Source organism: Lithobates pipiens, unplaced genomic scaffold, assembly GCF_037356315.1.
Source record: "Lithobates pipiens isolate NorthernLeopardFrog02 unplaced genomic scaffold, aLitPip1_a1.2 Scaffold_16, whole genome shotgun sequence".
Taxonomy (NCBI): domain Eukaryota; kingdom Metazoa; phylum Chordata; class Amphibia; order Anura; family Ranidae; genus Lithobates; species Lithobates pipiens.
In genome coordinates, this window is record NW_027507748.1 from 62,616,642 (window position 1) to 62,904,999 (window position 288,358).

Genomic DNA, 288,358 nt, shown 5'->3' on the forward strand with positions numbered 1-288,358 from the left:
TAGAATAAAATAGAATATAACCATCTTCTAAAATTTGAATTTCAAATAGAATACATTTTAATTCAAATAGAAAAAAAAAAGAATAGAATAGAATGGAACAGATTAGAAAAAAAATCAATAGAATAGATTAGAATAAAATAGAATATAACCATCTTCCGAAATCCAAATTTCGAGTAGAATAAATTTAAATTTGAAGAGAATAGAAAAGAATAGATTAGAATTGAATAGGAAATAACAGAATCGAATAGAAAAAAAATAGAATAAAATAGAAATAATATAACCTTCTTCCAGAATTTAAATTTTGAATATAATACATTTGAATAGACTATAAAAAGAATAAAATTGAAAATGAAATAATAGAAAATAATAGATTAGAATTGAATAGAAAATAAAAGTATACAGTAGAATAGAATAGGAAAAAATAGAATAAAATAGAATATAACCATCTTCCAGAATTTGAATTTTGAATATAATAAATTTGAATAGAATAGAAAAAGATTTTTTTTTTTAATAGAAAAGAATAGACTAGAAAAAAACATAGAATAAAATAGGAAATAACATTCATCAGAAATTTGAATATAATAGAAAAGAATATATTAAAATAGAATAGAATATAAAAAGAAATAATAGAATTGAATAAAATAGAACATAACCATCTTCCAGAATTCAAACGTCAAATAGAATAAATTCAAAATTAATAGAAAAGAATACAATAGAATAAAATAGTAAAGAACAGAAATGAAAATGAAATAACAATAAAGGATAAAATAGAGAAAAACAATAAAATAGAATCCCTAGACCCACTGTCAAATTTGAATTTTGAGAAAAAATAGAATAAATTTGAATAGAATAGAAAAGAATAGAATAGAAAAAACAATAGAATAGAATTGAATAGAAAGAATATAACCATCTTCCAAAATTTGAATTTCGAATAGAATAAATTTTATTTAGAATGGAATTCAAATTTTCTGAATTCGGTTGAAAAACAAATAATGAAAACAAATTAAATTAATTAAACCAATTTAACTAAACTAATTTATGTAAATAACAAATCAAACTATACACATTTTTCCGTTCTGCACATGTCTACCACCCACCACTGCAGTCACTGGTTAATATTTCTTATGTTGCTGTGACTTCTCTGGTTCCAGTTGCCAGGTGGGACTACATACTGATGATGGACCTGGGGAGGGTGGAGCCCACACAGAACCCCCATGAAGTACTGAAGTCGGTGCCTGGCCGGGACAGATGCCTCTCTCCACTGTATATGGTGGGGTGATGGCAGGCCAGAGGTGGAGAGGGAGGTGCTGAGTACACAGCTGTAGACTGTAAATATTGCCCCAGACCTGGTCATTGCCCCAGACATGGTATTTGTGGGACAATTAAAGCGGGACTATCCTGCCAAATCCGGGACACATGACAAGTATCTCTAGGCCATTATAAGAGCTAGCACTGATGTAGGGATCAGCGGAACCATTAAGTGATGCAGGGGACGCAGGCATTCGACACTCTCAGAAAAGTCAAATATTAACCACTTGAGGTGCGCGCTATAGCTGAATGATGGCCACAGGGCAGACCTGAATTTCAGGGAGGCCGTCATAGAAAGTCCTCCCCTTTGCACGCGCCCCCTGCAGGTGAGCATGCGACGCTCGCTGTGATTATTGAGTCACCGAGACTCGGGTGATCACCGATCTGAGTAAGGGGTCAATCCTGGCCCCTTACCACGTGATCAGCTGTCAGCCAATGACAGCTGATCACGTGTGTAAACAAAAGCTCGGTAATTGTTTTTGTTATTTCTCCTCACGCCGATCACCGGTTTATGTGCAAGGGACATCAGTCCCGAAGAGGAAGGAGGCACATCTGCCTCATCTGTGCCAATCAGTACCCCCTGCCAGTGCCACCTGCCAGTGCCCACAGTGCCACCTATCAATGCCCATAAGTGCCACCTATTAGTGCCCACAAGTGCCACCTATCAATGCCCACCAGTGGTGCCAATCAGTGCCTCATCAGTGCCACCTAGCAGTGCTGCCTTTCAGTGTAACCTATCAGTGCCCATCGCTGCCACCCATCAGTGCCCATCACTGCCAGCTATCAGTGCCACCTATTAGTACCACTTCTCAATGCCCACCAATGCCACCTATCAATGCCCTTCAGTGCCACCCATCAGTGTCACCTCTCAGTGCCGCCCTATCGGTGCCCATCAGTGCAGCCTCATCAGCGTACATCAATGAAGGAGAAAAATTACCTGTTTAAAAATTTTTATAACAAAATATAAAAAATATATATATTTTTTTAAATGCTGTCTTTTTACATTTTTTTTTTAACAAAAAATAAAAACCGCAGAGGTGATCAAATGCCACCAAAAGAAATCTCTATTTGTGGGAACAAAATGATAAAAATGTAGTTTGAGTCAGTGTTGTATGACCGCGCAATTGTCATTCAAAGTGCATCAGCACTGAAAGCTGAAAATTGGTCTGGACAGGAGGGGGGTTTTAAGTGCCCAGTAAGCAAGTGGTTAACCAGGACTGTGCCTCCTGCTAATAGAACCTTCCGCTGTACAATGGGCAAAGTAGACAATCTTTAAAGTGATAAAAATACTAATAGCTGATTCTCAGGCAGGAAAAAAACTATTTCCACTGACATTTATTTTTTTCATTGACTTTATTAACAGGCCAATTTTCTTTTAACATCTGTCACTGGATGTCTCCACAGAGGCTAATATTGTACCAGCCATGCCAGGATATCCTCCCCCTGACTGACACCTTCTAAATGCGGAACTCGTGAGCATTGAATTTTGTTTCCGTCGGAGCGGGATCGGAACGGACCGCTTGCTGTATGCTGCCCCCACGTGTTGTGTGCTGGTGACAGTACACAGCCAGGAGATCGGAACATCATGGGGAAGAGGAGCCGGAGTTCTGGAGGGGACGGCCCCGACCCGGAGCCCAAGTCAGCCAAGTCTTCTCCGGAGCCCAAGAGTGCCAAGTCTTCTCCGGAGCCCAAGAGAGCCAAGTCTTCTCCGGAGCCCAAGAGAGCCAAGTCTTCTCCGGAGCCCAAGAGAGCCAAGTCTTCTCCGGAGCCCAAGAGAGCCAAGTCTTCTCCGGAGCCCAAGAGAGCCAAGTCTTCTCCGGAGCCCAAGAGAGCCAAGTCTTCTCCGGAGCCCAAGAGAGCCAAGTCTCCGGAGGTGGAGTTCACAGGAACCCTCTTCAAATCCTTACTGAAAGAGCCCAGTACTGCACTGAAAGGTGAAGGGCCCCTGGGGGTATGAGCAGTCTGCACTGATAAGTGAGGGGCCCCTGGGGTAGGAGTAGCCTGCACTGACAAGTGAGGGGCCCCTGGGGGTATGAGCAGTCTGCACTGACAAGTGAGGTGCCCCTGGGGTTATGAGCAGTCTGCACTGACAAGTGAGGTGCCCCTGGGGGTATGATCAGTCTGCACTGACAAGTGAGGGGCACCTGGGGTATGAGCAGTCTGCGCTGACAAGTGAGGGGCACCTGGGGTACGAGCAGTCTGCGCTGACAAGTGAGGGGCACCTGGGGTACGAGCAGTCTGCGCTGACAAGCGAGGGGCCCCTGGGGTACGATCAGTCTGCGCTGACAAGCGAGGGGCCCCTGGGGTACGATCAGTCTGCGCTGACAAGCGAGGGGCCCCTGGGGTACGATCAGTCTGCGCTGACAAGCGAGGGGCCCCTGAGGTAGGAGCAGTCTGCGCTGACAAGCGAGGGGGCCCCTGTGGTACGATCACTCTGCGCTGACAAGCGAGGGGGCCCCTGTGGTACGATCACTCTGCGCTGACAAGCGAGGGGGCCCCTGTGGTACGATCAGTCTGCGCTGACAAGCGAAGGGCCCCTGTGGTAGATCAGTCTGCGCTGAAAAGCGAGGGGCCTCTGGGGTAGGAGCAGTCTGCGCTGTCAAGCGAGGGGCCCCTGGGGTAGGAGCAGTCTGCGCTGTCAAGCGAGGGGCCCCTGGGGTAGGAGCAGTCTGCGCTGTCAAGCGAGGGGCCCCTGGGGTAGGAGCAGTCTGCGCTGTCACGCGAGGGGCCCCTGGGGTAGGAGCAGTCTGCGCTGTCACGCGAGGGGCCCCTGGGGTAGGAGCAGTCTGCGCTGTCACGCGAGGGGCCCCTGGGGTAGGAGCAGTCTGCGCTGTCACGCGAGGGGCCCCTGGGGTAGGAGCAGTCTGCGCTGTCACGCGAGGGGCCCCTGGGGTAGGAGCAGTCTGCGCTGTCACGCGAGGGGCCCCTGGGGTAGGAGCAGTCTGCGCTGTCACGCGAGGGGCCCCTGGGGTAGGAGCAGTCTGCGCTGTCACGCGAGGGGCCCCTGGGGTAGGAGCAGTCTGCGCTGTCACGCGAGGGGCCCCTGGGGTAGGAGCAGTCTGCGCTGTCACGCGAGGGGCCCCTGGGGTAGGAGCAGTCTGCGCTGTCACGCGAGGGGCCCCTGGGGTAGGAGCAGTCTGCGCTGTCACGCGAGGGGCCCCTGGGGTAGGAGCAGTCTGCGCTGTCACGCGAGGGGCCCCTGGGGTAGGAGCAGTCTGCGCTGTCACGCGAGGGGCCCCTGGGGTAGGAGCAGTCTGCGCTGTCACGCGAGGGGCCCCTGGGGTAGGAGCAGTCTGCGCTGTCACGCGAGGGGCCCCTGGGGTAGGAGCAGTCTGCGCTGTCACGCGAGGGGCCCCTGGGGTAGGAGCAGTCTGCGCTGTCACGCGAGGGGCCCCTGGGGTAGGAGCAGTCTGCGCTGTCACGCGAGGGGCCCCTGGGGTAGGAGCAGTCTGCGCTGTCACGCGAGGGGCCCCTGGGGTAGGAGCAGTCTGCGCTGTCACGCGAGGGGCCCCTGGGGTAGGAGCAGTCTGCGCTGTCACGCGAGGGGCCCCTGGGGGTAGGAGCAGTCTGCGCTGTCACGCGAGGGGCCCCTGGGGGTAGGAGCAGTCTGCGCTGTCACGCGAGGGGCCCCTGGGGGGTAGGAGCAGTCTGCGCTGTCACGCGAGGGGCCCCTGGGGGGTAGGAGCAGTCTGCGCTGTCACGCGAGGGGCCCCTGGGGGGTAGGAGCAGTCTGCGCTGTCACGCGAGGGGCCCCTGGGGGGTAGGAGCAGTCTGCGCTGTCACGCGAGGGGCCCCTGGGGGGTAGGAGCAGTCTGCGCTGTCACGCGAGGGGCCCCTGGGGGGTAGGAGCAGTCTGCGCTGTCACGCGAGGGGCCCCTGGGGGGTAGGAGCAGTCTGCGCTGTCACGCGAGGGGCCCCTGGGGGGTAGGAGCAGTCTGCGCTGTCACGCGAGGGGCCCCTGGGGGGTAGGAGCAGTCTGCGCTGTCACGCGAGGGGCCCCTGGGGGGTAGGAGCAGTCTGCGCTGTCACGCGAGGGGCCCCTGGGGGGTAGGAGCAGTCTGCGCTGTCACGCGAGGGGCCCCTGGGGGGTAGGAGCAGTCTGCGCTGTCACGCGAGGGGCCCCTGGGGGGTAGGAGCAGTCTGCGCTGTCACGCGAGGGGCCCCTGGGGGGTAGGAGCAGTCTGCGCTGTCACGCGAGGGGCCCCTGGGGGGTAGGAGCAGTCTGCGCTGTCACGCGAGGGGCCCCTGGGGGGTAGGAGCAGTCTGCGCTGTCACGCGAGGGGCCCCTGGGGGGTAGGAGCAGTCTGCGCTGTCACGCGAGGGGCCCCTGGGGGGTAGGAGCAGTCTGCGCTGTCACGCGAGGGGCCCCTGGGGGGTAGGAGCAGTCTGCGCTGTCACGCGAGGGGCCCCTGGGGGGTAGGAGCAGTCTGCGCTGTCACGCGAGGGGCCCCTGGGGGGTAGGAGCAGTCTGCGCTGTCACGCGAGGGGCCCCTGGGGGGTAGGAGCAGTCTGCGCTGTCACGCGAGGGGCCCCTGGGGGGTAGGAGCAGTCTGCGCTGTCACGCGAGGGGCCCCTGGGGGGTAGGAGCAGTCTGCGCTGTCACGCGAGGGGCCCCTGGGGGGTAGGAGCAGTCTGCGCTGTCACGCGAGGGGCCCCTGGGGGGTAGGAGCAGTCTGCGCTGTCACGCGAGGGGCCCCTGGGGGGTAGGAGCAGTCTGCGCTGTCACGCGAGGGGCCCCTGGGGGGTAGGAGCAGTCTGCGCTGTCACGCGAGGGGCCCCTGGGGGGTAGGAGCAGTCTGCGCTGTCACGCGAGGGGCCCCTGGGGGGTAGGAGCAGTCTGCGCTGTCACGCGAGGGGCCCCTGGGGGGTAGGAGCAGTCTGCGCTGTCACGCGAGGGGCCCCTGGGGGGTAGGAGCAGTCTGCGCTGTCACGCGAGGGGCCCCTGGGGGGTAGGAGCAGTCTGCGCTGTCACGCGAGGGGCCCCTGGGGGTAGGAGCAGTCTGCGCTGTCACGCGAGGGGCCCCTGGGGGTAGGAGCAGTCTGCGCTGTCACGCGAGGGGCCCCTGGGGGTAGGAGCAGTCTGCGCTGTCACGCGAGGGGCCCCTGGGGGTAGGAGCAGTCTGCGCTGTCACGCGAGGGGCCCCTGGGGGTAGGAGCAGTCTGCGCTGTCACGCGAGGGGCCCCTGGGGGTAGGAGCAGTCTGCGCTGTCACGCGAGGGGCCCCTGGGGGTAGGAGCAGTCTGCGCTGTCACGCGAGGGGCCCCTGGGGGTAGGAGCAGTCTGCGCTGTCACGCGAGGGGCCCCTGGGGGTAGGAGCAGTCTGCGCTGTCACGCGAGGGGCCCCTGGGGGTAGGAGCAGTCTGCGCTGTCACGCGAGGGGCCCCTGGGGGTAGGAGCAGTCTGCGCTGTCACGCGAGGGGCCCCTGGGGGTAGGAGCAGTCTGCGCTGTCACGCGAGGGGCCCCTGGGGGTAGGAGCAGTCTGCGCTGTCACGCGAGGGGCCCCTGGGGGTAGGAGCAGTCTGCGCTGTCACGCGAGGGGCCCCTGGGGGTAGGAGCAGTCTGCGCTGTCACGCGAGGGGCCCCTGGGGGTAGGAGCAGTCTGCGCTGTCACGCGAGGGGCCCCTGGGGGGTAGGAGCAGTCTGCGCTGTCACGCGAGGGGCCCCTGGGGGGTAGGAGCAGTCTGCGCTGTCACGCGAGGGGCCCCTGGGGGTAGGAGCAGTCTGCGCTGTCACGCGAGGGGCCCCTGGGGTAGGAGCAGTCTGCGCTGTCACGCGAGGGGCCCCTGGAGCAGACTGCTGTCAGAAGGTGAATGCCTTGTGAGTAACCAACGGAGGGACCCCGGGATGTATCCAGAGTGTACTGAGAGATGCGGGGCCCCTGGTTATGACCAGCTGGGTGGCAGGTGTGTTCATTGTGGATGTTTTCTGGGTGCAGCAGATTCACAGTACAGATCTTGGGGGTCCCCTGATCTCATCCCAAGCTGAACTCCCAGGTATTGCTTCTTATTTCATCCAGTGAGCGGTGTGTCGGGTCATTCCTGTCTCATGTAAGCAAAGAGGGGGATGGGGACTTTGAATGCGGCTGTTACAGGAGGAGGTTGGGTTGTGTAGACGGCTGTGATGGGGTTCAGGTCGGAATGCTCCGGCTCATGGAAGGTCCTGTGACTCGGCATGTTGTGGATTATTGTACCTTCCTCTGTGTATAATGGATATTCATATTTTTCAGGTTTGCAGCAATTCATCACTTTATCTAGAAAGCTGCCCAGTCCTCACATTTATGATGTTGTGGAGGGTTATATTAAGATCTCTGTGGAATGCAGTGAAATGTTGAAGCTTTTGGATGGAGAGAGAAGACCTGAGAATGAGGTGAGTGCACTTTATTTAGCACTAAACTCCAGACAAATGGCTATATACACAGATGACATACATCTGTGGGAACTGTTTTACCTAACAAAGGAGTTGTGTGTCTGTCCATCCATCCAGTTCTGAGATTTACACAGCTCTGCCACATACCACATCCCTGTTCAGCCTACAAGTACCAACTGCCTTTGCGGCTGAAGGCTTGTAGTTCTCAATGCTGCTGGTTAACGCTCTCATAGCTCATTAAGACCCCTTTCACACTGGGGCGTTTTTCAGGCGCTTTAGTGTTAAAAAAAAAAAGCGCCTGCAAAGCGCTTGAAAGACGCCTCATTTGCAATCCCAATGTGAAAGCCCAAGTGCTTTAAGACCTCTTTCACACCGAGGGCGTTTTGCAGGCACTATAGCGTTAGAAATAGCACCTGCAATCCGCCCTCAAATTGCTGCTCCAGTTTGAAAGCCTGAGGGCTTTCACACTACAGCGGTGCGCTGGCAGGATGTCAGGAAAAGTCCCGCCAGCAGCTTCTTTGGAGCGGTGAAGGAGCGATGTGTTTACCACTCCTCCACCGCTGCTCCCCATTGAAATCACTGGGGCAGCGCTGCAATACTGCCGGCAATACACCGCTATCTACCCTTTCTCGGCCGCTAGCAGGGAGGGGGGTAAAAGCGCCCCGCTAGCGGCCGAAAGGCGCTGCAAATCCAACAGTAAAACACGGCTAAAAATAGCAAAGTTTTACCGCCCGCGCTATGGGCGGCTTGGTGTAAAAGCAGTCTAAGAGCCGTTTCACACTACCAGCGCCCGAAAAACACTGGTAAAGCGCTGCTTAAACTAGCGGCACTTTACCAGCGTTTTTCAAAGCGATATTGGGGCGCTTTTAACCCCCCACTAGTGGGCAAATAAAGGGTTAAAAGCGCCCACAATGCGCCGCTGCCAATAGTGATTTGCAGGCGTTTTTCGGGCGCTTCCCAGAGATTTCAATGGGAAGGGGCACTTTAGGAGCAGTGTATAAATCGCTGCAAAGAAGCTGCTTGCAGGACTTTTTTTTGACGCCCTGCCAGCGCAGCGCCTCAGTGTGAAGGCATTTGGGCTTTCACATTGGGATTGCAGTTGAGGCTTCTTTCAGGCGCTTTACAGGTGCTTTTTTTTTTTTTTTTTTTTAACGCTAAAGCGCCTGAAAAGTGCCCCAGTGTGAAAGGGGTCTAAGCTTCTTGGGCTTCAGTAACTGCCTGCCTGTATCCGAGGTACGGGCAGACAGTGTACTGACAGTCTGCAAGAGCCTGACATCACATACTTTACAGGCTCTCAAGAAAAAAAGAAAATAGTAAATGCATATTATTACCTGCAGAAAAATTTGCATTTATTTATTTTTTTTAAAGGTGAACATGCCCCTTAGGTCTCATCCAGCTCGCAGCCTTTGATTGGACAATGAAAGGAAGAAAAGCCAGACTGATGAGTTCACCTCCCTTAGCATGCTCCTTATTAGCACATGAGCACAGTGTTGCACCCAATTGGATCTTTGTGCTGCTTCCCCCTCTACCAGTCTGAGCTCTGCATTCCTGTGAATTGCAAGAGACTGATCACATTCAAACATGTGCGTTAAAAATGCATTTAAAGGCCTAGTCCATCTTTTGCAAAAGTTAAAGTAATTGTAAAGGCTAAATTATAAAAAAAAAAAAAACGAACTATGTTATACTTACCTGCTCTGTGCAGTGATTTTGCTCAGAGTAGCCCCAATCTTCCTCTTCTCGGGTCCCCCTTGGCTCCTCCTCCTCTCTCTGTGCCACCATAAGAATCCTCTTCCTATTGATGTACACCAATGGGCTTGATCCTGAGGCACACTGCTTGTGGTGCCTATAGACACAGACAGTGAGGCTCAGCTTGAAGCTTTTTTTAAACTTGGCGAAATCTTGCCAACATTTTGTTTGACCTGATACTCGGCAGGCCCATTAAATATTTAGAAGCTTTGTACGCATTCCTACCTGCACCTTGTGTTCTTTTTTCATCTTGGTGGTGTTTGTTGCCCTGTGTTCACAGCCTATAGTAGACTAAATCTTTACATCTGAGTAGTCTGAGAATTGACACTTCCTGTGAAGAAACTGCATATCTAAAAATCACTGTGTCGCGAACATTCCACTATACGCTGCGCGTAATCAATGTCTCCTGCCCTCTTTCAGCTTCTTGGTATAATGCATCTTAATAAACCCCTGTTTCCCATATCTTCCCACAGACATGACCACCATCCTTAGCTCCACAATCAGACTTGCCGATAATGGGAGAAATCTTTATATAACAATAGATTTTGTTAGCTTCACCTTCGGCCAATCAAGCACAGCCATTCCTTCAAACAGGAGGATTTATACAAATCCCCAAGTGTTGATCAGACACACCAGCGTACATCCTCCATAACCGATAATGTCTTTGCAGAGTGAACCCCCCCCCCCCCCCCCCACCAGACGATCGTGGCCCTTCACTGGCTAACATATCCCCACTCTGAAAACTCTTCTTTGCATCCTCAAGAAACTTTCCACTACCAAACGGGTCTCAACCAGCGTCAGTCTGTCCCAGTCCGTTCTTTAGAGTGGGCTGCAGAAGAACTAATACTGGGAGACACTGACAATACATATTAAATGCATCTTAGTAAAATTTCCACAATAACCGGGTCTCTCAATCTAGGGTTCTGCAGGTGAGATGCTACACAGAAATGAGATCTGACACAAGCAGAACAGAAACAGAGAGCTCATTCATACAGCTGGGAGATGTTTGATCACATTAGCTCTCCAATATTTGTTATGAAACACAGAGGAGGTGGCAAGGAATGGATTGGATGCTGTTAGTTGAGAAAGGTGTAGGTGTGGTGCTATTCCTCTTATGGATACTTAATGATAATACTTGAAATGTTATAAATGGAATAAAATGTTAAAAACACTTCAAAGTGTATTGAAAAAGGGTGCTATGATATCATCCATCTACACTCAAATCTGAATTAATCCTGGTCTAGACAAACCACCGAAGACCTGGAATGCTCTTTGGTTATTGCTGATTGGTCTGATTATTTTTTTTTTTTATACCAATGGAAAGCTAGTTACTAGGGGAAGGAGAGGCAAGAGACAGCACAAACAACTTTAATAGACATTAATAACATTTCTTATGTTACATTGGGCGCATTCACAAAAAAATTAAATAAAAATGAAAATGACTGTAGATTCCATTTAGTGTTGCTAACATGACTGATTTCTGCTACCAAACACCTCTTCTATTATGTTTATTTTTTATTTTTTATATAGACTATCAATTCATTTTTTTTTTTGTGTTTCTTTGATTTCAGACGATGTTACTCTTCCAAGCCCTGGAAGCCATTTTGCTGAGAACGGCCAGTGACTTGTCACATCTGAGTGTTGCTGGTGTTAACATAGTAAAGTACATACTGAATACACACATGAAGCTGATCTATTCCTCTGTGTACTCAGAAACCCACAGGTAAGGGCTTTCCTAGGGACTGCCGTATTCTCCATGTTCTCTTTCCATAACGTGGCTGGGAAGGTCATTCTCTTGCAGTGTTTCTCAACCTTTTTTCAGTTGAGGCACCCTTTAACCACTTCCCACCCGGCCATCATTCTCCTATAGGCCGGGCGGGAAGTGGTTAATGGGTGCGTTATCGTGACTGAATATCATATGACATTCAGCAGAATGAGCTGTGATCTTGCGCCCAGCCCGGCGATCAGTGGTGTGTTACTCTAACACACCGCAGCTCCAATCTAGGTAAAGAGCCTCTGACGAAGGCTCTTTACCACGTGATCAGCTGTGACCAATCACAGCTGATCACAGCGTGTAACCAGGCTTTTCAGAGCTCGAAGCTGAGGGTAAAGGTGATGGACTGACCAAGCATGTCTCCATACCTAAACTCTATTGAGCATCTGTGGGACATCCTCAAATGGAAGGTGGTGGAGCGCAAGATCTCTAACATCTACCAGCTCTGTGATGTCGTCATGGAGGAGTGGAAGAACTCCAGTGGCAACCTGTGAAGCTCTGGTGAACTCCATGCCCAAGAGAGTTAAAGCAGTGCAGGAAAATAACGGTGGCCACACAAAATATTGACACTTTGGGCCCAATTTGGACATTTTCACTTAGGGGTGTACTCACTTTTGTTGCCAGCGGCTTAGGCATTGATGGCTGTGTGTTGAGTTATTTTGAGGGGACAGCAAATTTACACTGTTATACAAGCTGTACACTCACTACTTTACATTGTAGCAAAGTGTCATTTCTTCAGTGTTGTCACATGACAAGTTATAATAAAATATTTACAAAAATGTGAGCGGTGTATTCACTTTTGTGAGATATTGTACTTATTCTGGGTTTAGAGACTCAAAGTATTGAAGAATGATACATTTTAGCATTTTCCATGGTTCTCTCAGGGTAAGTTGACTGGTGGGAGTAGATACCATATTGCCACAGACAATGCAAATGCAGTTACCTTATTTTTTGAATGTTTTAAGATTTTACTGCAGAATCTTTGAAATGTTGAAGTGAGAGCCACTCACCCAGACTACACATACTGGTTGTGTTTTTATGGCACCAAAGAGGGGAGCAGATGTTTGCATCATATGCTTTACCCTTTCATACTCTGCTGCATGTTACATACTTCGGACCACAGTGTTCTTTGCTATGTGTATAGTAAATGATCAATTTCTCTTTTCTTCTGTACTATTTTTCAGTTACATATACCAAATCATTGAAAGCTGTGCTGTAGATTATATACGCTGTACAGCTCCATCTTAAACTGTGCTGGATGTTGCATTCTTTGGCTTGCTCTGCTCTCTGCATTATACTGTGTGTTGCATAGTTCATACTGCTCCACTCTGTATGGTTTCTTGTTCACTATGAGCTCCACCTGTTTCCACTCAGTGCGTGTGCTGTCCATTGCATTACAAAACTCTGCACTGCTACTGTTGATAACTAACACAATGTTTCCTAAGCAATAGGCTAACGTTGTTTGTGTCATCTCGGTTTCCTTCTAAAAACCTTTTGATTCTTTAATCTGCACAGGATGTCTCGCATTTGCCTCAACTTGTTGTCCGCAATGGTGACACAAGGACCAGACTGTGCCAGGGATGTTTTCAGCCATTTTGATTTCAACAACAAGTACCTACCAGGATTGCTAAAGAAAAGAGACAAACAAGTAAGCATCCATTGCAATCCAAGCATGCATACTGATCCATAAAACTCGCAAACCCATCCATCGCGGACAGGTAGACCACAAACAGGTCTGCACCACCGACCCCTGCCTTCTACTTGTAGGTACTAGACTGGTTCTCTCTCCACCACCAGTCTCTTCCCCCACACCTTCAGTCCCTCCCTCCCCCGCCGCCGCCGCCTCCACTGCTGTCATCAGTGAACAGCAAGGAGCAAGAGCCAGCCCCCTTTCTCTTCCCTTTGGCAGCAGCAGGAACCAATGGCACTGCGCTGCTATTTCAGCCAATGAGGGGAGTCCTGGGCAACCTAGACACTTCTGCAGCATCACTGGATCTAGATGGGGCTAAAGGGAGGGAGGGTTGGGCGGGGGGCGGGGGCGGGGGGGGGGGGTTGGCTGGGGGGGTTGGCTGCTGCACATATAAGATTTTTTTTTTTATCTGAATGCATTCAGATAATAACCTGTCTTGCAACCACTTTAACCCTGGGCTCTGAGCGTAGCGGGCCCCTGAACCCTGGGCTCTGAGCGTAGCGGGCCCCTGAACCCTGGGCTCTTTTGTAATACTTATTTTATTTTTGTGTCCAGAAACACACTGCGCTTGGGCTTAACAATGTAGCGTCACACGCAATAGATCACAAAAGCAGTGCCTTTTGAACATGGTGCAGGAAACCCACATGGAACATGCCTTTCTGGCACTGCGTTCTGGTGTGAATAATTTAATATTTAGTATGATTGAATGGAAGTCTGGTTACCGACAAAAACTTACAATTCTTGCATACAAAAACTATATTATGAGATATATATAGTAGTGATCACAGAGCTGCATTCATTTGTGTATTTTGTTTTCTCTGGAGTTTAGTTTGAAGGGAAGATAAGAATGCTTTTATGTAACTTTTTTTTTATTTGCAATGTCTCTGATTCCTTTTGCATGAATGAAACCTTCTGTCTTTCTATTGTAGGGCAGGCCGGATGTCAGGATGGCATATATACAGTTTGCTCTCTCCTTCCTGATTTCTGGGGATAATACCAACATTGTTCAAATTCTGGAGCTCAAAGGTAATCTAAGTGTAGTGATTAAAGCTGGGTACACAGGCTGAGTTTTTTTTTCAACCAGCAGATTGAACTAAAAATCCCACAGATCACTGCACGCTACGTTGATGCAGCAATCTCTCCCACTGTGCCTTTTTATTCTGACAGCGGGGACTCCCACTGCTGCACAGACAGCAGTACACATGGACTGAAGTTCGGCCAGTTTCTCTGCTAAACTGACCAAATTTTGGTGGGCGTATACCCTGCTTAAAGTGATTGCAAGTGTTGTTTTTTTATTTTAAAATAACAAACATATCATACTTGCCTCCACTGTGCAGCTCGTTTTGCACAGAGTGGCCCCGATCCTCGTCTTCTGGGGTCCCCCGGTGGCTCTCACAGCTCCTCCCCACATCAGATAACCCCCTAGGGGGAAGCGCTTCCCCTTTACCTTGCAGGTGCGCTCCCAAGTCCAGCATTCGGCGTCCATAACCGCCAAATGTATGGCTCGCCCCCCGGTGCCCACCTCATTGGATTTGATTGACAGCAGCGGGAGCCAATGGCTGCATTGCTATCTATCCAATCAAGAGCCAAGAACCCCGGGCAGAGACGGTGCGTCCCCGGTGTGTCAAGTTCCAGGGCTCAGGTAAGTAAAATGGGGGGCCGGTCACTGCCAGCAGTTTTTTCACCTTAATGCATAGGATGCATTAAGGTGAAAAAATAAAAAGGTTTACAACTCCTTTAAGTCGTATTCATTTATCTGTACTACACTGACACACTGTGCTTGTTCTTCTGATTTTTGAATGGGCTTTCTCCTGTTGATCCAACTCCACTTCTAGGCCCATTGGTGGAAATAAATCAAGACGCAGGCTGCAGGTAGAAAGAACAATCTGGCTAACTCAGCAGCTAGCCTCCTGTTCTTGTGATCCAGTGTAATGCTGATAGAGCAGAAGCACACCCATTCAGGTCAGCCCAGCCAGACTGGTCTGTTCAGTGAAGGCAAAAGGGAAATCTTTTTCTTTCCATGGCGGTATACAGTTTTGACCACCAATGACTCAAAGGGGGTAATGAGGGACAGAGATTATCTCTAACGCCCCATACACACTATCAGATTTTCTGCAGATTTTTTTTCCTTCGGATTTACCAAAACCATGTAGTGCAAGGGCCTGCCTGATTGCATACAAATTGAAACTCCTAAGGTTTGACCTCATATTATATGGTTTTGGTAAATCTGAAGGAAAAAATCAGCAGAAAATCTGATAGTGTGTATGGGGCTTTAGGCTGAGTTCACAATGGCATTAAGAGCAGGCGTTTGAGAGGTGTTCAAAGGGCCCCTCAAACACCTATGCATAAAATACTAAGCTACAATAGACAGCACTGTTCATAATAAGCGTTAGCATTGCTTCAGAATTGAAGCCTCATGTTGAGTCAGGAGTTTAAAGCCTTTCAACGCCTCCCATTCAAGTTTATGGTAAAGCCTCGCAAATGCTCTGGCAGGCAGTTGCGGGGCGTTAAGATTCGTTCGTTTACTGTAATGGAATAGGCATTTGTGGAACAGTTTTAACGCTCATCAAACGGTTCATAAAGCGTTTGGGGAGCATTTTTAACTCCTCATTAATGCTTGTGAATACGCCTGTCTAATGCACATACTAACGCTCATTGATTCCTGTCTGAAGCGTTAGACATTTAGTCAAGTGCGACTAAGTCCTTAGAGGTTTGTTGTAACCCCAAATGAATGTTAGAAGAAATACTGGAAGCATCAGAACAAGTGATTGTGAATAAGTTATTGTAGTATTTATAAAAGCCAGTGGATGTCACTGTTGGCCATGAGAAGATAATATAAATAACATTCTGTTACAATATATAGAACACCACATGACTTTACTACAGAGATCCAATGATGATTTACAAAGTGCCTAAACCATAACATTTATATTTCACCATTCGTTGGTACGTGTTAGCCTGTGCCATCATAAAATTAGCAATTGTATTCTAGTGAGAAATGGTATATTCTCTCTCTTTTTAAATAACACACGTTATACTTACCTGCTTTGTGCAAGGGCTTTGCACAGAGCAGCCCCAATCCTCCTCCTCTGGGGTGCACCGGCAGTGCTCCTGGCTCCTCCTCTTCATCAGGTGCCCCCCACGGAGAGCCGCTTTCCCTGGGGGGCACCCATGCAGGTGCGCTCATGAGTCCAGGTGCTGCGTTCATTGACACAAACTCGGCCCTGCCCCCCCCCCCCCCCCGCGCTCTTGTGTTACTGGATTTGATTGACAGCAGCGGGAGCCAATGCCTCCATTGAGGATGGACGGAGACAGTGGGTGGAGCCGCTGGACTCATGCGCATCGCTGGATTGATCGGGTTCAGGTAAGAAAAAGGGGGAGCTCTGGGGACAGCTGCAGCACAGGTTTTTCACCTTAATGCATTAGGCTACTTTTACACTGTGGCTGGCTCGTTTTAGCGGTGCTTTACCGCTGTTTCTTGGGCCGCTAGCGAGGGTTAAAAGCACCGCTAAAAGGGTTAAATCCACCCATGTTTCACCGATTCTGAATCGCTTTTCATACGATTCGGAAGTGCTGCCCATGCATTCCAATGGGCTGGGGTGGTGTAGGAGTGATGTATACAGAGCTTCTATGCTGCCTGCAGGACTTTTTGTTATGTCCTGCAAGAGCACCGCCCCAGTGTGAAAACACTCAGGCTTTCACACAGGGGTGGCATGGGAGGCAATTTTCAAGTGCTTTTTTTTTTTTGCGATAAAATGCCTGAAAACACCTGAAAAATGTGAAAGTAGCCTTAAGGTGAAAAACCATGAGACTTTACAACCACTTTAACTCTACATTTGCTAAGCTAAGTGATCTGATTTCTGATTTGGCTTTTGCAGGTTCATGTATTATTTTAGTTCACACATATTGCAATAATAGGAGCACATATAAGAATGGATAGATTAAGGGCAGCTATGCCTGGTGGGAGCCCACCTCTCCTTAAAGCCACAGAGACGCACGTGATGCCCAGCAAGAGCACAATGGCAGCAAAGGTTTCCCATGTGTTCCTGCACCCAATTAATGTACCCTTCTACAACCTGGATTTTTTCCCCCAAGTTCAGCTGGTTGGTTACATAAAACGTCTATCCCAGTTGCTGAGATATTTTCATGTTAAAAAAATGAACCACTTTTTCAGATTATAGTCAGCTGGGAGGATGCCACTTGTCCATTTCTGAGACTCTGACCTTGATTTCTGAATGACCCCAAAAAAATAATGGTATTGGGTCAGTTTTTAGTTGCTTTTGTTAACTGCTGTTTTTGTATCTAATGTAGATTATACATAAATACAAAAATAATTGCCATGAATTTAGATAAATATAAGGTTTAACCATGTTTTTTATAAGGTATGCAATTATACTGCAGTATTATTTCTTTATTCCTTTCCTTATTACCGTATATACTCGAGTATAAGCCGAGATTTTCAGCCTCTTTTTTGAGGCTGAAAGTGCCCCCCTCGGCTTATACTCGAGTCATCGCTGTCTGCCCGCTCGATCAGCGTGTCGAGCAGACAGACAGCGGCCATTCTATAATTCAAAAGCCGCGCCTCCGGCTCCGCCTTCGCCTGTGATAGGCGGAACACTGAATTTCCCAGCAGCCTGTGTTCCGCCTATCACGGACATCGTATCATCCTCGTACTACGGACGAGGATGATACGATGTACGTGATAGGCGGAACACAGGCTGCTGGGAAATTCAGTGTTCCGCCTATCACAGGCGAAGGCGGCGGCGCAGCTTTTGAATTTTACAATGGCCGCCGAGGCGCCGACGAAGAGGGCACGGGACGGAGGCAAGGCACGGCACGGGACGGGACGGGACGGGACGGAGGCAAGGCACGGCGGCAAGGCAAGGAGGCAAGGCACGGGACGGAGGCTCGGGACAAAGGCTCGGGACACAGGTAGGCTGGACACACACACACACACACACACACACACACACACACACACACACACACACACACACACACACACGGATACACACACACACAGGGATGGATGGATGGAGACACACACACACAGGGATGGATGGATGGATGGATGGAGACACACACACACAGGGATGGATGGATGGACACACACACACACAGGGATGGATGGACGGACACACAGGGATGGACGGACACACAGGGATGGACGGACACACACACAGGGATGGACAGGCATGTCTCACCCTCGGCTTATACACGAGTCAATAAGTTTGCCAGTTTTTTTGGGGGTAAATTGGGGGCCTCGGCTTATATTCGGGTCGGCCTATACTCGAGTATATACGGTATTTGTATTTTTTATGTTACCACATATATGTATCCCATAGATTGTACAATTATATGCAGTTGTATCTAATATTTCAATATTTATATGCAGTATCAAGTGGTCAAATGGGACACTTACAGCTCCCTAAATATTTTACAAATCTAATATATCTATCTTGTATCATATAAAAAAAGACAAGAGCACTCAGTGTTTCCAGTTAAACATTGTAGTGTTGGAGCGTTCTCCAACCCTGGCCATTCATGGCTCAACATTTGGCTGGTTCATCAGGAACGGTGATTTTCGATCCATGTATGTGGCAACTGTGGTTGAACAGAAGTCAGTCTACTGACCGACTTCTGTTCAACTGTCTTGAGCCTTTCGATCAATGCTGTACATTGTGACAGTGGGAAAGTCTCCCTGCTGTCAGAATACAATAGCTCAATGGGAAGGATTCCCTCATGAACCTCAACTGCGTGGATAGGGGGGAATCGGGTTATTTATTTATTTTTTCTTTTCATTTAACTCGCTGGTTGAATGAAAAAAAAATTGACTCATCTACAGTATGGCTAGCTTAACCACCTTTTCCTTGCAGGCCTGGGGGGTTCAACATATCTAAAATTAACTTTACACTCTTATAGCTCGTGCACTACCTCTCTCTCTGCTTTCCTCCTCACTGTTGCACCCCTTCTCCTCAATACACTCTCCAAAGCCATGTCATTATTCCCTCCTTTATTTTTTTTATTTTTTATTTCATCCTTTGTTCTCACTTGAGCACGCAGATTCTGGAATGATCGCACATTGAGGGCAGTGGGCTACCCCTACCCATTGCACAGAAATTTTTTTAAAAAATGACGTAAGCACGGACCTGCAACACACGTGTTGGGAAAGAGACACCCTTACAGAGCAGACACGCACAGGCTAGCAAAGACATGCAATTAGACCGCACACCAATGTGCAGTAAAGGAAAATGCTAGCATCTAAAGAAATGTCAGCTCAGGCTGTAAGGCCTCCATGGAGGCTGACCTGCCTCCTTCCTGAGTTCAGGACTGATAACTGAGGCTGTTTGGTTTATCTTCTTCCAAAACCCTAATCACTTTAGAAAGTCTTAATAGTTCCATGCCACCCTAGCAGGGTCTTTGTTAAATAGCAAATGAGTGCTATCAGTACTTAACTCATACAAAATATATGGTGGCCCTACAACCTGACACTTGTCTGATAGTCTTTGCGACCAACTGGAATGCTATAATCTAAGTAAGAAATGCAAGCAGCAAGTAACACACTCCCAATATAAATGTGCAAATAAAACAAAATAATACTAATGCTGCGTTATTGTTAATAAATGTATCCAATCACTTAGTGTCTCAATTCTCCTGTGCCAATATGAGTGCCATCATATTAACATGTGAATAAACAATAATATAATACATTCATGTATATTTCTTCTTATAACACTATAAATCCCTTGGTTAAGTGCAATAAGATAGTAAATGAATAATGTTAGAAAAAAGTTTTAACTTGAGTCTTCACAAATTCTCAAAAATCGGTGCTTTGTATCCATTCACCTCAGTGTTCCCCCATAAGAAATGCGCTCACCTCACAAAGTGTGACCTCACATTGATGTACCTCCATTATGACTCGAAAATGGGAGAGAGAGAGCTCCAAATAGTGCTTATATCATTTTAAACAATATTCCGTTTATTAAAAAAATGTGCATAGAACTCACATTTAAAGCGGAGTTCTGCCGAAAAAATAAAATTAAAAGTCAGCAGCTACAAATACTGCAGCTGCTGACTTTTAATATATGGACACTTACCTGTCCAGGGCGCCCGCCATGTCCTCACCTGAATCCGACCCACCCCCTCGGCTCCCAGGTGCAGGCACTGGCATCTTTAGTTCACAGCCTGGTTCTCTACTGCACATGTGCAAGCTATCCTCGCTGGTCCCTGCTGTCTTCTGGGATCTGTGTGTCCTCCAGAAGACGGACAGACGGGGGAAACATGGCGTAGATCGCCGTGGAATCTGCAGCGATCTATCGCCGGAAGTGGGAGCAAATACCTGTATTAGATGGATATCTGCTCCTTCCTCCCCTCTGAAAGATGTAAAATGTGACCCCGGGAGGGGGGGAGGAACTGGATCAGCGGAAGTTACATTTTTGGGTGGAACTCGGCTTTAAAAGGTGCTCCAGTGCACCAACTGTATACAGCTTATATCATATAAAAACCACGATGCTGCAGCTACTTCTTGCCTCTCCATGAAAGAAGCAATAAAGTCTTGCCAAGAAAATCTGCCCCTCCCCTTGGCAGATGTTTTTTGTATCTTTCACGGAAAGGCACCAAGTAGCTGCTGCATCGTGGTTTTTATATGATGTACGCTGTATACAGTTGGTGCACTGGAGCACCTTTTTAAATGTGAGTTGTATGCACATTTTTTAAAATCAATTGAATATTGTTTAAAACGATATAAGCACTATTTGGAGCTCTTTTTCTCTCCCATTTTTGAGTCATAATGGAGGTACATCAATAGAGCAACGAGGAGGAAAGCATGATCTGTTAGTCCGGGGTGACTAAAAACCTTTATTTGACCAAACATAAGTGTGAGGTCACAAACTGAAAGGTAAGTGCATTTCTTTTGGGGGGGCACTGAAGTGAATGGATACAAAGCATAGATTTTTGAGGATTTGTGAAGACTCAAGTTCTTTTCGACATTATTCATTAACCATCTAATTGCACTTGAGCACAGGATTTATATTATTAGTAGAAGAAATATACATGATTGTATTGTTTATTCACATGTTATTATGATGGCACTCATATTGGCACAGGAGAATTGAGACACTAAGTGATTGGATACATTTATTAACAGCAGCGCAGCATTATTTGTTTTGAATGTCTGCTGTAATCAAAATTCCTGAAAGAAAAGACTGCACCAATGTAACAATTAAGCTCCATTCATGCTTGTGCGACTTGTCATGATACTTTGGACATCAAAGTTGCATGACAAGTCGTTCTCCATGTTTTGCATTGAGAACCATTTATATATGTGCAACTTCAAAGTAGTTCATGCACGGTCTTACTTTCATGCAACTTGAGGGCCATAGACTTAAGTGTTAACCCTTGAAAGTTGCATGAAAGTCGTACCTGAATGTTATGCAATGCAACAGTTGTCCATTATCACTGGTCAAAGCCATATCCAAGTTGCTCCTATCCAAAGTTACGTCAAAGTTGCACTCCAAAGTCTGCGCAACTTTGGAGTCATACAAGTGTGAATGGAGCCTTAAAGCATAGCTTTATAACGGATGCTTTTTTTGGTGACTGGTTCTCTTCAAAGCTACATTTAAGGCCATAAGTCTGCATCCTAGTAGATTTGTGCCACTTTGCCAGTTATAGTGTACACATTCTACCATTTATTTTTTTAGGTTTCTTTAGTGAGATTTTCTTCACTGGGATAAAGGAAGATAGAATATCCACAATAAATCTCCTGCTGTCTTTGCTGCAAACCAAGGTGAGGTATTTGTTGTAATACTCTGCTTTCAAAGCATAAACTCTCTGTGCAATAATCCAGCCCAAAATGTTAAAGCCAACTTTGACCATTGAGAACACGTTACACCTGTATTTTAGGGTGTTACATGGTCTTAAGCACCCTCATGCCACCCGCAGAGTCCCATCCCCTGTGACAGCAGACGGGGGTAACTCTGTCACATTTAAAAGTGGTGCGTCTGTGTGGGGCCCGGCCTCCACAGCCATGTAATTAATTCACAGTGATCTGTAAATTTAATAAACTAAAATTCTCATCTCTAATTATATAGTAAAATACCAGAAAAAATAATCATACAGTGAAATCACAGTAGTAGATATAAGTCCATAATATATTGCAATTGAACATCCATGAGATTGTCCTGGGTAGATTTAATTCCTGCTTGCGAGATGATAGACTCCCCAACACCACCACCACCACACGGGGGGGAGTACTAACATCCCCCTCTAAATTAAACTCTTACCGAACCTGACAAGATTATAGGCAATCTCCCTGGACAGACTGCATCATAAGGTGTAGGTCGCAGAATGATAAGCTTGTTTCAAGTCATAAAGAAAGGAAAAACAAACTCCATAGTGTAATCCTGTTAAAACGATTTATTAATATCCACAACATCACCCCCTTTAGGACTTTCACTTACATCAATCAAATAATAAAATAGCATAGCATTAAACAAGGTTATGTCAGAAAACCAGAGTGGGGATAACACAGTGTCTCCTACCACAATACGCTGCCTTTCTGGCGGTAGTGAGTGCTGTGTCTCTGAATGGCGTGCTGTGGTTAATGATGGTTGTCGTTAAGCCACAACCTGGCGCGTTTCGACATCAACATCATCCAAGGGCGTGGCTTCATGGCGTGACAGCCCATCTTCTATACCGCTGCTAAACCACAGTGATTTAACCCGTGGCATTGTGCGATTATTAAAGACTCAATCCAGATGTTACTAGAGAGCATGTGGACAGAGTGCAGTCAGGTAACCAGCACCACCACACACTGAAAATCGTGTGTGTGCATGGCGGAAAACTCTGCACCGGACACGCACAGTAACCGAGAAGCTGCCTTTATTATTCATTCTGCATTGTGATACAGACTCTATTGCACAATATATAAGATGTCATAATAATACCACGATACTAGTAACTTCATTGTCCTTTAAAGTAAATAGATCATTTCAATGTCAGTTTAAATAAAATAACTTATTTTGAGAGTGGTGTTGCAATTGTTAAAAACTACCTAGATAACAATCTAGCAATCTCAAATAAATCTGAAATCAATAAAAATAATAATAAAAACGAGATGCATAGTATATACCCCAACAAATTAATCGACTAGAATAAAAATAGAAGACATGTTATAGATAGATAGATATCTATCTATCCAATGACACTCAATAATTAGATAACCGCAACAGTTCATTAATGAATACATCAAATATGGTAAACTAATTTTATATAAAGAGGGAACATAATTGATCTAATACTTCTATATAGTACCAGTCATACCCACAGTGGAAAAAAACCCTCCCCCGGGAATGTCTTTTCCACTGTGGGTATGACTGGTACTATATAGATTAGATAAATTATGTTCCCCCTTTCAATAAATTAGTTAACCATATTTGTTGTATTCATTAATGAGCTGTTGCTGTTATCTAATTGAGTGACATTGCGTCTATATATATATATCATGCCTCCTATTTTAATTTCTATTTTATACTTGTAATGTCACCCTCTTTTCTTTTTATTCTAACTTGCTTCTTTCATTTCCATTCAATGTATTTTGTAATTCTCCTTGCAGGTTATTCACAATAAAGCCATAACAAAGACCCATAAAGTGCGTTTTTTTACTTCTGCTATTCTGAATCACATAGCTTCCCTATACCGCTGGAATGGCATTGCAGATGTCAGAAAGGATGTGCAGGTACAGTGTCTTTAGGCAGATCATTGCTGTGTGCAATATGCTGTGCCATTTTAGGGAGTGGTTGCAGAACTGTGTGGTGGCTGTCTGATATTATTCATTTTTATGGTGAGATCCTGTTCCGCCAGTCTCTGCTGGAAGATGACCCTACAGTGGGCATACTTTTTGGTGAAATGATGAGTTACATTTTCTTAAAGGGGTGTTGCGGCCAAGAATTTTTTTTTTTTTTTTTTAAAGTCAGCAGCTACAAACACTGTAGCTGTGGACTTTTAATAAGGACACTTACCTGTCCTGCGATCTTGCGATGTCGTCCGCCCCGAGGCCCACCCGTTCATCGGATTGGCTGCCGTCTCCTCCATCTTAACGAAGAGAAACGGTCAGTGGAGCCTTGTGGCTTCACTGCCCGTTTCCTACTGTGCATGTGCGAGTCGAACGGCGCTATGTGAAGAGCCCCGTTGTTTTCTGGGACACACACATGTCCCAGAAGACAACGGGCCGCTCACCTAAGTGGAGGAAGCGCCACAAAATAGAAAGAGGCAGATTAGGAAGACTACCTAGCAACCGTGGTTTCAAAGTAAAAAAAAAACATATTTTTTTTCCTTTTTTTTTTTTTTTTTTTTTTTTTTTTTTTTTTAAGAATATTTATTAATGCATTTTTTTTTTTTTTTTTTTTTTTTTTTTTTGGGATGGCCCTCCACTTTAATGAATCTTATAGTTAGTTTCATAGTTAGGTTGAATAAAGACACCAATCCATCCAGTTCAACCTGAGCGAGTGTCTACAATGGTCCCTTTCCCTGTACATTGCTATACCCACATCGGTCCCTATCCTCAAGGAGCCCACAATCCAAGGTCCCCATTCATATACTAGGGCCAATTTTGGACAGAAGCCAATTAACCTACCTGCATGTCTTTGGATTGTGGGAGGAAACCGGAGTACCCGGTGGAAACCCACACAGGTACAGGGACCACATGCAAACTCCAGGCAGGTAGTGTCATGGTTGGGATTTGAACCAGTGACCTTCTTACTGCTAGGTGAGAGTGCTAACCACTACACCATTTATTTATTAAATTTTTTTTTATTGCCCTTTACCGATCAAAGGTAAAACAGATTTGATATTTTGTAAATTCCAGAAGGTAGACTTGGGAAATCTTTAGGGTCTCCAGTGATCAAGCTTGTCTGCTCTTGTGTTTCCAACGCTGCCTACCAGCTGTCACCGGTACTTGCAGAACTGGCTGTAAAGACTTGCATTGCCTCTTACAGTATAGCAAATAGAGAAGGAGAGCAAAATCACTGCAGCAAGAAGAATAATGACATTGAGAGCAGAATAATTACCTCCAAAGGAAGATCTCTGCTGGAGTATTGGAAATCACTTAGTGGGCAAATATGCTCATTTGTCACTGAAGTGTCAGTTTTGGGTAGAAATGTAAAACTTCCAGATATTTTGAAGCCATGAGAAAAAAAAAACTTTATTTCCTTGTTTTTTTCTGGAAAAAAATTACATTTTTAGAAAAAATTTCAAAGGCAGTCAATATGGAGTAGTTTTACAAATTAAAAGCCATTTTGTTACACTGGGAAGGTGAAATGTAGTGTATATAAATGTATTCTGCTGAAAAGTATAGCAGCTTATTTAGCAAATAAGTGAAACTTGCCTAGGCTGAGAAGGAAAAGCTACCTGGACTTTTATTCTGATCCTCCTCATTTTGATTCCACAAATGACTTTTTAATCCCTTTTTAGGGCACCTCCAGCATGCAAGGACATGTTTTGTCATCCTTGTAGCATTTGGAAAATGTAATCTTTCTTCTCTCAATATTTGCAAATTGCAGCTTTGCCCTCAGACTGTAGATGTTGGTCTCACGATTTTACTTTTACTGACCAGGCTATAGGGAAACCTTATGTTGTGGTGATGGAGAACATATATAGGAATCATTTTAAAGGTTATAAGATAAACTAATTTTGTCAGACAAATGTACCCGCTTAAAGACCTGAGAAATAAGAAACGATCATCTCCTGTATGCCAACAATCACCCAACTGTAAGAGGTACAAGATGGAGCTCCCAAGCAAACTAAACTAGAGCATTTCCCCTGCAGTGCCCGCTAGTGGCAGAAATGCATATTTCTCTTGTTTGAGACCTTAGTTAGAGAAGTACAGTGTTACTTGAATTGTATTCCAGGATTTCCTTATCAGCTGAGAGAACTTGCATTCATTTAAAATGATTGTAAGCGATCACCTTGTAAAACAACTTTTTCAGTTTAAAATAGAAATCAAACGCAAAATATTTTTGTATAGGTATAAAAAATTAAAATAAAACAACATAAATACATTCTTTTTTCCCTTTTTATATAAGTGATCACATTCTCTGTTCTCAGCTGCATGAGAGCTGGGGAGGAGAAGCAGCAGCAGCACACTGAGCTTCCCAGTGAATGGCTGTGCAGCAGAGGCGTCAGGACAAGTCTGATCATTTGGAGAAGAGTATACTGATTTCCCAGCATAGCTAGAGAACTGACCACGCTGTCCTCTCCTGCTTAGTGTGGTCAGTTTTTAATAGGAAATCAGTGGGACTGACAGGAACTTTAGGGATATCACACAAAGGAACCAATAAAAAGAGAACAGGATACTTTCTCATACAGGTACATGGTACAGCAGGCACATATCAGGAATATGAAATGTAACAAACACTTTTAGACTTTACATAACACTTTAAATATTTAATTAAGGTCTTCATGTTATATAGCTCAAATAACATGTCGTAGATATATTTATGATAGTAAAAGAATGTATTCCACAAATTATTTTTCTGGAATAAAAAAAAAAATGCTTGGGAACAAAATGGGGAAAGGGGTCCCCCTCCCAGGTCTTCTCTCTACTTTTGGGTGAACTTATCTTTTAAAATATTTTCTATGGAAAAGGGATGTCAGGGGCTACTTCAAAAAATTGCCCCACGACAACGAGAATGTTGAGAACTATCTCGGTGCCCACGGATTCAGACAAGGTAAATATAAAAAAATAAAAATTTATTGAGAAATGGGACGTAGATAAAAAAAAACCCACTAAGTACACAAGTACATATAATAGTTATTACATATAGTTACAGGTCGTTCAAAAGAGAGCAATTAAACCCCACAGGTATATTGGGAATAAAGATGTAGGTCCTGACGTAATCCTCTACATGTTTCACGACTGAGTCGCTTCTTCAGGAGAAATCGACCATCTACATCTACAGAAAAATACAATCTCATAATTACATAATCACAGGTATTTACTGAAATCAAGAAAAAGCAAAATACAGTAAATAAGGTTATTTTGGAGTGTTATGATCAGGCATAGCTTACCAGTGGGGGCCCAAAGGGGGCACCAGACGGCACACTTGAAGGCACCAAAAATAGGTACCCCCCCCGTGGTGAACACAGGAGACGCTGGAAGGTGCAATAACTGGAATAAAAAAAAAAAAAAATTATATATATATATATATATATATATATATATATATATATATATATATATATATATATATATATATATATATATATATATATATATATATAATGTGTATGTATTCTAGAATGGGTCCTTCTCACTCTCCTCCTCCCTATCCTCTACCTATACAGACCTACATCTGTATTCCCCATATACCTGTGGGATTTATTTATTTTTTTGAACCACCTGTAACTGTATGCAATAAATATTATATGTACTTGATGTTTTTTATCTACGTCCTATTTCTCAATAAATTAATATTTTTTATATTTACCTTGTCTGAATCCCTGGGTACTGAGGTAGTCCTCAAAATTTGTGGGGCAGTTATTTGGAGTAGCCCCTGACGCATCCCTTTTCCACTATCCTAATACTAAGGATGACGGTACCCGTCTTTATTCCTTTAATTACCTAGTTTGAGGCAATACCCTATATTTCAAGATCTATTCTCTGACTTGTTCCTAGGTCGACACACACTTACTCTTGCATAAAATACAGTGTGTTTGGCTGTTGCATATCAGCGTTGTTTTTATTTTTTTCATTTTATGTGTTCCCTAGATCAATGTCTGTCTTTTTCTTTAGGACACAAATGATCCAAAGGAAGCAGGGAAATTGATGATGAGGGAGCTGGTACACAACTTCTTGAAGGATCTGTGCTGCTCTTTAAAGCATGGAATTAATTTCTATGACCCAAGCCTGGGCACAGCTGCCAGGTGAGAGAAATATATTTAAACACGTTTTTTCCAGAGATCTACAATGATAGAATACAGACTGTCCAAGTTACGGGGACAGACTGCCCAGATTACCCAATTCACTTTTCTGATTACAGAAGGAGCACTGCCCAAGCTTTTGTGTTGTAGAGGGGGGACTAAGAGATGGTAGAGAGGGACTGTCTGGTTATAGAGAGGCCACCCAGGCTGACAGAAATGATCATGGTACTTTCTTGTTCATGTAATTTTGCACCTTAATGGTTGACTATAAGTTGACTGAAGGTTTACCGTATTGTCTTTTATCATAGTGTTAGGGGACATGCAGAGCTGAGCATGGAAACTATAATCCAAGGAGCCAATGCGGAATGCAGGAAAGCTTTGTTTCCTTTCGAAAGATCAAGTGATTGATCACATGGTTTCATCATCAATAAAGTCTTTACTCTTCTCAGGAACCTCCCTTCCCTCACTATGGCTGTGACAATAAATGCCTGTATATGACTATATAGACTCCACATGAGGGCAGATGAAGGAACAGCAAGGTCTATGTGGTTTCTTCATAGAAGTATATAAAGAAAAAGGACTAAAGCTCACCGTATGCATTACTAACTGACCATACAATCAACTTCAGATTTACTAAAACGATGTACTATGAGGACCTACCTAATTTATCCAATCAGATTGTATTCAATCTGGCAGGCTCTTGCACTGCATACTTGTTGGCAAATCCAAAGGAGATTGTAGAGTGGTGGCTGTAAGTGCTATTAAGATTAACTAAGATCTTCCTACTTTGGGTGCCAGAGCATTGTAAAGATAAAATGAAAAACAGGACTGTGCCTCATTTTACTTAAAATGAATACGGACGGTGGTGGTGTGCATTAAGCCCCTTTTAATCATTGTTTGCTGTACCTAGGGCTGGGAACTTGGTCCTCCTGCAGTTCCTGGTTGGACTGAAGTCAGCGACTGAGGATGAGCTGGTTGGGGAGTTGGTGGTGAATATACTAAAGGTTTGTCCAGATTTACTAAGCCGGTATTTTAAGGAAACGCAGTACTCCTTCGTTCCTCGACTCAAAACTGCCTGGCTAGACAACATCAAATTTCTGAAAAAGGTCAGTCTTTGTAAATTATTTTTTGCTTATTGTTAAAAATGCATTCCTACACACTCTGCAAAATCAGTAGAGGGCTACTAAAGTTGGCCATATATGGATCAAAATTCATCTGGTTTAGCAGGGAACGGCCAAATTGTGATCCGTGTATGGGCTGGCTGGTCGTACAGAAGTTGATCTGTAGACTTTCTATTTTCCCTGCTTGATTAGCTCCGCAGGCTATAGTGGGCAGCGTCAATTAGTGTATTCTGATGGCTGGGAAGTCTCCCCACCATCAGAATACAATACTTCAGCAGGGGTGGATTCCTCCCCTTCCTGCTCCCCCCCTTCCTCCTCCCCCTCCCCCCCATTCCTTTTCCTCCTCCCCCTCCCCCCCCATTCCTTTTCCTCCTCCCCCTCCCCCCCCATTCCTTTTCCTCCTCCCCCCCCCCCCCCATTCCTTTTCCTCCTCCCCCCCCCCCATTCCTTTTCCTCCTCCCCCTCCCCCCTCCTCTCCTTCTTCTCCTCCTCCCTCTTCTTCTTGTTCTTCTTGTTCTTTTTCTTCTTCGGTTATATATGATATTGCATTATACAAGTTGTTGTCATAGACTCTGGTATCTGCTAGGGTTATATTATACTGATCTGTACCATTTTATGTTTTGGAATTATGTTATATTGCCTTTGTTGTTTGCAAAATAAACTGCACCTGTTAAAAGTCATGTTCATCTACCGTGTTTCCCCCAAAAATAAGCCCGGGTTTATTTTAATTTTGGCAACAAAAGACACAGTAGGGCTTCTTTTTGGGGCAGGTCCTCTCATGGCATGAACTGTCTTCTCTCCCCCTCTCCCCCCTGCCTGTCGGGAATCCCTGGTGAAACCGAGTAAAAGTGCTTGTAAAATGCTAGATTCCACACACTTTACAGTATCATATCATGTAAACTGTGTGTATTTCTGTAATGTAATTGTGTTAAATACCTTCTTATAGTGCCGCTCGGCACTTCTGTGACCTGACCTGTATTTAACACGATTATATTACAGAAATATACACAGTTTGCATGATATAATACTGTAATAAAGTGGATTCTAGCATTTTACAAGCACTTTAAACTAGGGCTTATTTTTGAGTTCGGTATTTCGGGAAATCACAGTAAGACTACCCTGAGGACATAACACTGCTGTGTGATTTCACTGCAAAACAAACAGCACTGCTCTTTAGGGCCCCTTCCACACGGGACGGGCTCCGTTGGAATCCCCCTGCTCAGTGGGGAATCTGTGCTGATGAAGCCGGTGGATGGGTGGTTTGTCTCCGCTCCACTTATGCAGAGTGGACACAGCCCGGCTTTCCTCTATGGGTGGTCAGATGTAAATGGACCACCATCCCCATCTGTTTGTTTTTATCGGACAGGATTGAATGTCGGCAGGTGCCAACGGACACTTGTACGTTGAAACCTGCCGCTCCAAAGAGGAGACTGGAGGATCTGCCTGAAAAATTAACAGGCAGACCTGATTGGTCCACTAGTGTAAAAGGGGCCTAAGTGATCTATTAGCAGGATCAACCAGTAATAAAAATGCTGTGTCAATGCTAGTAACACTGCATCATAGTTCCACTTCCAAAAAAAAAAAAATGTCTGTGTAGGCAGAACATATACTGAAATTGGAACAATAGAGAGCAGATTAGCATGGTGTAAGGATAAAATGCAAATTTACCAAAATAATATTATATTTATTTATTATTTCTAAATAGCTGTTCTGTTAAAATAATTTTAAAAGTCCACAAAAAAAATGATCTACATACCTGCATTAGCTCTTGTTTCCTGGTAGTGACGGAGCTTGAACTCCTTGCCTCACAGACTGTTTTTAGCCAGATAGGCAGCTCATCATAGTTGAGTGGCCAAAAGGAATGTGTGGATTGTTGACGTGACTTGCCTCTTGCAGATTTATGATGCTCAACCATCAGTGTCTGTCGCCTTCAAGACCACAGAATATGTGCCTATTCCACGGCTGATAAATATGGTGATGATAACAACTGTGGCTCCCGTGTGCAACAAGACCATGCTCACTCAAGGACTTAATGTAAGTTATTGTCCAGTCATTGGTATTCCCTGATTTTGTCTTCAGCGACAGCATCTACTCTGAACTTGTGGGAACCACAGACCAGCATCCTAAGGGCCCAGCCCATCCCTGGTAGCTGCAGTTATTCATTCTGTACTCTACAGCCTTTTTTTTTACTATAATGACCTTCTGGTTTCAATACTTTCAACAAGTGTAGTGTATGTATTGGGAAAGTCAATGTCCGAAATCTATATCTGTACCTCTATGTTCTGTTCCAAGCTATCTGTGGACTGTGTTGCTGACTGTACATAAACATGCATTCCCTTCTAATCCCAAGACATTGCCAGCAGCATTTTGTTAATTCTGTGGTTTCCCATCAAGAACTTCCAGCCCAAGGCGCTGAGCTCTGAAAAGTTGAGGTTTAAACTGGAGCAAATGTTGGACATAGTCACATAGCTGAAGTTTGCGTTTAATATTTCAGTGCAGCCAGGAATATGATTGGTTGCCATAAGTTTGGCATGTGCTCTTATATAGGAAGAAAATTGTGTTGCAATGACGTGGTAAAGTCCATCAGATAAATTGTGTTGATCAGATTACTAAGTTAAGGATCGTTACACTGAAATCGTGGGCGGCGGGTAATACCACAATATGGAAGTTCACTTATCCCTTATTTCTAAGTTTAATCTATATAATTTGTGTACTGTGTGCACTGCCAGTCCTTCAAGAAGACATCTTAATCCATTCATTACAGCCTATCATGAAGCAGAACAGGATTTCTGGCACACGGAGTGGAAGGCTCTGTAACACAAGAACATGCCACTCGGGACTTAAAGTGGTTCTAAAGGCTGAAGATTTTTTTTACCTTCATGCATTTAATGGAAGAAAGTCAGTCCATTTGGTTCTCCAACCCCTTGTTTAAGTACCTCTGCTGGTAAAGGTTTAAAGTGGTTGTAAAGGTTGAAGTTTTTTTTACCCTAATGCAATCTTAGCTCCCCCCCTCTCCAAATACTTACCTGAGCCTGATCTTGATCCAGTGTTGTGCCCGAGAGCAGCAGCGCTGCTCTCCTGCTCCCTCCTCCCTGGACTTGGTGAAAGCAGCGAGAGCCATTGGCTTCTGCTGTTAATCTAATCCAGTGACAATGGAGCGGGCACTGTGGCAGAGTCACACTGTGTGTGTGAATGGGCACACAGAGCACAACTCGGGATTGAGCCTGCATGCGTGCTACCATACTTTTGAGAAGAGAAGGAGTCCAGGGGGCTGACAGGGGATCCCAAAAGAGAAGGATCAGGGCTGCACTGTGCAAAGCCATTAAATGGAGCAGGTAAGTTTCTTGCTTAACCACTTCCCACCCGGCCAATGCATATATACGGCCGGGTGGGAGCCGTCTACTCCTGATAGGACGTTCAGGAACGTCATTCAGGAGTAGCGGGATCGCGCGCGTGCCCGCGCAGCGGCGCGTTCCCGATGTGCTCGTGTCACCCGGACACGGCACATCTCAGATCGGCAGGAGGGCTCTGTGATTGGCCCTCCTGATCACATGACGGCCGTGTCCAATCACGGCCGTCATGTGATGTAAACAAACAGCCAGTTGCTAGGCAATCGGCTCTCCTCTCCTCACACGGAAGTCACCGCTGAGGAGAGGAGAACGCTGCAGCCGACTGATGATCAGTGAATATGGGCTGCTTTTTACAGCTTTTTACTCACTGATCATCAGTGTAGTGTAAACGCACAACACGCCACACAGTACAAACACAGTCCCCACATATGTCCCCAAAACACACATGTCCCCAAAACATACATGTCCCCAAATAATAAAAACACATGTCCCTAATAATAAAAACATGTCCCCCACATATGTCCCACTAAAATCACATGTCCCAATGATTATCTGCACACATATGTACGTGATCACCTGCACACATATGTACATGATCATTTGCGTACATATGTCCGTGATCACACAAACCAATTATTATACACTTAACGGAATTTTTTTTACCCAAAACATGTAGCAGAATACATTTTGGCTTAAATTTATGACAAAATTTGATTTTATTGGATTTCTTTTCAAATAGAAAAAAGAAAATATTGTTTTTTTTCCAAATTTCCGCTTTTTTTGCGCTTATATCGCAAAAAAAAAAAAAACGGAGTCGTGAATAAATACCACCAAAATAAAGCTCTATTTGTGCGAACAAAATGATAACAATTTCATTTGGGTACAGTGTAGCATGACCGCGCAATTGTCACTGAAAGCGCTAGAGCGCTGAAAGCTGAAAATTGGGCTGGGAAGGAAGGGGGTGAAAGTGCCCTGTATTGTAGTGGTTAAAAATATTTACTTTACAATGACAGTAAACCTTTATGTATGCCAAAAATGTGTGTGCAATAGTAAACAATGCAGACAAATCATCTATTTCGCTGTAAGGAAAGCACTGCAGAGCATTGCATTAGTTGCAACTGATGCCTTATTGGTTGCATTTCTTGAAGCTGTAAGGCGATATATGTTCACGCTGAGATTTCAGGCTCTTTTGATTCTTTATTTGTTTTCAAACACAGATAAATGTTATCGTTTTCATTAGAATGAGCTGACATTTTCCCTTCTTGACACGGGATATGTTATTCACTGTTGCAGGTGCCAAATAAAATTGTAAAACATACAATCTTGTCCCTGATCGCCTCGATCTTGAAAAGGGCCGAGGAGAACATCAATCATTGTCTAAAGGAAGACGTGTGGCAGAAATCAGATTTGTACACTCCAACTACGATGGCAGATTTTGCCCAGAAATACAGAGAAGCTCTCAGCAAGGTGAGAATCGCATGTCAAATGTTTATCTATGCAGGCCAGGCACAGAGGAATGGGGGAGGGGGATTTATCAATTTTATTTATTACAGGGTTCTATATTAAATCATTAAAATAGAATTCCAGTCTGAACCTGACTAATCTTAAAAATGTTCCCTTTTTGCTCCCAATGCCTATTCCTAAGAAAGATGTACAGGTGCATCTCAAAAAATGTATTTATTTCAGTAATTCAATTCAAAAAGTCAAACTTGTATGCAGTGCCTTGAAAAAGTATTCACACCCTTTGAAATTTTCCACATTTTGTAATGTTACAACCATAAACCGGATTTTATGTGATAGACCAGCACAAAGTGGCACATAATTGTGAAGTGGAAGGAAAATGATAAATGGTTTTCAAACATTTTTACAAATATCTGAAAAGTGTGGTGTACATTTGTAATTAGCCCCCTTTACTCTGATACCCCTAACTAAAATCTAGTGGAATCGATTGCCTTTAGAAGTCACCTAATTAATAAATGGTGTCCCCCTGTGTGTAATTTAATCTCAGTATAAAACAGCTGTTCTGTGAAGCCCTCATAGTTTTGTTAGAGAACTTAAGTGGACAAACTGCATCATGTAGGCCAAGGACATGATGGGTATTTATTTATTTTTTTAACACTGCACTACACTGTATTATATATACTGTATATGTGTGTGTGTGTGTGTGTATATATTATGTATCGGTATGTGTGTGTGTGTGTGTGTGTGTGTGTGTGTATATATATATATATATATATATATATATATATATATATATATAATATGTGTGTATGTCAAATATACTGACTGAATATATCAAATACACTGCCTGTACTACACCCCTCACATTTTTGTGAATCATTGATTATATCTTTTCATGTGACAAGACTGAAGAAATGACACTTTGCTGCAATGTAAAGTAGTGACTGTACAGCTTGTATAACAGTGTACATTTACTGTCCCCTCAAAATAATTCAACATACAGCCATTAATGTCTAAACCGCTGGAAACAAAAGTGAGGACACCCCTAAGTGAAAATATTCAAATTGGGCCCAATTAGCCATTTTGCCTCCCCGGTGTCATGTGACTCGTTAGTGTTAGAAGATCTCAGGTGTGATTGGGGAGCAGGTGCGTTAAATTTGGTGTTATCACTCTCACACTCTCATACTGGTCACTGGAAGTTCAACATTGCACTTCATGGCAAAGAACTCTGAGGAGCCGAAAAAAATATTTTGTAGCTCTACATAAAGCTATCCTAAGCTATAAGAGGATTTTGTAAATTATATAAGAGGATTGCCAAGACCCTGAAACAGCTGCTGCATGGTGGCCAAGACCATACAGCGGTTTAACAGGACAGGTTCTACTCAGAACAGGCCTCACCATGGTCAACCAAACAAGTTGAGTGCACATGCTCAACATCATATCCAGAGGTTGTCTTTGCGAAATTGCTGCAGTGGTTGAATGAGTGGGAGGTCAGCCTGTCAGTGCTCAGACCATACACTGCACACTGCATCAAATTGGTTTGCATGGTTATCGTCCCAGAAGGAAGCTTATTCTAAAGATGAGGCACAAGAAAGCAGTTTTCTGAAGACAAGCAGACTAAAAACATGGATTACTGGAACCATGTCCTGTGGGTCTGATGAGACCAACATAAACGTATTTGGTTCAGATGGTGTCAAGCGTGTGTGGCGGCAAAAGGTGAGGAGTACAAAGACAAGTGTGTCTTGCCTACAGTCGAGTATGGAGGTGGGAGTGTCATGGTCTGAGGCTGCATGAGTGCTGCCAGCACTGGGGAGCTACAGCTCATTGAGGTAACCATGAATGCCAACATGTACTGTGACTTACTGAGGCAGAGCATGATCCCGTCCCTTCAGAGACTGGGCCGCAGGGCAGTATTCCAACGTAACGACCCCAAACGCATCTCCAAGACGACCACTGCCTTGATAAATACATTCTCAAACTGCAGTTGGAGGAGTGCAAGGTTTTTAATATCCACCAGCTCCGTGATGTCATCCATGGAGGAGTGGAAGAGGACTCCAGTGGCAATCTGTGAAGCTCTGGTGAACTCCATGCCCAAGAGGGTTAAGGCAGTGCTGGAAAATAATGGTGACCACACAAAATATGGACACTTTGGGCCCAATTTGCACATTTTCATTTAGGGGTATACTCTTTTGTTTCCAGCTGTTTAGACATTAATGGCTGTGTGTTGAGTTATTTCGAGGGGACAGCACATTTACACTGTTATACAAGCTGTACACTCACTACTTTACATTGTAGCAAAGTGTAATTTCTTCAGTGTTGTCACATGAAAAGTTAGAATAAAATAAATGAAAAAAAACTAAAATGTGAGGGGTGTATACTCACCTTTGTGAGAGACTGTGTGTGTGTATAATATATATCTTTATCTCTATCTGTATCTATATAAAATCTATATCAAATACAGGGCCAATAACTAACCTGCTTGCCTAATTTAGCTCAATCTCTCTATCTCTAGTGCATTATGGGGCACTCAAATATGCCGCAAACGCCCCATAAAATTCACTGTTTGACTCAAACTTGAAGCTCATCCCTAGTTGTAACATGACAAAATGTGGAAAATTTCAAGGGGTATGAACACTTTTTCAAGGCACTGTATTATATAGATTAATTACACACAGTGATGTATACCAAGTATTTTTTTTATTTTAATTTTGATGATTATGGCTTGCAACTAGTGAAGAAAACCCAAAATTCAGTATCTCAAAAAAATTGAATATTACATAAGACCAATAGAAAAAAGTATTTTTAATACAGAAATGTTGCCTTACTGAAAAGTAGGTCTATGTATGGTATAGTATGCACTCAATACATGGTCAGGGCTCCTTTTGCATGAATGAATACATGAATGCGGTGTTACATGGAGGCAACCAGCCTTTGGCACTGCTGAGGTGTTATAGAAGCCCAGGTGGCTTTGATAGAGGCCTTCAAATCATTTGCATTGTTGGGTCTGGTGTCTCTCATCATTTTTTTTTTCCAGTACCACACAGATTCTCTATAGTGTTTATTTCAGGCGAGCTGTGCTTCATAATCCTCTTAAGGCTTTGGTTATCCCTGTTGCTCATGCACCTTTTTTCCACCACATTTTTTCCTTCCACTCAACTTTCCATTTGTAGGCTTGGATATAGCACTCTGTGAACAGCCAGCTTCTTTAGCAATGACCTTTTATAACTTGTCAGTGACGGTCTTCTGGACAACTGCCAAGTCAACAGTCTTCCCCATGATTGTGTAATCTACTAAAGCAGACTGAGAGACCATTTAAAGGCTCAGGGAAACCTTTACAGGTGTATTAAGTTAATTAGCTGATTAGAGTGTGACACCATGATCCTGCAATATTGAACTTTTTTACACTAGTCAAATTTTCTGAGATACTGAATTTTTGTTTTTTACTAGCTGTAAGTCATAATCGCCAAAATGAAAAGAAAAATGCTTGAAATATATCGCCCTGCGTGTAACGCATCTATATAAAATGAGTTTCACTTTTTGAATTGAATTACTGAAATTAAAGCGGGATTCCACCCTAAAGTGGAACCTCCGCTGATCGGATCCCTCCCCCCCTCCGGTGTCACAATTGACACCTTTCAGGGGGGAGGGGGGTGGAGATACCTGTCAAAGACAGGTATTTTCACCCACTTCCGGCCATAGACTCCCACGGGAGTCTACGCCATTTCCTGCCCTGCCGCGCTGTCTGCTGGGACACACACAGGTCCCAGTGACAGCGCGGAGATTTCCTATTGCGCGGCGCGGCTCGCGCATGCGCAGTAGGGAACCGGGAAGTGAAGCCGATTCGCTTCACTTCCTGATTCCCTCACCTAGAATGGTGGCGGCAGCAGCCGAGGGCCGAGCGATCGATCGGCCTCGGCTGCCGGCATCGCTGGAACCCGGGACAGGTGAGTGTCCATTTATTAAAAGTCAGCAGCTGTAGTATTTATAGCTGCTGGCTTTTAATATTTTTTTTTTTTTTTTGGTGGAATCCCTCTTTAACTTTTTTGATCTAATTTTTGTGAGATGCACCTGTATATACCTACCTATTTTCAGGCCGCTCCGCTCTGGTCACATGCTCTCCCCTGTGTCAGCAAGCAGTGGCTGCAGGGGAGAGGAGAGAGCATTCAACAAAGGCCTCGCTAAACTACGAACCTTGCTAGAAAACATAAATTGGGATAAAATCTTAGGAACAAAGAACACGGAGGAGAGATGGGTTTGCTTTAAGAGCATATTAAATAAGGGTATTAGCCAATGCATCCCATTGGGTAATACATTTAAAAGAGCGAACAAAAGTACTGGATGGCTTAATTCCAATGTAAAAATGCATATAAAAGCAAAGGAGAAGGCCTTCAAAAAATACAGGGTTGAGGAACCGTCATCAGCATTAAGACTTTATAAAGAATGCAACAAGAAATGTAAGGGTGCAATAAGGACAGCTAAGATAGAACATGAATGAGAGACATAGCAGGAGGAGAGCAAAAAAAAATCCCAAGAAATTATTTAAGTATGTAAACAGTAAAAAATGGAGGACAGACCGTATTGGCCCCATAAAGAATGAGGAAGTACATCTGGTTACAAAGGATGGGGAGATGGTGAAGGTATTGAATTTCTTCTTCTCCTCAGTCTTCACGAGGGAATCGGGGGGGGGGGGCTTCAGTAACCATAACTGCAGTGTTTATCCTCATGACACATCACAGGAAGCACCTCCATGGTTAATAGAGGACAGAATTAAAATTAGACTTGGGAAACTTAACATTAATAAATCACCAGGACCAGATGGCTTGCACCTGAAGGGTACTTGGGGAACTTGGTCAAGTAATTACTAGACCATTATTCCTAATTTTTACTGACTGGAATGGTATCAGCTGATTGGAGAAAAGCCAATGTAGCACTAATATATTTAAAAAAGGCACAAAATACATCCCTGGGAATTACAGACCAGTTAGCCTAACATCAATAGTATGTAAACTCTTGGAGGGGGTGAAAAGGGACTATATACAAGATTTTAGTAACGAGAACGGTGTCATTAGCAATCAGCATGGATTCATGAAGAATCTTTCTTGCCAAACCAATTTACTAACCTTCTATGAGGAGGTGAGTTGCCAGCTAGATAAAACAAGGCCCGTAGACGTGGTGTATCTGGATTTAGCAAAAGCATTTGACACAGTTCCCCATGAACGTTTACTGTACAAAATAAGGTCCATTGGCATGGACCATAGGGTGAGTACATGGATTGAGAACTGGCTACAAGGGTAAGTTCAGAGGGTGGTGATCAATGGGGAGTACTCCCAGTGGTCAGAGGTGGGTAGTGGGGTCCCCCAGGGTTCTCTGCTAGGATATTAGTTATGAGGAAAGGTTGGGAGCACTGAACTTATTCTCTCTGGAGAAGAGACGCTTGCGAGGGGATATGATTTCAGTATACAAATACCGTACTGGTGACCCCACAATGAGGATACAACTTTTTCGCAAAGGGAGTTTAACAAGACTCGTGGCCACTCATTAAAATTAGAAGAAAAGAGGTTTAACCTTAAACTATGCAGTGGGTTCTTTACTGTAAGAGCGGCAAGGATGTGGAATTCCCTTCCACAGGCTGTGGTCTCAGCGGGGGGCATTGATAGTTTCTTGAAACTATTAGATAAGCACCTGAACGACCACAACATACAGGGATATACAATGTAATACTGACATATAATCACACACATAGGTTGGACTTGCGTCTTTTTTCAACCTCCCCTACTATGTAACTGTATGAATGCCTGGGAGATGTGATGTTGCCTATAGGCTCCATTGTCTGCGCTCCCTACTCTCCCCTGCAGCTGCCGCAGGATGATCTGTATGGATAGCCCAAGTCTTACCTGGGGGATACTGGAGCCTTCTAGAAACTTGCTGCAGCCCATGAGAGGAGCAGATTCACTGCAGGCATCTTATGGGTTCCAAACCTGAATTGGATTCTTGTCCCAACAGCTCTTGCCTGACATCAATACAGTTGTGGCAACCTGGCAGTCCCTCCTCAAACACGAAGAGGCTGGAAAGGAGGAAGTTGGAAAAACGCCTGAGAAAAAGCCATTGGATTCCTCAGGGGACCTTCCAGTACTGACCGAAAAAGAGGGTGAGGTTTCTTTTATTTTTTTCCCCCGTGTTATTACTTGTTTAACCACTTGCCGACTGCCTCACGCCGATGTACGTCGGCAGAATGGCACGGGCAGGCATAAGCACGTACATGTACGTGATTTGCCTCCCGCGGGTCGGGGGCCCGATCGGGCCCCCGCCCGGTGCCTGCGGCGGTCGGTTTTCGTTCGGGAGCGATCCCGGACGAGGGGACGGCCATTCATTCATGGCCACCCCCTCGCGATCGCTCCCGACGAATGGAAATCCCCGGTGACATCACTTCCTCTCCTGTAATGTAAACACAGGAGAGGAAGTGATGTATTCTCTCCTCCGTGTCGGTATTTTTCGTTCCGACACGGAGGAGAGCGGATCAGTGAGTTGCACCAACACATCCCACACACAGTAGAACATGCCAGGCACACTCACACCCCCCCTTTACCCCCCGATCACCCCCCCAATTACCCCTGCCCCCCCAGTCACAGTGACACCAATGTCATTTTTTTTTTTTTTTTTTTTTTTTTTGCATTGGTGTCATTTGTGACTGTAATAACTGTTAGGGCAGTTAGGGTTAGCCCCCTTTAGTTCTAATGTACCCCCCTAACCCCCCCAATAAAGGTTTAACCCCGTGATCACCCCCCGTCGCCAGTGTCACTAAGGCTGGGTTCACATTGCAGCGGTTTATGAGAACGAATGTGATTCGCACCGCACTGCAGTGCAAATCACATCCGATCTCTGTGCGATTCGAGTTCAGCCATTCGCCGCACCCGCCGCACCCGCCACACCCGCCGCACCCGCCGCAAATTCGCACGGGACCCTTTTTTTGGCCCGCAGCAGAATCGGATCGCATGGGTGTTCACACCATGCGATCCGAGTTTGCAGATCGCACTGCGATATGCGAACTGATCTGGGGGTGTCAGTAACATTTCACTGACACTCCCAGCAGTTCGCATAGGGCAGTGTGAACTGCCGCCGGGAGGCATGCGATGCGGGAACCCGCCGCGGATTCGCGGCGTTTCCGCATCGCTCCAGTGTGAACCCAGCCTAATAAGCGATCATTTTTCTGATCGCCGTATTAGTGTCACAGGTGACGCTAGTTAGGCAGGTAGGTATTTAGGTTTGCCGCAGCTTTTTATAGCGCTAGGGACCCCCATATACTACCGCATAAAGCCCCCTGATTGCCCCCTAGTTAACCCTTTCACCAGTGATCACCATATAACTGTTACAGGTGACGCTGGTTGGTTAGTTATTTTTTTATAGTTTCAGGGCACCCGCCATTTATTACCTAATAAAGGTTTAACCCCCTGATCACCCGGCAGGTGTCATTTGTGACTAATAACTGTTAGGGCAGTTAGGGTTAGCCCCCTTTAGTTCTAAGGTACCCCCCTAACCCCCCCAATAAAGGTTTAACCCCGTGATCACCCCCCGTCGCCAGTGTCACTAAGGCTGGGTTCACATTGCAGCGGTTTATGAGAACGGATGTGATTCGCACCGCACTGCAGTGCAAATCACATCCGATCTCTGTGCGATTCGAGTTCAGCTATACAGATAGTATGGCTGAATTCGTGTCGCACCCGCCGCACCCGCCGCAAACTCGCACGGGACCCTTTTTTTGGTCCGCAGCAGAATCGGATCGCATGGGTGTTCACACCATGCGATCCAAGTTTGCAGATCGCACTGCGATATGCGAACTGATCTGGGGGTGTCATTAACATTTCACTGACACTCCCAGCAGTTCGCATAGGGCAGTGTGAACTGCCGCCGGGAGGCATGCGATGCGGGAACCCGCCGCGCATTCGTGGCGTTCCCGCATCGCTCCAGTGTGAACCCAGCCTAATAAGCGATCGTTTTTCTGATCGCTGTATTAGTGTCACAGGTGACGCTAGTTAGGCAGGTAGGTATTTAGGTTCGCCGCAGCTTTTTATAGCGCCAGGGACCCCCATATACTACCGCATAAAGCCCCCTGATTGCCCCCTAGTTAACCCTTTCACCAGTGATCACCATATAACTGTTACAGGTGACGCTGGTTGGTTAGTTATTTTTTTATAGTTTCAGGGCACCCGCCATTTATTACCTAGTCTCACTAGTGTACCCCTAAATTTAGGGGTGTCTACTTTCTAAAATGGGGTCATTTGGGGGGGGGGGTTTGTGCCATCTTGGCATTTTATGGCCTTCAAAACTGTAACGCCCTTAGAAAGCCTGAAGGCGGTGCTTGGTTTTTGGGGCCCCGTACGCGGCTAGGCTCCCAAAAAGTCCCACATATGTGGTATCCCCGTACTCAGGAGAAGCAGCAGAATTTATTTTGGGGTGTCATTTCACATATGCCCATGGCATGCGTGAGCAATATATCATTTAGTGACAACTTTGTGAAAAAAAAAAAAAGTTTGTAATTTTCCCGCAACTTGTGGCAAAATATAAAATATTCCATGGACTCAACATGCCTCTCAGCAAATAGCTTGGGGTGTCTACTTTCTAAAATGGGGTAATTTGTGGGGGTTTTGTGCCATCTTGGCATTTTATGGCCTTCAAAACTGTAATAGGTAGTGAGAAGTGAACTCAAAAAATTACGCCCTTAGAAAGCCTGAAGGCGGTGCTTGGTTTTCGGGGCCCCGTACGCGGCTAGGCTCCCAAAAAGTCCCACATATGTGGTATCCCCGTACTCAGGAGAAGCAGCAGAATTTATTTTGGGGTGTCATTTCACATATGCCCATGGCATGCATGAGCAATATATCATTTAGTGACAACTTTGTGAAAAAAAAAAAAAAAAAAAGTTTGTAATTTTCCCGCAACTTGTGGCAAAATATAAAATATTCCATGGACTCAACATGCCTCTCAGCAAATAGCTTGGGGTGTCTACTTTCTAAAATGGGGTCATTTGTGGGGGTTTTGTGCCATCTTGGCATTTTATGGCCTTCAAAACTGTAATAGGTAGTGAGGCGTGAAATCAAAAATTTACGCCCTTAGAAAGCCTGAAGGCGGTGCTTGGTTTTCGGGGCCCTGTACGCGGCTAGGCTCCCAAAAAGTCCCACATATGTGGTATCCCCGTACTCAGGAGAAGCAGCAGAATTTATTTTGGGGTGTCATTTCACATACGCCCATAGCATGTGTGAGCAATATATCATTTAGTGACAACTTTGTGTAAAAAAAAAAAAAAAATTTTTTTTTTGTCATTATTCAATCGCTTGAGGCAAAAAAATAAAATATTCAATGGGCTCAACATGCCTCTTATCAATTTCCTTAGGGGGTCTACTTTCCAAAATGGGGTCATTTGGGGGGGTTTTGTACTGCCCTGTCATTTTAGCACCTCAAGAAATGAGATAGGCAGTCGTAAACTAAAAGCTGCGTAAATTCCAGAAAACGTACCTTAGTTTGTAGATGTGACAACTTTTGCGCAAACCAATAAATATACAATTATTGACTTTTTTTTTACCAAAGACATGTGGCTGAATACATTTTGGCCTAAATGTATGACTAAAATTGAGTTTATTGGATTTTTCTAATAACAAAAAGTAGAAAATATCATTTTTTTTCAAAATTTGCGGTCTTTTTACGTTTATATCGCAAAAAATAAAAATCGCAGAGGCAATCAAATACCATCAAAAGAAAGCTCTATTTGTGGGAAGAAAAGGACGCAAATTTTGTTTGGGTACAACATTGCATGACCGCGCAATTACCAGTTAAAGCAGCGCAGTGCCAAAGTGTAAAAAGACCTCTGGTCATTTACCAGCAAAATGGTCCGGTCTGAAAGTGGTTAAGGCCTCTATTAAGGAAAGTTTGTAATGGGAAGCTGTTCTAATTTCATTTTACTTGGGAGCCTTCTCCCATTTTTAAAACTAAACTCCAGTACACAGCTGTATGCAATCTCTTATCTGCCAGGGGATTTGTAATTCTGTACAACCACTTCTGTGTTTCATACTGCTCTGCCAGACAGCATAGCTAGTAGGGCGTTACACCTTTGTTTTGTTTGTTTTAAACCTGGTACACTCTGAGTGCGTTTTCATCCAACCCGCTGACTGTCAGCTCCAGTCGGATCCGCTGTAATTACTATGCAAAGTAAGTACAGCAATCTACCCTGCTGAGCTGTTGTGTTCTGACGGGGAATACCCCCCCGCCAGAACACTCCAGTCCATGTGCTCTGCCATTGGCTGAGAACACTGAGCGGACGTTGATCGGCTGCTGGTTTTCCAGCATGCATGTCTCATACACATGGTCGAATGTTGTGTTTTTATTTGTTTAACCGACAACTGTCTCCCGACAATCGTCCCATGTACCAGGTTTTAGAGTGGTCAGTGGTGTCATCACCTCACCTGCATCCTGCACTTCTATTCTCAATCTTTTTGTATCCTAAATCTGAGATATCATGGGTCGGAGTGGTAAAGAAAAAAAAAATACAACAAAATGTAAAAAAAATAAAAATAAAAAAAAATAACCCCTTCCACATACATTACACACGTGCATCACAAACATTGTGGTAATGCAAATTTTATGCGTTGGTGCACCAGCACACTAGAGGTCTATTAATATTAGCGAGTATGCTTTATGATAAGCATTATTAGAACACATTGCAGTGCAGTGTTTTTTTTTTCACACAAGGTTCACACCTTTGCGAATTGAATGCAGGTTTCCCTGCATCCAATTCATATGACAGGAGATTGTGACTGGCTCCCTGTGGAGCCGGTTCACATATCTCCGTTGCACCTGCTGAGCGGCTTGCCCAGGAACACTGTGTGTCTTTTGGCTCAGTTTCAGGGCCGAATTTAGGCAAAAATTTGCCACTGATTTGTCCCCTTCTGTGAGTCGCATCTGTCGGAGGTGTGAACCCAGCCTAAAACTTTTTACAATTACACACAACTCTGCGCACAAATTATTAGGAATTCTGTATATTATGTTGTGTTTGTGTGCCCTAATGAAGATTAATTTGAGTGTATTTTTGTAGAAAATACTGATAAATGCAAAACTGTTTGGTGATGTGCAAAATCATCAGCAACATCATTTTATTCTCTGGGTCCGGTGCTTTCAGAAAGTCTATGATTTGGGAGGTATTTTACAAACCAACAAAGCTTCTAAGTAAGAAACATGGTTAAAAAAATAGTGAAAGCTAGTCTGGCCAGCTGAGACCTGGCAATGAAAGGGTTAAGAGACTTGTATTGACAGTAATATATGGCTGCCATTGCTGAACTTTTGAAAATGCTAGTTACCTGGCTGATTCTGGTTTCAATGCTTTGCCACCAACCTGGAACAATCATGTGGCTGGTGAAGTCACAACTCCTGATCTGCAAACTTGTTCCAGGTCCGTGGTCTAAAGTATTGAAGCCATTGATTCACCCAACGTGTTTCTTTTGGCATAGATTTCTATGAAAGGTACACTCAAGTTACAGATGGAAATGAAAGTTGTAGTAAACCTACTTTTTCATCTTTTCCCTACAGGTAAGCCTGTAATACGGCTTACCTGTAGGTATTGTAATTGTCTCCTAAACTTGCACCATTTAGAAGATATTCAGAGTGCATGCTGCCAGTGACGTCATTGGCGCATGTGCTCAGATTGTCCGGAATACCATACCTGACCTTTTAGAAACTGCGCCGTAAACATCGGCTCCTGCATGCATGCGCGGGATTGATGTCATCCTGCCCCCAGCCACTCATGTAGCCAGAGGCCACGAACCCGGAAGGAAGACTGGGTAAAGATAGAAGCCCTCTCAGCAGTGACAGCACGATGCTGGAGGACTTTGTTTTAAGGGAAGTCTCTCATAATGTGCTAGTATGCAATGCATACTAGCACATTATGACATTGCCTTGCAGGGTTTTTCTTTTTCTTTAATTGCGGTTTACTGTCCTTTTTTTTTTAAACCTTGAAATCTAGAAATGGAACACAACATACCTGCTGATGTGGGTTTTTCAAGCAAGCATTGCTACAGTTCGATCCAGTCCCCTTTACCAGTAATCTGGTGATCTGAGAACCTGTGCGTGTCTTAGGAAAGCTGTTTCTAGACACACCCACTATGGGTTCCTTAAAGTGATTGTAAAGTCTTGTGTTTTTTTTTTTTGTTGTTTTTTCTCTGTAAAAATAACAAACCTTGTCTACTTTCCTCCTCTGTGCAGTTGGATTTGCACAGAGCAGCCCAGATCCTCCTCTGTGCAGTTGGATTTGCACAGAGCAGCCCAGATCCTCCTCTTCTCATGTGCCTCTTCGGCTCTCCTGGCCCCTCCCTCCTATCGAGTGCCCTCAAGCAAGCAACTTGCTATAGGGGCACCTGAGCTGAGTCACAGCTCCCCTCTGTCCAGACAGCCCTCTCTCTCCCGATTGGCTCCCACTGCTGTCAAAGTCAGTTAGCCAATGACGCTGCTGCTGTGTCTGTCAATCGGGAGGGAAAGTCTCGGAATGGCCGCCACACTCGTGGACATCGCTGGACAGAGAAGGGGCTCAGGTAAGTATTAGGGGGGCTGCTGCACACAGGGGGCTTTTTATCTTAATGCATTAATGCAAAAAACTTCTACCTTTTTCATCCTCTTTAAAGAGGAAGTAAACCCTGGTGGGTTTTAATTCCTCTTTGTTCCCCTGCAAAGTAAAAAGCATATTGGGCTAGTATGCATACTAGCCCATTATGTGGCACTTACCTGCAAACAAAGCCCGCTCTGTCCCCACTGGTGGCCGCATCCATCTTTGCCCTTCTTCCTTCCAGGGCCGCGGTCTCCGGCTCTGTGACTGGCTGGAGCTGCGTGATGTCAGTCACAGCACTTGCGAGTGAAGAAACGGTGCATCAGTTGCGCAGTTTACAGCAAATATCTCCTAAATGGCGCACGTTTAGATATGTCCACTACCTATAGGTAAGCTGTATTCCAGGTTTACCTATAGGTACAAGTCACAATCAGAGGTTTAAAAGCACTTTAAGGGCCGTACACATGGGTCAAATATCGGGCGGCATTGGCTGGTTCAGTGGAAACTGGCTAACATTCAGCCCGTGTGTGCAGCAGCTGGTCCAAGGGGCATGACTAAAAAAGGTCTGCTGATAGGCATCCAATTGGCACTTTCAGCCGCCATTGGCTGAGAGCACTGACCGGTGTGTTCTGGCAGGGGGGAGCAGCCCACTGACAGAACACAATAACTCAGCAATGGAGATCCCTGTACTAACATTGCATAGTTAATACAGCGGTTCCTCTCGAGTTCTTCAGCTTTTTTTTTTTTTTTCGTTCAGCCCGCTGGGTTGAACAAAAAAAACCTAATCGTGTGTACCAGGCTTTACACGCACACAGCCTGATATTAAAAAAATGTCAATATACTAAGAAGTTTCCTACAGCCACCAATCAATCAAACCTGGCTCAGAAGTTTAATCTTGATTGGTGATACTGGAACTTACATAGCATACATATGTGGAAGTACACACCCAGTCACCCTGTAAGGTGACTTGTGCATTTTTACAGCAGAGACCTAGCATTGAGTGAACGTGTCAGGTTTTAGAATAGGATCAGCATCTCGCGGATTTATTTTGCATGTTGCCCGGGATTGCTGTTTGATATATCTTACCCTGAAAATTGATCAAATGTACATTTGTTTTACATTGCAATCTTCTTATTTGCTTAGATGATGTTCAGACTACTCTTGTGAAGACTTCCCTCCTCCGAGTCCTGTGCTTGTATCAGAGGGTGGTGCCTCATGTCGTGTCTCAAAGTAATTTCGATTTCAGCAAACTGCTCAAAGGTGAGTAAAGGGCAGACGCTGTGGGCAGGTACACCGCGATTCCTCGTAGCCGCTTATAAACCACGTTTGACACATCTGGCCTCACAATAGGCTCCGCGAGAACCAGTTTTCTGTGTCTATTTTTATTTTTAAAAAATCAATTCCTGTGAAAAGTGATTTTGGATAAAAGTTGCCTTCGGTGCCAGAAGTTAATTGAATTTCACACATCCCGCTTCAAGTCAATTCTCGCCGCAGAACAGAAGTGCGTTTCCTGTATCTAGGTTAACTGCAAGCGTGTTGATGGAAAGGTTTAATTGCTGCCCTCGCAGGCTATTTCTGTCTCTGTGCTGGGTGACTAATCAAACATCCCAATTGTATGTTACATATTTAGACATTATGTGAAATTGCTGGTAAAGGAGGGTGACAACTACTTTTAACTACAATAAAGTAATAAATACAGTATTTATTTATTTTTTGGTTGTCACTAAGATAAGCTGGGAGTCTTAAATGGAAATCTACTATACAGAAAAGAATATTTAGGCATACATTTATCATCATAGATCAGCCTTTCTCGACCTTCTCAACACAGAGCAACCCTTCAATTAATGTTGCAATCTCAGGGAACCCCTGCTTAAAAATGACTATATCTACAACTCATGATAGATTAGTGTGATGGTCAGTGGGAAGAATGTTCTTTACACTTGTGGTCATTGGGAAGAATTCTTTCCTTACAGATAGCCAAAAAATCAATGGTGTCAGTGGGAACTTATCAGAGAGAGAAATTGTTCATTGCTCCAGGAACCCATAGGAACCCTAGAGTTCCATGGAACCCTGGCTGAGGAACTCTGTCATAGATAAATGTATGCTACTATGTCAGATATATAATGTAACTAAATATGATCACTGCAGAAAACCTATATGAAACGACTCCCGTACTTTCCCTCTGTGCAGGAGCTCCCTGTAATAAAGACCGGTCAATGCTGCTCTCTCTCCTTGTGCAGGGTGACTGGTCTTGTCTCCGCCCCCTCCTGTAGTTTTTCTGCAGTTAGCCTGTAGTGGGTGGGAAACCAACAACTGGCCACTGTCCCCACCTATAACCGGCCTTCACAGCAAGCAGCACATGGAAGGACAACGCATGCAACTAAAGAAAATTCCCAGCTCAACTCGCCGTCCAGTCTGCAACCAACCAAACTGTCCAATGGTTTACGTTTAAAAACGGGTTTAGTTGGCACACTTTTTTTTACAAATACATGTGTAAGCTACTCCAATGCACCCCATTATTATCTGTAGTCCTAAATCTTGTAAATGTATGAGTCTCCATAATAGAAGCACATGCATGATAATGGATAGATAGAAGGCAGGTGAGCCTGGAGGGAGCCCACCCCTTCTTAAAGGCACGGGGGTACAATGGACACCCAGCACAATGGCAGCAAAATTTGCACATTTGCAAATGTGTGCTACCTAAAACCCTGTTTTTATTGCAAGCTGTTAGGATATTTCAGTTGGTTGCAGACTGGCTGGCGAGTTGTGCTGGGAATTCTCTTTGGCTTTGTTTTGCTTGCGTCGCCCTGCCATGTGCTCCTTGCTGTGAAGGCCAGTTGTAGGTGGGAAGAGTGACCAGTAGTTTGTTACTGATGTAATATTAGGGGACACACTGGACACCTTTGCTGCCATTGTGCTGGGTGTCCAGTGCACCCTGTGCCTTTTTAAGGAGGAGTGGGCAACCTCCGGGGTAACCTGCCCGCCATCTATCCATTTAGAATGCATGTGCTTCTACTATGGAGGCTCTCAAAATTTACAAGGTTTAGGACTTCAGATAATAATGGGGTCCCTTGGAGCGGCTTTGCAGCTTACTCCTGTATTTACAAATGTGTGCAAACTAAACCCCTGTTTTTAACTGTTAGACGGGTTCATTTGGTTGCAGCCTAGCTGGTGAGTTGAGCTGGGAATTTTCCCCCTTTTTGCTGTACTGGGTGGGCCTGCTGGTCCCTCCCACAGCTCTGTTCTCTGCACAATACAGTGATGAAGACACTGATGCTTTTACAAGGCAATAACTGGGCTTTCAAAGGCATTTCCTGCAGACAGAGCTGTTTTATATCATTTTTGGCATTCAAGGAATATATTCAAATTCGTTTTTGTGCCCAGTGTCATGTTTTAATACAGAGTGTACCCATGCAACATGATTCACCAGCAAAGTTGTTTGGTTTCCCAGGGTATGCTAGACTTTTTCATATTCAATATATTGATTATTTACCTTTTTTATGCTAATCCTTCTGGACCCCAAGCTGCTGAACACTAAGGATCAATTACCAAATCCCAAAATACAATATATTAAACAGATGGTACAGGGCTCTAACTAAAATAAAATGATTACTAACATATTAAAATTAATTAAAAGTCCAAAATAGCTTTTGTGTCAATAAGTCCACGTGAGGAATCTTCAGTGGTATACAGTCAGTTCATGCATAAAGTGATTTAGTGCCAAGGGGGGGACCACCACCAATGGTAAAATTGGCTGCTCATCTCATCGTATGGACCCTTTAAATTACAGAGGGTCGTATGCACTTAAATATCAACGAATGCTTATCAACTCGTCCAATCGCTGTATTCCTCTCAGACAATATCCGACCGGTTCACAAACGAAAACACTGAGAGCACTATGGCTTGTCTTTCTATCCACATGGTCTGAGGAAATGTGAATACTGCTATATACCGATCCAGTGTGGGTATTCTACAAACATGTCAGTTCATTTGACTCTGAATTGGAGAAAGCTGTGTTTTCGTTTGTGAACCGTTCCGATATTGTCTAAGAGGAGTACAGCGATTGGACGAGTTGATAAGCATTCGTTGATATTTAAAGGGTCCATACGATGAGGTGAAAGGTCGTATAATATTACCTACTTATGCTTTAGATGACATAAGGTGTTTGGCAGAAGCAGATTTACTGTGGCAAAGTACCTTTCCTTTCTCCAAATGTTATGTTATTTTGGTAATGAGGCTATGCGCCCTTTAGATTGATGTAACCTATTGAGATAGGTTCACTTTAATGTTTTGTTTTAACCCAGGCATTGTAAGCGAGAGAGGTGTACATGAAGAGGTCCCCCCGATCCTGCAGCATCAGATCCTTCAAGTCGCCCTGGAGTTGCCCGCCAACAAGTTTACCTGGTTTAAAGTGCAGGTTTGTTTTTGAGTCCCCCCCCCCCCCCAACGATCAAAGAGAGGCCTGAACATTTGCATGTGGTTGTAACTATACAAGGAGAGAATGCATGCCAACCTGTACAATTTCCTTTGCAGGATACACCTGATGATGGTGGAGGGGAGAAGTCTGTATTTTATCTGCTTCTCAAAATGTTTGTCAGTTGTCAAAAGGCACAGCTGAAGACCTCAACCAGGCTTTTGATTATTAAGGTAAGTGTTATTTTTTCCTACTTTTGTAAATCCTTTATTATATGTATGAGAGTAGCTAAACCTGAGAACAAAAGTGTCACATTGCAGTTTACCAGTCCTCCGATAAGATGGCTGCATTAGTGTTTTTTTTTCTTTTCTTTTTTTTTAAATGTAGGCATGAAAGAGCGATCCCACAAATGTGCTATAGGGGGTCCGAGATCAGTCATTGTCTAGGCCAGTGATGACGAACCTTGACACCCCAGATGTTTTGGAACTACATTTCCCATGATACTCAGACACTCTGCAGTGTAGTGGAGCATCATGGGAAATGTAGTTCCAAAACATCTGGGGTGTCAAGGTTCATCATCACTGGCCTAGGAAAAGAAACAGGCTCACGTTAATGTTCTCTGTCCCAGCAGCATATACTTGCCTTCCCTTTGCTTCCTCTACTCAAGTGCCAAAGAAAAGTCTGTGTAACCTGTGAGTGGCTGGAGTAGTACACAGGGAAATAGATACCCACTTGCTCCTCCATACCTGGATGTAGCAGTTATTTCCTTTGGCACCTGGTACTGAACGGAGCAGCAGGGAAGTGAAGGAAATGTAAGCATATGCTGCTGATTATTTCAAACGTGTTCCTTCCGTAAATGGGGAAAGCACAGGTTTGCGATTTTGGCTGCATGTCTGTAATACTTTGTAGACAACTAGGTACTTGCATAAAGTGCCAGTTTGTAGCTGCTACTGCAACAAGCGACTATTTGCTTATCATTGTCAGGTGACCCAATGATATGAAAATAGAAGAGGCTCCTTGCAGTAGCACAAATATACTCACTGCTTATTCGGTCCTGTTGCATTTCTGAAAAATAGATTTATGTATATATTTTTCTAATTTTACTTCACCGACTTAGACTATTGTGTTCTGATTCATCACATATAATTCGGATTAAAACGAACATTGAACTAAAGGCTGTAATGTAACAAAATAGGTAAAAAGCCAAGAGGGTGAGTACTTTTGCAAGGCACTGTAATCCTAAATTAACACACTGGCCGACACACAAACGCACACAATTCCAATTTAACACACTTGCAGACACACACACATAATCCAAAATTAATACACAAGTAGACACATGCACGCACATGAAGCCTACCAATGCAGTTCCCGCCAAATGCAGCCTCATCAGTGCAGTGCCCACCAAATGCAGCCTCATCAGTGCGGTGCCGCCAAATGCAGTCCCCTCAGGTTAACCCCCTCCCTCTATCAGTGCAGACTCCCCCATGATAATCCCGCTTCTATCAGTGCATACCCCCCCCCTCCTCCATCAGTGCAGACACCCCCCTCTCTCAGGATAACCCCCCTTCCCTCATGCACTTGGGCTGCGGAGGATCATGCAGTGTTCAGCCGCCCAGAGAGATGCTTGTTCAGACTGTCACTCTCTGGGTGGCTGTGGCGGTCAAAGGAGCAGGAGTGAGTGTGAGGAGTCGTGGCGCAGACATGCTTCGGCTTAAGAGCCCTGCCTCCAGGACCCTCTGCCGCCCTTGGGGATAGTGTCATCCAGGTGACACCACTGAGCCGCCCGGAGAGTTGCGTGCTCAGACTCTCACTCTCCAGGCGGCAGGCTTGTACATTGCAAAAGGTTGCAGCAGGAGTCAGCGTGAGGAGTCTCACTTGGCTCTGGACGGCGTACCCCCAGGGGTTGAGAAACACCACTGTAGGAGACCAGATATAGTGAATGCAGGGTTCTGGGTTTAGTAACACTTTAATTTTTATTTAGCCACAGGTTTACTTAAAAGTGAGTCCTTGTTCATGCTATGATCATTCAAGTACAGAAAAACCTTGGATTGTGAGCATAATCCATTCCAGAAACATGCTTGTAATCCAAAGCACTTGTATATCAAAGAAAATTTCCCCATAATAAATAATGGAAACTCAGATGATTTATTCCACAACCATTCATTCATAGGTCCTTAAGTTTATAGTCCATATAAAAAGATTATAGCAATGTTACCAGGTTGTGTAACTATAAAATGTCCCTCCACAAGGGGATTAGAAGCAAAATTCATGAGGAGCTACAGAGTATAAAAGAGAAGAGAGGCGCCTCTAAGTGTAGCAATATGGTTCCATTTAATGACCATCCTCCGTACTGCCGGCTCTCACCGCTGTCAGTCTGCAATAGAGCGATCTGTAAGCGAGGCTTGAAATGCTTGTGGAGCACAGCATTGAAGGGATGACGTCGATGGCGGTGTGAATAATGGTCTATGTGGACAGCTTTACCCCGGATGCCTGCATACTTAGATGTGCCTGTTTTAATCATCAATCATGTGAGTTTCTAAATGTTGTATATTAAATGTAACCATATTGCTACATTTAGGCAGCGTACACATGACCGGACTTTCCGGCAGAATAGGTCCGATGGAATCATTCCGTGGGATAGTCCAATAGTTTTTCTTTAAAAAATTCAGACAGACCTAGAAATAGAACAATAGACATCTGTCCGACAGAATCAATTTCTATCGGGAAAACTGTTCGTCTGTATGCTGGTCTGACTGACAAAATATGATGCAAGGGCAGCTATTGGCCACTGGCTATTGAACTTCCTTTTCTAGTCACGTCGTACATCATCACATTCAAAATGAACAGACTTTGGTCCATTTGTGTGTGGGCAAGTGTGTTCAGTCGGAACTCCGCCGGGAAGACTGTCTGACCTTTTCTGCCAGAAAGTCCGGTCGTGTGTACTCGGCATTAGAGACACCTCTTGTCTCTTTTATACTCGGTTGTGATATGACGCTACTTGTATGTCATCAAGACATCGCTTGTATATCAAGTCAAAATTTTATTAAAAAATTTTGCTTGTCTCGCAAAATGCTCTCAAGCCAAGGTTTTACTGTATTAAGATGTTAGATATTCCAAACAAGCAGAAATAATCTTTAAAACAAGCCCACAAAAACAAAACAGCTGCTAAATTTCTGATAAAAGGACGATGGTGTTTCTACTGCGCACTTTTGAGGATAAGTTGCTCTGGAGTGCTTGCAGCTACAGTGCTCAGTGAGGGCTTTAAAGCTTTTTTAGAGCTTGGGAAGGTAAATGTGTCCACAGCTTGACCAAAGCTTTAGGTGAACCTATCGCAGCGATTCAAATTCAGTAAAGCCTTCTATGTAAAGCCTATAAAGATAAAACCTATTTGGCCTGAAAAGACAGTTTTGTCACACGGATTGCCAACTTCAGTGGCCTACAAGGGGAGTTTTAGCTCTGCTCTTAGGCTGTGTATGGTTATTCCCAGGACTGCACAGTGCGTTATAGTAGTAGTAGTCAATATAAAAAGTCTATTGTTATTGTTTTAATACAAGTCCCTGATCACAGTTTTTTTTCTTTTTTTCTTTTTTTTTACTTCTGCAGATCCTGCGGGACAGCGGTGTGTTTGAATACACTTGGCAGGAGCTGGAGCTGTGGCTGAGGTGTCTGGATAAAGTGGAGGAGGACTCAAAAGAACTGGTGATCCAGTTTTTAGAGCCGGTAACAGTTGTTGACAATATCCAGTACAGTGTGTACATGTCATCATTCAATGCATGTTCTGTTTTAATGCAGCCACAGGGGATGGCAATGGTCAGAGCTCTCAACTAGAGTTTTTGGATATTTTTTTTTCTCCTCCACCATAGCAACATGTGTCTCTTCTGCATTCTCTCTAATATTAAAAAAGCTGAATGCTTCAGGTAATGTCTTCTATTCATTGTCACCAGGAGATCTCCATGCTTAACTGCTTCGCGTTTGCATTGTCGTAAATTGACGGACGGGTGGGAACCCTATTGTTCTGGGAGGACATCTTGCAACGTCTTTCTGAGAATGTGCCTCATGCAGCCGCTGTGGCATGATCTGTCATTTGCTGCGTCCATTGGACACAGCAGGTGACTGATCACTATACCGGCCCGCTGCTTGTGTCATGTGATCTCTGTGATCAATCACAGCATATCACATGACAGTTGTAAGCCATGAATGGCTTCCTTTCATGCCATTCATTGTATACAGTTGTGTTGCTAGCGGTGATTGGTCACAGTGATCACATGGTATAGATAGGGCAAGTCGCAGCCCACTTGTACCATGTGATTAGCTGTGACCCATCACAGCTAATCACAACAATAGACAGTGTCTACACATTGTCATTCAGTAAAAACATTTGCTTATAGTGGTGAAATTCATTGCTATGAGCAAGTATAGTATGTTAAAAAAATAAAATAAAAAAAATCCCGATCAACTCCCCAGAGTGGTACAGTGTTAATATGGCCATAGTATGTAAAAAATGTATTTAATGTTTTTACTTTGTTAAAAAAAAAAAAAAGTTTTTTTCAATTTTTTTTTTTTTTTACAAATTTTATTTTTTACATACTGTCACCAGTCAGTGTCCCTGATCAATGCCAACGCCACACCAGTGATGACTTTGTAATGCACTGATAACAGTATGTTAAATAAAATAAAAGTGACAAAAAATTAAAATTTCAAAAAACGCGCCATGCCTCTTAGTAAATAATTCCGACTGTCTACTTTCTAAGAAGGTCCCATAGGATGCATTAAGGTGAAAAAACACGAGGGTTTACAACCCCTTTAAATCTCCCCCTCTCCAGCAGTGGATACTCCCCTGTCGCTGCTCTTGCACCACTTTGTTTGCCTGCCCAGAACTTGGAAGGTACAGCCCTGTGTAATCAAAATGCCCTTAGCACCGTTGCATTGCAAAGAGAAAGGAGTCACATGCTCACTCATACCTGAAAGAGCTGGGTATTTCTCTTTGCTCCTAAAGGCTGACTGGAACAGCGGAGGAGCGTGAAAAGGTTAATGTATGCCGTTTGGAAGGTGGGAGAGTTAGGGGATTTTTTTTTTAACTTCACCCTGAATGGGCAAAGGAATGGGGTCCCTTTAAAGCTGACCACTGCAGTTGAAATATGTGAAACATGGGAGCTCTGTTTGTGATCTTGTCATCCAGTCCAGAAATTTGCACAGCTCTGCCAGACAGCCTCGGGTATGCTACGAATCTTAAGGGGTGCCCCAAGCCAAAAAAAAAATGGCATGGGGTCCCCCAGAAATCTATACCAGACCCTCTTCCGAGCATGCAGGCTGGGGGGGAGGGCACGATGATGTGTGAGCGCTTTCAAAGCACCTTGTCCCCATGTTGTGCACAAACCCTGGCGGTGGTTGCGGGGATCTGTAGGCAGGGAACTGCTCATGAGTCATCTGTTAATAAAATGGCGGCTGACTTTCCAGACAGCTCCTTAAAAAAAAAAAAAAAAGACATCGGTGGCTACCAGCTCCAAAAATTTGCATCTGAACAGCTGCTTTCGAAATTCACAGTGAAAACAGAGGGGAAATTTGCACTGGACATGTGTGAACCTAGCCTTTAAAGGGGAGGGCCACCCTGAAAAACAAAAAAATGTTAAAAATTACAAAAAATCTAAAAAAAAAAAAATGAAAAAAATTTTTTTTTTTACTTACCAGAAATGCCTGTTGCTAGGCACTTTATCCTAATCTTCCTCTTCCTCCTCCGCGGAGATCTTCTGTCTTCTCTCTTCGTCGCGGCGTCTTCTGGGTAATGAGTCGCGCTGTGTTCTGGGAACTGTGTGTTCCAGAACACAGCGCGTCCCATTCAGAAAGCGCTGCGGGACTCGCGCATGCGCAGTAGGAAACGGGCAGTGAAGCCATAAGGCTCCGCTGCCTGTTTCCCTTACAAGGGATGGCGGCGCCGGGACCCGAGAGCCGAGGGACGGGTCGGCCTCGGGCGGCCGACATCGCGGGCGCCCTGGACAGGTGAGTGTGTTTATTAAGTCAGCAGCTGCAGTGTTTGCAGCTGCTGACTTTTTTTTTTTTTTTTTTTTTTTTTTTTTATAACCGGCCCTCCGCTTTAAGGTCCTCTCTTTATATTTTTGTAGGTCCTTTTTATCCATTGCATCCAGTTCCCGTCATGGCTCTGGCTGGAGGGTGGGACAGGGATGTCCATTGTGACTTATTTTTTCAGTCGTAATTTGGTTTCTTTCAGGCTTTGGTCAAACTGGTATCTAACCCATATCCATACACGGACAAGGCTGCTGATTATGTTCAAGAGGCCAGTGTGCTCCAGTCCAGTTTGGGAAAGCAGGATTCCGACACAGTCAGCATTCCCATCTCCCACATCGATGGTGTGTTTCTTGCTAAAAAAAATAAATAAAAATGAAATGTATAAATATATATAATATCATTTTGATCATTTTCATTTTTCTCGTTTGCTGTATACTATGCCATTAAATTACTTGCTTTCTTGCTGAGCTTTAGAGATATAGAACACAAATTGGTTATTAATAAAAAAAAAAAAAAAAAAAAAAAAAAGAGCTAATAAATTTCAATGCTTTGTACTCTAGAACTCTGACTAGGAGGGGACAAGCAGTATTGTGGGGAATTTAAAACAAATACAGCATCTACATTTTGTTTTTTCTGCAGATGTGATGGACATGGTGGATGTCATTGTTGAAGGCAGTGAAGGCTTGGATGAAGAAGTTGGCTTTAATCTTGACGAAGAGATGATTCTTCAGACATTTCCTTTCAGTGCTGTGGTCCCAGTAGTAATGGAAACCAGGAATCGGATCCTGACATCAGAGGAGGATGAACATGGTAAGAGCATTATTTGCTGACACTGCTGAAATTTCCTAGTCCGATTCCTACTGTGCAGTGAATTACAAGAAGCTAATATAAAGACAGATTTGAATCTCTCATACTGACACTCGGCGTTTTCTAGTTTATGTTCCACTAACAAACTAATTAGGTCTTTAACCACTTAATAACCGCCCTATAGCCGAATGACGGCTTTAGGGCGGTTTCTTAACTGTGGGAGGCCGTCATATGACGTCCTCCCAGAATTCCGCTCTCGCGCGCCCCCTGGGGCGCGCACTCGAGAGCGTCGTCGCGGCCGTTTACCACGTGATCGCTCCGTCAAATGACGGAGTGATCACTTGTAAACAAACCGGCGTCATGTTATGTACCGATCGGAACAGCGGAGGGGGAGGAGATCGGTGTCAGCAGCGATGTGGGCTGCATCTGCAGTGCCCACATCGCTGCTCACCGAAAATTAACCCCTCAATTCCCTGCAAATACTCTGCAATACCCTGCCATTACTCTGCATTACTCTGCAATACCCTGCAATACCCTGCAATACCCTGCATTACTCTGCAATACCCTGCATTACTCTGCAATACCCTGCATTACTCTGCAATACCCTGCAATACCCTGCATTACTCTGCAATACCCTGCATTACTCTGCATTACTCTGCATTACTCTGCAATACCCTGCATTACTCTGCAACACTCTGCAACGCTCTGCAACGCTCTGCAACGCTCTGCAACGCTCTGCAACACCCACCAATACCCTGCAACACTCTGCAATGCTCTGCAACACCCGCCAATACCGTGCAACACTCTGCAATGCTCTGCAACACCCTCCAATATCCTGCAATGCTCTGCAACGCTCTGCAACACCCGCCAATGCCCTGCAACACTCTGCAATGCTCTGCAACACTCTGCAATGCTCTGCAATGCTCTGCAACACCCACCAATACCCTGCAACACTCTGCAATGCTCTGCAACACCCGCCAATACCCTGCAATGCTCTGCAACACCCGCCAATACCGTGCAACACTCTGCAATGCTCTGCAACACCCTCCAATATCCTGCAATGCTCTGCAACGCTCTGCAACACCCGCCAATGCCCTGCAACACTCTGCAATGCTCTGCAACACTCTGCAATGCTCTGCAACACTCTGCAATGCTCTGCAACACCCACCAATACCCTGCAACACTCTGCAATGCTCTGCAACACCCGCCAATACCCTGCAACACTCTGCAATGCTCTGCAACACCCGCCAATACCGTGCAACACTCTGCAATGCTCTGCAACACCCTCCAATATCCTGCAATGCTCTGCAACGCCATACTCTGAGATACCCAGCCATACTCTGATATACCCAGCCATACCCAGCCATAGTCGGTGATACCCTGCAATACCCAGCCATAGACACCCCCCCCCCCCCCCTCCCGCCGCCCTCCGGTGCTTCTACCGACTCGCCAATACTATCAAATCCAGAATCTTTTTTTTTTTTTTTTTTTCAGGCTTCCCAGCTTAGAGGTGAGATGCGGAGTCTTATTGACCCCACATCTCACTGTAAAGAGGACCTGTCATGCCATATTCCTATTACAAGGGATGTTTACATTCCTTGTAATAGGAATAAAAGTGATCAAAAAATTTATTTTTGGGGAAAAAAAATGTCAAACTAAAATAAATAAAGTAAAATGAACAATAAAATTTTTTATTTTTTTTTTTAAAGCGCCCCTGTCCCCATGTGCTCGCATGCAGAAGCGAACGCATACGTAAGTCCCGCCCACATATGAAAACGGTGTTCAAACCACACATGTGAGGTATCACTGCGTACGTTAGAGCGAGAGCAATAATTCTAGCCCTAGACCTCCTCTGTAACTCAAAACATATAACCAGTAAAAAAAAAATTAAATCATCGCCTATGGGGATTTTTAAGTAGCGACGTTTGGCGCCATTCCACGAGCCTGTGCAATTTTGAAGAGTGACATGTTAGGTATCAATTTACTCGGAGTAACTTCATCTTTCACATTATGCAAAAATTGGGCTAACTTTACTGTGTTTTTTTTTTTTTTTAAGCACAAAACTGTTTTTTTTTTAAAAAAAAGCATTCGAAAAATTGCTGCGCAAATACCGTGCGAGATAAAAAGTTGCAACGACCACCATTGTATTCTCCAGGGTGTTTGCTAAAAAAACATATATAATGTTTTGGGATTCAATGTAATTTTCTAGCAAATAAATGATGATTTTTACATGTAGGAGAGAAATGTCAGAATTGTCCTGGGTGCTCCAGAACGCCTGATGGCGCTCCCTGCATGTTGGGCCTCTGTATGTGGCCGCACTGTGTAAAAGTCTCACACATGTGGTATCGCCGTACTCGGGAGTAATAGCAGAATGTGTTTTGGGGTGTAATTTGTGGTATGCATATGCTGTGTGAGAAATAAACTGATAATATGACAATTTTGTGAAAAAAAAAAAAAAAGTAAAAAAAATCTTGATTTTGCAAAGAATTGTGGGAAAAAATGACAACTTCAAAAAACTCATCATGCCTCTTACTAAATACCTTGGAATGTCTTCTTTCCAAAAAGGGGTCATTTGGGGGGTATTTGTACTTTTCTGGCATGTTAGGGTCTCAAGAATTGAAATAGGCCGTCAGTACTTCAGGTGTGATCAATTTTCAGATATTGGCACCATAGCTTGTGGACTCTATAACTTTCACAAAGACCAAATAATATCCACCAATTTGTACTTATTTTTACCAAAGATATGTAGTGGTATAAATTTTGGCCAAAATTTATGAAGAAAAAATTACTAATCTGCTAAATTTTATAACAGAAATGAAGAAAAATTCATTTTTTTACAGAATTTTCTGTATTTTTTCTTTTATAGCACAAAAAATAAAAAACCCAGCGGTGATTAAATACCACCAAAAGAAAGCTCCATTTGTGTGAAAAAAAGGACAAAAATTTCATATAGGTCCAGTGTTGCATGACTGAGTAATTGTCATTCAAAATGTGAGAGCACCGAAAGCTGAAAATTGGTCTGGTTATTAAGGGTGTTTAAGTTCCCAGTGGTCAAGTGGTTAAAGCAAAACTCCAGGGAAAAAAATGGACAAGTTGAAATTAAAAAAAGCTGCTTTTGCTGCAATTCTCACCTTCAGTCTAAAGTTCCCAACTCCACCCAAACATAGTAATTACTTTCCACAACAAGATGTTGCCAATCTTCCAGGGTGAATGACCATCATTATTCAACCCACTTTCTCTGGTCCCAAGCCGTCATAGACCCATCCTGTGGGGTTTTTTTTTTTTTTTTTGTGTAACCTATTGATTACTAGAGTATACCGATGGTCCTCATTTCATGGCTGATATATCTTTAGTAAAATGGAGGTTTATTTGGTACTCCTAGGAGAGCACCTATGGGGTAACTGGCTTTTGCACAGTAGGGATATAATTGGATTGAGAATAGGCAGCGCACCAAAAAAAAAAAAAAATTTAAATCATTCAAAATAACATGAAATAATAGTGTACAAGTGTATACTAGTAATTAAATCCACTGATATGCATCCCTCAATATTCCACTTCCACTCCACATTTTTTAATTCCCATACTTCTCTTTTATAATAAAAACCTATTACACACACCTATATGCTGATGGTGCTCATGTCAGTGGTATATCCATCTAAACTAAGATCGAGACTACAGAGTGGTCCTTAAACCGTTGCTCTTGGCTAGTCTTTATCTTGCCATTGTGACACTATTCTTCCCACTGATGTCAATGATGAGCAATTATTTCTACCACTAATACAAATGATGGGGCACAATTTCTCCCACTGACGTCAAAGATGAGGCAGCAATTCTCCCACCAACCACAGGTGCTAGACCATTTTTTTTCTCCCATAGATCACCAAACCTGTGTCCTTGTTTATTTTTCCTGACCTCCAACCCTAGGTCCTTGTTTACTCCTACTGATCTCCAACCCTGGATCTATTTTGACTTCCCCCAACCCCCAGCCCTGGGTCTATGTTTACTTCCCCTGACCCCCCCAGCCCTGGGTCTATGTTGACTTCCCCTGACCTCCCCAGCCCTGGGGTTATGTTGACTTCCCCTGACCCACAACCCTGGGCTTATGTTTACTTCCCCTGACCCACAACCCTGGGCCTATGTTTACTTCCCCCGACCCACAACCCTGGGTCCTTGTTTACTTCATCTGACCCACAACCCTGGGTCCTTGTTTACTTCATCTGACCCACAACCCTGGGTCCTTGTTTACTTCATCTGACCCACAACCCTGGGTCCTTGTTTACTTCACCTGACCCACAACCCTGGGTCCTTGTTTACTTCCCCTGACCCACAACCCTGGGTCTTTGTTTACTTCACCTGACCCACAACCCTGGCTCCTTGTTTACTCCACCTGACCCACAACCCTGGCTCCTTGTTTACTTGCCCTGACCACAACCCTGGCTCCTTGTTTACTTGCCCTGACCCACAACCCTGGCTTCTTGTTTACTTGCCCTGACCCACAACCCTGGCTCCTTGTTTACTTGCCCTGACCCACAACCCTGGCTTCTTGTTTACTTGCCTTGACCCACAACCCTGGCTCCTTGTTTACTTGCCCTGACCCACAACCCTGGCTCCTTGTTTACTTGCCCTGACCCACAACCCTGGCTCCTTGTTTACTTGCCCTGACCCACAACCCTGGCTCCTTGTTTACTTGCCCTGACCCACAACCCTGGCTCCTTGTTTACTTGCCCTGACCCACAACCCTGGCTCCTTGTTTACTTGCCCTGACCCACAACCCTGGCTCCTTGTTTACTTGCCCTGACCCACAACCCTGGCTCCTTGTTTACTTGCCCTGACCCACAACCCTGGCTCCCTGTTTACTTGCCCTGGCTCCCTGTTTACTTCCACTCACCAGAAACTCTGGATCATGGTTTACTCCCACTGACCTCTGACGCCATGACATTTTCTATCACTACTGGTCCTTGGTCAATAAGTTTTCCTGCCAAGTGAGTTTTGTTCCTTGGAGAGTAGATTATTAACTGTATTTTGACAAGTGGTCATTCTAATGGGATTCGTTCCATTCCAGTAGGTTGCGGGATTGCACCTGGAGTACTAGGCAATACACATTGGTGGATTCATTTATTACTGAACTTTGTAAATGGGGTTACAGACTGTTGTTTCATGTGTTATTTTGATAGATTTGTTTTCTTTATTGCATGTTGGTATTATGTAAATTGTCTTTTGACAAGATGTGTAGCACATATTTATGTTCACTGAATAGTTAACATATTAGTGTAGTGTTGCTAGTTACAGTATATTTGTGAATTATGAGATTGATGTTGGGTGACTGATTCTAAGTAACAAAATTTGTTGAGACCCTTTCTTTTGTTATGGGTTGAAGAGTTTGTTCCATGATTCTTAAAGTGTCTTGCCATAGTGGACTAACTAGTTCCTGAATTCTGCATGTATTTGCCTCTGTAGTGCGACATATGCCGTCGTCTTCTCTGTGTTTCAGAATGTGTGATCCCTTATCTGGTGTCTGTCTTGACTGACATACTGCACACCCAACGGGACCCGCTTGCCCTTTGCTTGATGCTCCAGTCTTATGATAAAGAGTTAAAGCCCTCGGATACTATTGGGTATATCCAACTTCACAACTTTTACAACTACTACAGCCTGTGGCTACCACCATCTGCCAGAGAGTCCGCAGTAAGTGAAACTTGAAAATGAAGGAGCATTATTGTAAACAATATTGTATTCTTATAACTGTGTGGGGTTAACATTTTTAATAGCATTTGGTATATGATTTGACATTTTACCACCACAGATAATAGTTAGACATTCTCAAAAGACGAGAAGGCTATAATGTGCTATAATGTGCAAGGAAGGAGGGGGCTTTTTTAGGGAATTGACTCTAGCGAGCTTAAAGTGATTGTAAAGTCTTTCTGTTAGAACACAACATCCCAGTGGGGGAGACAGGTTTTTTTTTTTCGTTTAATGGTAAAACAAACGTGTGTACCAGGCTTAAAAGGCACATTGAAAGTCAATATGTACTCGTTTATGAAAAAAGAAAACACTGAAAATGCACTTTAGGCACTTGATTTTTCTGTGCTTTTGCCTTGCAATTTTTTTGTTTTTTAAGTTGGCACCAGGGTCTCTTTAGATCATCTTTGAGCTATCCTGGGAAATGTGTGTCACGGCAGCCCATTGCCCACGGTAACCTATGTACCTGTAAGCTGTTCTTGGCAGTTGTCAAGACCCCGACAAGTTTAGGAGGGTCATCTACTTATGAAACTGACCTTAGGAATACATGACATTAGGTTACATTTATTAAGATGCAGGAAATATTTTAACTACACTCCTTATTTTATCTCATGGTAGCTTTCTTCTGAAAAGATTACAGCATATACAAGTACCACTTAGGTGTGGAAGCAGATTTTTATTTTTACAAATTTTTTTTTTAACTGTGTAAAAAAAAAAAAAAAAAAAACTTAAACTGAGCAATGGATGGTCCTGTGGGCACCCTCCCACCTGACAGACATACCCCGTTTGCATACATTACATAACTGTAGAAATATATTTGAGGAACTTCTAAAATTGAGAGTTCAGTGTAAACCCTACCCAGTAATTATCCCTCCCTGATCTGAGACAGTTCCAATCTGCTATTCTGAAGTCTATCTGGGGTTCTGAGGGATTGTAGGTTCAGTTTCAATACATTGTATGCTGTCAACCTGTCACAGATTAGGTGTCCCAAATCGCCTGCACCATTATAGGGCAGTTCAGTTGACAGACTTTATTCTGCTGCATCCAAACCTTATTGGGCAACTATTGAAACACAAGCAGGTACCCCTCACATTATGTGGATCCTATCGAACTAGTATAAAGCCACCTTATGCCCCACCCTCTCCCATTCATTGCAATTATGGGTCAGTTTACAGTTAGGGCTCATTCACACCATACGTGCATTAAAATGGTTGAGAAAACCGCACGGATTTCACTTGAAGAGACATCAGTTTTCAAATCCGTTTACATGCGTGCCAGTTTGCACATTGACATCAGTTTTCATGCCCGTCAGTTGTGTGCACTATTCACACCAGTGTTGATGTCACGTCAGTTTTTTATACTGTGCAGAAAACTACATACACATTACAGATTCCTGCACAGAAAAAAAAAATCTGCACGTTGTGGTGTGAACTGGACACATAGAGAACCATTGTTTTTTTGTGCCCGTGCAGAAAAACTGGTGTCTCTGCACAATTGTGTGAACGAGGCCTTAATCAAATTTAAATCTTATTACACTCCAGTGGCCCCTCCCTTTCATAACCCAACATTCTTATTGGGATTCCAACCAAAGCAGTTTAGATGGTAGCTATATGAAGGCCTATTGTAAAGGACATTTTTTTGCCACAGAATGACTTAAACACTCATATGTGCCCCCTCCGAGACCTACTACGTGCATCAAATCAACACACTCAAAAAGTCAACATACATAAAGGTCAGAACTCTTAACTGAGGGAATCTATTGTGGAGAAGGATCTGAGTGTTTTGGAAGATCATAAGCTTAATAATAGCATGCAATGCCTGCGCTTTCCAAAGCGAGAAAAGTCCCTTCTTGTATTTGGAGAGGTAGAGATATAATTTTGCCCCTGTACAAATCGTTAGTAAGACCTCACCTGGAATCATCTGGAATGTGCAGTTCAGCTTTGTGCACCAGTTCTTATAAAGGATATTGGGTAACTGGAGAAAGTGCAGGGAAGGGCAACCGATAAGCAACTGATAAGAGACATGGAGGAGCTCAGCTATGAGGAATGATTAGAGGAACTGAAGAGGAGATTAGGGGGGATATGATCAACATGTATAAGTGGTCCATATGGTGCACTTGATGTTGAGTTATTCACTTTAGGTTCATTATAGAGGAGAAGGAGACACTCTTTATGTCTCTAGGAAAAATATTTCATCTTCAATTATGAAAAAGGTTTTTTCACAGCAAGTAAAAATGTAGATTAGACTCCCTCCAGAACTGGTTCTGGTCAGCTCAGTAGATTGCTTTAAAAAAGGCCTAGATTATTTCCTAAATGTACATAATATAACTGGATACTAACATTTATAGGTAAAGTTGATCCAGGGAATGTCCGATTGCTTCTCAGGAAGGGGTATTTTTTTCCCTGCTGGAGCTAATTGGATCATGCTTTGCTGTTTTTTTTTGCCTTCCTTTGGATCAACTGTGGGTATAGGATTGTGTTTATGGGATTGTATATTTTTTCCCTTTTTATAGGTTGGACTTGTGTGTTTTTTTTTTTTTTTTTTTTTCAACCTGACTACGTAAGAGCACATGCACGTAGTGGACCAACTAGAGTGGTGACAAAATCTATATTGTAAAGAATGCTGCTTGCCAAATTGCCATATAGGTAGGCATGGCAGACTGACCTAAAGACTAGCGAGGAAGGCTGGACCTCATGGACCACTAGATTACACAAAGAATCCCCTAACATGACTCCTGTAGAGGCTAATTACGGGATACTTTACCTGGTACCTACCAGGATTGCCAAGATGTATCCAGAGGCATCTCTGGCTTGTTATAGAAGCTGCAGGCAATCGGGAACCATGCTCCACATTTGGTAGACCTGCCCCAAAATCAGACAAAATTCCTCAAGAATGTACATATTGATTAATTCTGTTACTAAAATCGGTGTTCCAAAGACTGCTCGCGCAGTCCTCTGTACATAGCAGAAAAAACACGTCGGAGGCTCTTATGCATCTCCAATCTATCCCCCAAAAAATTGGGTTAACACTCTAAAACAAAAAAAAATGTCTGATTCTAACAAATTAACATGGACTCCAAAGTAACCGTTAAACATTTCTTTGCATCTTACGTTGAACAAGATTTTTCTTTGTTCCAGTTTTCCAGAGAAGAAACATCTGCGATGGAGATTCCAGAACAAGATGGAGGATCCTCATTTCATTTGCTATTGAAGAAGACTTTTGTGGACGGGTACACAGATGATGACTCTAGGCAGATGCTGAAAGACTCCATTTCCCAGACCCCACAGGAGGAGCTGCCAATGGCTGTGAAACACACACTGCTCTCCCTCAAGACTACTGTAGATAACTTCAACAAGGTGCCCAATTGTCACTCTGCTTGTAAATCTATCACTGTGTGTGATCATTGTTGTGAAGCTGAGACCAGCTCGATTTGTGTATCTTATTGTTAAAGGAACACCAGTTTTATTAAATCTGACTTATGTAATGGATGTGAGGGTGATCTGGCTGGCCATGATGATGTCCCCTTTGCTCTCCTTCACCACTCCATGTGCATCCCTCCCAAAGGTCCATGCTCAGCCGAAGAACACAGGCGTGCCGGTAGAGAAGCACCAATCTTCAGTTAAGGGTGTACTAGTCGCTCAGGAGACCCTCTTTTGCAATTGTTGAAATTGCATTCAGACTGCTGTTTGGGGGGGCTTTCATCATCTTTGCCTTGATATCAGCAGCTCTAGCAGGCTCGGAGCTTTCATTCTGGGGGTGTACTACTGCTGTTGATGGTGGCTCTCTGAAGTTTAGTCATATGAAGGCCAACAGTTGTAATTAAGTGCAGTATGATGACAGTGTCTTTTTAGGAGTATGAAAATACTTCAATGTCCAAAGCCATTAAGATTATTCTAAGCCCCCAGACACATAGGAGACAGATTTTAGGGGAGTAGTGATGATGCTGTTGACAGGGTTGCTTAATAGGTTAGACTTCCTGGTCCAGGGGCCAACACAAGGGCCTCTGCAGTTGAATTCAATTGCATGCATATCTATAGCAGGAGAGAAGCCCAGACCATGTGTGCTATATGTCCACATCCTAGCAATTCATTCTATAGGGCAATGATGCCACCTCCTCAGAGAAATAAATGAGAAGGGATGGGGCATCTCTAACCTTTCATGGGAAGTGCCGATATTTGAATATATTATCAGCTGTCTGTATCTTTGGATCAGTTGAATGCGTTGACGTGCAGTTTTCACTGGACATAACATCTGTGTGCATTTCTTTATCAACGTGCTGTGTTCAAGTCGTCCAAGTTTGTAACAGTTTTACTTTAGATTTGTTGGTTCATAACATTTGTTTTTCCGTCAAAGTTTAGAAACTGAGGCTTTCTGTTTTTAATTTTCCAGTATAAAAAGTCTACAGGCTCAGGGTTGATTAGCCTCTACTTGGACCTCCTTGGCCATCTTCTGTGCCAGTACCAGCAGGTAGAGGACAGCCAGAATGAGAAGAAAGAGGAAGTGAATGGGGAATCTGACCTTTTTCTTGAAGCCAACAACATGCTGGAATCTCCTGGGAATACGGTAATAAATAGGAGTGGATATCTTTTAGATGACTGAGAGTAGCTGAGAGTAATCCTGTTTTCATGGACAGTTTACATGAATCATCTTGTTGGAATACACTGATAAACTGTAACATACTTGGTAAATTGGTCAGCACAGTACTACAGATGTTTTCTAATTTATGATTTGCCACTGAACTTGCAATTCTGCTAGTTATTGCATGATTTTGTAATTCTTAGAATTGATTTAAACTTTTGCCATGATGTACTTTAACCACTACAATACAGGGCACTTTCACCCCCTTCCTTCCCAGCCCAATTTTCAGCTTTCATCGCTCTAGCGCTTTCAGTGACAATTGCGCGGTCATGCTACACTGTACCCAAATGAAATTTTTATCATTTTGTTCGCACAAATAGAGCTTTATTTTGGTGGTATTTATTCACGACTCAGTTTTTAATTTTTTGCGATATAAGCGCAAAAAAGCGGGAATTTGGAAAAAAAAACAATATTTTCTTTTTTCTATTTTAAAAGAAATCCAATAAAATCTAATTTTGTCATTAATTTAAGCCAAAATGTATTCTGCTACATGTTTTTGGTAAAAAAAATTCAGTTAAGTGTATAATAATTGGTTTGTGTGATCACGGACATATGTACGCAAATGATCATGTACATATGTGTGCAGGTGATCACGTACATATGTGTGCACATAATCATTGGGACAAGTGATTTTAGTGGGACATATGTGGGGGACATGTTTTTATGTTTGGGGACATGTATGTTTTGGGGACATGTGTGTTGTGTGGGGACTGTGTTTACACTGTGTGGTGTGTTGTGTGTTTACACTAGACTGAAGATCAGTGAGTAAAAAGCTGTAAAAAACAGCTCATACTCACTGATCATCAGTCGGCTGCAGCGATCTGCTCTCCTCTCCTCAGCGATGACTTCTGTGTGAGGAGAGGAGGAGCCGATTGCCTAGCAACCGGCTGTTTGTTTACATCACATGACGGCCGTGATTGGACACGGCCGTCATGTGATCAGGAGGGCCAATCACAGAGCCCTCCTGCCGATCTGAGATGCGGCGTGTCCCGGTGACACGGGCGCATCGGGATCGCGCCGCTGCTCGGGCGTGCGCGCGATCCCGCTCCTCCTGATGGATGTTCCTGAACGTCCTATCAGGAGTAGACGGCTCCCACCCGGCCGTATATGTGCATTGGCCGGGTGGGAAGTGGTTAAATTTGAGTTTTAACTTGAAGTACTTGCAGGAAACCCATGCAATCACAGGGAGATTATGCAAACTCCATGCAGGTAGTGTCCTGGTCAGGATTCAAACTGGACAATATTGCTGCAAGACAATCAACTTCCAATTCTGCTGGTTATTGGTGTGCACGATTTTATAATTCTTAGGATTGGTTTAAAGCCAAACTGTGGGCAACTAAAAAAAAATCACACTGCCAGGGTCGATAGCTCATTTTGAGCAGAGAAATTGTTTTACATGATCCTCTGCTCCCATGGCAGAAGGCACTACCCCACACTCCAATGGCGGACTGTCCCTGGGCAGCATCACGTCCAGTCCAGTGCAGGGCTCTGGAACCTGCTTTGATCTTGATGACGTAAGGCCCTAGATGGTTGGAGAGTGGGAGAGAAGAAGCTGTGGGGACCGGTCTCGCTGCAGAGAGGATCAGAGAATTATGTAAATCCTTTTTTTTTTTTGGTCCCTTAGACCAATGGTCCCCAAATTGTGGCCCGGGGCTGGATGCCTTTGCTTGCCTTTATCTGGCCTTTGAGGCAATATTTCCTCCACTGATACAAGGCACTATTCCTCCCAATGGCACCATTCCCCCTAATAACACCAGCAATGGGGCTCCCACTGATGCCAATGACTGCGCACTATTCAGGTTACTACTCGGGGTCCCTCAATGGCACTCCTGTCCCCTCCCTCCTGCCCAGTGCCTCCATAGCAAGCAGCTTGCTATGGGGTCACCCAAGCAGGCTGCTACCAAGCATCTACGTGTCCATTCACACACAGAGTGTGGCTTGGCCCCTCCTCCCCTCATTGGCTCACTGGCTGTGATTGACAGTAGCGGAAGCCAATGGCTGCTGTCTCAGCCAATAAGGAAAGACCCAGGAGAGCCGAGGCTCTCATGTACATTGTTGGATCGAGATGGGGCTCAGGTAAGTTTTAGGGGGGCTAGAGATGCTGCTGCACACTGAAGTTTTTTTTTTTTACCTTTAGCCATATTGCAAGGGATAATTTTAGTTGCCCAGAGTTGGGCTTTAAATCATTGCTTCGCACTTCAAATCCATGTTTGCACAGTGCACGCTTTTAGGCATTAGATACATACTTGATCTTGTCTTCACTACATATGGATTAACAAACCTGAAATGTAATATGTAAAATTGCTTTATCATTTTTAGATCCTAGACGTGATGTTGTCTGCGGTCTTCAAACACCCCATTTTGGAAAGCTGGTTTCTGGCTTTACAGCGCCAGTCTGTCCCCCTTCACAGCTTGAACCCAGTCAGTGTTAAACTTCTTTCATCTGCCATGAACCAGGGACTGATCCAGCTGCTTAAATCCAGCACTCCTTTCCTACAAAAAAGTGGAAACCTTCATCTCTTGGCCAAGTACTTTGAAGCAATCTCAATTAGTGTGTTAAAAGAGTTAGAAGTGTGCAAGAAAAGTCCAAGTAAACTATCCAGTCAGTTGGAAGCTTTACAGGGCCTACATTTATACATGGATACCACTCAGCTGAATCAGCTCATTATTGCTATGTTTAAGCTTCCAGAAGAATCTCTACTTGTGGACAGTGAAGAGTCCATACATCAGCAATTGAGTGGTTATGGCAAAGTGTTGGTGGAACTGCTCAGTGATAGTCACCAAAGGAAGCAGTGTCAGGAGGATCTAGCCTTCTGGGTGGAACAAGTGAGAGGAATTGGACGGCTTTTGTCATCTTCAGCTGGAACTGACTTGGAGCCATTGGTGTCTGATGCTCTACAAAGAGAACCTGCCTTTGCCCATGTTGTGGAAGTCAATGTGCTGACACATTGCCTCGATAAGAGAACCCCGAGCTCGCTAGGTGTTGCCGCTCAGCTGGTACAGTGCAGCAGGACTCATCAGCTGCAATTTGAGCTGTGGTGCTTGAAACCTGGAAAGGAGAAGCATCTGAGGAAGAATGTAAAGACCTTTGTGCCAATAGTCAACATCTACATGAAGACTAGAGAAGAGTTCCAATCTACACAGCTCTCCAAAGGTAAATTACTCCATGTAGTATTGTATGGTTAATATGAGGCGCAGCCAGGTCACCGCTGAGGGGGGCTGACACGTTCCGGCTTTTCTTCTGGATTCGCAGGCTCCGGCACTGTGAGTTCCCAGAACTGCGATGACGTCACGCATGCGCTCGGGAATCCTCCGTTCCGGCATGATCCACCAGACCTTCAGAGCGCATGTGCCCCTGACGACAGCGGCTGCATGCAGGGTGAAATACTCCTAAAAAGTGCAGGTTTAGGAGATATTGAATTTACCTACAGGTAAGCCTTATTGTAGGCTTACCTGTAGGTAAAAATTACCAATCGGCTTTACTACCGGTACCGGTTTATGTAAATTTACTCTCCGCCCCACTGTAGTAGTAACTCTTTATCAGTACATTAGTGCTATGAATCGTACTTGGAGAAAAAGATAAGCTATGCTTCATCTGTGTGTGCGATTCATTGCTTGTTTTCTTCATTATTAAGGATTTATCACTATACCATCTGTATGTGTACCGTCTACCTTTTGGTATCCTTGGGATTAAAGTGGTTCTAAAGACAAAAGGTTTTGTTACCTTAATGTGCAGCCATGTGGACACCCATTGTTGTCAAAGTCACTGAGCCAATAAGGAAAGGAAGGGGGGCACGGCTGAGCCATGACTCAGTGTCTGAATGGACACACAGAGCAGCAGCTCGGCTCGGGTGCCCCCATAGCAAGCTGCTATCACTTGAGGCGGGGGGGGGGGGGGTGCGCACACGAAAACCCAATAAATTACCCAATTTTTGGGTAAAATATAAGAGCCGAGGACTCCCAGAGTAAATGGATAACCCAACATGTCGGTATCCTATGTTTTCCATAGGCGACTCTTTAAAAGCCCCCTATAAATCATCAGTTTAGCGTTACGAAGGAGATCTATAGCTAGAATTATTGCTCTCATTCCGGCGTGCACGGTGACGTAACGTGTATCGCAGGCAATGGTTTCAGGCATAGGCTGCCTGCCGTGTGCGTTTGTATGTGCGTATATGTTGGGGTAGTGAGCCTTTATTGGGGCGGGATTTTATGAGCTTGGGTATAACTTACATTTTTTACAATTTAAAAAAAAAATGGCGACCTGGCGCCTGAGGTTGGTCAAGCCCTGGCATAAAACAGTCTTATAGCAATTTGTGTCTTTTTTTAATTTTTTTTATGGCTATTGAGAAGGTAAATAGGAAAATAATTCTTGATGTGGACACCACTTTTATGTTTTAATATGATTGCTCTTCTAGTGAGTACCGCAGTTCTTCATGTACTGAAGGAAGCCTTCTGGAACAAGCTGGTAAAGGTGGCCTTAAGCACAGAGACCTCTGAACAGACTTCTGATGAAATTGCGCTGCTTTCAAAGTTGGTCAAACAATGCAATACAGAAGATTTAACAGAACTTATTAGTGAGCTCCCTGCCACGTTGGTAAAGACTTGCTCCATAGAAAAGTAAGTGTGTCGCCTCAAGGCTTGGTATCCATTCATTATATTTTTTACTGTTTATAATGGTATCAGACTGACCCCTTTTTGGACTGATACTATCTATCAGTAGATAAATGGTTTTTCTACAAAAGTGTAATTGTGCACTATGTGTACCACCCCTTCAACTGTCACTTCCCTGAAAGGTTATTGGGAAACACAGCAGACCAGTGGGGCTATTATCCCTCCTCTTTGGAGGATGAACACTAAGCGGAAGTATATGCTTCTTCTTGTGTGGTCCAGTTTAGCTTTGAGTCCTACGAAGAAGGGCATCCTTGTTTTTGTTTTTTTCTTCATTCTTCTTTTCTTTCAGGAAAGATTATTATTTTCATTTTTTTTCTTACTGTTATCGTTTTCAGCCAAGGAAGCTGCCATCTTGGCCTCTGTTTAATTTTCAACTGCCATGATGCTGCACATGTGATCAGTTATGACACCAGCCATTAGATGGTTTGACAGTTTGGTTGAGAGCACAACCAATGGGAGTGTTACATTCCCAGCACGTGCCTGGAATGCAACTTTTTCTAAACTAGAAAATCAATGGGTTTACTTCCGCTTTAAAGTGTCTGTCCGTGCAAAAATGTAAATCTATCCTTTGCAAGCTTCTCTTAAAATATGCATATTGACATTAGACATTTGGTATTTTTTTATGCCGCCTTAGTTAATTTAAAGATTTTTACACGGTTATCCTGACTTTCCTCCTGAATCTGCCTCGATTCCCTGTCTGGACCAACAAAACCTTTCAAGTAGTATTAACTGCTTCAATACTGGGCACTTTCACACCCTTCCTGCCCAGGCCAATTTTCAGATGGTCGCACTTTGAATGACAAAGTGCTGTTCCATTGAATGACAGTTGCGCTGTCATACAACACTGCACTCATATGACATTTTTATAATTTTTTTTTTCCATGCAAATAGAGCTTTCTTTTGGTGGTATCTAATCACCACTGGGTTTCTTATTGGTTTCTAAATAAACGAAAAAAAAGACTGGATATTTTGAAAAAAAAATTTCATTGTTTCTCTAATAAAATGTTGCAAATAATCTATCGTCATAAAGTTAGGCCAAAATGCATTCTGCTAAATTTCTTTGGTGAAAATAACTCAAATCGTGTATGTTAGCCTGTGGGAAAGTTATAGAGTCCACAAACTATGGTATATATCTGAAAATCGATCAATCCGGATGTACCTAGTTTCTTGAGGCCCGAAAACACCAGAACAGTACAAATTCCCTGAAATTTCCCCTTTTTTGGAAAGTAGACATGCCAATGTATTTAGTAAGAGGCACAGCAAGCTTTTTTTTTGTCACAATCTTTTGAAAAATTAAGAAATTAAACAAAAATATTCACAATTCTCCTTTTTAACCACATAATAATAATAATCAGTGCATTGATTACCTGTGCAGACCCGTCAGCAATGACCACAAGTTCCCATTTGTACAAATCTGTGCCCACCAGGGATGCCTGCCAATGCCTCCTCATCAGTACCCATCAGTATATTAGTACCCGTCGGTGACGGAGAAAACATTCTTATTTACAAAATTTTATAACAAAAGTAGAAAAACCTTTTTTTTTCTTGTTTAGCAAAAATTAAAAAAACCCAGTGGTGATCAAATACCACTTAAAGAGCTCTATTTGTGGAAAAAAAAAAAAAGATAACATTTCATATGGGTACAGTGTTGCATAATCGCAATTGTCATGCAAAGTGTGACAGGCCTAAAATTGGCCTGGGTAGGAAGGGGGGTAAAAATGCCTTGTATTGAAGTTTTTAACCATACTGTGACCAGTACGGTACAGCATTATAATATAACTAATGTGGCGGCGATTAGGGACACTGACTGGTGACAGTATGTGTTTTTTTTTTTACACACTGTGACTAGAGCTATACACTGTTACCATAGTACATATAATCAGTCATGCAAAATTCTTTATATACAAGAAATAAAGAAAAACTGGGTAGCTGCTGCTTTAAATGGTGTATGACCCATACACAATGCAACAATGGACTACTAGAAAGCTGCACTTACCCTTTCTATGTGCAAAGCAACAATACATAAAATAAAGTGCCTTACTTACTAATTAAAGTGCAGAAAAAATATGAGTCCATATAGGGCAGTGATGGTGAACCTTGGCACCCCAGATGTTTTGGAACTACATTTCCCATGATGCTCCACTACACTGCAGAGTGCATGAGCATCATGGGAAATGTAGTTCCAAAACCACTGGGGTGCCAAGGTTTGCCATCACTGCTATAGTGGATCAAAGTCAAACAAATTCAAAGTCCCGGTAGTGCCTGTGCAGCTGTGTCTAACCTTATAAGGTCATCTTAAAGAAAAGTGCTCTGTGCATCCACAAAATCACCATCTGTGCCCCCACCAGGGTATATATACACTCACCCGCTGTTGTTGACCCCCTAAGCATATACTAAGGTAGGTCAACCAGGTTTCAAGTTACTGGTTGACCTGTTTCTACGTTAAATGGTAATGATGGGCTGATGGCGCTACCTCAAACCTATTGTTTTGTGTTTATATCCAACTAATTCTTTCTATTATTCCAAATTCAACCATGTGCCACTACAAATCAGTTATATTCCTTACCCTAAAAAGGGTGAACGCGCACAGTTCTTCACTAACGTGATCGAACACTCAATCAGAATCCCTAAAAAACACCCACACTACATGTAAAATCCAAGGATCCCAAACAATATTCAAACTAATTTTGTGATAGTAATTTTTGTGATCCCAAAAAATATTAGTATACTACACAGCCGACTACCACACACAGTGTGCAAAACCCCTATTCGGGGGAGAGATTACACTAATAATCGCACTGCGTTTGTGCAGTTCCTGTGCAATTGCTATCACTGTGCACAGTTTATATTACCACTATAATACCCCGTGGATGAAAAAATATATTACAATGAAAAAACAAAAACCACCGAGACCATGAAAAATACAAAAAATAAGACAATAAAAAATATAAAAATAGAAAAGTCAAAGGCAAAAAAAATAAAAAAATAATAAATAAATGTGCGGGGTGATTACTAACCCCCTTGCGAATGTGAAAAATACAAAAACCTGAAAAAAGTGTAAATAGAATCCAAAAAATATCAATAGATTTATGTATCTATATATATATAAGGTCCACAAGAAGTCTCTTATCATGTGCTTTCAACCATGCGATTATTCTTTTTCAAATAACAGGAAGGTGACTTTTGTGATTAAGCCTGCTTATTGGTGACTTCCGTGCTCGTTCCCCCTCAAGGGTCCCCACTCACCGAATCCACGCACCCCCTAGGGGGTATATTGCCTGTAATCTGTGCTCCACTAGGTTGAGGATTCTTCTAATTAGCTCTGTCTTCAGCTGGTCTTCCCCAGGGTTTATTGGAAGTGATGAGAGAAGGAGGCTTTGTTATCCGCCAATAGGTCCTCAAGAAAGAAAAAATCTGCTCATGGTGTAGTATTCTCAATAACTGACCACTTGAGAGAAAGGGAAACGGGCTACAAAAAAAGTTCTTCAAAAATAGGCTTTCCCAAAATAATAGCTTCTGCAATGATTTATATACCTTATTAATATGTATATAGCAGAGGACTAATGATCACTCAAAATATGCTTTATTACAAAAATGTTATATAATTACAAAAAAGAGAAAGAGCTTTCGCATATGCTAAAAAATTAGTTTACAGTGCTTAGTGCAAAGAAACGCTTTTTTACAAAAATGTCCCTTTAAACCAGAAATGCGATCTACAGCAATTGCACTATAAGCCTGTAAATTTAGTATATATATATATACCAATAATGCATCTCAGAAAAGTTTAACAAAAAATGGCAAAAACAAAAATAAAATAAAATAAAAACCCGAACAGCAGAAAAATATTAAAAAATAAAAAGTAAAAAATAAAATATATCTTAAAAACAACAGTCCTTTTTAGTGCAAACCAGCGCTATACACAGTTGTATGGAGCCTAAGTACCCAATTCTCTGGGGGGTCCCGTTTGTTTAGGCACTCCAGGCTTCCCATACACTGGATGCAAAACTACTTATCTTAATAAAGCAGTATTCCTCCTATGGACGGAGGTTTAAAGAAATTTTAGCACCAGCCCGGTTCGCCCATCCGCAAGGGTAATCCCCTATTCGAACGGCGTGCGCTCCAGCTGCGCTCCACCGGGTCAGGCGCACCGGAAGTGACGTGGTGTACGTAATGACGCTGGACGCGTTTCGTCATAGACGTCCTCAGCAGCGAGATCGAGCGAGCAGTGTTCGATCACGTTAGTGAAGAACTGTGCGCGTTCACCCTTTTTAGGGTAAGGAATATAACTGATTTGTAGTGGCACATGGTTGAATTTGGAATAATAGAAAGAATTAGTTGGATATAAACACAAAACAATAGGTTTGAGGTAGCGCCATCAGCCCATCATTACCATTTAACTTTTAAACATAACCTGGGTTTCAGATTGTGTTCTTAGGGAGGCAGCAACCTCATAGTGACTAATATAAATAGGTCCAACTTTTATATATGTATTTTCTACACTGCTATACCTCATAAAATACTGCAACTAGTAACACATTATTAATAGAGTCAGGGGGAGATACAGGCATTCACATATATCCCTGTGTGACTGTGACCTGCTCCATAAGCGCGGCCTTTCGTGTACAGTTGACCTGTTTCTACGTTAATCAAAATGTCCATGTTTAGCTGCAGGGAACCATTAAGCATTTGCTGATCCCTTGCTAAGCATAAGTGATCCTTTGTACATTGGAATGCAGTTTCTACTGTCTTTTTCAGTGGCTCTATTCTCCTGGCTAGTCGTAGAGAGCGAGTCAGTAATAGTCCTTACTTTCCTTGGATGAGTCAGTGTATTGTCAGCTCGGTGCTGGAGTGGCAGCTGTGGACACCATCTGTTCCCAGACTTTCAGGAACATTGTTGGCCATGCACAGTGAAGCCTGTGTGCAAGTGTGCGTGGAAATAAAATGCTCACTGTGTTCAGTAGATATCACAGGGAGAAAAATGGTCAAGCTTGAAAAATAGTAAAAGCAATATAAAAAGTGCCGTGCATGTAGTTTACATATGCATATGAAAAAAATAGTTGAGCTGCAAAAAATATTGCCTTCCAATGTCACATGTAAACATACACTATATTAACAAAAGTATTGGGATGCCTGCCTTTACTCGGACATGAACTTTAATGGCATCCCAGTCTTCTCTTTCAAACTTTGTCTTTCTTTATTCATTATAATAAAAAAAAAGTACAATAAAATCATGCATAAAGGCCACGTAGGTCAGAATCTCAAACAAAGTACAACATCGCTATAATGATAGCATCATCCCAAACATAATGATAGGACTATGGTGTGGACACTTGCAGAGATTAGAAGGTTATTAAAGCTAAAACAGTCCAGAGTTACCCAAAAACGAACCTTATTAATATTTAAATCTGGGATAAGCCCAGTCTAAAGAGACTTATAGCCTAGAAATGGAAAGAGAGGGAAGAATAAAAAAGCAGTAAAAGGTAGGCTAAGGAGCCTTGGCAGAGACCCTGCCCGAGGAGATAGAGGTAGAAAGTATAGAGAAAAAGGAGGAGGAGAAGAAAACCCAGATACGACCTTTAAATTATCATTGCCCAGGAGGGGCACCCGAGAGGTGGAAAAAAGCCAAAAACAGAAAAAAGTTACAAATCTATATTAACATATTTATCCCAAGGATCACATATTTTCCGAAACCGAGGCACAGAGTCAGTGAGCCTACTTGCCAAGTGTTCATTAAGCATTATCCAGGAAACTTTGCATCTAAACAAAGCAGTGTGAACTGAAGGGCTCTTCTAGGATCGAGTGATGGCAGGCCAAAAGTGTGAAGTGGATCAACTATTTGTGTAGCACGGGCACCATCTGTAAACTTTTCATTGAGAATGGCTATATAAGGTAACTGCAGAACTGGTATTGCAGTGACATTTCTTCTAATCAAAGACCCTGTTCCTGAAAATCTTTAGCTTAGGGCATTCCCAGCATACATGGGTCATGGAACCCAGGGATTGACAGCCCTGGAAACATAATGGTGAGGCGGTCAGTAATAGCCTTGCGGTGTGAGTTAGAACCATATACCATCTTGTGAGGACTTTAACACTCCATCAAGGAAACATTCATTGTCACCTTAAAGACAGAGTCAAATGATGACTGCCAATGGTCCAGCTCTCTATCAGAGGCTAGGTCCGAGTCCCATGCCTGCATGTAAGGCAATTTCACATTGGAGTCAAGCAGGAGTTGATAGATAATAGAAAGCCCTCCTCTCTGTCCACTAATCCTGTACACACCAGCTTTCATAGGGAGTCACGTTGGGGTACTGACATACCTCTGGGCCTAATGATCAGAGAAAGTGTTAAATCTGAAGAAATTGAAAGGTTTTGGAAGCTGGCATCTTCAGCCATGACCTACAATGTATTAACGTGAAAGGGCCCCAGGGTGAGGAAATGGCAAATGTGAAATAGACCCTTATTGAGCCTCCAGTGGAAGGCTTTGGGGTCCCACCCCAGGGGAAAGGCTGTGTTATTAAAAAGATTGGGCTAATGGAGAGAAGTGCGAAACCAAATTGGAATTATGTCGGACTTTGTCCCACACAGCCAGGGAGTTAAATAGCATAGGGACTAGAATAGGAGGTCTATCTCAACCAGGAATCCATATTAGGTAATCTATCATAATTCTGTTTGTCATCGTTCTCTCCATAGCCACCCATTTTGGTTTCCCCCCTAGTAATATACTACTGATTAGTTGAGCTACTGATCAGTCTCCTAGCTGAATTCAGGAGGTGCGGCAGCGACGACTTTCGATAAAGGTGGGGACATGGAGGAAACCAATTGGGGAGTCAGAAAGATCCATATTTAAGATGTTTATTTGGGTTATAATGTCCTGCCAATAGGGCTGTAACTTAGAGCATTCCCACCAAATGTGTAAAAAATTAACCGCTATGCCTGCAGTCCTGCCAGCAAGCACCTGAGGAAGCTGAGTATATTCTAGCACCTTTGGTGGGGACTCTATAACATCTAGCCTTTTTTGTTTTTGCATTTTCGTGTCAACAGAGCTAGAATGTGTAAGGCTGTATAAGTGATCTAGTTGTAGCTCAGTAAACTCATGTTGCAGGTCTCTTTCCCATTATCGAATGTATATTGGATTCCCCTTGAGTCCCAGCTCTAGTAAAATCTTATACAGGACGGATATGGAATGTGGGATTGGATTGGCTGACAGGCAAAGCTTCTTAAAAGTAGTTGAGGAGGTAGGGGAGTGTATAGCTTAAGGTAAACAAAGCTGTCTATATGTCCGATAGTCTAAGGGGAAACTACCATATTGAGCTCTAAGTTTCTCCAGTGGGATTAATCCCTGGTCTTGGATGAACCTACTGAACCTCACCTTGCCATCTGCCATCCAAGTACGGAAGAAAGATGGGTATTCTCCTGGCGCAAATAAGGGGAAGCCTCCCAGAAAAAAAATTGTTGACTGGTTCTCTTGGTGATAAATGCATTTGAACGACCATATCCTATGATGGCCGCTTTCAGTGAACCATAAAAGAAGAGGCGATATCTAATTTCTAGCTTTTATATTCCTGGACCTTTTCAATAGATAACACACATTTATTTATCTATGAAGATTATTGTGAACATAGCTATAATAAAAGCAAAGCAAAAAAAAAAAAATCAGCCTGCCATTTATATCAGTTGACCTGATTTTTCCTCCAATCCTAGTGTTATAAGCTCTCCTAATTCTGGTACTCTATGAATGTGTTGCAGATGGGCTCTGGCTGACTGTGTACAACAGGCTGCAGACCGTGCTGGGGCAATGGACTGCTCTTGGCAGAGGGCTCTCCTGGCCGCTAGTATAAAGTGTCTGACTGACACATATGGCACCAACAAGGATCGTGAGGAAGTGGAACAGGAAGCAGAGACAGCAATGCTCTCACGACTCCAGAATCTCATGGTAGCGTATGAAATAGAAATGTGTCATACATTGATTAAAGTGACTCTGGCCCTAGTTTTTTTTTTTTTTTAACAAAATAGTCATGCTTGTAAAGAAAAGAATAAACCTGTCCAGTTATGCTTGCACTGCCAATCTTAGTTCTCCTAAACAACTTAGTTTGCAGAAATTTTTATAGCAGCCAACACTCCTAACAGAAGTGTTAGATGCCTGGTCCCTCATTGAGCTCTGTGGTTTCTACCATCAGCTCCTATATTAAAACTGTCCTGTAGTGAGGTAGGGGCTAGCAGGTGGGACCACAATTTGAAAAGAGGGACCGCCATTCCAAGAATCCTAGAGTTTTTGGATAAAGCAAGCTTAACTCCTAAAAAGAGCAAAGGAGGACAGAATGACATTACTACTTTTCCTTGCAGGGAGGTCTTTTTTGGTGTTTGGTTTTGGGACAAAGTTGGTTTTAACAAAATTCGAATTTTGCTATTGAGAAAAAAAAAAAAAAAAAATATATATATATATATATATATATATATATATATATATATATATATATATATAAAATTATATTTGTGATGTTTAATCACCACGGCATTGATGAGCCTAAATATTTCGCTTAGGTAGGACAGCTACTAATGTCATCCACATTTTTCATTTATATGTAAACCTTTTGTCTATACCCGCAGCTCTTGGTGAAGGAGGATGTCCCTACAGAATGGAACAGCCTTGTGAAAGCCGGATTGAAGTGAGTTATATTCTCCTTAGTCTCAATGTCTAAACATTTTACAAATCTGGTGTGTTATCACAATTCTATACTATGGGGGAAAATAAAAATTTGACCCCCTGCTGATTTTGTGAGTTTGCCCACTTACAAAGAAATTAAAGGTCTATAATTTTTTATCATAGGTGCATTTTAAATGATAGAGACAGAATATCAACCAAAAATCCAGAAAAAAATATATTTATAAATTGAGTTGCAGATCAGTGAGTAAAATAAGTATTTGATTCCCTACCAACCAACAATAAGTCTGGCTCCCATAGACTGGCTACAGTATGTGCTCATGTGGTACACAGATTAGTCCTTTCCATTTAAGAAGGAGCTCCTAATAACAATTGTTTTGTATATAAAAGATACCTGTCTACAGAATCTCTTTCTTCCATTCATACCTCACAATCATGGGCAAGACCAAAGAGCTGCCAAAGGCCATCCTGTAGACCTGCACAAGGCTGGAATGGGCTACAAGACCATCAGCGAGAAGCTTGGTGAGGAGACATCTGTTGAAGCAATTATTTGCAAATGGAAGAGCTTGGGGATCAGCACAGAACTTTACGTGAGGAGATTGTGAATGATCTCAAGGCAGTTGGGACCACAGTCACCAAACAAACCATTGGTAACACAATATGCCGCCATGGATTGAAATTCTGCAGCATCTGCAAGATCCCCCTCTGCAAGAAGGCACATGTGTACACACATGCCAATGAACATGATTCAGAGAAGGATTGGGAGAAAGTGCTGTGGTCAGATGAGACCAAAATTGAGTTTTTTGCCATTAACTCGACTTGCCGTGTTTGGTGGAAGAAAAATGTTGACTGACCCTAAGAACACCATCCCTACAGTGAAGCACGGAGGTGGGAACATTATGCTTTGGGGCTGTTTCTCAGCTAAAGGTACAGGATGACTTTGCCGTATTGAGGGGCCAATGGACCGTGCCATTTATTGTGAAATCTTGGATGAGAACCTTCTTCTCTCAGCCAGAACACTGAAGATGGGTCGTGTATGGGTCTTCCAGCATAACAATGACCCAAAATATACCACCAAGGCAACAAAGGAGTGGCTCCAGAAGCACATTAAGGTCATTGTGTGTTCTTGCCAGTCTCCACATCTTAATCCTATAGAAATGTATGGAGGGAGCTTTGTTATTAGATTGTAAACTCTCCTCTTAATCCTCTTGTAATTTATTGTATTATAACTGAATTGTCTCTTTTTTTATATTGTAAAGCGATGCGTAAACTGTTGGTGCTATATAAATCCTGTATGATAATAATGTTTTGCTTGGGAGTCTTATTTTACTCACTGAACTGTAACTCAGTTTACAACATTTGTATCGTGTGTTTCTGTATTATTGGTTGATATTCTGTCTCTATCATTTAAAATACACCTATGATAAAAATGATAGACCCTTAATTTCTTTGTAAGTGGGCAAACTTGCAAACTCTGCAGGGGATCAAATAATTTTCCTCACTGTACAATAAAGTTATATGTAACTGGCAGTTGCTGCTTTAGTTGCAGATCTGAATTTCTAGAATATTGCAGTGCAGCGGCACGGTGGATCTTGTAAATGGTAATTTGGTCCAAGCTGCAATGACAGTCGTATTCTTAAAGCGGAGTTCCGCCTGCAAGAAAAAGCTGACTTGTAAAACAAGAATACTTACCTGTCCTCACCCGAAGTGGAACCATCCCTCGGCTCCGGGTGGAGGCATCTGCAGTAAGGGAATCGGGAAGTGAAGCCTTGTGGCTTCCCAGCCTGTTTCCTACTGCGCGTGAGCGAGTTGTGCTGCGTGTTCTAAATGGTCCCTGCTGTCTTCTGGGACATGTGTGTCTCCCAGAAGACAGCAGGGACGACGGAGGAGAGGCTGGACGTGGCGTAGTTTGTGGCAGATTCTGCGGCGCTCTTTCACCAGAAGTGGGAGAAAATACCTGGATTAGCCAGGTATCTGCCTTCCCTGCCCCCCCCCCTTGAGAGGTGCCAAATGTGAAACTGGAGTGCGGGGAGACTGGGTCAGCAGAAGTTCCATTTCTGGGTGGAACTTTGCTTTAAGGAAGAATTAAACCCAAAAATTTACAATATTCCTGTGTACTTTTTTTTTTTTTTTCCCCTTTTCATTTTTTTTAGTTTTGGATAGAGTGGAGATGCACTAGGACCCCCTGTCAGTTTTTATTGCTGTTTGTGCCTCCGTTAGGCTGGATTCACACCTATGCATTTTTAGTGCTTTTTGCATTTTGTAGATTTGCACTACAGAACTTGTTCCATAGGAAACAATGTTAAATGGACTGTAGTGCAAATTTGCAAAAAGCATTTAAAATGCATAGGTGTGAATCCAGCCTTAAGGAGATTCCCCCTCTCTTTTTGTCATGTTTACCATTATCATTGAAAGTGAAAGTAAAAGAAAACACCAAATTTTGTGTTCCCCTAGAAAAGTAATAGTGGAGAAATCTTCCAAAGGGGACAATAGTTCTGGTGCCATAGGGGTTCCCAAGGAATGTCCCTCATTGGCAGGGATTTACGATCACTTCCTGTTTTGCTGTGGGACAGGAAGTGAAGGGAAATCTCCACAATAAGACACAGATGGTGAAAAAAACAATCTGACAGGTTATAACCCTCCCTTGCATCTAAAATGGGGGGGGGGGGGAGCTTTGCTTATAGTTCTACTTTAATTGTAATTTAAAGTGGTATGGCTCATAAGATCATGTGATCTTTGCCGAATGGGAGAGTTAGTTGAGTTTGGCTGATCAGACCTTTCTGCATTATTATACTCAAGGAAAGGTAAGTATTTTGGCCTTTCTGTGACTTTTATGTATAGAAGCAGATTTTTTATGTAGGTTTGTGTTTAGCATTTGAGTTTAGATAAACTTTCAAGGAAATATGTATTTTTTTCTTTTATTTCTTATGCCTCAATTCTTGACAGGTATCGATACAAAGACTGTAAATTTTTGGATACTTTGCGTGCTGGAATTGAAGAGTGGTATGAGCCGAGTGGCCCCTGTACGCAGGGTTTAGTGCAGTTATCGGTTATCCATATGATGGTGATGCAGCATTCTCTCTTCCTGCCAAACTTTCTGAGATCCAGAGAGGAGGAGAGCAGCAGCAACACCCTTCGAGGTCAGTAAGAATCACAAGGACACACTATTGGGCTTTCTCAAGGACAAGGAGCAGTGAAAAAAAAAGTGTAATTCATCCCAGTAAATTGGACTTCATTTGACTGCTGTAATAGGCTGAAATTACTAAAGCCTGCCATACACAGCTCAAATTTTAGCTGATTTCTGCTGAAAGTTACCAAGTGAAAAACTGTCAGCACAACAGAGACTGCATCCAATTAGCTGCAGGCGCAGGGGAGATAGGCAGGCAGAAAGCCGCAAGAGCTTTCCTGCTCTCTATGCTGTGTCTGGAACAGACACAATATAGTATGGAGCAATATCTGCCCTGTTTTATCAGTTCAGAACAGCCTGCACCTCCCTATGTTAATTTCCATCGTAGTGTCTACATAATTTTTTTTTTTTTTTTACATAATTTTTTTTCAGTATGTCTCTTCTATAACATATATTGTATTCTTTAGAGTTCTTGATTGGTCATTTCAGAGTGAGCTCCCGTACTTTTCCTGTTCAGGTCAAAGTAAGGACCTTGTTCATGACATACAAGTTTCCCCATACAAGTCAATGGGAATGCTAAAAGCAGGTTGATGCTGCTTAGTCGATGGTCATATTAAAGGTTTAATTCACCTTTACAGAAAAAAAAAAGGTGAATGACCCCCAGCCCCCCCACTGTATTTACCTCTGGGGTTGCTGCTCCAGCAGTCCGGGGATTTGAAATCTCTGCTTGTCTTTCTTCTCTGCACATGACATATGGGATGGACCAGATCGACTCTGATTGGTAATGCTGTGAGAGTGAATTCATCTGGTCCATCCCAGAAGCACTTCATGGAGGAGAGAGAGAAGAGCAGATCCCCAGACCACTGCAGTGGGTGTAGGGGTGATGACAGCATGGCAACACCAGAGGCAATTATAGCAGGAACCAGGGGGTGGTGAGCTGGCATATAGAAAGTTCTTTGCTAAAAGATTATAGTTCCAAAATTCCTTATGTTGGTTCTGCACATGGAGCGTTTTAGCAAGAGTACTATTGCATTATAAGCTTATTCAACTGTTTAAGGGGGTAGTGCGGAGATAGATAGATTTTTATATATATATATATATATATATATATATATATATATATAATGTATAGCGCTCTCTCTCTCTCTCTCTCTCTATCTATCGAGAGACATTATTAACCACTTACCGGCTCATGTACATATACCTCAGTCATTTGAAGATGTATAGCTCGGTAACGGCAGTAACGGCTGCCACAACCGTGGTATCCATCTTTAGAGCCGGCAGTCCTGTTAAAAATAATGGTGGTCTCTGTGGCGTTATCGGAGGCGGGAGAGATGACATCCCCCCCGCCGCTCTCCCATGCCCTCCGCCGCTTACCGAAGCCATCAGCAGAGGCGATATCGACCCACCCGTGGCTGTGTATGAAGACAAGTGAGGGGAAGAAGGGACAGGAGTCTCCATATTATAGCAGGGCAGAATCGACTTCAAAACGTCACTTACGCCCACGCGTCCTAAAGGCACATTTTTCTGTTATTTTTTCAAATGACAATTTTTTTTTATTGCATTTCCAAGTCCAAATATGAGATATGAGGACTTTTTGACCCCAGAACTGATATTTAAGAGGACCTGTCATGCTTTTTTTTCTATTACAAGGGAAGTAATTCCTTGTAATAAGAATAAAAGTGACCCAATTTTAATTTTTTTTTTTTTTTTAAACGGTGAAAAAATAAATAAAATAAAGTAAAATAAGATTTTTTTTCTTTTTTTTTCTTTAAAGCACCCTATCCCGACAAGTTCACACACAGTGAAAACGGTGGTCAAACCACACATGTGAGGTATCTATGTGATCGTTAGAGTAATAATTCTAGCCCTGGACCTCTTCTGTAACTTAAAACATGCAACCTGTAGAATTTTTTTAAGCGTTTATGTAGATTTTTAAGGGTAAAAGTTTGACACCATTCCACAAGTGGGCGCAATTTTGAAGCATGGCATGTTGGGTATCAATTTACTTGGCATAACATAATTTTTCACAATATAAAAAAAATTGGGCTAACTTTACTGTTGTCTTATTTTTTTTTATTCAAAAAAGTGCTTTTTATTCCAAAAAAAGTGCGCTTGTAATACTGCTGAACAAATACGGTGTGACAAAAAGTATTGCAGTGACTGCCATTTTATTCCCTAGGGTGTTAGAAAATAAAATATATAATGTTTGGGGGCTCAAAGTAATTTTCTAGCAAAAAACATGTTTTTAACTTGTAAACACAGAGTCTGAAAAAGAGGCCTGGACTTTAAGTGGTTAAAGTGGGTCTTAAGCCCCATCGCGATCCAGTGATGTGCACAAGAGGCTCTCCCTCCTCATTGGCTGAGCCATTGGCTCCCACTGCTGTCTATCACAGCCAGTGAGCCAATGAGTAAGGGGAGTGTGGCCAAGCCACAGCTCTGGGGAATGGACACACCGTGCAGCAGCCTGGAAGCGAGCCTGCTCGGGTGCACCAATAGCAAGCGGTTTGCTCTGGGGGCACTTGGCAGGAGGGAGAGGGCAGGGGACCCCAGAAGAGGGAGATCGGGGCTGTTCTGTGCAAAAGCACTGCACAGGGCAGGTAAGTATTACATGCTTTATTTTCAAAACTTGCCTTTAATATCACTTTAGCTAAATTCTGCAATCAGATTGGTTGCTTTAAGGCACCAACTTTGTGCTTTTCCTGTATACTGTAGATGTCAAGTTTGTCCAAGCAGCACTCCACATTTATATGTGACTTTTTTTTTTTTTTTTTTTTTTTACAGAAAAGTTGACGGATCTGCTGGGAACTATAACCAGAAAATGTCCATCGGTTTGTGACAAGAATCATTTTGCTGTTTTACTTGGAGCCTATGGAGCAACCCTCAGCAGAACGGGTAATTGGTAGTGCAAATAATATCTCATCTATTTATAGAATGACTGGCCCACTCTATTTAGGTCAAATGCATTGTGTGATATTTTGGATTTTAACAACTTGAGTACCAAGCTGTAATACCCCTTTATTAGACTGTTTTTCAGCCCTTAAGATGGACGATTACGCTGTACCCAAATGTGTTTCATATAATGTCCTTGAGAAAGACAGTGCTTTTCTTTTGGTTGCATTAAATAACCGCTAGGTTGTTTATTTTTTACTATAAAAATTAAAAAAGACCAACAATTTGGGGAATAAAAAATGGTTTCCCTTCGTTGTTAAAATAAAAATTCAAGGATAGTACGTAATCCCACCAAATAACCCTTTTTTGGAAAGTATGGACTCCAAGGTTATATATATTTATTTTTGCACGCGTTTTTGGAAATAAAGAAACACGCCGATATGGCGGGGGTTGAGAATGGTGCCCTGGATACATTAAATGTATAGGTCTTTTACAAAGGAAGGAAGAGGTGAAGAGGCTAATGTACTCCATACATTGGCAGGATGGAGATCAAGGGATTGATGTTCAGATGAGCAGGAATAAGGGAGGTGAAGGGTTCATATACAGGTTACATGGAGCTAGAATGTGTAGGAGAGGATGGAGGCATGAAAAGGGTTAATAAAAAGATCCCGGTGTCACTCATGCAGAATAAATGGGTCTGCGGCTGTAGCTTCTGACCCATTGGTTCTGTGCCCATTCACAAGTGATCAATGTCTCACTTTCCCCAGTTATAAGGGAGGGATCAGCCCCATGGATCAGCTGGGTAAAGTGTCTGTGTTCTCTGTTTAGGCAGCACAGTGGTGTAGTGGTTAGCACTCTCACCTAGCAGTAATAAGGGTCGCTGGTTCGAATCCCAACCATGACACTACCTGCCTGGAGTTTGCATGTTCTTCCTGTGCCTGCGTGGGTTTCCTCCGGGTACTCCGGTTTCCTCCCACACTCCAAAGACATGCAGGTAGGTTAATTGGCTTCTGTCCAAAATTGGCCCTAGTATATAAATGGGGACCTTGGATTGTGGGCTCCTTGAGGGCAGGGACCGGTGTGAGTGTGCAATGTACAGTGATGGGGACAATTGTAGACACTCAGGTTGAACTGGATGGACTGGTGTCTTTATTCAACCTTAATAACTATGTAACAGTGATCACCGGATGGATTGGCCCCCGTTTGACTATTCATCCAGGGCCGTTCATTAAGGTATGCCAATCCACCATTGAGAAAACGTACCACGGTAGATAAGTGGTTAAAGGGCATGTCCACCCAAAAGTTATGTTTTTAGTTGTAGGTAGTGTAGACCACTACCTAAAACTGAAACCTAACCTTTGGGTGGACATGCCCTTTAACCACTTATCTACCGTGGTACAGTGAATCAACCCCTTGATTGTTCCTTCACTCGATGCTGGTGAGGAGATCTTCCTGCCATAGCGCTTGCCTGCTCTGTAGCACCGATTGTCCGCACTCACCCTAGATTTCCCACTCCTTCTTTGACATTCTCTATATTATAAAGTAAAAATGTTGTCATGATGTGGAAGCTGAACTAATGGATGCGTGCAGATCAAGTGTCTGCCCGTGGGGTCAGCCTTCCTATATGAACACTGGAGATCTCTGTCTGGCCCTGCACAGCGTACACATTGGTCAGATCGTTCCTCTCCACACACACCATAAACAAATCTCACAGGCGGAATGGATTACTGCAGGGGTTGACAAATTTGCTTGGAATCTAGGAGCCAGCTAAAAAAGTTAGGAGCCAGGTCGGTGACGGCGATCTGGACCTGTCCCTGGCCTGACATGGAGACGAGTGAGGGGAAGATAGCCCCCAGCCCCCCACATATGAGATCACCTCTCATTGGACACACCGCTCGAGTGCTAAATGGCCGCTGTGATTGGTCATTTAGCATGATCTGTGATTGGCTGTATCCAAGGGACACGGCCAACACAGAACTTCCCCGATGCTCGTCCATGGCGGCGTGCAAAGGGGAAATAAACAGGAGGATGTCTAGGGACGCCCTTCCCGGCAATTGGTGTCCGCGCTGTAGACATCTTTCTTCTATAGCGCGGGCACGAAGTGGTTAACAAAAGAATGTGACTATTATTTCCGACATATTCCCGCTCATTTACTGCCATTTCCCTGCTAAGGGTTCGATCAGGTCCGCCTGAAAAACTGACAGGTGAACCTGATCAGACAGCCCTTGTGAAAGGGGTCAAGCAGGGAGGATTACAAATAATATTTTTTTTTCCTTAATTAAAATAATTTTTTTTTTTACTTTTTACAAAAAAAAAAAAAATTACAAATATATATATATATATATATATATATATATATATATATATATATATATATATATATATATATAATTAATAAATAAATTAATAAATGTAATAATATATATATAATATAATGAGAAGCCATTTACCAGCCACCACACTCACCGTTGGGCAAAAAACAGGCAGGGGAGCTTCACTCCATTAGGAATTAGCATTATTGGAATAGGGTGTAATTTCTACATCCACCACAAGATGGCGCCAGACTACCGAAAGATTTTAGAAGGCCGCAAAGCCGCGGCCTCAATTACTGGCCGGCGCGGCCCGATGGAATTGCGCGGCGGAGTTCGGGGTCCAAATGGAGACAGGATACCCCAGCAGCGTTGCCCCAGTCGCCAGGACACGAAATCTAGGCGCAAATGCGACCTGGCGACCGGGGTTTGTCGAGCCCTGGATTACTGTATTGGTAAAAGAAAGTTTGCAGAGATTTCTCCACCAAAGTCGCTGATTGATACTGAAAAATGTTGGGTGGTTTCTCTCTTGAGAATCTTACGCGAACCAAGATATATTTTTGCTGGATTAACCCTATAATCATTTTATCTTCTAGAGCGGCACGATTCTGTAAAAAAAAATCTGAATCCTGATTCTTTTGCTTAGAATAAAGATCACGATTCTGGACGTAACATATTTCACATTATACAACAAAAATTGGGCTAACTTTACTGTTTAGTTTTTTTTTTTTTTTTTATTGAAGTGTATTTTTTCCCCAAAAAACTGCGTCTGAAACACTGCTGAGTAAATACAGTGGGACATAAAATATTGCAAGGACCGCCATTTTTTTCCTCTAGGGTCTCTGATAAAAAATATATATATATATTTTTTGGGGGTTCTAAGTAATTTTCCAGCAAAAAATGCTGATTTTTTTTTAACTTGTAAGCAACAAGTGTCAGAAAACGGCCTGGTCTTTAGAGAGGAGGTGGGTTTTTCTTCCTTTCTTCTTCCCTGCAAAGCAAAGGCATAATGTGCTAGTATGCATCGCATACTAGCACATTACGTGACACTTGCCTGCAAACGAAGCTCGTGTCGCCCCTGCTGCAGGCCTGCATCCATCTTCCTTTCCGGGGCCGTGGACTCTGTGACTGGCTGGAGCTGCATGATGTCACTCCCAAGCATGCGCGCGGGTGCCGCCAGTCACGGCATACTCACCTGAAGAAATGGCACGAACTGTGCATATGACCTTATGGGTGCACTAAACAGTAAATATTTCCTGAACGCTCACGTTTAGGATATATTTACAGTGCCTATAGGTAAACTTTATTCTAGGCTTAGTCTTGCCTATAGGTACAACTTCCCCATGGAGGTTTACAACCTCTTTAAGTGGTTAAACTGACCTTGTTTGCAGACCGAAGTTCATCCCTTTGATCTAAAAGATCCAAATGATACATTGTTTATAGTACTCTCTCAGCTTTGAACAATGTTGATAAACACAGAGGCTTTTTTTTGACAGCTGTGAGTGAGCAGAGAACTCTCTGCAATTGTGGAAATCCCAGATTAAGATGTGAGGAGGGTTGAATCAAGATCGCAATTTTTTTAACGATTAATCGTGCGGCTCTACTATCTTCTCTTTTTTTTTTTTTTTTTTTCCAGTTTCTGCCTGTACATCTTTTGCATTGTCTTCTTTAAAACCATGTTGTGGAGGGGCAGGGGCTGCTGTAAAAATCTAAGACACAAGAATTATTTTTATGAAAGTGGATAGCCCCTCTGATGGTTTTCTGTCATTTTCTTTTTATGTTATTTTTAACTATATTTGCTTTCATTCTAGACCAGAAAATCCTTTCCCTTCTGCAGGCCTATGAGCAAAATAACCTGAGCCTCAGAGATTTCAGGTAATGTCACCAACCCAGGTACAATATTCTAGTCAGATATGCGAGACATAAGCTGGGCATTTTCAATGAAGCGGTTAATAACATTCACATTGCTGAAAGTAATAAACTTTGGGGTTGGTTACTAAAGGCAAATAGACTATGCACTTTGCTAAGTGCAGTTGCTCCAGAGCTTACTAAATGAGCAGAAGTTCTGCTGACTTCCATTATCCAATCATTTGCAAGCAAAAATATATATATATTTTTTTTCTTTCTTGCATGTGAAGCGTTACTTCACTTGCTATGCACTGGTGCAACTGTAGAGTTGTACACAGACTTTTTCACTTTAGTAAATCGACCCCTTTATGTTCAAAGCGGTAATAAATCCAGAAAACAAAATGTAGTATATTGCAGTTAACAATTCTTAAATGTGATCTCTGCATTCGTTTTTTTTTCTTTTTCTTTTTTTCTTGGTTTTTCTTTTTTTTTTTCTTGTTACCTGGTGATCTGGCCAATAAATGGAAACATTTTAAGAAGTATAGCCAAAGCTATAGATCACAGGAGTGCAGTACACATCCTGGTGAATCTCTCTCCTCCTCTCCGACTGATGTCAGCTGGTGTTCTCGGCCCCTCCCACTGTAGCTGTCAGCCTGGGAGAGGAGAGAGGCGAGGAGTTACGTGAGCACCGGGAGATGCTCTGAAATAAGGTAGAAATCTGCATCTTTTTTTTTTTTTTATATAGCACAGACATTGGAACACATATAGTAATTTAAAAGAGGGGATGGCATGAATATACTATAGTGGCTTAACGACCACATTTTTTTCCTTTTTTGCATTGCACATGAAAACTGATACTAAATTGCTTATTACATTGTGTTACTGTGTGCATATGAAAATAAAAAATAAATCTTACATCCTTGCTTGAATTATATCATGTACATTGCAGAGTGACACTGTTCTAAAAAAAAAAAAAAAACTGAAAAAGTATTACACAATAATAAAAGTGTAATTAAACATGGATGCCAGAGTCTGGTTTTACATTACTGGCACCAACAGTAACCTCCTTTCCTGCTGCAGATTGCTGTTGTGGGGTCCAGCTGCGGTGGAGCATCACAAGACACGGAAAAGTTTGGGGAAATCCCTGTGGCAGCAGCCAACCATGGAGGAGATTCTCGGCCTGTTAGACCGTGAGAAAATGCTGGAAACCATCCTGAATTTCCCACTGCACCGCAAGCTGATTGCTGAGGTATTTTATTAGAACTTGTTCCATTTTTATTCCCCACACCTAGAGGAAAGAATGTCATATCTGATTGATTGTATCCGTGTAATTTAATAGCAAGCTGCACTTCATGTCACACCACTTTTGTGGTGTGACAATTGTGTGGTCATGCTACACTGTACCCAAACTAAATTTTTATAATTTTCTTCCCACAAATAGAACTTTCCTTTGGTGGTATTTGATCACCACTGTTTTTTTTTTTTTTGCTAAACAAACTAAAAAAAGACCGAAATTACAAAAAAAAAAAAAGTGTTTTCTGCTATAAAATATTGTTTTCTCCTTCGCTGATGGGCACTGAAGAGACTGCACTAACGGGCACTGATGAAGTACTTATATGCAGCACTGATATGCAGCACCGATAGGTGTCCCTGATATTAATCACTGATGGGCACCGATAGGTGGCACTGATAATAAATAATACATTTTGAGCTTATGATGAATTCACATCTCATCATCTTCTCCTTCAGACCCCTTTCACACTGGGGCGCTTTGCAGGCGCTACAGCTCTAAAAATAGCGCCTGCATAGCGCCCTGAAAGAGCCGCCCCTGTCTCTCCAGTGTGAAAGCCCGAGCACTTTCACACTGGAGTGGTGCACTGGCAGGACGGTAAAAAAGTCCTGCTAGCATCTTTGGAGCAGTGAAGGAGTGGTGTGTATACCGCTCCTCCATCGCTCCTGCCCATTGAAATCAACGGGGCAGCGTGGCTATACTGCTGGCATATCGCTGCTGCAGCAGTGCTTTGCGGGTGGTTTTTAACCCTTTTTCGGCCACTAGCGGTGGTTAAAAGCACCCCACTAGCAGCCAAATACCCCTGTAAATATGACGGTAAAGCTCCCCTTTACCACTGACGCCCCAGTGTGAAAGGGGCCTTACTTTTGGGTGCCTCTGCTGACACCACTTTCTAATTTTTGGGGCTCTAAGACCTCTTGCTGTGTTTGTAGCTATCTGCAAGGGGTTAATTCTTCCTCTTCCCAATGACCACAAGTGTAAGGAGGATTCTTCCCACTGACCATCACACTAATGTATCTTGAGTTGTAGGTATAGTCATTTTTAGCAGAGGTTCACTGAGCTCATAAAGTTATTTAAAGGGTTGTTCTGTGTTAAAAAGGTTGTGAGAGACTGCCATACTGTATGAGAACCGGAAGAAGTATTGAGTTCCTGGCTGGTGAGGTGGTCCAGGGGTACGTTGTCTAGTCTGCTTTAAATGCTTTGGCCTAAATCAGATGGCATGTACAGACTTTTCTAGGTAGAGCGGCCATTATATGACACTGGCTGCAGAAAGGCTGTAGCCATAACAGTATAGCTCTATAAAATGAGAATTTTTTTTTTTTTTTTAAGAGATCTTTGATTTTTATAGATGGAGATCTTTGATTCAAAGCTGTGAAAAAATAAAGTACCAAAACAATTACGTGCAGCTAGAAAATTCCCGTCACTTCTTGGTGTCGGCATCACAGTGGTCATGAGCAATCCCTGAGTCATAGAGTGATTCAGCAAACACAGACTTGTTAATTGGCCTATATGTGTTGAGATGAAAGCCTGGCCCTTAGATTGGGCTTTCAAACAGTGCTGCGTGGGCACAGGAGACTGAACCGCATCATAGAGGTTCCACTTAGCAGAGGAGGGAAGTGCTGATGCTTTTGGTCCACCTATAAAGGTTAGCTTAGCAGTTCCCATCTGAATGTGACCTATGTTTCTTTTAAACAGTTGTTTGTGAAAGTTTTGTAGCCATCTCTGTGCTTGAACTGAACGGACTTAAGGCATAAGGCCCTGATTTTCATACAAAGGCATTTTCCATATTTTAACCACTTCAGCCCCGGAAGATTTTAGCCCCTTCCTGACCAGAGCACTTTTTGCGATACGGCACTGTCACTTTAACTGATAATTGCGCGGTCATGCGACATTGTACCCAAACAAAATTGATGTCCTTTTTTCCCATAAATAGAGCTTTCTTTTGGTGGTATTTTATCGCTTCTGCGTTTATTTTTTGCACTATAAACAAAAAAGAGAGCCAATTTTGAAATAAAACACTATTTTGTACTTTTCGCTATAATAAATCCCCCCCCCCCTCTTTTTGCTTTAAAAAAAAATTGCAATAAGCGTATATTGATTGGGTTGCGCAAAAGTTATAGCATCTACAAAATAGGGAATAGATTTATAGAATTTTTATTATTTATTTTCCTAATAATGGTGGCGATCTGCGATTTTTATCGTGACTGCAACATTATGGCGGACACATCAGACTATTTTGACACTTTTTGGGACCATTGGCATTAATACAGAGATCAATGCTATAAAAATGCATTGATTACTGTAAAAATGGCACTGGCAGTGCAGGGGTTAACTGTGTTCCCTGGGAGGTGATTCTGACTGAAGGGGGAGGGAAGTGACAGATCGTGGTTCCTATCCCATAACCTCCTGCTCTGTCTTGGTTCCATATTAAGAAATTCTGCAGATGCAGAATGACTTTGTATGCACACAGAGCTGGATTAACATAGGGCTATTGGAGCTGCAGCACCAGGCACCTACCATAAAATAGACCCTGGCTGGCCAGACTCACTGTCACTACTTTCTGTAACTTGTAAACGCAGAAGCCCGGCTGCTGCGCTACAAGTGACATTGTGCTGCACCCAGTAGTGTCGGGAGGGGGCAGGGCTATAGCCCTGAGTGGACCCCCAAAAAGCCCCAGTCTTACTCTTTGTACTGGCAATTATTAGCCCCAAGGCCTGGGCTTGGCCAGGAACTCTGGTCTATTGGCCACCTGCCGCCGTGCTGCATCTGAAGCCAGGGAAAGGGTCAGCACCGCTGGTCTACAGATCGGGGATCTCCATCTCCCACTTACCCGGCGTGGCTGAGTGACGCACGAGGTCCGCCTCCTGGAGCTGTCCATCATAGAAATCTCACCCGTCCAGGAGGTGAGACTTACTGTGACATTGAACGTGCTGGGTAAGTGGGAGATCCCCAGGGCCCGCTTTGTGTAAACCGACTGCAGCGGCTCTCCTTGATGCCTGGGCACAGCCAGATAAGGCTGATGGTATTTATGGGCACTTACCCAGCGCTCTGTGTATTACGCTGTCCTGAACCCAGCACTCTGTATTACGCTGTCCTCAACTCTGCGCTCTGTGTATTACGCTGTCCTCAACTCTGCGCTCTGTGTATTACGCTGTCCTCAACTCTGCGCTCTGTGTATTACGCTGTCCTCAACTCTGCGCTCTGTCTATTACGCTGTCCTCAACTCTGCGCTCTGTGTATTACGCTGTCCTCAACCCTGCGCTCTGTGTATTACGCTGTCCTCAACCCTGCGCTCTGTCTATTACGCTGTCCTCAACTCTGCGCTCTGTCTATTACGCTGTCCTCAACTCTGCGCTCTGTCTATTACGCTGTCCTCAACTCTGCGCTCTGTCTATTACGCTGTCCTCAACTCTGCGCTCTGTCTATTACGCTGTCCTCAACTCTGCGCTCTGTCTATTACGCTGTCCTCAACTCTGCGCTCTGTCTATTACGCTGTCCTCAACTCTGCGCTCTGTCTATTACGCTGTCCTCAACTCTGCGCTCTGTCTATTACGCTGTCCTCAACCCTGCGCTCTGTGTATTACGCTGTCCTCAACCCTGCGCTCTGTGTATTACGCTGTCCTCAACCCTGCGCTCTGTGTATTACGCTGTCCTCAACCCTGCGCTCTGTCTATTACGCTGTCCTCAACTCTGCGCTCTGTCTATTACGCTGTCCTCAACTCTGCGCTCTGTCTATTACGCTGTCCTCAACTCTGCGCTCTGTCTATTACGCTGTCCTCAACTCTGCGCTCTGTCTATTACGCTGTCCTCAACTCTGCGCTCTGTCTATTACGCTGTCCTCAACTCTGCGCTCTGTCTATTACGCTGTCCTCAACTCTGCGCTCTGTCTATTACGCTGTCCTCAACTCTGCGCTCTGTCTATTACGCTGTCCTCAACTCTGCGCTCTGTGTATTACGCTGTCCTCAACTCTGCGCTCTGTGTATTACGCTGTCCTCAACTCTGCGCTCTGTGTATTACGCTGTCCTCAACTCTGCGCTCTGTGTATTACGCTGTCCTCAACCCTGCGCTCTGTGTATTACGCTGTCCTCAACCCTGCGCTCTGTCTATTACGCTGTCCTCAACTCTGCGCTCTGTCTATTACGCTGTCCTCAACTCTGCGCTCTGTCTATTACGCTGTCCTCAACTCTGCGCTCTGTCTATTACGCTGTCCTCAACTCTGCGCTCTGTCTATTACGCTGTCCTCAACTCTGCGCTCTGTCTATTACGCTGTCCTCAACTCTGCGCTCTGTCTATTACGCTGTCCTCAACTCTGCGCTCTGTCTATTACGCTGTCCTCAACTCTGCGCTCTGTGTATTACGCTGTCCTCAACCCAGCGCTCTGTGTATTACGCTGTCCTCAACCCTGCGCTCTGTCTATTACGCTGTCCTCAACTCTGCGCTCTGTCTATTACGCTGTCCTCAACTCTGCGCTCTGTCTATTACGCTGTCCTCAACTCTGCGCTCTGTCTATTACGCTGTCCTCAACTCTGCGCTCTGTCTATTACGCTGTCCTCAACTCTGCGCTCTGTCTATTACGCTGTCCTCAACTCTGCGCTCTGTCTATTACGCTGTCCTCAACTCTGCGCTCTGTCTATTACGCTGTCCTCAACTCTGCGCTCTGTCTATTACGCTGTCCTCAACTCTGCGCTCTGTCTATTACGCTGTCCTCAACCCTGCGCTCTGTGTATTACGCTGTCCTCAACCCTGCGCTCTGTGTATTACGCTGTCCTCAACTCTGCGCTCTGTGTATTACGCTGTCCTCAACTCTGCGCTCTGTCTATTGCGCTGTCCTCAACTCTGCGCTCTGTGTATTACGCTGTCCTCAACCCTGCGCTCTGTGTATTACGCTGTCCTCAACCCTGCGCTCTGTGTATTGTGCTGTCCTCAACCCTGCGCTCTGTGTATTGCGCTGTCCTCAACCCAGCACTCTGTATTACGCTGTCCTCAACTCTGCGCTCTGTGTATTACGCTGTCCTCAACTCTGCGCTCTGTGTATTACGCTGTCCTCAACTCTGCGCTCTGTGTATTACGCTGTCCTCAACTCTGCGCTCTGTCTATTACGCTGTCCTCAACTCTGCGCTCTGTGTATTACGCTGTCCTCAACCCTGCGCTCTGTGTATTACGCTGTCCTCAACCCTGCGCTCTGTGTATTACGCTGTCCTCAACCCTGCGCTCTGTCTATTACGCTGTCCTCAACTCTGCGCTCTGTCTATTACGCTGTCCTCAACTCTGCGCTCTGTCTATTACGCTGTCCTCAACTCTGCGCTCTGTCTATTACGCTGTCCTCAACTCTGCGCTCTGTCTATTACGCTGTCCTCAACTCTGCGCTCTGTCTATTACGCTGTCCTCAACTCTGCGCTCTGTCTATTACGCTGTCCTCAACTCTGCGCTCTGTCTATTACGCTGTCCTCAACTCTGCGCTCTGTGTATTACGCTGTCCTCAACCCAGCGCTCTGTGTATTACGCTGTCCTCAACCCTGCGCTCTGTCTATTACGCTGTCCTCAACTCTGCGCTCTGTCTATTACGCTGTCCTCAACTCTGCGCTCTGTCTATTACGCTGTCCTCAACTCTGCGCTCTGTCTATTACGCTGTCCTCAACTCTGCGCTCTGTCTATTACGCTGTCCTCAACTCTGCGCTCTGTCTATTACGCTGTCCTCAACTCTGCGCTCTGTCTATTACGCTGTCCTCAACTCTGCGCTCTGTCTATTACGCTGTCCTCAACCCTGCGCTCTGTGTATTACGCTGTCCTCAACCCTGCGCTCTGTGTATTACGCTGTCCTCAACTCTGCGCTCTGTGTATTACGCTGTCCTCAACTCTGCGCTCTGTCTATTGCGCTGTCCTCAACTCTGCGCTCTGTGTATTACGCTGTCCTCAACCCTGCGCTCTGTGTATTACGCTGTCCTCAACCCTGCGCTCTGTGTATTGTGCTGTCCTCAACCCTGCGCTCTGTGTATTGCGCTGTCCTCAACCCAGCGCTCTGTGTATTGCGCTGTCCTCAACCCAGCGCTCTGTGTATTGCGCTGTCCTCAACCCAGCGCTCTGTGTATTGCGCTGTCCTCAACCCAGTGCTCTGTGTATTGCGCTGTCCTCAACCCAGCGCTCTGTGTATTGCGCTGTCCTCAACCCAGCGCTCTGTGTATTGCGCTGTCCTCAACCCAGCGCTCTGTGTATTGCGCTGTCCTCAACCCAGCGCTCTGTGTATTGCGCTGTCCTCAACCCAGCGCTCTGTGTATTACGCTGTCCTCAACTCTGCGCTCTGTGTATTGCGCTGTCCTCAACTCTGCGCTCTGTCTATTGCGCTGTCCTCAACTCTGCGCTCTGTGTATTACGCTGTCCTCAACCCTGCGCTCTGTGTATTGTGCTGTCCTCAACCCTGCGCTCTGTGTATTGTGCTGTCCTCAACCCTGCGCTCTGTGTATTGCGCTGTCCTCAACCCAGCGCTCTGTGTATTGCGCTGTCCTCAACCCAGCGCTCTGTGTATTACGCTGTCCTCAACCCAACGCTCTGTGTATTGCGCTGTCCTCAACCCAGCGCTCTGTGTATTGCGCTGTCCTCAACCCAGCGCTCTGTGTATTGCGCTGTCCTCAACCCAGCGCTCTGTGTATTGCGCTGTCCTCAACCCAGCGCTCTGTGTATTGCGCTGTCCTCAACCCAGCGCTCTGTGTATTGCGCTGTCCTCAACCCTGTGTTCTGCATTCCTGGTTTTATTGAACAATGTCCCTTTAAGACCCTCTCGCCTTACAGTTTTGCCACAACCACACTATGACATGGCGTGTTCCCCCACAGAAAGAAGCGGGTTTCTGCACCTATTCTCTGAAAAGAAAATCCCTGGGCCCAGCCTCCCAAAAAGAACAGGCCATGTACAAAGCAATGGGCTGACAGGGTGAACTCTCCCTTGATCCTGCAATTCCGCAAGCGCCACCTGGGCTGGGTGGTGGGATTAATAATGGGCTCCATGGGCAGTCCTAATGGAAGCCAGGTATTCAGCTTCTTTAGTGTTGTGTTAGGTCAAGGTCTATAAAGGCATGGATGAGTGAGTTTGGGGTGGAGGAACTTGGCTGGGGGGGGAGGAGAGAGAGAGAGAAGAGCATCTGTCGGAAGAGTCCATCTATCTGTTTAAAAGCAATAGTTTAAAATGATACGTTTTCTGCTATTGAATGTGTTCACAAGCACTTTTGTACTCATACAAATATTTAATTTCAGGCTGGGAAGAATGGATTGTATGAAGATCGGGCAATAGATGACCTCGGAAAGCTTTATGATCCCTGCTTCTTGTTACCTCTCTTCAGTGAGCTGCTCAGACCAGGTAACTGATCTATACTATATTGACTGCTACATGATTAGCACTATTTATTTAAGGCTCCGTTCACTTTTGTCGTTTTGGGATCTTGGGTAGAATCGCTGCGACTCTGTGATTGCACTGCAATCGCAAAAACGCATGCCCGGGTGCCATTCATTTTCAATGGTATCTAAAAATTAGCATGGTTTCGCTGCAAGCTTATCGTTCAAAAAGGAGCAGAGGAGCTACTTTTGGGAGACCAGCTTTGCACAATGCGGCTTGCCATGCTATTTATTGCAACAAAATAAACCGCATTGTGCATGCAATGGAAAATGAATGGCACCCAAGCATACGTTTTGTGATTGCAGTGCGATTTGAGAACGTGGGCAGAATCGCAGCGATTCTGCCCAAGATTCCAAAATGCCAAATGTGAATGGAGCGCGTTAAAGCTGGGGGAAATCATGTGATCGGGAAATGTCAATCAGCTGGTTACAGCAAGTCACATGATCAATAAATGGCAATCAGTCGGTTACAGCTGGGAGCCAGTCACATGTTTTGAAAATGGTTCATTACAGGAGGAATCGGGCAAACATATTCGTCCAAAGAATTTGCGTATGATTTTCGTATAGTGTGTACACAACTTTCGACAGCCAATTCAAAAATTTTCATACGAAAATTCGGAAGGGACACACTCTAAAATTTTTCTCATATGGGAACAGAGTGAACGATTTTTGTTCTAATGTTGCACTGTTTTTGGACTATTTTCATACAAGATAAATCTGAAAAGAAAGCCTGCGCATGACCAGAAACAATAAACAACAAAAAAATCCTTTGTTATACAACAATATTCCTAAGATATTTTGTATAAATTTTCTTTCATCGGTTCCGATTTACTGTGAAACGTCGAGAAAAATGGGACGATCATTCGCTGGATTTTCTTATAGTGTGTACCCCACTTTAACACAATGACTGCTCTTGATGGCTTCTGTACAACAACCATGTACAGCACACATCCATAAAATAAAACCATGTTTGAAAGTTTTTGCCAGTTTTAGAAAATCATAGCTGGTTGTAATCTTTATTACTCTAACCAAAACAATCTTTCTAGCAATTCATTTAAACAGAGGTTGGGATCCTGTTACCAGTAGGTAATAGTCCTGCTTGGTTGCATTTGGATTTTGTATCTAAAGGCATAATGTACACGGGACGTTTTTATAACCTCTCCTGAGCGATTTAACTTTACAGATAGTAACCCACGTTTAAAACATCCGTTTTGCCGCGTTAGCGTTTCAGATGCAAAATATATATATATATATATATATATAAATATAATTTTTTTTTTTTTTTTAAATGGTCAAAAATGAAAAAGGTCTGTAAACTAAACGCGAGTTATCGTGTTTAAAAGCGTTTAGCGCTTGAAATGCCTCTGCGTCTGAACTCTTTTTTTTTTTTTTTGCTTTCCAAAAAAAGGCTTCTAAACTCAACTGTCTAAAAACGTCATTAAAGGAACCTGTGTACATGTACTGATAAGATAGCATTGGATGAGTTCAGAGGCAGCTGAAAAAAAGCATCCAACTGCTTCTGAACGTCCGTTTACCAGCAGCAGTGTACATGAGGCCAAAGGGTGCAATTGGCCTTCCCATTGATGTCTCCCTGTCACAGCCCTTTCCATATAATGAATGCATTTATTTTCTGAGAAGGTCTCTCTTTGACGTCAGATCGGAGCTGATGAGTCATTCCAATAACTCCGTCTGTCCTTGTGCTCTTTTACTTTGTTTGAAGAACCTTGAATGACAGCGTGCCTGCGACACTGCAGTGTAAATTATGCTTTGCATTGAAGATCCACATACAAAATGTTTTTCTTAGATCTTTGCGTTCGATAGAATTATTGCTTTTTTTTTTCTTTCCCTTTTCTCGCCTGAACATATAGATCTTATTTATAGATAATTGTATACGTTAGATGATTATTGTCCTATACCTGCACTGTTCTTGGATCTGAGGATGAACAGAGGAGGGTATTGTGGACTGTTGAGATGACATCAAATACGCTCAGCAGGGTGGAATGTTTTGGCAAGTGGCCTTTTGTACCCCTGTAAGCTCTAATGAGCAGGACCCTCTGATTCCTATTGTATTTGTACGGTCTACCCTCAAGTTGTAAAGTGCTGCGTAAACTGTCAGCGCTATAGAAATCCTGTATAATAAGTGTAATGTCATAGGTGTTGGCTATTCACATAAGCATGCACATAATAGGAAAGGTAATGTTTATTGGTCAGGTTCTTTTTATTTTTTTTATTTTATTATTTGTATACAAATTAATTATTTATCATAGGGTACCTATATGATACTCTGATCGAAAATCATACTAATCTCATCTAAGCATTCTAATAAGAAAAACAGGCACTTTATTTTTATTTTTTTTTATTTTTTTTAATCTGATCATTTTTATTAGAAAACAAATGAGGTTTCATACATTTTTGCATCCATACAAGAAATAACAAGTGCGCCGACCGGCCATACCAACTATGGCCTTGGTACAAGTACACAGACTTCAAGCAGTGTACAAAAATAGTAAAAATACATAAAGAACAGGAAATAAAAGCTGTATAAAACAAACGCCAAATAAGTTGTCTCCAGCCTATGTAATGTGTAGAGCACAGATAGACGGGTCATATCAGAGGCATCACTATAAGGTAGACTCTGTGTTTATGCTTTGTGGCGGACTGTGTTACTCTATTAACTTCTTAAGCTCTTGAAGATTTTACCCCCTTCATGACTATGCCATTTTTTTTGCTATTCAGCTCTGTGTCACTTTTACACAAATAGAGCTTTCATTTGGTGGTATTTGATCACCACTGGGTTTTTCTATTATATAAATGGAAAAAAAATCAAAATTTTGAAAACCAATATTTTTTTACTTTCTGCTATAAAACCTATTCAATAAAATTGAAAAAGAAAAAAAAATCTAATTTCTTTATAAATTTAGGACAAAATGTATTGTGCTGCATGTCTTTGCTGAAAAAAATTCCCATAAGTGTGTATATTGGTTTGCGTAAAAGTGATAGGGTGTCCAAACTTTGGTGTGTATGTATATGTGTATATGTATGTGTATATGTATGTGTGTGTATGTATATATATATATATATATATATATATATATATATATATATATATATATATATGTATGTATGTATGTATGTATATATATATATGATTTTTTTTTTTAAAGGCGGCGATCAGTGACTTTTTTTATAGTGGGACTACAATAGTGCAGCCAGAAATCTTTACACTTGTGCGACTTGGACATCAAAGTTGCACGACAAGTCATTCCCCATGTTTTCCAATGATACAGATTCATATATGTGCAACTTGGGGTTGCAGCAACTTCAAAATAGTCAATGCACTACTTTGGTCCGACTTTTATGCAACTTGAGAAAATTGACTTCAATGTTGACCCTCAGAAGTTGCGTGAAAGTAGTACCTGAATGTTATCCAATGCAACTTGTGTGCAACATTTGTCTATTATCACTGGTCAAAGCCAAAGTCATATCCAAGTTCCACTTTGTTGGTGAAACTTTGAGTTGTACAAGTGTGACTGGAGCCTAACTGCCACTGACATTTTCAGTGACACTAATTCAGTGCTAATATACACTGTTGCTGTAATAATGACACTGGCTGGGAAGGGGTTAACATCAATGGACAATCAAGGGGATAATTGTGTGCCTAATAATGTGTAATGTGTGTTGATTTTTACTACCGATATTGTTTCTTTTCCCTACAAAGCATGGAAAAGAAACAAAGAGATTGTTCCCTCTGTTTAAAGCCCTGTGTTGATTGTCAAAACAGGGCTTTGGGCTATGGTTGAACACAGCAGATCAGCATGTCCCAACTACGATTCATTGGCCGGGAACTGCTGAGAGACCTCCTCTGTGTCAAATCACAGGGGAGTAGGAGGGCAGGGGTGTGTGCCCAAAACCCAGGAACAGGCAGCGACATATGGTTATGTTTCGGGCCTGTAGGAGCTACTCCGTCACAGAATAAGTACTGTGGTGGGTCGGCAAGTGGTTAAAGCAAATATGCTCTTTGGCCAGTCAAGGAAAAAGGACAGGTTATCTTCATACCTTCACCTCGCTGCTGCACTGGTTTGTCTGTTGGCTTACTAACTCTATTCCCTGGTTAAGTTGAAGTTCCACTCGTTGTACTCCACCCCCCGTGCCACACTTGGCACCTTTCAGAGGAGGGGGGGCAGGATACCTGTCTTTCACAGGTATTCTGTCACCGCTTCCGGGAGCCTCAGCCGCGGATATTTACGTCGCCGCTTGGCTCCCCCCTTCTTCCCCGGCAGCCAGACCAGTAGGAGAGAGGAGCAGAGCCTCATGCATGCTCAGTAGGGTTCCCGGCATGAAGCCGTAAAGCTACACTGGTGGGGTCCCTTACTCACTTAGAAACATCAGCTGCGGTGCCTACATTGCTGGACTCCAGGACAGGTAAGTGTCCTATTATTAAAAGTCAGCAGCTCCAGTATGTGGAGCTTCTGGCTTTTCATTTTTGCAGTGGTGGGCAGACCTCCGCTTTCAGCTCAGTTGATGGTCAATGTCGGTGCTTACACTGGATTGATGATCTTCTCCTCTCTTCCATGCGAGACATTGGCTGTTCAGGTCAGAGCACTGCTTCCTGGGAAGAAGGTCAGGTGCTTCTCCATGACCCCAAGTAGTGGGTAAAGTGGTGAAGGTGTACAATGAAGATACGAGGACTAAACCGAAAGTAATGCAAAAGTCGTCATTGAGTTCTTGAAGAAGGAGAGGTGCAGGCCGTCAGACATCCAAGGAAGCCTACAATGTGTTTACAGAGGTGACACCTTTGTTAAGAGAAATGTCTTGTCATTTGTGACTGTTGTGAATGGGGTCATCTCTGTAAAAAAAAAAAAAAAAAAAAATCTGTAGCCTTCTGTGGATGTTGGACGGGATGTACCCCTTCTTCTTCAAGAACTCATTGATGGCACAGTACTTCTGCTTGGAATCCATTATTTGCCTACATTGAAAAAAAGTTACTATAGAGGAAGAGTTACTCTACCAAAATGTGAAATTTGAATGATCTATATAACTCAATGAAAAAAAAGGTTATGCCCACTTTTACATTACTTTCAGTGCATCCCTTGTATTTGTATGTGATTGGTTAACATTTTAAAGATGGTTAAAGGCTGATGTGCGTTTTTTTTTTTTTTTAACCTTTATGCATTCTAGTCTAAAGAACCTTCGATTTGCAGTCCCCCCACACAGCCCCCCCCTAATACTTACCTGAGACCGATCTCAAACTAATGATGTGCATGAGAGCAGCTGCTCTCCAGCTCTTTCCCTTCTAATTGGCTCAGACGCAGGAGTCATTCATTGGCTCCTGCTGCAGTCCATCACAGTGAGGAGGGAGTGCCCCAGTTCTGGGCTCAGTAGCGATCACGCACGAGTACCCCCATAACAAGCAGCTTGCTGTGGGGGCACACGTGGGGGGGAGGACACAGAGCGCCAGTGAAGGGATCAGAGAAGAGGCGGATCAGGGCTGTTCTGTGCAAAACCATTGCACAAAGTAAGTCCACATGTTTATTATTATTTTTTTTTAATTTCTTTTAATATCATTTTTACTTTTTTTTGTGCTGAACATATGAAAAAGAATCTATACTGAAGGTAAAAAAAAAAAAAAAAAAAAAGTACTTTTCAAGGGTAAAGTTATGTTTGTAGATGAGATTATTCTCTTAACATTTGGCATTTGAAGACTATTGGTAGGCTTACTTGTAATAAACAAACCATAGCCTGTATCATTACTCTCTCTTTAATTTGTCTACTGCAGAGCTGGTTGTGGACTGTGTGAAGTTTGTGGAAGTCAATGCTTTGGGCCTGACCCTGGCAGCACTCAGTAGTTACGATTACAGCATGCGAGCGGCTGCCAATTACGTCTTGGGGTCCCTCCTCTCCCATTTGGAGGGCGGTCATTTTCGGGATAAGAAGCAGGTGAGCAGATAGCAGCAGTGAGTTCTGCTCATGTTTATAGAACACCTGTCCATTTTTATTATGTGTCATGTTTACAGAGCCATATCTGTTTGTGCCACACTTTTATTCAGGTAATTATTCCATCCATAACACTGTTGTATGTCTTCAGGATTTATAATCTGAGTATATAATACATACCTTTCAGGAATATTTTAACCCCCAGCCCATCTTTTCTGGCAGCACATAGGTCTTTTAAAGCCACCTGTGCTGTTTGGAAGATGGCTGTGACAAATCGCATGTCCTAGTGGGATTTATAGGGAGCTTATAGCTAAAGACAGCAAAGGGTGTTGGCAGGGTGTCAGTATTGAGGGGGGATTTTTATGGGTAGTTAAGACTTTTCTCTTGTCCCAAGCTATTCATTAAATAGTCAAAGAACCTGAATGCTAAGTGCAACAGCAGCAGCCGGTAGCGAGCTTTTCAGTCACAAATCCTTAAGCCCACCATACATGGATCACAATTTGGCCAGTTCAGCAGGGACCTGCAATCCATGTATGGTGCAGGCTGGTTTCACAGAAGTCACTTACCGATCAACTTCTGTACACCTCCCCTGTTGGGTTTTCCCCACAGGCAATAGCCTGCTACATCGATCATTGTATTCTGACAGTAAGGCCGCGTACACACGGGCGGACTGTATGGCCTACTTAGTCCGTTGAAACACATTTCAGCGGACAGTCCGCTCGTGTGTGGGCTTCAGCTGACTTTTTCAGCGTGCAGTCTGGCGTACTAAGTATTTCGGAATTTCCGTAATTCTGTCCGTCATACTTTGGTTTCAGCGGACAATCCGCTCGTGAGTAGGCTAGTTCGACGGACTAAGAATGGCGCATGCTCAGAAAGGATTTACACGGCGGAAGGATGCATTGCTGTGTATTGGACTTCCTATTTCTAGTCCCGTCGTACGTGCTGTACACGTCATCGCGCAAGCTTTCGTCGGACTGTTTGTGTATCCGTGTGTGGTCAAGTCCGTTCAGTGGAAAGTATGACGGACTGTCCGTCGGATTGTATGACGGACTAAGTAGGCCATACAGTCCGCTCGTGTGTACGCGGCCTAAGTCTCCCCGCTGTCAGAATACCATAGTTCAGCGGAACGATTCCCCATCAACATCAAGTATGTGGATGGCGCAATCAGGTCAGTTTTTTTTTTTTTGTTCAACCTGCTTGCTGAACAAAAAAAAGACACCTCTATGGGCTGCTTAACAATAAAGAAAAATGTGTAAGCCTTTTAATTGGGTTTTAAAGAGACGTTGTCACCAGACTATTCATTTCAACAAAAATCTTGACTTTTGTAAACGTCTAAAACCCTGGATAATGCTGCTGGGTGCCACCATCTTGGGTGTTGTGGGCAACCCAGGCCGTAGCTGTTGATCAAGTGGCACTCTATAGTATTCCCATTTTGCTCTTTCACTGGCAGCTATATGAAGGGAGGTGAGGTGGAAGGTGGAGATGCTGGGCCAGAACTCACAGTAGTTAGAGACTCCAAGAAGAGGAGAAGGGTGACGATATGCAAGGATGGAGGGGATGTGCTAGGGAATTGACTGTCTCACAATAGTCCGATTTTCTAGCAAATTCAAAGACCAATTAGAGGTGAATAAAAAATAATTTATGAAAGGATAAACACTGTAGTGTAAGCTTTTCAAGTGCTTGATTTTCTGTTCTATTGCCTGCTAGATTTTAAGTTGGTGACGAGGTCTCTTTTAAAATACAAACCTAATCCCAGCCCCGGGCCAAAATGACCAGGCCTGGTGTTTGGAACCACATAGCTCTGGTTATACATCTGTTAGAGTAGGACAGTCAATATGCTATACTAGAGGAGCAAGCTAGATGACCTGCAACTCTCAGGTGTGTAGAGAATATTTATTTTTGTCTTACCTATTGGTCACCAGTTAAAATAAACAGCTTTTAGTACGTTTTATAATAAAGTTAATGTTTCCTCTTATGCAGCTGCAGTATCTGCTGGATGTTATAAAGAATGGAATTCGGCAAGAGAATCTCCGGCTCACTTACTTATTGGCATTATATGGTGCCAGAGTTGCCCAGCTCATCTTCAGACCTGGTAGGCTTTTATTCCATTCTTCCATTCTTATATATTGGCTGTAGAGGGCTGCTTGGGAGACTTTAGTCTGACCCTTCTCTTGTCTTCCACAACAGAGGAACACATGTACATAAAGATTAACCGCTTCCTCCTGTCCCACGAGTACCTGGATCTAAAGAAAGTTCCTGATTTTTATAGGTTGTTTTACAGCTTTGACATAGAGGTATGTGGCTGTTCATTATTGTGTGTCTGTGTACACAAATGTCAAGTACATTGTAACCGTCTTTATGGTGTTTGACTGAACAGCACAAGGTGGAGCGTGAATGGATTCTAGGCTTTCTAAGTGATGGAATGAGGGACAAGCATTGCTATGAGCTCTATGATTATCAGAGGATTTTCATGGTCATTATGGCTTTTTATAACAGCCCCCTGAGTGATGAAACATCTCAGGTAAGATCTCAGATATGTTATCCTACTTTGAAAATCAGTACATGTGTAAAATGATTGATACCATAGCTCAATTATGCTCTCTTCTGTACTCTTTTAGCCTTTTCCAGCCCTCTCTTCCCCTTGTCTTCTATTCTCTCCTCCTTTCTTCCTCTTTCCTTTCTTTATCCCATCTCCTTGTCTTCTCTTTTCTCTCTTCTATTTTCTCTCCTCTTTTTCTCATTTTCTTCTTTTTCTCCTTTTTCTCATTTTCTTCTCCTTTTTTTTTTTCTTTCTCATTTTCTTCTCTTTTTCTTCCCATCCTCTCCTTATTCGTACTTCCTCTTTTTTAGTTCTTTTTTATTTTTTTGCCTGCTCTACTCCTTTCCTTTCTTTTGCCTAACAATTCTTTTTCTCTCATCTCCTCTCCATCTCTTCTAGTTTCATCCTTTTAACCTTGTCTGCCTTTCCTTTTTTACTTTCCATCTGATTAGTCCATCAGTCTATTTTCTCTTTTCCTCCCTTTATCATTACCTCCTTTTCCCCCCTTCTCCTCCCTTTTCTTTTGCTTATCTCATTCTCTTATCTCATTCTCTTTCATGTATTTTGCTTTCTCCCTCCACTATCCTTTCCTTCCATCCCCATCACTTCTCTTGCATTACTGTCATTTCCATACATGTTGTTTTCCTTTTCATCCTTTACTTTTCTCCCCCTGCACTAACCTTTCTTTTACTATGTATTACTATTGCCCCCCTTTACTTTCTCTTTCCTTTTTTTTTTTCTTTTATCCTCTTCTATCTCTTCTCTCTCCTTGATCATCCCTATCACGTCCAATTGCTGTCCTTACATAGATTTATTATGTTATCTCATTTTGTGTAATGTTACCTGTATTGGATCTGATGACAATCCTATGTTTTGTAACAGAGTCAGATTCTGGAAATTCTTACAAAAGCCTCCAAAGTGCAGAAAGCAGCTTATGAACTCACACGGGACCACAGCCTGCTGTCCTGGATACAGAATATTCTGGAGAAAAGGTACTTTGATAGAAGTGGCAGTATCTGTGCTACAATCTGCTTCCAAAACAAGTCATGCAGTGATATATGTAATGAATACATACATTTTCAAGTGCATAAAGTTTCTTGGGCTTCGAAGCACTAGAAAAAAAAAGTCGCTGCAAGCATGAGTTCTTCCTTAGAAGTCCCCCCACAAACTTGTTTATGTATGTTGATGACAGCGATGAACCCTTTTTTAAAGAGGCTGTGTCATTCGTCCTTGGAGGCTTTTAAATGAACTCTAGATGGTACTAAAAACATTTCAGGAAAAGCTGAACTCAAGGCAGATATAAAAGATGACGTTTTTTGCGGCTGTGGATTCATAATAATTAATTAGATGTATTTTTTTTGTAATCCAACCTGTGTAAGTACATAGGATCAGAAAATCATACGAAAAATACAGCTTTCAAATCGATCGAATGATAATCTGATTGTACACAGCTTTTGAGCACCGATCACAACCATTCATCTGAAAATATCCGAGGGGACAAACATAAAAAATGTAGTTGCGCGATACCATATCCTACGATTTTTGTTTAAAGCGGGAGTCCACCGGGACTCCGCGTTTTTTTTTATTTTTAAAGCCAGCAGCTACAAATACTGCAGCTGCTGACTTTTAAAATAGTGACACTTACCTGTCCAGCGCGCCCACGATGTCGGCACCCGAAGCCGATCGCTAGGTCGTCTGTCGGGTCCTGCCGCCGCCATCTTGGGTATGGGAATCAGGAAATGGAGCCTTTCGGCTTCATTTCCCGGTTCCCTACTGCGCATGCGCGAATTGCGCTGCGCAATAAGGACGCTCCCCGCTGCCTCTGGGAGCTGTGTGTTTCCCAGCAGGCAGCGGGGCACTTGCGGGAAGGGGCGGGCACTTGCGGAAAGGGGCGTAAGTTACGCCCCTTTCCGCAGAGAGCTGTCCCGGAAGAGGGTGCAGTTACCTGGATTATCCAGGTAACTGCACCCCCCTCCCCCCTGAAAGGTGCCGATTGTGGCACCGGAGGGGGGGAGCGTTCCGATGAGCGGAAGGTCCACTTTAGGGTGGACCTCCGCTTTAAAGTGATACTAAAGTCTCTGCTTTTTTTTTTCTTTTCTTTTAAAACAAATGTTGTTCTTACCTGCTCTGTGCAGTTGTTTTGCACAGGGCAGCCCTGCTCCTCCTCTTCTCAGGTCCCTCTTCTCTGCTCCTGGCTCATCCCTCCTTCCGAGTGCCCCCACAGCAAGAGGCTTGCTATGGAAGCACCCAAGCCTGTGTGTCCATTTAGACACGGAGCTACAGTTCGGTCCCACCCCCTCCTCTCTCTCTCCTCATTGGCTCACTGACTTTTGACAGCAGCGGGAGCCAATGGTGTCGCTCTGCTGTCTCAGCCAATGAAGATGGAGAGTCCTATGGGATGTGCTATTTTACTTTTATAGCTATCAATAAGAATGCCGTCAAAAACAAACTTTGGGTATGGGAGAATGGGCATGGCATACTCTCTTCTACCTTGTACAAAACTGTGATTTGTACCTATTACCCATCGTATGCACTGCCATGTGTGGGGTGAACCTATGCTTGTACAAATGCTGAAATACACAACATATAAACGGTGGGACAATTTCTCGTTAATGTCATGTGACTGTAAGATAAGGATAGAATGGTAATGAAGCCCTACAGTGTTACCAAATAAACCTGGTTAAGAAGTCTACATTTTAATCTCCAGGTATGTTGAGAATAAAACACTCGGAAGTGTTATAACATTAATCACCAATTTGTGGATAACCAACTTGGGCAACAAAGAGAAGACCAAATCAAAAGAAGGGAAGAAGCCAGGTGGACTGGCAGTACACGAAAAGCTCCTTCCCATTCATTTGGTGAATGAGATCTTTGGGGTTTCCATGGTTCTGCTCAGACACATAAGGTAAGCTGCTCTCTGCTTCTGACAATCTTTGACATGTCTTTTGAGATGAATGCATGACAAATCCCACTTTTCTTTGTTTTCTATAAAACAGCGGAGCCATCGTAGTGACGGAGGCGATGGGGTCCTTCTTGCTGCTGGGTATGGAGACGAGTGAGGCTAAGATGGCCCCCACTCATCTCTATACCATAGGAGGGCGGAAGCGACGTCAAAACGTCACTTCCGCCCATACCTCTTAAAGATATACATTTTTTTCAATGTAATTTTTTTCAAATGACTTTTTTAATTTTTTTATTGCATTTTAGTCCAAATATGAGATCTGAGGACTTTTTGACCCCAGATCTCATATTTAAGAAGACCTGTCATGCTTTTTTCTATTACAAGGGATGTTTACATTCCTTGTAATAGGAATAAAAGAGATCCTTTTTTTTTTTTTAAGTGTAAAAATAAATAAGAGAATTTTTTTTTTTTTAAACACCCTGTCCCGACGAGCTCACACACAGAAGCGAACGCATCCATGAGTAGCGCCCGCATATGAAAAAGGTAGTCAAACCACACATGTGAGGTATCACCGCGATCGGTAGAGCAAGAGCAATACTTCTAGCCCCACATCTCCTCTGTACTGCAAAACATGCAACCTGTAAAAAATGTTAATGTCGCTTATGGAGATTTTTGAGGGTAAAAGTTTGATGCCATTCCACGAGCGGGCGCAAATTTGAAGCATGGCATGTTGGGTATCAATTTACTCGGGAAAACATTATCTTTCACAATATAAAAAAAATTGGGCTAATTTTACTGTTGTCTTATTTTTTTATTCATAAAAGTGATTTTTTTTCCAAAAAAAGTGCGCTTGTAAGAAAGCTGCGCAAATACGGTGGGAAAAAAAGTATTGCAATGACCACCATTTTATTCTCTAGGGTGTTAGAAAAAAAAAACAATATATAATGTTTGGGGGTTCTAAGTGATTTTCTAGCAAAAAAAAAAAAACGTTTTAAACATGTAAGTCCTTTTCCCCCCCAAAAAATTGCATTTGAAAGACCGCTGCGCAAATACAGTGTGACATAAAATATTGCCACAACCAGCATTTTATTCTCTAGCGTGTCTACCAAAAAAAAAATATATATATATATATATATATATATATATATATATATAATGTTTGGGGGTTCTAAGTAAAAAAAAAATTCTAGCAACCAACAAATGTCAGAAAAAAGTTTAGTGTTTAAGTGGTTAAACTTTTTTCACTTACACATAAAGTCTATTCCATTGACAAATTGTTACAATGTTTATACTTAAGTTCCACTGATAAAGAATGTTTTGATTCTTGGCAGAAGGCCCAGTTTTTCTCTTCCTTTCTTTAAGGGCTGTGGCTTCAGAAGAGCAGAGAGAATTCTTTGCATAGAAAGAATTGTGAAACACTTTAGTCGAGATCGCGGTAACGATTCTTGCCGATTAATTGTGCAGCTCTACTTTGTAGCTTTTTTTTTTTTTTTTTTTTTTTTTTTTTTTTTTTTTAGTAGGCTTCACGCTCAGTTGCAAAGGTGGGCAACCTCTTGGCTTCAGGTGACATTAACAAATGGGTCCTCGCTTTAGTTCTTCTTACAGCCTCATTTACTTTGCCTGTAGATCACAAGTTCAGTACTTTTTGTTTAGTTTGAAAATATGATAGGGTGTTGTCTAGACTGGTGGAGGATGAAGGAATCTGTATGCATCCTTGTGTTTGGGGACATTTTCTACAGCTCCCTGTAACAATTATCTTCACACACCAAAAGAAGGATGTATTTAATGGCATCACAGGAGGAATGATATAATGGTGTAAAGCAAGGACACCATCATGCTTCCAGAGATGGCCTTATTAAGTTATGAAAAGTCTACATTATTAAGATTTTAGCTTTAACACCTTGTTTTCATGCCATTGATTCAGCATAGGTGTTGGAGGTGTTGAGATCGCTATTAGAATGCATGTTTGCTTTTTATGTTTTTTGTTCGTTTCTGCTCAGTCCAAACCTAACTCCAGCCAGAACATTTTTATTTTTTTATTTTTGAACTCCTGTTTTTGTTTTTTTAAGTTTTGGCTTTTAAAGGATAAGGTCACCTTCAAAAAAAAATGTACATTTGTTGCAGGTAAAAAAAAAAAATTACACATGTACATTTATTTTTTATTTTTCTTGGGAGGGTGTAAGGCATTGTACCCATGATCAGCAGATCAAGACTCCAATGTCAGGACTTTCCAGTCTATCATTGCACTGTCTGCCCATACCTCCAATAAGGGCAAGCAGTTACTGAAGTCCTGGAAACTCAATGGAATTTGAGAGCGCTCACTACTACAAGCCATCAGCCGCAATGGCTTACGGTACTTGTAGGCATTCATTCACAGAATGCACAGCCCCGCTGGTTTCAAACTGTAACAGCGGATGTGGTGAGAAGGTTTCCCCGCCCAATGTCACAAGGAGGAGATGGAACTGGGGGTAGAGGGGAAGGATGTTCAATAAATTAATAAAATACGGGTGTTACATGAAACATGTTGAGAAAGGTGAACTTATCCTTTAAAATACTGAGGTTTTCTTGTGCCATTTCTTGTTCATTGAACCCCATTTGCATGTGTTTGTTTTTATATTTGAGTTCATTTACAAGCACAAGGAGCATTGTTGCATACACTGTAGCATTTATTTTAATTTTCTTTCACCACAGAACGAATTTAGATGGCCTCCATCTCCGCCAGTATTTCTGTACCTTGAGCTCCATTTTGCAGTACCGTTCACGGGTGTTGGAGGCCTTTAAGGAAATGGGCAGGTTTGCAGTTAATGAACAAGTGTTCTCAGATAAGAATGCTTTGCTCCTACTGCACAAGTGGAGTTCCATCGAGAAGGACCTTGATCTGCAGGAGAGAATTGGCTCACTGGCCAAAGACTTCAAAGTCAAAGAACTCATAAGTAAGTGACTGGCCAATTTATTTCTTCCTTCTATCCCTGCTCATTTGTCTTGCTTATACATACTAATACATTGTAGCTAGAGTAGTAGTTGTTAGAGGGAAGTTTATCTTGTTGTGTGTTTTTTCGGTGAGGGAAGAGGGGTGGCTTGAACTTCTGGATGATTTCAGAAGCATCTCAGACTGATGTCAAACTGATTCCATTATCACAAGCTCAAAGCTTGTCGACTCGGGCTTCAGGGCTTGTTTACATGAGTGATCCATACTTTTCAGAGGGCATTTGACAGGCAGTGAGGAGGTGTTGTTGCCTCCTCATTGCCCGTTTAACCCCTAAAAGCCCTCCAGGGTGGTTGTGGCGCAGAGCCAACCCCCCCTCCCCCCGCATTAATTGAATAGTTTATGTTCAGCGGGTGGTACTGCCCAACAATAGTGGGGGGGGGGGGGGGGCTGTGGGTGTTAATTTTTGCACAGTGTAGCACCTGCGTACTGTGTATACCACTGTACTGCTAGCTTTGCAACTTGGGAAGGAGAAGATAAAAAACCCCACTCAACCACTTTTTTTTTTTTTTTTACCACCTCTCGTCCCAACAGCAAGTGCAAACTAGGCCTTAGTAGGCAAAAAGTGCACTTGCTCTGCTTATTTTTGTGCAGCAGCAAGATGTATTATAGGTAACCATTACTCTGCTGCTTCTCTCTTCCCTGTCCAGTCACAGGCCAAGGGGAGGAACAAGACCTGTAAGTGTAACTGAACTGCATCAGAGAAAAATCTGGTCTTCTTCCCCTTACAAACAGAGCTGTGCTGTGTGACATAGATAGAAATCCATTCATCAGGTAAAACCACTCCCTTCTATTTATGTCATCTATGTATTTGTCTGTTTGCCTAGAGTTGGAGATTTCCAGGCTAAACCTAACTAGTCTTTAATCAGTTTTAAAAGTATGAGATTCTTTTACATTAATGCATTGTATGCAGAGCGAGCATGGACCTGTGATCCGCCTGCTCAGTGGGGCTCAGCAGAGAGCTACCCCGCTGAGCAGGCAGATCTGCTTGACGGAGTCCACCCCGACTGAAAGGGCCTTAGGAAGATGTATATACTTATTTTTAATCTGTTCAGGTCACATGGTCCCCTAGGTCAGTCAGCGCTGGCTGCAGGGAAGAGGAGAGGGCAGTTGACAGTGACCTCAGTATGCTTGAGAGCAGTGATGTCATCCATAGGCTCCCATGGCCCAACCTTCATCGAAGGTCTCTCCTCTCCCTGGCAGCTGCCGCAGACTGAGAACAATCATCATTTCTCGACTGCGCAAATGCCCTCTGCCTAGGACTTCCAAAATACCAAATTTCACATTTATAAAAATGGTCCAGAACACAGCAGCCAGACTGGTAACTAGAAAAAATCCCTGGGAATCAAACATCCCCTCCCTGAGGACCCTCCATTGGCTAGCTGTGAAGGACCAGGTTACATTTAAGATCCCTCTGCCTCACTCACAAATGTACACAAGGAAAAGCCCCACAATACCTCTGTGACAAAATAAAGCACTACACCCCAGGTCACTCTCTCCGGTCAACTAACCAGAACCTCCTCCACATCACCAAGACCTGTTATAAATTAAAAGGCGAGCAAAGTTTTGCAGTCCAGGGACCACGGCTATGAAACGCTCTACCTGCGGACATCCGCTTGGAAGAAAACCATCTGGCCTTCAGGAAGAAACTCAAGACCCATCTCTTCTGAAGACCCCCCAGATGGACACTGGCAGCAAAAGCGCCTTGAGGCAATTTAGTTCCCATATGTAGCGCTATACAAGTTATTCATTCAGAGGAGAAGCCGAATTACCTCATCAGAGCTGAAAATAGGTAAGTATACAGATCTTATAAAGGTTAGTCAGCTTAGGTATTGAGTGAGGGGAGAGAGCTTATTTAGGACTAGTAAGATTAGTTTGGAATTCTACTTTAAACCACTTCACCTTCAGAAGGTTTACCCCTCCCTTTTACTGACCAGGCCATTTTTTGTGATACAACACTGTGTTACTTTAACTGACAATTGCGCGGTTGTGCTGTATCCAAATAAAATGCATTTTCTTTTTTTCTCCACAAATAGAGCTTTCTTGTGGTGGCATTTGATCACCTCTGCAATTTTTTTTTTTTTGCGTTGTACACAAAAAACAATTGACAAGTTTTAAAAAAATATATATATTTTTTTTACTTTCTGCTCTAAAACACATCCAATAAAATTTTTACAAACTTCCATTAGGTGTGGTTTGGGTCTCATAGCTACCTCATTGATGGTATAGTTCCCTGTCCCTGGAGTGCTGGGTGAGGTATGGAATGGTTGTCACTCTTGAATTGAGATTTGGATAATACTAGCTGTATAGAGTTTGTGTGTTCCATTATATAAGTGTAAGATGTAATTATACTCTAGTGCTCCAAATTTAGATGGTTTAGCGATCTGAGGAGGGACATGTGCTGTGAACAGGATGTGGAGTGACATTGAAGATTTTTTCTGAATTGATTTATTCAACAATTAAAAACGGAAAACTTTAAATGTGTTTCTTCATGTTCTGCTGAAGTGCCATAAATAATCAGCTAAAAAAAGATTGGCTCTATTTTCAGTAAAGCAGTCACAGAATCTTTCACTGCTGGAGACGGTTTTACATTTGACTGAATTTTCATGCTTTTCTCCTTCCTAATTGCTTCTTTTGTTTTTGATCCTTTTAACATGGTTGCCAAAATTGTAATATAAGTTTCAGGGACTGTGTACTGCTCAAAAAAAATATTCCACTTAAAGCAGAACTTAACTGTATTTGAGCACACACAAACTGAAAACGCTAAGCAGAGTTCTGCTTAAAAAATAAAATAAAAAATTAAGTCAGCAGCTACAATTACTGCAGCTGCTGACTTTTAATAATAGGACACTTACCTGTCCCAGGGTCCAGTGATGCGGGGGAACGAAGCCCCACTTGTCTCCCCCTCTGTGGCGCTGGCATTGTAGCTGTGGCATCACACTGCGCATGCGCCGTGACTGGCCGGGCAATCATCTGGGACCTGTGACGTGTCCCAGATGATTGCCGAGATGGAGGGAAGAGGTGTGATCTCCCTTATGGTGCGCCGGGAGGAAGTGTGAGCTGGGACCCTCTGAAAAGAGGGTACGGACTCTCCCAACCCCCCCAAAAAAAAGTGGCATGTCAGGGGGTCACCTCCCTTAAAGCGGAAGTTCCATTTTTGGGTGGAACTCCGCTTTAATTCATTCTTCATATCTAAAGAGAAGTTTGGCTTTTTTTCTTCTTTTTTTATTTTATTTTTTTAAATCATACTTGTCTAGGTGGATGCAGCATCAGTCCGGCTGGCTCTAAGACTGATAACCAAGCACTCAAAGACCACTGATCGCTCAGTTCTCACAACTCCCTGAGCATCTGATGACTGTCAGTAGCAGAGCTCTCTGCTCTGCCCCCTGCCGTACTCAGTGGAGTACTGGGCTGTGGAGGGGGGAGGGAGTGGCTGGCTCAGTGTCTCGGGGGCTTGCTGAGAGGCTTAGCCAGGTGCCAGTCCAGAGTTGTGGGCGGATCCAGGATTATGCCCCAGCTAGGACCCGGTTCTGTGATGTCAGCTGACAGCGGACATCAGCCTGTTGCCTGCCGGAATAGGGTCACACATGCAGAACGAACTGCACTCCTGTGATCCACAGGAGAAGTACAGCCAAACAAGCTTTAGCTGTGCTTATCCTTTAAAGCAAACTCGCCCATCCATCCATGTCTCCATGCTTTTTGTTGAGAAACCACTTTGAAAAACACCCCTCCTAGCAGTTTTAGCTGCAACCATCTTTTTTTTTTTTGTAAGTATAATTCTTTATTCAAAAAAAAAAGTTTTAATTATATCCAAACAAACATTTAAAAAATAAATAAGAGAATAAACATATTTTGGAATAAAAAAAAAGTCACAACCAAATTCGCCAAGCATATGTAAGAAATAAGCCAACATTGACCCATAATAAATGTAAAAAACAAAGATAGGAGGTGAAAACAGATCATAAGTTAGTACACCACCCTAGTGAAAATACACTATCAAAAATTGTAACCTCCAAAATATATCTAATATGCGTCAATTACAACAATTGTTAACCTATATTACATATACCTTGATTTAACTACTTTAGGAAAAAAACTTTCTCCTGACCCCAACAATGGGGGTTCGGAGACAAAATCTACTATAAAAAAAAAAAAAAAAAAAAAAAATATATATATATATATATATATATATATATATATATATATATATATATATATATAATAAACCCCCGACTAGCTCAATCTCAAAACCTTCACTGCTTCCTGCCCCCCCCCCCCCCCCCCTCATAGTTGCCCCTCCAGAACTTGACCTGTCATTATAGTTCCATATTCCTAACATAAACGGAAATACAATCAACATACTGAAGTGTACTCGAAAAGGTCATCCATGGCCGCCAGGTGTCCCTACACTCCTCCTCTCTACCATAAAGACACACTGTCATAGATTCCATTGTCTTAATTTTGTCTATCCTAGAGAATCAATGTTTCAGAGAAGGTGAAATCGCGGATTTCCACAAGTCTGGAATACAAGCCCGGGCAGCATTCAACATTTGCGCTAACAACGTCTTTTTATAGCGGGGGAAGGGGTTGTGCATTTAAATGCAGGAGATAGCCCAAAGGATCTGAAACAAGGTCAACTAATGTCAATTGTTAAATCATATTCCCCACGTCTTTCCAAAATGATGTAATTGAAGGGCACTGACGAAAAATGTGTAATAATGTCCCTGTCTCTTTATTGCAACGCCAGCATAACTTAGAGGTTTGCGGATAGAGTTTATTAAGGCGGGACCCTATACCACCTGACCAATAGCTTATAACCCTGTTCTTGAAAGAGACTTGCTATGGAAGATTTGTGAGCCATTCAAATCATCCTGTTAATTTGCGGTCTTGTGAAAAAAATGAAGGTCCTCTTCCCAGCTATGTATATATGAGGGAATTTGGCCTTCTGGAGGTTGAATAATCTGTTTTATACAGAAGCGACAACATGTGTGGTACATGTTCCCCCTCCGAACAAAAGCACTCAAAGGGTGTCAGTGGCTACAACCATCTTGAGTAAGGGCAGATGATTCATCAAGTGTTTGCTTCCTGGAATCCACCTGCCCTTAGCTCAGGTGTGCAGGCAGGAGGGTGTGCTTGGCTTTCAAAGTCCCACCTCCCATGAAGAATTGTGGGATGTATGACATCATTTTGGTCTAGGCCAGAAACCAGGAAGCAACTGAAGAAATATAAAAAAATAAAGTAATTAAAAAAAATAAAAATAAATAGTTCATATTGATTAAGTTTAGGAACTAAACTTTCTCGATCAGCATTAACAATTAGCTTTACCTATAGTAGAGAAAAGTTAGGTGCCAGGCTGACTGTGGTATGTGATGGAGCTGTGTAAATGTCAGGACTGGATGGAGAACAATACAAATCCATTGGCAGGTAAAATGTATTTCATTTGTGCATTTAGCTGTTTGCACGGAGTTCAGCTTTAATTGCATAATGATATACTGTACCCTTTACCCAGGGTTCACACAACTTTGACCTAAGATTCTCAGATTTTACTATGAATCTAATTTTTCCATAATCTTATGTGGAAATGTGTGAATCTTGAGTGAAAATATTGATAAATATACCCCTAAGAGTCAGCTTGTACTATTTGTATTTACGGACAATATTATAAATTATTGCTTTGTCATCTGAAACTTCATTATTCGAGTTTGGAGCCAATCCTAGAGGACATTCTGTAATACAGATCTAATAATCCAGCAAGAATTTATATTCAGGCTTTGCCAATGAATGATCCGAGATGCCAGTTTGTTTAATGCCAAAACAGGATGTTGGAAATTTTAGGCCAGGAAGCATCTGAAAAAACAAAAGTTTGAAACAAGTAAATTTAATATACCTTCCTATCCAGTTACTAAGGCTAGCAGCATAAGGATTAAAAATATTTAGGCTCCCTGCACATCTCCAAAATCTTTCATGCAACGTTTGGTGCAATTTTGATCCGACTTTACATTCTATGGATCAAAGTTTTACCAAAGTAGTGCTGGCACCTTTTCAAAGTCGCTGCAACTTGAACGGGTGCCGTTGAAAAGAATGGGGTGCCACTTGATATACGACTTTGATATTCAAATTTGCATGACAAAGCGCACAAGTGTGAATGGAGCCAAAAGTCCATGCAAAATCTAAAATTGCTACATCTATAGACACCAGGATTCCAACACTAACCTATCCCTGTAAAGAAAAGATGAGTATACATACTTTTTTGGAAGCCGATCTGACCCGATCTCCAGCGCTGGAAGCTCTGCAGAGGACAGGGAGGAAAACGGCTGAGAAATGGGAAGTGACGTCGCCCATAGAGTTACTTTGGGGCTTCCGTTGTCCTCCATCTCCTCTGCACCTACCTCTACAGTGAAGCCACAGCTGACAGCTCAGCGTGGGATCCGGTCGGAGTGGGTCAGATCGCCTACCAAAAAGGTATGTATACTCGTTTTTTTTCTTTACAGGGATAGAGAGTTTAGTGTTCGATCCTTGGTGTCTATAGATGCAGGGATTTTAGATTTTGCAATGACTTCCACTTTAAGGTCGATTGAGTTAAGTTCCACTTTAAGCCTGCATGTGACGACTGAAAGGACTTTAGTCTGTGAAAGTAATTGGTTCTGTAGTGATGATCTGAGTGATGGACAAAGATATGTAGAGAAAGGCGCTTCAGTATGTCAGCAATTTTATTAAAAAGCAACTGTTAAAAACATTTACAGGATTACAGAGTAAACCTGTTCATATATGTATGACGTCCTCTTGAGATGGTCTTCACTGTCACTGTGCCCAGCAGAAGCTGCAGGCAGTCTGCAGGAGCAAGATGGGTGCCACACTTCTGAATCCACCGTGGAACACAGAAGGCGGAAGTGACATCAGCAAGCGAGCGCTGACTAGTTTCGGAGCATGCTCAGAAGCTCCTCCTTCAAAATCTTTTGAAGGAGCCTCTGAGCAGGCTTCCTGAAACCACTGTGGAACACGGGGCAGAGGTGCGACAACCATCTTGCTCCTACAGACCCTTGGTTCCTTGCAGCCACTGGTTGGCACAGTGACAAAGAAGACCATCTCAAGAAGACTTCATACATTACTCTTCATACTCTGTAATCCTGTAAGTGTTTGTTTTTAAGACCCCTTTCACACTGAACTGCCCTGGGCATCAGCGGTAAAGCAGCACTATGCAGCCGCTAGCGGGGCGGTTTTAACCCCCGCTAGCGGCTGAAAATGGGGTTAAATCCACCCGCAAATCGCTGTTGTATCTGCGCTTTGCTGGCGGTATAGCAGAGCTGCCCCATTGTTTTGAATGGGCAGAAGCAGTGGAGGAGCGGTGTTGGCGTGGTGTATTCACTGCTCCTACACAGCTGCAAAGAAGCTGCTGGCGGGACTTTTTGTGATGTCCTGCCAGAGCAGCGCCCCAGTGGGTTTGCAGCTGAGGCTTTTTTCAGGCGCTATGCAGGCGCTATTTATAGCGCTGAAGCGCCTGAAAACGCCTCAGTGTGAAAGGCGTATAACTGTTGCCTTTTAATAAAATTGCTGACATACTGTACTTAAAAGTGCCTTTCTCTGCATATCTTTGTCTATCCAGAGCCTGCTTCTCTCCTGTAATTCTTGGATGACCCCTAATGTATAGAGCACCTGGAGGAACCTTCTAGCAGAAGCGCTCCTACTTTACGTTCTCCATGATTTGTGTGATAGCCTACTATCATCTAGACAAGTAAGATACTATAGCATTTGGGTGTCGTAAAAAGGATTGTGGGTAGTAGGGTCATTGCTTTGTATGTTGTTTGTTGATGCCATTTAGGTTTGCCGCTATTTTCATTATTGGGTCCTACTGGATTATTTGGGCATTTTGGAGAATAAGTGCTCATACGGGAGGAAAACAGGAGATGGCGTAGAGACTTGTGGGCATTGTGCCAGAACTATAAATTGAGAAAAAAAATATTTTGAATAATTAGCTGCTAGTAATATTTTTTTTTTTATCAAAGGTACCATTAAAGAAAAATTCAGACAGCCAGTCCCTAGACATCTAAGGAAGAGAATTGAGACTACACAGCAGGAAATCCTGGAACAACACCATACGTCCCATCTAGAGGAGTCCAAGAATCATGTGAAATCTATATTGATGCACTGGAAACCCAATTTACCAAACATTCCCTCCAACCCGACCCAAGAGACAGGAGAAGATTCAGATCAGGAAAAGGGGGCCCCCACAGAGGAGGAGGAGGAGCCAGAAAAGAGACCAAATGGCGTTTCTTTAGTGTGCGCTACTGCCTGCCTGGTAGCCAAGTGGATAATAAAAGTGGAAGGTGAAGCTGTACTAAACGCACATGATCTCAAACAGTCTCTTCACTGGCTGAAGAGCTGCATTGTACCTCGTTCCCGGGTAGTGCAGGAGCTGCTTAAAGATGGTGTATGGAGAAGTACCCTCTATAAATTGTACTACAGGATCTGCAGTGAGCCGGATTCTGGCCTAGAACTGCTAGGTATAGCTAACCAGGTCATGATGAACCTCATTGAGGCTCAAAATATGAGCGGGGACACTTATCAAGCTGTGAAGGATCTCTGTCTGCTGTCTGGGGACAATACAAATGACTCACAGAAAGGTAGGTAATGGGATGCATTACTTGGAATTTGGGGCTAACCATTATCTCTTATCTATTCCATTATCTACTGCTATATATTACTACTATCACGTTGGTTGAACTGGATGGAATTGTATATTTTTTTCAACCAGATCAACCATGTAACTATCCTTGGCATGTTAAAGTTTTGACAAAGACTTCCACACCTGTTTCTTTAACCATTTGACCTCTGGAAGATTTACCCCCCCTTCCTGACCGGGCCATTTTTTGTGATAAGGCACTGCGTTACTTGACAATTGCGCCGTCATACAACGCAAATAAAATGTATGTCCTTTTTTCCCCCTACAAAGAGAGGTTTTTATTTTGTTATTTGATCACCACTGCAGTTTAAAAGACAATTTTGAGAAAAAAACTATGTATTTTTTTTTTACAATATGCTATAAAACCTATCCATTAAAAATATTGAAAAAAATCTAATTTCTTTAACAGTTTAGGTCAATATGTATTTTGCCACATATTTTTCAACACTCAAGACAAGCTGGGTATAGCATTAGCAGTAGTATTAAAACTGGAGAGCTGCTTTAAAAGTTGAGTTCACCTTAAGGGTCCCTTTCACACTGATCGATTTTTGATGCACTTTTGGGGTTTAAACAGAGGGCGAAAAATACATGTAAAATGTATCCCTTTAAATTCTGTTTAACTCTTCGCACTGCACTTTGAAAAATGCTTTATCTTTGGTGCAGAGTTTTCAAAAGCACCTTCCATTGTAAGTCAATGGGAAGGCATCAAAAGCACATCAGTGTGAAAGAACATTTTAAAGTGGTTCTATAGGCTGAAGGGAAAAAAGGCTGAAGGTAAATGAGGCTGAAGGTAAAAAAAATAAAAAAACAAACCTGTGTGCAGCGGCTCTGCCCCCCCTCTTACCTGAGCCCCCTTTGATCCAAAGATGTTCACGATAGCCTCGGCTGTATGGAGACTCTCCCTCCTCCTTGGCTAAGACAGCAATGGGAGCCCATTGGCTTCCACTGCTGTCATTCACAGCTAGTGAGCCAATGAGGAGAGAGGCTGGAGGGCAGGACCGAGCTGCGGCTCTATATGTCTTATGGACGCATAGAGCAGTGGCTTGGGAACGAGCATGTAGCGGCGCCCCCCAGGGCAAGCATCTTTCTCTTGTGGCACTGGGACATAAATAGAAGTGGATCGGAGCTACTTTGTGCAAAACAACCGCGCAGAGCAGGTAAGTATAACATGTTTATTATTTAAAGAAAAAACCCCAAGCTTTAATATCACAAGTTGAGCAAAGTGCTTTAAAAGCTGAGCAGTGTGAAAGGGCCCTAAGGGTGTGCTGATCAGTGCACTCATAGCCCATTGAGAGCTACAAGCTCTTCTGCTGCAGTGACTTGGGACTTGTAGTTTATTTATTCAGATTCCCGTGAATGAACGACTACAGCAGTGATTGCGATGGTGACTACAGAGAAGAACCACCCCTACCCACTGTCATGGGAGGTTTGCTCAAGCAGTAAGGGGAGGGGGAGCTGCAGGACATGTTGCCACCTAAAAACAGGTGTAAAATGATCCGAAGGTGAACTTATCCTTTAATGTCCATTTTTGTTTTAGTTGGGTTGTAAAGCAATGAGGGCACTCCCTTTCACTCTGGATAGGCACACGGCTTTGTTTATAAACATACAAATGCTAGTTGTTTAGCTGTCATACTGACCGCTTCAGAACTTTTTCAGCCTCTGACCTGGAACAAATGTCAATTTGGGTGTTCTGACTATACAGGCGCCATGCTTGTGCCAGGTCTGTGACTCAAAATATTGAAGTCGCAGATAGCCAGTCAACTGGTTAATGGCATTGATAAGGTATTTACACTTTAGAACTTCATCCAACAAGGAGGGGGGTGTGTGTGAGAATATCTTTCCTGCATTATGAACATGTAAGAGATGGATGTTCCCAGATTACCAGACAGAATTAAGTTTTGTGAAATGGTACACAACAGCAATGGTTGTATGACAACAGACGCCTTTAGCAGGTCAGCTGTTCTCCCTTTATGTATCACAATACTTTATTTTCTGTTATGGTTGCAGCCTGTTCTACGTGTGTCCAATGTCTTTTTTTTTTTTTTTTCAATTTCATTAAAAAATCAACAGGATTAAAGTTTGCAGATCTACACTATATTGCCAGAAGTATTGGGACACTGGCCTTTACACACACATGAACTGTAATGGCATCCCAGTCCATAGGGTTCAATATTGAGTTGGCCCACCCTTTGTAACTATAACCACTTCAACTGTTCTGAGAAGGCCGTCCACAAGGTTTAGGAGTGTGTCTATGGGAATGTTTGACCGTTCTTCCAGAAGAGCATTTGTGAGGTCAGGGACTAATGTTGATGAGAAGGCCTGGATCATTCTCCATTCTTAATTAATTTCTAGGCCAGTCAAGTTCCTCAACCCCAAACTCTCTCATCCATGTCTTTATGCACCTTGCTTTGTGCACTGGTCCAAATCTATTGGTGGAGGGGGGATTATGATGTGGGGATGTTTTTCAGGGGTCGGGCTTGGTCCCTTAGTTCCAGTAAAGGGAACTCTTAAGGCATCAGCATAACGAGATATTTTGGTCAAACATTCCCATAGACACACTCCTAAGCCTTGTGGACAGTCTTCCCGGGAGCGTTGAAGCTGCTTATAGCTGCAAAGGGTGGGCCAACTCAATGTTAGACCCTGCAGACTAAGACTGGGATGCCATTAAAGTTTTGAGTGTGTAAAGACAGGTGTCCCAATACTTTTGGCAATATAGTGTATATGGTATTGTGTAGATTTAATTTGAGCATCACCCTTTTGTATGACTGTATAGCAGAGGTCATAGAAGAGATGAGTATATATAAAAAGCACACATTGAGACCTCTGTCAGCCTATTTGATTTAGAATGTTTTAGAAGGGGGCTGTCATGCCATGTTGATGAAAGTTATATATAAACCAAATAAAACAGATTGTACATTTCTAGTCTTTTTTAATAATCTGATATCTCATTATTCCTCCTACAGCTGCCGCCAGTTTCTTGGCATCACTCTACATCGGTGATATGTGGCTGGGTGCAGAATCACCTGTTATGTTTAACACTTATGTGAAACTGGTTTGTGAAGGAGACGGCATGGACAGTTCCAGCTCAAAAGAAAAGACTCCCCGGAAGAAGAAGAAGGACCAGGAGGCCATGGTGTCCCTCTGTAGAGACCTTTCTGATGCCGTTCCTAAGAGTTGATGTCTGTCGTGTGCCTTCCTTGACTGCAGACTTTGTTTATTGTAAATCTGAGAGGTTTACCCAGAATTCCAAGCCCTGATCCCGTATGGTTCCGGGAACTTGTGAAAAGGGTATTGGGCTTGGGTTTGTGCCTTCACTTCTTGATAATCCTAAGTTTTTCACCACCCTTTATATTCAGTATCCCAATTTACATATAACCAATGATGGGTAACAACATGTATGATTACATTAGTTGGACAACTGATTGGTTAAGTATAATGCTTCAGGTACTCAGACAAATTGGTTCCAAATTTCTGCAGAGATGCTGTTACAAGCAGCATTGGAGAATGCCGAGAGTAAGCCGAAGCCACTTTCCAATGGCCAACACTAGGGATGCACCAATACCATATTTTTTTTTTTTTTTTTACAATGAGTACAAGTACAGATACTTTATTTTTTGTACTCGCCGATACCGATTACCGATGCCTACCGCAACTGTTTTGTTTTCACTTCAGCTGTCAGCAATGGTACAAAGCATTGAAAAGTTATTTACAAATTAAATAAATAAATTCTTTTTTTAATTCGGTGATGTTTCAATGTGAAATATGTAATATGTTAATATATATGTGTAAAAATAACAAAGTGAACAAAAAAAAAGTTTTAATTGTTTATCGTTTATAAAATAGACGTGACCAAGAAAAGGAGCAGGAAAATAATTAAATGGAATAGAATAAGGAGTAAATTAAGGGTTATTAATGGGTTAAACAGGAACATTTGTTCATCCCTTTTGATCTGCAGATGAAGAAACAAAGATTCAAAAAGAAACCATGTTTCTTTTTATTTTAGTGTTTCAGTGGCTGAGCAATGTTAGTAAAAAAACATTGCCTGGTGCTTTTTTTTTTTTTTGACAACTCCAATTACCATATTTCTTTTTTAACACTTCAGCTGTCAACGGGAAACCCACTGACAGCTCAAGGAACCGAGCCTGAATGTATTGGTTTCAGGTATCGGTGCATTTGCACAAGTACCGATACTTGTGCAAATACTAGTATTGGTGCAACCCTAGCCAACACCATTGCTAGGCATTCTTGGCACTCCAGCTGTGTTAAAACCTAAATTCCCATCATGCCGCTCAAAATCACGCCTCTGGCGCTCGGTCTTGCAGGTTGTCTTGCCCCAGTCTACACTGTAACCTGTGTAGCTGCAGTAAACAGACATTCTGTATAATGTAAGGTTTATTTTTATGACTTGGGACACAGACATTGGGTTTAAATCCTCCTGTTATCTAACCAGTTCATAGATATTTTTATACATCTAGCAGTCCTTTTTTTATATTCAGGTTTTATACAAACTGGTGCTCTTTATTCATGTACACGTTGGGGCTGTCACTAAAGAAATGGAGCCTTTGTTCAGAGCAGGGATCTGATTTTAGAGATGGTTCAATGAATGTAACTAATGTGAAATCTTTGTGCTCCCCAAAATGAACTGCTAAACTGTCACTGCCAGTTGGAACGGGTCATGTGATCGCTCTTCAGCTTCCATTTTATTAATACAAATTGCAGTTTGTTTTGTAACTAAATCTGAACTCCTTGGTGATATAAAAGCACAAATTAATGCAGCTCTTTATTCATTGCATTATTAAAGAGTAACTCCACTTTTGTTGAGTAAAAAAAAAAAAATTCCCTCTTGGGTGTTATATGTACATTGCAAGGATTTAACAAACTTTGTTGGAGAACCCTACCTTTTTTTTTAATCTGGAGAAATCCATGTGCGTTTTGTTACCATGTGCAGAAGTGAGTCTAATGGGAGTGGTTTTATAATTATCAACCAGCTTCTGCATCTGCAAAGCTCTGAGGAAAATTGCAGGGTCTGCATCCCTTTTAGATGTGATTTCCTATTGGGAGTATGTTACCAAAAATGACATTTTTGTTGCAGGGGATGTCTGATATCTGACTTGTATCTTAGTGCAGACTTCTGGGAGAATCGGTGAGCCAATTACACAAGCAGGGAATGATGTTTCTGGGGGGGGCGTTCTGTACACCATCTGTATACAGAATGCTTCTAGGTAGCCATATTGCATTTCACTAAAAATGTAAGAGCTGCAGATTGAATAGAAAAGGTTATTTGTGTCGCAATGGTATATATTATTATTCTTTTATTTGCTTTTTTTTCCCACAAAATTGTAGTTACCTTTTCATTGGCCGACTGACTTTGACAACAGCAGGAGCCAATGGTGCGTGCTGCTGTTTCAGCCAATGAGGGGGGGAGTCCTGGGCAGTCGAGACAATCCTACCACATTGCTGGATCTAGATGGGGCTGAGAGGGGGTGCTTCACACAAGTTTATTTTTTTTTATCTTAATGCATTAAATGTATTAAGATAAAAAACCTTCTGCCTTTACAATCACTTTAACCACTTTCAGACCGGACCATTTTGCTGGCTTAAGACCAGACCACTTTTTGCGATTCGGCACTGCGTCGCTTTAACTGACAATTGCGTGGTCGTGCAACGTGGCTCCCAAACAAAATTGACGTCCTTTTTTTCCCACAAATAGAGCTTTGTTTTGGTGGTATTTGATCACCCCTGCGTTTATTTTTTGCACTTTAAACAAAAATAGAGCGACAATTTTGAAAAAAACGCATTATTTTGTACTTTTTGTTATAATAAATATCCCCCAAAAATATATATTAAAAAAAATGTTCCCTCCGTTTAGGCCGATGCGTATTCTTCTTCATATTTTTGGTAAAAAAAATCGCAATAAGCGATTGATTTGCGCAAAAGTTATAGCGTTTACAAAATAGGGGATCGTTTTATGGCAATTTTTATTAATAATTTTTTTTTTACTAGTAATGGCAGCAATCAGCGATTTTTATTGTGACTGCGACATGGCGGACACATTGGACATTTTTTACACATTTTTGGGACCATTGTCATTTATACAGCAATCAGTGATATACAAATGCAGTGATTCCTGTGTAAATGACACTGGCAGTGAAGGGGTTAACCAGGGGGTGGCAGTGTAGGGGGGTTAAGTGTTCCTAGGGGCTCGTTACTAACTGTGGGGGGCTGGGCTTTGTGTTAGTGAACACTGATCTCCGCTCCAATCACATGGAGCAGAGATCAGCGTCGCTTGTTGCTAGGCAGAACGGGGAGATGCTGTTTACAACGGCATCTCCCCGTTCAGCTGCCCCGTGAGACGATCGCGGGTATCCCCGTGGCGATCGAGTCCATGGGACTCGCGACCGGACTCACGGGGGTCCCCGACCAGCACGTGAGTGCGCCGGCGGTGGCGCGCACGCGATGGCAGGGTGGCATATAAAAATGGACGTACCTGTACGCCAATATGCCTGCCCGTGCCATTCTGCCAACGTACACTGGTGTGCGCCAGTCGGGAACTGGTTAAAGTCAAATGTGTTTACATTTGTCTACTTCTCACTTAGCCGTGGAATGCTTTTTTTAAAGCGTGTCTGTAATTTTTCCAATTCAGAGGAAAGCAACTGGTTTACTTAAACCACCTCAATACCGGGCACTTTCACCCCCTTCCTGCCCAGGCTGATTTTCAGCGCTATCATACTTTGAATGACAATTGCATGATTATGCAACACTGTACTATGACATTATTAGCATTTTTTTTTTTTTGCTAAATTTTTTTTTAAAGAAAGCCTAAAATGTTTGAAAAAACAAGTTTTTCTTTGTTTCTATTTTAACATTTTGCACCTTGTCTTTCTTCATGAAATTAGTCCAAAATGTATTCTATAATTCTCTGAAAAGAACAAGAACCCAAATTAGTGTATATTATTTAATCTGTAGGAAAGTTATAGTCCATAAACTATGGTGTATATATGTTTAAAAATGAATCCAATATTATGTAATGATGGGCACTCTCACACTGAGGTGGTGGGGTCGTCTGCGTTTTAGCGACCCTTTTCGGCCGCTAGCAGGGCACTCTTAACCCACCGCTAGTAGACGAAAAAGGGTTAAAAGCTCCCGCAGGGAGCCGCTTTGGGCAGCTAGGGTCGGTCCTACTGGCTATAACCCCTCACTCTGCTCCCAGCAGCTCAGTTTTTTCTGCCTAGTCTAGGAGAAGGACCTGGCTCCCTGTGGGAACCAGTGGTCTTTGACATTTTTTTGCTGTTTTTTCTTCCTGTGATCTACAATCAACAGCCGGGCTGGGTGACAGGCTGGATAATAGCATGCAGACTTTAGCTCTGCGCTGGGTCAGCCACAACAGGCCCCATTCTGGTCTGGGGCTGCTGGTGAGCTATATGCTCCGGGGCACACATATATGATCGGGCTACTGCTGTCCGGGTCACAGTGTTGCCATGGCTGACAGCCACTCTGTACTGTGTTAGGGGAGTGCGTCCAGCAGTCCCTGCATGAGGGGTAAGTATGGTTCCACCTGTTTAGGCAGGGTGGAGCACTCTCTTGGGGGTCGATTAGGGGGTTGCTCTCTCCCTGCCTCTTTCCCTCCTCCCCATCCAAAGGGTGTGGTGCGTGGCTGGGCGTAGGGGGTACCTCGGCGCACTTACCTTGCCTGGGGGTCCTCCGGACAGTCTCTGGGCCTGGCGGGAGGTTGCGTTGCCGTTCTTTTTTTTTTTTTTTTTAACCTTCGTTTGCTTGCCTCATTTTTCCCTTTGTTTATTACCTTTGTTTGCCGCCATACAGGGGGGATGGTTGCCACGGGAGACACTGCCATTTCCCCAGTGTTTTCGGGAGCCTCTGTCTGAGGCGGCCATTTTCTTGTAGCCAGGGGGCATGGTTTCTGAAGTTTTCTAACGCTGGGCGGTTGTTTAAGCCAGCAACTGTGTGAAACTGACACAGAATACCTCGTGGTTTGGAGGCCGACAGGGGAGTACGGACAGCAGCACAGCGCAACGCCTTGGTCAGAGTGATGAGTCCTGCAGGGGGGCCCCTCAGTCTGTGGCAACTAGGAGGGTAGGCATTTTTTTTGTCTCTTGCCTTTAGGTCCTTGGGTGACAGGTGAGCGTGGGTCAGACATGGCGTCGGATGCTGGCTCTTCTTCACCAGACACCCCTGTGATAGAAACCGGTTCTCCTGCACCTGCGGTGCCCATGGACGCGCTGTCGGCGGTCCTGGAATCATTTGTTTCCAGGGTGGAAGGTGAGTAAAAATATTTGTGATGCGGCCCTGGATACGGACCCGGATACAGCCCCTTTGATTTCTAGAGCCTCGGTATCTGCAGTAGTGCTGTGTCTGCTGATTTGGCTCAAGTGTTGGTCTGCTGACCAGACATCTAAGAAAGTTGCCCTTCCAAGGTGGGAGGCTGTTTGGCACCTCGCTGGATGACATTATTAAAAATGTTACTGGGGGAAAGAGTACTTTGCTCCCACAGTCCAGAAAGGGCAAGGAGCCACGTCCTAGGCAGGGGCCCTCTTTTTCTGCTCAGAAGTGTTTTTTTCGTCCGCCCGAGTCGGCGGGTAAGCGTTCCCAGCCGACAAGGTGCACGCTGAGGGACAAAAGCATCCCTGGTATCGCAAGCCTTTAAACAAATCAGCTTCACCATGAAGGTATGCCCCCGCCCGAAACTTCGGGAGTTTACAGACCGATGGGTCTGTGAGCTGGTTTTGTCAGGCTACAAGATAGTTTCTTTCTTGTCCTCCAGACAGGTTTTTTCCCTCCAACCTTCATCTCCTTCCGGCTCGTTGGGAGGCCCTGTTTGGGACAGTACAGGACTTACTACTGTGTGGGGTGATAGTACATGTACCGTCGTCGAAAAGGTTTCAGGGATTCTACTCCAATCTGTTTGTAATTCTGAAGAAGGAAGAGGTCTGTCCGGTCCTGGATCTCAAGGCCCTCAATTGTTTTGTGAAGGTTCGGAGGTTCAGGATGGAATCGGTTCGTTCCATGGTCACTGCACTTCATCAAGGGGATTTCCTGGCATCTTTGGACATCAAGGATGCATACTTGCATGTCCCCATATGCCTCAGACACCAGACTGCGATTTGCAGTCAGGGATGAGCACTTCCCATTTGTAGCTCCTCCCTTTGGCTAAGCATTGGCACCAAGGGTCTTCACCAAGGTGCTGGCTCAGATTCTGGCGTTTCTGAGACAGCGAGGGATCGTGATTGTGGGTTACCTGGACGACCTCCTCCTGAGAGCTGCTTCTGCCTCAGAACTAAGGGAGGATGTGGCGATCACCATGCAGACTCTTCGGGAGTTTGGCTGGGTGTTGAATCTGCAGAAGTCAGTATTGCTCCTGACCCAGCACCTGGAGTACTTGGGATTGATTCTGGAATCCGCAAAGGTGTGAGAGTCTTTGTTCCTTCAAGCAAGCTGCAGACTCTCCAATCCGCAGTGCAGTTACTGATGTCCTGCAGGTGGTCGTCGCTGAGTTTTTGCATGCGAGTTCTGGGCCTCATAGTAGCCACTTTCAAGGCGGTACCGTATGCTTAATTGCACACTCAAGTCTTGCAGAAAGAGATCCTGTCCAAATAGGACAAGTCTCCGACATCCCTGGATTGTCAAATCTGGGTGAGCCAGCTAGCCAGGGCTTTGCTTCTCTGGTGGCTGTGGTCCCCGCCCCTTTGGTCCGGAAATGTTTTCCTTCCTCTTCATTGGACGGTGATCACGACGGACGCCAGCCTGACCAGCTAGGGGTGAATTTGGGGCATTCAGTCGGCCCAGGGTTGCCCAATCAATGTACTGGAGCTGTGGGCGATCAGGTGGTGCATCTCCACATGGTCGCAGAGGCTGCAGGGTCGTCTGGTCAGGATCCAGTCAGATAACACCACGGTGGTGGTGTATGTCAATCATCAGGGAGGAACAAGGAGCTCAGCAGCGGCACTGGAGGTCTCTCACATCCTACAGTGGGCAGAGTGGCGCATGCCGGCTCTGTCAGCTGTGTACATTCCAGGCCTAGAAAACTGGCAGGCAAGGGGAATGGTCACTGCATCCAGAAGTGTTTTGGCTCATTTGCCTACGGTGGGGCATGTCTGATGTGGATCTCCTGTCCTCTTGGCTCAATCTGAGGGTGCAGAGGTTTGTGGCCAGGTCAAAGGATCCCTGAATGGACGCCTCAGACTTTTTGGTGGCCCCATGGGGGCATTATTGGCAAGTTTATACCTTTCCCCCCTCTCAGGCTCCTCCCTCGTCTGCTGCGCAGAGTGGTGGCCGAGGGGATTCCGGTGATTCTGATTGCCCCAGACTATCCTCAACGTTCTTGGTATGCCGACATAGTACGAATGGTGGTGGATGTTCCCTGGCGGCTGCTGATGCAGGAGATTTTTCTGTCTCAAGGTCTGATTCTCCACCCTGCATTAAGGGTATGGCTTCTGAAAGCCAGGTGCTGAGGGACCGAGGGCTGTCGGCTTTGGTAATTTGGGGTGTCATCCATGTTCATATTCGGTTTCCAGGATCCTGCTGTTTCTGCAGTGAGGAGTGGATCAGCACCGTTAAGGGGCAGATATCAGCTTTGGCTGTTTTGTTTTTTTTTCAGCGACCCCTGGCGACTCACTTACTGGTGCATACGTTTGTTTAGAGGGTTCGGCATGTGGCCCCTCGGGTACGCTCGCCGTTGCTCCCATGGGATTCGAATCTGGTGCTCTCGGTGCTTCAGAAACCGCCATTTGAAAACATTAGGGAGATCCCTTTATTGGCATTCTCTCAGAAAGTAGTCTTTCTAGTGGCTATTACATCTGCAAGGCAGGTTTCTGAGTTGGCGGCCTTGTCATGCAAGTCTCCCTATTTGATTCTTCACAAGGATAAGGCGGTGCTGCGTCCACAGCCCTCTTTTTTTCTTCTGAAGGTTGTTTCGGCCTTCTATCTAAATGAGGACATTGTGATTCCGTCCTTATGTCCTCGGCTGTCGTATTCCATGGAGGTCGCTTTACATTCTTTGGATCTGGTCCGGGCTCTGCGGGTGTATCTGTCTGCTACAGCTCCTTTCTGGAGGTTGGACTTCTGTCGGGTCCGAAGAAGGGCCTGACGGTCTCGCCGGCCACCCGTGCCTCAGTGTGAAAGTAGCCTAACTTCTTGAGGCCCAAAAATGTCAGGACAGTACTAATATCCCCCAAATGACCTCTTTTTGGAAAGTAGAAAGTCCAAGGTATTTAGTAAGAGGCATTGAGAGTTTTTTCAAGTTCAAATTTTTTGTCACACAGGAAGTGGTTAAAACTGCCTCAACTAACTTTTTTACTTGCCTTCCCTCCCCCCCATTTTTTTCTTTTTGTCACCAAGGAATGAGAGGTTATGCTATATCCATACATGGATCATATTTTGACTGACATCCTGCTGATTTGGCCAAAACTGCAGCCATAGATGGCCCTGTCAGTACTGCCCATCTTGACATACTTCAAATGAACAATTGAAGGAGAAAGTGGAAAAATTGTTAGTCAAACAGTATTCCTATCGGATGCAGTCATGGCTTCTGTAGTCACACAGCCGTGGCTGTCGGAATATAATAGAAAGCAGGTGATTCCTCCATCAAAAAAAAAAAATCAGTCTGTGTATGACTAGCCTCAGACCTTTGTAAGCTGCAAGCTGTCACTTGCAGCTTATAGAGCAGCTGAAGCCTCCCCACCTCCCATGTGACAGCACTAATTCACCAATCACCAGTGTTGTCACTGGGTAATTTTCTTCACTCCCATTTGGTTAATCCCTTCTCACTGACATAACACATGTATGCCGCCCCACTGGACTGGGCTTTATTTTTTTTGTGAGGTCACATATATACATATCTCCCTATGTGCTGGGAGCCAGCATGGGGACCCGGGGTCTCACCAACGATTGGGACCCGGATCTCCCAATTCTGGGCTACCTGATCACTGTGGTAGCCTCTGAGTGGCTACCACAATGATCAGTCACTGCGAAGCCTGCCCTTGTGTTTTTCTCTCTCTCTCTGTGAATGGAGAGGAAAGATACAATTTATTTCCTTGCAGAGGGGAAAAAGTTTGAATAATAAAAAAGAAAAAAAATACCTATATCAAGGTTTGATCTAGGTTAGTGTTTGGGTCAAAGGTCTGGGTCAGTATATTTAAGGCACAGGTCCCAGAAGACAGCAGGAACCAGTCAGGACGTGCAACGTGACTCGTGCATGCCCAGTATGAAAGCAGGCTGTGAAGCCACAAGGCTTTACTTCCTGATTCCCTTACCGAAGATGTTGGTGCCTCCACCCGGAAGCCGATGGACGGTTCGTCTTTGGGTGAGGACGTCGCAGGTGCCCTGGACAGGTAAGTGTCCATATTTTAAGACAGCTGCAGTATTTGTAGCTGCTGGCTTTAATTTTATTTATTTTTTCGAGGAAACTCCACATTAAGATTGTAATTGCTACAGTCAGCCTTAGACTGATAGAATCTTAGCTGGTTCAGCAGGGACCGGCCGAGATTAGATCCATCTATGGGCAGGCTGGTTTTACCCAAGTGGATGCATCAATCAACTTGGTAAAAAAAAAAAAAAAAGCCTGTCTATTTTTTTTTCTCCATGCGATTACGGCCGGCGGTTATAGGCGCTAGCAGTAATCGTGTTCTGCCACTCAGTAAGGCTCCCCGCTGGCAGAACACAATAGTGTTGTGGGCAGGATTGTGTTGTCCAGAGAATTGAGCAATTTTCTTTCCTATGGTGGAAGGAAAGATAATCGAATCATCTATGGCTTGCTTAAGGCTGCTGGGGGTGGGAAGAATGTTTCATGGGCTGCTAGGTTTTCATTTTGACCAAATTGTATGTAAAACTATGCAGACAATGTTTTTGCAGACAATGTTTTTGCAGACAATGTTTATGCAGACAATGCCCCTTGTTTTTTGGAGAATTTCCAATAACGTCATCCAGCATTGGAAGCTTACCTTGCACAATCCATGGAACTCTGGAGCAGTGCTGGGAAAGCAAGCCATTCATTCTCAACTGTCACCTTGTGTACTGCATCAGTCTCCTCTGCAACTTCACTGAGCTTAATACAGACAGGCCACAAATCCACCAAAAGTCCACACTTATTTCAGAGCAATGCATAGTACGTTCATGTACCATAGTGTGGGCCTTAGACCAAAAGAAGCTGGAGAATGCTAGGTGATGTCCACATGAAGCAATAAATGAAGTTGGGACTTTTGGTCGTTCTCTTAGAAGCAGCTTTTATTTTTTTGACAAATAATGGGAGTTTTTACTGGTTATACATTAATTGTGCAGCTTTTTCTTCTGGGTCTTCCAGGTGCTCATTTGTACTTTGCAGATGTTTCCTCCTTGATGTATATCTGTTTAAACAGAAAACAAAAGTGTCACATGTAACAGGGACTTATAGCTTAGACATTCATGAAGTTTAATTTTATAAGGTTAGCTACACGATTGGCCCACCTCTGACCACACAGCTAGCAATATATAAATGAAATTTGATGGATGGTGCTTATCTCCAGGTTCCATGCACTTGCCCGAGACCGTACAGGGGGAGGGGAAGGGGCATGTCGCATAGCTTGCCTTGCCGAACATACATTCCCATTAATATTTATGCTACCAAAACGAGTGTGCTGTAAAATGCTTCTAGTATTGTTCCTGTTTCTTTTGCTGAAGACAGTCATTTTGCCGAAGCCCAGAGCCGAGCAGCAGTAAATCTTTAGACTGGCAGCAGACTGGCCCCTACGTTTTCGTCACCGTGCCAGAAAATAGAAGGCAACTGAGCACGTGCAGAACAGGGTGAGATAGTGTATTACTAGATTTTAAACAGTACAGGCACTTATTTTTAATATTGTACAAAGCTATAACTGCAAAAAAGGGCCAGCCTGAAGTGATCTAGCAGGACTTAATTTTCTGGCTAAAGTTCCACTTTCTGTTACCCTGACCCCCAAACACAGATCCGGCTTCCCCTTCACCAGCTTCCCGTGTTCAGTCCCCTGTTTGCCTCACTGTGGCTTACCTGCATCAGTCACCTGGTGATTAGTAGGATACAGTCAGCCAAGCCACACAGCATCCATGCATTTCCATAGTGCAGGTGGCTGCCAGCACCATACAAACTAATAATGCTGGATCGCTAGGTGGTTGGCCTGAGTAGGGGAGCAGAGTGATGTGCTGATGGGAAGCTTGATTGAGGGAGCAGTATGAATTGACTAAAAAAAAAAAAAAAAAAAAAAACAACTTAAGGAAGAAACCCACCTTTGGTAACGGCCACTCATTACCTTAACTGCACTGAGACCTTTGCATGCTGATGTGCTTTCCTCCTGCAAAAATGTTGGCTTCCATGAGATACACATATCATATGCTCTGTAACCTAAGCCTGGTCACAGAGGTGTGTGCAGCCTATTGCATTAGGGTGTGCACCCCCAAAGCCCAAAACACACCTGTGTATAATATATATATATATATATATATATATATATATATATATATAGCAGTGGACCTTTTCGGTAGGGCAGAGATTGGTGTCCGTTTATTAAAAAAAATAAAAAAATAAAGTTATTTGAAATATCAGGGATCTAAACAGACCCCGGAGGTCTGTGAGACAGAGAAAGGGATTGAGGACAGAGATTCCCCAGTCCCTTTCTCTGTAGCTAAAAAGCAGGGGGAATCTGCACAGTACAGGGTGATTAGGATGTGCCCAGACACACCCGCCACCCCATGTGCACACACCTATGGCTGGTCAACTGCAGATGCATTAGACCTACTGCTAACCTACATTTTAACACCGCCTAGCTGCTTTTGCATTCCCATAGACTTGTGGAGGGACAGGAGGAGAATTACTATTATAAAGGATCTGTATAGCGCCAACAGTTTATGCAAGGCTTTACAATATAAAAGGGAGACAGCACAGTTACAATACAATAAAATTCAAGAGTGTTAAGAGGGCCCTGCCTACAATCTGAGGGTGGGGCAAGTGGTACAAAAGGTTATAACTGTGGGGAATTGGCTAATGAAAGTGATAATAGATTAGTTGCAGCCAGAGTAGGAGATAGCCAGACAGATTGAGGTAGAGAGTTCCAGAGGATGGGAGAGGCTTTGAAGAAGACCTAGAGACTAGCATGAGAGGAGGAGGTCTTGAGAGGACGGTTTGGGTGATATTTGGAGAAAAGATTGGTGATGTAGCTCAGAGCAGAGATGTGAATGGGCTTTGTATATTGTGGTTAGTATTTTGAAGTGTATTCACTGGGCAATGGGAAGCCAGTGTAGGGATTGATGGAGAGGGGTGGCAGACACTGAGCACTTGGTAAATGAGTCTGGCAGCAGCATTCATGATAGACTGAAGAGGGGATAGCCTATGGAGAGGTAGGCCTATGAGAAGGGAGTGTCAGTAGTCAAGGCGAGAGATAACGAGGGTGTGAATGAGTAGCTTGGTGGTTTCATTAGAGAAAAAGGGTGAATTTTAGAGATGTTACAGATGTCTACAAGCTGTTGGATTTGGGGCTGAAAGGACAGGTCAGAGCCCAGGCTTACACCTATTACCCTGGTATAAGGGGAGGGATTGATGGTTGCATTCTTGATTTTGATGGAAAAGTCATGGGGAGATTATTATCGGCTCAGTTTTAGAGTGATTTTGTTTAAGAAAGTGGTGTGACATTCATGCCGGTATGTCAGTTAGTAATGCGAGAGGAGACTGAAGGGGTGAGGTGAGGAATAGACAGATAAGTTTGGGTGTCATCGGCATAGAGATGGTATTGGAAGCCGCGGGAGGTTATCAAGTGACCAAGAGAGGAGGTGTAGATAGATAAGGGGTCCAAAAACAGAGCCTTGGGGGACCCCTTCAGAAATGTGAAATTGAGAGCAGGAGACAGATTTGTAGAACACTGAAGGAGTGATGTGATAGGTAGGAGGAGAACCAGGATAGAGTAGAATCTTGGAGGCCAAGGCAGTGGAGATTGAGAGGGCGTGGGTGGTCAACAGTATCAAAGGCCGAAGAGAGCTCTGGTAGTAGGGGTATGGAGTAGTGCCCATTAGTTTTAGCAGTTAGTAAATTGTTAGTAGAACAGATTCTGTGGAGTGCTGCGAGTGAAAGCCAATACTGTAAGAGGTCAAGAAGGTTGTTTTCAGTGAGGTAGGAGCCAAGAGGGTTGTAAAGTAAGCGCATGAACAAAAGCCCAACAACACAGATCCTAAAATAATCACCCAGCACAGTATAGCAGCATGTATGAACAGAATTAGTACAACTCGAGCCTGTTAAACTCACAGATTACTCTCTCTGTTAGTTGGACAACTCATTATTTGCTGTCTGTGTGCTAGGCACAGCCAATAAATCTTCATAATGAATTCTAAATAAAGTTCCTTGATTGAGAATCGCAATATCCCGAAAAGTCTGACAGTCATAGTGTCATTTTATTTGCTTATCTCCAGCAGTGTTGCCAACCTACCAGATTGAAATTTAATGACAGGACACCCAAAATTTCCTGCCACAGCCAAGTTTTTTTACTTGCATTGCCAAAAGTTACAAAATTAGTTTTAAGTGCAAATTTTAGTATTTAGGCTACAAACAAATACAATATATAATTATCAATGTGATCTATCCACTTGCCTACTGGGCACTTAAACACCCCTCCTGCCCAGACCAATTTTCAGCTTTCAGTGCTCTTACACTTTGAATGACAATTACTCAGTCATGTAACACTGTACCCAAATGAATTTTTTGTCCTTTTTTTCCCACAAATAGAGCTTTCCTTTGGTATTTGATCACCTCTGGGGTTTTTTATTTTTTGCGCTATAAATGAAAAATGACCGAAAATTTTGAAAAAAAACTAATTTTTCTTTGTTTCTGTGATAAAATGTTGCAAATTATTAATATTTCTTCATATATTTTGGCCACAATTTATGCTGCTACATATCTTTGGTAAAAATAACCCAAATTAGTGGATATTATTTAGTCTTTGTGAAAGCGAGTCTACAAACTGTGGTGCGAATCATACAAAATTGATCACATCTGATGTACTGGTGGCCTATCATTTCTTGCTACCTGAACAAGCCAGGGAAGTACAAATACCCCCCAGATGACCCCTTTTTGGAAAGTAGACATTCCAAGGTATTTAGTAAGAGGCATAGTGAGGTTTTTGGTGTTGTCATTTTATCCCACAATTCTTTGCAAAATGAAGATTTTTTTGTTTTTTATTTTTTTTCCCCCACAAAATTGTAATTTTAATAGGTTATTTCTCTCACATGGCATGTGTATACCACAAATGACGCCCCAAAATAAATTCTGCTACTCCTCCTGAGTATTACGATACCACATGTGTGGGACTTTTTCACAGCCTGGCCACTTAGAGAGACCCAACATGCAGGGAGCACCGTCGCGTGATTAACTTGTTGACTACCTATTACACTTTTGAAGGCCCTGGAGCACCAGGACAATGACACGTGACACTGACGTGGCACTGATGGCAAATGGCACTGATAGCATGTGACACTGACGACAGATGGCACTAATACGTGGCACTGATGACACTTGACACCAATGACAAATGGAACTAATATGTGGCACTGATGACACTGTGGCACTGATGACAGATGGCACTAATACAAGGGAATGATGACACCTGACACTGATGACAGATGGCATCAATACGTGGGACTGATGACACGTGACACTGGCAGGTGGCACTGATGACACGTGACACTGACAGGTGGCACTGGGGACACATGGCACTAGGGACACGTGGTACTGGGGACGGGTGGCACTGGGGACAGATGACACTGTTAGGTGGCACTGGGGACAGGTGGCACTGATAGGTGGCACTGGGGACAGATGGCACTGATAGGTGGCACAGGAGACAGATGACACTGATAGGTGGCACTGGGGACAGGTGGGCATGTGTGTGCGTGTGCTCACTGAAACTGACGCTGCAGCACGGAAGCTCTCCCTCCTCACACGCTGTCTCTGTGTGAGGAGGGGAGCCAGCGATGATTGGTCATTGGACTAGCCGATCGAGTGCTAAATGGCCGCTGTGATTGGCCATTTAGCATGATCTGTGATTGGCTGTGTCCGAGGGACATGGCCAACACAGAACTTCCCCGATGCGCGCCCGTGGTGCAGCGCATTGGGGAAGTAAACAGGAGGACGTCCAGGGACCCCCTGCTGGCAGTTAGCGTCCGCTCTGTAGCCGTCTTTTGGTTATAGAGCGGGCGCGAAGTGGTTAAGGTAGATATTAGGGCAACAAAAACATTTCTTATTTTATTTTCGATATAGTAAGTAAGTAGCTCAGGGACAGGACTCAGGAGGGCAAGAAATTTGAATAGGAAGGCACACACACGTGAAGTTGGTCCCTTCATGCCACTCCAGTCTAAACAGCACTGACAGTCCCTATCCTGACCTGCCCTGTTCCTGTCCTGCAGACTCGCACACGAGGCTCTGCCCGGCTCCCTTGCACCACGAACATCACACGACGTGCTCGGACACCACCTCCACCAGAGCTGCCGCATATACTGTAGCAATGACTCAGGTGGTCGCGGCCAGCTCTGGACCGAGCCGAACATCACAGCCATATTTTTTACTGGCAACATTTTCCTTTTACTGGCAGGAGAAAATTGCCTGTTTTTTACTGGATGCCAGTAAAAATACTGACGGTTGGCACTGATGGTGACAAGCTCATTAAGTACATGACATTCAACTCACATCATATTCATTAGAGAGCACAACAGAGCTATATTCAGGGAAGATGTTGAACTCATTCCATGGAACCAGCGACACAAGCAGCTCCTAAGACACCATAGTGTGCCTGGAACCAGAGGATTCATAGCTTTCTAGATCCCTCCATACTCAGAACTTATCTATTCAGTATATCGCAATTCATCAAATGCCACTTGGATTTTTCTTTACACCCATTCCTTCTATTAATCTTCAAAGTCCTGAGAAGCCAGCAGAGTGCCATATACCTTTGTAACACACTCCACTCTGCTTTATAAAGATTGATTTTTGTAAAGCAGCAGTATGGCTTTTTAAAGGACACACCAAAGCTTTATAAATACTTCCCTTAGAATGTGTTTGATGAATATACATTCTAATGCCATGTACACACGAGTGGATTTTCCGTCAGAAAGATCTTGGATGGTTTTTCCAACAGAATTCCGCTCAAGCTTGGCTTGTATACACACTGTCACACAAAAGTTTGCTGAACTTTCGACCGTCAAGAATGTGGTGATGTACAACACTACAACGAGCTTAGAAAATGAAGTTCAATGCTTCCGAGCATGCGTAGGAATTTTTGAGTGTTGGAATTGCTTTATATAAATTTCTTTATACAATTTAGGCCAATATGTATTCTGCTTTATATCTACAAACTATGGAATATTTTTATTTTTTTTACTAGTGATGGCAGCAATAGGACTGCGATATTGCGGTGGACATTCTGACACTTTTGACACTTTTTGGGGACCAGTGACACCATTACAGTGATCAGTGCTAAAAATATGCACGATCACTGTACTAATGGCTGGTAATGGGTTAACATCATAGGTGATCAAAGGGTTAACAGTATGCAGTCTTTTCTCTTAGGTCATTGCACACCACACTCGGATTATGTTGCTAACGTGGGAACACCAGAAATTGCCATTGGGGGTTTGCACGTGGGTACCTCGGTTTTCCATGGGCCGTTGCCACAGCTCCCGGGACAGTACATCCCTGGCAGCCCTCAATTTGCAACTCTGCATGCCTTATCTGAAGATGACTTATACGCACCTTGGAAACGCGCCTGAAAAAGAAGTGGAGTGAATTCCACAAAATGCAATGCATCAAACTTTTTTCGATGCATTTTAATCATGCTTAGAATATTATGAACTTTTTGCAATCGTAATTGATTTTAATATTATATGATGTGGATTACAAACCAGCCCACAACAATTATATTTTATAAATATGTGTTATTCAGGACATCTGTGTGTATATATTATATTGATAATATGTCATCATGATATCTGAATGTATATGAAAGAATAAATGTGCTATCTTGCATTTGACCACTTTACCAGCTATGTGTCACGTGCTTTCGTTTAAAGTCCCAAACCTTTTCCTTTTAAATTTCAGATTCAGGGATGGAGGCGTATGGCTATAGAATGTCATGGGCCTTATTTAAATTCTCAAAACCCCCCTAATATCCACTTTGGGTACTGTGGGGGAGGTGCTTTTACTAGGTGAAGGCATGGGATCCATGCCTTCCCTACTGACAGAAGGGTGATCTGCCTTGTATACATAGGCAGATCCTCGTTCTGCCTCTGTACCGAATGATCGGCGGGTGCTGGCAAACATCGAGTCACAGCGAAAGCAAGCCACTGGCGGCGCACATTCAGGCCCGCTACTCGAAATAGCCGATATTGTAGAGAGTCAGCCTGGGCTAGATTACGAGAGGGTTAATGACAGAGGGCTTCCATTTCAGGCCTGCTTAGAGGCTTGGGGGGGGGGGGGGGGGCTGTTTTTCCATCAGTTCTAAAAAGACTTGAATTCTGAATGGAACCTGCCGGGAGAGCTGGCATGGAACTGGGATTTTGCAATGTTTGTTTGGCTGGGATGCTAACATGATATAAAAGACTGTTATACTGATGAGCAGAGCAACTTGTGTTGTGTTGAGCTGCCCATGAAGACAAAGTCTTTAATTTTTTATTTTATTTTTTGTGTGTTTTATGTTCACTGAACTGTCTCCCAGTTGCCTGTTAACCCCTCAGATCCCGACAATATATATATGTCAGTGGTGGCTGGTGAAGTTTTTGGATGGGGGGGCAGACCCCGCCCTTCCTTTTTGACCCTTCCCACTGCTCATAAACCACACCCCTTGTAGAATCCACCCACTCCGTCCCCTGTATTCCATTTGCTTCCACCCATAGTGTCAGGAGTTTACAGCTCGGATCACAGGACAGAGTATACAGCCCCAGCATCACAGGACAGAGTATATATCTCAGCATCACAGGACAGAGTATATATCTCAGCATCACAGGACAGAGTATATATCTCAGCATCACAGGACAGAGTATATGTTTCAGCATCACAGGACAGAGTATATATCTCAGCATCACAGGACAGAGTCTATAGCCCCAGCATGACAGGACAGATTATATATCTCAGCATCACAGATAAGGGTATATAGTTCAGCAGGTCGGCAAATGGTTAAAGGAGAATTTTACAACAAAAAAAACAAGATTGATTAAAAACCCACAATTGCTTTTTTACCAATACTATTCCTTTATATTCCTATGTTTTACAGATGAATCAATTTAGAAATCAGATGAAAGGTTTAGTGCTGGAAAACACTTTTTGTAAGCTAAAAAGTCAATTTTATATACATCTATATAGATCAGACCAAAATGAGGGACAGATGAGGAGGAATGAGGGACATTGCTCCAAATCAGGGACAGTTAGGAGCTATGCATGAGATATCAGCTAAAATGGTAAAACAACCTTGTTGCCATAGCAACCATTTTAGTTTACATCCCCGAGCTGTAAAAAAAAAATCAAAAAAGTCTCCCGCTGTCTATATTACAGCTCAGGTTTGCAAACATGTACACAAACTTGTTGCTATGGCACCATGCTTGTTTAGCTTTTTAGCAGATATCTTATATATAGGGCTATGATCACTAGCACTAGCCTAGCGGTAAAAGATCAAACGGTCATGGGTTCGAATCCCAACCATGACACTACCTGCCTGCTGGAGCTTGCATGTTCTCCCCGTGTTGCCTGCATGGGTTTCCTCCCACAAACCAAAGACATGCACATCTAACAAGCCTATAAATTCCTTTTTTTCACCTTGGATTTTACTCAATTACCTTCTTATTGCTGGCTATTGCCAACATCTTTCTACACTTGTCCTTTACACTTGGAAAGGACACATATCACCTAATAACCGCAAATGTCTGACAATTAGGCCGTTCGTGCGTTCGGCGAATTCCGAACGTTTTGGCCGTTCGCGTCAAAATTCGAGTGACGCGCGCGCGGACCACAATGCACTGCGTTGGCGCAGTGCATTGCTGTCCGATGATTGGCCAAGCATGCACTGTGACCCCGCATGCTTGGCCAATCGCAGCGCCGGCAGCGAGGAGAGCCATGATTGGCCACAGGCATCCTGCCTGTGGCCAATCATAGCTCAGACTGTGTAGTGCACGCCCCACACTATATAAGGCCGCCTTTAAGGCGGCTTCCTGTAGTGTGTTACTTTGCATCTGAAGCAGTGGGTGTTCTGTGTACCTTCAACACAGTACACACCAATCGTTTTTGGCTGATTTCCTATCTTGCTGCTGTGTAGTGGTTGTTGTCTGTGCCCTGACTGCAGTATACACCACTATATTCACCTCACCTATATAGCTAGTGATCTAGCTTTAACCACTTAACAACTGCCCATTGCCGATTAACGGCTTCAGGGCGGTTGTTTAACTCAGAGAGGCCGTTAATTAACGGCCTCCCAGAATTCTGCTCTCGCGTGCCCCGAGGTGTGCGCACTCGAGAGCGTCCGTGACCGCCGGGTCCATAGGACCCGGCGCATCACGGTAAACGGCCGCTCATAGCGGCCGTTTACCACGTGATTGCTCCGTCAAATGACGGAGGGATCACTTGGAAACAAACCGGCGTCATGTTATGACGCCTGTTCCTCCCTCCCCTTTCTGTACCGATCGGTACAGCGGAGGGGAAAGAGATCGTGTCAGCAGCGATGTGGGCTGCATCTGCAGTGCCCACATCGCTGCTCACCGAATTTAACCCCTCAATTCCCTGCCAATACTCTGCAATACCAGTGCATACTCTGCAGTACCCTGCCATTACTCTGCAGTACCCCACCATTACTCTGCAGTACCCCGCCATTACTCTGCAGTGCAGTACCCCGCCATTACTCTGCAGTGCAGTACCCCGCCATTACTCTGCAGTGCAGTACCCTGCCATTACTCTGCAGTACCCCGCCATTACTCTGCAGTGCAGTACCCCGCCATTACTCTGCAGTACCCCGCCATTACTCTGCAGTGCAGTACCCCGCCATTACTCTGCAGTGCAGTACCCCGCCATTACTCTGCAGTACCCCGCCATTACTCTGCAGTGCAGTACCCCGCCATTACTCTGCAGTGCAGTACCCCGCCATTACTCTGCAGTACCCCGCCATTACTCTGCAGTACCCCGCCATTACTCTGCAGTGCAGTACCCCGCCATTACTCTGCAGTACCCCGCCATTACTTTGCAGTGCAGTACCCTGCCATTACTCTGCAGTACCCTGCCATTACTCTTCAGTACCCCCCATTACTCTGCAGTAACCCCCATTACTCTGCAGTACCCCCCAATACTCTGCAGTACCCGCCATTACTCTGCAGTACCCCCAATACTCTGCAGTACCCTGCTATTACTCTGTAGTACCCCGCCAATACCCCGCCAATACTCTGTAATACCCTGCCATAAATTGCCATACCCAGCCATACTCAGAGATACCCAGCCATACTCGGTGATACCCTGAAGTACCCAGCCATAGACGCCCCCCACCCCTCACCGCCCTCTGGTGCTTCTACCAACTCGCCAGTACGATCAAAGCCAGAATCTTTTTTTTTATTTTTTATTTCAGGCTTCCCAGCCTAGAGGTGAGATGTGGGGTCATATTGACCCCCCAGATTTCACTGTAAAGAGGACCTGTCATCCCATATTCCTATTACAAGGGATGTTTACATTTCTTGTAATAGGAATAAAAGTGATCAAAAATATATTTTTGGGAAAAAAAATGTCAAACTAAAATAAAGTAAAATGAACAATAAAAAAATAAAATAAAAATTAAAGCGCCCATGTCCCCATGTGCTCGCATGTGCCACACATGTGAGGTATCGCCGAGAATGTTAGAGCGAGAGCAATAATTCTAGTCCTAGACCTCCTCTGCAACTCAAAACATGTAACCAGTAAAAAAATATTTAAAGCGTCGCCTATGGGGATTTTTTAAGTAGCGACGTTTGGCGCCATTCCACGGGCATGTGCAATTTTGAAGAGTGACATGTTTGATATCTATTTACTCAGCATAACTTCATCTTTCACTTTATGCAAACATTGGGCTAACAAGTGGTTAATAATAGAGCTTGCAGTCAGTAGTGTTAGGAGATAGTGCGTGCTGTCTGCGTGCTCTGTACCCAGTACATACCGCTATAATATAGGGCAGGCCCCTACTTTCAAACATCCAACTTACAAACATCTCCTACTTGCAAACGCAAGGAGACAGCAGCAAGTGAGATGAAAAAAGATGGACGACAAAACAAAATTATACAGGGGTGATAACCCTTCCCTATGTTTTCCAAAAAGCTTAAAGATATTTTTTTTGACTTGAGCTACACTTTAAAAATGTACCGGTTGAAAATGACAAACAGATTCAACTTAACACAACAAACCTACACAGTCCCTGTCTTGTTTGCACCGCCTGTATACTGCTGTTCTGAGTATATAGGGCCTGGGGGCCACACGCATTTCCTTTTTTTAATATGGGTATGGGGTTCCCCTTAATATGTGTACAAGACCCAAATAGGCTGGTAATGGGCAGGGAGGGCTACCCATGCCATTTTTCTGAATGATTTTCAACCATATTGCAGGAACCAGATATAACATTAAAACCGCAAGCAGTTTTAAATGGTGTTATTTCCGTTTAATGTCATTTTGTGCAGGGACTGTTCTAAACACGGGAAACACGTGGCACTTCACAGGCATACTACAGACACCCCCCAGGCACCATATTTAAAGGAATATTTCACTTTTTTTTTTCACTTTAATCGTCATTAAAATCACTGCTCCTGCCAAAACGGTAGTTTTTAAAACTTTTTTTTGCAGTGACCCATGTCCCCTGAGGCAGGAGGCAGGTCGCCAAACTCTTTTTAGCACACTATCTTGCATATTAGCCGTTAAAATTAGCACTTTCCAATTCGAACGTTCGAGTCCCATAGACTTCAATGGGGTTCTAACGTTCGTACCGAACGCGGGGGTCGTTCGCAAGTTCTGGTGCGAACCGAACCGGGGGGTGTTCGGCTCATCCCTACTGACAATCATACAACAGCCCTGTTTAGTATGGAAAACAATCAGCTTCCTAATGGCTTTTCAATCCTGCCTGTAAAATACACAGCTGGAGGCTCAGTGCTTGCTATGGGCAACACTAAATTCAGCCATTAATACAAATATGGTGACCGATGTTGTTACCAACCTACCAGATTGAAATTTACTGACACGACACCCAAAATTTCCTGCCACAGCCAAGTTTTTACTGGCATTGCCAAAAGTTACAAAATTACAGTTTTAAGTATTTAGGCAAGAAATAGGGGGAAAACACTGCGCTATAGCCAAATGTAAACAAAAACAGCAGCCAACACTAAAACAAACAAAGTTCAACAGACAAAAAGCAAAAAATAGTGTAGCGCTTCTATGGTGGTAAATGTGATCAACATATACTCAAAAGGATGGTCATATAACGGAAATCATATGAATAAAGCAAAGTCCAATTCAAATGGGTATAAGCTTCCGTAGTGTAGCTGGTACAAAGATGATTAGGCCGTTTCAAAGTAAGAGAGGGATCTTACTAAACGAATATGTCCATGTAAATCAGCTTGTCTGTAAACATTAAGGAGAGTAGATAAATACTTCTTACCAACTCTGTTGGACTCACACGGTCATATGACGGTTGAGTCTATAAGGCTTGAGGTCCCAATCTCGGACCAAGGAGTGGATCGATGAGGGTCCGTCGAACTGGTGGGGAAACTCCAAACGACTGTATGCCCAACGGTGTATTTCACGGCTGGAACATCAGGATGGTTTCTAATCCAGCTCAGACGTGGCCCAGTAAACACCAATACTCCAGTCACCCCAAAGTGAAGTGGAAGATGTTAGGGGTTTAGACCAAAACAGAAAAAAGAAAAAAAGAGCTCCACATGGTGCGGGTCAGACGGTATGAAACGGTAATTTATTAAAAGTCAAAAAAATTATTTAATGACTTGGTGATCACAAAGAAATTGGATAAAAATAAGGGTAAAAGCAATGTAGGGTGCCACAGCTAGCTGTTGGCACCCTACATTGCTTTTACCCTTATTTTTATCCAATTTCTTTGTGATCACCAAGTCATTAAATAATTTTTTTGACTTTTAATAAATTACCGTTTCATACCGTCTGACCCGCACCATGTGGAGCTCTTTTTTTCTTTTTTCTTTGTTCTGTTTTGGTCTAAACCCCTAACATCTTCCACTTCACTTTGGGGTGACTGGAGTATTGGTGTTTACTGGGCCACGTCTGAGCTGGATTAGAAACCATCCTGATGTTCCACCCGTGAAATACACCGTTGGGCATACAGTCGTTTGGAGTTTCCCCACCAGTTCGACAGACCCTCATCGATCCACTCCTTGGTCCGAGATTGGGACCTCAAGCCTTATAGACTCAACCGTCATATGACCGTGTGAGTCCAACAGAGTTGGTAAGAAGTATTTATCTACTCTCCTTAATGTTTACAGACAAGCTGATTTACATGGACATATTCGTTCAGTAAGATCCCTCTCTTACTTTGAAACAGCCTAATCATCTTTGTACCAGCTACACTACGGAAGCTTATACCCATTTGAATTGGACTTTGCTTTATTCATATGATTTCCGTTATATGACCATCCTTTTGAGTATATGTTGATCACATTTACCACCATAGAAGCGCTACACTATTTTTTGCTTTAAGTATTTAGGCTACAAACAAGTACAATATACAATTATCAATGCAATTTAAGGTAGATATTAGGGCAAAAAAACATATTTCTTATTGTATTTTCGATATAGTAAGTAGCTCAGGGACAGGACTCAGGTGGGCAAGAACAGGAAGGCACACACACACATGAAGTTGGTCCCTTCAGTCCACTCCAGTCTAAACAGTCCTTATCCTGACCTGCCCTGCAGACCCACACACAAGGCTCTGCCCGTCTCCCTTGCACTATGACATCACACAACACGCTAGGACCCCGCCTCCACCAGAGCTGCCCGAACACACTGTAGCAGGGACATGGATGGTCTCGGCTGGCTCTGGACCGAGCCGAACATCACAACCATATTTTTTACTGGCAGGAGAAAACTGCCTGTTTTTTACTGGCTGCCAGTAAAAATACTGAGGGTTGGCAACACTGATCTCCAGCTGTTCATGTATCATCAATCTGCATGAAAAATGGTTTTAAAGGCTGCAGGATAAAATTAAAGAGGACATTGTAGTTCCATTCACTGCTGATTTTTCTTCAGAAATTTTTTTCTTATGATGAATGTCTATTAATGTTACATAAAATGAACCATTACATTGATAGGCTTTGACAGTAATGTATCTTAGAGAGAACATCATCTTTTTAACAAATTTTTAAGTACGCATTAAAGAGCTTGATTTCAGCCAAAATGTTTTTTTTTTTTTTTTTTTTTTTTGCAGAAGCCCAAATATAACATGACTTGTTTCAGGGTCTATAACCTATATATACACCTATAGATTATCTGCAGATTTTCTATGGTTGGATGGAAAAAGTGCAACAGATTTCTCCATGTTCGCTAAACTGTGTGGATGGAGGAATCTCCCACTTTTTCCATCTAACCATAGAAAATCTGCAGATAATCTATAGGTGTATGGCCAGCTTTAAACTCATTATTTTGTTGGATTGTTATTAGTCAATAGAGATCAGATCAACTGTGAAATAACTGGCTCCTTTATTCCAGAACCATTTCCACAAAACGCGTTGGATCTTTGTTATCTTTGGACTTCTGCATTAAATATTCTTGGACCCTTATACCTTTTTGTTTGGTGCTTTTATTTGCCTTAAACCGTTTAACGTTTTTATTACTGTCCGGGGAGATATATGCTTACTTTGTGTCATCTCAATTGTAAATGGTATAAAAAGTGAGGACTAATACCACAAGTTTGGTAGTGAACTCCAACCTTGTAAAAGGAGTCATTCAGTTTAGAAAAACACATTTAAAAAAAGTTATCAATTGATTTGCATTTTAATGAGTGAAATAAGTATTTGACCCCTTCGCAAAACATGACTTAGTATTTGGTGGCAAAATCCTTGTTGGCAATCAGAGGTCAGACGTTTCTTGTAGTTGGCCACCAGTTTTGCACACATCTCAGGAGGGATGTTGTCCCACCCATTTTTTCAGATCCTCTCCAAGTCATTAAAGTTTTGAGGTTGACGTTTGGTAAATCGAACCTTCAGCTCCCTCCACATATTTTCTATGGGATTAAGGTCTGGAGACTGGTTAGGCCACTCTAGGACCTTAACGTGCTTCTTCTTGAGCCACTCCTTTGTTGCCTTGGCCATTTGTTTTGGGTCATTGTCATGCTGAAATACACATCCACAACCCATGACTATGGTATTAACTATGGCTGCACCCGTTACCAATAGCCCATCCCACCCTCCAATGATCACACAACACGGGGTGGAGTGAATTGGCCACAACAGCCAATCTTATTTTTATTAACCAAAATATAACTTTTATAATTAACATAAATAACGTAATAACCTTTTTACCTAAATATCTCTTTTGAGTTTTATCACCACCATGGGGCACAAGGTTCAATAGGCATAACACATGACTGTACCTGCTAGCCACTTCTCAGGCCTCAAGTCGCTAAAGCCTCCGACTCAGAGACAACTAGCAGGTAGCCATATACCAACTGGGAGCCGCCCTCAGATGCGTCCCTAAACCATGCCCTTTAGGTGCCCATATGACCTTCACAAGTACCTTGCACCCCGCCAAACAACCACCAACCAGTATTCCGACCCCCCTCCCCATCGTCACCACCATCTCTCCCAATCGTAGGGCGGGTGGGTGGGAAGCTCCTTACCCTCACAGCTCCTCGTGCAGATTGGCCCCTCCCCTTCCACTTCCTGCCTCACAGAGTATGGAGCCCGCCCATACTCTGATCTGTCCAGTCCCCCGGCATACACTCCTTGCCTGGCTCCGCCCCCGTTAACCCCTGTCATGCCGGCCCTCCGCTGAATGCCTTCGGCATTGCTCCGTGCCTCTCTTTTTCAATGCCCTGGCTAAGGGAAGGAGGTTCTCACCCAAGACTTGACAGTACATGGCCCCATCCCTTTGATGCTGTGAAGTAGGGATGAGCCTGTGGTTTGAGTCGAACTTAAGTTCAACACGAACATTCAGTGTTGGGCTGTTCCCCCGAATTCCGAAAATTATGGGGGTGTTTACATCTAATTCAAGTGCCACGGAATGCCCCATAATTCACTGCGTGATCACGGTGCATTAATGGCTGATGATTGGCCAAAGCATGCACCTGACCTGCATGTTTTGGCGAATCACAGCGCGCTCTGCTGTGAGTCAATCAAAATAGTTTTTCCCTCACTGTACAGTCATGGGCAAAAATTATGGCACCCCTGCATAATGCACCACTATGCCCAGAAAATTGTTGCAATTACAAATGTTTAGGCATTCTCATGTTTCTTTCTTTTGTTTGTATTGTTATGACACAAAAAAGGGGAGAAACAAAAAGCCAAATCTGACACATTCCACGCAAACTCCAAAAATGGACTGGACAGAATTATTGGCACCTTCTCAAAATTGTAAGAAATAATTGCATTCTTGGGCTGGCCATACACTATACTTTTTTTTTTTTTTTTTCAACTTTCCTTTAGATTTACCAAAACCACATAATATGAGGTCAAGCCTAAACCCTTTCAATTTGTATGCAATTGAGCAGGCCCTTGCACTACATAGTTGAAGGTAAATCTAAAGGAAATTGAATAAGAAAATTGTATAGTGTATGGCCAGCCATACGCGGTTCGAATTTCGAAAGAATTTTCTTTTGAAAATCGTATCTAAGAATTTTTGGACGAATTTCGCACCATTAGTTGGCTGCAGCAACAGCCGGTTTTCGTGCAGCAATCAGATTTGGGGAATCAGACATGTTGAAAATTTTTTGAAAAACTATTTCCTAATCATTGATGGGAGAATCGTGCGAGAAATGTAATAAGAATAAAAATGCGCATGTGCAAGAAAAGAAAATTTACGGAGAAAAAAGAAGATTCCCGGCCACAAAAATTATTTTCTGTAGCAATATGAGGTGAAATTGAAGGCTTGGTCGGCCGAATTTCAAAAATCAATGGTGGCACCATCGGATCACAAAAAAAAAAAAACTTTCTGATTTTGAAAAAAAAATTTGTTCGAAATTCAACCATGTATGCTCCTGTCATTTGTAATTTACCACTTAAGCCCTTGACCAATTTGCAGCCAAAGGACCAGGCCCCTTTTTGCAATTTGGCACTGCGTCGTTTTAACTGACAATTGCGCGGTCGTGCGACGTGGCTCCCAAACAAAATTGGCATCCTTTTTTTCCCACAAATAGAGCTTTCTTTGGGTGGTATTTGATAACCTCTGTGGTTTTTATTTTTTTGCGCTATAAACAAAAATACAGCGACAATTTTGAAAAAAATGCAATATTTTTTACTTTTTGCTATAATAAATATCCCCCAAAAATATATAAAAAACATTTTTTTCCTCAGTTTAGGCCGATACGTATTCTTCTACATATTTTTGGTAAAAAAAAATTGCAATTAGTGATTATTGATTGGTTTGCGCAAAAGTTATAGCGTTTACAAAATAGGGGATAGTTTTATAGCATTTTTATTAATATTTTCTTTTTACTAGTAATGGCGGCGATCAGCGATTTTTATTGTGACTGCGACATTATGGCGGACACATCGGACATTTTTGACACATTTTTGGGACCATTGTCATTTATACAGCAATCAGTGCTCTTTAAATGCACTGATTCCTGTGTAAATGACACTGGCAGTGAAGGAGTAAACCACTAGTGGGAAGTGTAGGTGTTATGTATGACGTTATGTGTTTTTTTTTTTATTGTAGGGGGTCATGGCCTGACATGTGACGTCACTGATTGTCTTTCCCTATAACGGGGAACAGACGATCGGTGACAGCCACAGTAGGAAGCACGGGGAGATGTTTGTTTACACAGACCTCTCCTCGTTCTTCAGCTCTGTAACCTGATCGCGGGACACCAGCGGCGATTGGGTCCGCTGGTCCCGCGGCCACGGTCACAGAGCTCAGGACCAGGTCGGGAGCGTGCCGCTGGCGGCGCGCTCCCGACGTACGGCTGGGCACTTAAAAAGCAACGTACAGGTACGTGCTTGTGCCCAGCCGTGCCATTCTGCCGACGTAGATTGGCGTGAGGCGGTCCTTAAGTGGTTAAACTCACCTGTATCAATGAACAGGTGCTGACAATATAGAAATCACAACAGCAACCAGTTGAAATGGTGAAAAATGTACTCAACCTTTCTGTTGTGTGGCTCTCTGTGTCATACAAAGCATGGAGAAGAGAAAGAGCAGCAAAGAATTGTCTGAGGATTTGAGAGCAAAAATTGTGGAAAAGGATGGACAATCTCAGGGTCATAAGTCCATCTCCAGAGATCTTAAAGCGGGAGTCCGCCGGGACTCCGTGTTTTTTTTTTTTTTTTTTAAAAGCCAGCAGCTACAAATACTGCGGCTGCTGACTTTTAAAATAGTGACACTTACCTGTCCAGCGTGCCCGCGATGTCGGCACCCGAAGCCGATCTCTAGATCGTCTTGTCGGGTGCTGCCGCCGCCATCTTGGGTATGGGAATCAGGAAATGGAGCCTTTCGGCTTCATTTCCCGGTTCCCTACTGCGCATGTGCGAATTGCGCTGCGCAATAAGGATGGTCCCCGCTGCCTCTGGGATCTGTGTGTTTCCCAGCAGGCAGCGGGGCATTTGCGGAAAGGGGCGGGCACTTGCGAAAAGGGGCGTAATCTATGCCCCTTTCCGCAGAGAGCTATCCCGGAAGTGGGTGCAGAATACCTGTACTGTACAGGTATCTGCACCCCCCTCCCCCCTGAAAGGTGCCAATTGTGGCGCCGGAGGGGGGGAGGGTTCCGATGAGCGGAGGTCCACTTTAGGGTGGACCTCCGCTTTAAGCCCCATACACACTATCAGTTTTTCTGCTGAGTTTTTCCTTCAGATTTACCAAAACCATATAATATGAGGTCAAACCTTAGGAATTTCAATTTGTATGCAATCAGGCAGGCCCTTCTATTACATGGTTTTGGTAAATCTGAAGGAAAAAGTCAGCAGAAAATCTGATAGTGTGTATGGGGCTTTAATGTTCTTGTGTCCACTATGGGCAACATTGTCAAAAAGTTTACGGCCCGTGGCACTACGGCTAATCTCCCTGGACGTGGATATAAGAAAAAAATTGATCAAAGCGTTTGCCAAAACTTACCTGAGGAAGCCAAGGTAGTTTTGGGAGAAAGTGCGGTGGACAGACGAAACAAAATTACAGCTTTTATGGTAAAGCCCATCATTCTACTGTTTTCAGAAAAATAAATGAGACCTTTGAAGAAAAGAATACAGTCCCTACAGTCAAATATGATGGAGGTTCACTGATGTTTTGGGGCTGCTTCAGGCACTGGATGTTTTGACTGTGTGCATGGCAGTATGAAATCTGACGACTACCAAATAATTCTGGGGTGCAGTGTCAGAGCTCATGGTCTTACAGCAGACAATGACCCAAAGCGCACGTCAAGGAGCACCCAGAAATGTTTTAAGACACAGCACTGTAGAGTACTAAACTGGCCCAGCCATGAGTCCAGATCAAAATCCCATAGAGCACCCGTGGAGAGTTCCCAAAACAACATTTGGGAGAAGGAACCCTTCCAATCTGAGTGACCTGGAGCCGTTGGCGAAAGAAGAGTGGTCAAAAATCAGCAGAGAGGTGTAATAAAATCATTGATGGTTACAGACAGCGATTGATTTCAGTTATTTTTTCCAAGGGGTGTGCTACCAAATAGTAAAATTGAGGGTGTCTATAATTTTGTCCAGTCCATTTTTGGAGTTTTGCGTGGAATGCGTCAGAATTTGGTTTTTGTTTCACCACTTTTTTGTGCCATACCAATAAAATCAAAAGAAAGAAACATAAGAATGCCTAAACATTTGCAATTGCATAAATTTTCTGGGCAAAGTGGTGTATTTTCTGACAGAAGGGGTGCCAATATTTTTGGCCGTGACTGTATATATATATATATATATATATATAACTAATACATGACTGTATTATATAATTTATGCTGAAAAGTTAGCATACCCTGGCAGAAAGCATGACATTTTGGCATTGATATTAAAAAAATTTGACCGTGCCAATAAAACTGTCTTTTATTAAGGGTATTGATCATATAAAGTAATTTATTATCACATTTGTTTGGCTCCTTTTTAAATCATAATGAAATAACCCAAATGTCACTGATCAAAAAGTTACATTCCTTAGAATGTTTGGCCTTGGCACAGACAAACACAGGTTAAAACGGCAATTAAAGGTTAATTGCCCCCATCTGAGACTTTTTAAATTGCAATTTGTGTATAAATAGTCAAAGAGTTGGCTCTCACGTGGATGCACTGAGCCACGAGGATCAGAAAATAACTGTCAAAGGACCCGTTTAAACAGGTAATGGAACTTTATAAAGATATCTAAAGCTTTGAATATGCCAATTGGTACTGTTCAATAACTTATTAAAGCGGAGGTCCACCCTAAAGTGGACCTTCCGCTCATCGGAACCCTCCCCCCCTCCGGCGCCACAATTGGCACCTTTCAGGGGGGAGGGGGGTGTAGGTACCTGTACAGTACAGGTATCTGCACCCACTTCCGGGATAGCTCTCTGCGGAAAGGGGGCGTAGATTACGCCCCTTTCCGAAAGTCCCCCGCTGCCTGCTGGGAAACACACAGATCCCAGAGGCAGCGGGTCCATCCTTATTGCGCAGCGCGACTCGCGCATGCGCAGTAGGGAACCGGGAAATGAAGCCGAAAGGCTCCACTTCCTGATTCCCATACCCAATATGGCGGCGGCAGCACCCGAGAGATGATCGAGAGATCGGCTTCGGGTGCCGACATCGCGGGCGCGCTGGACAGGTAAGTGTCACTATTTTAAAAGTCAGCAGCTGCAGTATTTGTAGCTGCTGGCTTTTAAAAAAAAAAAAAAAAACGCGGAGTCCCGGCGGACTCCCGCTTTAAGAAGTGGAAAATTCAGAGATCTCTTGATACCAAGCCAAGGTCAGGTAGACCAAGGAAGATTAGGCAGAACATAGGGTAAAATTGGCGCAAGCTAGGACAACGTTGAAAGTCCATGTGTATCTGTTGTAGTCTCTTGTATTATCTAGTGGCAGCCTTCATGGAGCTAGATGGTGTGATTTGTTTCAATGAGCACAATACAATACAAAAATAAGCTGCATGGCCAAGTTGCCAGAAAGAAGCCTTTACTGCGCCAATGCCATAAAAAAAAGTCTGGTTACAATATGCCCAACAGCTTAACATGCCTCATAGCTTCTGGCACACTGTAACCTGGAGTATCAAGATCAAAATAGAGCTTTATGGTGTGGAATTGTTTTTCAGGGGTTGGGTTTGGCCCCTTAGTTCCAGTGAAGGGAACTTAAGGCATTGGCATACCAAGACATTTTGGACAATTTCATACTTCCAACTTTGTGGGAACAGTTTGGAGATGGCCCCTTCAAGTGCACAATGCAAGGTCCATAAAGGCATGGATGAGCGTAATCGGGGTGGAGGAGTCCTGACCTCAACCCGATAGAAGTTCATGTGCGTGTAAAGACAGGTGCCCCAATACTTTTGGTAATATAGCGTATATATGAAAATACTTTTATTTATTTTTTAATTATCACATGACCTCTGTTCTCAGCTGCATTAGGGGCTTGGAGAGGTGTAGTGGAGACTGCCGGGGGGTGGGGTGTCAACAAGAGGCAGAGATACAGCAGGACACTGATCTTCCCAGTGAAGAGCAAGGGGGCGTCTCAGCACAGGTCTTGGTCATTGGAGGAAAGGCAGGCTGTGTGTCCAGCACAGCCAGAAAACTGTCCACACTGGAATGGATGTTTTTCTTTGCCTGTAAAACCTGTATAGGTGACCTAACACCCTATCCCCCAACCCCACCGTCAGTCCCCGCTGTACTTACCTGATGCGATCCAGAGTTGTCAAGGTTCCAACAAGCTGCTCCACCTGTCCGGGGGATTTGAACTCCTAACGAGGAGTTAGGTTGCGATGCTTCAAGTTGGGTGCGGCAAAAATATATAGGGGTGCCCTGCGATCTTGTGCTGACGGGAAGTTTAGAGGGGTTAAAACAAGTGGAGAGGAGGCAGTATAACCCCCCCCCCCCCCCGCCTGTCAAATGCGCTCTGAAGAGCAATCCAACACGGATCATGCTTCAAAGGACAATGCAGAGGCAGATGTGTTAATGGTCAGATCAAAAGTTTAAAACAAACAAGCAAAAGTGTGCATCTACTCTAAAGATTGGCAAGTTGCAATATATAACATTTTGGTTTTTGGGTTTAGATATGCTTTAACTATAGAAACTTAAAATAGTAACCATAGAAAAAGACAAGGATGCTGTGTGTTTTTTTTATTATTATTATTGAAGCCACTTGTGATTTTTTTTATTCAAAAGAATTCAAATGTAACTTCCTCGCAACCATGGCAACAGTATTCAGTAGACTCAATGATCCTTCCATCTGTAGCTGAGGGTCTCGCTGCCTCTCTGACATATGCTCGGAGTTTGAGGTCACATCGTTGTTGCTGTACTCAGCCAGCTCTGCTATATGCTTCTTATTACGTCTGTTATGAGGTCATATACACCCAAGTGCATAGCAGGTACCGGCAAATCTGCAGTGCTTGGGTTGGGTTTTTTAAATCTTGCTTAACATTGCAGCAAACACCATTTAAGTCTATAGGGGAGAATATTGTTATGCCATTAGTAGGTCTAATGAACAAGTTAATGTCAAACAAAAGGAATGGGAAGCCAGGGACTGCCGCGGGGAACATGTTTTATAGTTATGCATACCTTTAACCGCTTGCTGACCGCGCTATAGCCAAATGATGGGTAGTTCTGGGAGGCCACCATATGACGGCCTCCCGTGATCGCGCCTGCTGCGGGGCATGGGCGGCGCTCTCTATGATCATAGTGTTTGGAGGACACAGATGGAGGTAAAGAGCCAATTGGCAGCTCTTTACCACGCGATCAGCTGTGTCCAATAACAGCTGCTCACAGATGTAAATAGAAACCAGTTATTGGCATTCCTTTCCAAGGGAGAAGAGAGCCAAAAACCAGCTTCTCTAAATAGAACATATACACTGATGGAAAAGGACCTGGGGGTTCTAGTAGATGATGGGCTCAGCAATGGCATGCAATGCCAAGCTGCTGCAAGCAAACCAAACAGAATATTGGCATGGATTAAAAAGGGAATGAATTACAGACATAAAACAATAATTCTCCCGCTCTACAGGACTCTGGTCCGGCTGCACCCAGAGTATGCTGTCCAGTTCTGGGCACCAGTCCTCAGGAAAGATGTACTGGAAATATAGAGAGTCCAAAGAAGGGCAACAAAGTTAATTAAAGGGCTGGAGGATGTCAGCTACGGGGAAAGACTGCGAGCACTGAACTCATTTTCTCTGGAGAAGAGACGCTTGAGAGGGGATATGATTTCAATGTACAAATACCGTACTGATGACCCCACAATAGGGATAAAACTTTTCCGCATAAGGGAATTAATAAGACTCGCGGCCATTCAATAAAATTAGAAGAGAAGTGGTTTAATCTTAAACTGTGTAGATGGTTCTTTACTGTAAGCCCTTGTACACACGGTGGGAGATTCCAACGGAATGTGTCCTATCGGACCATTTTGTCGGATAATCCGACTGTGTGTGGTCTCCATCGGACTGTTTCCGTCGGAATATCCGACGGACCAACTTTTCCAACTTGCCGGTAAAAGTTTCCGACAAAATGCTCCGACTGGACATACTCCGATCATGTGTAGCCTACTCCGACGGACAAAGTGCCACGCATGCTCAGATCAAATTCCTAGACCAAAGCTATTGGCTACTAGCCCGAACATAGTCCCGTCGTAACGAAATAACGTCACCACGTTATGTACAATCGGATTTTCCGACAACTTTGTCCGACCGTGTGTATGCAACACCTCTTCCGGAATTAATCCGTCGGAATTACTCTGACGGATTTGATTGTCGGAAGCTCTGACCGTTTGTACAAGGGCTAAGAGCGGTAAGGATGTGGAATTCCCTTCCACAGGCGGTGGTATCAGCAGGGAGCATAGATAATTAAAAAAAACTATTAGCTAGGCACCTGACCGACCACAACATACAGGGATTTAGAATATAATAGTGACATAAATACACACACAGGTTGGACTTGATGGATTTGTGTCTTTTTTCAACCTCACCTACTATGTAACTGATGATCAGGGTACTGATTATCAGTGTCCTGATTACCAGTGCAGTCCCAACAGTGCTCCTCATCAGTGCTGCCTCATTAGCGCACATCAGTGAAAGAGAAAAATGACCTGTGTGCAAAAAAACTGTTTTTTGTTTTTTTTTCTAAATTTTCGGTCTTTTTTCAGTTATTTAGAAAAAAAACAAAAAACAGTTTTGATTAAATACCAAAAAAGAAAATTGCATTTGTGTGAAAAAAAATGATAAAAACTTTGGGTGCAGTGTTGCATGACATTCAAAGTGCGACAGCACTAAGCCCCTGTTCACACCTATGCAAATTAGATGTGCGTTTCACCGCATCTAATTCGCATAGTAGGAGAATGTGCCTGGCTCCCTATGGAGCGCTTTCACATATCTCTGGGGCGGCTGCGGAGCGCACTGCAGAAAAAACGTGTGCGTCTTTGGCTCCGTTTCAAGGCCAAATTCAGTCATAGAATCGGCCCTGATTCATCCCTGAAACGGGGGAACAGGGACGCACAGCGCTCCTGTGCTTTCCGCAGCGGGTGATAGTGTGAACACGGGCTTAAAGCTGAAAATTGGCCTGGGCAGGAAGAGGGGGTAAAGGGACCCAGTAGACAAGTGGTTACGTTATTGGCTTTTGTGACTCAGTTGATCAGGGGCAATGCCTATGCACTGCATTATAGTCTGTTACTTATTTCTGGCGATTATGCCACTTTTCATGAATTCCAAACATTCACTGTTTCAGGTCTCTACGCCACCAGTGCCATTTTCTATTTCTGAGTGAAAGAGAAACTGGTGCGGGTTCTGTGTTAAGTCTGCCATAACCTGGTAGACCGCTCACAAGCCTCTCTCCGCCTGGGCAGCAAGCACCCAACATGGACTGAGCCTGCATGTAGGCAGGTGGTGCTCAACTGCAACAACAATGCAGATGAGAGGAACTCATGAGAAACCTGGTTCCTCTAGTTTTCTGAGTCACTGGGGCAACGACCCGATTGAATGCTGGCTGCCCATGTGACTCTTGTGGTCATCTTGGGTATGGCATAGTTTATTTAAGACCCTAGCTCTTGGGTTTGGTGCGCTTGATGTTGAGGAGAAAGTGTAGTGCAAGGTACCCCATCTGTTAGTAAACTCTCCCTACCACTAATACTGTGCCTGATGAGGGAAAGAGTAGGAGTCATAACCTCTTTGGACCTCTGCCCGGTTGGGTTCAAGGTGGCTAGTCCGCATTCTGCCCCAGATGCTGTCAGTTTGGCTGAAACCTACTTACTACACGCTGTCGCAACTGTGAGTGTTCACATGCTGGGCTGCCTTTCCACGGGTGTTTGTGAACTATCTTTACATTATTTCAATATAGGTTATTTCATCACACTGGGACTGTGTGTGTGTTATTGCCACCGCTGCCCCCAGTAAATGCAGGGTTAACAACTTTCCCACAGTCTCTCGATCTCAGCTGTAAGAGGCATCAGACAGAGGGAGTTGGAGCAAGCAGCTTCAGCTCTCCTACTCAGTATGCTGTGTCTCTGGCACAGATAAGGCATCGAAAATGGAACAGATTGCACCTCATTTACAAAGGGTCTTCATTTTCTTGGTTTAAAACAGAATATCTCAACCAGGGATCCAGGCAACCCTAGGGTTCCTCCAGAGGTTGCTAGAGGTTCCTTGAGCAATGAGCAATTTCTACCTCTCAGATAAGTTCCTACTGAAACCATTGATCTTTTTAGCTGTCTGTAAGGGGGTAATTCTTCCCATTGGCCACAAATGTAAGGAGCATTCTTCCCACTGATCACACTAATGTATCATGAGTTGTAGATTCATTTTTAACCATTTCTCACCCGGCCTATAGCAAAAGGATGGCCAAGCGGTGGCTCTCCTGTTCTGACTAGACGTTATTTGACGTCTTTCAGACAATATCTCCGCCGGCCGCCGACCAAAAAATGGGAAATTCAATTTCCCGGGACAAACCGAATTTCCCAGGACATTTCCCGGGACAAAATTAATTCGGGACAAATGTCCTAATCCCGGGAATGTCCCGGGAAATTCGGGACAGTTGGCAACTATGTAAGTCTGTGAAATAGCTCCACCACAAAGAGCCACAAAAGGCAGGATATAGTGTGATACCGCTTTTTTAATTGCTTAAAATTAGCACTTACATAGTCCAGCATAGGTTCACAAACAATCCGCTCAAGGGGAAGCAGAAGCCGGTTTGATGCCGCTATATGATTCACAGCGTGCGCAGTGCGTCTCAGCTTTCCAAACGTAAGTGGAGGGGGATCCTAATGTTATGCATGTCAGGCCTCGCTTCTATGCATTTCACGCTAGAGCGCGTGTCATCTGGAGTGCTTCAAATATTCTTTATGAATTCCATACTTTGTGTTAAAATGTGACCCTCTTTCCCATCTCAGAATGTGGAAGGTACATTAGGGCCTATTATATTTTAGTATAGTTAATCCCAATTACAATTCATTTGCTAAAGAAATTAGGAATGTTCACACAATACATTTTAGGGAAAATTCATTTTAACTATTCCATTAATAATAAGTAAACAGGAATTTTCTTTTCACTTGATTCGAGAATTAAAGTGAATCTTCACACATTTTATAGTGTGATGATTCAGAAATCCTTTAGTAAATCAGCCTCATTGTCTTCTGTATAAGTGAAATATTGCATTAGTATCTACTGAGTGCCTACATCTTGGCTTCAGCTAAATGATGGCAAGGTTGGATTGTCGAATGCATTTACAGTACTCAAAGAAAAAAGAGAAGATGAGTTCCTAAAATGATAGTAAATCATTTTTCCATGCACATAAGACACATCATACAGTGCTTACCATGATGCCCCCAAAACAGATTCCTTGAAAAAAACAGACATAATTAGTGAGCTGGTTGCTTGCTGCATAAGTGTTATCTCCATTAGGAAAGTATAAGAGGATATTGACAACAATATTCCATACTGCCAGTGGGATAATAGCAGCAAGTATTGAATACTCAGAGCACTTATTCAGAAACATGATCAGATGGCAAATCAATCAATGTAGGCCTGTATTGTGAATACCAGAACTTGGATCTCTATGCTTCCTGCATCTGATCTGGACAGCGTGGTTTCTGAGATATTTAAACAAACAATTCAAGCACTAAGAGCCCATTCACACAGGGGCAACTCCTGATCCGACTTCAGGTCGCCCCTAGTCGCCTCAGGTCGCCTCAGGTCGGACAACATTTAAAAAGCAATGTAAGTGAATGAGAGCCGTCTTAATGCACACTACTGAAGTCGCTCCGACTTCAGAAAAGGTTCGAGCCCATTCACACAGGGGCAACACGACTTGTAGGCGACTTGAGTCAGGCAACTTGGACACGACTTGAGTTAAGATCACAGCGCGACTTGGGACGACTTCAAAACGACTTGTGATGACTTCAAGCCCGACTTGGGACGACTTACAAGTCGCCCCAGGCCAGGCGACTTTTGCCGAGGCCAAGCAGAGAATGAGCTCAAGGGGGAACTCCACGGCAAATTTCTGAAAAAAATTTGGCGTGGGTTCCCCCTCCGAGAGCATACCAGGCCCTTAGGTCTGGTATGGATTCCAAGGGGAACCCCCTACGCCGAAAAAACGGCGTGGGGGTCCCCCCCAGATCCACACCAGACCCTTATCCGAGCACGCTACCCGGCCGGCCAGGAAAGGGGGTGGGGACGAGCGGGCGCCCCCCCCCTCCTGAGCCGTACCAGGCCGCGTGCCCTCAACATGGGGGGGTGCCTTGGGGGAGGGGGGGCGTGCGGCCCCCCCACCCCAAAGCACCTTGTCCCCATGTCGATGAGGACAAGGGCCTCTTCCCGACAACCCTGGCCGTTGGTTGTCGGGGTCTGCGGGCGGGGGGCTTATCGGAATCCGGGAGCCCCCTTTAATAAGGGGGCTCCTGGATACCGGCCCCCCACCCTATGTGAATGAGTATGGGGTACAATGTACCCCTACCCATTCACCTGTAAAAAAAAAGTAAAAAAAAACACAACACACAAGGGTTAAAATAGTTTATTGCACAGCTCCGGGGGTCTTCCGTCTTCGGGGTCTTCTCGCCGGACTCCTCCGCTATCTTCTGCTAGCTCTTTTACTAGCGGAGGAGTCCGGCTTTCTTCCTCCCCGCCGCCGGCCTCTTCTCCCGACTTCGGGGGTCTTGTCCCCCTCTTCGGTTCTTCTGCCGGGCCACCGCGCCTTCTTATAGCTCTTTTGCAGGCGGTGGCCCGGTCTTCTGTCGCCGCCGCCTTCCGTTCTTCTTCTTCTTCTTCTTCTCCAGGAGATGTTGACACGACGCTCTCTCCGGCCACAATGCCAGGGACGCGCTCCGCTGCCACTTATATAGGGACAATGGGGCGGTGTCACATGGGTTGATGTCACATGGGTTGATGTCACATGGTAAGGGGGCGGGGTCACCATGTGACATCAACCCATGTGACCAACCCATGTGACATCAACCCATGTGACACCGCCCCATTGTCCCTATATAAGTGGCAGCGGAGCGCGTCCCTGGCATTGTGGCCGGAGAGAGCGTCGTGTCAACATCTCCTGGAGAAGAAGAAGAAGAAGAAGAAGAAGAACGGAAGGCGGCGGCGGCGGCGACAGAAGACCGGGCCACCGCCTGCAAAAGAGCTATAAGAAGGCGCGGTGGCCCGGCAGAAGAACCGAAGAGGGGGACAAGACCCCCGAAGTCGGGAGAAGAGGCCGGCGGCGGGGAGGAAGAAAGCCGGACTCCTCCGCTAGTAAAAGAGCTAGCAGAAGATAGCGGAGGAGTCCGACGAGAAGACCCCGAAGACGGAAGACCCCCGGAGCTGTGCAATAAACTATTTTAACCCTTGTGTGTTGTGTTTTTTACTTTTTTTTTACAGGTGAATGGGTAGGGGTACATTGTACCCCATACTCATTCACATAGGGTGGGGGGCCGGTATCCAGGAGCCCCCTTATTAAAGGGGGCTCCCGGATTCCGATAAGCCCCCCGCCCGCAGACCCCGACAACCAACGGCCAGGGTTGTCGGGAAGAGGCCCTTGTCCTCATCGACATGGGGACAAGGTGCTTTGGGGTGGGGGGGCCGCACGCCCCCCCTCCCCCAAGGCACCCCCCCATGTTGAGGGCACGCGGCCTGGTACGGCTCAGGAGGGGGGGGGGCCGCCCGCTCGTCCCCACCCCCTTTCCTGGCCGGCCGGGTAGCGTGCTCGGATAAGGGTCTGGTGTGGCTCTGGGGGGGACCCCCACGCCGTTTTTTCGGCATAGGGGGTTCCCCTTGGAATCCATACCAGACCTAAGGGCCTGGTATGCTCTCGGAGGGGGAACCCACGCCAAATTTTTTTCAGAAATTTGCCGTGGAGTTCCCCCTTCAGAGCTAATAATTCTGTCAAAGTCGCCTCCGTATAGACAGAGATCCGACTTGGAGGCGATCTCCATTGAAATCAATGGGTACCGGTCGCCTACAAGTCGGATAGAAGTAGTACAGGAAGAGCCCATTCACACAGGGGCAACTCCTGATCCGACTTCAGGTCGCCCCTAGTCGCCTCAGGTCGCCTCAGGTCGGACAACATTTAAAAAGCAATGTAAGTGAATGAGAGCCGTCTTAATGCACACTACTGAAGTCGCTCCGACTTCAGAAAAGGTTCCTGTACTACTTCTATCCGACTTGTAGGCGACCGGTACCCATTGATTTCAATGGAGATCGCCTCCAAGTCGGATCTCCGTCTATACGGAGGCGACTTTGACAGAATTATTAGCTCTGAAGGGGGAACTCCACGGCAAATTTCTGAAAAAAATTTGGCGTGGGTTCCCCCTCCGAGAGCATACCAGGCCCTTAGGTCTGGTATGGATTCCAAGGGGAACCCCCTACGCCGAAAAAACGGCGTGGGGGTCCCCCCCCAGAGCCACACCAGACCCTTATCCGAGCACGCTACCCGGCCGGCCAGGAAAGGGGGTGGGGACGAGCGGGCGGCCCCCCCCTCCTGAGCCGTACCAGGGCGCGTGCCCTCAACATGGGGGGGGTGCCTTGGGGGAGGGGGGGCGTGCGGCCCCCCCACCCCAAAGCACCTTGTCCCCATGTCGATGAGGACAAGGGCCTCTTCCCGACAACCCTGGCCGTTGGTTGTCGGGGTCTGCGGGCGGGGGGCTTATCGGAATCCGGGAGCCCCCTTTAATAAGGGGGCTCCTGGATACCGGCCCCCCACCCTATGTGAATGAGTATGGGGTACAATGTACCCCTACCCATTCACCTGTAAAAAAAAAGTAAAAAACACAACACACAAGGGTTAAAATAGTTTATTGCACAGCTCCGGGGGTCTTCCGTCTTCGGGGTCTTCTCGCCGGACTCCTCCGCTATCTTCTGCTAGCTCTTTTACTAGCGGAGGAGTCCGGCTTTCTTCCTCCCCGCCGCCGGCCTCTTCTCCCGACTTCGGGGGTCTTGTCCCCCTCTTCGGTTCTTCTGCCGGGCCACCGCGCCTTCTTATAGCTCTTTTGCAGGCGGTGGCCCGGTCTTCTGTCGCCGCCGCCGCCGCCGCCTTCCGTTCTTCTTCTTCTTCTTCTTCTTCTTCTTCTTCTTCTTCTTCTTCTTCTCCAGGAGATGTTGACACGACGCTCTCTCCGGCCACAATGCCAGGGACGCGCTCCGCTGCCACTTATATAGGGACAATGGGGCGGTGTCACATGGGTTGGTCACATGGGTTGATGTCACATGGTGACCCCGCCCCCTTACCATGTGACATCAACCCATGTGACCAACCCATGTGACATCAACCCATGTGACACCGCCCCATTGTCCCTATATAAGTGGCAGCGGAGCGCGTCCCTGGCATTGTGGCCGGAGAGAGCGTCGTGTCAACATCTCCTGGAGAAGAAGAAGAAGAAGAAGAAGAAGAAGAAGAACGGAAGGCGGCGGCGACAGAAGACCGGGCCACCGCCTGCAAAAGAGCTATAAGAAGGCGCGGTGGCCCGGCAGAAGAACCGAAGAGGGGGACAAGACCCCCGAAGTCGGGAGAAGAGGCCGGCGGCGGGGAGGAAGAAAGCCGGACTCCTCCGCTAGTAAAAGAGCTAGCAGAAGATAGCGGAGGAGTCCGGCGAGAAGACCCCGAAGACGGAAGACCCCCGGAGCTGTGCAATAAACTATTTTAACCCTTGTGTGTTGTGTTTTTTTTTACTTTTTTTTTACAGGTGAATGGGTAGGGGTACATTGTACCCCATACTCATTCACATAGGGTGGGGGGCCGGTATCCAGGAGCCCCCTTATTAAAGGGGGCTCCCGGATTCCGATAAGCCCCCCGCCCGCAGACCCCGACAACCAACGGCCAGGGTTGTCGGGAAGAGGCCCTTGTCCTCATCGACATGGGGACAAGGTGCTTTGGGGTGGGGGGGCCGCACGCCCCCCCTGCCCCAAGGCACCCCCCCATGTTGAGGGCACGCGGCCTGGTACGGCTCAGGAGGGGGGGGGCGCCCGCTCGTCCCCACCCCCTTTCCTGGCCGGCCGGGTAGCGTGCTCGGATAAGGGTCTGGTGTGGATCTGGGGGGGACCCCCACGCCGTTTTTTCGGCGTAGGGGGTTCCCCTTGGAATCCATACCAGACCTAAGGGCCTGGTATGCTCTCGGAGGGGGAACCCACGCCAAATTTTTTTCAGAAATTTGCCGTGGAGTTCCCCCTTGAGCTCATTCTCTGCTTGGCCTCGGCAAAAGTCGCCTGGCCTGGGGCGACTTGTAAGTCGTCCCAAGTCGGGCTTGAAGTCATCACAAGTCGTTTTGAAGTCGTCCCAAGTCGCGCTGTGATCTTAACTCAAGTCGTGTCCAAGTTGCCTGACTCAAGTCGCCTACAAGTCGTGTTGCCCCTGTGTGAATGGGCTCTTAGTAACTGCACAAGACCAAAACAGACACATTACTAATAGTAGAAGTGACAGCATTCCTATATGCTTGTGCAATTAAGGGTACCTAGTTTAGAGTCAGAGTCACGGTCTCTTCGCTCGCTCGTCCCTCTGTGGTCCCACCTGAGTCTATGCAGTCACTTAGCTAGCCACGCCCCCGCCACGCCCCCGCTTGCAGTTTTCACAAATAAATGACAGGATGACAATAGCATGTGTCCTCCTTGTCCAATAGAGACAAGGAGGACAAAATAAGGCAAGAGGGGACATTCTAGGGTAGAGGGAGGACCCAGGCTGTTGTAAAAGCGCCAAAACCTTAACACTTGATTGCCCGAAATTTCAGATGCCCGGGACAAGCGGCAACATTCGGGACAATAAACGGGACAAATTAAAATCGGGACAAGTCTCAAAAATTCGGGATTGTCCCGTGATTTTCGGGACTATTGGCAACTATGCACTCTGGTTATCAGAGGCCAGTGTATGGAAGTCTGAAGAAGTACCAGAGCAGTCTTATTCACCAGCTGGGGATGGTGAACAAGTGGGAAAGCTTCAGCAGTGTTCCAAGCCAGGAACCCAACGGGGGTTAGCAGGGGATGCTTGAGGAGTATACAGGGGGTTAGCTGTAGAAAAGTTTAGGAGATCCAGTGACAACTGGGAACTTGATGTCTAGTGAGAGACAGGGAGCTTAGTGAGTGAAGATCTACAGTAAGATACTGTGAGATTTGACAAAAGATCTATAATGGATTATTGTGAGTTACGTGTATAGATCCTTATTGACTGTTCAAAGTTCAGTTACCATAGGAGACAGCAGTTCTACAAATACAGTTGCTGCATCCAGCTTAAAAGCCCTTTACCTGTATAGCGGTCTCCATATTTTTGTCTCAGAAATAGCCAATTGCTATTGCATCTGTCTAAGGGTGTACTGGCCCTAACCCTCTCTCCCTCAGTTCTTGTTAAGAGACAATAAATCTCTTTTGTTCTGGCGCCCATGTTTTCAACTTGCATTAAACCCACCATGCCTAGTAACCCATACTGCGAAGAAGGATGTCGGCTCTACCTAACTCTGGAGGTCACCATTAGGCCTTTGGAGGTCAGGGATGCCGCTAAACACCTCTCTCAGGTTTTTATTTAGGATGGACGCGACAGGAAGTGATAGAAAATCTCTGAAGCAGGAATCTGGGTTGGAATAAAAACCTGGTTTGGATAAGCAGATAAAGCGATGACTGGACTTGCACTTTATTACATGAAAAGCCACTATGCCAACTTACTTAGATCGGGGAAGGTCTGTCCTGGATATGTAGAGCAGACAGAGGAAAAGGAACACAGAAAAAGCAGCAAGGCCAACCCAGACTGCGATAACAATGGAATCTGCAAACACATAAAACACATGGACAGGAGTGATGTCATAGTCATAGTCTTACCTTTCAATATGTAATTTTTGTTTTCATTATTGACCATATCACTCTAGGCTGTATTTAAGTAGTATTAAAGCTCAAACCAAAAAATGTAATATATTGCAGCTTACATCAATAATCAGATGTGGCGGCATTCTTTTTTTTTTTTTTTCCAGGGTGTTTTTTCCTCTCTGTTTTTAACTGGTGATCTGGCCAATAACACTCCTCCTGTATTAAGGTGTCCCCACTCTGGATAAAGGAGCACAGGGGACACCTTTGGACAACAGAATTGTCAATCTGTTGGGAGGAAAGTGATAGATGTACTAGCAATTTTGATAAACGAATGCATTGAAGCTGAACTCCAGCTAACACTTCATAAGCATTAACAGCAAACAGTTTTGTTCCTTTTGAGATAAAAGTTTTACATAAATGAACAAAAGTAGGTCATTGTAAGCCCCCCCCTGTCAGTGGTAAATGGTTTGTCTTGGCGCTACTTCCTATATGTGCAGAAAAGTTTGTTCTGTTGAAAAGCAACAGACTTGCTGGCCAGATCACCAGGTGAAAATAAAGGAAAGGAAGCTTGAAAAAGAAAACAAATGCAGCCATTACATCTAAGAACTGATAACATAACATTTGCTTTTTGGTTTAATACTGCTTTAAAGTATATAAATTATACAGTATATTTAGTCTAAAATCTCTGTTGTTTTCTACATTCACTATAAATTGCACTTCATAGGTAATGGTCACAACATGTATAGATCTATGTAGTATGCATTTCATGTTATTTCCCATTTTTTATATGTTTTTTTTAGCTGTCATACACATTTATACAACGTATAATATTATACACACTGTGCTTAATTTGTGTTGCCTTGTTACTGATATATATAATCATTACTGAAAAATTCCTGTTTTTATATTTCACACCCTCTCTAATTATGTCATTTGAGATTTATCAATTTGTACGGTCACATTTTGTATATATAATTATGTTCCTGGTAATAATCATAATAATCATGTTACTATATATATATATATATATATATATATATATATATATATATATATATATATATACTGTATATAGATGTGAATCTGTTTGCATTTTAACCTAATGTTCTATGTATATTTTTTTTATGTAGTATTGAGAATACTGGTAAAAATTAGCGCTTGCTGCTTTTGCTATTTTGCCGTAATTACAGTATGTTATGCAACCAGGGATCAGCACAAGATACTTTGAGGGGAATGTACTAAAAGCACAACACACAAAATTTGGTGCTATTGTGCAAAGTAACCAATCAGCTTCTATGTTTTATTGTCAAAGCTTAACCACTTCAATACCGGCACTTTCACCCCCTTCCTGCCCAGTCCAATTTTACGCTTTCAGCGTGATCAAACAACACTGTCCTGTCAGCCTTGCCAGTTATCGGCTCTCCTATCTTCACATAGAGACAGCCTGTGAGGAAAGGAATGCGGTTAATTGGCAAGTCTGTTTACATGTGACCATCTGTGATTGGACGACCTCCCCGAACTGGAGAGCCCCGCTGTAGCCATATTTTTTTTTCATTATGGGTGCCCGGGCACCGCCCACTCTATCCACGGCACCCCCTATATGGTTAATTGATAGATTCATGCATAACATGAATCTATCCATTGCCGCCACCCCCTATTTATGTGTCTGGCCCCTTTCAGGATGCTGGGTGTCTGAATTACAGCGGCAAAGGGTGTTTTTTTGAAGCACCTGAGGCTCTATTAGGCTTCAAGATAGGGTGGGCTCAGAGCGCCGAGCATTGCGCCATGAGTCCACCCAGGTGTTACAACAGTGCATGAATATTCGCTGTTGTAACACTGATCCTCAATCTGGCCAATCAGAAGCAGGTCTGAGAACCATTTTCCTATTGGCCCGAAAAGAGAAGACTCCCTAATGGCCGCCGCCGAGGAGGAGGGAGGAAATGAAAGCCACCAATGCCCGTGGAGAGGAAGGGAAAGCTGTCGCCGCCACCGAGCAAGGGAAGTTGCCAGTGAATAGATGCTGCATTGATGGGGTAAGTGCACCAGACCCGCCCGCCGACCACCACTGGTTGGCAGGAAGGGGTGAATTGAACAAGCTGAACTTAGAATTAATTGGTTACTATGCAGAGCTGCACCCAGTTCTGCGTGCTTCAGTTTTAGTAAACCCCCCCACCACCAAATTTGTTGGTTAGTCCACAGAAAATACAGAAAGGTCATGATGAAAGGTTTTGATCAGAAAGATTACCCAAGTTTTTTGGGAAAAAATGTTTTTTGTCCTGGAAGTCTAAAGGTCGTAGTGTGTCCTGAACGTTGTATTAGATGTCTGAATTGGGTGACCAAAGCCATGGGGACACAGATGTTTGGCTCAATACACACTCAGAACTGGCTTTTGGCGAGCGAGTGGCGACATTAGGATCTGCTTGCCATGTGCCCCCTTTAAAGGTTCAATCCATCCTAAACGGATGTATCAGATTTTGGCAGATGGTGGACATTTATAGCATATGCCTTGAAAATGTATTGGTGTGAGTTCTGGATTTAAAATCCAGCCTGTGTATGCAACAAGCAAATATTACTGTCCCTGTGTACATATAAAATGATGAACTATACACAGAAACAAAGGTTTTTAAAACATTACGCTTCATGCAAATGGCTGTACAGAGCACAGAGACTGCGTAATGCCCCTGGATCCACTGCTGCAATGTACAACCATCCACTGAGGTGAACGGGAGGAGCAGGCTGGTTGTACGCCAGGGTTTGCATGCTCAATGACAAGTGCTCTGCATGCACGCTAACTTCTTTTGGGGCATACATCAGTGTGCATGCAGACAGGGACAGTGCCAGCATAAGGCTGCTTAGGCAGCCGCCTTAAGGAACCTTGCTGGGGATTCTTAAATACCCATCTTCTGTTCCCTGGCGCTGCTCCCTCTCTCCTCTCCATGTTTGTCTCACCTGCCAGCTGCCTGTGGCCTGTGATTGCATGGCCCTGCCCCCTCATTGCACACTACTGTCTGGTGGCAGTGTGGCATGGCTCAGGTTTTTGGTGCTGTGTGGTGTCCTTTGCGATGTGCCCCATCACATTGGACAGTGGGGGGATGGGTAACCCATCCCCTTATTACATGCATTATTTGGGGTCAGTTTGGTTGGGATTTTGGGTGCAGCATGGTGTCCTTAACCATGGGGGGGGGGGGGTGCATCTTCGCCTGCGTGGAAAGGGAAGCTTGATCCTGCATGCAGGTGTTTTTACGCAAGCCCCCCATAAACAACCGCATATAGCTGCGCTCTCTAATGCAATTCAATTTGTGGCTGTATGCGTTGGTAGAGGGTCCCAATGATGTCATTACATAGGCTCTGCACACTGTATGACATTGTGCATGAAGCCTTACACATATTGACAAAACGGATTATTTGAAGGTCTGATCTGATTTTTTCCTGGAGGATTTCTTTGGACCTTCGCTGAGAGATTCTTGTTGGACTGTTTGGGGCCACATGGGAGCAGTTTCCATACTGTATGGGTTATTGATATTTTTCGACACCTGGCTCTGTATGTTAAAAATCCCTGAAAAAGGGCATCAAGCCGGAAACGTCGGGTTCATCCATTAAAGCGGAGGTCCACCCTAAAGTGGACCTTCTGCTCATCGGAACCCTCCCCCCCTCCGGCGCCACAATTGGCACCTTTCAGGGGGGAGGGGGGTGCAGATACCTGTACAGTACAGGTATCTGCACCCACTTCCGGGATAGCTCTCTGCGGAAAGTGGCGTAGATTACGCCCCTTTACGCAAGTGCCCACCCCTTTCCGCAAGTGCCCCACTGCCTGCTGGGAAACACACGGATCCCAGAGGCAGCGGGGACCGTCCTTATTGCGCAGCGCGACTCGCGCATGCGCAGTAGGGAACCGGGAAATGAAGCTGAAAGGCTCCATTTCCTGATTCCCATACCCAAGATGGCGGCGGCAGGACTCGAGAGACGATCTAGAGATCGGCTTCGGGTGCCGACATCGCGGGCGCGCTGGACAGGTAAGTGTCACTATTTTAAAAGTCAGCAGCTGCAGTATTTGTAGCTGCTGGCTTTAAAAAAAAAAAAAATGCGGAGTCCCGGCGGACTCCCGCTTTAAGCCTACATGTGTCTTTATATATATCGTAATCCATACAAATGTTAATGCACTCTTTTGTCCTTGATGACTTAAAGAGGAAGTAAACCCTGATGAGTTTACTTCCTCTTTCATTCCCTGCAAAGATAAAGCATAATGGACTACTATGCATCGCATAGTAGTCCATTATGTGTCACTTACCTGACACAGGAGCCAGCGATGTCACCGCTGTCCCCTGTAGTCGCGGCATATCGCCGTTGACCGCTCAGTGCGCCTGCGTGCCGCTGTCTACGGTGCATGCGCCACAGACAGCGGTGCCTGTCTTTCGGCAAATATCTTCTAAACCGTGTAGGTTTAGGAGATATTTCTTGGACCTACAGGTAAGCCTTAATCTAGGCTTACCTGTAGGTCAAAGTTGGTTGAAAGGGTTTACAACCACTTTAAGTCTTTTTATTGAATATAGTATTTTGTAATAAACTTCTCTTTTATATGATACAAGTATTGTTTTTGATCACTTTAAAAGCCCCCCCCCCCCCCCCCCCCCCCCCACTAAGGGGGTTTCGTGTTTTCCCTACAATTTTGGGATGTGGTGACCTCAAACTTTTGATTCTGCAGGCCTTGGAATCTTTTTCCTAGGACCAAATGATGGACGGGGGAATTGGGAAAAAGACAGAGTGGTCTGAGATAAAAAGAGGGAGAGAAGGATTTTGGATCAAATGAAGACTGGGGGGAGCTATTATATTATATTAGGAACAGATGGAGTTGGGAAAAATGAGAGACAGAGGGTTTTAGGATCAAATGAGAGAAGGAAATATTTGGAACACAATGAAGGACAGAGAAAATTGGGATAAAATGAGGGACAAAGGGACAAAAAAACAACTACTACTCACATTTGTTGGCCTTCAGTTGGCTTTCATCAAATGAGACTGGATCGACATAATCAAAGTAATATTCGTATGTCACTGTATAGTTGTCCGTTTTATTTTGCAAGTTTTCCATTTTGGCGCAGAGCCCACTGCTCACATTATGCACCAGTTCTGTGCCCGTCAATGTTCCTGGTCCGCCGTCAGTTCCTGCAGTGACTAGAAAGTTTACTTAGACCTCAGAGCTCTGGAACAGTTATTTACTTTCTACCCCCTCCCTCCACTGCATAGATATAAATCTAAGATAAACACAGGGAATGGGTCAATGTTATAGTGGAAATCAGAGGGTACATAGTGATCTCATGTCAATGCACAAATAATAAAATGAGTCGATGGGGACATTATGAATGATCAGAAAATGACAAAACATACGTTTTATAAATGCTCATTTATTTTAGATGGGAGAAAGCACAGCTAGATTTCTTAAAGCCATTCAGTCCTTTAAATTAAACTATGAATAAAAGACATCCCAACAAAGAAGATAGTAAATAATTACCACTTCTTCTGCCCACACCAACCATTGCCAATGTACCAATACAAGACACAGTAGTGACATAGGGGCTAGCGGGAGGAATCACCGAGTATAGGGGGGGAATGGATTGATTGACACTTTTGGAAGTGCCAGTTTCTGAAGAGTCATATGACAATTCTCCATTACATCTGTATGGGGCAGTGCAGGCAAAAGAAGAGGTAAATACCTCACCACCAATGCAAAGCCTTTTCTAGGAAAGGGTCTTTTCTGACCATAAACTTCCTCCTTTCTACCATATGATATAGAAACTAGACATGGGCGCCGTCAGAAAATTTGTTTAGTTTCGTTCCGTACGGAAAAAAATCCGTATTTTCGTTAGATTCGTAAACTTTTTGTAACAATTCCGAATGTTCATTATGATGAATTTATCATTATGAGGGGTTGCCACCATCCCTGTGTTGTGCTGACTTCCTGGGTTTTTAAACTTTAGTTACGTTGACTTTTCGTAAAAATAACGAAAGTTCGTTGTGATGAATTTATCATTATGAGGGGTTCCCACCATCCCTGTGCTGTGCTGACTTCCTCTGATTGGTGAACAAAACACCAGTCATGTTTCTGTTAAATTGGATCTGAAATTCGTTAACGAAATTTCATATTTTGTATGAAATTCGTAAGCATAGAAATTCCTATAGGGTTCCCACCATCCCTGTGCTGAGTTCCTGGGTCTGAGTGTACACCCGCTGTGCCCGTTATGAAGGGTTCCTACCATCCCTGTGCTGTGCTGACTTGCTCTGATTGGTGAACAGAACACCAGTCATGTTTCTGTTAATTTGGATCCAAAATTCCAAAATTCGTTAACGAAATGTAGTATTTCGTATGAAATTCGTAAGCATAGAAATTCCCATAGGGTTCCCACCATCCCTGTAAACGAAATTTCGTAATTCGTTCGTAATTCGTATGCATAAAAATTCGTATTTCGGATCCGTATGAATTTTCAGAAATTCGTACGAATTTTCGGAAATTCGTACGAATGTTCGGAAATTCGTACGAATTTTAGTTTCATACAAAACTAATCGCACATGTCTAATAGAAACATAGAAGAGTGATGAAAGAAAAAAGACCAAGTGATCCATCAAGTCTGCCCCAATTTTTTTTAATCTATGTTTTATTTTTACTTTTTTTTGTATATGAGTATAGATCTATGTTTCACTTACTATTGACTGCCATTCTACCTATGCTAGAATGTCTAATTCCAAGCATCAACTACTCTTCTGGAAAAATATAACTTTCTGAGATTATGTAAATATATAAAAAAAAAGAATATAACAAAATGGGAGTCTAATTGTGCCTCAGAGGAGTACAAAAAATTGAAAGACAATATAATTATACAAAAATAAACACGTTTTTATTTTATAAAAAACTAAATTTAAGATACATTACAGTCTTAATGATTCAATTTGAGTTCAGGGATGTGCTAGTTCCCAGCAGGTTATAAAGAAAATGGCCTACGCGTTTCGTGGGTGATTCTGCTTCGTCAGGGCCTTGAGGATAGCACAGATGTAAACGTTGTGTGAATTTCTACAAATGTACCATATATCATATCAAATACATAATGATGCAATTAACATAGATATGTAAATCTATTTTTCTTTACATACACTTACATCAGAAAATATAAACATTAACCAGTTGCCGACCGCCGCACGACGATGTACGTCGACAGCATGGCACGGGCAGGCATATTGGCGTACATGTACGTCCCTTGCCTCCCGCGGGTCGGGGGCCCGATCGGGCCCCCGCCCGGTGCCTGCGGCGGTCGGTTTTCGTCCGGGAGCGATCCGGGACGAGGGGGCGGCCATTCATTCATGGCCACCCCCTCGCGATCGCTCCCGACGAATAGGAATCCCCCGTGACATCACTTCCTCTCCTGTAATGTAAACACAGGAGAGGAAGTGATGTATTCTCTCCTCCGTGTCGGTATTTTTCGTTCCGACACGGAGGAGAGCGGATCGGTGAGTTGCACCAACACTCTACACACACAGTAGAACATGCCAGGCACACTCACACCCCCCCTTTACCCCCCGATCACCCCCCCAATTACCCCTTCCCCCCAGTCACAGTGACACCAATGTCATTTTTTTTTTTTTTTTTTTTTTTTTGCATTGGTGTCATTTGTGACTGTAATAACTGTTAGGGCAGTTAGAGTTAGCCCCCTTTAGTTCTAATGTACCCCCCTAACCCCCCCAATAAAGGTTTAACCCCGTGATCACCCCCCGTCGCCAGTGTCACTAAGGCTGGGTTCACATTGCAGCGGTTTATGAGAACGAATGTGATTCGCACCGCACTGCAGTGCAAATCACATCCGATCTCTGTGCGATTCGAGTTCAGCCATTCGCCGCACCCGCCACACCCGCCGCACCCACCGCAAATTCGCACGGGACCCTTTTTTTGGCCCGCAGCAGAATCGGATCGCATGGGTGTTCACACCATGCGATCCGAGTTTGCAGATCGCACTGCGATATGCGAACTGATCTGGGGGTGTCAGTAACATTTCACTGACACTCCCAGCAGTTCGCATAGGGCAGTGTGAACTGCCGCCGGGAGGCATGCGATGCGGGAACCCGCCGCGGATTTGCGGCGTTTCCGCATCGCTCCAGTGTGAACCCAGCCTAATAAGCGATCATTTTTCTGATCGCCGTATTAGTGTCACAGGTGACGCTAGTTAGGCAGGTAGGTATTTAGGTTCGCCGCAGCTTTTTATAGCGCCAGGGACCCCCATATACTACCGCATAAAGCCCCCTGATTGCCCCCTAGTTAACCCTTTCACCAGTGATCACCATATAACTGTTACAGGTGACGCTGGTTGGTTAGTTATTTTTTATAGTTTCAGGGCACCCGCCATTTATTACCTAATAAAGGTTTAACCCCCTGATCACCCGGCGGGTGTCATTTGTGACTAATAACTGTTAGGGCAGTTAGGGTTAGCCCCCTTTAGTTCTAAGGTACCCCCCTAACCCCCCCAATAAAGGTTTAACCCCGTGATCACCCCCCGTCGCCAGTGTCACTAAGGCTGGGTTCACATTGCAGCGGTTTATGAGAACGGATGTGATTCGCACCGCACTGCAGTGCAAATCACATCCGATCTCTGTGCGATTCGAGTTCAGCCATTCGCCGCACCCGCCGCACCCGCCACACCCGCCGCACCCGCCGCAAATTCGCACGGGACCCTTTTTTTGGCCCGCAGCAGAATCGGATCGCATGGGTGTTCACACCATGCGATCCGAGTTTGCAGATCGCACTGCGATATGCGAACTGATCTGGGGGTGTCAGTAACATTTCACTGACACTCCCAGCAGTTCGCATAGGGCAGTGTGAACTGCCGCCGGGAGGCATGCGATGCGGGAACCCGCCGCGCATCCGTGGCGTTCCCGCATCGCTCCAGTGTGAACCCAGCCTAATAAGCGATCGTTTTTCTGATCGCTGTATTAGTGTCACAGGTGACGCTAGTTAGGCAGGTAGGTATTTAGGTTCGCCGCAGCTTTTTATAGCGCCAGGGACCCCCATATACTACCGCATAAAGCCCCCTGATTGCCCCCTAGTTAACCCTTTCACCAGTGATCACCATATAACTGTTACAGGTGACGCTGGTTGGTTAGTTATTTTTTTATAGTTTCAGGGCACCCGCCATTTATTACCTAGTCTCACTAGTGTACCCCTAAATTTAGGGGTGTCTACTTTCCAAAATGGGGTCATTTGGGGGGGGTTTGTGCCATCTTGGCATTTTATGGCCTTCAAAACTGTAACGCCCTTAGAAAGCCTGAAGGCGGTGCTTGGTTTTCGGGGCCCCGTACGCGGCTAGGCTCCCAAAAAGTCCCACATATGTGGTATCCCCGTACTCAGGAGAAGCAGCAGAATTTATTTTGGGGTGTCATTTCACATATGCCCATAGCATGTGTGAGCAATATATCATTTAGTGACAACTTTGTGAAAAAAAAAAAAAGTTTGTAATTTTCCCGCAACTTGTGGCAAAATATAAAATATTCCATGGACTCAACATGCCTCTCAGCAAATAGCTTGGGGTGTCTACTTTCTAAAATGGGGTCATTTGTGGGGGTTTTGTGCCATCTTGGCATTTTATGGCCTTCAAAACTGTAATAGGTAGTGAGAAGTGAACTCAAAAATTTACGCCCTTAGAAAGCCTGAAGGCGGTGCTTGGTTTTCGGGGCCCCGTACGCGGCTAGGCTCCCAAAAAGTCCCACATATGTGGTATCCCCGTACTCAGGAGAAGCAGCAGAATTTATTTTGGGGTGTCATTTCACATATGCCCATGGTATGCATGAGCAATATATCATTTAGTGACAACTTTGTGAAAGAAAAAAAAAAAAAAAAAAACGTTTGTAATTTTCCCGCAACTTGTGGCAAAATATAAAATATTCCATGAACTCAACATGCCTCTCAGCAAATAGCTTGGGGTGTCTACTTTCTAAAATGGGGTCATTTGTGGGGGTTTTGTGCCATCTTGGCATTTTATGGCCTTCAAAACTGTAATAGGTAGTGAGGCGTGAAATCAAAAATTTACGCCCTTAGAAAGCCTGAAGGCGGTGCTTGGTTTTCGGGGCCCCGTACGCGGCTAGGCTCCCAAAAAGTCCCACATATGTGGTATCCCCGTACTCAGGAGAAGCAGCAGAATTTATTTTGGGGTGTTATTTCACATACGCCCATAGCATGTGTGAGCAATATATCATTTAGTGACAACTTTGTGTAAAAAAAAAAAAAAAATTTTTTTTTTTGTCATTATTCAATCGCTTGAGGCAAAAAAATAAAATATTCAATGGGCTCAACATGCCTCTTATCAATTTCCTTAGGGGGTCTACTTTCCAAAATGGGGTCATTTGGGGGGGTTTTGTACTGCCCTGCCATTTTAGCACCTCAAGAAATGAGATAGGCAGTCGTAAACTAAAAGCTGCGTAAATTGCAGAAAACGTACCTTAGTTTGTAGATGTGACAACTTTTGCGCAAACCAATAAATATACAATTATTGACTTTTTTTTTACCAAAGACATGTGGCTGAATACATTTTGGCCTAAATGTATGACTAAAATTGAGTTTATTGGATTTTTCTAATAACAAAAAGTAGAAAATATCATTTTTTTTCAAAATTTGCGGTCTTTTTACGTTTATATCGCAAAAAATAAAAATCGCAGAGGCAATCAAATACCATCAAAAGAAAGCTCTATTTGTGGGAAGAAAAGGACGCAAATTTTATTTGGGTACAACATTGCATGACCGCGCAATTACCAGTTAAAGCAGCGCAGTGCCAAAGTGTAAAAAGACCTCTGGTCATTTACCAGCAAAATGGTCCGGTCTGAAAGTGGTTAAAGAGATGTTGAAAAAATTCCTATACCACATTAAAAGATATAATATATAAACATAGTCATAGTCATAATATATATATATATATATATATATATATATATATATATTCAAACTCTGGTGGGTTACTGCCTTTTCTTTATCCTAGTTGTTTAGGCTGGAGCAATGTCAAGGTGTCCTCCACCAATATCCATTAAAGCATAACGAATGGACACGTTCTCCAATGCAAATAAAACTTTACTGAATCTTCAGGTCATCAAAGTTCTCAGATCATATACATAATAGCAGCAAATTATAGCTGCTATTATAGCTGCTATTGATGTATATGATCTGACAACTTTGATGACCTAAAGATTCAGTAACGTTTTATTTGCATTGGAGAACGTGTGCCTTCGTTATGCTATATATATATATATATATATATATATATATATATATACCCAAAAGTGTACCATCATTTTTTACATAAAATGACTTAAATGTAAAAGGTCAAAATAGATTAAAAAAATTGATAAAATCAGATAACTATGTAGCAAATAGCATGCAAAATTTCCATGGCATGCCCCTCAACTCACCAAAAAAGACCGCAAATAGAGAACGCCGGTGTCTTGTCAAATAGGGTCCTCCATCGGATGCTGTCCTCTGCGTACTGCGCATGCGCAGTACACAGGAGCACAGATTCCGAAAATTGCCGAGGACGAACGGCGCCTGCGCCGTGAGTCCAGGTTCTATCCCCACTATCCAAGTGGACATAGAGTTAGAATAAAAAAGAGCCGAGCGCAGCGAGGCCGAGCCCGAAGCGTGGCGAGCGAAGCTCGCCCGCGAGGGGCCCTCTAAAATTCTAAACCCTATGTCCGCTTGGATAGTGGGGCTACCTCCTCCACTCACGGCGCAGGCGCCGTTCAGCTTCGGAGATTTTCCGAAGCTTCGTCTGCTCCGTACTGCGCATGCGCAGTACGGAGCGGACACATATGGATGGCCGGACTCTATTAGGCAGAACACCGGCTACTTTCTGAGATTAGTTATGAAGTTTGAGGTCCTTGTTCTTGATCTTGGCTACATCTTCAAAATACTGCCATCCTAAATCTTATTCACACCATGATGTATTTAAAGGTTTTAGTCATGTCTCCCCTTTCCCTTCTTACCTCCAGATTGTACATCTCAAGTTCCTGAAGTCTCTCCTGACATGTTTCATCCTCCATTTTTTGCCCATATGTGGACTGTTCTGTCTTCTCAATATATGTTTGTTATGAGGTCTCCAGAACTGGACACAGTATTCTAAATGAGGTCTCACTAAAGATCCATTTAGGGGATCTTTAAGTCCCAGACCATGCTGCCTTTCTGTAGCCTGTCACAGAAGAAACATGGTGCCGTTGTTGTTTTGGAAAGTGCAGGTTCCAGAATCCCCTATCGTCTTTTATTAACCTACCATTAGAAACATTTTTCCATGTTAAGGCTGTGCATGCTAAGTGAAGTGTAAATATAAGGTCCTGTGCACACTGGGAGTTTAGCTCTTGTGCATGGGGCTCTGGTGTTTTGCTGCAGGTGGAGAGCTTAGGTGTCCTGGTCCCTTCCACAGGTGATCCAATTAGGGCAGTTTTCACCAAGGGACAGATGACCAGAATGCAAGAAGTCTACATCTTTGGCATTTGTCCCTGGGCACATACTGTCTCAAAAATTTGTACTGCTATGTGCACTGTCCAGCCTCCGCAGCTGTCAGACTTTCATAGTGTTTGACAGGTTGTTGGCAGCAGGGCTGGATTGGGCACTTATGCCCTCTGCCTGCAGCTAAGTGCTGGGGAACCATGCAATGGGACTAAATGCTCAGTGTGTATGGGGCCTAATGCCACGTACACACGATCGGAATTCTCATCGGAAGAAGCTCTGATGGTTTTCCCGATGGAATTCTGCTCAAGCTTTCTTGCCTACACACGGTCACACCAAATTCCGATAGTTTAGAACGCAGTGACGTACAACACGTACAACGTGACTAGAAAAAGGAAGTTCAATAGCCAGTAGCCAATAGCTTCTGTCTCGTAGTTGAATCTGGGCATGCATGATTTTTTGGAGTGTCGGAATTGCATACACACGATCGGAATTACCGATAGAAAGTTTTTCCGTCTGGAAAATTGAGAACATGCTATCAATTTTTGGCTGGCGGAAATTCAGACAGCTAAATTCCGATGGAGCATACACACGGTCGCATTTTCCGATGAAAAGCTCTCATCGGTCTTTTTCTGGCTGGAATTCCGACCGTGTGTACGCGGCATAACACTTCCAGAAATCACAGTACTCCCCTCAACTATGCCATCGTGTTCCTTCCTCTTCAAAAGGACAGCCATCTTGTTAGGCACCATCCACGTCCTGGACTGAGATGCTGACTTAGAGATAAAACAATCATATAAGCTCTTGTGCCTCTGAAGTTCTTGGCTTTGTTCACAAATACCTGACAGAATGGCTGAAACCAAATGTTTGTTAATGGCACCCAAACCACATCTCACAAATGCAGAGTGTTTGTGGCCACCAAACGAGCACGTGGTTTGATGCAGCGTGATCTGAAAAAGTAGTGCTTGCGATACTTTTTCCTTGTCATGGTATGTTTGGCAGCCCAATAAATGAATAGATTGTCAAAACTGGAACATACGCTTTGAACAACGTTAATCAGCCCTGAAAGGTGGAGTTAGATTTTAATATACACGTTTAAGGAGATTGCATAACACTAAACAAAGGTTATTCTTTAAAGAGCCTTCCTGGCCAACAAGTTATAAGTTAATAAAAAAAAATAAAAAATAAAGCATATACAATTGCTGCACAAGCCATATTGTAATTTATTGTTATAAAAAAAATTGCCTTTACTTTTCAATCTTCAGCACTGTAATTTTTTGTAAACTTGTAATGCAATATGGCAACGCCCCCAGAAATGTAATTTCCTGGTTGTGTGATTGGCTCACTGATTTTCCCAGAACTCTGCACTAGGATAATAGGAAGTAAAATTTTAGGCACCCCCAGCAATAGGAATTTCAGTTTTGGTGAGCTACTCCCCAAGGGTTAAATATTTCTAAAAGAATGTAGGCCCCTGCAACTTTTCTCATAAGAACAATGAAAGTGCACCAGGTGATTATCATGAACCAGACGCTCCCATTCAGAATCAGTATGTAAAGGACATGGTGCAACAATCAGGTATCTCTTCAGAGCAAACATTGACTTTTAATGACTGGAGTTTAGTAAGTTGACTATATCAGGTTTCAGTGTAATTAGAATACACAGATTGTAGGTGGAGTTGAGAATCTGTTAACTGCAGAACAGTAGGCTGAGGGTTAGGTTTTCCAGGAACAGAACCCAAAAGAACTGATACAGTGTGGTGGTCTAGGGTAATGGTTCTCAACTGTGTTGATACGGTTCTAAATTCTTCCAAACCTTCTGAACCCCAATAAAAAATAGTAAAAAAACTTTTTATACTCACACATTATGGGAACACAAGTCATGTATTGAAATTCTGGAAGACTTCGCATGTGGCTGGGTGTCACTGTGGGTTCTCTACAGCAGACTTGGTGGTCCTGTAGGGGATGAGGGAGAAACTGTGAGGGGTTGGGTCTCTGGAGGGGGCCGGGGGGGCTCTCTAGGATGCTGGGGGTTTTGTAAAGACAATGTGGGAGATCAGAGGGCACTGAGGGACACTGTTGGGGGCACTATGAGGGCTGTAGGCTCTGCAACAAGCTAGGGGGGGGGGGGGGGGTACTGTGGGAGTTTTGAGGGCACTGGGTTGAGAGCTGGTGGTCTAGTATACACAAGCCAGAATGGAAGACAATGGACTTGACAAGTGTCCTCTTTGTGTCCATTTTCCAGTTCCACTGGTGTTTCCATTGTGTTCTCCATAACAAGGGATTTTCAGCTCACTTCCACCTATCACCAATCGCTAATCTCTCTTATTGACAAGTGTTTACTGTGTTGAGATGAGGCAGCTTCCTGTGTGTTGTAGAGCAAGCTCCAGTGTGATCTAGTCTCATGCCAGACCGAATTGGCTGAGAAAAGTCACAGACAGCTGCCTCGTTGCCTCTCCAATCCTTCTGCTGTGTTGGCGAAGAACCAGGCGATGAATAATTGATTGTTTGTAGAACCTTGGTAAGATAAGGGATACAGACATTTAAATAGTCTGCTTTTCCAGCACTCCATACTGTATATCCTTCATGGAAATAATGACTCTAGTACCATAAAGCAAGATTTGGTCAGAGTGACTGCTTAACGCAAAATCTTGTGCCTGATTCGCTCATACACCAAGCCTCTCCCATTCTATTACGTCATGATGTTTGACATCGCAGCTTGTGCAGGAGCAGAGCAAGGAAAACCTAAAACTGAAATGCGGCCTTACCTTCAGTCTTGCACAGTTGTACAGGTTCCTCCCCTGTACTGAAATTGTTTGCTCTAATTTCATTGCACCCTCTGAGCTTCACACAGTGTGCAGTAGGTCACATAAAGCTGCCTCATTCCAACATCAACTAGTGCTTCCCCACCCTGATATTCCCTGGCCTGCTCCTTTCATTTCGAGTTGCGTTCTTTCAATCAGGTAAGTAAGGTTGCCCCCTATCTTCAAGCCACGCTCCAACAATTTAGTGGCACATGGATATATATTTTTTTTTGGAGGGCGGGGGGAGGATGTTGTGGATTCTGGTGTAAAGGGGAACTCTGATGTAAGGGGGTTTCTGCTTACCAAAGCCCCACTTACATCAGAGTTCCCAGCACCCCCCTTAAATCAGGCTTCCAAAGCCCTCTTTACATCAGAGTCTGCAGAGCACCCCTTACATCTGAGTCCACCTTACCTTAGTGTACTCAGACAGTGAATGGTGAGCTCACTCACCCGAGGATGGAAGCACCTTTGATCCACGTGCACCTATGAACTTGGTTACTTGAGGACAAGGTGTGCGCAACCTATTACATTAGGACAGCCTTTTTCAACCAGGCTGCCTTAAGGTTGTGCACTGGCAAAGTGCCCAAAAATTGTATACATACCAGTGTATGTGTATTAAGTCTGTCTTTAGTTACACAAAGCCACGGGTTTTCATCGTTCACCTTTACGATCTTCTAGCTGCTGGCGTCCTAACAACCAATGATGTTATCAGTTGATAAAGAGGACATTGGTTTCGCCTGCACAGCGATACTCCATCAGCACTGTGGTTACATTAGCTGAGAGATGGGGAAAAACTGAGGAAGAAGAGAAACACTGGAATACTAGTCAGTACCAGTGTGCAAAGGTTAAGAATAAATCACCTCTAACGTTGGGTGTCTCATGTGTGTGGATGTTGCTGCATTATGTAAAACTATTAGAATCGATTTCTACATTTTAGAATTTTAGAATGGGGTGACTCAAGACTGTCCATAATTTTAAAGGGTGCCTTGACTGCAAAAAGGGAGAAACACTGCATTAGGGTGAGCGCCCCAAATCTCAAACACATGTTTATATATATATATATACCCTGTTTCCCCTAAAATAAGACCTAGTGTGATTGTCGGTGATAGCTGCAATAAAAGCCCTACCCCCCAAATAAGCCCTAGTTAAAGTCCTTGTAGATCTTCTTTTCAGGGTAGGGCTTATTTTTGAGGAAACAGAGTAGGGCTTATTTGGGTGGTAGGGCTTATATTGCAGCCAACACCGACAATCACGCTAGGTCTTATTTTAGGGGGAACAGGGTATATATATATATATATATATATATATATATATATATATATATATATATATATATATATATATATATATATAATGTATGTGTGTGTGTGTATGTACAGGATATATATATATATATATATATATATACACACATGGGGTATTTTAGCTCATTGGTATCGCCCCACCGAACAGTGAGTCCAGTCCACTCCACAAAGTTTGTTTTAGGGCTTTTTTTGCCCACTTTTATTGAAAAAAGTAAAGATTCATAGCAGAACTTGGCTTATTATTGTTTTATATGTGCAAGCCACTGATACTCTACTGGAACAAACCCATGACACCCTCACTGGCCCTTGTACACACGGTCGGACATTCCGATGGACAATGTCCAATCGGACCGTGTTGTCGGATAATCCGACAGTGTTTGGGCTCCATCGGACTGTTTTCGTCGGAGTTTCCAGCTGGGCTATAAAATTTTCCGACAACATGATCCGACCGGACTTTGTCCAATCATGTGTAGAGAATTCCGATCGGACAAAGTGCCACGCATGCTCAGATCAAATTCTTACACCAAAGCTATTGGCTACTAGCCTGAACGTAGTCCCGTCCTAACGAAATAACGTCATCACGTTAAGTACGATCGGATTTTCTGACAACTTTGTCCGACTGTGTGTATGCAACAGTTTCGGACAAAATCCGATGGATTTGGTTGTCGGAATGTCCGACCGTGTGTACAAGGGCTAAGAGTATATGCCTCTGTAATTCTTGAACCACCATTAGGATTATTTGGGCACTGACTGCTGCTATGATAGCTATATGTAGGGATCATTGATGGCCTTATTACCATGAGAAATATAAAGTTGTTATAATACTGTCTATATTATGATGTACCCCTTTTGTTTTAGGGGATTGTCCACAGGGTGGTGAACCTGGACTGGGGGGTGGGGGTGTTACGAGGAGTTTTTTCTTTTCTTTATTTTGACATTTTTTTTATGACACCCGTCCTACGTGGAGTGGCGTGGCTTGTTTACATTTTTCTGCTTGTTATTTGTACTGTGCAAACAGTTATTAACTGCTTGCTGACTGCAGCACATGCACGTCGGCAGAATGGCACAGGCAGGCAAATGGGCGTACAGGTACGTCGCCGCAGTGTGAGCATGCCCACGGGTCCTTGGAACGTGATGTTCTCCAGCGGCCCGCAACTGCAGTGTGGAGAAGTAGAACGGGGTGATGCAAGGTATTTCCCTGTTCTGCCTTGTGTCATGACAGAGATCCACCACTCCCTGTGATCGGGAGCAGTGATCGCTGTCATGTCCTAGGTAGCCCCTCCCCCCTACAGTTAGAATCACTCCCTAAGACACACTTAACCCCTTCATCTCCCCCTAGTGGTTAACCCCTTCCCTGCCAGTGTCATAATCAGTGCACTGATCGCTGTATAAATGACAATGGTCCCAAAATAGTGTCAAAAGTGTCCGATGTGTCCGCCATAATGTCGCAGTCACGATACAAATCGCAGATAGCCGCCATTACTAATAATAATAAAAAATAATAATAATAAAATGCTGTAAATCTATCCCTTATTTTTTAGATGCTATAACTTTTGCACAAACCAATCAATATACGCTTATTGTGATTTTTTTGTTTTTTTTACCAAAAATATGTAGAAGAATACGTATCGGCCTAAACTGAGGAAAAAAATTGTTTTTCTTTACATTTTTTGGGGGTTATTTATTATAGCAAAACGTGAAAATATAATTTTTTTCAAAATTGGCGCTCTTTTTTTTGTTTATACCGCAAAAAATAAAAACCGCAGAGATGATCAAATACCACCAAAAGAAAGCTCTATTTGTGGGAAAAAAAGATGTCAATTTTGTTTGGGTACAACATCGCATGACTGCGCAATTGTCAGTTAAAGAGACGCAGTGCCGAATCGCAAAAATTGATCCTGTCATTCAGCAGCCAAATCTTCCGGGGCTGAAATGGTTAATAAAAAGAAATTTGCAAAAAAAAAAGAAGATTCACAGCAGAACAATTTCCCTTGCAGGGGTTCTCACCATCAATGTTTCAAAACCAGCAGTTCTCCTCTTCGTGGCTCTTCTCTGCAGTATCTCTGTTTAGGCCTCCTACCTTGGTCCTCCAGACCGTCAAACACACAGTCCCCAGTGCTCGTGCATTAAAACTGAACCTTCCTGCAGCTCCCTGCTGCTACATCCCTACAGGTCCGGCCTTTCACTATGTATGGACAGTATGGAGCAACATGCTCCTAACACACACTCTTCTAAATAATTGTAAACAAATATTTAAATGTGTCGGTAGAGCAGAGGCTGGTGTCAGTAGTTTTTATTTTTGTTTTATTTTTTATAATTTATTTATTATTTTTTACAATTTTTTTTAAGGAGTCCCTTTGGTGAAACATCAGGGTCTAAACAGACACCTGATGTCTCACTTTGATGAACGAGAGAAAGGGACTGAGGACAGAGATTCCCCAGTCTTATTCTGTGCAGCCTCAGCTGCACTGGAGAGTAAATGAATGTGAAGTGCTCTGTGCTGAGCGGCTTCCTGTTCATTCACAAACTGAAGCATAGTAAACACAGTTTACTATGCTTCTGTTATGAGTAGACACAGGAGTGATTTGTATTGTGTTCCTCCAGAAAAGGAAGGGGCTGACATATTTACCGGCCCCTTCTCCCACTCTCCATCCTGAAACAGCCAGGAGGAGAGGAGGGAAGCCAGCATGTGGGGGGGGGGGGGGGGGGGGCTAGGCAGCAGGGGGAATCTGCACCGCATGGGGTGATCATGGTGTGCCCAGGCACACTCATGCTTAGGGAGCCACAATAGGGTCTGAATAATTTCCCAGTTTCAGGCAGTCTAAAACTTGAAAGCATAATTTCAAAGCCTGGTCTGTCCTGGTGAATCCCAGATGGGTGACAACCCTACATGGATGCTCAGCATCACAGGTAGGGTTGTCACCTGTCCGGGATTCACCCAGACAGTTCGGGTTTGGAATCATGCGTCCGGGTTTCAGACCGCCTGAAACCCAGACACATTATTCAGAGCGGACTATGGCTTCCCAGTAGGGTTGCTGGCTGCAGATGTGTAAGCCAAGAGTGTCTGTTATACTCTCTTTCACACTGCCCAAAGCCAGCACTAACAATTCCCCCTCCCCCCCACCTACACACACACACACATACACATACACAGACAGGAGAAGAGAGAGGGCTTGATCTGCACCTCTTACACCCGCCCCTACCCCTCTGTGTCTGCCCACACTCCAATCCCTGGTGCTGTGGCTCAGAAAAGGAAAGTGGAGGTGGAAAATAATAGCCTCAGAGACATCACAAGGGGTGACTGTAGGTGTCTGTGACTAAAGTCTCCCCCCTTCTCTATCCTGGCTCCGAGTGAGTACACTAATGCCGCGTACACACAATCAATTGTCCGGCGGATTTAGTCCGCCGGACCACAGTACACAGGACAATTCGATCGTGTGTGGGCTCCAGCGGACTTTTTCATCGTAAAGTCTGGCGGACTTAGAAAGTAGTTTTGACTCAAAATTTGTCCGCCGGACTTGGCTTTCAGCGGACAATCCGTTCGTCAGTGTGCTAGTCCGGCGGACTAAGAATGACGCATGCTCTGAAGCAAGTACGAGAAGGAAGCTATTGGCTACTGGCTATTGAACTTCCTTTTTCTAGTCCCGTCGTACGTGCTGTATGTCATCGCGTTAGAAATCGCCGGACTTTCGGAGTGTCCGTGTGTGGCCAAGTCTGTTCGTTATAAAGTCCGGCGGATTGATGATTGCCGGACCAAGTCGGCCGGACAATTCGATCGTGTGTACGCGGCATTAGGTAAATCAGAGTTCCTCTTTACACCACAGTGTTCCTCCTTACATCAGAGTACTCTCCGTACATCAGAGTTCTCAGTGTTCCCCCTTAAATCAGGGTTCCCAGAGCATCCCTTATGTCAGAGTCCCCAGAGTTCTCCCTTACATCAGAGTTTGCAGAGTCTCCCTTACAGTATAAGGAAACTCTGCGAGTTCAGATGTAAAAGGGGAACTCTGTGGACTCTGATGTAGAAGGGGACTCTGAGGTAAAGGGGGACTCTTGTGATTAATTTCATATGAATAGAAATGTTATTTAATTGCAAAATATATGTATAGTTTATACTATAAAAAAAAAATAGAAAAATTGCAGTGCACCGCTAAAGTGTTCAGGTTTGACTTAAGGAAAAGGTGGCAACCCTATCACAAGTGTGTATTACCTAGAGTGGTCTGAATGCACATACAGCCTGCTTAGGGCCACTCGCTCCTGCAGACTGACATCCACCCACCAAGACATTTTGATATTTACATAACCCCTTCAAAGAGCCATCCCAATGCTTGGGGCTAATGTCTCTTGAGAAGAGTACGGAGGCAGGGTGCTGTGATGACTTCAGGACAGGGGCGTAACTATAGGGGGTGCAGCAGTCGCGACCGCAACTGGGCCCTGTGCTGCAGGGGGCCCATGCAGCCCCCTCTACATATGGCCGGCAGCAGCATAGGCAGCTAGGGGTACCAGTGCACCATGCACATGGGTGGCTGGAGGTGGAGGGTGACTGGCAGAGCTCCATGCTCGACTATCGCACTGGCTGCTCTTTAGTTGTGCATTCCTCGCAAGACCTGTGTCCTTGGCTGGCTCCTCAGAGTACCCCTCTCCTGCTCCATGCATTGCCGCTCAGTCCGATGTCTGTTCTCCCCAGCCAGAGTCCGGCCCACACTGCACTGCATACTTCTCCCGGGTAAACAAACTTTAAGCACACGGATGCAGTGCAGCCCTATGAGAGCCGGCTCCCCGGAGGACACTGCAGGCTTGTCTGCCAGCCCCCCTCCTCCCCCGTCATACACAGATGATGAAAGGTCTTTCTGGGAGATATGCTGATCACCCGTCCAGCACACTGGATGGAACCCAGGCCAACATGGATGAGTGCGCGGCGGCCTGCAGCTTGGTCATGGTGAGTGAGAGGACCCCACCCCCCACACATCATTACTTACCCCCTCCATCTCCCCCTGGGGACAGGGGCCCCTTCTCACATGGGGACAGGGACCCCTTCTCACCTGGGGGGCAGTAACTTCATCTGCCCTGGAGAAAAGGACCTCATCTCTTCTGGGGACGGGGACCCCATCCTGCCTAGGGACAGTCCCCCAATGGGGCACCTAAAAATAATTTAAAAAAAAACTACTGATGCCAGTGGTGGAACTACAGGGCTCACAAAGGTCATACCTGTGACCACACCCTGGAGTTCCACCGCCGGACTCAGAGGGAAGGGCCCTGGCTGGGATTCAGGGGGTCCTTCATGGTTTCTTGCATCGGGGCCCTGAAGGTTCTAGTTACGCCACTGCTTCAGGAACCTATGTACAGTAGCCTGTAGCCCCAACCACCGGCCATGATCTGCCTACGCTGTATAGAGTAGCACAGAGACCCCACAGGGATGATGTCAATGGGTAAAAAAAATACAGTATGTCATGAATAGGAAAAAGTTTTGTTGAATATATCACCAGCATGAAAATGGGGGGGGGGGACCAGGGAAGGCTAAACATAAGCATATTACACTTCAGCTTTAGTTGTGTTGTCGTATCCTCACCGGTTTATGGCTGCTCAGTGGTATCGCGCTGAGTAGCATGCGGGATGGTTATATAAAGATTCATTTACATTTCTTCACATGCACCTGGCAGCTCATTTTCTGCTTGTCATCTGTGCTATAAATCAGACCTGGATAGAAAACAATGCCTAAGGAAAGGCACAAGGAATAAGGAAACCTCTAATGCCACGTACACACGACCGGACTTTTCGACGGACTAAGTTCAACGGAATGAATCCGTCGGATATTACGATCGTGTGTGGGCTCCAGCGGACTTTTTTTCCCCAAAAGTCCGATGGACCTAGAAATAAAACTCGAGTCCGGTCGACAAATCCATTTGTCTGTATGCTAGTCCGACGGACGAGAACAGACGCTAGGGCAGCTATTGGCTACTGGCTATGAACTTCCTTATTCTAGTCCGGTGGTACGTCATCACGGTTGAATCCGTCGGACTTTGGTGTGCTTGTGTGTGGCCAAGTCCGTTCGTTTGGAAAGTCCTTCGGAACTCCGCCGAAAGTTCATCGGGAAGACCGTCGGACCTAGTCATTCGAAATGTCCGGTCGTGTGTACACGGCATAAATATCAAGAAACCGTTCCTACAATGTCAATGTATAAGCGTTACTTATTGCACTTCTCCTGCTGGTCCAAACCCTTACACTGAGGGATTGGTCACGTGGCCTTTGCTGATGAGAACTGGCTAACTTACCCTCACTGTCCAAATCCTAAGTGCTCATGACTTAAAGTGGTTGTAAACCCTAAAAAAAAAAAAAAAAAAAAAACCTGCAAGACAAAGGCATAGCTCATTATGAATCACCCTGAGATCGAAGCCCCCGCAGCGGTCCTTGTTCACCGCAGCCAGTGGCCAACATCACTCCCGGGGGTTACTTCCGGGTATCGCGGCTCCGGCACTGTGATTGGCTGGAGCTGCGATGACGTCACTCCTGCGCATGCGCGCAGGTCTTGCTGGTAATGGCACAGTCTAACTGAAGCAACGAGACGTACGTGGCGTTGCTTCAGTTTGCTTAAGTGTGCATGTGCCGATGACGTCGGCACATACAAATACAGGGGATCTCTCCTGAACCCTGCAGGTTTAGGAGATATCCAGTATAGCTACTGGTAAGCCTAATTATAGGCTTGCCTGTAGTAAAAAGTAGTTGTAAAGGCTTTACAACTACTTTAACCACTTCAGACCTGGACCATTTGGCTGCCAAATGACGAGGTGACTTTTTTGCGATTCGACATTGCATCGCTTTAACTGACAATTGCGCAGTCATGCGACGTGGCTCCCAAACAAAATTGACGTCCTTTTTTTCCCACAAATAGAGCTTTCTTTTGGTGGTATTTGATCATCTCTGCGGTTTTTATTTTTTGTGATATAAACAAAAAAATAGCGAGAATTTTGAAAAAGACGCATTATTTTTAACTTTTTTTACTTTTTGCTATAATAAATATCCCCCAAAAATATATTAAAAAACAATTTCTTTCTTAGTTTAGGCCGATATGTATTCTTCTACATATTTTTGGTTAAAAAAAAATCGCAATAAGCGTGTATTGATTGTATTGGTTTGCGCAAAAGTTATAGCATCTACAAAATAGGGGATAGTTTTATGGCATTTTTATTAATATATATTTTTTACTAGTAATGGCGGTGATCTGCGATTTTTATCATGACTGCAACATTATAGCGGACACATTGGACAATTTTGACACATTTTTGGGACCATTGGCATTAATACCGACATCAATGCTATAAAATTGCATTGATTACTGTAAAAATGTCACTGGCAGTGAAGGAGTTAACCACTAGGGGGCGGGGAAGGGGTTAAGTGTATCCTAGGAAGTGATTCTAACTGTCTGGGGGATGGGCTAGCAGTGACATGACATTGCTGCTCCCGATCAGAGGGAGCAGACGATCAGTGTCATGTCACTAGGCAGAACGGGGAGATGCTGTGTTTACACTGGCATCTCCGTTCTTCAGCTTTGTGATATGATCGCGGGCACCCAATGCACATTGAGTCTGCTGGGTCCCCGCAGGCACGTTCACAGAGCTCGTGGCAGACGCGTGCGCGCACAGCAGAAAATTCAAAGTACAGGTATGTCACTTTTCCCAGCCGAACCATCCTGCTGACGTATATATCGGCGTGAGCCGGTCTTTAAGCGGTTAAAGCATTTGTTACCCCAACATTTCATATTTCTGATATGTGCCTGCTGTACCATGCACTTGTATGAAGAAGTATCCTGTTATCTTTATATTGCTTCTGTTATGTGAAATCCCTGGGATTCCTGCTAGTCTTGCTTTCCTATTATTTACTGACCACACTAAGCAGGAGATCACACTGTGGTCAGTTCTCTAGCTGTGCTGGGAACTCAGCCTGCTCTCCTCCAATGATCAGACTTGTCCTGACATGCCTCCCCTGCACAGCCATTTACTGGCAAGCTCGGTGTCCTGCTGTTTCTCCTCCTCCCCCCATCTCTTATGCAGCTGAGAACATAGGGAATGTGATCACTTACATAAAGATTAAAAAAAATAGGGAAAAATATATATTTTTTAAATATATCTTTACAAAAATGTTTGCCTTTAAGTTTTATTTTAAGCCGAATGGGTTGTTTTACAAGGTGAGGGTTTACAATCACTTTAAGGTGGCCGTAGATGATTTTTTTTTTTTTTGCTCAGCCAGTGATTTTCTCCATCCACACAAATGAGGTTGATGGAAGAATCCCCTCCGCCAGGATACTGTATTCTGACAGCGGTACTCAGTAAGACATAATGAATCCCCTTCTTAGACAGTTGTCAGAGAAACAAGTGTCCCCATTAGAAGATTTCCCCCTATAATCCTGTTAAGTTGGCAACTAATAATTTTGGATTTATCTTTATCTTTTCTTTCCTGGTGAAATTGGTAATCAGGACAATTACAGAGAGTCCGTCTCTCTAATGGGGACACAGACAGCAATACACAACTAAATAAAGCTCTATCCTCTCGCCAGTCTATTCAACACTTTAAAAAAAATTCTTTAGTTACACTTTAATTCTCTATAATGGAATTATCATGCTATGGCAGGACTCCGACTGGCATTTGTAACACATAACTGTCCAGCAGAGGGTGCTGTAGAATCACATTTTACACTCTCAGATTATGATTGCCTATTATTTAACAGGGAGCAGGGAAATTTCCATCAAAATTATCTATAGAGTATTCCTAGCCATAACACATCATCTGAGCTAAACATCTGAGGGTGTCCAGCTTTAAAAATTAAAATAAATTGTTGGAATGTCTGAGTGTTTACATATATGTAGAAATTAACAGTATATGGTAATGATCATCACCTTATGCCTAAAGCAGATATTAACCCTTTAAAATAGGTTTCCTCCTCTCTCTCTCTCCTCTTTTTAGAGCTAATAGGCAAGCTATTCAATGGTATGCTGAACACTGCTATCGGGCAGGGCCGTCTTTAAATTCTTGCCCCCCCCCCTCCATTTTCATTCTACACCTTCTCTGAGACATCCAATAAATAGCAGCTAGACTTAAAACCAGTTTACTGTATCAGATCAGGCAGCGATTGCGATTGGTTGCCAGAGGTTACAGCATATCATTACTGCTTACTGACTGGTTGCTAGAGGTTACAGCACACATTACGGCTCACTGATTAGTTACCAGAGGTTACAGCAAATGATTTCTGCTTGTTAATTGGTTGCTAGAGATTACTGTACAGTAATGCTGCTCACTGATTGGTTGCTAGAGGTTACAACACATCATCTCCTCACTGCAGGGGAGCATGATATACTTTTACTGTACATATGAATGCCGCCTTTATTTACATATCAATGCTGCTGGCCACAGCTATTTGCTTAGTAATGCCGCCCCTATTTACATATGAATGTCGGTTATTTACATGTAAACACAGGTCTGCAGGTGAGTCCTCTGTACACAATAGTGCAGAGCTGGGCAGCATTAGTACCAGCACTTCACACTGAGATATCGGGACACAGCATGGGACTAAAACTTTAAGGGACAAGGGAATTTAAACTGGGATAGTTGGCAAGTATGAGGCAGCTGCTTTGGGCCCCACAACAATGACAGGGCCCAGGGCAGCTGCCCCTTTTGCCCTGCCTTAATGACGGCCTTGCTATCGGGCACATGTACCAATGCCAACATTAAAAAAAAACATTGTATAGAGTGGGGCGAGGCATCATGAGGGTCCTTTTTATGCACCATTGACGGCTCATATCACATGCTTGGAGGATTCCCTGAAGCTGTTGCAAAACAGTATTACTTTTACAGACAGCCTTAGTGACAGCGCACACTGGTAGTGGTGCATATATGGCCGTGGATTTGTTTTTTTCTCTTGCAAATAAGTTGGCTTACATGCCGCAGCAGCACCCCATCTGATTAATTTCAGCTTGAAAATGCTTTTTATCATGTAGTTTTAGCAGCAACACATGCTTTTTCGTCAAGCAGAAAAAGGCCTGGTTTGACCGGCATTCTCCTAGATGGCCAACTGTCTGCTGCTGGCCAATTTGTATTGCACTTCTATCAAACCCCTATTAAGAAATGAGAGACTGCAGATGACAAAGCAGTGTAGAATTGGCCAGCAGCAGGATAGCTTTAATAAGCTAGACCAGGGGTAGGAAACCTTATGAGCACAGTGTGCCAGAAATATGTTCTCAAAGAAAATGAGCGCGCAGATTTTATAACCAAAAAATTTCAACTTCACACTGTCAATCACCAAAAGGATTTCTTAAAAAGTAAATTCTGTAAACTAATTTAATAGTGAGAAATTAACCACTTTCAGACCGGACTATTTTGCTGGCTTAAGACCAGACCACTTTTTGCGATTCGGCACTGGGTCGCTTTAACTGACAATTGCGCGGTCGTGCGACGTCGCTCCCAAACAAAATTGACGTCCTTTTTTCCCCACAAATCGAGCTTTCTTTTGGTGGTATTTGATCACCCCTGAGGTTTTTATTTTTGCGCTATAAACAAAAATAGGGTGACAATTTTGAAAAAAACGCATTATTTTTTACATTTTGTTATAATAAATATCCCCCAAAAATATATAAAAAAACTTATTTTTCCCTCAGTTTAGGCCGATACGTATTCTTCTACATATTTTTGGTAAAAAATCGCAATAAGCGATTATTGATTGGTTTGCGCAAAAGTTATAGTGTTTACAAAATAGGGGATAGTTTTATGGCATTTTTATTAATAATTTTTTTTTTACTAGTAATGGCGGTGATCAGCGATTTTTATTGTGACTGCGACATTATGGCGGACACATTGGACAATTTTTGACACATTTTTGGGACCATTGTCATTTATACAGCAATCATTGCTATACAAATGCAGTGATTCCTGTGTAAATGACACTGGCAGTGAAGGGGTTAAGTGTTCCTAGGGGCGTGTTACTAACTGTGGGGGGCTGGGCTTTGTGTTAGTGAACACTGATCTCTGCTCCAATCACATGGAGCAGAGATCAGCATCACTTGTTGCTAGGCAGAGCAGGGAGATGCTGTTTACAACGGCAGGACTAGGCAGAACGGGGAGATGCTGTTTACATCTCCCCGTTCAGCCGCCCCGTGAGACGATCACGGGTATCCCCGTGGCGATTGAGTCCGCAGGACCCGTAACCGGACTCACGGGGGTCCTGACCGGCACGCGAGTGTGCCGCCGGCGGCGTGCATGGGATGGCAGGGCGGCATATAAAAATGGACATACCTGTATGCCAATATGCCTGCCCATGACATTCTGCCGACCGACATCGGCGCGCACCGGTCTGGAACTGGTTAACATCCTGCACTCTCACTCCTCAGATCAGCCCCAATTCCTGCAACTCCACACCTCAGATCACTGTCCCCCCTGCAAATCTGTTTTACCACTGTACTACCCTGTATATCTGCCCCCCCACTGTCACACCCTGTACATCTGCCCCACCACAGTACCACCCTGCCCATCTGCCCCATCAATGTACCCCCTTTGTCACCTGCCCCACCACTGTACTACCATGCACATCTGCACCACCTCTGTACCTCCCCTGCTCATCTGTCCCACTACTGTAAGCCCCTGTACATCTGCCCCACTACTGTACCTCCTGGCTCATCTGCCCCACCACTGTAACCCCTTGTACATCTGTCCCACTACTGTAACCCCCTGCTCATCTGCCGCACCACTGTAACCCCCTGTACATCTGCCCCACCACACCTACCACCCTGCTCATCTTCCCCACGACTGTAACCCCCTGCACATCTGCACCACCTCTGTACCCCCTTGCTCTTCTGTCCCACCACTGTAACCCCCTGCTCATCTGCCCCACCAATGTTCCCCCTTTCTCATCTGCCCCACTACTGTACCTCCTGCACATCTGCCCCACCACTGTAACCCCACTGTTCACCTGCCTCATCAATGTATCCATTTTCTCATCTGCCCCACCACTGTACTTCCCTGCACATCTGCTCCACCTCCATATCCCCGTGCTCTTCTGTCTCACTACTGAATCACCTTCTCATCTGTCCTAACACAGAACCCATCTGCTCATCTGCCCCACCACTGTAACCCACTTTCTCATCTTCCCCACCAATATACCTCCTACACATCTGTCTCACTTCTGTACCCCCCTGCTCTTCTGCCCCACCTCTGTTCCCCCCACTCTCCTGCCCCACCACTGTAACCCCCTGCTAATATGCCCCATCAATATACTTCCTTTCACATCTGCCCCACTGCTGAACCCCCTTCTCATATCTTCCACCACTGTACCTCCCTGCACATCTGCCCCACCGCTGTATCCGCCCGCTCTTCAGTTCCACCTCTGAACCCCTCCTGCTCATTTTCCTCACCGCTGCACCCTCCTGCCCCACTTCGTACCCTCTTCTCATCTATGATATACGTCAGGGATATGCAATTAGCGGACCTCCAGCTGTTGCAAAACTACAAGTCCCATCATGCCTCTGCCTTTAGGTGTCATGCTTGTGGCTGTCAGAGTCTTGCTATGCCTTATGGGACTTGTAGTTCTGCAACAGCTGGAGGTCCGCTAATTGCATATCCCTGATATACGTCATATGCAGAGTGGTGAAAGAAAGCAGAGATGAGACACATCTACCTGTCCTGGCACGCTCATCCTGCTGATTCACCTCTCGCATCCAGTCCACGTGCTTGTATGTAATGTATGTGATGTCACATACAAGCATATGGAATGGATGTGCTATGATGAGCTCAGGTCAGGGACATTTTCTGAAAGCAGTGGGCCTCTGTGCAGGATCATAGATCAGCTGAGAAAAAGTGATTGGGTGTGATTTTCATTGCGCTGAATACTGGCTGTGGCTTAAAGGGACACAGAGTGCAGAGGAGTTCAGTAGTAAATAACTCAAAAGTTCAGGAATAATTTCAATAAAGTTCCCAGAAGCTCATCAGTAGTCTACAAACTGTCATCAGATTGTGGTTTTCTCAATCACAGTGAAATCCCTTCTTTCTGAGATTGGTAGCAGCAACCAAGAAGGGCATCTTCCTCCAGATGATGGACGGCGGCAAGCAGGACTGTAATTGGCTTTAGCAATGGCCAAAACAGTCCTCCTCCTGCTGGAAACAGGGACCCCCCCCCCCCCCCCCCAGCAGAACTGCACCCAATCTCTTCCCCATCACAAGAGCTGACGATTGCAGCTACAGAAAAGTTAGAGAACCAAACAATGTTTCCCATCTTGTAAAATGTGTTGGGGCACAGTGCCTCCCCCTCAGTGCAGGTGCGGCGTGGGAAATTATGAAATTGGAATGCATTAGTGTCTCATTGACACTTCCCTGCGCTGCTGATGGGGAGGCAGTTGAGTGCTGGCAAAAGAGACTTTGAATGCCGCTTTCGGCACCAGTGCTTGGGGTTGCCTACCCCTGAGCTAGACTAGGCCAAAATGTGCTAGAGACATAAGGCACAGCCAGGTGTGTTATTATAAGGATTCAAGTATAACTAAGCTCCTTTTCACACTACTGTAATGTGACATTAGGCATCACACATGCACACTTTCCATTTTTAATACTTGAGATAGTGGATTGAATGTCGCTGTGATTGGTATTGACTCGTAACTCTACTACTATTATCCTGATGGGGCATCTGATGTGATATGTAGGCTGCTTCCATACCCAAGAGGGACCTCCACGGAAAACCTCCTGGAAATCAGTATATTGATTGAATCAAAGAACCGGAGAGCCACATGATTATTCTGATTCTCCAGTCTCCAACAGCCATTTTCTTAAAGTGGTTGTAAAAGTATGTTTTTTTTTTTATCTTAATGCATTCTATACATTAACATAAAAAACCTTCTGTGTGCAGCAGCCAGCCTCAGCCTCCCTGAGGCTACTTTCACGCTGAGGCACGTTGCAGGCATTATAGTGCTAAAAATAGCGCCTGCAAAGCGCCCTGAAAGAGCCGCTCAATTCACGCCAATGTGAAAGCCCCGAGGGCATTCACACTGGAGCGGTGTGCTTGCGGGATGGTCAAAAAAGTAAAATGCAATAGGCTGCGCACACCTATGCTAACCGGTGTATAGTAGGTGATTTTCTTCACATTAGAAAGATATCTTCTCACTTCCTGTGGAGTTGACAGGACAGGAAGTGATGAGAAATCTCCCTAAAAAGAACTCAGACGGCAAAAAAACACAAAAAACTGACCGTTATTTTAACCCTCCAGCACTCTTTTTGGAATAGAAAAAGGAGTTTTGCCTTTAAATTCTCTAATTACCCTCTTAATATCTCAGTGTTCATCTAATATGAACTGTAAATGAAACTGAGAGAAAAACAGAATGCAGAAACAGGATAGGATCATTTTCACTATGTGTAAATTAGATAGTAAGGAAACAAACACGCCATGTCTTCCATTATTAATCAGTCTAGGACCAGGACTAATGTGTTTATGATCAGACTATTAACATGTAGTGGATATTTCGTACAGTCCACTATTTTGCATTCTTGGCAGTAATGCTTATGTGTTTGTTTTTGGTATAGGGTGCCTTTATTGTGCTTAGAAATGTTTGATCTTTTATATGGCATAGGCATATTCAGCAAAGCTTGATTAGGGTATTAAAGAGGAATTTGCCTCTCATCCTTCTTGACCACAACCGCACCACTCATCCATACCTAAGTAACGAAACATGACACAAACTGCAGTTTACTCATTGCAGCCCTTTATTAACAAAATGTATAAATAACAGAATAGGGCCTTATGCACACAAGTCGTAAAAAATTACGCTTTTACAGGTGTTTGACTTTTTTCAGTCTCTAAACGCCCCTCTACATTACCCTACAGTGCATTCATAAATTATTCAGACCCTCTTCAGCTTTTTCAATTTTGTTATGCTGAAGCCTGATACTACTTTTTTTTTCTTTGTTTTTAAAAAAATCAGAAATAAAGTTTTTTTTAGGCTTTAATAAGCCAACATAACATTCACAGCCAAAGATTATGACACTAGAGGAAACACAAAGTGGTTATGTGCTCTATACAACATCTGATGCTACTTTAAATGTAAAAATCTTATTAATCTCAATATCCCATAATGACAAAGTAAAAACTGAATTTTAGAAATGCCTGTGAATTTATAAAAAATAAAGAAAACTTGAAATATCCCATATACGTAAGTATTCAGACCCTTTACTTAGTAATTTGTTGAAGCACCTTTGGCAGCAATTACAGCCTTGAGGCTTTCTTGGTATGACGCTACAAGCTCTGCACACCTGAATTGGCGATTTTCTGCTATTGAAAAAATTCTCTCAAGCTCACTCAGGCTGGATCGTGACCATTGGTGGAAAGATATTTTTAGGTCTCTCCATATATGTTCAATAGGGTTTAAGTCAGGGCTCTGGCTGGGGCGCTCTAGAGCATTCACAAAGTTGTCCCTAAACCACTCCTGTCTTGTCTTGGCTGTGTGCTTAGGATCGTTGTCATGTTGGAAGGTGAACCTTCAGCCCAGTCTGAAGTGCTGAGCAATGTCAAATGAAAAGGTCCTAAGCTGCACATCATGAAGCAGACCCACACGCATGAAGTGAGATAAATGGCAGCCTAAGCCCGGACTCCAGCCAGGCCATACCCCAACACGTGTTGCTCCGCCTCTTGCAGCTTAATCATGGGGATTCCCAAGTGGTGGAGCGAAACGCTTTGGAAGCGTGGCCTGTTTGGTGTCTGGGCTGAGGCTGGCAGTCATCTCACTTCATGCACATTGGTCTGCTTCATGATGTGCAACTTATGAACCTTTTTCTTTTGACATTGCTGCAGCTTGGAGCTAGGACAAGCTCGCTGTCCCTGCCTGCACTCACAGTGGTCTAGTTGGACTTTACCTCTCTACCTGAGCAGCACCTACATTTTGTATTTTTGGGTCACACTGAAATCCTGAGTGCTGTGGAACAGGTTTTCATTTAGGATATCTCTGTACTTTGCTACATTCAGCTTTCCCTCAACCCTGACCAGTCCCTCAGTCCCTGCTGCTGAAAAACACCCCCACAGCATGATGCTGCCACCACTATACTTCACTGTTGGGATAATATTGGGGAGGTGATGAGTGGTGCCTGGTTTCCGCCAGACATAACACTTAGAATTGAGGTTGAACAGTTCAATCTTGGTTTCATCACAGTCTGAGAGTCCTTTGGGTGCTTTATTGCAAACTCCAATCGGGCTTTCATGTGTTTTCCACTGAGGAGAAGCTTCCATCTAGCCACTCTGCCATAAAGACCAGAGGGCTGCAGTGATGGTTGGCCTTCTGGAACTTTGTCCCATCTCCACACAGGATCTGGAGCTCAGACAGAGTGACCACTGGGTTCTTTGTCACCTCTCTTACCAAGGCCCTTCTCTCCTGATTTCTCAGTTTGGCAGGGCCACCAGCTCTTGAAAAAGTCCTGGTTGTGCCAAAATTCTTCCATTCGAGAATTATGGAGGCCGCTGTGCTCTTGGGAACCTTCAGTGCAGCATTATGGTTGTACTCAAAGGGTCAGTTGTATTTGCAAGACTATATACTGTAAATGCATCTACTCTTTATTATAATAAATAATTGCCTCTGCATTTGATTATTACTGGTTTTAGTAATAAATTATTTAAGCTGTGAAGGGCAGGAGCAGGTTATTCTCAGAATTTCTAGCAGGTGCACTTGGAGGGAGGGGCCAAGAGCTCCAGCCAGCGACCCGAGAAGTGGAGGAACTGAACTGCTCTGCGCAAAACCATTTCACAGAGCAGGTAAGTATAACGTTTTTTATTTTTTAAGAAAAAAAACCTAGACTTTAGTATCACTTTAAATTCTAGTGCATTTAGCGCTTGAGCATTCATTCAATTTAGTGGCCAGACTACATCTTTTGGCCAATGGTATGAATGAATACCCAAATACATGTGGCGCCTAAATGTGTTTGCCAGTCGAACGAATCCGTCGGACAATTCGACCGTGTGGGGGTTTCATCGGACCTTTGCTGTCCAAAAATCTGACAGAATTTAGATTTAGAACATGTTTCAAATCTTTCCAATGGACTCTAGTCCACTAAAAAATCCATTTGTCTGTATGCTAGTCTGACGGACAAAAAACGACGCTAAGGCAGCTATTGGCTACTGGCTATGAATTTCCTTATTCTAGTCCGGTCGTACGTCATCACGGTCAAATCCATCTGACTTTGGTGTGATTGTGTGTGACCAAGTCCGTTCGTCCAGAAAGTCCATCGGAAGTCTGCCGAAAGTCCGTCTGGAAGACCGTCGGACATAGTCTGTCGAAAAGTCTGGCCGTGTGTACACGGCATTAGGCGCTTTTTTAAGCAGCTTTTCTCCTGCCAGGAAAAAAAGCTTTCAGAGGAGTTAGGCAAATGCCCTGTATGCATGAGGCCTAACATTCAATACAGTATGAATGGAGCTCAAAGGTCCTTGTAGGCATTTCTACTTAACTGAGAGCCTCCATAAACACGAGTAGGGCCTTCAGTAACACAACACCAATTTTGAGACAATTGAACGACTTAGTTCACTGTCACTGAGTCATACAAAATAGGAAAAAACCTACTGTTACATCTACCCAAGACAGGCCCCTACCTATTTACATTTTAGCATAATGACCACATTCACAGACCTTGAACTCCACCAGCTGACTATACAAAGTTAGTAAGGTTGAATAAAGACACCAGTCCATCCAGTTCAACCTGAGTGAGAGTCTACAATTGTCCCTATCCCTGTACATTGCACACTCACATCGGTCCCTACCCTCAAGGAGCCCACAATCCATTCATATACTAGGGACAATTTTGGACAGAAGCCTATTAACGTACCTGCATGTCTTTGGATTGTAGGAGGAAACTGGAGTACCCAGAGTAAACCCACACAGGCATAGGGAGAACATGCAAACTCCAGGCAGGTAGTGTTGTGGTTGGGATTTGAACCAATGACCCTCGTTACTGCTAGGTAAGCGTGCTAACCACTACACCACTGTGCTGCCCTTAAACATACCAACCTGAAACAGTCCACAGTAGAATGACAATACCCATGAAATAAACTTAAGAGGGGACAGAGGGTGGGAATATTTCTCAACAACAGGTACCGATTGATGACTCTCCAGAGACCTTCCTCCTGTAATCATCCCCTGAAGCTATTTTTGTTCTCCCAACTCCATATCTACTTTTAGGTTTCCAAAACTTCTCTTACACCAAACCTCCTTTGAACCCAGTCATTTAGGCACTATGTCTCTCTCTCTTTTTTTTTTTACTACGGGCCTAACTTAATTCAAGTACACTGAACACTTCACAACAGGGGCTGTCCTATTGAGCTTTCCAATCTGATGTCCAATCTGACGTCCCAATCAAAGTCATACTGACTTACACCAAACCTCATTTGAACCCAGTCAAGTAGGCACTATGTCTAGATCTCTCTTTTTTTTTTACTCCGGGCATAACTTCATTCGAGTACACTGAACCCTTTACAACAGGGGCTGTCCTATTGAGCTTTCCAATCGGATGTCCAATCATATGTCCCATCTAATGTCCCAATCAAAGTCATACAAACACCCTAGGCTCAACATGGACAGATGTTAATTAGAGCTGAACTCTGGGCATCATGATCTTATTTTTGTAGATATTTTTATCAGCTCTTTAAATCTTAATTTTTTTTTTCATCAGCATAAAAAAAAGCCTTAAAGCTCAAAGTGCGGTCTGCTGGGGACAACTGCCTCTAGGGATGGGACTCAGGACTCCCCACTGTCCATAATGTTGCATTTTAGTGGATCCAACACTCTTGCCAAGGGTCTAGAGGCACAGATTTTTCCAAAACCCAAAGAGCAATACTTGACATATAGGATCCTACAAAAAATATGGGAGAAAGCCAAACAAATGCAAACGTTTACGGGATATAATAGCTACAGCCCTATTTGGAATAATCACACCTACCCTGAACTGGAAAAGTTACAACATGCTGCTAAATGGCAAGTTTCTGGGATGACACATCTCAAACATATCTTTGAAAATGGACATCTACTTTCTTTTGTCCAATTACAGTCTAGATTTGGCATTTCTTCTAACATGCTCTTTTACTATTTCCAACTGAAACATGCGGTTAAAGCTTAGAGGTCTATGAAGGCCTCGGAGTTATCATCAACCCCGGTCTTTGGTCTCATGCAGCAATCTCACTCTACAAAGGGCTTTATTTCCAATTGTTATGCTATGCTCCTGGGGGTATATTTGGAGAGTTTTTCCAGCTCAGCATGTGAGAGGTGGGAGAGAGACATAAGTAATATACTGGGAGAACCAAATAAGAAGAAGCCTTAGAGGCTGAACTTTTATGCTCTCTAAATGTCTCGCAGAGATTATCTCAGCTCTATATTTTGCTAAGAGCTCATCGTACCCCACTTAGGCTGCATTCCGAGGGGTTCTACGCCCAGACCCCTTGTGTGCTGGGTGTAGCAGAGATACAGGGGATATAATCCATTTGCTCTGGAGGCGCCCAAAGCTTCACTGCTACTGGAACACTGTTGTCACTGCGGTGAACAATGCATTTCAGGTCTCCATTCCCTTTCAAATTAAGCAATGTATTTTAGGTATGCTTTATGCTGTAATTTCAGATATGTATGTTAGAGAGGTGGCCTCTAGGGCTTTGTTTCAGGCTCATAGGCTCATTTTATTACACTGGATATCTCATGTTCCCCATATGCCACATATGTGGCTTGAACAGTGGGGCACGAAGCTACAGTTTGAAAAACTGATATATCAACAGAGGCAGCTTTTCCAAATTTGAGGTGTGGGGTGGCTGGCTAGCTGCCCCTGGTTTAGCCCCAGTGGATTTAGTACTGGACAGATTATTGCTTTGAAATATGGTATTACAATTATGAAAATGCCCACTTTAGATGGCACCGTTATGGAAGGAAACTGTGTGCGTTTTGTTTCCCAATGTTTTTTTTCCTTCTTTGTTTTGGTGGTCCTAGCATCCCTGCTATGAAGGGCACTTGATATGGTCTCTAACAGTTGGTAATACCTTTAATGTGATTTTATATTCGGTACTGGTATGTTATCTTGCGTAAAAAAATATGTAACTTGAATGTTTGTGTGATTTTGTGACATCTCAATAAACCTTTTACATTTAAAAAAAAAATAAAAAAAATATGTAATATGAGCTAATAATTTAACAAATAAATCAGTACAAAAAATGTATTCACTACATAAATTTCATATAAATCATCAAATAACCCACCAGTCCTTGTGACCAACACATTAAATACATAAAATGACAATATAAATGTAAAAAGTGCAAATTCATATATTTAAAGAATATGTTACCTAGGGTTATGACCTTTTCCTCAAGTCAAACTCAAACACTTTAGCAGTGCATAGCAACTTTTTTTTTTTTAAGGGGGAATGCTGTGGACTCTAGTGTAAAGCGGAACTCTAATGTAATTGGGCCCAACAAAGCCCCCACTTACATCAGAGTTCTTAACATTCCCCCTTAAATCAGGATTCCCAAAGTTCCCCTTACATGAGAGTCTGCAGAGCACCCCTTGCATCTGAGTCCCCCTTACCTTAGTGTTCTCACTCACTCACCCTGAGGCAGGAGAGAGAAGGTAAGGAGGAGAGAGACTTCAGTCAGAGACAGTTGATGGAGGCTCATGCATCAGCACCTTTGATCCACAATGTATCTTCCGGCTGCAGGGCTGCAGAGCTTCAATGTTCTTGCCCGCACATCCCTTTTCTAAGCCACAGCATGCTGGGGATTGGAGTGTGAGTGGGTAGGCACAGAGCGATAAGGGGAGGAGGAGGAGCAGATTGAACCTACTCTCCTCTCCTGTCTGTGCATAGGAGGGAAATGTGCTGGCTCTGGGCAGTGTGAGAGAACTGCAGCCAGCCCTCTGCGTACACTTATGCACTCAGTGATTGTGGTACTCAGTTACTTGAGAAGCCACAGTCCGGTCTGGATAATGTGTCCGGGTTTCAGGTGGTCTGAAACCGAAGCACCTGATTCAGAAGCCAGACTTTCCAGGTGAATCCTGCACAGGAGCAATCCCCAATGTTACCCCACCAATTCATATTCCTGATATGTGTCTGTTGTACAACATACTTGTAGTCAAAAGTATCCTGTTCTCTTGGCATTTTTTCTCTTGTGTGAAATTCCTGGTAATCCTGCCAGTCCTCCTGCTTTCCTATTTCAAACTGACAACACTAGGCATTAGAGCACATCCTTCTCAATGTAGTCGGTTTTCTGGCTGTGCTAGGAGCACAGCCTGCCTGTCCTCCAATGGCCAGGGCTTGTGCTGACACCCCCCCTGCACAGCCATTCAATGGGAAGATCAATGTACTGATGTTTCTCCTCCCCCAGCTCTCTAAGCTCCTTATACAGCTGAGAACAGAGATCATATGATCACTTAAAAAAAAAGAAAGATATTTATAATGTTTTATATATATATATATATATATATATACACACACACACACACACACACACACATATATATTGCCTTTCATTTCTATTTTAAACTGAATGTGTTGTTTGAGGGTCGCAAAATACCTCCATCTGGGAATTCTGCATTATGGTCACTAGGTAGAGCTGACAATCATAGGAAATAAATAAATTAGATTATGGTGAATATTCGAAGATGGCTGTGTAGTTAATGAAAGGATAACATTGTAAACTCCATCAAAGCTGGCACTCATGGTTAATTAAAAAAGCAGACATTAATAAAGACAATTGATAAATAGAAAAAAATATCAGTACCAAAGCTCTCCCCAGAAAATGATACGTTATTGTTTTTATCGTTTATGGATCTTCAATAAAATTTGCTTATCATTTACTGTTGGATATACAGGTGTCAGCTTCAATGTAATCTTCATTATGATTCCTGTTTATTATCTGCATATTTGCTTTGCCAAATTGTGATTTATAATAAATTAGCAGCCAAAAACCGGATTGTGACCAGAGCTGGATTTCACTGGAGCCTGTAGGCACATAGGAGTTGATTTACTAAAACTGGGGAGTGCAAAATCTGGGGCAGCTGTGCACGGTGGCCAAACAGCTTCTAACTTCAGCTTGTTCAGTTAACCACTTCCCACCCGGCCAATGCATATATACGGCCGGGTGGGGGCCGTCTACTCCTGATAGGACATTCCTGAACATCATTCAGAAGTAGCGGGATCGCGCGCGCGCGTGCCCGCGCAGCGGCGCGATCCCGATGTGCTCGTGTCACCCGGACACGGCACATCTAAGATCGACAGGAGGGCTCTGTGATTGGCCCTCCTGATCACATGACGGCCGTGTCCAATCACGGCCGTCATATGATGTAAACAAACAGCCGGTTGCTAGGCAATTGGCTCTCCTCTCCTCACACAGAAGTCATCGCTGAGGAGAGGAGAGCAGAACGCTGCAGCCGGCTGATGATCAGTGAGTATGGGCTGCTTTTTACAGCTTTTTACTCACTGATCATCAGTCTAGTGTCAACACACAACACACCACACAGTACAAACACAGTCCCCACATATGTCCCCAAACCACACATGTCCCCAAAACATACATGTCCCCAAATAATAAAAACACATGTCCCTAATAATAAAAACATGTCCCCCACATATGTCCCACTAAAATCACATGTCCCAATGATTATCTGCACACATATGTACGTGATCACCTGCACACATATGTACATGATCATTTGCGTACATATGTCCGTGATCACACAAACCAATTATTATACAGTTAACGGAATTTTTTTTACCAAAAACATGTAGCAGAATACATTTTGGCTTAAATTTATGACAAAATTTGATTTTATTGGATTTCTTTTCAAATAGAAAAAAGAAAATATTGTTTTTTTTCCAAATTTCCGCTTCTTTTGCGCTTATATCGCAAAAAATAAAAAACGGAGTCGTGAATAAATAACACCAAAATAAAGCTCTATTTGTGCGAACAAAATGATAACAATTTCATTTGGGTACAGTGTAGCATGACCGCGCAATTGTCACTGAAAGCGTGAGAGCGATGAAAGCTGAAAATTGGGCTGGGAAGGAAGGGGGTGAAAGTGCCCTGTATTTTAGTGGTTAAGCTTTTAAAAAAAAAAAATGGAAGCTGATTGGTTTCTATGCAGAGCCGCTCCAGATTTTGCACTCTCCAGTTTTAGTAAATCAATCCCACAGCCCGTGGAACGTTAAAACAACACCCCTCTGCTAAGATTACTGCTCAGCCATTTACAGGGAGCTTTGTATTCTATGAGTGAATACAAAGTCTCCTCTGATTGGCTGAGGCAGAGAGGTGGGTAGATGATGTTACAATCTCTGTCTCATCCAGTCGGAGGAAGCTTTGTATTTATTCATATAATACAAAGCTTCCTGTGAATGGCTGAAATAAGAAACAGGGTATACTTACCTTACCAAACCTCCTTTTCTGGTGTCCCCCGCCAACACTCTCAGCTCCTCCTCTTCAGTGTCTGCAACCATAGCAGGCTGGTCCCTATAGGGCGTAATGCAGTCTCCATAGACACACACAGCACAGCTCAGCCCTGCTCCCCACTCTTTGCTCACAGGATATGATTGACAGCCAATGGCTTCTGCTGCTGCGTCTTTTTGTCCTGTGAATGGAGAGAGGAGGGAGCTGTTACTGACGGGCACAGCACTGGAACGAAGGAGGACTCAGGCAAGTATTTAGGGGAGGGTGATACTGCTATTGGGACATTTTTTTACCTTAGTGCAGGGAATGACAGTGGGAAGGACCCAAAGAGTCTATGTATTGTACTGGGGGTATTGTACTTGGGGTTGTACAAGAGGGGTTAACCACACTCTGTGGGTCCTTCCCACTTCCCCTTCGCCCACCAATCAATTCAATTTCCTTTAAAAAAAAACAGCTGGCGCTGATCGTGGGGCTCGAGAGTCGGTCCAAAGGACAGCCGAAACGGAAAGAGACCGAAATAATACCAAATACGGGCGGGCCGGAGCCTGATCAACTTTCGATAAAACGGTAAGACATTTTCCTTAATAATTTGTCTACTGTTTAGTCCGCATCCGTATCTGGTTAATTTTTGTCTTGACATCGGCTTCCTGAGGCCTAAAAGACAGGTATATATCTTCTCTCGAGACCCTTTATATGAACCTGCAATTGTTTCTGGCCCGCCTGTATTCGGAGTGTTTTGTTTTGTTGGAGTTTGTCTGTTTGTCTTGTGGGAACCTTTGGGAAAGAGGGATTGGTTATATCATCTCGGATGGAGGTGACGTGGTTAAACTCCTCTTGGGGGAATAAATAATTGTACTAAGAAGAGTACGGGAATTGTACCAAGAGTACGGGAAGACCAAGAGAGGGGTGTCACATACGCCCGAGGCGAGGGTGTGGGGATCCCGTGAGAATAGTCAATCCCATATTTCACCTTGGTTGCCACATTGATTGTGGTGATGTTATGTCCTAAGTGTATTTGTGGATTGTTGTTCGGTATTATTGAGGACGGCTGGGGGTTGATTAAAAAGGTAGAACCAGGTTATAACAGAACTCTCCTCGGTTATAAACCCCTGTTCCCAGAGGCCCCGCATGTGATGGTATTCAGATTAAATGTGCATTATCCAGTGATTGAGGCTGAGGCTAGAATAAGAGGACAGGGGAGCAAAAGGTGTCCCCTACAACCTCAACAACCAGAAAACTACGAGGAGGCAGAGAAAGATAGAGTGAGGAATTTGGGTGTTGCACTGGGACGTGTTAGGAATGTTTAGAAAGGCCCATTGAATAATGGTTGTTGATTTTTATTGTATGTTTCCTCAATAAGTGTCTTACAAGGGATCTTTTAATCATTATCTGGTCTCTCTCTTTGCCTTCACTAAGTGACTTATTACTAGAGATCTTTTACTTCCTCATTGTCTATATCAACTTCTCTCTCTCTCTCAATCTCCCTTCCTATCTTTCATTTAACTTGAGAATTGTGAAGGATGGGGAATAAACTGATTAGGCCCACAGAGGGCCGTCTAGCTTGTGATTTGGTGTTAGAACAGGAGGGAGAAGATGCCATTAAGAAGGGGAAGAAATTAGCAAAATATGTGAGATTGACATGCATTTGGGTGGGAGATTACAAGTAGACGAATGGCGCTCTCTCTTGAGAAGGAAAAAAGGCCTGTTAAAAGATCATGGCCTATTAGGTATAGCAGACTCCTGGTTTAAGGTTGCCAAAGCTATTGCTGAAGAAGGGTGGATTGAGGAGGAAACAAACCAAAATGGCTGTATTGTGTACGTGTACAAGAAATTAGGAAAGAGGAAGTTGAGTAGACAGCCACCGCCCTATGATGGCGGCTGTCTTTCAGGAAATGAGTACCGCCTTTCGTCTACCGCCCCTCTTTCACAGACGGCACCTCCCCTTACTGCGTCTATGCAGCAAGAAATAGACCAACAGGGAATACCTCCTCCGCCATGTTTGACGGTTGGCAAGGCACACCTATCTTTGTACCCCTCAGTTAACTGCCATCACTATAGTACACCTCACTCACCTGACCCACCAGCTCTGCTGCCCACACCGGAGCCCACACACATATACCCGGTGATAGACCAATCGACCGGAACATACTACAAGGCCAAACTCATCCCTATTTCTGCTCAACCAACCCCGCTGATGATGGCAGGTTCCCGGGATGGTAAGGCGAGCCCCGCTAGCTCTTCCGCCCATTCTGTGACTGATTCAATAGACCAAACACGAGATCAGTTTGTGGTGGAGATGCCGGGGCCAGACCATATTGATGGGATGGATCAAGCAGCATCGCCAGTTCATGCCAGTCCCACTCACCACAGCCCGGATACGTCGGCAGTTCATGCCGGTCCTTCCCACCGTAGTCCTGACCAGAGTAACCAGACAAATCCCCGTGCACAGAACATTGTGGTGTCCGGAGGTATAACTAACACCAGTGCAACCACGGTCCCACTGGCCCCGAATACAGTCCCACCAAGACATAATGTTACATTCCCACAATATGACCCACATTCCGAGACTAACATGGATTCCCTGTTCAACGACTCATATGTGTCACCACAATACCCTTCCCAACCTCCTCACCCTTCTCAACACTGGCTTCAAGGACTTGATTCACGCTGGCCACCTGTACCTGGGGGAAAGGGTCTAACACGACCCCCCCATTGGCCAACCACCCATGCTGCAGCACAGGAGGTTTTTCACCTTAATGCATAATGCATTAAGGTAAAAAACAGCGAGGGTTTACAACCCCTTTAATGACCACACCATTTTTTGTGATACGGCACTGCATCGCTTTAACTGACAATTGCGCGGTTGTGCCCAAACAAAATTTTTTCCCACAAATAGAGCTTTCTATTGGTGGTATTTGATCACCTCTGGGGTTTTTAATTTTTGCACTATAAACTATTTTTTTTACTTTCTGCTATAATACATATCCAAAAAAATATAGAAATAAAACACATTTATTAATTTTATTCATCAGTTTAAGCCAATATATATTCTTCTACATATTTTTTGTAAAAAAAATCGCAATAGGCGTATATTGATTGGTTTGCGCAAAAGTTATCATGTCTACAAACTATGGGATAGATTTAGGGACTTATTTTTTTTATTGCTTTTTACTAGTAATGGCGGAGATCTGCGATTTTTAGCGGGACTGCTACATTGCGGCAGAGAAATCTGACCCCAAATTACACTTTTTGGGGACCAGTGACATTATTACATTGATCGGTGCTATAAAAATCCACTGATCAATGTAAAAATGATACTGGCAGGGAAGGGATGAACACTAGGGCGCGATGAAGGGGTTAAGTGTGTTCCCTGCATGTGTTCTAACTGTAGGGGGGATGGGCTCACTGGGACATGACAGAGATCACTGTTCCCAATCACTGGAAACAGAAGATCTCTGACATGTCTCCTGTCAGAATGGGGATCCGCCTTGTTTACACTGGCAGATCCTCATTCTGTACTAGGCGATTGTGGGTCGCTGGCGGACATCCTGCCAACCTGTCGCTGTATATGTAATGTTGTTAATAAATACATTTTTTTTTATGACAGCATGAATGGCAGCTCCGTATCTGAATGGACACACAGAGCTGCAGCTTGGCTTGGGTGCCCCCATAGCAAGCTGCTTGATGTGGGGGCACTCGATATAACAGATGGGCCAGGAGAGCCGAAGAGGCACCCAAAAAGAGGAGGATTTGGGCTGCTCTGTGCAAGTCCACTGCACAGAGCAGGTAAGTATAACATGTTTGTTATTTTAAAAAAATCAGAGACTTTACAATCACTTTAAAGATGCGGCGGCCATGCTCCTTAAGGAGGAGGGCCGGTTTAAAAAAAAAAAATTTAAAGTCAGCAGCTGCAAACACTGTAGCTGCTGACTTTTAATAAGCACACTTACCTGTCCACGGCGCCCGCGATGTCGGCCGCCCGAGGCTGACCCGTCCCTCGGTCTCGGGTCCCGGCGCCGCCATTTTAGCTTAGGGAAATAGGCAGCCCGTTTCCTACTGCGCATGCGCGAGTCGCACAGCGCTTTGTGAATGGGACGCGCTGTGTTCTGGGACACAGAGTTCCCAGAACACAGCGCGACCATTACCCAGAAGACAACGCGACGAGGAGAGAAGAAAGAAGATCTCCGCGGAGGAGGAAGAGGCAGATTAGGATTCATTTTTTTTTATGACTTTTTTCTAATTTTTTATGTATTTTTTTTTCAGGGTGGCCCTCCACTTTAAAGTGGTTATTAAGCCACTTCTATAACATGCTCCTATCCCCTTTGAGTTCCCCTGTGTCTGTGTTATATCAGAAATATGCTTATCTGTACTGATAACACAGAGTTTTCCTGTGATCAGTTGCCTCCTCTCTCCTGTCCTCTGCCTAGCTGACAGTTCAAATGGGCGGGGCCGAGCACTGCAGCTGATGTCAGCCGGGGAGGAGAGGAGAGAGATGATCGCAGAAAGACGCTGTGTTATCAGTACAGATAAACATATTTATGATATAACACAGATACAGGGGAACTTCTTGTTCTAACACAGAGGGGATGGGGCCTTTTATTGTTAACTATGAGAGCAGCAGGAGGGGAGGTTTAGGCGGTGCTGACACGAGCAGACACTCAGAGAGGGGAGGGGGAGAGGACACAGGAGACTAAGAGCAGGGCTGCGTATGACGGAGGCATGTACTGACTCAGCAGCCCTGATATATCGGAGTCAGCGTACAGGAGGGTAGAAACTGTCAGGATCAGACAGGTATTGCAGGTGATACATGGGGGCCAAATGACACAGCACAAGCACTGTGCTGTATAACATGCTTTAAGGAAACAGGTTCTGTATTTTGTTTTTTTGGGTTAACAAACGCTTTAGCAACTGATAATTTCAGGATTTTTCTTTCCAGTTTAGCTATCAGTGGGGGAATCCCACTGTCAGCTGAAAGAATCAAGCCTGAAAGTATCAGTTTCAGGTATTGGTGCATTTGCACGAGTACCGATACTCATGCAAATGCTTAGTCTCGGCACTTATAACCGACAGCGTTATCAATATTGGTGCAGTCCTAGTTTTAATAGGTTGACGAAGGCTGGTCTAGGGGATGATAAATAAATGAATTACCTTATGTAGTGGCCATAACCCATTGCAGGGCAGCCTTGACTGAATGGGCTTACCGGTTCCCTTCTCCTGGCCTGCTCATCTGCGTCTAGGGGTTCCCAGGGTTGATACCCAACGACTTGTACACTGACACAGATAAAGTCCTTTCAAAAGATTTTTTTTGCAGTAGAACTTTCACAAAATACAGTCTCTTAGGGAACAGAGGGCACGTGTAAAGAACTCAGGTACCTTGAACTGCAGGTTTAACAAAGTCTCTACTTCCACCCAGAGAGTAACCACTTGCAGCTGGGTACTTCAAGGCTGAACAGACCTCTAGCTAGAGATCATGGCAGTCAGCACATTGACTCAAAACTTGAACAATCAACTGAAGATGAACAGGAACCTTTTTCCAACCGTACCTGGAATGTTTCCCGCTTCCTTTGTAGTACTGGAACCAGAACAGACCACGTGGGTCTTACGAACAACTCCGGGAACCCTGAACAGGTGACACACACCTGCTTAAGTACCCCCTCCCAGACTTCTCAGTGGGCGCGGCACTCCCGCTGATTGGCTCCAAGAGGGCCATACCCAAACATCCAACCAGGCCTGGTTCTAGCCTGTCATGTGCACCTCACCGCTCACATGACCAGGCAGAACTTCAAACATGGCCTGGCCAGACTGGTGTTAAGGCTTACCTACACAATTAATCCTGAGTACCGTAGGGTCCTGAGGCAAAAACTAAATTTACAATGCGTGTGACATTTGATCCCAAATGTCATCAGCTACACTTATTACTGGTTTCTCCAGTAGCCGTCACTTTTCAACTCTCTCTGATGCTCCTAGAATGTGTATGGGCCCTTGTCCTCATCACATACGTACATAAGGATATCTGGGCACCTGCTGATGGTACGGTGAAGAGGAAAAGGGAACATACAGCCCGAAAGAAGACCGTGAGACTGAGAAATTAGGGAAGTTGTTTCCTATGTTTAAATAAAAAGGGGGGAAAAACAAGTTCCAAAGCAGCAACTCTGGTGTGTGAAAACATATAAAATTGAATAGAACAAAAAAGATTGCACTTACATCTAACAACCCTGAGCGAAGCGATGTGCTGACGTCACCGCGCTTCTCTGATATTCTCTGTGGTTTTAATGCTTCTTAGATGTAAGTGTAATCTTTTTGTTCTATTAAAGTTTTATACATTTTTACACTATGGCGACCATTATATTTTTTTGGGAGGAACTACATTGAGTGCGATACCCTGAGGGTGGATTTCATGCTGTATGGGCTCTGTGGTTCCAGCTGAATTAGAGCTGAGATCGTGGCTAACCCTTTCCTCTTGGGAATCTATACACGATGGGAGTTGCTATCTTCATACATCTCCTGGATGGATAAAGGCCCTGGCTAGGTAAAAGCTGCAAGCGTGTCTGACGTCCTGTTATAGGATGTCCTATATAAGCTGGCAAGCAAGCCTTTTATATGGTAGAGGTCACACTTCAATTTGGGTGTTGGACAGTATCAATATTGTATTTATCGGCGTATAATACGCATCTTAACTTTAAGAGGGATGTTTCAGAAAAAATAAATACATTTTAAAATAAGGGTCAGTGCCCATCTACAGCCTCACCAGTGCCCATCTGCAGCCTCCAACATAGTTACATAGTAGGTGAGGTAAAAAAAAAAGACACAAGTCCATCAAGTCCAACCTATGTGTGTGATTATATGTCAGTATTACCTTGTATATCCCTGTATGTTGTGGTCGTTCAGGTGCTTATCTAATATTTTTTTTAAACTATTAATGCCCCCTGCTGAGAACACAGCATGTGGAAGGGAATTCCACATCCTTGCCGCTCTTACAGTAAAGAACCCTCTACGTAGTTTAAGGTTAAACCTCTTTTCTGCTAATTTTAATGAGAGGCCACGCATCTTGTTAAACTCCCTTCCGTGAAAAAGTTGTATCCCTATTGTGGGGTCACTAGTACAGTATTTGTAAATTGAAATCATATCCCCTCTCAAGCGTCTCTTCTCCAGAGAGAATAAGTTCAGTGCTCACAACCTTTCCTCATAACTAACATAACTAATATCCTCCAGACACTTTATTAGCTTTGTTGTCCTTCTTTGTACTCGCTTCATTTCCAGTACATCCTTCCTGAGGACTGGTGCCCAGAACTGGACAGCATACTCCAGGTGCGGCCGGACCAGAGTCTTGTAGAGCGGGAGAATTATGGTTTTATCTCTGGAGTTGATCCCCTTTTTAATGCATGCCAATATTCTGTTTGCTTTGTTAGCAGCAGCTTGGCATTGCATGCCATTGCTGAGCCTATCATCTACTAGGATCCCCAGGTCCTTTTCCATCCTAGATTCCCCCACAGGTTCTCCCCCCAGTGTATAGATTGAATTCTAATTTTTTCACCCAAATGCATTATATTACATTTTTCTACATTAAACCTCATTTGCCATGTAGTTGCCCACCCCATTCATTTGTTCAGATCTTTTTGCAAGGTTTCCACATCCTGCTTAGAAGTTATTGCCCTGCTTAGCTTAGTATCATCCGCAAATACAGAGATTGAACTGTTTACCCCATCCTCCAGTTCGTTTATGAACAGATTAAATAGGATTGGTCCCAGCACAGAACTCTGAGGGACCCCACTACCCACCCCTGATCATTCCGAGTACTCCCCATTTATCACCACCCTCTGAACTCGCCCTTGTAGCCAGTTTTCAATCCATGTACTCACCCTATGGTCCATGCAAACTGACCTTATTTTGTACAGTAAACATGCCCATCTGCAGCCTCTAATGTGCCCATTATTGCAGCCTGTTTAGTGCCCATCTGCAGCCTCTAACATGCCCATCATTGCAGCCTGTTTAGTATCCATCTGCAAACTCGCCTTTGCCGATGATTGCAGCCACGCCAGTGCTGGATTACACAGATCTGCAATCTCCTGTGTATCAAGCGCTCAGTCACTCACAGTCCCGCCCAGCTCATATGATGGAGAGAACAGTGGTCCAATGCCGGGCCAGGGGGGGCGGGACTGTGTGTGACCGAGCGTCGGATACACAGGAGATTGCGACTATGTGTAATCCAGTGGTGATCGTCCCCTCCTTCCACTCCGAGGCAGAAGGGATCGGCATATAACACGCACACGCGATTTCCCCCTGAATTTCAGGGGGAAAAAGTGCATATTATACGCCGATAAATACGGTAATGCAAGTTTACGGATTATTTTTGGAGAATAAAGATATTGTTTGATGCCACTTTAAGCCTACAGAATCTCACAAAACAAGACAAAAAACATACTTTTAGCTACATTTTTATTAATAGTTCCACTATATACTGATGCAGGCAGTGAAATGTCATATTTAATGTCCATGACATTACATGCCATTTGGTGAAAACACAGCATGATGCAATCATTTCATGTTTGGAGTTAAAATACATTGAAGCATCCATAGATCCATGGCCATAATGGAATTAAATAGAACTGTGACGCAGTATTAATAACAATGGTGAAGCCCAACTGCAAAATATAGTAGCAAACAATTCTATAGAGAGGAAAAAAAAGAGAGCTTTTACGTCTGTAGGGTTCTCCAGCACTATTTGTACAGCAAACATCTTCATGTTGTGTTATGGGATAAGTATATACGCTGTCACTTGGAATAAAGACCCTGAAACAATCTCTCCTACACACAGCGCTCTGAATCACGACAGCTTTGGTGCATAGTGCTGCTGATTGTGTGCAATTAATGTCTGTTAATCAGGAATGTTCTATAGACTATGGGTACTCAGCTGTGGAGTTGCATCAATGTGCAGGTTGTTGTTTTATCCTTTTTTAATTATTTTTTGAATTCTTCTTGCTCATATTTTTGTCTTATTAAAGTGACCCTCTCACTACCCTGTTTCCCCTAAAATAAGACCTAGCATGAGTGTCGGCGATGGCTGCAATATAAGCCCTACCCCCAAATAAACCCCATCCTCTTTCCCCAAAAATAAGCCCTACCCTGAGAATAAGACATAGAAGGACTTTAACTAGGGCTTATTTGGGGGGTAGGGCTTATATTGCAGCCATCGTCGACAATCGCGCTAGGTCTTATTTTAGGGGAAACAGGGTATGGTAAAACTGAACCCCTGGGATAAGTAATGGTAAACATTGTGTAAATACCAGAGGCTTGTGCATTCTTACTGGAATCTTGCTGTGCTTTGTGTATAGAGATGGCCCGAATACCCTCCTGTTCGGTTCACAACAGAACAAAAAAAAAGTTCTGACCCGAACGGTGAACCCTATTAAAGTCTATGGGACCTGAACTTCAAAAATCTAAATCCCCCATGACCACAAGATGGTGCCACTTCCAGGCAGTACTGTAATATTAGAGGAATCTTTTTGTGTATTATTTAGGTTTATCGTACATCTTATTGTCCCTCAGTGATCAAGTTGATACTTTTAGTCGTTTTTCATGATGGACTACTACATAATTCCCTTTTCAACATTTGTTGTGAATTGTAATTTCAGCCAATTATAGCTACTTCCTCTTAGCCATCATTGAATTTACATTTTCTGCAGTTTGGAATTCAAACTATTTACGATCCACTTACGTATACTGTTCCACAAATATAAGGCATCCGAGCGTCAAGCCATGCCCCTGACGACATCACTCTATGACGAAACGCACAGGGAGGAGTCTGCGATGTGACGCTGGTGTATGCTGGGACGCGGTGGCCATCTTGTTGGTGGGAAATGCCGGATATTATCACAAACAAAGTGTGTTTTTTATGCAGATTATGTGAGTTCATCTCCCTTTAATCTAATAAATGTATTTTGATATACTGCACCGTGAGGTCTATCTCTTTATATTTTCATGGGATGGATTAATCTATGGTGGTCACTGCTGGAGTATCTGGAGAAGGAAAGCTGAGACCGGGGTTGTTATATCTGTGTTCCTGTTTGCTAGTCCCGATTGAGTCGCATGGAGATTGGAGAGCTAGCCCTATTAACCAATGGTTATATGACCTTTGTGATGTGACTCCATTAAGGAGAGTAAGCGGCTGTGTTATCGGGTGCTGGTGGTGGTTTCCTTCTTTCTCATCTTCTGTTAACCCCCTTTGATATGAAGTGTGCTGAACACTGTCTTTGGATTACATTTTTATGGACTTATTTATTTTTTAAGGCTTATATGCAAGTAATTGGCCATAAAAAGGGTATGGGGTCTGGGTACTGCCCTGGAGGATATGTATCAATGCAAAAATGATTTTTTTTTAAACATCATTTTTACACTAGCAGTGTTTTTAATAATGTTTAAAGGGCAACAATAAAAATGAAAACTTATTTTAAATATAGTGCTGGGGGGTGTCCTTAGTCTGCCTGTAAAGTGACGCATCTGTACCGTGTATAGAACCTGCTGCAGCAAAAATTACATTTAAGGAAAAAGACTGAATGAAATGACATTCAAATTGCCGGAAATAAAATACCATTGCCGGCAATAGAAAAATGTAAAAAAAAAACGGCGTGGGGTTCCCCCTCCCCAAAATATATATATAAAAAAAAAAACAGCATGAGGCCAAAATCTATACCAGACCCTTAGATGAGCATGCAGCCTGGCAGCCCAGAAAAGGGGGGGTGAGGGAGCGGCCCCCCCGAACCATACCAGGCCACATGCCCACAACATGGGGGATGGGTGCATATTGATGGGGACAAGGGCCTCATCCCCACAACCCTGGGCTGTGGGCAGGGGGCTTATCAGAGTCTGGAAGCCCCTTTGACAAGGAGGCCTCCAGATCCCAGCCTCCCCTATGTGAATATGTACAGTGAGTATAGTACCCCAACCTATTCACCAAAAAAGGGTCAAAAAAGTAATAAAAACACAGACAGTTTTTGACAGATTCCATTATTTTAATTCTAATTTTATTTCAAGTTATTGTAAAGCATTACACATACTTAAACAATTTGGGGGGGGGGCACCCCCCTTTCCCCTCCCCTCTCTCTCTCCCCTCTATCCCTTCCCCTTTTCTCTCCTCCAGCATAGTCTTTCCTACCATTACTTTCCTCCTTCTACCTTCAGCTTTTTACCAATTTCCTATACTGCCTCCATGGGTTCCAAACCAGGAGGCACCTTTCGTACGAATCTAATTCTTGTGCTATAAATATCTCCATCCTCTCTATATTATCCATTTCTAAGGCCCATTCGTTTATCGAAGGAGACTGAGTTGATCGCCAGTGACGCGGTATCATCGTTCTTGCTGCAGTCAACCAGTGCCCAAGAAGCTTCTTTTTGATATTTTTATATGTTCCTGGTAACATAGAGAGAAGGGTAATTTGTGACGTATTTGGGATTATCTCCCCAGTAACTAATGTGTATAGTTGCATAACCTTTTCCCAGAAACAAAAAATTAGGGGACATTTCCACCAAATATGGAGCAGTGAGCCCCTCTCTGTATGGCACCGCCAACATATATCTGGTTTTTCTGGGTATATACAATGTAGTGTCACTGGGCTCCAATACCCTCTTGAGAGCAACTTGTAGTTCGTCTCTTGTGCTTTAATTGTCGGTGATAAACAGTCGGATAGCTTAAATGCCTTCTCCCATTCCCCAACATCAATTTGAACATTAATCTCATTAGCCCATTTATTTATATATTCCGGGGGCTCCGGATGATTTTTAATTATAAACATCTTGTAAAGCGCTGATAGAACGTGTTTTGGTTTTTGATCTTGTGTCAGAAGAATTTCAAGTTGAGTTAAATCTCTACCCAGGGACTCGAACGAATAGAAGACCAAAACGACAGTAACTGCCGGTGTTCCAGCATTTGCACGAAAGATGGTCGCTGTATAGGAAATAGGTTTAGTAAAGACGGAACTGTTCCCTGACATAAAATATTGCTCAGTCTATAATGAGATTCCCTATTCCATATAAGAAAACTTGTCCTATTTAATGCTGGGGGAAAAAAAGTGTTGCCAAATAGGGGTGTCATAGGTCCTTCGTACGAAGAAAGTTCCAATTGTATAACTGTTTTAACCCATATATTCAACAGATGGAATGTAAGAGAGGGCATATTCTCTAATAACTCTTGATGTAGCTTGCTACCAGATAAATCTACCCATGGCAACACCTTTAAATCTAATTAGTTCAACCCTTGTTCTAATTTTACCCACTGTTTAGTTTCCGAACAATAAAACCAATCCACCAGTCTAGTCAAGACTGCCGAAACATAGTAATAATACAAGTCAGGTGCACCCGCACTTCCTTTCGTTTTTGGTAATGATAATAATTTATTTTGTAGTCTTGGTTTTTTATGGCCCCAGATAAATTTTGTAAAAGCCGATTGTAAAGTAGAAAAAAGAGATCTAGGGACACAGACAGGGATAGTTTGGAAAAAATACAAGAATCGCGGTATTATATCCATTTTTAATATATTAATCCTCCCAAACCATGAATGTTGCTTGACATCATATTTTTTTAAGTCTTGTAAAGTACGTTGCAGGAGAGAAACATAATTCATTGTATATAAGTGGTTCGCGTCTGGGGGAATTTTAACACCTAAATATTTTAATGCTGCAGAGCAAATCTTAAACGAAAAATTAGCTCTCAGCATTGCAACTTGTTCAGGTATAAGTGACACATTAAGGATTTCTGATTTTGATACTTTTACTTTGAAGTTGCTCAATATCCCGAACCGCTGAAATTCAGATAATATAGAAGGTAGTGCAATATGTGGATTAGTGATATAAAGTAATAGATCATTAGCAAACAAGGCCAATTTTATTTCCCTTTGTTTTATCTGTATACCAGTAATGGAGATATTCCGTCTAATAGCTGTTGCTAAATATTCCATTACTATAACATAAAGCATAGGGGATAGCGGACATCCCTGCCGGGTACCGTTTTGTATATTAAAATTCGTTGTCAATGAGCCATTAATCTTTATTCTAGCTGTCGGTTTAGTGTATAGTGCCATGATCTTATGGAGTATATTAGGCCCTAGTCCTATTTGCATTAGGGAATGTTTGAGAAAGAGCCATCCCACCCGGTCAAATGCCTTTTCCGCATCAACTGAGAGAAGGCATACTGATACTTTAGCCCTTTGTGCATAATTCATTAATAAGAAAGTTTTGATCGTGTTATCACGTGCTTCTCTACTTTGAACAAATCCTACCTGGTCCGTATGTATTAAGCTTGGGAGAGGTGATTGGAGATGAAGCGCAATCAGTTTAGCATATATCTTTAAATCTACCCCGATCAGAGATATAGGTCGGTAACTAGAGCAGAGTGTTAAATCTTTTTCTGGTTTAGGAATCAAAGTAATATGAGATTCTAAAGTCTGTGTTGAAAATTGATTACTAGAAGAGATTGAATTAAACACTTGAAGCATAAACGGGGCTATATGTTCCTTAAAAGTTTTATAAAATTTAGATGTAAATCCGTCTGGGCCTGGACTCTTATTTGTCGGAATATTGGCGATTACTTCCAATAATTCTTCAAGCGAAAATGGAGAATCCAAAGATTCTTTAGTGACATCATCTATTCTTGGAATGGCGTTTTCCCGCACATATTCTTTAATAATATTTTCTCCAGCTCCCTTATCCTCCAATATCAATGGAGGGGTCAGGTTATAAAGGGCCGAAAAATATTCCCTAAAGGTTTGTTGAAGCACATGTGGATCTGATGTCAATTCTCCCAATGTTTTTTTTATACTTGGTATGAAAGTCTGTGATGGACGTGGATGTAGTATATCAGCCAACATTTTCCCACACTTATTCTCAAATCTATATCTACCCACTGCTCGTCTTTGTTGATATAAACTCTGGGACGATTTGAAAAACTGTAATAATGATACCCTTGTAGAGAAAATATTGGCTGATATTTCTGGAGAACAATGGGCTTTATGTAGAGTTTCCAAAGTATGAAGTTTTAATAAGGTATTTTCAATCATTTTAATTTTTTCTTTTTTAAGACGTGAACCGTGTTGGATTAACACCCCTCTTTCTACTGCCTTTAAGGCTTCCCATTTTAAGGGTAGGGCAGTTTCATCCTGTTCGTGATCAGAAATAAAATTAACAATCGCCTCTACAATTGCTTTATGACAGATTGGATCTAACATAAGTGTCTCATTAACCACTTACAGACCGGACCATTTTGCTGGTCAAAGACCACACCACTTTTTGCGATTCGGCACTGTGTCGCTTTAACTGACAATTGCGCGGTCGTGCGACGTGGCTCCCAAACAAAATTGACGTCCTTTTTTTCCCACAAATAGAGCTTTCTTTTGGTGGTATTTGATCACCCCTGCGGTTTTTATTTTTTGCGCTATAAACAAAAATAGAGCGACAATTTTGAAAAAAACACATTATTTTTTACTTTTTGTTATAATAAATATCCCCCAAAAATATATAAAAAAACATTTTTTTCCCTCAGTTTACGCCGATACGTATTCTTCTACATATTTTTGGTAAAAAAATCGCAATAAGCGATTATTGATTGGTTTGCGCAAAAGTTATAGCGTTTACAAAATAGGGATAGTTTTATAGCATTTTTATTAATAATTTTTTGTTATTTTTTTTTTTACTAGTAAAGCGATTTTTATTGTGACTGCGACATTGTGGGGGACCCATCGGACATTTTTGACACATTTTTGGGACCATTGTCATTTATACAGTAATCACTGCTATATAAATTCCAACACCTTCAGGCCAGTTAAAAAAAAATCTATTCTGCTATATGTTTTATGTGCTGATGAAAAATATGTATAATTGCGATCTTTAGGGGTTAGGGTCCGCCATAGATCAATCAACCTATGTTCAAAAAGTTTATTCTTGAGTGCCCTCAAACGAGAGTATGGAATATTCGATCGTTCAGCTGAGGTATCTAATATAGGATCCAAGGCTAGATTAAAATCTCCTCCCACCAAAACAGTGCCTTCTGCAAAGTCCGCTAAGAGACTAAGATAACGCACGATTGTCATAGTTTGATCATTATTTGGAATATAAAAGTTTGCAATTGTGAAGATTTTGTCCCACAATCTGATTTTAAGAAACAAATATCTTCCATTTAAGTCAGCTTTATATTCCAAATTCTGTACTGGTAAGTGTTTATGGAAAGCAATAGAAACCCCTCTCGCTTTTGAACTTGACATAGTGCTATGAAACCATTGCGAATAATGTTTACGTGAACACACTGGGATATTATCACTTCGAAAGTGGGTCTCTTGAAGGAGTATAATATCTACCTTAGCTTTGTGTAAATTATATAAAATCTGGCCTCTTTTTGATTTATTATTGAGGCCTTTAACATTGTAAGTACAAAGTTTCAGTGACGCTGGAGAGGAAAAAATTGCTGCCATATAGAGAGTTATAAAGGAAAGAAAGAAAAAGGAAGAGAAAAAAAAAATTGAAAGTTGAGCTCACTAAAATTGGAGAGGCTCCCTCTCCCCGCTCCCTGAGTTACCAAGGAAAACGTTGACTAATTTAATAAAAAAACAAAAAAAACCCCACCCAATATGGAATTTAATCCAAAAAACACACCAAGCCCTACCTGAGGGACGGTGTTCCTACAAAGGGGGACAATTGAAAAGCATTGAGGATGTCTCTACGCAGTGACTATGGGCATCCATAAACAAACAGAGTAATAATAAAGAATGCAGAGGAAAAAAAAATTATAGAACAAAATCAGATAAATGGAGCAGCAATAAACCATAATAAGTGTAAAAGAACATGAGGAGGGTGAGGAGTGGGCAAACAAAACAAAAAAAAAAAAGAAAAGGAAAAAAAAACACCAGTAAAAAACACCCCACAGAAGGGGGAGAACAAAATATATTAATTTTCACATATATTCATTTCCCTCCCCACTTTTTCCCACTCCTCAGAAATCCCTTTACACACAAACATTCCTAAAAAACATTATTTTGCTCTTCTTAATCCATTATTAAACTAAGTTAGCTATTATTACAGTTACACTCTAGATCACCTGCGGATTTAATCTGCCAGGTTGGACTTTGGGTTTTCTACTTGGTTTATTCTATTACCCTCCCAATATTCCGTTCTCCTAAACTGTGTATAAGTCTGGGGCCAAATTATTAATGGGAGATCAGGCAAACCTAAGGCAGATTGTATAACAGGAATATCGGATGGGTCACGTAAATTTAACCACCTGCCGTCTTTCTTAATTTGTAGTTGGAAGGGGAAATTCCACCTATATACAATGTTACGATCTTGCAACATTTTTAATAAAGGCTTTAACGCCTTCCTCTTCTCCAAAGTGAATTGACATGGATCTTGTAACAATTGTATATTTGCTCCGTTAACATTAATTCGTCCCTTCTCTCTTGCCCTTCTCATAATCTCCTCCTTATCCTTATAAAAATGCACTCGGCAAATGATGTCTCTTGGTTTATCTGGATCTAATTTACGTGGTCCCATTGTCCGATGTACTCTATCAAGTTCCAAATTCGATTCCTCTGGTTTCCCCAACAATGATGTAAAAATTTGATCAACTGTTATGACTAGCTCTTCACTTCTGACCGTTTCTGGTAGTCCCCTTATCCTAATATTATTTCTTCTATTACGGTTGTCTTGATCCTCCCATAATTGAAATAATGTGTAGATATGAGACTCTTGGGCATCTATACGCTGCTCCTGTAGGTGCACACTATCTCCCAATATATCTACAGAATGCTCCACTTCCGATATTTTCTTCCCAGTTGCCTGTAGTTCTTTATTTACAGATTGAATCTCCTTATGAAAACCATGTTCTAAATGCTGTATAAAAGCTTCCATCTCATGACGAGTGGGTAAGGCTCTTAAATAAGTTTGCACATCGCCCACCTCCAGACCCACCTCTGAACCCATTGTATCGCATTTTAAATCCCCTCCTATATCCTCACTACCAGATGTATTTACTAAGTTACACCCCCCTAACATTGGGACAGATGGGGGAGTGTAGTGGGGGACATCCATAGTTCCTCCCGCGGTCATATGCATGTCTAATGCATCTATACCAGAGGCATCAGACACATCAGTGATATCTGCAGGTTCCGCAAATTCAATCAATCCATGCGACTCAACAGCTGATTCCATTGCGTTATGTATAGTGTCTGAATAATCAATTTTAGCTGTCTGTGAGTCTTTAGCGGCCTCAGGAACTAAGGAGCCCAACACCCTCAGAAGCGACATTGGTAGTTTGATTATAGCTGATGCTGATGTTAATATTGCTTTTTCTGCTAATAATGGTTGTGTATACTGCGGATCAGCAGACGCCGATATTCCCCCTATTATTGTCTTCGATGTACGTGATCTAGTCCGGCCTCCTACCGGGAAAAACTCTGCTATCCCTTGCTGAGCGTTAGAGGGGACTATAGATGGAATGGCAGATGTTCCCGGTTTACCCACCACAGTACATGCTGGCATACACACTCTACTGTGCTCTCCCCTCCTCCTCCTTCGTCCCATGAACAGTCCCAGAGGTTGATACCTCGGTGTCTTATGATAAGACTGCTTATCCAAAAACCGGCTAGCGATCAACAGTTTTAAATCGCTCACAATCTATAATCCAGTACAACCAGTGACAACTAGCGGTGTTCGCCAGATTCAAAGGTATCAATAATGTCAGCTATATATGCAATTCAACATTAACAATGGTGTCAACAGTATCTACGGTATCAACAATTCCACAATATCAACAGTTTAGCGGTATCAGCAGTTTAGCGTTATCAGCATTTTAATGGTATCAGGAGTTTAACAACATTATGGAATCAATTATTTAGCGGTACAGTGGTATCAGCAGTTTAGCAGTATCAGCTGTACAATGGTGTCAACAGTTCAGCGGTGTCAACAGTTCAGCGGTGTCAACAGTTCAGCAGGGTCAACAGTTCAGCAGGGTCAACAGTTCAGTGGGGTCAGCAGTACAGCGGGGTCAGCAGTACAGCGGGGTCAGCAGTACATCGGTGTCAACAGTACAGCGGTGTCAACAATACAGCGGGGTCAGCAGTACATCGGTGTCAACAGCACATCGGTGTCAACAGTACATTGGTGTCAACAGTACATCGGTGTCAACAGTACAGCGGTGTCAACAGTGCAGCGGTGTCAACAGTACAGCAGTATCCGCAGTTAAGCGGTGTCCGCGGTTAAATGGTGTCACCAACTTAGCGGTATCAATAGTTCAGTTGTGTCAACAGTTCAGTGGTGTCAACACTACAACGGTGTCAACACTACAACAGTGTCAACACTACAACGGTGTCAACACTACAACGGTGTCAACACTACAACGGTGTCAGCAGTATAGCGGCGTCGGCAGTTCAGCGTTTATCAGCAGTTCAGCGTTATCAGCAGTTCAGCATTATCAGCAGTTCAGCATTATCAGCAGTTCAGCGTTATCAGACAGATTCCATTATTAAAAAAACAAACAAACTGTATAACCTCATGTAAAACCATCATCAATCACGCCGCCCACCGTTCGCCGCCTGCCGGACCAGAAAAAGAAAAATGCTCCGCCATTTGACAGTGCTTATATAGGTAAGGGTGGGACATCTGGCCATGTCACCTGGTGGCACCTCGCCACCTAACGCCGGTGGCGTTACATGGGTGGCTTAGAATGCACTGCGCAGTGCGAGTGTTTGCCAAACCGTTCGCCCAACACTGTGTTTCTTCCAGATCTGTATATAATCCAGGGTGAAACTTTACCTCTGTGCAGAAGCTTCTTGTAATAAAGACCAATCACTGCTGCTCTCTCTCCTTGTGCAGGATGAGGGTCTTGTCTCCTCCCCTTCCTGTAGTTTTCTGCAGTCAGCCTGTAAGCAGGTGCAACTAGCCAGCTGGTCACAAGATGGCTCTGTTCTCATTATAATATGGTAAAGAGGAAAGCTCCCCTTTTAGAGAAGTCCTTCCTGTAGTGATGTCATCTGTGTAGTCAGTGCCCATATAAAGACAAGAAGGGGAGGGGCCTTAGACAGACAAGGCACCCTATAGAGGTACTCTTGATGAAAGCAAGAATTGGCCTTGCTGTCAAAAATTTTAATGATATGCACCTGTCAAACAGGTGCAGAGAAATTGATCCTTCTTTGGGTGTTAATTGTGCCCATGAAAACTACACCAAAAAATTCTTCTGGATGAAATCAACACCCACAAAGCCAGGCAGCCTAGAAGTCCTGCAGAGATTCCACATCCAAAAAACACTTAATCAGTGACATCAGCATCAGGGGCTTCATAGCTGCTGATAATCCAGGACTAATTCACTTTGATAAAGGTTAGCCTGTCCACCGAGTCTGTGGGCAGACTGGTTCTATTATTAACAAAACCTCCAGCAGCACTGAATGCCCGCTCGGGAGTATGCTGGATGCAGGGCAGTCCTACAGCTCAGTTGCATATTGGGCAAGTTCTGGCCAGTAGTCTATTCTCATGACCCAGTAAGCCAGTGGATCGTCGACTGGAAAGCTCTCCATCTCTGTTTTCGCCCCTAGATAATCATCCACCGCCTGATGCAGACGCTGCTGATGGGATGTTGAGCCGACAGCCCTGGGCCACGAGGACTTAAAAAATTGTAAAATGCATCACTTAGGCGGCTCCACTGCTCCTCTCTTGACTAACAGAAGCCTTAAAACTATGTTTTCCACAACCCTGTAACCTACCAGAGTCAGGAAAAACATTAGATAAACTCCTCTTTAAGGTGTCCTCAAGAGATTTCATCTTCTGCACTCCTTGTGGGGATGGGATGAGTTCTGAGACTTTCCCCTTGTAACGGTGGTCAAGGAGGGTTGCCAGCCAATAGTGATCCTTCTCCTTTATGGCACATATTCTTGGGTCCTTTCACAGGTTTTGAAGCATGAGGGGGCCCATGTACCGCAAATTTGCGGAGGCATGAGAAGCAGACTTCTTGGGGTCACTGAGGATTATAGTATCTCGAACTGCCTCCTCCCAGCCACGTACTACTCCCATGGGTTCTGCAGATGGAAAACCATTTCTTACTGTTTGATGTATGTCTTCCTCTGTTTCAATGCTTCCAAAACTGCCAGAATCCGCCTCTTCCCTCTTTTCTTGTGTGTTCTGTGGCATAGGAACAACAGTGTCTGCATAAAGTGGGCCTTGAGAGGAAAGGAAGTCCTCTTGCTCCCTCTGCTCTGCCTCAAGTGCCCTGTCCATAATGCCACGTAGAGTCTGCTCCAGCAGAAACACAACAGGGAGTGTGTCACTGATGCATGCTCAACATCCTTGTGGCCTCCTCGAATGGTGATAGTACAGTGCATGCATCCTTTATGAGCAGCCATTGGCGTGGGGGAAAAAAGCTGAGCTGGCCTGAGCCTGTTGTTTTGCCATACTCACACAGGTACTCATTGTCGGCCCTCTGCTGCATGTGCAGCCACTGCAGCATTGCCAAAGTTGAGTCCCGCCTGGTGGGCATGTCACAAATCAGGCGGTTTATGGGGAGGTGGAATTCTCGCTGAATTTCAGCTAACCGAGCACTGGCCGTGTATGACCACCTGAAATGGCTACAGGCTCTTCTGGCCTGCTTTAGCAGATCTTCAAACCCTGGGTACATATTTAGGAAAAGCTGCACCACCAAATTGAGGACATGTGCCAGGCATGGCACAGGTGTCAACTTTCCCTATCTAAGGGCGGACAGGAGGTTTGTGCCATTGTTACACACTACCATTCCTGGCTCCAGCTGGCGTGGCGTGAACCACCTCGTTGCCTGTCCCTGCAGAGCTGCATGAATTTCTGCTCTGGTGTGGTTCCTGTCCCCTAGACACACCAGCTGAAAGCACTGCATGGCACCTTTTAACCTGACTCATTGAATAGCCCCTTGAACACTTAGGGGGTACTTGTGGTTCATCAGACAATTCAGCAGAGGTGGGCATGGAGGAGGAGGCGGAGGGGGTAGAGCTGACAAATCTGGCATCATCACCACTAGCTGTATGGAGACATGGGGGCACAACAAGCTGCAGCACTGAGCCCTGTCCTGCATCCTTCCGAATTGCAAGCAGAGTTACCCATTGTGCTGTGAACAAAATAAATCATCTCTGACCATGCTTGTTGGACCACATGTCAGCAGCAACATGGACTTTGCAGCTGACTGCCTTGCCCAACAATGCCACAACATTGCCTTCCACATGATGGTACAGAGATGGAATGGCTTTACGTGAAAAGAAATAGCGACTGGGAACCTGCCATTGTAGTACAGCACATTCTGCAAATTCACGGAAGGGGGCAGAATCCACCATAGGGAAATGCAGAAGTTGTAGAGCCAGCAGCTTTGACAAGCTTGCATTTAGATCCTGGGCATGTGGGTCACAATGACTGTATTTTTTTTCCCACTGCAGCAGATGGGGCAGAGAAATTTTCCGCTATAGTCTACAGCTGATGGTATGCTGCTGGCAGATGTGCTACAAGGACCTGGGACACCCTGTGCTATACCACCATCCCTGTCTGTGGAGGTTGCAGAGAGGTCATGAGGTATAGTGGGGGCAGACTGAAGTAAGGAGGAGAAACAGATTTGCGCCTCTTTTGTGTGGCTTTCAGGTGCTCTTTCCAACGGACTGAGTGGTGGGAGGTTAAATGTCTTGTCAAGCATGTGGTACCCAAATGGCTGGTGTTTTTGCCACGCTTGATGGGCTTGAGACAAGTTTGCAAATTGCAACAGTGCGATCAGCTGCACTTGTGCTAAAAAGGCCCAGACAGCTAAATTGTGGGAAGTGGGAGATAACAGCTCCACAATGTGATGGAATAGGGTAACTGCTCTCTAATCTTCCATGATGCCTGCCTCGTTGGGGTTGTGCCTCACCCTCACTTTCTTCCTCTGCTCTATCTGGTACCCAAGTTGCATCAGTGACCTCATCATCATCATCTCCTCCATCCTTATTATCACTGGAGACAACTAGGCAATACGGTGCGGCTGGAGGAACATGACTGCCAATTTGTGTAACGGTGTTTTATCCTCTCTGTAGGTTCCTGTTCCTGCCTTCCTCAACCTCAACCTCAGAATCAACATCTGAATCAAGTAATGGCTGTGCATCGTCAAGGAGCAAGTGGCTCACACTGTGTTCAAATAACTCAGCTGACTCCTCCATGCCTGATACTGGGACTGTGGCAGGAATAGCTGTGAACAAGGAGGCAGATTTAGCCACTGGCAGCTGCAGTGGACTGTGCACCAGTCTCTGCTTGGGTGACGGAGGATAAGGATGGTTTAGTAAGCCTGCCCACCACCTCCTCTGCATGCTGTGGCTGGATAGCATGGGACACATCACTAAACATAGGAAATAATGTCCATCTTTGCCTGTGGACACATTCGCTGCTGGCCCCCTAACAGTGCCATGGGAATGTCTGCCTCTCCTTGTTGTCCTCCCAGACATAATGGGGGGGTGCTTATTAACACAATGTAATATAGATGTGGAAATGTGTACGTGGATGCACTTTAATCAATGAAAAGTGGTGTTTGGTGCACTTTAACTTGAATACTCACTACGCAGACACACTCCACTGATACACTATATTATACTGCAGTAAAACTGCCCTGACGCACTGCAATATACTGCATTAAGTTCGCACAGAAATGTACTGTGTTAAACAGCACATAACACACTGAAATATACGGTGTTAAACTTGCAGAAAGGCACTGAACTATATTGCGTTAAATGGAAGATAACACACTGATATATATGGCGTTAAACTTGCAGTAACGCACTAAACTGTACTGCATTAAAAACAGAAGATAACGCACTGAAATATACAATGTTAAACTTGCAGTAATGCACTGTAATATACTGCGTTAAGTGTGCACTAATGCACAGAAGTGTACTGCGTTAAACAGCACGTAACACACTGAAATATATGGTGTTAAACTTGCAGGAAGGTACTGAACTATACTGCATTAAACAGAAGATAACACAATGAAATATACGGCGTTAAACTTGCAGTAACATACTGTACTGTACTGCGTTAAACGGAAGATAACACACTGAAATATACTGTGTTAAACTTGCAGTAACATACTGTACTGTACTGTGCTAAATGGAAGATAACACACTAAAATATACGGCGTTAAACTTGCAGTAACGCACTAAACTGTACTGCGTTAAACGGAAGATAACGCTCTGAAATATATGATGTTAAACTTGCAGTAACGCACTAAAATATACTGTGTTGAGTGTGTACTAATGCACAGAAATGTACTGCGTTAGACAGCACGGAATGCACTGAAATATACAGCGTTAAACTTGCAGTAACGCCCTGAACTGTACGGCATTATACTTGCAGTAACGCACTGAAATATACCACGTTAAACTTGCAGTAACGCAATGAAATATACTGTCACTACACTCTCGCTGACTGAACTATCCCTACATTCACACTAATGTAAAGATGAATGGCCGAACTACACTCACACTGAACTATCTCTAGATTCACACTAAACTGATATTCTACACTGACAATCAGAATAGCACACTATAGCACACTAAGGCTGCTTTCACACTGATGTGGTTTTCAGGTGTTTTAGTGCTAGAAATAGCCTCTAACACCTGAAACTGGGGCAGTGCGCTTGTGGGACGTTCTGAAAAGTCCTGCAAGCAGCTTCCTTGGGGTGGTTTGGGAGTGGTGTATTTTAACCCTTTCTTCAGCTGCTAGCGAGGGTTAAATGCACCCCGCTAGCGGCTGAAAAATGCTGCTAAAACGACAGTGAAGCACAGCTAAAACGAGCTGTGCTTTACCTCCGACACCTGACGCTTTCAGTGTGAAAGTGGTATAACAGTATAAAAGCACTGAACAGAGCCCTGTTCTATCTCTCTCCATGCCAATATCACACTGAAAATGGCTATTATTGAAAGAAGTAGTAGTAAACTTTGTGGCTTTTTTTTTCTACACCTGTAAGGGAAAAGGCATAATGAACTAGTATGCACCACATACTAGCTCATTATGAAATACTTACCTTAGAACGAGGCGCCGATATCTCACCCGATCTTTTCCGAGTATTGCGGCTCCGGCGCTGTGAGTGGCCGGAGCTGCAATGTCGTCACTGCCGCGCATGCGCGTGGGAGACTTCTTTCCGGCAAGATCCAGCATCTGCCTGACTTTCAGCCGAGAATCCCTGGAGCGCTTGCACCGCTGAAGTCAGCGGGTCATTGCGAGGAGAATATCTCCTAAACCGTACAGGTTTTTTTTTATTAATTTTTTTCATCTGGGTTTACAACCACTTTAACGGGGTTGTAAAGGTTTGGGTTTTTTCACCTTAATGCATCCTATGCATTAAGGTGAAAAAACATCCGGCAATACCGCCCCCCCCGCCCCTCCGTTTTTCTTACCTGCACCCGTTTACCTGCTGCGCCCGCCCCCAATGTCCTCTTCGCCTCTCAGCCTGGCCGTTGATTGGCTAGAGTCGATGGATTGAAAGCAGTGCAGCCATTGGCTCGCACTGCTGTCAATCACATCCAATGATGCGGTGCACCGGGGAGGCAGGCCGAGTGATACAGTGAGTGGCTATAGCCGCCGGCTGTATCATGGGAGTGCGCCGCAAGGACTAACCACCATGCGAGAGAGCTCGCATGAAGGTGGTTATTTATTGCGGGGAGGAGCTGAAACAGCTGCCAAGGGACCCCAGAAAACGCCATTCGGGGCCACTCTGTGCAAAACAAGCTGCACAGTGGAAATAAGTATAACAGGTTTGTTACTTAAAAAAAAAGATTACCTTTACAACCCCTTTAGGCTTTAACATAACTTAGAAAACTAGGTTGAGCAATGTATGGAAACAAATGTAATCCACCCCAAACTCGCTCATCCATGTCTTTATGGACCTTGTTTGTGCACTGGTGTGCAGTCATGTTTGAACAAAGTTGGGAGCATGACATTGTCCAAAATGTCTTAGTATGATGACGCCTTAAGAGTTCTCTTCACTGGAACTAATGGGCCAAGCACCAGAACTTTTGAACATCGCAAAAGTTTGGAACCGGATAATGAACCCGATTGAAGTCTATGGGACACGAATGTGAAAAATAAAAAGGGCCCATTTTGAAGGCTTATATGCTAGTAATTGTGCATACAATGGTTACGGGGGTCCAGGTAATGCCCTGGAAGATGTCATTTTTAAATGAGCAGTGATTTATTGATGCTTAAATAGAAAGCATAAAAGTTCCTTTCAATATAGTACCTGGGGGGGGTCCCCTTAGTCTAACCGTAAAGTGGCACATCGCTCGCAGCCCCCCTGACACCTGTACGCTCACAGTCCCCCTGACACCTGTACGCTCGCAGCCCCCCTGACACCTGTACGCTCACAGTCCCCCTGACACCTGTACGCTCGCAGCCCCCCTGACACCTGTACGCTCGCAGTCCCCTGACACCTGTACGCTCGCAGCCCCCCTGACACATGTACGCTCCCAGCCCTTTGTTACACCTGCACGTTTGCAGCCCCCTGACACCTGTACGCTTGCAGCCCTTCCTCACACCTGTACGCTCGCAGCCCTTCCTGACACCTATAAGCTCACAGCCCCCCTGACACCTGTACGCATGCAGCCCTTCCTGACACCTGTACGCTTGCAACCCTTCCTGATACTTGTACGCTCGCAGCCCCCCTGGCACCTGTATGCTCGCATCCCTTCCTGACACCTGTACGTTCGCAGCCCCCCTGACACCTGTATGTTTGCAGCCCCCCTGACACCTGTATGTTTGCAGCCCCCCTGACAGCTGTATGCTCGCAGCCCCCCTGACACCTGTGACGACACCTGTATGCTTGCAGCCCCCCCCTCCCACCTGTATTTTCTGAGCCCGCCCTCACATGTGTATATATGACACACACACAGACATGTACACACACTCACAGACATGTACACACACACACGTGTATTTGTTCAGGTCATGGTGCAGCTAGTAGTATTTGTTCACAATCAACTAAACCTTTTCTGTAATGTTGAAGATATTGTGTGGCTTGGAGAAGCCACACACAGACATGTACACACACAGAGACATGTGTCCATAAACACAGACATGTACATACACACACAGTCATGTGTACACACAGACACGTACACACACACACAGACACAGACATGTACACACATATGTACACACACAGACATACACACACACACACACACACACACACACAGACATGTACACACATAGTCATATGTACACACACAGACATGTACACACACAGACATACATACACACACACAGACATGTACACACACACACAGACAAAGACATGTACACACAGTCATGTGTACACACAGACACAGACATGTACACACAGACACACACACACACACATGTACACAGACACACACACACACATGTACATAGACACACACACACAGATGTACACAGACACACACAGACACCCACGTACACAAACACCCACGTACACAAACACACGCACACACGTACACAGACACACACATATGAACACAGACAGACAACCCCTTCTTCACTTACAACAGCCTTTACTTGTAAGGTGGTGTTTCTAGTCCCAGCTCTTGTGCAGCACACACAAGGAGTGCACATGAAGAAAATTGCCAGAGGTGGCAGCATGTGAGCTCAATGACACAGAGCAGCAGCTGCCGACTCACACTCATTCAGAAAGCCAGCGCTGCCATGGAACTGCCCTGCACCCGCCCCTCCCTTCTCCCATCCTCCCCAGGTGGCCGCGCCCGTCGAGACGTTTGGGCCCCTTACAAGAGTATGGGCTGTTCTTCCTGATGGCGACCCTGGCTTTTTATGATATAAGAGTATGAGTAAAATAAATCTTGATTTATACATTTGGCTTTGGTTTGCCATGTCAGTATTAGATGCACCTGTGCTTATTCAGTTCTTAGAGAATGATGAACGGCATTAAGTTGTTACTTTATGTTCTACAGATGGAGAATAAAAACTTTCTAATTTCCAATATACAGAATACATTGCTGATTGTGATTTTCTGGAAACAATGGGCCTACAGGCTTCTCAGATCTCAGTCTGGTATCATGCTTCACATATTCTTTATATGAAATATGAATTGAACTATTAGAATATCAGAGAGCACTAATCTTAGTTTTCTTGTCAAGGTAAGAGATAGATATGCTTTTGGTATTCATCTTTTGTTCTTCTAATATGTACTATATGATCTTAATAGGGTGTTATCATTCCTGTTTAAGACTAGGCATGTGTGGTTCATTTTGTTCCAAATCGAAATTCGGACACATTTTTTGTTATTCGGAAATCTGGACATACCCGAAATTCTGAATTACAATCATTACAAAGATACATGAATCTTAAATAACGAAACAAATTTCGGCCGAAATTCAAATCAGATTTAAAATCTAATTCGAAAACAAAAATGGAATTAAATAGAATATAAAATAAAAGAATAAATTACAATAGAATATAAATAAAAGAATATAATGAAATTAACTAGAAAAGAATATAAAGGAATAGAATAGAATTAAAAAGAACAGGAATAAAATAGAATAGAAAAAAAAATAATAGGACAGAATAGAAAAGAAAAGAATAGAATAGAAAAGAAAATAACAGAATAAAATATAAAGGAGTAGAGTGTAAAATAACAAAATGGAATATAAATTAAAGTAATAGAATAGAAAATAAGAGAATAGAAAATAAAAAAATAAAAAGAATATAATCATCTTCCGAAAATTCAAATTTAGAATAGAATAGATTTAAATTTGAATGCCAATTGGAAGTTTGATTCAAATCGAATTCAAATCGAATTGGAAAACGTAACGAAAAACAAATTAAAACAAATTTAACTAAATAAAAAATATTTAAATAATGAATCAAAATGAAACAAAACTTTTTTTTCTTTCTGCATATGTCTATTTAAGGCAATCTACTTTTTGAAGACAAATTTGCATCTAACTGTTATTTTGTTTCATGATCTCAAAATTCAGAGGACACAAGAGAGACAGAAAGCAGAAAAACAAATTAAAGCCCAAATTTCACAGCAGCTGCACACCGGTCACATCTGTTGAAGCTGGTGTCACAATTGAACTTCCACCATAAACAGATACCTACACTGATGTTCCCTAGATTTGGCTACTGACATTCATCCTAAAAGGTGTGGTGGGGGCAAATAATAATTGAAAAGCTGCATCAATCTCAAGCCAATGAAAAAGCGTCATCATTTTTAATAGAAAACAGTATATGAAAGACAGCTCACGCTGTTTAACCACTTGTCTACAGGAAAATATTTTGCACAGATGTTAAAATCAGCATTTTGTTTGCTAAAAAATGACTAAGAACCCCAAACAATTATATATTTTCTGTAAGCAGAGGCCCTGGAGAATAAAATAGCAGCCATTGCAATTTTTTTATGTTGCATGATATTTGCGCAACTGTTTATCGAATGCACGTTTTCTTGAAATAATACACTAAAATGAGTTTTAATGCACACAAATACAATATAATATCTAACATATAAAAGTATGGATTGCATAGAGTAAATAGAGACCCAAGAACAAAAGAAGGCTGGACGGCTGCACTCCTGTGCAATGTCTTTATTCAAATACCGGATAGAAAGGTGAACTACAGATACAAGCTAACATGTTTCACACCAAAGTGGGGTGCTTACTTATAGCTCAAAATAAATACCCAACACGTCTAGGCTTAATATTGTGCATGTTCAAGACTATGGTATTCAAAATGGACCATTGTCAGTTTACAGTTAACCATGAACCATAGCCCTAGAATTATGGCTCTCACTCTGATGTTCACGGTGATACCTCACATGTTGACACAATCGCCGTTTATGTACATGTGTTCTGGGCATTAGGGGTACTTTTAAAATCTTTAAATTATTTTTATTTATTTAATTATATTTTAGTTTTTCGATTCGATTTTTACTTAAATATATTGTTATCTCAAGAGGGCTAACAAGCCCCCTATATGATAGCATTGGGCAGATGACAGGTCCTCTTTATGCATCAAGTGCACATATTTGCCAGAGCATCACAGATCGTCAAATACGTCCAAATCTTTTATTGAAGAACGATCACCTCCCAAAAAGAGCTGTGCATGACCACATGGTCAGGCATGTTGTGGTCCTCTTTATGGAGACATCAGGGGTCTATTAGACACCAATGTCTTACCATCCTCCACTGCAGCTAATTAGGCACAGATTGTGTGCTTGATTAGCTGTTTTACCAGGTACCGTAGCCAAGGAATCACTGAACCACAGAAGTGATAAAAAACCTTGTCGCTTCTGGGTTCATTTATCATAGAGGAGATTGGGGAACAGATGTTTCCTGATCTCCTCCTGCTCAGTACCCTGGAATTTTTTACCATGGTCCTTGGCTCCCCCAGGGGGATCAGAGGTGCCAGGTACCACCGCAGATGGCACTGGATCACTAGATCTTTTTTACATGACAGCCAAGTGTTGGCCGAAAACATCAGTACCAAGCTTACCGCTGCAGCTTTAACGCCTCGACTACCAAGACATATCTTGGTAGATAAGAGATTAAAGAAGTTGAATATATGATAAGGGGAATGGGTGCTGTACAACGTTTTTCATAGTATTCTGAGCACAAAACACCCATAAGGTGGCTGCATAGTAGACATGTGCAGAACGGAAACATTTGTTTAGTTTAGGATAGATTTGTTATGTTACCAATTTTGTTTTGTTGATTTGTTTCTGAACTCATTTCGTTTTATTTATTTTTCTAGCAATTCAAAATTTTGGGCTTGGTATGGATTGAGGGAAATCCACGTTGTTTTTTCACTGAATTTTTCATTGCCGGCATTCTTTTGTTTACATTTCAGCCAGGAGTGGCCAGTCCATAAGGGGGCAGAGGTGCCACCCTCCCTAGTTTGCATGCGGGGTGCCAGACTCATAGCTTTCTATGAGTTTTTTTTTCTTTTCAAGCACACGATTAGAGCCTGAGGCGCTGCATCCCCAACCCACCCACTTGTGACACTAGCGAATCAATATTAGCTATTGGTTTCCAGCCTCTCCTCCTGGCCAATCAGGGTAGGAGGCAGATCTGAAGAAGACCGGGTTGGCCCGGAAGAAGAAGCAGGAGAAGTCGCGCCAGTGGAGGGTTAAGAGTGGACCTGGGGGTGTGGGATTTGTTTGCCCCCCCCCCAAAAGTTTAGCATCAGCCACCACTGATTTCAGCTGTCAGCAGGGAAGCCCACTGACAGCTAATGACTCATCTGTTGTTAAGGACACGGTGGACGGCTTCCAGGCCCGCTCCTCTACAACTAGCTATTCTTCACACAGAATTCCAATCGGTCAGTAATTTTTTTGACCAATGTGATATTTAATGAAATGTATCAAATGGCAATAAAATTTGTTACTATTTCATTTGGATGTAACCAAAAATTTGTCTGAATTTATATTCAGACTGAAACGAATTGCACATGTCTACTGCACAGTAGACATTAATCTAGACATTAACACAATCTAGACCTCCAACTCTATGGCGTTAGACTTATCCTGGGGGTCCAGCAGTGTCTAACTACTATTTTGTCTAAAAAATATCTGTCAGGTCACCTGAGGCCAGGTGACAGATGCACACCATTGAGATCAGGAGTGCACCGCAAGGTAGTGCGGCTGACTGCTGCGGATGGGAGTCTGGGTGGTAAAGGAAGGCAGGGCCGCTGGAACACCAACACTGATCCCACTGGGGTTAGAGCGTAAGATTCCCTAGGGCGCGGAGTCCATGAGCCAGCAGATGTTCACCAGAGCCTCTAGTGGTGAGGATGGACTGGGCTGCAACTGGCTCCAGAATGCGACCCCCAGGGTCCCGTAGCTCATGCCCACAGTAGGCAACAGGAGGATAGGGATAGTAAGGGAATAAGCCAAGGTTGGGGCCACAAGCAGACAAGGACAACAGAGTGCATGCCAAAGGTTCAGGGTCACAGGCAAACAGGGATAGTCGGGGACACGCCAAAAGGTCAGGGTCACGAGCAGACAGGAATAGTCGAGAACACGTCAAGGTTGGTAGCAGAGACAAACGAAGAACACACGGCAAGCAGGAAACAGGAAGGCAAACACACAATGTTTATCAGCAGGGCTGGCCTACAGTGCACAGGTTAATATAGAGTTCTCTGATAGGAGCTGCTGTGGAGCCATGCTTAGAGGAGAGATTATAAAAGCAGTCAGGTGAGAGTGGCTGGTCTCTAGAGATGAACACATGGTGAGAGGTAAGCTGACAGACAAACTCTATTGCATGACCATGACAATATCTCTTGTTATAGCCAAATAACAGGTTGTTCTAACGTTCTAGTGGTAAAGCTTCAACGCTTCTAGGTAGGAGCTTGCTGCTAAGCCCCCCTTACACGTTTCTACTGGCCAATCACTATGAATAGCTGCCTCACTGGTTAATGGGAATGTACGGGAGGCAGAAGGTACATACAGCTTAGGATTTGACCAATGCTGAAGGGTTATAGGCTGCTGTGGGCATGTGTACACCTGTTTAAGTTGATCACAACAGAGTTTCTTAAACGTTGGAAATATCTTCTTCTATTAAAATAAGGCTATTTCTACAAGTCCTCTGTATTATAATTTTCTGAACAAATTACTTTTTATAGTCCTGATGAACTTCTTGCATTATCCTACCTTACTGTGCTGGGTGTTTGGTTTTTGGTAAATTCACAAAGTTAATTAATGGCTAATCCCAGAAGACCCTACAGCCGTCTTTAGAACGGCTTACTGAAACTTCACCGCTTGTACAAACTGCGGAGAAGGGAAGTAATTTTCCAGAGTGCTAACTTCAATCCTCGCCAACAATGGAACACATTACAGATGAATGGTGCTATGCTTTAGAAACACAGCTAATCTGTGGGTTATAAGAATAACAATAAAGTATTAAATGTGGGCTTCAATTTATATATTAACATATCCCTGGGGACTTCTGTATAAAACTAGTGAAAACTGTCTATTTTGTCTAACTCTACTATATATATATATATATATATATATATATATATATACATATTTCTGCTAAAACTTCAGATTTTTTTTCCTAGCAGACAAGTAAGTACAATGCCAGTGACACTTGTACATATTAGTCATATCCTGTGTTTGCCATCATTTGAAATCATTTGCCATCCAGTTTACCTCATAGTTATAAAGTGCAAATGGTGAATTGGTGATTGGAGGTTGCCATTCCCTAAACCTGAAAGAATGGGTCTAGCATAGACACAGCACTCCCCTGAACTGACCTTAAAAAAAGTGTATTTCTACTTTTGCAGTCAAATTTGAGACCCCCTCCAATAATGGGAAAGTCACATTTTCTTAATGGTGGAATATTTTTTGAATAAAACAGTTCTTAACAAAATCAGAGACATACTTTCTTCATCAACCATTAAACACTGCTCCACGGGTGGCAACTAATGCGCACAATGTCTCTTACTGCATTCCAAATTTCACAGGAACACATTGTCTTCTCTTCTCTGCAGACCCTCTTTCCTCCTTGGGGCAAGTTTAATTTCTCAGAAGGGGAGCCAAAGTCCAAAAGAACTAATATTTTAGCCATGTACTCTTGCTCTAGAAGAAGGGTTCCCCCTTAAACTTCTCCTCCACTGCGCAACCTGTCTGGCTCCTCCTATCCAACTATATATAATCCAAATATGGGCATAAAAGCACAAAAGCATTCCCTTGATGATGACTGGGATGGGACCATCCCTTAAAGAGCCTTACATACATACTGAGCAATGGGGCTTTGGTTGCTCCTTCAAAGTCAAAAATAATAACATTCTCTTACAAAATTTCAAAAGACAAACATACATACTCACCAAGGAGGATGCAGCATTGGTGTAAGGCTGTCCCCCGCCGCCTCTAAACCCGAGAACTGGACGATCGAAGACTGCCAATCACTCAATTCTCAATCTTCAGTGAGCAGAGAGCTGTGACTGTCAGGCACCATCTGTTTGTGTCGCCCCTCCAGCACTCACTGGAGCACCGGGCTGTGGAGAGGATGGGAACGGCTGCCTCAGGCTCTCAGCAGCTCGCTAAGAGGCTGAGCCATCTTCTGTTCAGGCATCTGGGTAGATCCCTCCAGAGTCTGGAATGGCGGAGTGATGTCAACTGATAGCACACTTTTGCCCGTTGTCAGCTGAATAGGGGTCACAGGAATGCAGAACAAAGGCTGCACTTACAGAGCCAAAGACCCTTACTTGGCCACAGAAGAACACAGAATCTTAGGTTTAGAAGGCAAGATTTACTCAGCCATACTATGTGCATGCCTGAGGCCTACAATTTGAAGTTGTTGCAAAGTCTTGAGGCGTAGAGGTTACTCTGACAAGAGAAGTACTGATTTTGGTGTCCTATTTCCCTTAACTTCTCCCAGAAGTTACCAGTAATACAGTTTCAAAAACGACTAAAATGACCAGCACCCAACTTGTTTAACTCACTACATGCCAGGAATGTCTTCCCCTAGAGAAAATGGGCCCAGGAGCAATAGGTGAATAAGTAGTTTGGGGCACTTCGATATGTACTCCTCATAGACCACTTTGGGGTTTATTCCACATCTCCCAAGGATGACTAGTGGTAGTGCTACAATGGGACAGCAGTGTACGCATATCTTCTGAGTCATTGTAAGCATCTAACTTAGTTACTCTACACCATTGTACCTGGAAAGTATTTTAAAATGTTAGCAACTTGGCTTTGGCATCTAGAATGATCTGCTCTTTAATCTATCACATTGATATCTAAAGCCAAAAAGTAAAGTGGAATGGGACCAAAGGCATGTAAACTGTTATAGAAGAAATAAAACCCTTTGTGAGAAGTGAAGCCAACTGTATCCTGCAGATAATCACTTTTCCCTGAAAGTAAAACACAGGGAACTATGAGCTCCATTACCATTCCTGGCAGTTAACGTCTGTCCACAAAGTCAATTCCTTTTTAATCTGCTCTGGGTTTGTAAAAGCAACATAACTTAGTTCAATGCTAACTTCTAATAACAGCACAACTCAATGCTAGAACAAGTCATCTGAGGATATGTTAACTGAGATAGCTGGGGCGTTAAAAGCTTCAATTAGTATTCCCCACTAATGAAATGTGTTACAGGACATCAAAGATTGCTGTAAATGGAGAAGGAGCTCAGAGTGGAATGGGGATTAATGAATATTCTCATTGTTCTGTTTGCTGAGCTGTACAGTACTTTCCTCTGCCAGAAAAATGTAAGACAGACCAAGACAATTTTGTTCTTAAAGCATACCTGTCATGGGATGAATATCAATGTCATTTATCCTTCTGAAAGTGCTTGTTGCCTTTTTATTATGCTGATGCTTTGGATTTAATGCTTCCTAAATCTCTGACCCAGAACAAGTATAGACATAGGGAATTCTGACACTTGTGTGCTTGTTCAAGGTTCCTGACTCAGAAGTATTGACTTCACAGATATCCAATCAACTAGCAGTACTTTGGGTAGGTTGGATAGGATATTCCCTGCTGCTTGTAGGTGGTAGGGAAGGCTAGATGATGCTGGGACTGTGACATCATAATGGGCGGGGACATCATCCAGGCTATGTCCCTATATAAGTCGCTGCACGCAGCGTCCCTGTCATTGTGACCAGAGACAGCGACGAGGCAACAGCTCAGGAAGAGAAGAAGAGAAGTGAAGAACAGAAGGCCAGAAGACAGCGGCGACAGAAGACCGGGCCACCCCTTGTAAAAGAGCTAGAAGAAGGTGTGGTGTCCCGGCAAGAAGAACCGAAGATGGGGACAAGACCCTCGAGGAGGGGGACAAGACCCCCAAAGTCCGAAGAAGAGGGCGGCGGCGAAGAAGAAAGCCGGGCTCCTCCGCTAGTAAAAGAGCTAGCAGAAGATAGTGGAGGAGTACGGCGAGAAGACCCCCGAAGACGGAAGAAAACCCCTGGATCTGTGCAATAAACAATTTTAACCCTTGTGCTTTGTGTTTTTTTACAGGTGAATGGGTAGGGGTACATTGTACCCCATACTCATTCACATAGGGTGGGGGGCCGGGATCCGGGGGCCCCCTTATTAAAGGGGGCTCACGGATTCCGATAAGCCCCCCCGCCTGCAGACCCCGACAACCAACGGCTAGGGTTGTCGGGAAGAGGCCCTTGTCCTCATCGACATGGGGACAAGGTGCTTTGGCACCCCCCCCATGTTGAGGGCACGTGGCCTGGTACGGCTCAGGAGGGGGGGGCGCTCACTCATCCCCACCCCCTTTCCTGGCTGGCCGGGTAGTGTGCTTGGATAAGGGTCTTATATGGTCCTGGGGGACCCACTGCATTTTTTCGTCATAGGAATTCCCCTTTAAGTCCATACCAGGTAACAGGACCAGCGATGCCTTCTTTGCTGGTCCCGGCTACCTGGAGCAGCGCTCAAAATAAACAGACTTTCCTCCGGGCGGGAAAAGTCCGTTCATTTCAAAAGTACAGCAGACTAGCACACACACGGCCATATTGTCTGCCGGACTAGCACACACACGGCCATATTGTCTGCCGGACTAGCACACACACGGCCATATTGTCTGCCGGACTAGCACACACACGGCAATATTGTCCACCGAAATGCGAGTCCGGCGGACAGATTGATGTGCAAAACTACAATCTTAGTCCATCTGACTTTTGGGTAAAAAAAAAGTCTGCCGGAGCCCACACATGGGCGGATTGTCCGGGGGACTTGAGTCCGCTGGACTTTTCCACCGGATTGTTTGATCGTGTGTATGGGGCTTTACTTGTACCTAAGCAGTACCCTGAAAACAGTATTTTTTGTAGTTATTTTTCTCATACAGAGGACAAAACTGTTCTCACAGAACATTTTCTTTTTCTAGCCCATCCTAATAGGGAATGCTTCTCCATGACAAACTGACCTATTTATAACTTATTTTAAAGGGCCTAGAGTGAGAAGCCCATTACAAGACGACCAAAGGATGGGACCTCCCGTAAAAGGTTCCTACAAGTTAGTAATATGGAAAAAAATCTATTGCAGGTAGACCACAGGCAATATTGGTGAATAGTCCACAATGTCTAGAGTTCAGTTCCTCTTGAAGATTTGGTGACTATGCGCTCCAGCCTCAACTGGGAAGATACTGGAGAGATTAACCACTTGACCACTGGGCACTTAAACACCCTTAATAACCAGACCAATTTTCAGCTTTCGGTGCTCTCACATTTTGAATGACAATTACTCAGTCATGCAACACTGGACCTATATGAAATTTTTGTCCTTTTTTTCACACAAATGGAGCTTTCTTTTGGTGGTATTTAATCACCGCTCGTTTTTTTATTTTTTGTGCTATAAAAGAAAAAATACAGAAAGTTCTGTAAAAAAATGAATTTCTTTGTTTCTGATATAAAATTTAGCAGATTAGTAATTTTTTCTTCATAAATTTTGGCCAAAATTTATACTACTACATATCTTTGGTAAAAATAAGTACAAATTGGTGGATATCATTTGGTCTTTGTGAAAGTTATAGAGTCCACAAACTATGGTGCCAATATCTCAAAATTTATCACACCTGAAGTACTGACGGCCTATTTCAATTCTTGAGACCCTAACATGCCAGAAAAGTACAAATACCCCCCAAATGACCCCTTTTTGGAAAGAAGACATTCCAATGTATTTAGTAAGAGGAATGATGAGTTTTTTGAAGTTGTCATTTTTTCCCACAATTCTTTGCAAAATCAAGATTTTTTTTACTTTTTTTTTCACAAAATTGTCATATTATCAGTTTATTTCTCACACACAGCATATGCATACCACAAATTACACCCCAAAACACATTCTACTATTACTCCCGAGTACGGCAATACCACATGTGTGAGACTTTTACACAGCGTGGCCACATACAGAGGCCCAACATGCAGGGAGCGCCATCAGGCGTTCTGGAACATCCAGGACTATTCTGACATTTCTCTCCTACATGTAAAAATCATCATTTATTTGCTAGAAAATTACATAGAATCCCAAAACATTATATATGTTTTTTTAGCAAACACCCTGGAGAATACAATGGTGGTTATTGCAACTTTTTATCTCGCACGGTATTTGCGCAGCAATTTTTCGAATGCTTTTTTTTGGAAAAAAAATAGTTTTGTGCTTAAAAAAAAAAAACACAGTAAAGTTAGCCCAATTTTTGCATAATGTGAACGATGAAGTTACGCTGAGTAAATAGATACCTAACATGTCACTCTTCAAAATTGCACACGCTCGTGGAATGGCGCCAAACGTCGCTACTTAAAAATCCCCATAGGCGACGATTTAATTTTTTTTTACTGGTTATATGTTTTGAGTTACAGAGGAGGTCTAGGGCTAGAATTATTGCTCTCGCTCTAACGTTCGCAGCGATACCTCACATGTGTGGTTTGAACACCATTTTCATATGTGGACGGGACTTACGTATGCGTTCGCTTCTGCATGCGAGCACATGGGGACAGGGGCGCTTTAAAAAAAAAAATTTTTTTTTATTGTTCATTTTACTTTATTTATTTTAGTTTGACATTTTTTTCCCCAAAAATAAATTTTTTTGATCACTTTTATTCCTATTACAAGGAATGTAAACATCCCTTGTAATAGGAATATGGCATGACAGGTTCTCTTTACATTGAGATATGGGGTCAATAAGACCCCGCATCTCACCTCTAAGCTGGGAAGCCTGAAAAAAAAAAAGATTCTGTCTTTGATCGTATTGGCGAGTCGGTAGAAGCACCGGAGGGCGGCGGGGTATTGCAGGGTATCACTGACTATGGCTGGGTATCTCCGAGTATGGCTGGGTATCTCCGAGTATGGCTGGGTATCTCAGAGTATGGCGTTGCAGAGCATTGCAGGGTATTGGCGGGTGTTGTAGAGCATTGCAGAGTGTTGCAGGGTATTGGCGGTTGTTGCAGAGCATTGCAGAGTGTTGCAGGGTATTGGCAGGTGTTGCAGAGCATTGCAGAGTGTTGCAGGGTATTGGAGGGTGTTGCAGAGCATTGCAGGGTATTGGCAGGTGTTGCAGAGCATTGCAGAGTGTTGCAGGGTATTGGCGGGTGTTGCAGAGCATTGCAGAGTGTTGCAGGGTATTGGCGGGTGTTGCAGAGCATTGCAGAGTGTTGCAGGGTATTGGCGGGTGTTGCAGAGCATTGCAGAGTGTTGCAGGGTATTGGCGGGTGTTGCAGAGTATTGCAGAGTGTTGCAGGGTATTGGCGGGTGTTGCAGCGCATTGCAGAGTGTTGCAGGGTATTGACGGGTGTTGCAGAGCATTGCAGAGTGTTGCAGGGTATTGTCGGGTGTTGCAGAGCATTGCAGAGTGTTGCAGGGTATTGCAGAGTGTTGCAGGGTATTGCAGGGTATTGCAGGGTGTTGCAGGGTGTTGCAGGGTATTTCAGAGTAATGGCAGGGAATTGAGGGGTTAAATTGTCGGTGAGCAGCGATGTGGGCACTGCAGATGCAGCCCACAACGCTGCTGACACCTCCGCTGTACCGATCGGTACAGAGAGGGAGAGGGAGGAACCGGTGTCATAACATGACGCCGGTTTGTTTACAAGTGATCACTCCGTCATTTGACGGAGCGATCGCGTGGTAAACAGCCGCGATGAGCGCCCGTTTACCGTGATCCGTGATACACCAGGTCCTGTGGACCGGGCGGTCACGGATGTTCTCGAGCGTGCCCCAGGGGGCGCGGGAGAGCGGCATTCTGGGAGGACGTCATATGACGGCCTCCCAGAGTTAAACAACCGCCCTGTAGCCGTCATTCGCCTATGAGCCGGTTGTTAAGTGGTTAATAAAAGACCACATAGAGGAGTTCTTGCAGGAAAAAATATTTTAAGCAACAGACTGCATGGATTCATGAAAGACAGAAGTTGTCAGACAAACCTGATTTCTTTTTATGAGGAGGTAAGTAAAACCTTAGACAGAGGGGTGGCGGTAGATGTGGTATACTTGGATTTTGCAAAAGCATTCGATACAGTTCTGGGGGTTTGGTAGATCATAAGCTCAATAATAGCATGCAATGACAAGGTAAGGTAAAGTCTACAGGTCTGGAAATATCAGTATGTAAATGGATAAAAACTGGATAAACGACAGAATTCAGAGAGTAGTGGTTAATGATTCTTACTCTGAATGATCTAAGGTTATCATTGGTGTACCCCAAGGTTCAGTGTTGGGACCCTTACCTTTTAATATCTTTATAAATGATATTGGGTCTGGGATTAAAAGTAACATTTCTGTCTTTGCAGGTGACACCAAGCTATGCAGTGGAATAACGTACTTACAGGATTTCTCCAATTTACAAGCTGACCTCAATGCTCTGTCTAATTGGGCGACTATGTGGCAGATGAGGTTTAATGTTGATAAATGTAAAGTTATGCACTAGGGGGCTAAGAATATCCATGCATCATACATACTAGGGGGAGTACAACTGGAGGAATCCATAGTGGAGAAGGATCTGGGGGTTTTGGTAGATCATAAGCTCAATAATAGCTGCAATGCCAAGCTGCGGTTTCCAAGGCGAGCAAAGTCTTTCTTTCTGGTATTAAGAGAGGTATGGACTCCAGAGAGAGCGATATAATTTTGCCCCTGTTCAAATCATTAGTAAGACCTCATCTGGAATATGCAGTTCAATTTTGGGCACCAGTTCTCAAAAAGGATATTGGGGAACTGGAGAAAAGTGCAAAGAAGGGCAACCAAACTGATAAGAGGCATGGAGGAGCTCAGCTATGAGGGAACTGAATTTATTTCTCTTGATAACAGGAGATTAAGGGGGGATATAATCAACATGTACAAATATATAATGGGTCCATATAGTGAACTTGGTGTTGAGTTATTTACTTTACAGTCAACAAAGAGGACAAGGGGGCACTCTTTACGTCTAGAGGAAAAGAGATTTAATCTCCAAATACGGAAAGGTTTCTTCAAAGTAAAAGCTGTGAAAATGTGGAATAGACTCCCTGCAGAGGTGGTTCTAGACCGCTCAGTAGATTGCTTTAAGAAAGGCCTGGATTATTTCCTAAATGTACATAATATAACTGGGTACTAACATTTATAGGTAAAGTTGAACCGGTGAAAATCCGATTGCCTCTCAGGGGATCAAGAAGGAATTTTTTTCCCCTGCTTTAGCAAATTGGATCATGCTCTGCTGGGGTTTTTTGCCTTCCTCTGGATCAACTGTGGGTATAGAATTGGGTATATGGGATTGTATGATATTATTATTTTTTTTTGTGGTTGAACTGGATGGACTTATGTCTTTTTTCAACCTAACTATGTAACTATGTAAACTTCTGCTCCTTAGCCCTAATTCCTCTAACTGAATTCCAGCAGATCCATCCTTGTCTTCTTTTGTGACAAAAGAATCTGAGCGCCCTTTGCCAAGATTGGCTGCTAGTATGCATACACTTGACTCCGTTGATATTTTATATTATCATGAAGCAAAATTCCAAGGTCTACATTCACTTCTGTCTGAAGTGCTGGTAAACACTCCCTACCTCTTTATTCCCACAAACCACTCCTATGCTAATAATTAAACAGGTGACAAAACTCCATCAGGAGCCAGCGCTCGTTAAACTTTCACAGAACGCATGTTTTTCTAAGGTCTAAGTGATTTTCTCAGCTTCGTTACTTTATAATCATTCAGAACCAGGGACACAATAAACCTTCAAAGGCTGCAGACCAAAAGACTAACAGAACCAGATGTATTTCCGTCTGCCTTTTACCGCTTGTTCTTACAGGTCTGTCGTTTTATAGAAAAGAAAATGTTTGTTGTTGAAATTTTGCTTAAATCTGTTTAAAGCGGCTACTTGCGGAGTATAAACACCTCCAAGACGTAAATCTCCGTCGTTTCGAAGCAATTACAGGAAAAGGAGGAAACGGATAAAAAGGAAAGCAAGATATTCCAGGCCGTGTATAAAAAAATATAGAATTCAGGTTACAGAAGAAAAATCTCAATTTACAGCAATGTCCAAAAGTCTGAGCATATACTATATAGATATACTGATCAGTTGCTAAGCTGAGCTTATATTTAGGGATGTATTTATGAAGCAGCACATCAACTTTTCACCACTGTTCTCCCTTTGTGAGGTTTGCAGCATTTGTAAAAGACATTGGCCACCCACATTCACCTATGAGATTGAGTCACTTTCACTGTTCTTCCACAAACATCTGCATTTTTCATTCCATGGAAAATCCAGCATCTTGTTTTACTGGTCCCTTACCCAGCTTAGACCAAATGCATTTAGCTCCTGTGCGTCCAATCCCAGCATTTCTCACACAGGTACAGCAACAATGGACTTATGGTCTTAGACAATGGTCTGACTGTTAAGTATACAATTAAAAATATTTTGTTATACTGTATCTATTCAACATGCTTATGAGATAGGGGTATAATAGAAAAAAAAATGATATATATATATAGCTATTTACTCAATGTCTAGTCCGTTGGTTCTGTGCGAATCAGGCAAAATCAAATGTTTTCCTTCCATTTCCACTACAGGTTGAATATTATTAATTTATATATATAAAAAAAAAGTAATTGGGGAAAATACCGCGTCATGACCACTAGATCAGGGTTGCCAAGCATCCGTAATTTTATGGACAGCTTATACATTTTGGACAATTTACAAGAGTCCCCCCACATCAAAGTTATTGGCACCCCCACTCAAATGAGTGACCCAAGAGCTCCCATTTACATTAGAGTCTGTAGGATTCCCCTTGCAGTGTAAAGGGGAACTCTGATGTAAAGGGCAATGCTGCAGAGTGCAGACACTGATGTAAGTGGGAATGCTGCAGACCATGATGTTAGGGGAAATGCTTCAGACTCTGATTTAAAGGGGGGCTCTGGTTGCCAGAGACCACCTTACATCAGAGTTTCCCTTTACACCAGAGTCCACAGCATTCCACCTTACATCATGGTCCGCAGCGTTGCCCTTTACATCAGAGTTCCCATTTATGTCAGGGTTCCCCCTTACACTGTTAGGGGGAACCCTGGGGACTCTGATGTAAGGGATAACTTGCGGTTTGTGGTGTAAAGGGTAACTCAGGAGTCTGATGTAAGAGGGGAACTTTGTCGCAGTAAGTGGGCTTAAGCACCATATAGCAATATGGTGTGATCAAATACCCATATTTTTTGAAAATGTTCAAGTGTTTTAAATAGCCTTGCAGGAGTTTAATGTAATGTTTTGCATGTGTGCGCTGTAACATTTTGTTCTGTTTTATGGTCTTTCGCTGCACCATCTTTAATGCATCTTTTAGGGTGTGCCCCCCAAATATTTTGTTTGTTTGATGTAAGAGGGGAACGCTGTGGACTGTAATGTAAAAGGGAGCTCTGTGGAATCTCTAGTTTAAGGAGGGGGTTCTGGTGACCAGAGACCCCCTTACATCAGAGTCTGCAGCATTTCCCCTTGCACTTTACACTACAGTCCACAGTGTTCCCTTTTACATCAGGGCCCGCAGAGTTCCCCCTTGCACTGTAATGCCTTGTACACACGGTCGGACATTCCGAGCACAAAATCCGTCGTATTTTTTCCGACGGATTTTGTCTGAAACTGGTGTTGCATTCACACGGTCGGACAAAGTTGTCGGAAAATCTGATCGTTCGGAAGGTGGTGACGGGACTACGTAGAGGCTAGTAGCCAATAGCTTTGGACTTGTAATTTGATCTGAGCACAAAAAGTCAGATAGAGCCCACACACGATCAGATTTTCCGACAAATCCAATCGGACCTTTTCCGTCTGAATTTCTGTCCGTGTGTACAGGGCATTAAGGGGAACCCTGCAGACTCTGATGTAAGGGGGAACTCTGTGCTGGGTTATATTACCCTGACCTTACCCTGACCTTTATGTAGGAAAAATATGTTTTTTGCCTTTTGTTATACCTTAAACACATTGCCAATCACACTAGCTACATGTTTGTAGCTTAAATGTTGATATTTGCACAGTTTTTCACTGAAAAGAGTAACTTTGTGTATCTTTTTGAAGTTTCGATAAAAAATTTGGCTCTGTCAGTAAATTGCTTATGTTGTGTCAGTACAAAAATAGGTGCTATTAGTAAATTTCACTTTGGGTGGTTGGCAAGGCTGCATTAGATAGAGGTGAGGATTATACTTATTTCTTATGATCCCTAGCTCCGATTAGTGACCAAAATCTGCAGATGGGAACAAGTAGAGAAAGATAACATTACCACAGCACAGCAGCACGAAAATAAGGCATTAAGAAGATTTATTTTTAAAAAATGAGCAGAAGCATTAGAGTGGTTCTAAAGAAAGAAGGTTTTTTATCTTAATGCATTCAATGTGTAGCACCCACCTATTTTGGGTGGGTGCTAGATAGTTTTTTTTATAGGTAGTGATAGGCAAATTTGGCCAGAGCCTTACACTTTTTAGGCCTGGTTGTGTTTTGGGAGGTGGGAGTGATAGAATAGAGGGAGGTGTGCCCACCTACACTCTGGCTCAGAGAGATCCCCTTTACCTTCCAGTGAAATGTTCTGGAAGGGAGGCTGGACTTGGGACTGGAGTGGCTGGCACCTTGTATGAAGAGCTCTGGACCAATCATTAATTTGTGTTGGCAGGGGCAGGACTCGCATATAAGCTGGAGGTCACTTGCTAGAGAAAGAAGGAGCAAAGATGTAGTGTGCAGAAGGAGCAAGCTTAAAGGTCTGGGGGTTCAGACACCCTAGTGCTGGATAGCAGGAGAAGGTTTGAAGGCCTGGGGGTTCAGAGACCTCAGTGCTGGATAGCAGGAGTAGGTTTAAAGGCCTGAGGGTTCAGAGACCCCAGTGCTGAATATCCCACACAGCGCCATATGGTTTGGAGGCGAAAAACTGGGCGAACTAGCCTGGGGTGTACCGACCAATGCGGAGGAAGAAGTCGTTGAAAAGAGGATGGAGGAAACTGGGATCGACCTTCTGTGGCAATCATGGACTGTCGATGGGAGAGAGCAGAGGGAGTGCAACCCAGCAGTTCTTATCCGTCAAGGACACTTCCCAGAACTCACACTGGGCGGATTGCAAGAGTCAAGGTAGGGGGTGAGGCCTGGGACTTTTAACATCCATAACCCACAGCATCTTTCAGAGGGGTGTTGGTTGGTTCATTAATGAAAAGTACAGAGTAACAGAGTCAGGAACCAAATTATTACCCTCTACTTCGCTGGAACTAAAATTTCAGAAAATAAAGTTACTAAAGTTTTCAAAGACTGTCTGCTGCATGCTGTCTTGCATGGGAGGAACGGAACAAGTTTACACAAAGGTAAAGAACATCCTTTGCAGCTCCCAAGGGAGTAGTGCGCTACAAATGCATTAAGATAAAAAGCCTCCTGTGTGCAGTGGCCCCTCTAATTGTTACCTGAGCCCCATCTCAAGTCAGTGATGTTGCACAAGAGCCACAAAGTCTGGGGACTCTCCCTCCTTTTTAGTTGAGACACAGCAGCAGGCGCTATTGCCTCTGCTTCTGTCAATCAAAGTAGGTGAGCCAATGAGGAGAGAGAGAGAGAGAGAGGCGATGGGGCCGAGCCCTGACTCCATGTCTGAACGGACACACAGAGCAGTGGCTTGGCTCACGTGACCCCATATAAAGCTGCTTGCCGTGGGGGCACTCGGCGGGAGGGTGGGGCCAGGAGCGCCGGCGAGGGACCCGAAAAGAGGAGGTTCCAGGCTGCTCTTTGCAAATTCACTGCACAGAGCAGGTAAGTATAACATGTTTGTTATTTTAAGCACTTCCTGCCCAGCCTACAGCAAAATAATGGCCGGGCGGTGGTACAGTTATCCTGACTGGATGTCATAGGATGTCTTTCAGGATAACCACCGGCGATCAATGGTGCAGCGTGTCAGTCTGACACACCACAACACAGATCTCGGTAAATAGCCTCTGACGGAGGCTCTTTCCCACGTGATCAGCTGTGTCCAATCATGGCTTTTCCTCACTTGCGTCTGACAGAGGGGGTCTACACTGATTGATTATAAGCACAGTCCCCCCCCCCCCCCCCCGAAAATGCCCACCCAGGACCACCAGGGATGTTGTCAGGACACCAGGGATGCCAGTCACTGCACAGACATGATGCCAATCAGTGCTCATCAGCAATGCCTGACCCCAAATGACACTTTTTGGGGACCAGTAACATTATTAGGGCCTGTAGGATTTTAGTTATGAGGAAAGATTGTGAGCACTGAACTTATTCTCTCTGGAGAAAAGACGATTGAGAGGGGATATGATTTCACTTTACAAATGCCGTACTGGGGACCCCACAATAGGGATAAAACTTTTTTGAGGAAGGGAGTTTAACAAGACTTGTAGCCACTCATTAAAATAAGAGGATAAGAGGTTTAACTCTAAACTACGTAGAGGGTTCTTTACTGAAAGAGCGGCAAGGATGTGGAATTCCCTTCCACAGGCAGTGGTATCGGCAACGACCGCAACATACAGGGATATACAATGTAATACTGACATATAATCACACACATAGGTTGGACTTGATGGACTTGTGTCTTTTTTCAACCTCACCTACTATGTAGCTATGTAACTATATTACATTGATCTGTGCTATAAAAATGCACTGATCAATGTAAAAATGACACTAGCAGGGAAGGGGTTAACGCTAGGGATTGATCAAGGGGTTAAGTGTGTTCCTTGGGTGTGTTCTAACTGTAGGGGGGATGGGCTCACTGGGACATGACAGAGATCACTGTTCCTGATAGAATGGGGAATCGCCTTGTTTACATAGTACACACAGTGATCGTGGGTCGCCGGAGGGCATTGTGTCCACTGGACCCACAGGCACACTCCTGTGGTTTGCGGCGCGCCCGCTATCCTTCTTGCATCTTGCACTACAGGTACGTCGGTTCGCGCAGGAAAGCCAACCTGCTGCAGTAAATGTATGTGAGCAGGTCGCCAAGTGATTAAACTATATATGAGAATCTAGCATGTACACTATATAGCCAAAAGTATTGAGACGCCTGCCTTTACACACACATGAACTTTAATGGCATCCCAGTCCTCGTCTGTAGGGTTCAATGTTGAGTTGGCCCACCCTTTGCCACTATAACAGCTTGAAGGCTGGAAGGCTGTCCAAAAGGTTTAAGAGGGGGTCTATAGGAATGTTTGACCATTCTTCCAGAAGCAAGGTGTTCTATCAGGCTGAGGTCAGGACTCTTGCTCATCCATGTCTTTATGGACCTTGCTTTGTGCACTGGTCCAAATTATTTGGTGGAGGGTGGATTATGATGTGGGTTTTTTTTTTTCAGGGGTTGGGCTTGGCCCCTTAGTTCTAGTGAAGGGCACTCTTAAGGTTACCAAGACATTTTGGACAATTTCATGAACTCAACTTTGTGGGAACAATTTGGGAATAGCTCCTTCCTGTTCCAACAAGACTGCGCACCAGTGCACAATGCAAGGTCCATAAAGACATGGATGAGTGAGTTTGGGGTGGAAGAAATTGACTGGCCTGCAGAGTCCTCAACCCAATAGAATACCTTTGAGATGAATTAAAGTGGAGACTGCGAGCCAGGCCTTCAGGAAGAATGGTCAAACATTCCCATAGACACACTCCTAAACATTGTGGACAGCCTTCCCAGAAGAGTTGAAGCTATTATAGCTGCAAAGGATGGGCCAACTCAATATTGAACCCTACAGACTAAGACTGGGATGCCATCAATATTCATGTGCCTGTAAAGGCAGGATTCCCAAAACTTTTGTCAATATAGTGTGTTTGTAGGTGGAAGGCACAGGTGCACCGTCCAGCATCACTTCCTGTAATGAAAGGTTGAAAGCTGCTGCAGCTGAAATGGACTGGACAGTACACTGAGCACTACTAATGTATAGAACAGTACGCGCCCAGGGATGAATGCCCAGAATACAAACTGTCTGAGCTTTTGTCCCTTGGTGCATACTGCGCATTAGTAGCACAGTCCAGCCGCAGCAGCTGTCAGCTTCAAATGGAGTTTGACAGGTTTCCCGTAGTGGAGTGGACTATGCACCTCTGCCTTCCACCCCCACCTAAAGGCCAGAGACCCATGCATCAAGGCTAAACGCCCAGTGTACATGAGGTCTTAGGTGACCCAGTGGTTGAATATTTTTCCACCCATGAGCTGCATGTTCACATAATGCAATTCACCTGGTTTCTATATAAACAGAACAACTCATTCAGAAAAAGTTTCCATCATTGTCTTCATGGCATCAACACAAAAGTTGTGAAGCTGTTGTCTTCTCTGCTGCGTCCTGACAAGTGATTTTTCACTATTCTGAACAAGTGTTATATTTGTTCTAAGTGTGACTTCTGTCTTTGTACCTTGTGTATTTTTTCTGCGCTCTCTTCACACTCATGCATGTGTTGATCAGCTGACATTCTAACTGCTCTTTGATATCTGCATTAGAAATCTCTTACTTTTACTGTCATGTAAAGGGCTAATTTCCATAGCATAGAAATGAGAGTATTTCAGTATTTTTATTATTGTTAGCCATAGACAACTTAGGCAGGCCATAAACGGTGCAAATTTCTTTCCTGCAACCACAAGTCCCCCCCAGGAGAAGACAGTGATTATCGCTAGCCGCTATAGCTATAGTGTCCAGCAGGCAGGTTTTACCAAGTTCATCGATAGATCAACTTGGTACATTTTGGCCTGCCCATTAATGGTTTGAATTCAGCAGGAACTAGCTGATATTCTAACCATGTATGGCCGACCTTACAGTGATTGTAAAGGTTCTTTTTAAAAAAACAAACATGTTATACTCAGTACAGTGGTTTTACACAGAGTAGCTCTAATTTTTCTCTTCTGGGGACCCCAACTGGCACCCTGGGCTCCTCCTCTTCTCCATGTGCCACCATACTAAGCCGCTTCCAATGGTGTCACATGCGTAGGCCTCGATCCCCAGCCAGGCTGTGTGCATCTATTGACACACACACAGCGCGGCTCTCAGAGAATGCATTAAGGTAAAAAAATATTTAGCCTTTGCAACCACTTTAAAGGAAAGTATACACTTTAATTTGATAACATTAACGTAATAACAACACAAACATTTGTTATTTTTGACAACCTATTATAAGTTTACTTGAAAAATCTCCTTTCATGTTGTGATTGCTGCCTGTCTGCTGGCATCTCTTTCCACAACTTCCTAGATTCACTGCATGTTTTGCAGCTTTTCCTCAATTTCTAGAACTACATATCCGATGGTACCTTGCTGCCTTGCAAGCAGTGATTCCTGTACTGACTCTGAAACTCCTCCTCTCAGTACCTCTGTAGTTCAGAAGGTAGGCTCTGTGAAATGTCTGACACAGCAGTGCCTATCAACAAAGCATAAGGGATACGTGTCACTGAATTCTAGGAAGTAAATGTGTGGGGATCATCTCAAAGTACGTTTACAAATGTCAGGATTGTTCAGATTAATAGTAGTAGGATAGAAATAATTGAAACACAATGTGGAAATGAATATATCATTTTACATTTTGTCCATATTTAGTCCATAATTAGGGCGTAACATGTTCCAGCTCCTTTAAAGAGGAAGTAAACCCTGATGGGTTTACTTCCTGTTTGATTCCCTGCAAAGGTAAAGCATAATGGACTACTATGCATCGCATAGTAGTCCATTATGTGCCACTTACCTGACACAGGAGCCAGCAAAGTCACCGCTGTCCCCTGTAGTCCGGAGCGTCCATCTTCTTGGTGGGTCTCGCTGCTCCGCCGCTGTCATTCGACGAATCAGCGATGTCACTCCCACGCATGCGTACGGGAGCCGCCACTCGCGGCATATCGCCATTGACAGCGGCACGCTCAGTGCGCCTGCGCGCACTGTCTACGGCGCATGCACCGTAGACAGCGGTGCCTGTCTTTCGGCAAATATCTCCTAAACCGTGTAGGTTGAGGAGATATTTATTGGACCTACAGGTAAGCCTTAATCTAGGCTTACCTGTAGGTCACAGTGGTTTGTAAGGGTTTACAACCACTTTAAGCAGTCTTGCAGGATTTGAAAAGCAACATTTCTGTGTATGTGTGCGCCATTTATATGTTCACTATGGTCCAGCTCCTGCCCAACTCTCCCCCTGATCCCCTACCCATGTGACAGTAATTGAGGACACTCTCTAGTAAGGGTTCTTCTAGGATAAGTTGTCATGGACATATAACGTAGGGGAATCCCACACTGGAAACAGCCCTGAGCCATCAAATCTCTTCACTAAGGAAGACAGAAATAACAGTCTCTCCAGGATCTCGCTTGGGCTTCTACTCACTGTGTCCCAGTATATATAGATGCCTTCTTCCAGTATCAGGCAGACCCTGTACTGTGAGACTTTCATCCAAATCTTTAGCAGACTTTTCTCCAGACTGTTCCTACAGCTCCAGAAGTCGGTTCCCTAGCTCTCCTTGAGCTGGGACTGCCATTAATCTCCTGCAATTTTCATCTAGATGGCCTAGGAGGACAGACAGCCCCTCCTGCCTGGGTCTCTTTCCATCAGGGCAAGGACCTATAGGGTGAAGAATATTTATGCACACCTCAGCCCCCTGCTGGTTATCCTATCGAACAGGAATTGACTGAGGATGATGAATATTCTGCCCAACTCACTATATTCCAGAACATACTGGAATGCAGGGGGAAGCACTCAAATATACAGACAGCAAAGCCCATAACAGTCAGAAGTAATCAGATCCTGCTCCACTGGCTACAGAGATGCCAAAAAAAAGACCTAAACCTATTAGCAACCTAACTAGGAGGGTGCTACACATGTATGTATGTGCAGGCAATCCCATTTATGTATATTGAGAGGCAGCAGCTGCATGGACACAGCTGTTGGTCTCAATTTGACAGGTGCATGTCCATGAATGCAAACAGTGGTACGGCTGTCAAATTTACACAAGCAACTTTGTTCATCTACCTGGTCAGATGCTTGCATCCAAGGAGAAGACGCAGCACATCCACAAACAGGATGCTAGAAAGGTAAGTATATTTTCATTTTTATTACAGGTATACTTTAACATATTAAGTGACCCTGTGCTGTAGAATCACTTTAAACTTCAGGAAACCCCATATATATTGGTGTATTAAACGTTATCATTGCACCCCTAACTGGGAACTCCCTAAAGGCTTAACTGTTTGTTATTATGATTTATTACATACATTTTATAAACTTGCATTGCTAAATAACAATGATTACATTAAAGATATTACTCTTCTGAGTGTCTATGAATTCTTTCTACATTACATAAAAATCCCAAGACTTCTGACTTGATGACTGTCCAGCACAGCTGCTTGGAGTCCATATAAAAGAATGTGGTTCTGTTTTGTTGCTTTTAATTCCACTAATCTTTCTCAGCCAACATTAACTATTTTTAATGCTTAGGGTTGGTTCACACTGGGACAACTTGTCAGGCGACTTAGCCGCCTAACAAGTCGTGCCCCGTAATGTACAATGGAACCGTTCTAATCGGAGTGACACAAGTCGCTCCGACTTAGAAAAAGGTTCCCGTATGACTTTGGGGGTGACTTGCATTGACTTCTATAGAGAAGTCGTTTTGCAAGTCGCCACAGCGGTCGTGTCCAGGTTGCCTGGGGCAGTTGCGCTGCAAGTCATGCTGCCTCAGTGTGAACCGACACTTATGCAGCTAGAATTAATAAAAAAAAGATAGAGAGGTATATTATACTTATTTGTTTTTTACATGTATATATGCATTTATTCTTTGTTTTATATTTTTATATATATATATATATATATATATATATATATATATATATATATATATATATATATATATATATATATATATATATATATATACACACAGTATCTCACAAAAGTTAATACAGCCCTCAGATTTTTGTAAATATTTTATTATATCTTTTCATGTGACAACACTGCAGAAATGACACTTTGATGCAATGTAAAGTAATGAATGTACAGTTATTAATGTTGTGAGGGGGTTAGCTCGGTAGCGGGTGTGTGTGACCCCCTGGATGGGTTCACAACACAAAGTCAGGCACAGCAGACAGCGGTGTAGGTGCAAAAAAACAAAAGATCCGGTTTATTTAGGCTACATGCAATGATACATATAACAGCCAAACAAAATAAAACAAGAAAATAAATCCTGGTCAGCTTGACCTCTAACTACACACGTAGACTCCCTGTCTAACAACTGGGTGCAGCCTTGTGCTGCCCCAGTCCCTGTCTCTATTGTAGGGGTTTGCCACACAGGCTTTAACTCACCGCACAGAACAGATCTCAGACTCCCCAGTCTATACACACAAAACTGGTTCCAGGATGGAGCATCTCCCTATGCATGCTGGGGTTTTTTGTAGAGGTCTTAATGAGCCCACTTACTACAGCTGGGCTCATTAACTCTTCCCCTCTAATTGTAAAAGTCTGCATAAAGCCTGAATCTAGGACACACATATTTCCCATCCTGAATACAACCAGGTGATTTTACCTGCGTGCTGCCACATACCCCCCCCTCTTGTTTCAACCTTGGGGTTGTAACACAAGCAGCCAGACACGCATGTATCCGAGACAAAGCATCCACATTCCCCATTTTAACACCAGGGCGATGCTTAACTGTAAAGTTAAATTCCTGTAGGGCCAGGAACCACCTATTTACCCTTCTATTGGTCTCCTTGTTTTGAGCCATCCACTTTAAAGGAGCGTGATCAGTCACCAGGTCAAAGTGCCTACCTAGCAGATAGTACCGAAGGGAATCTAGAGCCCACTTCACTGCTAAACATTCCTTCTCAATCGTGGAGTAATTTACCTCATGGGACTTTAACTTCCTGCTGAGGTAAATGACTGGGTGCTCTTCCCCGTTCCAGACCTGGGATAACACTGCTCCTAACCCAACGTCTGATGCATCAGTTTGTACCACGAAGTCCTTAGAGAAGTCTGGTGAGTACAACACTGGCTGGCTACATAAGGCTGTTTTTAAGGACTGAAATGCTTCTTCAGCCTCTGGAGACCATTTAACCATAACCGACTCTTTCCCTTTTGTCAGGTTGGTGAGGGGCACAGCCTGAGAAGCAAAATGGGGAATGAATCGTCGATAATAGCCAGCGATTCCCAGAAAGGCTCGTACCTGTTTCTTGCTGTTGGGACGTGGCCAACTCTGTATGGCCTCGACTTTATTGACTTGGGGTTTTATCACCCCCCTCCCAATAGTGTACCCAAGATATTTGGCCTCCTCCTGTCCAATGGTACACTTCTTTGGATTGGCCGTAAACCCAGCTTCCCGGATAGAGTCTAGGACTGCTTGTACTTTTGGCAAATGTGAGACCCAGTCTGTGCTATGGATAATGACATCATCCAGGTAAGCTGCAGCATATTTCTGATGGGGCCTCAGAATCTTATCCATTTTCCGCTGGAATGTTGCCGGTGCATTCTGTAACCCAAACGGCATTCTCTTATATTGGAATGCCCCATCTGGGGTTACAAACGCAGTTTTCTCCTTGGCCGACTCGGCCAGGGGAATTTGCCAATACCCTTTGGTGAGATCAAGAGTTGTCATATATCGGGCTGTTCCCAGCCGGTCAATCAACTCATCTATACGTGGCATGGGGTAGGTGTCAAATTTTGTAACTTTATTTAATTGTCTAAAATCGTTACAAAACCGCCAGCTCCCATCAGGTTTGGGCACTAGTACAATAGGACTGGACCAGTCACTCTGGGACTCCTCTATCACACCCAATTCCAGCATCCTTTGAACCTCCCCACGTATTGCCTCCCGTCGGGCCTCTGGTATTCTATAAGGTTTTAGTTTTACCCTTTCTCCTGGCGGGGTGATAATGTCATGCTCTACACCAGATGTTTGTCCCGGAAGCTCAGAGAAAATCTCTTTGTTACGAAGTACAAACTCTTTAACCTCCTGTTGTTGGGGTTTCGATAAGGTGTCTGCTATTTCAACCTCAGGAACTAAGCAATCAGGCTGTACTTGTGACAAAGTCTCTGCGACTAGGGATTCCCTATCCCTCCAGGCTTTCAGCAGATTGACGTGATAGATCTGCTCCGGCTTTCGCCTTCCTGGCTGTCTAACCCTGTAGTTCACCTCACTAATTTTTTCAATTACTTCATATGGACCTTGCCATTTGGCCAGAAATTTGCTTTCAACCGTAGGGACTAGCACCAAGACCCTATCCCCTGGGGAAAAAGTACGGGTCTTGGCCCCACGGTTGTACACTCTCTGCTGTGCTAACTGCGCTTGGGTTAAATGTTCCTTTACAATTGCCATTACCTGTGCAATTCTATCTTGCATCAGGGCGACGTGCTCAATCACACTCCTGTGAGGAGAACTCTCATTTTCCCAAGTTTCCTTGGCGATATCCAGCAGCCCTCTTGGGTGTCTCCCATAGAGCAACTCGAAGGGTGAGAAACCCGTAGAGGATTGGGGTACCTCCCTAATGGCAAACATCAGATAGGGTATTAGACAATCCCAATTCTTTCCATCTCTATCCACCACCTTCTTTAACATTTGTTTTAGGGTTTTGTTGAATCTTTCAACCAACCCATCTGTTTGGGGGTGATACACAGATGTACGCAATTGCTTCACTTTGTACAACTTGCATAATTCTTTCATAACCCGGGACATAAAGGGTGTACCTTGGTCCGTAAGCAGTTCCTTACAAATACCCACGCGGCTAAAAACAAGGGATAGCTCTTTGGCTATGGTTTTGGCCGAGGTATTTCGGAGAGGAATTGCTTCCGGATAACGGGTGGCATAGTCCAATATAACCAAAATGTACTGATGCCCCCTAGCAGACTTCATTATCGGACCTACCAAATCCATTGCGATCCTCTCAAAGGGGACCTCAATGATAGGAAGAGGTACCAGTGGGTTACGGAAATGTGGCATAGGTGCCGACTTCTGACACACAGGGCAGGAGGAACAATACTTTTCTATTTCCTTCATGACCCCAGGCCAATAGAATCTCTGCAATACCCTCTCTCTGGTTTTCTCTGTCCCCAGATGACCTCCCAGAATGTGTCCATGAGCCAATTCTAACACCAACTTCCTGTAAGGTTTGGGTACTACAAGTTGCTCAATGGTTTCTTCTGCCCTTTGAGCCACTCGATATAGCAGGTCCCTTTCCATAGTGAAGTAAGGATAAGGGCAAGTCTTATCTGGGTTCACTAACTCGCCATCTACTTTCACCACATTTTCCCGTGCCTTTATTAGGGTGGGGTCTTTTAACTGTTCTGTGGCAAAATTTTCCCTGTGAACCTCAAGATCCGAAAACTCCACAGACGGCATGTTTTCATCTGAGGATGTTGGCTCCTCCCCAGTTTCTCGAGTTTCCCCCGCCAATACCGACAAGGGAAATTCAGGAGAGTCCTCACCACTCCCAGAGGAATTCTGGTCATCTTCCTGGTTTATAGGGGCACCAATGGGGGGCTCAGGACAATCCCAGAGTTCCCAGAATTTTGGAAAATCCCTTCCCACAATAGCATCATGTGGTAACTGAGACACTAACCCCACCTGATGAGAGAGGTTACCTTTGGGGGTCTCAAAAAACACTGAAGTTACAGGATACTCTCGGGTGTCCCCATGCACACAAATAACAGCCACCCTGTTCTTCCCAGATACCTCTGTAGTAACTAATTCAGCTTTTATCAATGTTACCAGGCTACCTGAATCTAGCAACACATCAACATGTCTACCATTAATACACATTTTACATAAATGTTTCTCAGGTCCCCGAATGGCCGTGCATGCAACTGTCGCAAACAGCGACTGACGTCTCTCCCTTATAAAGTCACATTGCATAGGCTCATCCACAACTGGGCAATTGGCTGCAATATGTCCCTCTTGCCGGCAGCGGTAGCAAATAATTTTTTTCGCTGCCTCTTGCAGCATGGGCTTCCTGGGCTGCTCCCGCCAGACCTTAGGTAGAACTCCCACCCTCTCACTCTCTCCACCCTCACCTCTTGGAGTCATCTTACCCGCCACTGGGGATGATCTGGTCTTAGGGGGGAAAGTCCGTGAGTCCCTGGAAGAGGTGGTCAAGTTCTCTGTAGCCAAGTACCTCTCAACCAGATCCACAAGTTTATCTGCATTTTCTGGGTCTCCATGGCTTACCCATTTTTGGATGGCAGTAGGAAGAGCTCTCAGGAAACGATCCATAACCACACGTTCCACAATGTTTGGTGCGGTCAAAATCTCTGGCTGCAGCCACTTCCTGCTCAGGTGAATGAGATCATACATTTGAGACCTGGGAGGTTTTCCAACCTGAAAAGTCCAGTTATGCACACGCTGAGCCCGGACTGCCAGGGTGACACCCAGCCGTGCCAATATTTCTGCTTTTAGCACCACATAGTCTTTTGCTTGGTCAGGCTCTAGGTCATAATAAGCTTTCTGCGATTCCCCAGTTAACAGAGGGGCCACCAGTCCAGCCCATTGCTCCTTAGGCCACTTTTCCCTTTCAGCAGTCCTTTCAAATGTGGTCAAAAACACCTCCGGATCATCCTCTCCAGTCATTTTTGTCAGTAAACGGCTCACACCAAAGGATGCGGTATTATTGTACCCACTTGCTTCATTGGTCTGCGGACGTTGCTGTATCAATGTCTCTATTTGCTGTTGAAAATTCTGCTCTTGCTTCTGCAACAGGTCTATGAAGCGGGCTTCAGATCGCTGCTGGGCTTGTTGCTGAGCTTCCAAACTCTGCTGCAAAGTTGCATTTGTCTGCTGCTGATTTGCATTTGCCTGCTGCTGGGCTTCCAAACTCTGCTGCAAAGTTGCATTTGTCTGCTGCTGATTTGCATTTGCCTGCTGCTGGGCTTGTTGTTGAGCTGCAAGGCTCTTTTGTAAAGCCGCATTTGTTTGCTGCTGATTTGCATTTGCTTGCTGCTGATTTGCATTTGCTAGAGCCAGCTGTCTCAGTATCTCCTCCATGCTGGCCTTTTAACCACTTGGGTACCGCGCTATTGCCGAAAGATTTCCGGGACTACGTCTATTGACGTCGTCCCGGTTACGAGCGGCCTGCGCGCCCCCTGAGGGGCGCGCGCGGCGCGCTCTGTGATCGGCGAGTCTATGAGACTCGCCTGATCACCGATCCGTGCAAGGGGTCGATCCCGACCCCTTATCACGTGATCAGCTGTCAGCCAATGACAGCTGATCATGTGATAGAACGGAGCCGGTAATCGGCTATTATTCCTCCTCGCGCTGACAGCGCGAGGAGAAAAAAAAAAAAGCCGATCACCGGCGGCCGTGATCGGGACATCAGTCCCGATCACGGCCAGCAATGCAAGGCACCACATGCCACCTGCCAGTGCCCACCTGCCTCCCGCAGTGCCATCCTGAAGTATAACTAAAAGTAAAAGTAAGTGCCCCCCGTCTGTGCCCATAGTGCCCACAGTGCCACCCACAGTGCCACCCACAGTGCCACCCCACAGTGCCACCCACAGTGCCACCCACAGTGCCACCCACAGTGCCACCCAATCTGCCTCAAAGGTGCTGCACCCCAGTGCCGCCCATCAGTGCCCAGCAGTGCCGCCCATCAGTGCCCAGCAGTGCCGCCCATCAGTGCCCAGCAGTGCCACCTATCAGAGCCACCTATCAGTGCCACCTATCAGTGCCCATCAGTCCCATCTATCTGTGGTACCTATCAGTGCCCATCCGTGCCACCCATCCGTGCCACTTATCCGTGCCACCCATCCGTGCCATCTTATCTGTGCCCATCTTTGTCCATCAGTGCCGCCTTATCTGTGCCCATCGGTGCCGCCTTATCTGTGCCTATTAGTGCCGCCTTAACTATGCCTATCAGTGCCCACCAGTGCAGCCTATCAGTGCCCACCAATGCAGCCTATCAGTGCCCACCAATGCAGCCCATCAGTGCCCACCAATGCAGCCTATCAGTGCCGCCTTATCAGCGCACTTCAATGAAGGAGAAAAATGACCCGTTTGCAAAATTTTATAACAAACTATTAAAACATGATTTTTTTTTTTTTGCATCTTTTTTTGTTTGTTTAGCAAAAAATAAAACTCCGAGCTGTAACTAAATACCACCAAAAGAGAGCTCTATTTGTGGGAAAAAAATGATAAAAATTTCATTTGGGTACAGTGTTGTATGCCCGCGCAATTGTCATTCAAAGTGCATCAGCGCTGAAAGCTGAAAATTGGTCTGGGACTGAGGGGGGTTTAAGTGCCCAGTAAGCAAGTGGTTAAAAAAAAATTGAAAAAAAAATGCCAAAATTCTCCACCAACTGTGAGGGGGTTAGCTCGGTAGCGGGTGTGTGTGACCCCCTGGATGGGTTCACAACACAAAGTCAGGCACAGCAGACAGCGGTGTAGGTGCAAAAAAACAAAAGATCCGGTTTATTTAGGCTACATGCAATGATACATATAACAGCCAAACAAAATAAAACAAGAAAATAAATCCTGGTCAGCTTGACCTCTAACTACACACGTAGACTCCCTGTCTAACAACTGGGTGCAGCCTTGTGCTGCCCCAGTCCCTGTCTCTATTGTAGGGGTTTGCCACACAGGCGTTAACTCACCGCACAGAACAGATCTCAGACTCCCCAGTCTATACACACAAAACTGGTTCCAGGATGGAGCATCTCCCTATGCATGCTGGGGTTTTTTGTAGAGGTCTTAATGAGCCCACTTACTACAGCTGGGCTCATTAACTCTTCCCCTCTAATTGTAAAAGTCTGCATAAAGCCTGAATCTAGGACACACATATTTCCCATCCTGAATACAACCAGGTGATTTTACCTGCGTGCTGCCACAATGTCTAAACCACTGGCAACAAAAGTGAAAATGTCCAAATTGGGCGAAATTTGTCAATATTTTGTTTGGTCACCATTATTTTCCAGCACTACCTTAACCCTCTTGGGCATGGAGTTCCCCAGAGCTTCATAGGTTGCCACTGGAGTTCTTCCACTCCTGATGACATCAGGGAGCTTTTGGATGTTAGAGACCTTGCGCTCCTCCAATTTCTCTTTGAGGATGCCCCACAGATGCTCAATAGGGTTTAGGTCTGGAGATATTCTTGGCCAGTCCATCACCTTTACCCTCAGTTTCTTTAACAAGGCAGTGGTCATCTTGGAGGCGTCGTTATCATGTTAAATACTGTCCTGCGGCCCAGTCTCTGAAGGGATCGGATCACACTCTGCTTAAGTATGTCACAGTACATGTTGGCATTCGTAGATCCCTCAATGATCTGTAGCTCCCCAGTGCCGGCAGCACTCATGCAGCTCCAGACCATGACACTCCCACCACCATGCTTGATGGTAGGCAAGACACACTTGTCTTTTTACTCCTCACCTGGTTGCCACCACACACGCTTGACACCATCTGAACCTAATAAGTTTATCTTGGTCTCATCAGACCACAGGACGTGGTTCCAGTAATCCATGTCCTTAGTCTGCTTGTCTTCAGCAAACTGTTTGCGGGCTTTCTTGTGCATCATCTTTAGAAGAGGCTTCCTTCTGGGATGATAGCCATGCAGACCAATTTGATGCAGCGTGCGGCGTATGGTCTGAGCACTGACAGGCTGACCCCCCACCCCTTCAACCACAGCAGCAATGCTGGCAGCACGCGTACGTCTTTTACCAAAGACAACCTCTGGATATGACGCTGAGCATGTGCACTCAACTTCTTTGGTTGACCATGGCGAGGCCTGTTCTGAGTGGAACCTGCCCTGTTAAACCCCTGTATAGTCCTGGCCACTGTGCTGCAGCTCAGTTTCAGGGTCTTGGCATTCTTCTTATAGCCTAGGCCATCTTTATGTAGAGAAACATTTTTTTTATTCAGATCCTCAGAGTTGTTTGCCATGAGGTGCCATGGCAAAGTGTAATTTCTTCAGTTTTGTCACATGAAAAGATATAATAAAATATTTACAAAAATGAAAAATGTGAGGGGTGTACTCACTTTTGTGAGACACTGTGTATACCTACTGTATATACAGAACATATATATATATATATATATATATATATATATATATATATATATATATATATATATATGCATACCCCCCCCCCTCTTCTCCTTCCTTTTTTCCTTTTTGTGATCTTTTCCTAACCCCGCCCCTCCCCATCGTTATACAAAATCTTGATTGAATGATATTTCTTTTTTAATTTTTAATGCTTTCTTTTTTTTTTCACTTATACTCAACACAAGTTTCCAAACTATATGTTAGTCATCTTCCTCGCTCATATAAAGTTTCATTTTTATACACTAATTTCTGTTTCAATATTTTTATTAAAAAAAAATTCAAGAATAGGGTCCACAACGCAAGTGGAGCATATCAAAACATTAATAACAGATTTAAAAGGGGAATCAAATATTATATCATCAGTTATTTCCGACACAAAGGGGTTCTTATAGAGCACACAGCAATCCCACTCAGAAAATATTAGAACCCAAACTTCGCCACCACCCACCAGCGTGTCGGCATGGGTAGTGAGTATACACGACAAGTGGAAGAAACACAACTAAATGAAAAGAGGAAGTGCGAATCCAAGAAAGAAAAGTGGGAGGGGGGAAGGGGGAATTAAAAGGAAGAAAAGACAAGGGCACCATCATACATTTTTTTTGGACCTGCCCCAAACTACAACACATTTGGATGGAGGTCCAACGCATCCTCCAAAAACTCACAGAACGCAAAACACCGAATGACCCAGCAATCTTCAATATACCAGGGAAGGTATACAAAAAATCTATTACCTTTCACCTTCTTGACGCTGCTAAAGCTTGCATCCCTCTTGGGTGGAAATCCCTGCAACCCCTGACAGTAGGGATGTGGATTTGAAAAATAAAGGAAATAAGTAGAAAGGAAGATCTAGTACTGACAGCGCGACACCAACAGGAGCGATACTCCAAGACCTGGTCACCCTGGAACGTCTTTATCTTTTCAGACGCGGGAAGCACCCTCCTTGATGGTCCCCTGAATGACTAAAGTCACCCTACTAACTAACTAATGACCCTCCTGGCTACAGAGCACCCAGGAGCCTTGCCTGGTTACCCCCACGTTTGGTGAGTTCGCACAAAGTTAACCTCCATATTCCTATCCCCTTCCTCCCCCCTCAGCCCCCTTCTCCTCTCTTTCCCTCCACCTCCTCCCAATTCCTTTTCCCCATCTTCTTTCCTTCCTCCTGTCTCCTATCTAATTCCTAGCTATTCTCCTCTCTCTCCTCTTTCTTGGTTCCATGGACCCGAATTAACGGGATTCAAACGTTCCTAATAAATAAAACTTAAAAAATGGACTAGGACTTGTCCGGGACCCACTAAAGGGCAGCATAACTGTACCACTAGTATTGCTACCTTGCGTACACCCAGTACCAATGCATTGTTTTAAGCACCTTTTACACAAAACATGAGAGACGCCTCAGATAGCAGAATGCCATACTGTCCTTTGGATGTAATAAAGTGCTCTCGTATATAATGTATACATGCAATGTGATGTAAGATAACAAGCTATGTGTGAACAGATTTCTGTCTTTGACCGTGTTCTTTGAATAAATAAAATAATTGAAAAAAAAAAGGAAGAAAAGACAAAGAAAAGGAAAGGAACACGGATGCTCGAGTTTGATGTGGAGGAACTTGACTGGCCTGCGCAAAGTCTTGACTCCATCCCGATAGAACACCTTTGGGACAAATTAGAGTGGGGACTGCGAGCCAGGCCTTCTTGTCCAAAATCAGTGCCTGACCTCAAAAATGTACTTTCTGGAAGAATGGTCAAACTTTCTCATAGACACACTCCTAAACCTTATGGACAGCCTTCCCAGAAGAGTTGAAGCTGTTATAGCTACAAAGGGTGGGCCAACGCAATATTGAACCCTTATGGACTAAGACTGGGAAGCCATTAAATTTCATGTGCGTGTAAAGGCAGGCGTCCCAACACTTTTGGTAATATAGTGTATGTATTTTTTTTTCTCAGGACAGATTGGGCTGTGTCAAGGTAAAAGAAAATCACAAATTATGGGTTGTCATCAGAATGCAAATCAAGGGGAAATCTTCCAAAGGAGTAACTAGTTTATCTAACAGATAAAAGAAGGTGAACTTGGTGATGGGTAAGCTATGAACAATCTACATGATGTCCACATTTCACAAACAAATGACTGCCCACTCATCGCAGGTAGCGGACACCTTCATGGATATTTTTACTACGAGTGCCATCACTCTTGTCACATTTAATCCCTCCTACAATGCCAGATGGCCTTGAACCTCTATTTCCAAATGTATTGATTGACCTCTAGGCACATCCAAAAAAAAAAAAAAAAGAAAAAAAGGAAAGAAAAACCCACATTGAGCCACAATAACAAATGGCCCAATTTAAATGTGACATTCATCAAACATTCACTGCAGGTGAATCTATTACTGTAAATTAAAACACATAGACCAGGATGATACACCGGCGGTGAATGTTTGGTCAATGTCACATTGACTGCTTTATAGATATTCCCATGTATAAGTGTCTGTATCATTTACTGAATAGCACTGTTATTTGCTGCTCTCTCCATATAATTCTTCCTCTTATGAACATCTTGTATTTAAAATCTCAGAGAATTATTATTTTTCTCTCCATTCTGGTGCCTATAATGGAACAGATGGACTTACATTTTATTTAAATTCAAGTAGGTTTATGCTTCAAGGTAGCAGATGTGGTTTTATATAAATGTCTTATTTCCACACATGGAAATGTGAATAAGTCTGTCTGTTCATAATAAACCCAACAATGTCAGATTGGCATTCCTGTCTGTTTCTTTAAAGGCAATGTATGGTGCCTTGAATATATTTTCATTATTGATTTATTTGTGTTATTTATGTTCTGGAGCTATTTTTTAGAGATATTTCTTTTCAATTTTGGTCAATTAAATATGAACTATAGCATAGTAATATTTAATCTGTATTACTTCCAGTCAGCAGGTGGTGCTCTAAACTCAGCTTTACATGTTTGGAAGGCTCTCCTCAACCACTTGCCGACCAGCCGCCACAGTTTTACTGAAGCAAAATGGCACGGCTGAGCGAAACTACGTTATGTTACGTCGCTTTGCCCTGTGGCCACTAGGGGCGCGTGTACGCCACTCACCCCCCCCCCCTCCCCGAGCCAATGTGAGGCGTGATGAATATAATGCGTTCTTTGGACACTGTAAAATGACCCCCCTACCAATTCATTAAAAAAAAAATGCAAGGTCTCCCCCTAAGGCAGATAAACACACAAATGGTGCAGCTTTATAATCATTAATACACTAATGAATGTATATTTTTGATCGCTTTGGAACCAGCCGCCGCAGTTATACTGCAACAGGATGGCACTGCTGGGCAAGCCGTTGTAGCTGTACGTTGGCTTTTTAAGACGCTTAAGCAGGTGTGCTCCTGCAGCATGTCCGCGGAGCAAATGTTCGTGCCTGGCAGGTGCGGTGACCGCCGGGCACCCGCGATCGCTCGTGACACAACGAGAACCGGAAACTGTGTGTGTAAACACACAGATCCAGGGTTCTCTGAGGGGAGAAGAGACAGATCGTGTGTTCATACAAAGTATGGACAGCGATCTGTCATCTCCCCAGGACAGTCCCCTCCACCCTTCAGTTAGAACACAGAGAGGAAACACAATTAACCTCTTGATCGCCCCCTAGTATTAACCCCTTCCCTGCCAGTGACATTTTTACAGTAATCAGTGCATTTTTATAGCACTGATCGCTGTATAAATGCCACTGGTCCCCAAAATGTGTCAAAACTGTCCGATGTGTCCACCATAATGTCGCAGTCACGATAAAAATAACAAATAATGCAATTTCTTTCTTTATTTTTTTTTATAGGCACTTTTTTTTTTAATTCAGCTGTCAGCGGAGAAAACCCATTGACGGCTGATGACTCATCGGTTGTTAAGGATGCCATAGCCGGCCTCCCAGGCCCATTCCTTAACAGCTAGCTTACACTGCGCCCTGATTGGGCAAAATTTCGCCCAATCAGGCACAGAATGCACTGTGTGGGACTCTGCATTGCAGGGTGTTCGTCGGTGCGAACACCCTGCAAATTCGGGTGTTCGGCGAACAGCTTAACAAGCAAATGTTTGGGCCCAACTGTTTGCCCAACCCTAGTTCCAATGAGCAAAAAACAATTCTGGTTGGCCACATGTCCAGTTGTCAGGTCACCTTGAGGCCAGGTGACAGATGCACACCGTAGGGATCAGGAGTGCACCGCAAGGTTGTGGACCCTACGGCTGACTGCTGCGGACGGGGGTCAAGGTCATAGGAAGGCAGGGCCGCCAGAACACCAAGATGGATCCCACCGGGGTTAGAGCGTAAGATTCCCTGGGGCGCAGAGTCTAAGAGCCAGCAGGTGTTCACCAGAGCCTCTAGTGGTGAGGATGGACTTGGCTGCAACTGGCTCCAGGTCGCGACCCCCAGGGTCCCTCAGCTCACACCCACAGTAGGCAACAGGAGGATAGGGATGGTGAGGGACAAAGCCAAGGTCCGGGCCACAAGCAGACAGGAATAGTCAGGGACATGCCAAAAGGTCAGGATCACAGGCAAACAGGGATAGTCAAGGACACGCCAAAGTCGGTAAGGGAACAACAGCAGAGCACACGGCAGGTAACAGGAAGCTAACACACAAAGGTTGATCAGCCGGGTTGGCCTGCAGTGCAAAGGTTAATATAGAGTTCTCTGATAGGAGCTAGGGTGGAGTCATGCCAGAGGATGGATTACAAAAGCAGTCAGGTGAGGGTCGGCTGGTCTCTAGAGATGAACACATGGAAAACAGGTAAGCAGACAAACTCTATTGCATAACAATGACACCAGTAAAATCACCTTTATTTTAGTAAGTCCTTAAAAACATGTCCAAAAACACAAATAGAAGAGAACAGCATCACCAATTAACGCGTTTCATGCTCATATACAAATGCCCACTACAGAGATATATATACATACATATGCAACAATAATTTGTGATTGGAACAATCTGTGTGATACAATTGGTTTGCGGCTGCCAATGATTGGCAGATGACCACACCTTTTTTGGGGATGCAAATACAGAAACTCTAACATATATGCCGGTAGGTTTATTGGCTTCTGTCTAAATGTCTAAATTGGTCCTAAGATATGAATGTGAGTTGGGGACCTTAGATTGTAAGCTCCTTGAGGGTAGGGACTGATGTGAATGTACAATGTATATGTAAAGTGCTGTGTAAATTGATGGCGCTATATAAGTACCTTAAATAATAATAATAATATATTACAGATATAAAACATCATAAGAATCATAAAGAATAGATTGAATAAATTGTATTGTTTATTGTATGTTTTACAAATAATTATTAAAGAGAAATCTTAAAACAAATAAGGTAAACTTGGTGTGTCCCTAGCCTCTCTATCCTCTATTTCCACTGTGCAGCGGTCAGCAAGTCAGCGCCACCTACGGGGGGGGGGGGGGGGGGGTAAACTGCACCTGCCTACAGCCATAATTATTGTAAGATAGGCAAGGCCCAAGTTTATAGCTTTATATGTAATTAGGCCAAGGAGTTCCAAGGTTTGCAGTGCACCAAAGATCAAAACACATGAAGTCATGATTGTGTATCGATAGTCGATTTTAGAGGTTATCCTCCATTTATTTGGAAGCCATTTGGTGAGGCTAGGATTGGGGCGATGTGGCAGGGACGGGGTTGGTGGGTAAGTAGTATTCAGTACCAACTGCATGGGATGTAGTTCTTCCTAGAACAGATGTAGTCTAAATTAATGAACAACAGATTAAAGCTTATGGAGGAATTCATCTAAAAATGTGGGATAAACAACAAATAGTGTTTCAATTCACCATCACCATATATCATCACTCAGGGAATGATACTCTAGTTACTATCTATAGGGTGAAGAATAGATAGCCTCCTGTCCACAGCTCGTCCAGGGCCATCAGGCTGAATACTTCTAATGTATAAATCTGGAGGGTTCTCAGGTACCAGCAAGACTAGTGCTGATTATGGTGACATATGCAATGTACATGCACATTTTCATGCAGTTTGGACAAGAATTGAATTTTCAGTTTCCTGTTCCATCTTATTGCTACCTGTCTAATGAAAGGACAGGAACATATTTTGAAGGAAAATACACTACATTGTCAAAAATATTGGAACGCCTGCCTTTACACACATATGAACTTTAATGGCATCTCAGTCTTAGCCCGTAGGGTTCAATATTGAGTTGGCTCACCCTTTGCAGCTATTACAGTTTCAACTCTTCTGGGAAGTCTGTCCACAAGGTTTAGGAGTGTGTCTATGGGAATGTTTGACCATTCTTCCAGAAGTACATTTGTGAGGTCAGGTGCTGATGTGGATGAGAAGGCCTGGCTGGTAACCTCCACTATAATTCATCCCAAAGGTGTTCTATCGGGGGGGTGCAGGCCAGTCAAGTTCCTCCACCCGAAACTCATTTATCCATGTCTTTATGGACCTTGCTTTGTGCACTGGTCCAAATCACTTGGTGGAGGTGGGATTATGGTGTGATTTTGTTTTTCAGGAGTTGGGCTTGGCCCCTTAGTTCCAGTGAAGGGAACTCTTAAGACGTCAATATGCCAAGACATTTTGGACAATTTCATGCTCCCAACTTTGTGGGAACAGTTGGGGATGCCCCCTTCCTGTTCCAACATAACTGTGCACCAGTGCACAAAGCAAGGTCCATAAAGACATGGATGACTGGGTTTGGGGTGGAGGAACTTGACTGGTCCTGACCTCAACCTGACAGAACACCTTTGGGGTGAATTAGAGCAGAGACTACAAGCCAGGACTTCTCATCCAACATCAGTGCCTGACCTTACAAATGCGCTTCTGGAAGAATGGTCAAACACTCCCATAGACACACTCCTAAACCTTGTGGACAGCCTTCCCAGAAGAGTTGAAGCTGTTATAGCTGCAAAGGGTGGGCCAACTCAAATTTGAACCCTATGGACTAATGCCCTGTACACACGGTCGGACATTCCGACCACAAAATCTGTCTGATTTGGCCCAAACTTGTGTAGCATACACACGGTCGCACAAAGTTGTTGGAAAATCCGATCGTTCTGAACGAGGTGATGTCAAACACGTACGTCGGGACTATAAATGGGCCAGTAACCAACAGCTTTCGTTTCTTAGTTTATTCTGAGCATGTCCGTCAGAATTGTCTACACACGATCTGAATTTATGCGATCATATTTTGTTGTCAGAAATTTTAGATCCTGCTCTCAAACTTTGTGCGTCGCAAGATCCGACAGAAAAAGTCAGATGGAGCCCACACACAGTAGGATTTTCCGACAACATGATTCGATCGCACATTTTCCGTTGAAAAGTCCGACCATGTGTACAGGGCATTAGACTGGGATGCCATTAAAGTTGATGTGCGTTTAAAGGCAGGCGTCCCAATACTTTTGGTAAAATCGTGTATTTTTAATCATACTGGGGCATTTTGAAAAAAAAAATATTCAATAATTTTTATTTCTTAAATTTTTTTCCTTTTGTGTTTAGTTTCTTAGTAATACATTTACTACTTTTTTCTCAAGCCCCTTACAGGAATCAATTAACGCAAGTAAGGAAAAGATCCATCCATTGTGATATAAAGCATGCCGATTTGCCAGTACTTGTCTGTACCTCCATGGTATTTTTTAATCTTGTTTAGACTTTTTTTATTGATATTTTGCAGACGAGGAATTTGAGCATACGATATCATCAGGTGGATGTTGTTATAACATTACTTATCTATTATGTCTGCATGGTTATGCTTGTCATTAACCAAAACAAAACTAAAACTTAGTGGGATTAAAAAACTCCAATGTGCCCAACAGACAATAAACCCAAATTCAGCAGACCATAAAGTGAACCTTGGAGAAAAATAACTTTTATGCATGTTATGTATTATTTACTATCGTGTTGGCCTAAGTGTTCCTAAACTTAAGAATTGAGATAAGATGAGAGATGCAATAACAACTGAAACTGAATATGATCCATTATTATTTTTTTATGGGATTTACAGTATAATGCCAACAGTATGTGCAGCGCTTTACAAAATAATAGGAGACAGTACCAGGGGCGGACTGACAATTTATGGGGCCCCCGGGCAATAGGAGATTATGGGGCCCCCGGACAATAGAAGATTATGGGCCCCCCGGGCAATAGGAGATTATGGGGCCCCAGGCAATAGATTATGGGGCCACACAGTATACACACACACACACACACACACACAGTATATACACACACACATACAAACACACAATATACACACACAGTATACACACACAGAATACACATACACACACTAAAAAGGTGTGAGGCGGGGCAGCTATAATCTTGTAATTTTTTAAAAAAACAGATTTTTACATACTTTCCCTGGTTTTATTGAGGCTGGCAAACCTGATGAGGCCCCTTAGTGGCATGGGGCCCTCGGGCAGTTCCCGAGTGCTCGAATGGTCCGTCTGCCCCTGGACAGTACAGATGCAATACAATTTAAATCAAGAGAATTAGAAGGGCCCTGCCCATAAGAGCTTGCAATCCATAGATAAGGGCAAAATGTAATACCTGTGAATAGTGATGGACGAACTTCCGACGGGACGTTTCGTGAACGCGGACCGCAAACGCGGCCGATAGTTCGCGAACCGGAACGTTCGCGGCGGGCCCCATTGACTTCAATGGGAGGCGAACTTCGCAAATAGGGATGAGCCGAACACCCCCCGGTTCGGTTCGCACCAGAACTTGCGAACGACCCCCGCGTTCGGCACGAACGTTAGAACCCCATTGAAGTCTATGGGACTCGAACGTTCGAATTGGAAAGTGCTAATTTTAACGGCTAATATGCAAGATAGTATGCTAAAAAGGGTTTGGCGATCTGCCTCCTGCCTCAGGGGACATGGGTCACTGCAAAAAAAAGTTTTAAAAACTACCGTTTTGGCGGGAGCACTGATTTTAATGACGATTAAAGTGAAAAAAAAAAGTGAAATATTCCTTTAAATATGGTGCCTGGGGGGTGTCTATAGTATGCCTGTGAAGTGCCACGTGTTTCCCGTGTTTAGAACAGTCCCTGCACAAAATGACATTAAGCGGAAATAACACCATTTAAAACTGCTTGCGGTTTTAATGTTATATCTGGTTCCTGCAATATGGTTGAAAATCATTCAGAAAAATGGCATGGGTAGCCCTCCCTGCCCATTACCAGCCTATTTGGGTCTTGTACGCACATTAAGGGGAACCCTGTACCCATATTAAAAAAAAGGAAATGCGTGTGGCCCCCAGGCCCTATATACTCAGAACAGCAGTATACAGGCGGTGCAAACAAGACAGGGACTGTGTAGGTTTGTTGTGTTAAGTTGAATCTGTTTGTCATTTTCAACCGGTACATTTTTAAAGTGTAGCTCCAGTCAAAAAAAATATCTTTAAGCTTTTTGGAAAACATAGGGAAGGGTTATCACCCCTGTATAATTTGTTTTGTCGTCCATCTTTTTTCATCTCACTTGCTGTTGTCTCCTTCCGTTTGCAAGTAGGAGATGTTTGTAAATTGGATGTTTGAAAGTAGGGGCCTGCCCTATATGCTCTGCAGAAATGGCGGAACAAGGTGTTGGTTTTGCAACAACATTGTAAGCCCTCAAAGTGACTCTTGGTGGCCGCTGGAGCGCCCTGCTGTGAACGATTATATCAAGAATTGTAATTACATGCCATTGTTGAACATTGGTAGAAAAATTGACCTTTGGTGGTTGTGGTGCTGGTGCCACAACACTATAAGTCCTCACAGTTACTCTGGGTGGGCACAGGAACGGGCCCTCCTGTGAAATATTATATCAAGAATTGTAATTACATGTCCCTGTTAAACAGGGGCAGAAAAATTGGGCCTTAGGCACTGGTGCCATCACACTGCAACCTCTGCCATACACTCTAGTTTTTTTGCAGGAATTAGCCCTGCTGCAAAGCATTGCATCAAAAATTTTACTTAAACGCCCCTGTTAAACAGGGGCAGAAAAATTGGGCCTTAGGCACTGGTGCCATCACACTGCAACCTCTGCCATACACTCTAGTTTTTTTGCAGGAATTAGCCCTGCTGCAAAGCATTGCATCAAAAATTGTACTTAAACGCCCCTGTTAAACAGGGGCAGAAAAATTGGGCCTTAGGCACTGGTGCCATCACACTGCAACCTCTGCCATACACTCTAGTTTTATTGCAGGAATTAGCCCTGTTGCAAAGCATTGCATCAAAAATTGTACTTAAATGCCCCTGTTAAACAGGGGCAGAAAAATTGGGCCTTAGGCACTGGTGCCATCACACTGCAACCTCTGCCATACACTCTAGTTTTATTGCAGGAATTAGCCCTGCTGCAAAGCATTGCATCAAAAATTGTACTTAAACGCCCCTGTTAAACAGGGGCAGAAAAATTGGGCCTTAGGCACTGGTGCCATCACACTGCAACCTCTGCCATACACTCTAGTTTTTTTGCAGGAATTAGCCCTGCTGCAAAGCATTGCATCAAAAATTTTACTTAAACGCCCCTGTTAAACAGGGGCAGAAAAATTGGGCCTTAGGCACTGGTGCCATCACACTGCAACCTCTGCCATACACTCTAGTTTTATTGCAGGAATTAGCCCTGCTGCAAAGCATTGCATCAAAAATTGTACTTAAACGCCCCTGTTAAACAGGGGCAGAAAAATTGGGCCTTAGGCACTGGTGCCATCACACTGCAACCTCTGCCATACACTCTAGTTTTTTTGCAGGAATTAGCCCTGCTGCAAAGCATTGCATCAAAAATTTTACTTAAACGCCCCTGTTAAACAGGGGCAGAAAAATTGGGCCTTAGGCACTGGTGCCATCACACTGCAACCTCTGCCATACACTCTAGTTTTATTGCAGGAATTAGCCCTGCTGCAAAGCATTGCATCAAAAATTGTACTTAAACGCCCCTGTTAAACAGGGGCAGAAAAATTGGGCCTTAGGCACTGGTGCCATCACACTGCAACCTCTGCCATATACTCTAGTTTTTTTTGCAGGAATTAGCCCTGCTGCAAAGCATTGCATCAAAAATTGTACTTAAACGCCCCTGTTAAACAGGGGCAGAAAAATTGGGCTGCTGGCATCACCCAGAACCAAAAATGTTCTTCCAACATATCAGCGGAGGAGGAAGAGGATAGACAATCAACATAACAGGACAGTCACTCAGCATCAGCATAGGCAGTCTTGAAGGGATGTGGTATTTCAAAAAAAATTATTCGGTTACATCAGCTTCAGGTGCTTGGTAGCTGTGGGTGATCCAAGACTGATTCATCTTGATGAAGGTCAGTCGATCAACTGATTCGGTGGACAGGCGCACCCTGTGATCGGTAACGAAGCCACCAGCAGCACTGAAGGTGCGTTCCGAAAGAACGCTGGATGCAGGACAGGCCAGTAGCTCAATTGCATACTGTGCAAGCTCTGGCCAGTGATCCATCCTCAAGACCCAGTAAGCCAGAGGATTTTCAGTGGGAAAGGTGTCCAAGTCTGACCTTGCCCCTAGGTATTCCTGCACCATGTAAATTAGACGCTGGCGATGGGTGCTGGAACCAATCATACCTTGGGGCTGCGGACTAAAAAATTGTCTGAAAGCATCAGTCAGACGGCCACCTTCTCCACCGCTCCTTCTGACTGATGCCTCAGCAACACGTTGTCCAGGACCAGGAGTTTGTGACCTCCCAGTCTCTGGGAACGCGTTGCACAGAGCTTTCTGCAAGGCCTCCCGGAGATGTCTCATCCTCTGCTCCCTCTGCGATGGCAAGATAAGGTCGGCAACCTTACCCTTGTACCGTGGATCAAGGAGAGTGGCCAGCCAGTAATGGTCCCTCTCCTTGATCCGAAGAATACGAGGATCCTTCCGCAGGCTTTGCAGGATCAGGGAGGCCATGCAGCGTAGGTTAGCTGAGGCATTCGGTCCGGAGTCCTCTGGGTCACTAAGGACAACATGATCCGCAGCTACCTCCTCCCAGCCACGTACAAGTCCACGTGTTTCTTGGGACTGTAAATAATCCCTATAAGACTGCTGCTGCTGATGCTGAGTGCCAGCCTCCACCTCCATGCTGACACAATCATCCTCCTCCTCCTCTTCCTCCTCCTCACCCTCTTCCTGTGTGATGGGTGGCACAGCAGGAACACTGTCTGGATAAAGGGGGCCTTGAGAGGCAAGGAAGTCCTCCTCTTCCTGCCTCTGTTCTGCCTCAAGTGCCCTGTCCATTATTCCACGCAGCGTATGCTCCAAGAGGTGGACAAGAGGTATAGTGTCACTGATGTATGCACTGTCACTGCTCACCATCCTTGTGGCCTCCTCAAACGGTGACAGGACAGTGCATGCATCCCTGATCATGCCCCACTGGCGTGGTGAGAAAAAACCAAGCTCTCCTGACCCTGTCCTGGTGCCGTAGTCGCACAGGTACTCATTGATGGCCCTCTGCTGCGTGTGCAGCCGCTGCAGCATGGCCAATGTTGAGTTCCATCTGGTGGGCATGTCACATATAAGGCGGTTCTTGGGCAGGTTCAACTCCTTTTGGAGCTCAGCCAGCCGAGCACAGGCATTAAATGATCGGCGGAAATGCACACAGACTCTCCTGGCCTGTTTCAGGACATCCTGTAAGCCGGGGTACCTGCCCAAGAACCGCTGCACCACCAGGTTAAGGACGTGAGCTACACAGGGCACATGGGTCAGTTGTCCCTGTCGGAGGGCGGAGAGGAGGTTGGTGCCATTGTCGCAAACCACCATTCCTGGCTTAAGCTGGCGTGGCGTCAACCACCTCTCGGCCTGCCCCTGCAGAGCTGACAAAACATCCGCCCCAGTGTGGCTCCTGTCCCCCAAACAAACCAGCGCAAGCACGGCATGGCATCGTTTTGCCTGCGTACTTGCGTAGCCCCTGCAACGCCTACGGAGCACCGCTGGTTCTGAGGACAGAGCACTGGAAGAGGCCATGGAGGAAGAAGAAGAGGAGGGGGTGGAGGAGAGAGGTGTGTCACAACCAATAGTAGCATTTTGGAGGCGTGGTGGCGGAACAACCTCCAATACTACTGCACCTTGTCCTGCATCCTTCCCAGCAGCCAGAAGAGTGACCCAATGGGCCGTGAAAGACAGGTAACGTCCCTGTCCATGCCTGCTGGACCATGAGTCAGCGGTAATATGCACCTTACCGCTGACCGCCTTGTCCAGCGAGGCAAGGACATTGCCTTCCACATGCCGGTAGAGAGCCGGAATTGCCTTCCGTGAGAAAAAGTGGCGTTTGGGGACCTGCCACTGAGGAACCGCACATTGTACAAACTCACGGAAGGGGGCCGAGTCTACCAACTGAAAAGGCAGCAGTTGAAGTGCTAGCAATTTAGCCAAGCTAGCATTCAACCGCTGGGCATGTGGATGGCTGGGAGTAAATTTCTTCCGCCGGTCCAGCAGCTGGGGCAGGGACATTTGTCTGCTATAATCGGACGTGGATGTACCACTAGCAGAGTTCCCGGAAGCACTTGGCTGTGACACACCTAATTCTACACCTTCATTCCTCTCAGAGCAGGTTTCAGAGAGGACTGAAGGTCTAGTGGGGCTGGAGATGCCAGCTGATGAGGAGCAAGGAGAGGTCCGCTTTGTTCTTTGGTGTGGGTCTTTGAGGTATGCTTGCCAACGAGCTGCATGGCAGGTCAACATATGTCTGGTCAAGCATGTGGTGCCCAAGCGGCTGATGTTTTGGCCACGTGAGATACGCTTGAGACATATGTTGCAAATAGCAGCGGTGCGATCTGATGCACTCGTCTCAAAAAAGGCCCACACCAAAGAACTTTTAGAATAACGCGCAGAGGAAGCGCTCTGCGCAGAGGAAGCGCTCTGCGCAGGCGGAGCTCTGCGGTGTGATTCAGCCGGTGTGCTGCCCCTAAGCTGGCCCCCGGAGGGCATCCTGCCTCGTTGGACATGTGCCTCCTCCTCCTCCTCCTCCTCCTCCTCCCTCCTTCCAGGCACCCACGTGGAGTCAGTGCCCTCATCATCCCCTCCCTCTTCATCGCTGTAGCAAACCTGGCAGTATGCTGCAGCTTGTGGAACATGACTGCCAGATTGCTGTCCTTCTTGAGCATCCCCTCTCTCTGTGCTCACGCTACTGCCTTCCTCTAGCTGAGTGTCATCATCAGAGCCCACCAAACACTGGGCATCCTCCTGGAGCATGTACCCAACACTGTGCTCAAAGAGTTCAGGAAACTCCTCAGGAGGACGTGGTGGGTCTAGGGAAGGAGTCACTGATGATGACATTGAGAGGAGGGACGACGATGTGTTGGCAGCTGCTTTTCTACTACCCTGAGACTGGGTGAGAGAGGATGAGGAAGATGAAGAGGGCTTGGTCATCCACTCTACCAAGTCGTTGGCATGTTGCGGTTCAACATGTCCAGCTGCAGAAAAGAAGGACAAGCATGTCCCATGGCCACGTGCTGATGACAATGCACTGCGTCCCCGACCAGCACTGTTGTCTCTAGACACAGAGCCTGCTTGCCCTCTTTTATCGGCTCGCGCCTGTCTGCCTCTCCTTGCTGGCCTTCCAGACATGGTAATGGCCTGAAGGGAGTTGGGTAAAACAGTAGTTGGGTAGTTTATATTGTGCTGGAGGCACACAACACCCACTAACTCCTGCAGATGCCTTTTTTATAGAACAGCAGAGTTAAAGGGGTATATACAGATGTATACTGTGCTGTGCTGGAAGCACACACAACTTCCAATAACTCCAGCAGATGTCAATCGGGCCCAAATAGAGAACAGCTATGTAGGTGGATAATAGCGGTATGTACTGGGTACAGAGCAGGCACACAGCACGCACTATCTCCTGAGTGACACTACTGACTGCAAGCTCTATTGTTAAAGATGGACAACTAGCTATATAGGTGAGGTGAATATCACGGTGTATACTGCGGTCAGGGCACGCAGACAATAACAAGAAAACAGCAGAGTTAAAGGGGTATATACAGATGTATACTGTGCTGTGCTGGAAGCACACACAACTTCCAATAACTCCAGCAGATGTCAATCGGGCCCAAATAGAGAACAGCTATGTAGGTGGATAATAGCGGTATGTACTGGGTACAGAGCAGGCACACAGCACGCACTATCTCCTGAGTGACACTACTGACTGCAAGCTCTATTGTTAAAGATGGACCACTAGCTATATAGGTGAGGTGAATATCACGGTGTATACTGCGGTCAGGGCACGCAGACAATAACAAGAAAACAGCAGAGTTAAAGGGGTATATACAGATGTATACTGTGCTGTGCTGGAAGCACACACAACTTCCAATAACTCCAGCAGATGTCAATCGGGCCCAAATAGAGAACAGCTATGTAGGTGGATAATAGCGGTATGTACTGGGTACAGAGCAGGCAAACAGCACGCACTATCTCCTGAGTGACACTACTGACTGCAAGCTCTATTGTTAAAGATGGACCACTAGCTATATAGGTGAGGTGAATATCACGGTGTATACTGCGGTCAGGGCACGCAGACAATAACCAGAAAACAGCAGAGTTAAAGGGGTATATACAGATGTATACTGTGCTGTGCTGGAAGCACACACAACTTCCAATAACTCCAGCAGATGTCAATCGGGCCCAAATAGAGAACAGCTATGTAGGTGGATAATAGCGGTATGTACTGGGTACAGAGCACGCACACAGCACGCACTATCTCCTGAGTGACACTGCTGACTGCAAGCTCTATTGTCAAAGATGGACCACTAGCTATATAGGTGAGGTGAATATCACGGTGTATACTGCGGTCAGGGCACGCAGACAATAACAAGAAAACAGCAGAGTTAAAGGGGTATATACAGATGTATACTGTGCTGTGCTGGAGGCACACACAACTTCCAATAACTCCAGCAAATGACAATCGGGCACAAATAGAGAACAGCTATGTAGGTGTATATAGTGGTATGTACTGGGTACAGAGCACGCAGACAGCACGCACTAACACTACTGACTGCAAGCTCTATTATTAAAGCTAGATCACTAGCTATATGGTGAGGTGAATATAGTGGTGTATACTGCGGTCAGGGCACAGACAGTAACCACTACACAAGAGCAAAATAGTAAATCAGCCAAAAACGATTGGTGTGTAACTGTGTTGAAGGTACACAGAACACCCACTGCTTCAGATGCTAACAAACACTACACGAGGCCGCCTGAAAGGCAGCTTTATATAGTGTGGGGCGTGCACTACACAGTCTGAGCTATGATTGGCCACAGGCAAGATGCCTGTGGCCAACCATTGCTCTTCCCGCTACTGGCGCTGCGATTGGCCAAGCATGCGGGGTCACAGTGCATGCTTGGCCAATCGTGAGACAGCAATGCATTGCACCATCGCAGTGCATTGTGGGCCACACGAATTTTGCCGCGAACGGCCCAAACGTTCGGAATTCGGCGAACGCACGAACGACCGATGTTCGAGTCGAACATGCGTTCGACTCGAACACGAAGCTCATCCCTATTCGCAAACCTACAGGTCAAATTTGCAGCCTGAAAATAATTAATAGCTGTGCAAACATAGTCCCACCACATGGCCAATGACATAACACATGTATGAGGTGAATCTGGGATCGACAACTACAAGCATTCTTTTTTTATATGGGAAATTGTTGTGACAATTCAGGACTGTGGAGCGCATGAAGGCAATGGAGGAGAGGGAAGATCAGGGTAGGCAAAGAGGGTGCAGGAGATGATCACCAGCAGCGTGACATACAGCAATGACACCTGCACCGTGATTGAGTGATCTGACGACAGCACCGTGATAGAGAGCACTGACATCAGCAGCGTGACATAAAGCACTAACACCAGCACCGTGATATACAGCACTGACAGCAGCACCGTGATAGAGAGCACTGACATCAGCAGCGTGACATAAAGCACTAACACCAGCACTGTGATATACAGCACTGACAGCAGCACCGTGATAGAGAGTACTGACATCAGCACCGTGATATACAGCACTGACATCTGCACCGTAAGCAGCCCCAGGAGGAAGTCAGCATAGCACAGGGATGGTGGGAGCCCCTCATAATGAGCATAGCACAGGGATGGTGGGAGCCCCTCATAATGAGCATAGCACAGGGATGGTGGGAGCCCCTCATAATGAGCATAGCACAGGGATGGTGGGAGCCCCTCATAATAAGCAGCCCCTGGAGGAAGTCAGCACAGCACAGGGATGGTGGGAGCCCCTCATAATAAGCAGCCCCAGGAGGAAGTCAGCACAGCACAGGGATGGTGGGGACCCCTCATAATAAGCAGCCCCAGGAGGAAGTCAGCACAGCACAGGGATGGTGGGAGCCCCTCATAATGAGCATAGCACAGGGATGGTGGGAGCACCTCAAAATATGCACAGCAGAGGTACAGCCCCAGGAGGAAGTCAGCACAGCACAGGGATGGTGGGAGCCCCTCATAATAAGCAGCCCCAGTAGAAATATGACACCGCTCAACCTCTTCAAAGAGGAGGGTACGGGCATATAGTACGGTGTGCTTTTTTTGGACAAGGAAGTGAGCCAAATGAAGAAAGAAGGTCTCTGTGCTCGAGTAAAAAAATTGTTTATAGACATATACATGGTCTACTGGTCACATGTGTTGAATTCCTCCGAGATCCATGCCTCATTCATTTTTAGAAATGTGAGGTAGTTAACACTGTCGTGAGCTAGGCGAGTACGCTTATCGGTCATGATCCCCCCTGCTGCGCTGAACGTCCTTTCGGACAGGACACTGGATGAGGGGCAAGCCAACAGTTCGATTGCAAATTGGGCAAGCTCTGGCCAGAGGTCAAGCCTGCCCACCCAGTAGTCCAGGGGTTCATCACTCCTCACAGCGTCAACATCGGCCGTTAACCCGATGTAGTCGGACACCTGTCGGTCTAGGCGTTCCCTGATGCTGGATCCAGATGACACCTGTCGATGGGTCGGCTGAAAGAATGACCTCATATCCGTAGTCAACAACACATCTTCAAACCGGCCTCTTCTTGCAGGCGCTGTTGGATTGGTACCCGCAACTCCTACTCTGGGAGTGGGAATTGCTCCTCTGCCAGCGCACGCAAAGGCAGAATGCAGCATTTCTCGAAGCAAGGCCTGGAAGTGCTCCATTCTACCAGCCCTCTGTGACGGCGGTAACATTTCCGCCATTTTGTGTTTGTACCGGGGGTCTAAATACGTTGCCACCCAGTACTGGTCCTTGACCCTTATGCTTTTTATACGGGGGTCCCTATTAAAACACTGGAGCATGAAGGCCCCCATTTGCACTAAAGTGGAAGCGGTGTGGTGGCCTGGCTCCTGCTCATCATCCAGGATAATGTCGTCCTCTTCATTCTCCTCTCCCCATCCACGCACAACAGGGATCCCAGAAAGGTTTAAAGCATGCTCTTCTTGCTCCTCCTCATCCGCCCCGGCACCATCCTCCTCTGACTCCTCATCAGACTCCTGTTGTTGACTTGTCTCAGATAGAGTAGCCCCCCCTGGGAATTCATCCAGCATTGCGACTTCCTCCTCTTCCCGCTCCTGCTCCTCCACAGCTTGATCAATGACACGACGCAATGCACGCTCCATAAAGAAGGCATAAGGTACCATGTCACTGATGGCGCCATGGCTGCGACTGACCAGTTTGGTGATCTCCTCAAATGGGCGCAGAAGTCTGCATGCATCGCGCATGAGCAACCACTGGCGCGGTGAAAAAAACCCCAGCTCCCCAGAACCTGTTCTGCAGCAGAGTTCATACAGGTAGACGTTAACTGCACGTTTCTGCTGGAGCAGCCTATCAAGCATATAGAAGGTTGAGTTCCATCGTGTCGGGCAATCGCAAATAAGACGTCTGACCGGCAGATTGTGTCGCCACTGAATGTCAGCAAGGCGAGCCATGGCCGTGTAAGATCTTCTGAAATGGGCCGAGATTTTCCTTGCCTGCCGCAAGATGTCCTGGACACCAGGGTATTTGACAAGGAATCGCTGCACGACCAAGTTTAAGACGTGTGCCATGCATGGCACGTGCGTGATTTTGCCCTGTTTCAATGCGCTAAGCAGATTGGCACCGTTGTCACACACCACTTTACCAACTGTCAAATTGAGCGGTGTTAGCCACTGATCTGCCTGTGAACACAAAGCTGAAAGGAGTGCTCTTGGCTCTTGGCTTCCAGGCACAACAGACGCAGCAAGGCATGGCAACGTCTCACCTGGCATGTCGAATAGGTTCTGGGGAGCTTGGGCGGCGCAGCGGAAGAGACGCTAGCAGCGGAAAAGGAGGAGTCAGCCGAGGAGGAGAGGGAAGAGGATGGAGTAGGAGGAGGAGGAGAAGAAGAGTCAGGCCTGCATGCAATCCGTGGCAGTAAAACCAAATCTACACGGGTGCCACGGGTTACATGCTTGACGGCCGTCAGAAGGTTCACCCAGTGGGCAGTAAAAGTGATAAACCTTCCCTGCCCGTGTTCGCTAGACCACGTGTCTGTGGTCAGATGTATCTTGGCACCGACACTGTGTGCCAGAAATACATTCACTTGCCGCTGAACATAGCCATATAGCTCTGGGATGCCCTTCCCTGAGAAATACTTCCTTCCTGGGACCTTCCATTGTGGTGTTCCAATGGCCACAAATTTGCAAAAGGCCTCCGAGTCCACCAGTTTATATGGCAGTAGTTGGCGGGCTATGAGTTCTGACAAGCCAGCCGTCAACCGTTGGGCAAGAGGGTTATCCGGCGTCATCATTTTTTTACGCTCGAACATTAGGCCCACGGAAGCCTGCCTTTTTGCAGAAAAACGTGAGCTTGGCGTGATGGAAGGTGGAGTGGAGGACAATTGTGAGGA

The 288,358-nt window shown here is 44.1% G+C and overlaps 2 protein-coding genes, 1 non-coding gene and 1 pseudogene across 5 annotated transcripts; 3 read left to right on the plus strand and 1 right to left on the minus strand.

The window, feature by feature from the left end:
- Positions 1-2,804: 2,804 nt before the first annotated feature.
- Positions 2,805-127,937, plus strand: URB1 (URB1 ribosome biogenesis factor). The gene is made up of 39 exons (XM_077479987.1): positions 2,805-3,242; positions 7,536-7,675; positions 10,993-11,144; positions 12,711-12,843; positions 13,815-13,911; positions 21,585-21,670; positions 23,498-23,620; positions 27,674-27,804; positions 28,712-28,907; positions 30,819-30,956; positions 33,566-33,739; positions 39,737-39,881; positions 47,457-47,573; positions 50,618-50,730; positions 50,847-50,960; positions 54,334-54,450; positions 56,957-57,095; positions 57,394-57,564; positions 63,053-63,246; positions 66,438-66,656; positions 67,690-67,863; positions 70,258-71,092; positions 72,354-72,555; positions 80,355-80,541; positions 81,216-81,274; positions 84,217-84,410; positions 87,182-87,292; positions 91,410-91,473; positions 92,527-92,695; positions 99,984-100,086; positions 105,898-106,058; positions 108,036-108,147; positions 108,243-108,349; positions 108,433-108,576; positions 109,477-109,586; positions 111,302-111,499; positions 114,188-114,429; positions 122,486-123,103; positions 126,126-127,937. Exons 1-39 carry the CDS (start codon positions 2,894-2,896, stop codon positions 126,338-126,340), a joined length of 7,053 nt encoding a protein of 2,350 aa, XP_077336113.1. The 5' UTR covers positions 2,805-2,893; the 3' UTR covers positions 126,341-127,937.
- Positions 30,510-30,608, plus strand: LOC143986253 (U6 spliceosomal RNA; annotated as a pseudogene).
- LOC143986287 (small Cajal body-specific RNA 3) lies at positions 88,850-88,984 on the plus strand. The gene has a single exon (XR_013276495.1).
- Positions 127,938-136,371: 8,434 nt separating the features above from the next.
- MRAP (melanocortin 2 receptor accessory protein) lies at positions 136,372-174,907 on the minus strand. Of its 3 annotated transcripts, XM_077479989.1 has the most exons (4): positions 174,698-174,907; positions 169,583-169,682; positions 163,275-163,297; positions 136,372-136,517 (listed from the first exon to the last, which is right to left on the minus strand). In XM_077479989.1, the coding sequence occupies exons 1-4, from the start codon at positions 174,804-174,806 to the stop codon at positions 136,441-136,443; spliced, it is 309 nt and encodes a 102-aa protein (XP_077336115.1). In that variant the 5' UTR covers positions 174,807-174,907; the 3' UTR covers positions 136,372-136,440. The 3 variants fall into 3 exon arrangements, with proteins under 3 accessions (XP_077336115.1, XP_077336116.1, XP_077336117.1); XM_077479990.1 differs by lacking the exon at positions 163,275-163,297 and having other exon boundaries at positions 174,698-174,902; XM_077479991.1 differs by lacking the exons at positions 136,372-136,517; positions 163,275-163,297 and adding an exon at positions 137,414-137,474 and having other exon boundaries at positions 174,698-174,906.
- Positions 174,908-288,358: the final 113,451 nt, after the last annotated feature.

What these genes read in the sequence shown, in the direction of transcription:
- URB1 (XM_077479987.1), top strand. Translation starts at nt 2,894, where the DNA reads ATGGGGAAGAGGAGCCGGAGTTCTGGAGGGGACGGCCCCGACCCGGAG. An exon ending in ACAGAGAAGCTCTCAGCAAG is followed by an intron (nt 33,740 to 39,736) that starts GTGAGAATCGCA and finishes TTGTCCCAACAG; the next exon opens with CTCTTGCCTGACATCAATAC. An exon ending in ACCGCAAGCTGATTGCTGAG is followed by an intron (nt 92,696 to 99,983) that starts GTATTTTATTAG and finishes ATTTAATTTCAG; the next exon opens with GCTGGGAAGAATGGATTGTA.
- MRAP (XM_077479989.1), bottom strand. Translation starts at nt 174,806, where the DNA reads ATGGAAAACTTGCAAAATAAAACGGACAACTATACAGTGACATACGAA. An exon ending in ACAGACCTTCCCCGATCTAA is followed by an intron (nt 163,298 to 169,582) that starts GTAAGTTGGCAT and finishes GTTTTTTTCAAG; the next exon opens with GAATCTGTTTTGGGGGCATC. An exon ending in TCTGTTTTGGGGGCATCATG is followed by an intron (nt 136,518 to 163,274) that starts GTAAGCACTGTA and finishes CTGTTTAAACAG; the next exon opens with ATATACATCAAGGAGGAAAC.